Raw genomic sequence first — 288,358 nt, 5'->3', positions numbered from 1 at the left:
GTAATATATACCCTGTGAGAGATTAAAAAAAAAATATCAAAAAAGGTTAAAATAAATTTCTATTTACTGCAAACTATGTTCTCTGAAGAAGTTCTGGGCTGAATATTTTTATATCACTTTAAGCAGGGGTGAAATGCTACCAGTTTGGACCAGTTTGCCCAAACAGATAGTTATCAAAGCTACCGGTTCACCCAAACCAGTGGTAAAAAAATGCTACCAGTTCGGGCGAACCGGTTTTTCCAACCATCAGTTGTGACACATGATTTATATTAGCTAGAAAGCACAGTGAATCCCCCCCCCCCCGCTGTTCTACTTATCTTTGCAGGCATGCTTGCAGGCTCTGTCCACCCGCCCAGATGTCTTCCCGTCTGTTTTTGATGCTCTGCACATGCGCATGTTCACATTTACTAACCAGTAAGTAGATTTCACCCCTGACTTTAAGGTAAAACAATGTAAGCATTCAAATCTATCCATACTTCTATCAAAAATATATTAAAATAAAATCACAAAACATTTAGTAAAAGTCAGATTCAAGTATTTTACTGTTTAATCAATAGTAAAAGTAAATGGGAATAAAAAAAGAACAGAAAGAGAGTAAGTTGCAGAATAATTAAGTAACAGTAAGTAACAGAAATAGAACAGATAGAATGTAGCTAAACATAAGTATGTGTGTGTGTGTGTGTGTGTGTGTGTGTGTATATATATATATGTATATGTGTGTGTGTATGTATGTATGTATGTATGTATGTATATGTATATGTATATGTATATGTATATGTATATGTATATGTATATGTATATGTATATGTATATGTATATGTATATGTATATGTATATGTATATGTATATGTATATGTATATGTATATGTATATGTATATGTATATGTATATGTATATGTATATGTATATGTATATGTATATGTATATGTATATGTATATGTATGTATGTATACATATATATATTTCAAGGCAGCCTAAAAATATATCTCAATTTAATTGTACATAACACAATTATAACACAATACAGTTTTGAGGGAATGTGGAATTTACTTTTATCATTAATGATAGATAGATAGATAGATAGATAGATAGATAGATAGATAGATAGATAGATAGATAGATAGATAGATAGATAGATTAGAGAGAGAGAGAGAGAGAGAGAGAGAGAGAGAGAGAACACATATTCCTATATATAAAAATAAAAAATATTTAATGCTTATTAAGAATTTTTATTACAATAGTAAAATCTAATAAAAACTTAAGAAACTAAAGAAAGAAGATAGATTGAAAGGTGCAAGGGGAAAAAAGAAAATATAAGAAAAAGAAATATTTAAAGAAGCGATATCCAACTTTTATCAAAAGTTTATGTGATGGTTCTAACACAAAAAACCAAATAATAACAATCACACGTATAAACAAATTTAGTGACCCTTTACCACCTCTGAGGTTACAAACAATTGTTCCCTCATCCTATATCCCATATCTTATCTATAGGAAAACCACAAAACATCCTCTTTTCCTCATTTCATAATTTACAAAGGATTGCCAAAAGTTATAACATACTTTGTTTAGTTGATTAAATAAACCAACTTTATGTTACTTCCTTTATTTGTAACAGTGTTAATCTTTAGTTCATTAAAATATTATTGAAGGATTTGATTTCTCTTCATTCCTTCTTTATCCCATTGCAGAAATTTATTTAGGCCTTTATCATGTCTCTTTTGTAAATCCAATAAGAAAAAAAATACCCATCATTTGTATTTCCCTTTTGATTTTTAATATCCTTTTAGAGGCATGTGAAACACTTTTGTTCTCTCTTCAAGGACAAGAGGAGCAGATAGATCATAACAACTTAGACACAACAACAACAACAACAACAACAACAACACACACACACACACACACACACACATATGGCCAAGGTTAAAGAAAAGGGAAATTTCCCTTCAAAAATTAAAAGATAAATATTAAGGCTCTTTTTAAAAAAAAAAAAAAAAAGCAAAAAGCTAGAAAGAGCAAAATGTGTTGTACAATCCTGTGTAAATGTAAGTCCCACTGCAAGGTTCCTTATGGCTAAGAGATAGCTTGGAATTTAATAGTAACCAGTGAAAGAACAGAAAAAAGTTGTAAAAATTCAGCAAGGAGTTATAAAATAAACCAGAAGTCAACTACTGATAAATCAAGAAATTGTAAAGCTTGAAAAAGTGCAATTAAAATCTAGGCCTTCTTGAGAAAAATGAGCAACTGAAAGGAAAAGATATCAAGAGACCAGATCTTGGGATTCTTGCTTACCAAGAATTGGAGGTACACACACGTACACACACGTACACACAGACACACACACACACACACACACACACACACAGATCTCTTCTCCACCAATATATAATCATCCAAATGTCCTTTAAAACATGGAGAGCAAAGCCACCAACTAACCAGTTTTGGTGGCAAAATCAGCTGTTCATCAATAGGAGAAAAAGAACTGTCTGTCATTCAGCATGCCATCTTAGTTTTGAAATAAAGAGAAGAAAATCAGCATAGGTATCATAGAAGAGGAATTAGAAAACTTCGGGTTTATGGGATTTGTTTTTTTAAATATCTGGACGAAAACACCTGGTACAAATAACACATCCTGTGCAGACAATATATATTTCTCCTGAGATATATATGATTGGAAAAAGATGATAACATCTAGTCTAGTAACTGATTTACATTTACCCAGTATCATTGGTTTAGTCTGTTCATTCATATATTTTCCTGTATTAAATGATGCTCATTTTTTTCTCTAAGTACCTAAATTGCTAATATGTACAATATAGCATTTTGCTTCATTAGATTAGTATCAATGCACATTGTTTTGCAAATTTATGAGTAGAAATAAATATTAATTTACTCTTCTATGAACTTTGTTATTGTAATCCTGATGAATTTTTGAAAAATAATAATAGAAGCATTAGAAAGTTATTTTTAATTTTATATTTGTATGGATCTATATTTGTGTAAAAGAGAGGCCAAACAATTAGAACTCAGTTCATTCGAAGCAGATGGCAAGAACTGCTAAGAAAAGTAAAGATTATTAAATCTTAAAGTAAAGATTATTAATGTGTAAATAATAAAGGTAGAGGTAAAGGTTTCTCCTATCCAATCATGTCAGACTCTGAGGAGTGCTGCTTATCTCCATTTCTTAGCTGCTGGAGCCAGTATTGTCCAAAGACATTTCCATGTTCATGTGACCAGCGTGATTATATTCCGAGCCTCACAGAACACTCTTCCCTTTCTACCAAAATGGTACCTGTTTATCTATTTGCATTTACATGCCTTTGAATTGCTAGATGGGCAGTTCAATAACTGAAGGTCACCCCATCATGTGGCACTCAGGTCTTGAACCCAGATTGTCAACTTTACAGCTGACAAACTCAACATCTTTAACTGCTGAACCACCATGCCCCCTATAATAATCCAAATAATACAGGTTCTTAATTTATAAATGCCCATTTGCAAGACAAGCTTCATTTGAAGACAAATTGAGAACCTGACGAAATATCAAGATGCTGCAGATTATGAGATTATTTTACAAATGAATTACAATTTTCAAAATATTATATAGTGTACAGAAGGGTTGCATTCTTACACTGAGCCATGGTGGAACAGTGGTTAGAAGGCAGTACTGCAAGCTAACTCACTGCTCACTTCAGGAGTTTGATTCTGAGCTGCTGAAGGTTGATTCAACTTTCCATCCTTCCAAGGTCAGATTGTTGGGTGGCAATGTGCTGACTCTGTAAATAGCTTAAAGAGGGCTGCAATGCACTATGAAGAGTATATGTCAAAGTGTTATTGCTATTGACTATAACACATTTCAGAGTTTTGCAGAATTTAAGGAGACTCATTTTGATTTTTCAAAAAATTTCTAGGAAATGTTAATATATTAAACACATTAAAACATTTCTCATTCTTTTTTGCAGACTAATATGTCTTAGTGCCAGCCATGAAAAATTAAAAAGAATAAGCATTTATTCTAAGAATAAGTACTTTGATAAATGAAAAAGGGCCCATGCATGTTTCATTCTCATAACCCAGCCAAAACCTTAGAAAAAAAGGTTATAAAATCTTAGGATGTTAGTTCCAAAAGTGCTTTTCAAAAGGCAACTGGACTTCCTTGGGGTTTTTTTTCCCTTGAAAATGTTCACTTCTCATCCAAGAAACTTCTTCAGTTCTGATTGAATGGTGGGGAATAATTTACAGTATATCAATCATGATGCGGATGATTGAGAATATCTATAGACAATTAGAATGTTAGGTATAGTCATTAAAGTCCTGGCCTAGGAACAGAAGACTGAGAGTTCTAGTCTCATTTTAGGCATGAAAACTGGCTAGATGAATTTGGATCCAAGGTGGCGCAGTGGGTAGAGTGCAGTACCGCAGCCACTTCAGCTGACTGCTAACTGCAGCCCGGCAGTTCAAATCTCACCGGCTCAAGGTTGACTCAGCCTTCCATCCTTCCGAGGTGGGTAAAATGAGGACCCAGACTGTGGCGGCAATATGCTGACTCTGTAAACCGCTTAGAGAGGGCTGAAAGCCCTATGAAGTGGTATATAAGTCTAACTGCTATTGCTATTGCTACTTCCTCTCTCTCAACTTAATTTATATAATCATATAATTATTTTTGTGGGGAAAATAGAAGAAGGAAGGAGTATTATCTATATTCACCATTTTGAGTTATAAAATAATCAAAGTGGGACAAAAATCAAATAAATGAAATGAATAATGAATGAACTGAGAAGTATTAGCACATAAATTTTCAATGTTGAATAAGGAATCTTCCATCAGCAGAGTACCATTTTGGAGATTTCAGAAACGTTTAAGTTGCCACTTTATTCATTTTAGTGTACTTTTGCCTATTTGCTTATTATTTATATTTTATATAACTTCATTTGAGAATGCAAAAGCCACATCATGGTTGTGTTTTAAGGCTCTGAGAACAGTTTGCAATAGTTCATGAATTAAATTTTATATATGTTTGGATTTTAGTCCATGAGTTAATGTTCAAAATTACTTCAATAACTGTCTTTCAGTGCACTTCTACAATTGTTTAAAATAGTACACATTCATTGCAGCTATTCACAAAAATAGTTGGTGCTATATTACTATAATGTCATTCTTGCAAATATACATTTATTTAATGGTAGGAAGAATAATTTCAAATATCCTTTTTGCAGCTTTATAAACTGAAATAAAATTTGTTCACTGTCACCAACTGTCAACTATGAATTTATATACTATAATGAAAAGTTGTTCAAATATCTTAACCATCTATAACTTTATCAACTAATCAATCATCAGAATGCAAGTGTCAATATATTGTCAATGTTTTATTGTGCCAGTCACAATATAATACCATGACATAATGACATATAATTTCATGTATGAAATATGGAATACATGTTAAAAAGGCAGAAATGTTTATTCAGAAAGAATTCAATTTAGGCCATAGAATGAAAAGTCTAAATAACACAAGATCAAAATGTGAAATTTGTGGCACTTTAGTACTGTATTTTATGGCCCTCTGGCCACAGGGGGGCAGTAGTATGTGGATAGAGAATGGAATCAAGGATTACTCTATGTTATATGTTTGTCACTCAGTCTCTAGGTCTAGGATATAGTTAATTTCAGGTCACTTGTTTCTGATTCCCCCCCCCCCCAGGCATACATATCCAGAGCAATTTTTCACCTTCCAGGTAGGATATAAGCTGCTAGGTTTTGCCTATTTCTCTAGAAGTTGGTGATAGACTTTGTCTATCTCTTTAATATATTTCTTAAATAACTTTCATTTCTAATTTATAAACTCTGGTTCACTAATCATGGTTCAGGTCAAATTCTTATTCTCAGGAACATGCACAGAAAATACACTTTCAACTTCAAGAACAGTCATTGGATCCCACATGAATGAAAGATTAAGGTTTCCCCTGACCAGCCATGTCCAACTCTTTGGCTGTGATGCTCATCTCTGTTTCTTAGCTAGCATTGTCCAAAGACACTTCTGTGGTCATGTGGCTAGCATGACTATACACCAAAGCACACAGAACACTATTTCTTTCCCACTGGTGATACTTATTTATTCACATTTGAATGCTTTGGATCTGCTAGGTCAGAGCTGGCTGGAGAATTCGGGGAGTTGAAATCCACAAGTCTTAAAGTTGCAAGTTTGGGAACCACTGTTCTAGCTGACAAGCTCAATGTGCGCCCTCATGTGAATTAAATGAGACAATGACAATGGAGAAAAGTGCTGGAAAATGGGGGGGAGGGGAAGTACCTAGGTGGGATTGGCCAAACATTTCTGGATTGATTAAGTTTTGTTAAACGGCATAAAGATGTATGGAAATGATAGACTCTGGGAGCCATCACATGGAATTAGTATTCTATGGTAGTAACCTGCCATCATCCACCCTTAGAATTCCAAGCTAAATTCTGAAATGGAAACATATACATCAATGTGTGGATTAGTAGAGTTTCTAGTATATTTTCAGAATAATGGAAATATTAAACCTGAATTTGCTTTTATGTATTTGGTTAAAAGGATAAAGTTAGCATGAAATATGCTTTCTCAGTGGGACAAAATAAAAAAAAATGTACTTAGTTTCCCCCCCCCAATAAAGCTTAAGAACTTTATTGATTAAAGTATAAACACATTATCAACTACACATCATCTTACATGGATACAATTTTATCAGGCAATTTTAAACCAATTACAACAATCCCTCTGAGTAGTTTATAGAAAGCTGTTAAATAAGAGACCTTTATGAAAGTATTAAGATAGAAAATCTCTTAGTTTTTGTGTCTTGATGCTTAATTTGTCCACTTGCAACAAGGCAGAGCCCATTATTACCTCATCTGTTTGACATCAAGTGATTTTGTGTAAATGCTAGTACTTAGTATTTCTCGACTTAATGACTTGGTTTTTGATTCTTAATTATTATAGACTGAAAATACAACCTTTTCCCACTTGTGGCATAATGATTTCTGAAATCCTACCTGCTGTTAGAGCAGATCTACCAACAATTAATTTGGCAGATTATCTAGCTATCTATATAAATGATTTAATTTTAAAGATATGGTTCCTATCCTAGAGAAGTTTTTCTAGTCTTAAATGCAGGTCCTGGAGTGCTAATCCGTTGGCCAAATAAGTCTTTTATTGGTAAATGGGATTTTCTTACATTTATCACAGTGTTATAATGCATTTTTCTTAATGTAGCACTAGATAGTTTGGACTACAACTAACAATTTTCACAGAAAATCCCATTTATTGATAATGCCATGGTGCTTGGTGATGTAGCTGGATGGAGAAGTTATGAATAGATCCAGTAAGGGTGATATAGATGCCTGGCCACATTTACACACTTTTTTCCTGAATAACCGTAACTATGGTGACACAGTACTTAAAAGCTGGGAGCTGGAATGGAGTGAAGGAGGATCAGTTTTAAGAAATACATTTTAAAAAGAACCCAAGATTTTATAAATTGATGGAAGCCACTGTAAAATTACTCTGCTTCTTCACAGATAACAATATTGGCAACTTAGCAAATGTTCAAGGTCAAAATAGTGTTTCATTGAGGCAAATGACAGGTGGTACTCAACACAGAATGGTTACAGCATCATGAAAACAAGCTAATCAGTGAGGCATTTTATTGATAAATTACTTTCTGGAAGCGCCCACTGGCTTCTGATTCTATGACTACATGGCATACCTTCTCAAGTATCAGATGTTCCCAGGGATAGGTCTGCTGCTTCTCCAAGTTTGCCAGCATTTGATGAAACTGCCACTATCATCAAATGGGGGCTGCTTGTTTCTGCTCAGCATGGCTGGCTGATCCTTTGTCTATTGCTATATCTGATCTTCCAGGAAGAACATCTGGCCCTGCTTTTCTTGAGCATTAGGTTGCTTTATCTTTTTTTCTCATTAGTCCTTCAAACACACTTACTGTTTCTCATTTCTTCTCATGACAAATTGCATATTATTCAGCTCTTTTCCAAAATAGGATCTATGAAGAATATTCTGTGTTTTATAAGATCTAAATAGCTCTAATCTTAAAGGGTTAATTCTATATGAATATGACTTTTGTTGTTAACATAATATCACCATTCTGGTTAGAACAGACATAAGTTAATACCAAACAATGTGATATTTCTTTATGCATATAGTTTTTATTTATTTTTATTTTATTTATAATAAAATTTATTTTATTTATATTTTTATATAATTTTATTTATTTTATTTATAATAATAAAGTTATATTGTTTTATAACTCCACCGTCCAGGCCTTCCGCATAGCCTTGAAGAACTGGCTCGCCCGTCAGGCCTGGGGATAGGATAGTTACCCGCCCGAATGATGAGTGTTTGTTGTTTGCTATTTTATTACATGTTTTGTCCTACTGTCTGTATTCCCCTTTCCCAGTTTTTGTGTGAGCCGCCCTGAGTCCCCTCAGGGAAAAGGGCGGCCTACAAATTCTAATAAAATTCTAAAATTCTAAAAAAATTTTAATTCTATTTAATAACAAAAATATGAAGGGTTTTTAAAATGAAATGTTAATTACAATTTTTGAAGTTTAATAAAACAAAAATAAAGCTGGACTATAGATCCTTTGTATTATTCATTGTATGTTTCTCAGCTACAATGTTTATTAAAGAGATCTGAATAAGTTTGGAGGTAGAAAATACTCCTTACTAAATGAAGTTAAAGATTAGTACTGGAAATGTTGGGTTTGCTCATAATTCACCTAGAGTTTAATCTCAGCAGGAGAGAGGTTTCCTGTTTATAAGTTTTCTTTCCTATTTTAAGGAGTTCTGTAAAGTAATCCAATACATATGTTACAGAAATATGTCTCATTGAGTCTAGCAGGTCTTATTGTAAGTCATTACTGACAAAAATACCAGCGTTTGAGTGTTTAGGTTTAAATTTTATTGTAATGCTGCATACAGTGTCCTGGGATAAAAGGCAATGATTTTTTATTAAATTTTAGCATCTTTATTTCTGACTAAGCTTTTTGATTACAAACATTTTAATAGGTAAGATGTTCTCCATCCCCGTGCATCACTTGGACATGGCCAGGGGACCCTTTAAAAGTCTCTCACAATTGAAATCTACAATTAATAAAACACATTTGTGCTAATATAATGATTATGGTTATATTTAAAAGCCTCTCTTGCTTTTTTGGTCCATAAAGCATTTTACCAAAGAAATTGACTATTGGCAAAAAACAAACAAACAAATGAGAGGCACTTTTGCAGGTTTTCAAATACCTAAATCTCCTAAGGAGGAATTTAATATGATAGGTGAAATGAATAATTCCTAACTATCAATTTTATAGTGAACTAAAAATGAAAAGCTGATACTGAGAGCTGTAGGATTAGATGTATAACCCAAGAACTAATTTAAGTACATATTCTGTTTTGTAAAACAATAGGGGATTCTTTCTCAATTAACTAATAAACTGAAAGAACCAATTAATTTCTACCCACTATTTTGCACACTGTTTCATGGTTTGAGACACTTCCTCATTGGCCCACAGGTTTTAATTCAAGCCTTTTAATGCTGTTGAAAATCAATCTTTTTATTGTTAACATGTCCCTAGGGGCTCATGATAGGACTGTGGCTAACCTCATCAATGATGTGTTCTTAAAAAAAAGGTCAGTGAATAAAAAGTGCACATACTATAGCCACCTCATTATTGTTATCTCAATCATGGTTCATTTCAGAGCAGTTTTGTGGTAGAGTTTTATTTATATACAGAATGCAATCCATTTTAGCAAGTTTCACATAATGCACTGCTTTCTGAAAACAAAGAGGGATTAAAATGGATTACAGATTTGGGGAACTGGAGTATAAATAACTCCTATTCCTCTAATGAAGTAAACAGCTACACCCAAGGATTCAGAGATATTCAGTAAGATTCCACTTGTTTTCACATTTCACCACCAAACATTCTTCTACCATGAAAATAATCAGCTATTTTAAAGCTTTTCCTTAAGATCTCAAAAGTGAGCAATCTCAATGTCAGGGTTCCAAGCAATTCCAAGTATTAGAGTTTGATCCTATGCAAGTTTGTCTACAAATAAAAGCATCTGCAGCAAGCAGTGTCCTTGTTAATGTTTAGGAAATTAGTAAAATTTAAGCAAGCCTGAAATGCAGAACACACACATGCTCCTGTGATTTTAATTGGGAAATTTATTTATTAATATTACATGCAATTATATGTTTCCTATTGTATATTACCTTTGTAAGCTATTGTGATTTGTTTTTGATTGAACATAAAAGCAGTGTAACACAGTGTCTGAGGCACAAGCATTTTTTACTAGTGTTTATGGAATATTGAAAAGAGGCAGTCTGAGAAATGGGAAAACTGGCCCCTTAGGCATTTCCATGGTTTTAAAGCCGTTTACCCATAAACAGCTTCCCCCAAGCTTCCGAAAATGTTCCACCATAAGGTTCCACTCTTGGAGTGCTGGAAACGAGCTATGAGTTCTGCTTCTATATTATAGCGCAACAAATATGGAGCGCCTTAGCTGAAGGCGCTCTCAATAGTACGTATCCTAAAACTAATACCATACACACAATTGCATATTCATTCAACTCTTTGATACCTTTGTGCACATAATATGAAAGTCAGAATCTCAGCCAAAGAACATACAGTGGCTGCCAAATGACATACTTATTTTTCCAATGGGAAATTTTTATTAACTGCCTCCAGAATCCCAATGAGAATCAATTATTGGGCGGTGACTCAGTGGCTAAGATGCTGAGCTTGTCGATCTGAAGGTTGGCAGTTTCGAATCCCTAGCTCCGCATAAGGGAGTGAGCTCCCGTTACTTGTCCCAGCTTCTGCCAACTTAGCAGTTCGAAAGCATTTAAAAAATGCAAGTAGAAAAATAGGGACCACTTTGGTGGGAAGGTAACAGCACACTGTGCTCCTCGATATTTAGTCATGCCAGCTACATGACCACAGAGATGTTTTCAACTAAGAAACAGAGATGAGCACTGCACCTAAAGCCAGAAACGACTAGCAGGCATGTACAGGGGAACCTTTATCTTTATCAGTAATCCATTAGGAAGCAAATTCAAATGAGCAAACTGCCTATATACATTGTAACTTCATTATCTAATACTATGCAAAAGAAAAAATTGTTTTTGTAAGCAGTTCCATGTTTCTTTTCTGTGCTCTCAGTTTCACCATACAAACACAGAGCAATACCATGAAGCTATACATGAAGGCTACTTGCTTAGACGGAAAGCATAGCTGATAAACTTCTGGCATGTCAGGTCAACTTTTACCAAGTTCCCAGAGGCTCAAAGGAAACGCATGCAATGGTGAATCAGTGCAGTCCTTGTTGTGCCTGGCAGAGCACAGAGAACTGATGAATAGTGTGGCAGATCTTCAGCTGTGCATTAGCTAGCAGCAATTTCATCCAAATTGGTTGGTCAGAAGTCATTAATTTCAAACCAGGCCATGCCCTTTGAAGGGAAAATTACAGACCAACCAATTCACTGTTATACTTTGTTGTGGTGATTGTGCTGATAGGTTTGATGGAATTAAATTTCTTTCCTTTTCTGCCAATAGAAGATAATTTTTTTGAGGGAGAGTGGCAGTGCAGAAAAAGTAAACACGTTTGCAATTTAAGAAAGTTCTAATAAATATAAATGACATCTGTGCATATTTATTGAACTAAATACTGAAGTAGCATTATCAGCTGGAATATTTGTATTTAAACTGCTTCTCTATTAAACACATTTTAGAAAATTGCGATGGAGTCATGAAATATTTCAAGGTGTGAGACACATGACACATTCCTTTCAGAAGTAAAGCAATTGCATGAATGAACACAAGGGGATCAGCAGGGGAATGGGTCAAAAAAGTTATAGATGCAACTGTGGATCTGTCTTGACCTTAAGAGAAAAACAAAACAAAACAAAAAGGACTGAAAATGTATAGTCGCTAGGCTACAGTCTCCTGAACAATCTTTGACTATACCCCCAAATTAGTAAAAGTTGCCTATTTTCAGTGCTGACATTGTTATCTTTAGCAAAACAAAAAATAGGGATAAAAATCAAGACACATGTAATGAATGGTGTGGATAATCTTGGGGTGAGGCAATGAAATGTTTTCTAGGGAACAATCAGTCAAGAGCGGGAGGAGCCTGAGTGCTTTATCAGTCAGGAAGGACCTGCTCTAATTGTTCAGACAATTAAAAGTGGTTTATATCATCAGACTTGCAACATTTTGTTTAAAAAAATTGCCTTACAATAAAGTAATGAAGCTTATTTAGTCATGTTTCTGTCTGGATTGCCCAGGAGGGATGATATCAGTCTTGCAAATCATAAACTACCCACTTTCAGTTTTACTTTTTGGTAAAATTAGCTAAAAGGCATAATGCTCAAGATCAGCTATTGGATTAATAACATTTAATTGGCATGCTTTGTAGATATTTATGGCTAGAAACAAGAAATCACAGATCTTTGTATAACAATATAACATGGTACATGAAGAATGATGGAGAGGAAATATAAATAATCCAGATTTTGGTTAGAGATCGAGGCTTGTTTTCCATTTGTGTCCCTCTCAAGCTGGCCAACCACTTACTTTGACTTTTATCACATCACAAAGAAACCCATAATTTGTTAAGGAGGTAAGAAGGAATCTCTGCAAAACATTTTTTGCTTGACTGCACTAACAAGGATGGAGATTGCCAGTCATCTCCAAAAATAATCACAATACACTCTTGTCCAATCAAAGATAAGACTGACAATTTCTCAATTTTTATTGATTCTTAGAAAAGGATATCTTTCAAGGAGAGTGAGAGAGAGGGAAAGGGAGATAAAGAGGGAGATAAGTGAATCAAAGCTCCTGATATGAAAAGAGAAACATACATACATGCATATGTATGTATATATGTACGTGCTTCAGTGTTGGGTTGCCAATTTTTTTACTACCAGTTCAGGTGCATTCCTGCATGCACGACGCATCTGCGCATGCACAGAAGCATCTAGGTGGGTGGGTGGAGTTTCCTGCCACCGCTACTACCGGTTCACCCGATCTGGGCCGAACCGGGAGCCACCCAGCTCTGACGTGTTTGTGTGTACAAATTCAGGGGCAGGTTTCCCCCCCTCCCTAATGGCAATTTAGTTATTATTTGGCTTTATCCCATAATCACACTAACTATGTGTTGGCTCAGAATGTGTGCTGTGTCTCTGCAGATGTCAGAATTTTACAAAGAAGAACAAACAGGACTACCAAATAAATAAACACTCTTTGACAAATAAAACATGAACCTCTAAATGCACATAACTTTTGTTTCTTTGAAATTGCTTGATTGGGGAATGTTATTTAACTATAGATTAAATTATGCTATTTAATATAATTTTATACTGAAGTGTATTATTTATATTTATTGGGGGTTTTAACTGCTATACCACAAGTTAGAATTATATTATCAATTTAGAAAAAAATATAGATACACCAGAAGAGCAAGTACCCCTTATATATTTCTTTATTTTATAATGTTTCTAGATTATTCCAATCCAAATGGACTTTTCAAGGGCAATCAAGAAAAGAAAAAAGCATTAAAATATATAAATAAACAACAAGAATTTTAGGGAAAAAATTGTGTATCAATGGCATTTGCCAATCTAAGGATCAAACACCCCCAGAAATACAGCGCTGCTTTGGCCTATATTTGAAATATTAATTTCAAATTAATAACTAGAGCAGTATGTAATTGAATTTAAATATGCCTGAACTATTTTATTGTTGCCAGCATGTAGTTACGAAAAGGTCATCTAGATCATGCTACATAGCCTGCCACAAATCTCTTTTTAAATCAATACTTGAAAAAAATAGTCACCATAACCCAAATTACAAAGTCTTCCTTTTCTAATTATCAACAAGAGATTTCTTTCCCAAGTTGCTTCTTCCAAAGAAATGGAAACAGACATGGATATGAACTTTACAACATAATCATTAACTGGACTGAGGGGAAAAACTTTTTGGGAAAATTACATAGAAAATGGTCATTGGAGTGAAACTATTCTACTTGTAAAATATTGTAAAAATATATTCATTTATCCTTCTACTGTGTTAGTTAAAATGATTGTAGCCCAAAATCAACAATCTCTTTCTTCCAACTAGACCACAGGAATAATTAAATCATTACAATTGATTTACTATACTCCCTTTTCAACCACACTCTCTGAGACCCTAATCTATAAATGGCTATTTTTCACAAGTGAATAGTCAGCATACTCAGTTGCTTTCCAGAGAAAATGCTTGTGAGAGAATAACCACCAGAAAGAAATGAACACTTCTTGGTCACCATTCAAGATTTATTCACTGGGCTTTCTGTGGCAAATTGCAAGAAATTAGCAAACATCACTTAAATGTTTTGGCGGTACAATAGTTAAATGGGCTAGACACCGATATCTTTTAAATACATATTTTATGGTGTTTTTTAATCTAGGCAAAATATTAATATATGTTGCAAGTCTATTTATGATAAGATATAAACTAAATAAATAAGGAAACATCACACTTAGCTGCTTGAAATGAATAGCTTTTAGGTTGAAAATGTTTTGACAATATACACAAAGGAATGCTTATATTCCATTAGCCTGCCCTCTCAAATATTCAATTACTATTTTAAAGAAATATACCTCTGACCTCCAGTGACTTGTTTTTCAATTACAATAAAAATGGACATCTGCATATGATCCCAACATCTTTAGTGAGCCCAGCCCATCAAGACCCCAAACATTTGGACGTTTTCCTGGTCCTGCAACTACTGCTCAATGAACAGGTGACAGTTGTAGCTAGGACAGCCTTTATATAATTTCAGGTTGTCTGTCTTGTCCTTTTCTGGAATGGGAGTCCTCATCCTTAGTCACCCAAGCCCTGAACATCTCATCCTTGGACTACTGCAATGCACTTTACATGGGGCTTCCCTTGAAGAGTATCTGGTAGGTTCAACTGGTGCAGAGCTCAGCAGTGCAAGCAGTTCTTGGATGGCCCATGTTACATTTCTATTCTGTGAGCTTCACTGGCTGCCAGTTTGATTGTGGGTCCAATGCAAGGTGTTCATGGATGGGTCCAGGCTATCTGAGGAACTGGATCTCCCTATGGGATCAATTCACACCATCCATGCTTGCAGAAGGGGCACCTTGTGGACCCATCAGCCAAGGAATTTCAGGTGCTGGGTTCTAGAAGAAGAGTCTTTCCTGCCATGACTCCCATTGTCTGGAACATCTTGTTCCCCAAGGTCAGATCTTCTCATCCCTTTTTGCCTTCTGATAGGCCTTGAAGACACGGCCATGCAAACTAGCTAGAGCCTCAATGAGAGTGTGGCATGTTGGAAGTGCCCTGGGACCAAACATGGGTATGTCACATTGGAGGTGGCTGATGGAGTTGAGAACACTCCACTCCTAGCTATGCCCACTTTGCTCTTTCTCTCTCCATTCTGCTAAATTTAATTTTTAAATTTGAGACCTTTATTTATTATTTTAATGTCTTATACAATGTCTGTAAGAATCTAGAACCCATCTTTATTGAGGCCGGTGGCCTATAAGTTTGATAAATAACTAAATAAATCAAGTGTTTTCTAAAAACTTGGTGGAAAGTCAGAACAATGATCTCTGGCAAAAGACCAAAAGTATGCAAACAAAAACATTGGTAAATAGCTTTTGTTATTTACTGGAATAGTAAGAACTTGAGTATGTGGAGCAACATCTAGACTTTAGTGATAACTCCTTCAAAAATTATAACTGATACAGGGGTGGGTTCCAGCAGAGACTACTGCCAGTTTGCTCATGGATGCGCCATGGACGTATGCTTGATGCATGTTGTGGAAAACTATGAAACACCATATATTTAAGTAATTATGGTAAATGTTAAAGGCATTTGTTTCAGTAAAATAAAATAATAATAATAGGCCCTACCTATTACTTTGTCCTGGATCCTTCTACTTTTAGTGAACTGAATACCCTCATAGAGAAACAATTATATTCACAATATGGATTAATATTTTACCTAAAATTATTACATCATATATTTTGGTCAAATCCCTATTTTTGCTAAGCCTTAAACAACAAATTCCATGGCGGAGAAAATACAAACTGCTGATAACTTCTATTTTGATTGTACATCAAGAAATCAATCACTTGTTTTGCTGGATTGTTCCTAACACTAAGCGACACACAGAGCAAGAATCTGTAAGCTTGCACCTGGTCAGGAAACTGTGAAATGGGACATTAGTTTCTCTTTTCGGTAATAATTATGCTTCTGATGAAAACATCAGCATCCTACTTCACAAAATGAAAGCTACAGCAATGTAAATGATGAAAACATAGATATTTAAATCAGGATTTATTCCTTTCTCTCTCCACACCTCCACCTGGATTTGAATGGTTATGAATTTTTATTATTTCTTTGAAATTCCAGCTGTCACTAGTTCCGCAAGGTATAAAATTTACAGGTGACAAGATGTGTCATTTTTGCTATAGGCTGAATATAGATTGTCGATGTTTTGACTCATGACTCAAACCTTTCAAATGCAGATAGGATTGAAATCCTGAGTTGTTAAGGTGTTCCAAGTAGTTCATTTCTGCATTGGTTTCACAAAGTTAGCTTTCAGATTGCTATTTTAGCAACACATCACATATAGCTGTCAATCTGATAACAAAAGATGGCTATTTAGGTCAATGGAGAACTTGGAATCCTAGGCTGTAAAAACTGAGTTATTGGTTGAAATAATGGGACGTACAAATATTCCTTAACTTATAAGCATTCATATAACAATGATTCAAAGTTATAACGGCATTGAAAAAAGTGACTTATAACTAATCTTCGCACTTGGAAACCTACATATACAGTATTTATGATGGTTGCAATATTTTTGGGTTATGACCATTTCTAACCAGCTTCCAATGAGCAAAATCAATGTGGGAAGCTGGATTCACTTAACGACCATGTTGATTTGCTTAAGAATGCTGGCAATATAATTGGGATCAACTCATGTAATGCCTGCCTCACTTAATGGTAGACATTCCAGTCCAAATTGTGATAATAAATCAAGGACTACCTGTATTTCTAATCTTACCTGGCACAGAATATTTATTTTGTCTGTTTCAGCTTTCAGGGGTTTTGGTAGAGACCTTCCCCTTTACCTGAAACTTCATTCTACTAAGAGAAATTCTAAAAGATGAAACTAGGATTTCCCGCTTTGAAAACAATATACTCTGCCAAAGGTCATGTCAAATATCCAGATTATATTATATAGTAGGTGAGTAATAAACTCTGATGTCCTGCATGTCGTAGAGATAGGATGCTTAAATCAGAAAAATCCAGGCTCGACTTCACACTCAGCCACTCTTTTCAGCCAGTTCCTATTCCTTATCTGATTTATTTTAAATTTATTTGCTGTGATGATAAAAACTAGAGAGTGAACTGTATGTACATATGTCATCTTGCAGTAAGTGTGGATATAAATCTTATCAATAAGTATATAAATCTATGCTTTGCAGCATTAGTTGGGAGAATGAAGGGGTAACCATCTAAATCATCTTTCTGCAACCTGCTGCCTTCTAAATGTGGTGTGAAATAACTGATCAGGAATTTTAGGAATTACTGTCTTAATACATCTGGAGGTCCGATGCTGAGAAATCTAAATAATACTGTAATTTATGGAATCAACTACACTTATAGAACCTTTGGAAAGAAAGAAAACACTACATCACTAGGTTGACATAGTGAAAACATGTCAAACATTGATAATTTATTTTTCCCCATACTGAACAATGGGAAATTTTTCATTTGAGTATCTTTTCAAATGATATTCAATACTTATTTTTATCAGACTGTATGGTAGTTCATTCCAAACAAGGTCATAAAGTATGCTGCAAATTAATCCTGTCTTTTGCAAAGCAAATGCAGTTAATTTAAACAATTGGTGCCCAGTGAGATGTGGTTAAAAACAGGAGAGGTTGTATATATGTGTCTCTGTGTGTGCTTCCATGTCTTTTACTCCATATCTGCTCAGACAGCTAAGCATTTATTTATTCATGAGAGAAATGCAATATGGGCCTAGTGAAAAGAAGTAGTGGCATGGATTGTTCAAATATTATTGGGTGTCAGGAAAAATATTTCAGAAACAAAACACAAAGTTTGTAGAAATAAATACAGCTATTCCATCTCTCAGCCTGGGGGGGGTGAAATTATATGCCCCTCAGAGAGGCCCACAATCTGGGAGTCCTCCTGGATCCGCAGCTGACTTTAGAACACCATCTGTCGGCTGTGACCAGGGGGACTTTGCCCAGGTTCGTCTGGTGCACCAATTGCGGCCCTACCTGGACCAGGAGGCCCTTCGGATAGTCACTCATGCCCTCGTCACCTCAAGTCTGGACTACTGTAACACGCTCTACATGGGGCTGCCCTTGAAGAGCGTTCGAAGACTTCAGCTTGTCCAGAACGCAGCGGCACAAGCAATTGTGGGTGCACCTCGGTACACCCACGTTACACCTATCCTCCGCAAGCTGCACTGGCTGCCCATTGGTCTCCGGACACGCTTCAAGGTGCTAGTCATTACTTTTAAAGTCCTACATGGTATCAGACCTGGGTACTTGAGAAACCGCCTCCTGCCAGTCACCTCCCAAAGACCTATTAGATCCCACAGACTAGGCCTCTTCCGAATTCCATCTGCTGGCCAATGTCGGCTGGCGACTCCTCAGGGGAGGGCCTTCTCTATGGCTGCTCTGGCCCTCTGGAATGATCTCCCCGTGGTGATCCGGACCATTACTACCCTTCCGGCCTTCCGCAAAGCAGTTAAGACCTGGCTGTTCCGGCAGGCCTGGGGCTGTTGAACTATCCAGCCTCATTCGAGGTTACGGCTGTTGTAGAATTTTAAATTGTTGTTTTTTATTTTATTTTTGTATCTCCTCCCTTTTTATTGTTAGCCGCCCTGAGTCTCTCAGGAATAGGGCGGCATACAAACTTAATAAATGAATGAATGAATGAAATGAAAAGAAAATTGCTATATATCTCAAGCAGCTTCAAAACCAATTTTATATAAATTTCAGAATTGTATATGCCCGATATGGTATTGCAATTCTTATCCTAAAATCTAGGAAACAAACAGAGGAACAGGAATGCAGAATGACCATCAAGCTGCCCTAGTTCTGAAAAAAACTCTTTATTTGAAGATTTCATTTAAATTGGGGCAGGCAATCTGAAACCTTCCAAATTATTTGAAATGAGAGTTCCAACAATGTCCTGTTGCTTAGGTTTAGAGTAGAAATTGAAAATATAGGGAAAGCAGCACATTCTCAGTCCATATTCTGTTGTACTTTAAATATAAAGAAGATACAAAGTAGAATCCTTATCGTTACCCATCAAAGCAATCAGCATATGAATAGATACATAGCTTGCAACTTTAAGGTGACCAGATGTCCCGCTTTTGGGGGGGACAATCATGATTTTTCAAAAGAAAGAAAAGACGCCGAATCATCAATTTTAAAAAGGACACTGTTAAAAAAAGTTTTTATTTTTCTGAAGTGTCGTTCCCGATGTGGGACTTCCTCCCCTCCTGCACATGTGCATGCTGACACGTGACATTTTTGCAACAGCCATCCGGCAGCCTCAGGCAAGGGGGGGGCTTTCTGGTGGTGGCAGCGCAGCGAGGAGGAGGCTTAGTCCTGGGCCAATCGGCTCAGCCGTTGGAAGTTTTTTTTTTGCCCACTTCTCTTGGGTACCGCTCTCCTTGCAGCCATGCCGTGGAAGCCGCCGTCAGCAACCTGGTCCAGGTGAGGCGAGGGGAGGCAGGCGGGGATCCGATTGGGAGAGGCTGGTGATGGGGGTGGCTTTTGAAAGGGTTGGGGGCATTGGGAAAAGGCAATCTAATACAGAATAACAGATCAGAAGGGACCTTGTAGGCCCTCTAGTCAAACCCCCTGCTCAAGCAGACCCTTTCTGACAGGTGGCTGTCTAGTCTCTTCTTGAAATCCTCCAGTGATGAAAGATCCACAACTTCTGAAGTCAAGCTGTTTCACTGGTTGATTGTTTTCACCAGGGACGTGCAGTCACTAGAGGCAAGGGAGGCGGAGCCTCACCAGTCTCCTCAGGAAAAAGAAAGAAATTTAAATATTTTTTTTAAATAATTAAAGCCAAGATAGTTGCTACCAGATTCCATCTCACAGTGGCTTGGTGTCACTGTTAACCAAAGCAGGAGGTGAGAGAACTCGGGGCCTCTTTTCCATAAGGAATTTTTCACCTTCTAAAAGTTAATAAAGAGTTAAAAGGCAAAGAAGTTCAGATGGAAAAGAGGCACTAATTCTCCCGCCTCCTGATTTGGAAGCAGCCAATCGTGTCTTCTTGAGCACGCTTACGTTGGGCGGGGCGTGCTTCAGAGGAGAGAGGAGTGGGCGAGAAGGAGGAGGCTGCCTCTTTGCTGCAGACCTGTGCGCTTGGCGGGGAAGTTTTCGGAGGAAGGAAGAATCCAACCTACCTTTGCGCACGTAAACCCGGGACAGGCGAGATCAGAGCGAGGCGGGACCGGCTGGAGGACGCTCGCTGGATGCTGGGGGCTTTCACCTGGAGAAAGTTGCTTCTCCAGGGGGTAGCCGGGCTGCCTTGGGCCGGGGAGGGGGCACCGGGGGCAGCGGGGGCTAGGAAGGGGCGGCTGGGAGAGCGGGCCATGCAAGCGAAGCAATCTGGCGACCGGGTCGAACGCCCAGACCCGGTCGATAGTCCACCCTAATAAGTGTAATAGGTTTTAATCGAGTAATTATCCGAATTTGGGCCCTATAATTTAGATGTTAGGCCGGCGTTTGCAAGGTGGTTGAAAGAGATATGCACAGCTCGATAATAGGATATCAACCCACTGAGCCCAACAGGCCACTCCGGGGCGATTTCCCTCCATTATGCAGCCTCTTTACGCGGCTTGGAGAAGCAGCGGACGCAGGCCGGGACAGCGGGGGGGCAGCGGGGCACTTTGCATTGCGGGAGCCACCAAGCGCCTTTGCTGCAGACCCGGGCGCTTGGTTGCTCCTGCGATGCAAATCCCCCCCCCCCGCCGAGGCCAACCGCTGCCCTGCTGAGCCTAACCAAGTATCAACCTCACTGCACGTCACTGGTTTTCACTATCAGAAAAATTCTCCTCATTTTCTACGTTGAATCTCTCCTTGATCAGTTTCCATCCATACTCTTCAAAGGCAGTTTCATATACAATATATTGATGTGATCTTATGATTACTAAAGCATGGATTGCTATAGCTACATTGTCTTGGTTTGAAGGAGACATGTCGTTCTCTTAGAAACAGTTCATGTCATGACTTATGTTGAAGACACACTGTATGTTTCTGTACCATAATGATGAGGTGTTAAGCAATGGAAATAAAGAACTAACATTTGTAATGCACTACCATCATGCTGAAGCAATTTATCACTTAGTCAGGAATTACTTTTGTTGCTTACTTTGGTGAAGAAGATGAGAATTAGCTGCCAAGCTATCACTCACATTTAAAGTACAGCTTGCCTTATCACTCGGATTTGGTTCTATAGCTTCTTCCAGGCTAAAGAAGAAAAAAAAAGAACAGGAATTTTTAAGCTGGTTGTACTTTTCTCCTTGGGTGATCTTGCCTTATAAAAGCCTAATGCCATATAAGATAACAAAAGTAATCAAGCTTTTAAAGTGAATGAAATGTGCTTCTTTACTCCTAGAAATCCAACTTATATTCCTTCACATAAATAAAATTTAATTCTTTGTTATCCACAGTCCTTTTGACCAGAACTAAAAGTCCATGAAGTGATATCTGTGCATGAAAGCAACCCTTGCCAAGATGAATCAACATTTTCAATCTGAGCACACATTCCTTCTTTTTTGCCTTTACTATATGCATGATCTTAAAATAATTAGCAGATGGAGAAATAAGCTTACTGTAGGCAACCACCGGAAATTTTGGAATGCAACTGTCATAAAGCACAGTTAGCACAGGCAATGACCAAGTTTGTACGAGTTGTGATCCAAAATACGTGAAAGTGCCTATCTCTAAAATATGCAGAAATTTCAGATTTACAGCATTTAAATGAATATAAGCACAATCCAAAAGAAACTCCACAAAGAAGCATTCAGAATCATAGATAAAGGACAGTCTTATTTTCTGATAAGCATCATTTTCTCAAAACTACATTGACCACGGTTTCCTTTATTGGGAAAGAAATTGCAGAAAATACAGATCCCAAACAATTCAAGTGGATGTAAAATTGTGAAAAGACTCAACCTCAATTTCATGTGGGTCCACTCTGAATAGCATTCCATTAAACCAAGAAAAATCATCACTTATCCTTGCTTTTTATTGTTGGCACTGAATTAATATGAAGTGTTTCCCATTTTAACATTTCATTTTACATTAAGTCCCTTGACAATAGTATCTACATAATCAGTGACTAATCAGATGTGACTCTAAAGAAGAATTGCCTCTAAGTTGCCCCAGTGACATTTGGGAAATATGTGAGGGGGAGAACCTCACTTTTGACAGGTTGACATTTCAAAGTCAAATTGAACATTAAAAGCACTTACTTCAGGTTTACGAACCCACAATGTGACAGCAGGAGAATAGTGAGTTTCCTAGGGCACTACAATTCAGGGCCCACAAAACATTAATAAAGGGTCATTAGAACCAAATCTTTATTAGAAAGGAGACAGGACAGATATAGCATCCACAGCAACAATGATACTCAGTTTAACCTCTTATTGGAACAAATTGGATAAGAGAGAAAATATCTGGAACAAACCAATTGTCTTGATTTTTAAAAGCCTGGCTTTTGTCAGGCTGTCAGAGGCCTTCCAGATATACATTGGCTTTCTAAAAATGTGGATTTTTTTGCCAAAAGCCTTCTTCAATTTTTTAAGTTCTAACTATATTAATTGTTGTTATAGCTTTCTGAGTTATGGATAATAATCTTTTTTCCTATTATTATAAATGTTTGATATGTAGCACTTTGGTGCATACACATACTGGTTTCAGTCCTCTCCTATAAGATTCTGGCTCATAACACTGGTAGTTTAATCAATGTTACTGTTTATTCTAAGCTAGCCAACATTTAAGGAGGTGTTTTTTTTAAATTGAGTTTGCAGTAAAAGACAACTAATGAATTCATGGATTGGGACTCATAAACAATATAGACCTTGTATTCAATAGCTGAGAATAATCCAACACAAAGTTTAGTCTATAAAACTATGATAGAGATGAGATACATAGATGATGAAGATGATAGATGGATGGATGGATGGATGGATGGATGGATGGATGGATGGATGGATGGATGGATGGATGATAAGTAGATAGATAAAATCACAAAATATGTACTTATCAGTAATGAATTACACTTAATCATTAATTCATAAGTACTGTAGAAAAATTAGAAGTTGTAATTCAATAATAGAGCATATGCTCGCATGAATAAATTATTCTGTAGCCAAAATTCCTGATTTCTCCAGTTAGAAAAATCAAATAGCAAATGTTTGAAAAGAATGGAAGTATAACTTAACTTTTCCAAAGTAGTTATGCAATGTCAGTGTCTTATCTTGTGCCAATACCACTGGAAAAGAAAAATGTATGTTGCCAAGATGTTGTTACATATGACAGTTTTATGGTGATCCTTAACCTTTCATTTTTAGCTGAATCTTTGTTGTTGTTGTTGTCTTTGTTTCATCTCTTTGTGTTCTCCATCTTCTTTGTCTCCTTCTTACTTAGTTTTCACAAAGAGAAATTAATGCCCTTAATCACTAGCACACATAAAAGATAATAGATGAGATCTTACTTGTAGCTCTAGAGAAGTTCTTCCTGTCTCCAAATGTTTAAAAAGATAAATAAGCATCTTTATGTCAAGAAAGGGCTACCATTTTTGCCATACTAGTGTGGAGGCTGTTTTGAAGTTATACATCTACTTTGAGGAAAAAGGGCTGAAAATCAGTATTTTCTTCATTTTCTCTCTATGTCCTTGATTGGGCTAACCCCTTTATGTTTATAGAATCAGTGTAAAACTCAACCATGGGACATCACAATTGTCAAATGCATTTATCTGATGGTTAATAAAACGAACTAGGCTTTGCACACAATAAAGAAAAGGATTCTTGAGCGTGTGAAACAAAAGAATGATCTACATATTATCTAATATTTCCTTCAAATGAATTGCACAGAATTAAAATTTCTGAGAATCTTTCATACTCATGAATTGTTTACTAGTTTATCATAACAGATGCTTCAGACAAAGGAAGCAGGAAATTGTTGCAGGCTGTGGCTGATCTACAGCTTGACACAGATGAATGCAGTTGCGTAAATTGGTCACGCGACTTTGTTGAAGAAAGCCAGGCAATAAGAAGGAATCAAAATTACAGCACCGCTGAAGGACTCGTTTGCCTGCAATCAACTAAAATTGTGCCATTTTCTGTCTTCTCTGCTGATAATGCAAATGTATTTTTTGGAAGAAAACTGCTTGATGTGTAATGCATCTAAAAGTAAAAACAAAAATCTTGTTTAAAAGATATGCTCAGAGAAACACTCTACACCTGTCAGACATGTCCTTGGCAAGATGGGGAAATTTTCAGAACAAAAATGGGTCCTAACATCAATAGATGTACAGTAGGACCGTATCAAAATTTTAAGACTAAATGAAATTCCTCTAGAAAAAATACACTAAAATCTTTGATAATTTTCCCTCAGAAGATAAAATATAATTTGCAATCTTATTAAATAGAGCTAATAAGATCTATCAAATCATGAAGAAAATATTGTCTCTGAATGAATGGCACTGTGGTTAGAATGCAGTACTGCAGGCTACTTCTGCTGATTGCCAGCTGACTGAAGTTTGGAAGTTCGATTCTCATTGACTCAAGGTTGACTCAGCCTTCCACTCTTCCGATGATGGTAAAATGAGGGCGCAAATTGTTGGGGGCAATGTACTGATTCTGTAAAACTTCTTAAAGAGGGCTGTAAACAGCGGTGGGATTCAGCCAGTTCACACTGGTTCATTAGAACTGGTAGCTAAATTTTCCCAACTGGCTGAATAACCTTCCTCCCCCCCCACTTTCCCCTCCCCATCTGCCATCCCCAAATTGCATTGATAAAGGGGGGGCAGGTGGCTAATGAGGGGCAGGATGCCCTGCTATGCCCGGTTAGAGGAAAAGAGATGGCAAGAGGAGCCCCGTCTCACTCCAAGTGAATGCAGTCACCACTAGCTTGTTGAATCTGTGCACAGTTTTGATAAAGCACTCATTAGGTTTACAAATGTCAAAAAAATCATGGTTTTTCATTTTGTTACCATTAGTTTCTGTATTTACACTTTACATTTTCTTGAAAATGTTCCAATATACAATGGAATACAATGGAAAATCTTGCTACTCTTTTGCAAATATTGCTTAATTGCACATTTCAATAATAAGGCCTGGCTTTACTCTGGAGAAAGTGGGGAATAAAAGTCACCCCCAAAAAGTCATAGAACAAGGTAGAAATTTAAATTTCTTATTTATTCATTTATTCTTATGTAAATATTTTTATCTGTTCTAGCTCTGTTCCTGGAGCAGCAGGCCAGAGGAGGGGCCACACCAGGGGTGGGTTCTAACCGGTTTGGTAGAAGAGCTTCCAGAAATCTACCATACCGGTTAGAAGACGTTTGTCATGGAGCACCTGCCCCACCCCCTCATTCGCTTGCCCAGCCTGTTCCATCGCCGCTCATGGGCAGTAGCTTGTGCAGCGCAGACGGCCTCCTAGGACCTCTTCAGCGAAGTTTTCCAAGGTGTGGTTTTCCTCCCATCCCATGTGCCCGGCTCCCGCTGAGCTCCAGTAAGGAGGAGAAGAGCCTTTGGGGGGAGAGAAGGAGGAGGAAGATGCAGGAGGTCACGTGTGGGGCCATGCCAGCTGGGCAACCAGCAACCAGAGGAGGCAGAAAGGTTCTTGGGAGAGCCAAGAACCTTTTTGCCTCCATTGGACTTCGCGCTCTTCTCTGTGTGCTCCTTGTGACTGCAATAGACGTACAGAAGTGGATTTTGTGGCTAATTGGGTTTGTGCTTCCAGCCCAACAGCCCCCCCCCACTTCTGAACGTCTATTGCAGTCGCGAGGAGCATGTGAAGTTCAGTGGAGGCAGTAGGGTTCTCGGTGCTCCCCAGTCACTTTCACGGCTTACCAAAGTGCCATACTCTTCCCCATGTGCTCCTCCACACTCTGAGAAGCTGCAAAAGTGATAGACATACAAAAGCAGCGGGAGCTGTTGGGGTGGAATCCCAAACCCCATTAGCCACAAAAGCAACTTCTGGACATCTATTGCAGTCATGAGGAGCACACGGGGAAGAGCGCGAAGTCCAGGAGAGGCAGGAAGATTCTCGGCTCTCCCCAGTTGCTTTAGCGGCTTCCCAGAGTGCCAAGAACATTCCTGCCTCCACTGGACTTCAAGCTCTTTTCCACGCTTCCCGGTGAGCAAGTGAGCGAGGGAGGATTGCTCCTCGCTTGCTTGCTTGCCCACCCGGCTACCTCGGCGCGGCTCTTGCTACCTCTGTCCTTTCATGCCCGGCAGCTGCAGCGATGTCATCAAGACGAAGTCCGGGAGCGCCGAGAACCTTTCTGCCTTTGCTGGACTTTGTATTGATGATGTCGCCGCAGCTGCCAGGCACAAAAGGACAGAGATAGCCAGAGCCGCGCCAAGGCAGCCCAGCGGGCAAGCAAGAAAGGATCAGGCAGCCTGATCCTCCATCACTTGCTCGCTGGCTCGCCCGCCAGGCTGGCTCGGCACCGCTCTGGCTACCTCCATCCTTCCGCACCCAGCAGCTGCAGCGACGTCATCAAGACAAAGTCAGGTGGAGGCAGAAAAGTTCTTGGCGCTCCTGGAGAAGAGCGTGAGGCTTCTATGCGTAATTTTATGTTAGGGTTATTAGCATTATATAAACCTGCTTGAGATGGGTGGCCATAGAAATTGAAAAATAAATAAATAAATATTAGGTTTATATTCCTTTCTCTGATTGGACTCTTTCAGAGTTTCATGTTAAAAATGTCTGCCTTGTTCACAAATGTAATTCTTGGCTCCAGCCAGGTCTGATTTAAAGCAGGGGTGTCTAACTTTGGAAACTTTAAGATGTATTGTCTTCAACTCCCGGGAATGCTGGCTGGGGAATTCTAGGCGTTGAAATCCACCAGTTTTAAAATGCCATGGTTGGACACCCCTGGTTTAAAGTGAAAAAAAGAGAGAGAGACCACAGTAGTGTTTTCAAAGATACTTTCCTGTATTATCTGTGCACAATTTGAAGAAAACCTCTTTCCCAAGGGAGATTTATAGCCTCCTGAGAAGCTACTTGAAGTTCACACAGGAGACGGTAAACATTTCTCTTGAGAAAGAGCTTTTCCTCACAATGTAGTGAGACAATAATAAATGGAACAGGATTTCCAGCAGCTGCCTTTTGTTTGTTTTTCCACCACATTTTAATGGGCAAAATGTTGTTGTGAAAGGGAAGAAGTCGCCTTGTTTTTACTTTTGGACTGAGACTAAAACTGTGTGGATCCTGATTGAAATATAGGTAGAGTCCTTGACTTACAACCATTTGTTTAATGACTGTTTGCTTGCACTGAAAAAAAGGGGGTGTATCATTTTTCACACTTATGACCATTGCAGAATCCTTGTGGTTACCTGATAAAATTCAGACACTTGGCAAGTGGCATGTATTTATGATCGTCATGTTGTCCTGGGGTCATGTCATCACATTTTGCAAACAAAGTCAAAGGGGAAGCCAGATTCACTTAGCAACTTTGGCTAAAAAGGTTGTAAAATGGGGCTAAACCAGGGATCCTCAAACTATGGCCCACGAACCAGATATGGCGTGCCGAAGTCATGAGGCTGCCTCGCCCACATTTCCCCACCTACCCCCCGCCAGCCCCCAACTGCCCTCTGGAGGACGACGAGGCCAAAAACAGGATGCATGGGCCCGTTTTTGGATGGCAGAGTGGCACTGGAGGCCAAATATGAGACACACAGAGGCCCCCGCCGCTTCTAAGCCTGACAGCCAGCACCTTACCTGCTGCCTGGTCACCTGCCTGCTCCTTGCATCCATCGCATAGGAGAGCTGCTGATTCTGCCTGCTGGTAAGTGACCCATTTTTTTTTCCTTTATGCTTTTAATGTTTTATTTTATTGTGTCTAGGACAGTGTTTCTCAACCTTGGCAACTTGAAGATGTCCGGACTTCAACTCCCAGAATTCCCCAGCCAGCATTCACTGGCTGGGGAATTCTGGGAGTTGAAGTCCGGACATCTTCAAGTTGCCAAGGTTGAGAAACACTGGTCTAGAATATTTTTAATGGTTTTGTTTGCATGAGATTTGTGTGTTTCTGTAGTGAATTCACTACAGAAATAAACATAAAATCTCCAAAGCTGCCTTGCACCAACCTGGCCTGCCCATAGAAAAGCAGCCATTTTGAGACACATATAATTTATAACATTTTTTTGCTTTTTCTATGGCAGGCCAGGTTGGTGCAAGGCAGCTTTGCAAGATTTTGTGTGTTTCTGTGTGATATCTGGTGGTTTAGGTGATTGTGGTTCCTGGTTCTGTAAGTTTCCTGGCACTGTCCTTTATAATTTCCCATAAAGCCTAATTTTGCCATCAGGCCCTGGGATGCCTCCACTATTATAAACATCTGCTTTTATCTCTTAGCCTTGTGTTTTTTGTAAAATAACTTTTTTATATTAACTCTTTTATAGTTTTTATATACATCATCAAGAGTCATTTTTGCGAGGAGGATGGCTATATAAATTTGATGAATAAATAAAATAATAAATTCATTTGATTTATCATCCATCATAAAGATCACAATAAGGCATATGAGCATCAAAAGCAAAATGGGAAGATAGGTTGCCTTTGGACTTTTTTGATTGGCATGTAATTCTATATTCAGTGTGGGTGGACTGTAATCAGTCTGCAAAGTACAATTTGTTTGTGACTCTGTAAACATCATATCAATAGACAATTACAAATGGCCGGGTATATGGAGATAAGATAGACCTTGGCCACAAAAAGTTAAAAGCTTACCTTTCATTAATCACGAGCACTGATGTGCATTATCGTCCGCTGCCCAGATGGCTTGCTCACAAAGAAGAGGAATTAAAGTTAGTAAGAGCTTGGGTTTCTGTTTTGATAATTGGGTTCAATAAAAGAGATAATATGCTGAAGTGAACTTTCCAGCAACTTTTATTTCAGAGGAAACCCTGATCAAGAGAAATTGTTCTGACTTTGGCTTGAGAGGGAAGAGATTATATTCTGTTAAAATAAAAACTGATTACTATAGCAGACAAGTAGTTTGATTAATTTGATATGAAAACAAAGAGAGGAAAATTTTGCAGATGAGATTTGGTAGAGGTTACTATACAAAATGTAGTTGACTACATAGAACTATAGATTTACAGAAAGCTTGCTCCAAACTCATATTCTTACTTATCTTAGGCCAAAGTAGACATGATTTTTCCTAGAGTTTTATATTAAAATGCATGTTTTTAAAAATGTAGATAAGACTTGGTAAAGACATATTGGACCCCACAGTTAAGGGAATAAATAATTGATGTGCCAATAGCAACTTCACAGAAATGATTTTTTTTTTGTGACCAAGCACAGGAAAAAGAAATTTTCAAACTTGTCAACTTTAAGATGTGTGCACTTCAACTCCCAGGATTCCCCAGCCAATGGGGGAGGAAAATGTGGGAGTTGGTATATTTAAAAAATTCTGAGATTGAGAAATATTGCTCTAGATCAGTAGTGTCAAACTGGTGGCCAGTGGGCAGGATGCATCACATGCTGGCTATGCCCACCCCAGCTCCGGAAAGGGGGAAAATGTTGCAAAAAGTCATGTGATGGCAACGTGATACTGCTAGTTGGACATCTGTGGTCTATATGGTCCATGGTAGGAGTTTGTCCCATTCAGTTATCATCTGATATTTAACTGGATACAATCAATATTCCTTCTTCCTATAGGTAGTCCTCACCTTATGACCATAATTTAGCCCAGAATTATGGCCATTAGTGAAGCCAGTCATTAAAAGGTCATCACCAACAATCTGATTTTACAACTTTTTTTGTGGTGATCGTAAAACAAACCTGGCAAGAAAATGTTAATGATTTAATGTTAAAACAATCATTAATTGTTTCCAATGGATTTTTTGCTGCAAACTGGAAATGAATACCAGGATGGTAGGATGCTGCGATATAGATGTGAGCCAGTTAATGAGTGATCAAAATATGATCTTGTAACATAGGGGTAGGGATAGACATTGGAAGCTCGAAAGCAGGTTTGTCTTTTTGGAGGCCCATTGAACTTTCTAATTGTCATTAAGTGGCCAGTTGTTAATGGAGGAGAATATTTAGCAAGAAGTATTTTTTTCAAGTGTGAACCCTCATATCTATTTGTTCTCAATTATTTTATTTATTCATTCCTCCATATACATGAGATGTTCATACTGGTAAGGAAAATAGTCTAGCCTTCCCATACTGTGTAGTTCACATCAGGGAAAACAGAACCCTCGGTGAACTGGAAAGCCACATATAGGGATTAGTTTTTACCTTTCGATTTTCACCACCCATTGGGCACAAACTGGGAGTTATCAGAATTCTATATTGCCTACTTGCATTGAGAGAAAAGAGAAATAACAAAAACACATCAAGGAAGCCCTTAGAACAGGGCTGACAAACTCACGGCCTGCAGGCCAGATGCATCACAAGCTAGCCATACCCATGCCTGGTTTAGCGAAGGGGGGAAAAGTCATGATATGTCACATGATGTTGCCATGACGATGTGCATTTAACACCCCTGCCTTAGAACTTATAGCTGGACTTTCATTAAATCCACAAAACATTCAGTAAGAGCTTCTTCACAACAGACATAGAAGAGAATAACAAATGGAGCAACAATGTCAATCCATACATTGCAAGAATATCAGAAAATATCAGAAATATCAGGAAAATAGGATTTTCAGTAAACAATTCTATGTGCATGCTTTAAACCCAGGAATATGTTAAGAAAGAAGCTTGTCCATCCCAAGAACAAAACACTCAGTCCCAGGGCAATGTATATACGCAGTGCAATGCAGTGAGATATGTGCAGACCTGTACATTGGGGAAATAAAGCAACAAAGCAAACAACTTCACAAATGCATGGCACAACATAGGAGAACAAATTCCTTGGGACAGGATTCAGCAATCCATTTGCATCTAAAAGACAAGAGTCAGTCTTTAAAAGACAGCAAAGTTCACATTCTGGATAGAGAAGAACACTGGTTTGTAAGAAGAATGAAAAAGGCTATCTGTATTAAAACTGAACTTTACACAACAGGGGACAAGGAATACAATATCACTTATTTCCTGTTTACAACAGTCCTTTCTGCAGTCCCAAGAAGGTTGCACACCCATGTTCATTCTGATTCAGATGACTCTAAGGATACAGATAAATCCCAAATGATCTCATTAACTCTCAGAATGTTAATGACCAACTTGCAGAGTACTAAAACTGGCTGACATCAAAGAATATAAATCCTTCCATTCCCAAACAGTTAGTTAGAACTGAAGAAGTTTCTTGGATGAGAAGCAAAACATTTTCAAAGACAAAAGGTGAAATCCTATTACCCATGATATTTACTTTATCATTTATTAATTACTTTAAGTTCAAACATGTTGAATTTGGAATGTATTGTTAAATTGGCCAGTATCATTTGAGTCATCAAATATTTATTGAGCATACTAGTATTTCTCATATTATTCTTAGCATGAATTTGTTGATGCCTAATTACATATTTGTGAGGTTGTGGTTTTTTGCATTATAATGAGTTTTCAGATTATTAAAGTTCAATTTTCTGTCAGTTTTCCTCTCTGGCCAGTTTAAACCAGTTCTTATCAGGATCCAGATTCTTGCTACCAAAATCCACATTCTTTCTTCTTACTTCAAAGAACCTAGAAACATTAATCAAAGAAACTACTTTACTGAAAAAGTTACTCAAAGAAGTTCGGCTGCCATCAATCTAACAGTAATATTTATATTGTATTACAGATTACCATCTAAAAACTCATCAGACAAGAAATATTGCAAGAAATATTCATTCTAAATATGGTTCCAGTGGACAATATTTAAGCAGCAATAAATTTAAATCAATCTCAGCAAAATGATAAATGATAAGGATATATAAATAGTAGAAAATGCATGCCATTATGCCATTACACAAGAAAGAAAGAAATTATATTCCATAACAGTTAGTCTATGGTGTATAGAGTTGGCCTCAGAGTTTTGCGGAACCTGCATGAGAATCTCTTTGGACAACCAATATATATTTTTAAACTTACTTTTCTTCCTAATGCAGAGTTCACTTTTTTGAGATCAGACAAGTGTTAAGTCATTGGTTACAATAGGAATTGTGGTTAAGGCAGGACTAGAATTTACTGGTTTTAATGGTACCTTAACCACTAGAAAAACCAAACTGTTTTTCTTGTACCTTAATAGAAACACACTGATACAAATGTTGTTATAGAAATGTATGATAAGTGATAAAAAATAGCAAAGTTTTTCTTTCTGCAATTGGGTCCAGATTTAGAGGCTTGTGCAGGTGTGGAAGTTTGGCAGCTGCCATATTTACCTCTTAAAGCCATTTCTGACCAGATGGCAACCAAAACTGTACATGGCCCTTGACCACAACAACCTGGGCAGCCTGTCCACTTCTCCCAATGATCTGCTGGCTAACACCACCTTCTCCCTTATTATTAAGGAACCAGAAATTTGCAGTAAAACTCAGAGCAGGAGAGAGAAAGGAGCATTACTTCTTGCTTGCCTGCTTTTCTACCTCATTTAAAATGGTATAAATGTGGTATAAAGCTCTCATGTTAAACAAACAAAACAGGTTGTTCTGAATGTCTTCAAACATCTGGGTGTAAAGTGCTGGGCACTGAGCTCAATGAACCTCATTAATACAGTATTTAACACTTTACAGCGCAGAAATCCTTTTATACCTACTTCAACAAGTTAAAAATTGACTGTAAATACATTCCATGGAGAGCACCAATCTCTACTAAATATACATTGCAGTATGTAAATTATAACTTTTGTGTATTATGTAGGTAAAGCTGAAGGCAAATTCTCATATATTACCAACTTTGGTGCTAATGCCCAATTAGTCAGGGTTTTTTTGGTCAATGTTTCTGAATTGGGAAAAATCAATAACAATCTTTCATGTGGTGCATTGGTGTTTTTTAAGATGCATAAATTAGTGAGTGCAATATAAAAAAAGATTCAGGTCCTAGTGTTAAAATGTCACTCTAGACAGGGGAATATGTAAACTGTTTATCTTTCTCCATAGGTGTCCTGAAGATCATATCTGTATTCATATATATACATGAATGCATACATATGTGTGGGTGTGTACTGACTGATTTTAGATGCAGCAATTGAAATTTGTCCAGCAGTTTTCATCTTTGCATAACCACATTAATACATAATTCATTTAAATTTCTGCAATACCTATTCTTTAATTCAGTTCCTTAATGACACACTTTCCCAAAATATGTGTTTTTGTGTGCATGCTTTTTCACAATCACTCTCTTTCTCTTTCTCTTACACTCTCTCTTTCATCCCATCCCAAATTCCTATCTCTATTTTTAGTTTTGTTTTAGTATTTTTCTTATAATTATTAAAGTTTTACATTGACATTTTTTAAAAAAATTAAAAAATAACAAAATGCTGGGAGGATTGGAGGAAAATGTGAACTTGGGTGCATGTATATTAAGAATGTGAGATGAACTCCTTGGCCTAATAGTTATTCATCCATGATTTAGTAGAACTAATAATATGTTATGATGTTTTTCTTTTTTGACTTTGGTATTGCTGCTGATGTTATGACATCTACAATTTTCCTATCCCTTGAGGTAGAGGCAACAAGACAATCAAAACAGTCAAGATCTTCCTTTTTCCCCCCCCAATGCAAATAAGTTCAAACATCAGTTAATTATTTTCTATTTCAACCAGAACTGCCTGAAAATTTAATCAGATTGGATGATGAGTCTACTTCAGAAGTGAGTTACTGCCGGTTCATCCCAGATTGGGCGAACTGACAGTGGCAGCAGTGGCAAGCTCCGCCCAGCCGCCTGGATGCTTCTGCCCATGCACATTTTTACATGCGATGTAAAATTTCACAATTCATGCAAATATCTATTCTTGTCATATATTTTTAAATCCTGCAGTTTAATACCATTAAGACAAGGCCTTCATTTTCCATAAAGTGATATTCATCTAGAGGGCAAGTACTGTATATGCACAGTTTGGAAATAGCCTGAAAGGAATCTATAGGTAATTCAATGAAAATATATTTTCAACTTAACTTAGACTTAAAGAAAGCAAATTAAATGCATGGAATTAAATCTCAGAGGTTTTTTTTAAAACTGTGGAGAACAGAAAATAGATTTTAAATTGAGACTCTATAAACATGAAAAGGAGAAATAAGGGGGAATTTAAAAGGCCTTTTAAAGTCATTATTGATTTATGTTCCAATAATTGTCTCTAAAACTATCTTCTATTCTTTTGCTAATATGTGAGCAAAATATTTTAGCTACCCTTTATAGTATTTTGCTTGGGAAATTATCTGAGAATGTGAAGTTGGATGACATTGAACAAGTCACATATCCTGAATTTGAATACTAATATAGCAAAGTGAATTTCACCAGGTGTAGCTTTCTCTTCCTAAGAACCAAAAAAGCTTTGTTTCCTTTGACATTTGTGATAATAGGTAGTCTTGGTTTAGTAACTGCCTCAAACAATTAACTCTCTTTTTAAAAAATACATTTAAATTCTAATTTAATATTGCAGCAATACTACACTAGCTCCACAATGGAGCCCTCTGCAAATATTTATACTTTGCTTTCATAATATATTCTTGCCTGAGGCTTTGGCTAGCTCTGAACAACTGGCATTTAGCAATTTAAACTGTACGCAGAAGAATACAAAACAAAAAGTTGCAGAGGAATAGAGAGGTGTCCTTGAAGAGAATATGTGACATCCATTAGGATAAGATAAATTTAACCTAGGAAAACAGGAGGGTGTGACAAAGGAATTCAAGATTGTTCCACCTGAGTTCTCTATGGTATAAGATAGAGGGGGGAAAGAAATACTGCCAGGCTTTTAACATTCTGTTAATATAATTAGTATCAATAAAATACAGTTTTTATATTTTTTGTGGCATTTGTTTCCTGACATGGTCTACATTAAAGGGTTGACATGGGGTTAGAATTAGAGTTCTCTCTGAAGGAAGGAAGAGTGCAGCAGAAGACGAAGTGCAGCAGAAAATGAGTTTTGGGAAGCCATAGAAGAGCAAGCTTTTCTTTACTTAAGCAAGTATCACAGTGGAGGCGGAACCCAAGATGGTGACAGTGAGCAGCAGGTTTGAGTTTTGCTCTCCTTTTTGCTCTCTGTTTTTACTCTTTAAAATAATCTTTTGACTTTTTAATCAATTTTTAACATTTAAATTTAAGTTTTAATTTCCCATTTGAGGGTTCACCTTTTATTCCAGTTTTTATTCCAGCTTTTTACTCCAGCTAGTAAAGCATTTAGAGAATGAGAGGGAAGTTTTCTCTACTAAGAAAGTGTCACCCATGCAAGCACCCATGCAAGCACCCATGCAAACTTTGGTTTGTATAAATAAATGCATATTTTCTCTGAGAAATCAGAATATAGATTTAATAAGCAAACAAATGCATTTAGTTATTTATATATGTATTAAGTTTATATTGTTCCCTTTCTCTGAGATCTTAAGAGGACTCAAACGCAAACGTCTTGAATTTTATCATCATGAGAGACAAGTTGGCTGGAAAAGCAACTGGTCCAGGGTTGCCTAGGAAGCTCTGTGATCAGGTATGTATCTGAATATGGATCTCCTTACTAACACCACTACCCTGCAATTTGCAGAGAACTTATTATAATACATCTCAATTTAAGAAGTTTGTAAAATGCTATTTTTCAAGAGTTATTTATATATTAATAAAATAAATTTATAGGACTGCCTAACTCCAAAATGATTACTTACAATTGTAAACAGAATGAAACATCATAGCAACAAAAAAAAGATGATGGCCATGTGGAAATGTTTCTCATATAACCCCCATTATCAAAGACAGTCAACCACCTTAACCCAGGCCCTGCTTTTGAAACCTTTTTAAAAGGTTGGCAGAATAGAAGTAATTTGAATCTCTGGGGAGTTGCTATTCCAGAAGTAAGAATCCTGCTAGATGACACTGTTTAATTGATGCCCCCCCCCCCAAACATATCAATTCTTTCTTCATACAAGTTAGGAAGGAAGCTTAGGAAACAGAAGGTCCTTCAGATAATTATATTCTCTGCCATATAGACTGAAATTATTAGCATCTTAAAATACATCCAGAAACCTATTAGTAATTAATACAGCTCAGAGGGCTGACCTTGTTTCCAAAGTCATGTAGACTGCATTGCAACTGGCTACACCAAAGGTGAGACCAATCCATGAGTAAAGAAGGCTTCCTGGGCTAGGAATGGATGCAACTGATAAGATGGATTTGTACAAAGGCATTTTATTGGCTCCCATCTGCTCTTTCAGCATACACCAACCTAAGTGCGTAAGCACAATTCTATTCAAGATCAAAGGTGGAAAGCTACAACTCAACCATCCTCTCAGCAACATTTCATAAAAAAGAGTTGGAGAGAAGATAAAAATATTGTGCCCAATGGTTAAATCTAATGATGGCCTTTTGTGAAGGCTCATATCACTATCTTCAAGACCAGCAGAACTATCTCTTCCTTCATGTTAATCTAGAAGACATTTTAAAGAATTCAGACAGGACAAATTATATGCTATGTGATTATACATCAAAAAGGACAACTACTTAAAAGAAGTAGAAGCAGCTCATTCTGGGTTCATTTGCTAACAATTGTAACTTCCATTTTTTAGATAGCTTAATAATATTAATCCCACATTTCAGTTACTTTTCTATTATGGTATGTCAAAACATAATAGTTAATGCAATGACCTTGTTTGCACCTGGGAAAGAAGATTGGATATTAGAAGTACATGGAAGAATGTTTCACATATGCATTTTCACTAGATAATCACCATATTTATTATTCAGCCTTTCCATTCAGTTTTGCCAGGCTGACATTTGCTCGTTGATATGACATTTGTCTTACTAGAATCTCAAACTATAGTTCAGCAAACAGTTTTACAGCCACTGCTAGTAATCTTCCAGATATCTCATATATAAAACTAAAAAAAAACCTTTTTATTTTTTAATAAAATATTGAAAAAATATTAATGTATTTATTAGAATTTTCTGAAGGAAACACTATAATCATTGTAATCAACTCTGATCTAAGAACTGTTTACTATGTTTAAGAGTAAAATAATATTAAAAATGGAAACCAGGTTATTGATTTGTACAGTTTTCCTAGTAAAATAGATATCCATAAGCTGTATCTTAATTTATCTTACATGGAAAGATTGATATTCTATATATAAGCACCAATCTGTTTAATAAGATTCATAGATCCTAGCAAAATAATTCATACTTCTAATTATTATACTTAGCGGGTAGGGGAAACAATTTATATCTTTCAAAAATACTTCCCATACAACACCAAACTTTGTCTATTTGAATAGGTAAATCTATAGCATTGTGTCCAGAATTTGCACGTGATACATACAATGCACTATTGCTGCTGTCGTGTGGTAGAGCTATAATCCAGCAGAGTATTTAATCAAACTTCAATCAAGATTGTGACTAATTAAATATTGTGATATCATTACCTAAATGTCATTTCATTGCAACATAGCAAACAAGTACATGTAGTCGTCATTTACCAACTGTTTGTACAGCAACCATTTGTAATTATAATGCTGCTGAAAAAGAAGATTTACAATGTGTCCTCAAAACTGCAGTGGTCCCATGGTTCCATGATCATAATTTGTCAACTTGGCAATCAGAGTGCATTCAGGAAGGTTGTAGCACTTTGTGATCAGATGACTACCATTTATAACCTTCACAACCAATTTCCACCAAGCAATGGTGAAAGTTGGCAGGAAGTCACAAATTAAAGTCTGATGTCACACTTAATGACTGCAGGTGATTTGCTTAACAACTGCAACTAGAACTAATGTCATAAGCTGGGTGGAGTCAGGTAATGTTTCATTTATTTTTATAAACATGTTGCTTAAGGGTTGCCATTCCTTATTGCGACCATTAAGTGAATACTATCTATAGATGCACGGTAGAATTTGCACTGTAACTCTCAATTCACTTTTTTGTAACTATAATGCACTTTTTTGTAACTGTAATGCACTTATTCCTCTTTTTATAAAATCTTGGCTATATGCAGATGTCTTTGTAACCAGGGAAGTTGTCAACATTCTAAAGAATATAATAATATAATATAAACGGTTTTCTTCTAATGCCAGAATCTTTGTGGTTGCTAAATCTTTCCAAATTCAGCATTCATGGATAAAAACATGAATTTTCAGGTTGACAATGCCAAATTCTCAAGAAATTTGACACTTTTGTGAGATTTCATAGGGCTGGCAAGCTATTCCATGAAATGCAACAACAGTGCCTGGACCATAGGCTGCCAACTCTATTTTATTAATGCTACATCAAAGGGGTACATCAACATTTGAATCTGTTCAGAATCAGTGGCCTGAACTATTTATAAACTGAGGTTTCTAATTGTTCATATATTTTTCTGATACATTTATTCTCCACACTGATTTTTCCAATAGAAGACATTGTAGAACGATATGAAGGAAAGACCTATTACAGGAATTTGGCTTCACTTATCAAGAAACATTGATATTAATTTGCATTCAGGGATTGTTGGTTTGGGTTTTTTTTTAGGGGGGGGGACATATTTTCTTCCTAGTTAGAAAATTGTATCTGGAATGCATCAGTAATTACTACAGATTTCATATGGTTGTATTTTTCTATCATCTGGCCAGCACAATATTCTGACAAAATAAAGCTGGCTCTGAAATTTTGGTGCACAGGGTAAAAGCAAGTTTCATTTTTCTTTCCTGAATAATTTCTTCCAGAGAATTTTCTTATTGTTGCCTTTCAGTAACATGCAGAGAACTTCTCTCTCACCAAAATGTAAGATTGTACAATGCAAAAAGTAACATGGATATGAACAGATATCACAGATCAATATAGATGACTTTTCTCTTTGGCAGGAAATAATAAATAATCAATTGCAAATAATACATAAATGGTAAAACCTTAGAGGAAGTTGATAAATCTGTGTATTTGGGTAGTATATTTAACATTTATTAACTATGAAAAAAATAGAAGCAGGAGTGGGTGGGTTGACACTGCTTTGAGAAACAGCTTTGAAGAAATGCTTCATGTGACGTTTTATACAACCCTATTATTTTACTTCTCTGTTCATTATTATGCTATGACCTAAGTGATCTTAAAATGCAAAAACACATAAAGCAGGGGTGTTAAAAAAACAGAGTTGACATATCAGGGGCATAAAAATAGTTGTGAAATTGCAAATGATTAGGAAATCGAACAGAAAGGTTAGCTGGGTGTTTGCACTCAGTGCAGTCCTTCTTCAAATCATTCCTTTCCTTACTATAAGATAAGCTGCAAAGGGCAAAAGTATGGCTCGGCAGTGGGTAGGCACTGATTAATGGTTTCTGATGCTCTAATATTTTTCCTTATTTTTTGAAACAGAATTCTTTGTAATACTTAATAAAAAAGAGTTTAAAACACACACGCACACAAGCACAAAACATGTGCATTTGGTAAATCTCCACAGCGAGATGACTCACTGCATCACAAGTGAAGTACAATTTCCTTTAGTACAAAAACAATAAGTTTTCTACCGCTCAGAATCATTAATAGAACATCAAAGAATGTAGAGTAAAGCATGTTAGTCATTTAAGTTTTTTTTACAAATATCATTTATGAAGTTCCTAAATGAGCAAACCATAACAATTTGTTATAACAACAAATTGATTTCGCCTACACATTAGTGGCTGTTTTTAAAGACAGAGAAAATAAAGAGAAATGCCAATGAATTGCTCAATAGTAATCTCAGCTTCCACTTTCATTTATATCAGATAAAACTACAATAACAATAATTGATGATACAGGTAATCTTCATAGAGCAACTGCCTCATTCAGTCACTGTTCAGTTTTGATGGTGATGAAGAAGTAACTTTCCAATCAATACTCGCATTTACTACCTTTGCAGGTCTCTAAAGTAAAGGAAAGCTAAAGTTAGTAACCATAATCATAGTTTCACTTAGCAATTACTTCACTTAATGATTGAGTTTCTAGTTCTATTTGTGGTCATTAAATAAGATTTATTTGTGATTCATTTTCCTGGCTAAATTAAATTATGACCTATAATTATTGGAAAGGCAGCATTATCTTGATTGAAACTAGAATAGAATAGAACACAACAGAACAGAACATAGCAGAACAGAATAACAGAGTTGGAAAGTTGGCGGTTTTCAAGTCCAACCCCCTGCTTAGGCAGGAAATCCTATACCATTTCAGACAAATGGTTATCTAATAATCTCTTCTGAAAAATTTGCAGTGTTGGAGCATTTACAACTTCTGGAGACAAATTGTTCCACTGATTAATTGTTCTAACTGTAAGGAAATTTCTCCTTAATTCTAAGTTGCTTCTCTCCTTGATTAGTTTTCATCCATTGCTTCTTGCCCTACCTTCAGGTGCTTTGGAGAATAGCTTGACTCCCTCTTATTTGTGGCAGCCCCTGAGATATTGGAACACTGCTATCATGTCTCCCCTAGTCCTTCTTTTCATCAAACAACTAAATGATTAGGTGTTAAAGATTTGAATTCACCAGGAGCTTTTGTTAAAAGGTAGGCTCCTTAAGATAAAGAAAGTGTTAAAATAATACAAAGTCATAAATTGCAAAAGTAGCATTAAAAATAAATTCAGAATGCTGTTGTTTTAGATAGGAAACCCTATCTAAAGATACATAAGCTTAATCCAGCTGTCTATGAATGCTAAGAGATATTATATTTAAAATAAATGTAGATTATAAAATTCATAGAATGAGAGAAAAACATGAAGTTGCTATGTCACTTAAACACAGTAACCCAGGTGAAAACTGGTAACCTGTGAAGTGTGATCTCTCCCTCTCCCAATTTAATGATCCAAATAGGCTCATGGGTGCAAAAAAATGATATATTCTCCAACTGCAATATCACATTTCTTTTATTAAACCGAATTTGCCCTTTACATTTCATTCACTAAAGAATAGTATATGTCCATGTAGCACATTTCTGACTTCTGAAAAATTGTTCTATTTTTTAGTGGCATGTTTTTGCCAATGTTTCTCTTTGTAAGGGTTTTTGTGCAGTGAGCAGATATAAAACAATAGGTGACACAGATCAATTTGGAAAGTGAAGGCCACTCAAGTAGCAATGTTTATTAGTTCTTAATATTTGAGAAGACATGAATCCAGAATTGTTGATGTCTCTTTTAAGTGGGCAGCTGAGCAGACTTTTTTTAAAAAAGAGGTTTTCATTAATGTCATCTATGTTATTCGGCTTCAATATATCACATTTCCTAAAAGGGATAGAATTCATTGGAATGATTTAAGGTGGCATTGTAAATGGTAGTATCACATGTTCCATCTCCTTTTCTTCATAAGGAGGGAATCCATTTGAGATTCTTTTTAAGTAACTTTCCTTTAGCATTCCTAAAATGATTCATAGCCAAAACTTTAAGTCCTCGGAGTTACGATGCTGTCAAAAGTATTGCCGGCTGCAGGACTCCCCTGATTGGTTAAGACACAAGCAGCCTTTCAGTGGGAAAATGCAGCCCTTGATTGGTTCAGGCGTCTGACCACTACTATATAAAGAGCTGTCAGATAACTAATGTTGTCGTTGCCGGTTCAGGAGTTGCCTTGAACTTTGCATTGTTAGTTGTTACAATAAAGGTTGTTTGTTACTGCAACTTGCTTCACCTCTCCATAGAGAGCACTAGCAAAGAGGGTGGGATCAGGACTGAGGTAAAGGCTAGCTAAAGTCACCCACTAGATATGAGGCGCGTCCAGCTGAGTGCTGCCTTCTAGTTACAGGTGACAAGACATCGCTCCAAGGCTACCTCCCCAGCATTCCGTCCTTTTAAGGATGGCTGCTATATCCATGTTCACGGCTTTCAATCTGGCCACTGAAACCTGGGATGCCGATCTCGAATGATTTGAGTTCTTTTTGGAGGCAAATGATTTCACTGAGTTGTCCAGTGGCCGTAAATGAGGATATTTCCTCAGTTCATGTGGGCACGAGATGTTTGGGACAGCTTTGGCTCTAGCCGCCCCTCAGCCCATCCACACCGTGCCCTGGGAGACACTTCTGGAGAAGCTAAAGAATCATTATTTTCCAGTTCCCTACCGCATAGCCAGGCAGCATGCTTTCAGGCAAAAAACCCAGAGAGAAGGGGAGCCCATCAATGAATATGCGAGCTGCACTGGCTACCCATTAGTCTCCAAATCCGCTTCAAGGTGCTGGTCGCTACCTATAAAGCCCTACATGACATCGGACCTGGGTACCTGAGAGACCGCCTCCTGCCTATTACCTCCCTCGGACCGATTAGATCTCACAGGTTAGGTCTCCTCCAGATTCCATCTGCCAGCCAATGTCAGCTGGTGACCCCCCGGGGGAGAGCCTTCTCTGTTGCAGCTCCAGCCCTCTGGAATGATCTCCCTGTCGAGATCCGGACCCTTACTACCCTCCCGGCCTTCCGCAAAGCCACCAAGTCCTGGCTGCTCCAGCTGGTTGGGGGGCCTGTGAAATATCCAGCCCCACGGAAATTGTGAATGTTGTAGTTTTGTTTTTAAAGTGTTATCTTTGTCTAGTTTTCCCCCTTTCCCTTGTCTATTGTGAGCTGCCCGGAGTCCTTCGGGAGTGGGTGGCATACAAGACAAATAAAATCAATCAAATCAAATCAAATACATAGCTTCCCTCAGGACAGCCGCCTTGTACTGTGATTTCTGCAAGGTGGACAATGTCCTGCTTGACCAGGTGGACTGCAGGATAAAGGACTTGTGGCTCCAGCAATGATCGCTGGCAAGAACTGAGCTGAATCCTCAGATTGCTACGGACAAAGCAAGGGCATCTGAGATGTCTGACAGATCTACTGCAGAGATTAAGCGGTTCCAGCCAACCACCGCCCTTGCCAGTAGGACTCAAACCATCCATTACTAAGACACTGAGCAAGATGACATTACCAATGACGAGGGGGAAGTGAGTCACCTCCGATTGACCCAAGCCAAAAGATGGCCTCTAGTTGTCAAAGTACCTCAGGCTAGCTGCCTGAGTTTTGGCAGGAACCATGCCAGGTCAGCCTGCAGGTTCAAAGCCACCATCTGCCGCTGCTGTGGCAAGAAGGAACACTTGGATAAAGTATGCAGAGCTGCCCAACCAGCCACTGACCTGCCTGAAGAGCCAACCTTCAACAAGTGGTTAAAAAAAAGCCTCCAAAATGCCGCAAAGATTGCTTCATGGTTTTCAAAGATAGGCATCCTCCTGCTGTGGCCAATAACAAAATTTACCTCACTGGTTCCTCCAAGTATTTAGTCTCCTGGGCCACTATTAAATGATTGGTGCCCAGCCTGTCAAAGAAACACCTCAAGCCATGCCCTGTCAAACTGTGAGACTATCAAGGGAAGTCTATCTCAATCCTGGGCTGTGGCACTTTCAAAATCATTGGCAACATTTTTGTTAGGCACCTTCCCCTCATCATTGTGGATGGCACTCTCTCCAGCCTCCTGGGGCTAGACTGGTTCTCTGCATTGTGGCTCGACATATCTGGCATTCACACCACCATTCCTCACGCTTTGGGCATGCTTGCAAGTGAGTTTGCTGATGTCAGTGACAGCAGCCTCGGTAAATATAAGGGGACCCCCATTTCCTTCAGTTTGGACCCCCAGGTAGTGCCAATGTGCTTGAAACCTAGGAGGATGCCCTTTGTCCTCCGCCCCAAGGTGGATTTGGAGCTAGACAAACTAATAACCCAAGGAGTCCTTGAGGCTGTTGACCATTCCAAATGAGAAACCATCATAGTGATCCCTATTAAGCAGGATGGCAGTATCAGGATATGTGCTGATTATAAATGTGCAATTAATAAGGCTTTGCAAACCAACCCCTATCCTCCTGATGTTGAACCAATGGCACAGGTGGCATGCGGAGCAGGGACGTGCAGTCACTAGAGACAAGGGAGGCGGAGCCTCCCCAGTCTCCTGAGAGAAAGGAAAGAGTTTTAAATATTTTTTTAAAATGAATTAAAGCCAGGATAGTTGCTACCAGATTTCAAGTCACAGTGGCTTGGTGTCTGCTCTCAGTGTTAACTAGGAGGAGGCCAGGGAACTCGGGGCCTCTTTTGCTTAAGGAATTTTTTGCCTTTTAAAAGTTAAGGCGGAGTTAAAAAGCAAAAGATTTAATATGCAAAAGAGGCACTGATTCTCCCGCCTCCTGATCTGGGAGCAGCGAATCATGTCTTGCACTTGAGCGACTGCGCAAGTGCAAGGGTGATTCTGGAGAGGTTTTTCTTTGACCACTAGCCACCATTTCTTCAGCAGCCAGCCCAGCACCGAGCGGGGAGGATGAGGAGGAGGAGGAGGAGAAGAGCGGTGAGCCTTTGTCGGGTGGGGGTGGCTGGCTGGCTGGCTGGGAGGAGAAGAGCGGTGAGTCTTTGTGCCGGCCAGCCGGCCGGCCAAGCAGGGAGCAGGTCGGGTGGGGGTGAGTGGCTGGCTGGCTGGGAGAAGAGCGGTGAGTCCTTCCCCAGCCAGCCAGCCACTCACCCCCACCCGACCTGCTCCCTGCTTGGCCGGCTGGCTGGCCGGCACAAAGACTCACCGCTCTTCTCCTCCCAGCCAGCCAGCCAGCCACCCCCACCCGACCTGCTCCCTGCCTGGCCGGCCAGCCAGCACAAAGACTCACCGCTCTTCTCCTCCCAGCCAGCCAGCCACCTGACCTGCTCCCAAGAATGTCAGCGGGAATGGAGGAGGCGGGGGGCGAGGCAGCAGAGCGCGGCAGCGGCAAGAAGCAACACCCCCGCCGCTGTGTCCGACAGGCATCTCACGTTTATGTCCATCATAAACGAGAGGCGCCTGTCGGACACAGCGGTGGGGACGTTGCTTCTCGCCGCTGCCGCGCTCTTGCCTCACCAACGGTATCCCTCACCGCACGTCACTGATGCGGAGCCATTTGTCAGGGCAGATGAGGCATTTCCCTGTCAGCTAGCCAGCAAGCATGTGCAAATCTTGCTGCATTTTGGGCCTAGTTGGCCTCCCTAAAGCCTCCAAAGGGCGAAAAACTGGCCATACGGGCAAAGTGGAAGTTCAAGAATGGACTCATAGGACCATTTTTCACCCACCGGAGCTTTCAGGGAAGCCTCCTGAGGGCCCCTGAAAGCTCCGGAGGACAAAAATTGGCCCTCCGGACAAAGTGGAAGTCACTATTCCTGAACTTCTTCCCCATAGGTTCATTTTCCACTTTCCGGAGGCTTCAGGAAAGCTCCTGAGGCCTCCAGGGGTTGTCCGAGGATGGCAGGAGAGGCTGTTTTCCTCTTCCTCAGGCTCCTAGAAAGCCTCTAGAGCCTGGGGAGGGTGAAAAAATGCACCAAAAGTGGGGGGTGTCGCTGATCATGTGCATGTGTGTACTGGGGGGGTTGCATGCATACCATTATGGGTGTACACTAGTGCACTATCCCCCTGTGCTCCCCTTGCTTTTCGCACAGCAACCAAAAAAGTTTGCCATCACTGCCCTATCTTGCATCAGTGATGCAACATCTGCTCCATTTCTTGGGCCAGGGCAACATATTTGACAAGCTGGACCTGGCCCAGGCATGCCAGCAGCTCCCAGTCAATGAATCAACTGCCATTGCTCAAACCATTGTCACACACTAGGGAGCTTTTAAATGTAAACACCTTCAGTTTGGGGTTAGTGTCGCCCCAGGCATCTTTCAGAGCCTGATGGAGCAGTTGCTCCATGGGCTGCCTGGGGTTGTTCTCTATTTTGATAATGTTCTAATCTCAACCACCAATCTGTCAGAACTCATCAGCAAGCTAAAGGCAGTCCTGGGGCATTTCTGACGTGCTGGACTCAACTTGAAAAATGAGAAGTGCAAGATAGGGGTTCCCCAGGTGGAGTTTTTAGGGTTCCTATTTGACACACGGCCCTCATCCCACGCCATCTAAGGTTGAGGCAATTAAAAAAGTGCCAACACTGGAGAGGTGGGGCTGATGTCACAATGGTACAATGTGTGATCTTAAAGCTCCAAGATCACTGTCAATATCTCTGCCCCTGGATGGTCCTTTTGGACCTAAACCGTCCTGTAGAAATGGTGATAGAAAAGGGCACATCCTGCTGATCCCAGGGATATCGCAAAGTCCCTGGTAGATCCAGGAGAAGCCCTTTTTTCCAGTGATAGAGAAGCAGCCATTAAAGCTGCTGAAAGTTGGGACAGTTCCAGAATGGAAGGAAAGCTGGAGAGAAAGTGAGAATTGGTGAGATAACTTTTATTATTAGATGAGAGAACACCCTAAAAGATCAAAAGTAAAGTTAAAATTGAAGACATAAGAGGTCAAGCGGCGAGATTAAGCCTGAGTCAAACTTAGTGTGTTATTTTTCTTTAATCCTTTTATTGCTGGAATTCTTACAAATGCTTCTTATTTTTTAAACTGGACTGGGTTTTTTTCTTTTTCTTTTTTAATACTTTATTGTTTGATTTGATTTGATTTGATTTGATTTGTTTATTTGTATGCCGCCCTTTTTCCTGAAGGGACTCAGGGCGGCTCACAACTCTAAAAGGGAGGGGAATACAAACAGAGTTACAAAAAAAACATAAAACCATACATAGTTAAAAGCACAACAATCATACCATTCGAAGTGGGGCAGCAAGTCTTTAGCCCCAGGCCTGTCAGAACAGCCAGGTTTTAAGGGCTATGCGGAAGGCCTGGAGAGTGGTGAGGGTACGAATCTCCACGGGGAGTTCATTCCAGAGGGTTGGAGCAGCCACAGAGAAGGCTCTCCTCTGGGTAGTCGCCAGTCGACACTGGCCGGCTGATGGAATTCGGAGGAGGCCTAGTCTGTGGGATCTAATTGGTCTAGTGGAGGTAATTGGCAGTAGGCGGTCTTTCAAGTACCCAGGTCCAATACCATGAAGGGCTTTGTAGGTGACAACTAGCACCTTGAAGCGTAGCCGGAGATCAACAGGCAGCCAGTGCAGATCGCGGAGGATAGGTGTTACGTGGGTGAACCGAGGCACACCCACGATCGCTCGCGTGGCTGCATTCTGGACAAGCTGGAGTCGCCGAATACTCTTCAAGGGCTGCCCCATGTAGAGCACGTTGCAGTAATCCAGTCTGGAGGTCACAAGGGCACGAGTGACTGTTGTGAGAGCCTCCCGGTTCAGGTAGGGACGCAACTGGTAGACCAGGCGAACCTGGGCAAATGCCCCCCTGGTCACAGCTGACAAATGGTGTTCAAAAGTCAGCTGTGGGACCAGGAGGGGCGTACTGTTTGACCCCCCAGCCTGAGAGATGGAACACTTGGCCAATTAGTAGGAGGGAAGCACAGCAGCCACTCGGTCTTATCTGGATTGAGTACAAGCTTGTTTAAAACTTTCTTTCTTTTTTTTTTTTTCAATGCTCTATTGCATTTTCGTTTTTAAAAAAATTCTTGATTCAAAGGTTTTATTTCTTTTAAAACACAAATATTTCATCATTCGTCAATCATTAAAACATCGAAGTACAATTTTTTTGTATGCCCCTCCCTCCCTCCACCCCCCAACCCCCCTCCTCCGTCCCCCCCCCAACTTCCCAGAACCCGTACACGGTATGGATTTTTAACTAACACAGTCTAAAATCTATTGAGAAAAAAGAAATAAAGAAATTAATGACATTCTACATTGACCTTAGCTTCTTCTTGCTGAACTAACTTTAAACAAATCATTTCTGATCTTAAGCATAGGCTAACTGGAATTTCTTGGTCCCGTATTTATTTTGTATATAGTCAATCCATTTTTTCCAGTCTCGTTTATATCTCTCATTTGAGTGATCTTTAAGATATGCCGATATTTTAGCCATCTCGGCTAAGTTTGTGACTTTCAATGTCCATTCTTGAATTGTAGGCAAGTCTTCCTTCTTCCAGTATTGCGCCACCAACAGTCTTGCTGCCGTTATTAGGTGCAGAATCAAGTTAGTCTCTACCACTGTAAAGTCAGTACATATACCTAGTAAAAATAACTGAGGAATAAACTTTATCCTTCTTTTAAAGATATTTTGCATAATCCACCATATTTTTATCCAGAATGCCTTAACCTTTTGGCAGGTCCACCATATATGATAGTATGTAGCATCAAGAGAACCACACCTCCAACATTTAGGCTGTACATTCGGATACATAGAAGCCAACTTTTTAGGATCTAAATGCCATCTATAGAACATTTTGTAAAAATTTTCTCTCAGATTTTGAGCTTGTGTAAATTTCACATTTCTTACCCAGATTCTTTCCCATGTATCCAACATTATTGGTTCTTCAATATTTTGAGCTCATTTTATCATACAATCTTTAACTAATTCTGTTTCCGAATCTATCTATATTAATACACTATATATCCTCTTTATATGCAGTAAGCTTTGATCTCTTATTTGTTTAAACAAATTATCCTCAACTTGGATAAAACCAATTTTTTTGATCTATTTTTCACCTAGCCTGTAATTGCCCATACTGGAACCATGTTTGAACTACCTTCTCCTCTTTTAATACCTCTAAAGATTTTAATTGTAATACCCCCCTTTCCGAGGTAAGAAGCTGTCTGTAAGTAATTCTGTCCTGTTTTTGTGCTGTATTCATATTTTCAATTGCGTGTCTAGGAATTGCCCACATGGGTATCTTGTCATTTAATTTATATTGGTATTTCTTCCAAACCCGCAATAAAGCCTTTCTTAAAATATGACTTTTGAAATTCTTATCCAATTTTTTGTTGAATAACAGGTAAGCATGCCAACCATATACCAGATCGTGTCCCTCAATATTCAATATTCTATCATTAGTTAAATGAGTCCAATCACTAATTACAGATAATGCCACTGCATCATAATATAGTTTTAAATTAGGTAGTTTCAAACCTCCTCTCTCACGTACATCTGGCATTATTTTCATCTTTACCCTCGACTTCTTTCCTGCCCATACAAATTTGTTGATACCCTTCTGCCATTCTAGAAGATTCGCATCTTTTTTAAGTATAGGTAACATTTGGAAAAGAAATAAAAATTTTGGTAAGATGTTCATTTTCACTGCCGCTATCCTACCCAACAAAGATAAGTGCAATTTCTCCCATTTTTTCATCTCTGTCTGTATACTATGTCAAAGTGGTTCATAATTATGCTTATATAATTTCCCATTTAAAGTTAAGATGTTAACTCCAAGATATTTGACTTTTTTAACTACCTCACATCCTAGCATTACTCCTAGTTCTTCCTTTTGTTTAGTATTCATATTTATAGCTAATATTTTGGTTTTTCCTAAATTTATTTTAAAACCAGACACTTGACCATATTGATTAATCGTATTCATTAAGACCATACTGGATTCCTGCGGTTGTTCCAATATTATGACCAAATCATCCGCAAAAGCGCGGACTCTATATTCTTGCTGCCTAATCTTGATCCCTTTTAAACCATCCAAGCCCCGTATTTTATTCAACAATACTTCCAAAGTTATAATAAACAATAATGGGGATAAAGGACAGCCCTGTCTTGTACCTTTTCCAATTTGAAAAGAGTCTGTTAAACTTCTGTTGACTATGATTTGTGCTGTTTGCTGTTGGTATATTGCTTTAATTGACTGTAAAAAATTATCTCCTATCTGCATTTTTTGCAATATCTTCAACAGAAATTGCCAATTAACTTGATCAAAGGCCTTCTCAGCATCCAAAAATATAAACGCAGCAGGGATCTGGTTGTTCTTTCCCAAATATTCTAATGCATTAATAATTAATCTGACATTACTTTTCATCTGTCTCCCCTGTATAAAACTTGTTTGGTCCATGTGTATCAATTGTTGAATAACCAACATTAACCTATTTGCTAATATTTTAGTGAAAATTTTATAATCTACATTCAGTAATGAAATAGGTCTATAATTTTTGGGTTGGGTAGTATCTTGATCTTCTTTGGGTATCAAAGATATAAACGCTGTCTTCCAAGATGGAGGCACTTTACCTTCCATTTGAATCATATTAAATAATTCTCTAAGAGGTTCTACCATTTCTAACTGTAAGTTTTTATAGTAAACCGCTGTCAAACCATCTGTACCTGGTGCAATTCTTGTTTTCCTTAACTTTGGAATATAAAGAGGGAAGTAAAGGTAGAGGAAAAGAAGTAACACTGCCACTTAGAGGCTTTTCTTTCTTTGAGCAATTGATAATCTTGTGCAAAGTAAGAGCTGGTGTTGCATTTCAAGGACTCTGAGCTTGTTTATTGAAAATGATAGCGGGATGAGCACGAGTTGTTAATACAGGTGCACCTCTAGGGTACTATCAGTAGTTGGACTGGAGTGAAAAGAAAGCTTGGATTTGAAAGAAAGAAGATTGCAATGAACTTGGAAAGAGAACTGTTAACTTTGTTTGGAACTGAATAAAAAAGCCCTAGATTCTATATAGTGGCAGTGTTTACTATCTGGAGGAAAAGATCAATACAGATGATGTTGCAGCAGGAAAAAGAAAAGGCAGGGACATTGCAGATGATTATGCAAGAAATTCAAAAAATACAAGTAAAAACAGAGAACATTGAAAAAAGAACAGAGAATATTGAACAAAGAACAGGAAAAACAGATGAAAAAATTGAGAATATATACCAAACGATGAAATATGAGGACAGATTTCAAAAAATTGAAGAAAAAATGAACAAAGATATAAGAAAATTTGAGATATTGATAGCAGATTGAGCGTGGTTGAAAAAGGCAAGAGTGGAATATTGGAATGGGAGATCGACAAATCAGAATTTTACCTCAGATTCCAGAATATAGAAGAAGAAAAGAGAGAAAATTTGACAGAAGTAATGATATAAATTCTGGCAGAAGCATCGTTGATAACCAAAGGGAAGATGTTGGAAGGAACAAACGAGGGGTTTCAAGTCTTTACAAGATATGCAGTGAAAAACAAGTTGCCAAGAGAAGTCCATATAAGATCTACCAAGAAAGCAATTAGAACACAAATACTGGTAAGACATAAAAGATTTTACTACTATTGGATGGATACAGGATGATGTAATGAAATGCTATAATAAAAATTAATTTACATTTATTTACATTTAGAATATTACACGTAAAATGAAGTAATAATAGTTATAGTCAAATAAATGATTAACAATGATAATAATGTAGATTGATAATATGAGATTTTATATAAATTGTAAGTGAGGACTATGGAGAGGATGCACAAAAGTTTTGTAACCAAAGATAAACAATTTTATACAGAATATAATATAAAAATGTACTACAGCTGGATGATTTTAGGATGAAGTAATGAAATGCTATAATATAAATTTATTCCAAATTTAGAATATCTCACATAAAAGGAAGTAATAATAGTTATTGTCAAATAAATGTTTAACAATGATAATAATTGTATACATATATTTCATATTGATAATATGAGATTCTATATAAATTGTAAGTGAAGACTATGGTGAGGAAGCACAAAAGTTTTGTAACCAATTGGCACACTGTATGTAACTGGAAGATGGTTTTATGTTTTATGTTTGTCTGTGTTTGTTTGTTTTTAAATAAAAATTTTAATAAAGCAGCAACACCTTCTAATAAGGCAGAACTACAGGCTTTCCTAGGGCTGCTTAATTTCTATGCAATTTTTTTGCCTAATAAGGCTTCTCTAGCAGAGCCTCTCCATAGGCTGCTAGATTCAAAATTTCCATGGCATTGGGGCCTAAAAGAGGCCTCCTCTTTCAGGGCAGTTAAAGACATTTTAACATCAAATGCTTTGCTCGTCCAATATAGTGACAGCCAGTCGTCGTCATTGGCATATGATGCTTCTCCCTATTGCATTGGGCTGTCTTAAATCACGTGCTTCCTAATGGGACAGAAGTCCCAGTAGTTTATTACTTTAGAACCTTATCTGCCACTGAGAGGAATTATAGCCAGCTAGATAAGGAGGTCCTAGCAGTTGTACCTGGAATTAAGTGATTCTATGACTATGTTTATGGCTGGTTTTTCCATTTAGTGACCTACCATAAATGCCTCTTGGGATTGGTGACAGGCAATTACCAAACCCCACAAATTTTGTCCCCTCACATGTCGAGGAGGACAGTGTTTATAACAGCCGATAGTTGCCAATTGCAATACTGACCAGGAAAAAATTTGGGGCACACAGATGACCTCAGCTGCTGCCCATTCCCAGTGGCGGTCATTGACCCTGAACCTGCAGCATCAGTCCTTTTAATCAAGGACCTGCCTGCACCAATCTCCACGATGGACATTGCCAGATACTCCACCACTGACCCTCTGCTGTCCTTAGTCTTGGACTTGGTGCCACAGTGGCCAGTCCCACCTGAGTTTCAGCCCTACCACCAGAGACAGCATGAGCTTTATATGCAAAATGGGTGCCTGCTATGGGGACACTGGCTGGTAGCCCTTACCAGTCTCAGGGTGCCAATTTTGCATTGCCTGAAAGAAGCCCATCTTGGCATCGTGCACATGAAATCCCTGGGACATAGCTATGTATGGTGGCCAAAAATGGACCAGGAAATAGAGGACTGGGTCGCCAAGTGCCAGCTGTGCGAGAAATCCTGGCCAGTTCCCCCGGCGGCCCCTGTCAGAGAGTAGGAGGTGCCACAAGCCCCATGGTCAAGGTTTCATCTGGACTTTGCCAGACCATTGATGTGGCAAACCATCATGGTGTTAGTGGACACCTACTCAAAGTGGGGGGATTTGGCCCTCATGCCATCCACCACTTCAGAGGCAGTCATAAGGGTCCTGGGCAGGCTGTTTGCATCCCATGGGTTGCCAGATGTCGTAGTGGCCGACAACGGGCCCCAGTTCACATCAGCACCCTTCTAGACATTTCTTGTCAAGCATGGCATACGCCATGCCCTGACGACCCTGTCCCACCCAGCTGCCAATGGCATGGTGGAATAGACAGTCCGATAAGCCAAAGAGGCATTAGGCTGCCTAGGCCCTGTAAATTGGCATGATAAATACCTCCTGGCGCAGCACTCAACCCCTGCCCGGTCACCTAACAAAACCCAGTGGAAAGACTTATGGATCGTTGGCTCAGGACCAACCTGGACTGACTGCACCCCAGCTACAAACACAGAACAATCTTTGACAGAAGCAACTTCACCAGAACTTTTGCTGTGGGCACCCCAGTCTATGCCCTCAATTACGGTGCTGACCCAAGATGGCTGCCTGGGCACATTGTACAAATAACCGGACCCTACCCTCCACCAGCTCCTCCTTCTTTGGCCACCACCCCAGAACTGAGATGATCAGGGTAGAGCCAATGGCGTCCAGTGTACCTATCTGACTATGCATGCACCAACTGGGAGGAGAAGGGTGTTAAGTCCTCAGACTTACGATGTTGTCAAAAGATTGCCAGCTGCAGGACTCCCAATTAGCTAAGACACGAGCAGCCTTTCAGTGGGAAAATGCAACCTTCTGATTGGTTCAGCCATCTGACAGCTACTATATAAAGAGTTGTCAGATGGCCAATGTTATTGTTGCTGGTTTTGGGAGTTGCCTTGCAATTTGCACTGTTAGCTGTTACAATAAATGTTGCTTGTTACTATAACCTGCCTCCCTCGCCTCAGTTCCTGCCTGCCTAGTTCTCCATACAGAGCAGAAACCAATTATTTAAAAAGGATAAAGGGGGACACTGCAAATAAGTTAAAAACTTGTTTAGGGTTTTTCTGACATGAAATGTGTATATTTACTTTCATACATCAAGAAAACACATTCTAAGATAGACAAATAAATAGGTGTTAGGCTATTTTTTTAAAAAATCTACTAAAGTAGATTTTCTTTAAATCTTTAAAATGTATGCAGTTACAGCTGCCACCTTGCCTTTTTTTTAAAAAAAAATCCTCCTTCCCAGCTCACTAGTGGAAACCTCTAATGCAGGGGCAATTAGCTATAACAGGATTGGTGTACTCTGCTTCATATCTATGAAGCATTTCCATCCTGTGGAATCAAACAAGGATAAGGATATTTTCTTTGTCACAGAAACTACCCTGTAGAACAGAATTCCCACCCCAATTCAGTGGTGGGATTCAAATTTTTTTACTACTGGTTCTGTGGGCGTGGCTTGGTGGGAATGGCTTGGTTTGGTGGGTGTGGCTTTGTGGGCATGGTAGGGGAAGTATACTGCAAAATCCCCATTCCCTCCCAAACAGCTGGGACTCAAGAGGTAGAGAATAGCTGGTGGCAGGACCAGTCAGAGGTGGTATTTACCAGTTCTCCAAACTACTCAAAATTTCCACTACCAGTTCTCCAGAACTGGTCAGAACCTGCTGAATACCACCTCTGTCCCAATTCCAATTTCGAATAGCTTCCCCCTCCACTTAGCTGGCCTTTAGAAAAGCCCTGAACACCTGGCTGTCCCCTTGAGCTAGGACAGCTTAATATATCTTTTGTTAATTATTGTGTCCATTGTTTTAGTTATTGCATGTGTTTCTGCTCTTTTGTAGTATTCATATTAATGATGTGTTTTGTTGTTGTTTTTAATCTTAAACCTAGATTGGCAGCCAAATATATTGAATCAATATAAAAATATTTAAGTTTTCCTTGCTTTTCCAACTAATGTTGATAGATATCTTCAGTATGGCCTTCAGCAGTAAGCAACATTATCGAATGGCAGGATACTATGTCTTCTATAATGCCTTTTGCAGGAATATAATTATAATCTTGGAATCATTCTTCTGTTAAAATAACCTTTTAAAATCTTTATTGTGGCAGGAACATTTAGCAAGACTACCACCAAAAGCAAAGTGTTTGACACAAACATCCAGTGCTGCTTTTGAGGAGAAAAAAATAGATCTTGGTTCATCTCATACAAAGGTAATAGTTGATGTTTCAAAAGATTTTATGAGTGTGAGGAAATGTAAGGCTGTTGATGACTCAGCAAACAAATAAGTTCCTTTCCCTATTAAATTAAAATACATTATCTTCCCTTTATCACATTGATGCACCTGACAGCTAGATTTGGCACCTATACAGGGAGCTTTTCAGTTGTTGCTGTTGTCGTTGTTGTTGTTTTGCTTTAAAAATGAGAATCCTTTCCTACCTCTTCCCTCAGCCTTATATCAAGCATTGAGAGTAATTTGAGGTGAAAGGAATGCAATTTGCAGTATTTTGTGTAATACTTTCAGGCAAGTCATTTAACTGATTACTTTTGTTGCAAACACAAAAATCTGAACTCATGAAGGGCATAAGCAGATGAAATTCTTTCTCTTGATTCCAAGTTATAATATCCAAACAGTCTAATGTAATGTAGCAGATTTGTGAATTTTTCTTTTAATTTATTTTTTTGATGAAAACTATGGAGGGGGAGAATCCATCATGGTGTACCTAGGGCAGTGCTGGCTAACCTTTTTGTCATGTGTCAAAAGCATGCATGCACTCACACCGTAATACAATGTGTGCATGATCCCCCTGCATGTCCCACCCCCTGCATGTGCAGCCCCCATGCACTCCCCCCATACATGTGTGTGCGACCTTCGCGCACCCCTTTTTAGGACTAGTAGGCTCCCCTGCAGCCTCCTGGGATGAAAAAAGGGCATGCTGCCCTTGCGCTTCCCCTGCACACCGTGCATGCATGCACATCTCCCGCATACACCCTGCCCCCACACATGCATGGCAGAGACCCGAAAATAAGCTGACCAACAGGAGGCTCAGCTGGGACAATGGCTCACATTCCCGCAGAGAGGACTCTGCGTGCCACCTGTGGCACTCGTGCCATAGGTTTGCCATCACAGACCTAGGGGAATACTGACATACATGTAAAACAATTTACCAAACTGAAGGTATCTATCAATCATACCCAATTGGTTTTGCACAACCAATGCCTCAAAACCCAAAATTGTCAAACAGATGAATCAACTGAGCTGTGAGTCACTTTTTATCATGCCAAGTTTAGGTTTCTGTGACAGTGCATTAATTATCTATTTGGAAGACAAAGAAAGAGGATAATATAATACCTCCTCCAAAATGAGGAAGGTCATACACATTTACAGATGAGATGATGGAAAACAGAAAAAAAAAAGATTCCAGCCATACTTATGTGATAAAATCTAGTTCTTTTGACTACCACTTGGAAAGGCAAAGTGTTCAAGAGTTTATGACAGTAATAGCAATGGGAGAATCTGCCATTTTACACTATGAAAACCGTCATATCTTTTGCCATTTGTGGCAGAATCATCTCCTTAATCAGCTTTGTATGGACTCCTCTTATCAACTCTTTGCTTATAAGATCTCTCATGTAATTTCGATGCCCTTCTTCTGTTTCCTTAATCTGCTTATCTTTGATTGTCGGTGGTGTTATCAAAACTATTGCTAATAAGATTTCTCTCTTTAAGATCATACATTCTTTTATTTTTTCCTCTTCTGTATCTTCCCCTCTGGGGTAAGTTTCCCCTCCATTTAATTCCTCTTTCAGTATTCCACTTTTTCCATTTTCAGAAACAAACCAATCCCCATAAGTCTGAGTAATTTTAATTTCTTTATATTCATTTTCCTCTCTGATTTTTTGGGTTTTAACTGCCACCTTTTCCATTTGATGAACATCTTCCACTTCTCCATCATATTTTACTGTTAGATGCACTAAGTAATCCAACTTCTTCTCTATCCTCTTATTTGTATTTGATAATTTCTGTATTTTTGAGAATATCTTTTGCAAATTTAAAACTTCTTTCTGGTGTTGAAATTGCACCATGATTTCTGGCTGACAAACACTGCTACTCTAGCTTAGAAGGTTTTAGCAGAATTAAGCATCACAATAACATTTCACCTTTCTCTCGTTAAGAATCTACTTCAAAGGGACATCTGTGTGTTTTTCTTCTTCTTCTTATCACTCACTATCAACAAGCTGTGAGTCCTTGAAGTGCCAAGCCAGGATAATCAGTGAAAAAAGTATCTCGTTTCCAATACACAAACATCTAGCTTCCGAGTAGCAGTGTTACAAAATTACAATGTTACCATTTCTTTGTTTCTTTTTGTAATCTTTTTGTATTTCAAGTTAAAAAAAAAGGTCCGATTTTTAAATGAGTTAGAAAAACACCCACAGAAGAGTTTTAGTCCATATATTACAGAGAGTAGTCAAAGAAAAAAAAATAGAAGAAGGAAACTTAACCCGTTCATTTTAAAAGGCTTGCATAAATTCCATACGTAAAAATAGCATTTAAAAATTAACAGCAACTCACTGTTCAAAACCAGTCCAAATTTAATTCCACTGCTTATTTCTTCTGTTCTCCAGTTTAAATTAATTTTAAGTTTTTTTTATAGGCAGTCACTTTTAAAACAGTAAAAATTCCTCACCAGCTGAAAACACTTCCTCTTTCCATATCCTTCTGTTTTGGAACCGCCCCGACCTCATCAGCCATTTGGCTGGATGTTTTGTCACCGGCTTGAAGAGTTTCTCTTGGATCAATCAGAGACTTTGCGATGTTCCTGTGATCAGCAAGTTGTATTCTTCCTGTTCACCGTCTACAGGATGGTTTAGGTATGTTTGGACCACCCAGAGACAAAAGTATCGACTGCGATCTCAGAGTATTGAGATCGCACATTGTGTCATCGTGACTTTGGATACTCCCCTTCGAAAATACATTATGAGTTTTGTGCATTGTATGAACCAGTCTCTAAAAGGTCAGAAAGATACACTATTCTATTTTTTTTTTAAATTACCCAAAATATCACTTACACTTATATACCACTTTACAGTGCTGTCTAAGCAGTTTACAGATCAGTATATTGCCCCCAACAATTTTAGTCCTTATTGTACTCACCTCGGAACCTTGTGAGATTTGAACTGTCAAATTGCAAGCAGCCAGCAGGCAGCAGAAGTAGCCTGTATTATTGCACCCTAACCACCGCACCATTGTGGTTCAAAATATGATTGTTTAAATGTTTTCCCATTTTTTAAGAAACAAAGTAAAACCAAATATAGATAAATTTAATAGATTGGATGCAAGTATTGGTATCTTTAAGAAGAAGAAGAAAGATTCTGCAAATAGTAGACTAGTCAAATCTCTGTTTACAAATTAAAAAGACTAATCTATAAACATCTTGAAAGCAGTGTAGCAAAATAATTAATTGAATTTATGAGAAGATAAATTTGGATTGAACATCATAAAAAAACCCTCTCCAACATGGAGAGCAGTACCTTGGGAACAAATTGCAACACATGTGCAACTGTGTCTGTCAGTAAAGATTCTCAATCATCCAGGAAGAGTTGTCTAGAAGTTAAGTCATGGCAACTGGTCTTCTTTTCTTGTTGGCTGTTTATGCAAACCTCAGTGTGTTGGTAGGTTTGAAGAACATGGGTATTTGGTATTTTCCAAATATTCATTTTAGTGTTTCCAATATATTGTCCGTGTAAGAAATAACCAGGTTCTTCTGTTGACACTGATTGTCTGTTGTACTTTTGTTGGATCCAGATGCTGATTTAATAAAGGTCCAATTTGGATACACAGAGGCCTCTAGAGCTTTGCACAGATGCCTGTTTTCCATATTTTAGATAACTCTGGAAGGAGGGATATTTTCTGTCCTATGATGTAGTGTGCTGATGACTCCTATTTTATCTTGAAATGGATAGTGGGAGTCAAACAGCAGGTGTTGATCTGTGTATGGGTTTCCTGTAGATCTTTGTTTCTAGATTGGCACAGGTCGTGACCAGAATGTTACAATTTAGGAACACCAGCCTGCTAGACTTGGTTCTTTCTCTAATGAACTTGATGTTTGAGTTCACAGTGTTTATATGGTTTGTGTAGATTCTCTTTTGACTCTTCACAACTGCGTAGACTAGTCCTTGTAGCCTTCTTTGCAAAGTTTTCAGACATGTTTGCCATTGGCTATTTCCTAAGGCTGAGAGATAATAACTGGCCAGGATCACCCATCTGGCTTTGTTTCTGAGGCAGGACTTAAATTGACAGTTTCCTTCCTAGCCTGATGCTCTAACTACTGCACCAAACTGACTCTCCCATGATTCCAAATAAGTTTTTTAAAAGGACAGCAAGGAAAGATAGGCTATGCTTACAAGTAAACAATGATTGCCATATAATGTGATAAAGGGGACAGATATTAACTTACTTTAACCAAAGTTCAAATCAGGAAGACATAAGATGGAAACTGCCAGGTAAAATTTACCTAAAGGATCATGCACTCTGAAACCCAATGCCTGAATAAGGGTTACCCTTTAAAAAGTTAGCAGGATCAAAGCCAACCAAATTTCATGGTGATGCAATTCCAAAGATGGCAGGGAGACACCACAGAAGGCATGTACCCCAATTTTTAGCTGTAGATAAACATAAAGAAAATTAGTAAGATTTGGCTGCATAAATATAGTATGTGGTTATGGCCTTGGAGAACATGAAGAAAAGCCACATGGACTGGATGTGAGATCTTTTCTTCAGATTTCATGGAGAATGCTTTCCTTAATAATTCTTCAGCTTACTCCATACAAGTAAGGAGTAATTACAAACCTCACTTTATTTCCAACTCCCATTGAGTTAATGCCCTATGCATGGTGAAAAATGTTTTTCAATTCTGCTGGAAGATCTCGCTCTCTCTCCCTCTCCCTCCCTCTCTCTCTCTCTTTCCATCCATCCATCCAATCATCATCATCTTCTTCTTCTTCTTCCTCTCTCTCTCTCTCTCTCTCTCTCTCTCTCTTCTATCTACCATAAGGTGACCAGACGTCCCGATTTCAGTGGGACGGTCACGCTTTATAACAATTTGTCCCATGTCCCGGGCCATTTTTAAAAAGTCCCGATTTTCTGGCTTCATGTTGAAAGCCCAGTGGATTTGCTTAAGAAATCCTAACCGGGGCAAGACAAAAGACACCATGTCTAATCCCTCTCTCTGTCTCAGTACTTTCATTGAAGATATTAAAACATTAAAGCAACAAAACGGAAACCCCCTCCCCCGCGCGCCCCTTTTACCTCATTTTATAAGAAAAAATGACCAAGTACCATAGAGCTCCAGGAAACGCTTGGCTAGAGAAGCCGTGAGTGTTACTTTCTGGATTTTCCGGAGGGGAGGGGCATGGAGGTTGGAGGTCTGCTCATTACAAAAAATGGTGGCAAAGTTTCTTTGAAAAATATTTCCCTGACTAATTTCACCATTTCAATTTGCTCAGTTCTTTGTATTAACATCTACATCGTTCTGGGTTGACTTGGAATGGAAGTCTGCTGGTAAGTGAGCTGGGTTTTTTTCTTTTATTTTTTTAATGTATTTTAAAATAATGTTTTATTTATTGTGCATAGGATTTTTTAAAATTCTGTGTGGATTCTTTTTTTAAATTGTCTTAGACTATTTAAAGAAAGAGTCTATCCAAAATAAATTGAAATGAAACCATGTTTAAAAATTATATGCACAATACTTTGAAATATATTGTGCATAGAAAGAATAGTTTGAAATGTTTTACTTCAATTTATTCTGTGTGGATTCTTTTTTTAAATTGTCTTAGGCTATTTAAAAAAAGTTTCTATCCAAAATACAAAATACCAGCTGCAGTTATTCACTTAAGAACTGTGGCAAGAAAGGTGGTATAATGGACTTAGTGACCAAAGTTACAATGGCATTGAAAAAAGTGACTGATTACCATTTTCCCACTTAGCGACCATTTTCACACTTAGCGACCATTGCAGCATCCTCATGGTCACATGATCAAAATTTTGATGTTTGGCAACAGATTCGTATTTATGATGGTTTCAGTGTCCTGGGGTCATATAATCACCTTTTGACAAAGTCAAATGGGGAAACCAGATTCACTTATGTTACTAACTTATCAGCTGCAGTTATTCACTTATGAACTGTGGCAAGAAAGGTGGTATAATGGGCTTAGTGACCAAAGTTACAATGGCATTGAAAAAAGTGACTGATGACCATTTTTCACATTTAGCGACATTGCAGCATCCTCATGGTCATGTGATCAAAATTTTGATGCTTCGCAACAGTTACAATTTATATTTGTAAATTGTAGTTATGTTGAAATAAAAAAATATTTCAATACTATTTTTGCGTTGTATGAAAATTTTTGTTGCTCCGTATAAAATTTTTAATCACACACACACACACACACGGTCAAAGGTGTCCCTCTTTACCAATCTGAAAATCTGGTCACCTTAATCTACCATCTTTATTATTTTTAAAATAATGCAAGGTAGCAAACATAGCCAACACATCTTCCTCCTCCAATTTTTCTGTCCTTTTCCTTTCAAATATTCTCCTTTCTTCTCTCAGGTTTCTCTAGTTATAAAAGATGTGTTTTGTGTTTATAGTGAATATACAAATGAAGTATGAGGGTCATAGTGCGGAAAGGAAAGCACTCCTCAACTGTATTTATATGGCGTACATCCCATAATTTGCCTACTACTAAAAGCTATTAAGCTATTATTCCCAATTTACTCAGGTAGCAGAAAGTGTGATATCTACAGGGAGAACAGAATGTTCCATGAATGATCAGTTCTGGAATCAAAATCTAAACTTCATTGGCATCTACTCAATGGTCCAAATAAAATGAAGTGAAATTAAGCTCTAATTGGGAAAGATTATAGATTGGCTATCCTAAACCATTTTCTTTTATAACTTTTAGTTTGATCAGGAACAGCTAGGACACATTCACACAAAAATAAAATAATATGACTCCCCAAGGAAACACATAAAGAAATACACGACAATATAGTTTGGCTGTAACTGTACAAATATTTTTTCATAAAATTAAACAAAACTATCTTTCTCTAAACTTTGCCCAATCTGGCAAGGAATTCAGGAAATTTAACCTATTTGGAATGGAAGAACAAATGATATGAACAAATATGTTAAAACAGATTTAATATTATTATACAGTTTTAAGGTGTGTTCTGATATGAAATAAATTGGCTTTGGGGATTTTGTAAATAGAAACCTCTGAAAAATCATTTTTATTAAATAAATAAGCTCTCATTTACAAATACGTTTTCCCATGTAGAAGATACCAAAAACTATTGTATAGTTATGAGGCAAAGGATGCAGATCAGTTGAACTGAGATCTCAGACCTGAGAATGTCATAAGCTATTAATGTTACTTGATTTATAACAGCTCAAAATGTTCCTGTGAATCCATAGATATCACTTATTTGGAAGTGTTTATTTTAAGTAGCTTTAGAAATTCTTTTGCTTGAATACCTGTCAGAATTCATGAGCCTTATCTTTCAGCTTGATAGTAAGGTTTTTCTTGGTCCGAAGAAAACCAAATCCTACCAGGGAAGATGATTGGCTTTAGAATAAAATCAGGCACAAAACAAAAAAATAAACTTCACTGTTTTTGTTCCTCTGGAATGTTTCCCAGCTGGAAATCTGGATTGTATGTCCATGGGTGAACTTAATATAATATAATAACAGAGTTGGAAGGGACCTTGGAGGTCTTTTAGTTTAACCCCCCTGCTTTGGCAGGAAACCCTATATCACTTCAGACAAATGGTAAGCCATCATCTTCTTAAAAACTTCCAGTGTTGGAGCATTCGCAACTTCTGGAGGCAAGTTGTTCCACTGATTAATTGTTCTGTCAGGAGATTTCTCCTTAGTTCTAGGTTGCTTCTCTCCTTGATTAGTTTCCACCCATTGCTTCTTGTACTGCCCTCGGGTGCTTTGGAGAATAGTATGACACCCTCTTCTTTGTGACAACCCCTGAGATACTGGAACACTGCTATCATGTCTCCCCTAGTCCTTCTTTTCGTAGGACTAGTAGACATATCCAATTCCTGCAAAAGAAACCAGGGAAGTGAAGAAGGCTGCAGAGTGATGGCGGGAGGGGTAACAATAAGTGACCACATCTGCTGCTACCTCCCAACCATGAAATAAGCTTTAAAATATACTCAAAAAAATTATATAACTTTCTGAGAAAGGAATAGAAAATTGAAGCCTCTACTACAGAGAAAAAAAATCAGGGAAATTGTAAGACAATTGTTAGCACAACATTACTATCCAAGTTGTTGTACCAAATACTTATTACATACAGTAAGGCGAGTTGGGGCAGAGGTGGGGAATTTATCATGAAAACCCTATTTGATAAAAAAAACTTCAGATGTAAGTCAGAATAGCCTGATACTATTTAATTTTCTTTTGCAGACTGAAAGGAGGCATAAATAGTTCATACATATAGAAGTAAAAATGATTAAGACCATGAGTTACTTTTCTACTTCAATTATTTTTAATGTACAGAATATAAAATGAAATGAGGCTCCTGTGTGTTCCTTGGAAAACAAAGATGACTAACAAGTAATACTGGAACACATATTGTAACTCCAAACCTGAAGGAAAAAATGACGAAACTGTATCTCACTGTCATGTGTAGAAATGCACCGGAGGAAGCAACTATGTTTGAAATCAAAGTCAAAGGGTGGGAAGAGTTACACCAATATCAAAATACCAATATTAGAACATTAAAATAATATTTGAATGATACTGATTTGAAAGCTACCAAATTTCAGATAAGTGTGGACTTCAAAACAGGTGTTCTTAGTCCTTTCAGTCAAAAGCACTACGTCATCATTTAGTCTGTGAGTTCATCTACACTTCCTGGTTGCCCTATCACCAGAATGGCCATTTCAATCATTTCGGGGTGGGGGGGCAGAAACAGTTGGCAATATCATTTATTAATCCACTGCCTGCCAACAAAGCAACAAAACAATTTCAGGGCATGGTTTTCCACTCAACTCTCTTAGATTAATTTTATGTTACCTCCTATTCATTTTAGATATATTTCAGATATAGCGTTTCAGTTTCTTCCTGCTTCACCAACTAATGTATTAGTTCACAGAAGCAGGAATGCTAAGGTGACCAGATTTTCAGATTGGTAAAGAGGGACACCTTTGACCAGGGGGGGTGGGGGTTGATAAAAAATTTTATACGGAGCAACAAAAATTTTCATACAACGCAAAAACAGTATTGTAATATGTTTTTTATTTCAACATAACTACAATTTACAAATATAAATTGTAACTGTTGCCAAACATTAAAATTTTGATCACGTGACCATGAGGATGCTGCAATGGTTGCTAAGTGTGAAAATGGTCGCTAAGTGTGAAAAATGGTCATCAGTCACTTTTTTCAATGCCATTGTAACTTTGGTCACTATACCACCTTTCTGGCCACAGTTCTTAAGTGAATAACTGCAGCTGATAAGTTATTTCAATTTATTTTGGATAGACTCTTTTTTTAAATAGTCTAAGACAATTTAAAAAAAGAATCTACACAGAATTTTAAAAAATCCTATGCACAATAAATAAAATATTATTTTAAAATACATTAAAAATAATTTTTAAAACAGCCCGGGACACAGGAAAAATTGTTATAAAGTGTGATTATCCCGCTGAAATCGGGATGTCTGGTCACCTTAAGGAATGCCCTTTTGACTGAGACTCTGTTATAAACTCTGCTTTAATGAGAGTACCATAATAGCAGAGTGACTATACTCTGGTTTTATAAATACAAACTTATTGAAACCTGGCAGAAACTTTTAAACAGTTTTTTTTACTTTTTTTCTTTCCCTGAGCTTCCTACATTTCCCTGTGTATTTTTAATTAAAAAACAAAACAAAAACAGTGGTACATGGTTTCATTGTTTTCCAGGCATCAGAAAGAGAGAGGTTTCACCTTCAGTTCCCAAATAACCCAAATAACTTATTTATTTTTCTAGAACTTTTTAATGTTTTAAGTGTTGGCTTTTGTTCTGCTTTTAGTCTTTATTAATAGAATAGCTTAATTGAATATTTTATGTAACTTTATTTTGTATATGTTCTTGAAATATTTTAAAGCATGCCTGTATCATTTATTTGATGTTATTATTTTGTTTCCATTTTATTGTGAACACATTTCTGAAACTTTAATCAGCAACTAAATAAAATGTTTTAAAATAAAAAATATGCAACTCCTACTTATGAAAAATCAGATTCAGTGAAATAAATATACAAAACAGTAATACTTTCTGCATAGTACAGGAGATAATATTATGATAAAAATTATTCCTTCAAACCCCTGCTTGTGATAAATTTATGTTCCCTTGTTTTATGAATCCAACTGTCCTTTTAAAACAATTGAGAATCAGGTTCTGATTCTAGCTATTAACATGAATAGATTCTATTTAAAATAATTCATTTTATTCAATAAAAGGTTATATACATGTGCAAAGTTCCATTCAATCACCACATCAATTGAATATTTAAGTTTAGGCACCAAATCAGTATGATGATTTGATTTGAACATTCAGTTTGAAAGAGTGATTTGACTGAATTGCCTTCAGAGTAAAGCTTTGTGCGTTCCTGGCTTCTAAATTTTAGATTCTCATAATCAAATACGTTAATTAGCATATTATACAAATTGCTTGATAATTATCCAATCCAGGGATATTCATTAGGGTATATTTAGTTTTTTATAAATCATTTTACATTTATTACTGGAACATTCTAAAATAGGGGAAGAAACATTAGGGAGCGAAATCCATGCTAGGAGCATCATTTCTTTTTCAATTTCAGGACCAAAACAAAGCATGCTAAGAAGAGATGTATTTGAGTCCTGCATCCTATACTAATTCCTGGTTCCACTACATATAGCTAAGAAAAATAAATCTGAAACTGTGTACGTAAATAAGGCAAAATTCTTCTTTTTAGTTTTAAAAATTCAGTCCTGATTAGACAAAAGTGCAGTATTCTATAAACTTTTGAGGAGTTTCAAAATATTCACATGAGCTGTTTAAATTTTTTTAAGCGACCCAAATTTGTATTTTTAAGCTTCATTATTAAGAATGCAACTCAAAACAAGAAGCTGGATCCAAATTTAGTCATAGGAGAGAGAGAGAATCAGCACTGACAGAATAACAAAAATTGAAAGGGATCTTAGGAGGTTTAAGCCATAGTCAAACCCATAGCTCAAGCAGGAAACTCTAAATAACATTTCGGACAAATCGTTGTCCAATCTCTTTTTTAAAATTTCCAGTGTGAAGGACTCACAACTTCTGGAGACAAATCATTCCACTTATTAATTGTCCTAACGGTTAGAAATGTTCCTCTTATTTCTAGATTGGATCTCTCCTTGATTAGTTTCCATCCATCACATCTTTTCTTGCCTCAAGTGCTTTGGAAAAGCCTCTTAGATACCATGTTTCCCCCAAAATAAGACAGAGTCTTATTTTCTTTTGCCCCCCCCCCAAAAAAAGTGCTTGGACTTATTTTTGGGGAAGTCTTATTATTTTTGAGGTGCAGGAGGCGGCGAGTGTAATCACCTCATGGCTGCTGCTGTGTTGCAATATTTTCAGGGAGGGCTTATTTTTGAGGAAGGGCTTATTTAGTGCATGTGCTCAAAAGCCCAATTGGGCTTATTATCCGGGTAGGTCTTATTTTCAGGGAACCAGGGTATTGGAACACATCCATGTCTTGTCACTATCTTGTCACACCTATTTCTTATTTTCATTAAACTATCCAATTCCTCCAAACATTCTTCATATGTTTTATCCTCCAGTCCCTATTACTAAGTTGTAATTCTTATTGGGATTTTGTATCCTTGTATTCCCATGGCTGCTATTCAGGAAAGAAAACTAAAACTGCAAAGCCAATTAAGAGATTTACATTACATTTAACTTGTTCCTAAGCTACCTGCCTTGATTTGATTTAATTATTCTATCTATCTATCTATCTATCTATCTATCTATCTATCTATCTATCTATCTATCAACCTACCTACCTACCTACCTACCTACCTACCTATCTACCTATCTATCTATCTATCTATCTATCTATATTGTTTATCTGTCTATATCCTGCATTTATTATTTTTACAAATATTACTTATTTACTTTGTATGTTTTCCTACTTGGAAGCCTTGGAACAGGTGCTTTCTAAAAGGCTCCACATACTTAATTAGGTATATTCACACACGCACACACCCAGCACTTCCCATAAGGCATCATAAGCCACATGAATATGAAGCTGACAGCCTTGTAAGGAATACATAATTCCTTCTTGCCAAGAAGCAGCCATAGGAAGTGTACTTGAGAATCAAAATATTATTGAGTTTAATAGGGCTTTCTAGAATTCTGAGTCAACACAAATAAGGGTTTTATGCAACAGTTGGGATATAACTGAAGGCTTAGAGCTGTATAAAGCTGAATGGATTCTTCTCGAGCAAATCAATTTTATTCATTTGCAGGTGCTTTTAAAAGTGTCTTTCTTCTTTTTTCTCTCTACGAGAATTCAGTTTTGGTTACAACCATCTAAGGTATTAAGCCAATAGATCTTACTACAAAAACTCAATGAATGCACCCATGATTCATGATTGCAGCTAAATCTTGAATAGAAAGATTCATCGAAGCAGTAACAGATTATCTTTTGTCGCCATGTGCTTACCAAGGTACTCAAATATAACATAAAATATCATAAATAGGAATGGGAAAATAGTGATAGCCATGTAAAAGGAGAAAATGTGTGTGGTGGTAGGGGTGAATTTTAACTTTTAAATGGTTTCGCTGCTCAATTAAATGCACTTTTAATTAAAACGTAGAAAAATCATGACTAGAAATAGTTAATATCTTCCATAGAAAATACAACAAATAATATTAAGATAGCAAGGCATATCCAGTAAAAGGAAGAGTGATGGGAATGAGTCTTGAATGGATGCCCAGACTAGACAAGTCCATCATCAGCCATAAATAACATGAACTGAGTGCTAACAGCTTCCAAAGGCAATATATGTTGCATGGTTTGGCTCCAGATTTGGACAGGCCTTTGGCAAAAAAAAACTACTGCAGTCTCCAGTCAGCATAGCATAAAGGATTTTTACACAACAATTTACCCCCAGCAACCTTCTTCTTACCACTATTAAAACTTCTATCATATAGAATCATTTATATGTCTTACAGAAACCTGAAACAATAATATTCAGGCCTTTCCTTTCAAGATATCAATTTTCAATTTCCCACAAGCATTCCATAACAACATAATTAGTGGTGGGATTTTAAAAAAAATTACTCCTGGTTTTGTGGGCGTGTCTTGGTAGACGTGGCGTGGCATGGTGTGAATGGCAGGAGAAGGATATTGTAAAATCTCCATTCCCTTCACACTCTGGGGGGAGGTTACTACAAAATCCCCATTTTGTACCAATCAGCTGGGAAGCAGCTCGGAAAGCTGCTTATTCTCGGGAAGCAGAGAATAGATGGGAGCAGGGCCAATTAGAGGTGGTATTTACCGATTCTCCGAACTACTGAAAATTATCACTACTGGTTCTCCAAACTGGTCAGAACCTGCTGAATACCACCTCTGAACAAGATGCTTTATGCTTAACAAACCGTGCCAACTTCCTTGTAAGGAGTCCTACAGTTGATTCCAAATCTATCAAAGGAATAATTTAAAATTTCATTAAAATGAGGTCATGAAGTTGTTTTAAAAATAATCCTTTCATAGTTTCTATCTTTTGTATGAAGTCATCAGTAAAAATGTAGCAAATACAACACAAATGTAACAAAGGCAACAGTAAAAGTATTGGGTTTCTGTCTGGATGGTCTCTTATGACGAGCCGATGGACAGAGAATGGAAGCAATGAACTTCCTCCCATATTTGGGCATACCAGGGGTTGTGACTTTAAATATATACCTTTCTTCCTGGCTCAGCTAATAAGGAGAGGAACTCTGTGGCTTAATGGTTAACACATCTGCCTAAGATGCAATACAGCACAGGTTCCAATCCCAGTAAGGCAGTGGTCCCCAACCTTTTTATCGCCGCGGACCAGTCAGCCTTTGATAATTTTACCGTGGCCCGCTGAGCGCGCGCAGGGGTGGGTGAGCGTTGTTCGCGACGACACATTGATTGTTTATATATCAGATTGTTTTGATTAAACAACTTTTATTTTATTGTATTTAAACATGCCTTACAAAATAAAATACAATTACATAAATATAAAGTGCTTTAATATGCCCCCCCCACCCGGACAGACTTATGTTCCTCAAAGACCATCCTGAACCCTCAACTCGGACCAATCTTTCTGCCCACCCTCCCCCTCCCCACCACTTTCGGCGGGCAAGGAACAGAGCGCGCGCACGCGAATGCCGTGGAGAGAGAGAAAATATATATATATATAAATATATAACTGTTTGGGAGTAAAAGCGGGGAGGCGCACCCGGCCGGGGGGGGAGGAGGAGGAAGGAGGGTGGGAAGGAAGCTGGCAAGCAAAGAACAGAAAGTAATTAGCAAGGATTAAAACGACCTGCCGGAAAAAGGAGAGGGGAAAAAAAAAACACCAGATCTGACGGCTAGTGCAGCCTCCAACGGAGGGGCTGCAGAAACACACACCGCCAGTCCTGTCCTTCCTTTCCAACCAGTCTCTCTCCGCGCGCGCGCATACACACACACACACACACCACACAAACACACACCCGCCGGCAGATATGCACGCACACACACTTTTTTTTTCCAATTGGCAGAACTATGGTTTTCTTTAAAAAAAAAAAATTAAATGGAGGTGGGGGGTGTGTGGAGAGAAAGGGAGAGAAGCGGACACATAAAACCGAGCCGCACTCTCGAACCACAGCATGCATCTGGGTGACAGGGAGAAAGCAGGAAAAGCCGAGGAGAGAGCTTTAGGAGCTTTAGCGGAACAAACGGTGGTGGTGGAGGAGGAGGAAGAGGGTGGCGATGATGATTGGGGGAGGTTTGAAAAAGCAGATCCAAGCGCAAAAGTTACTGAGTCATTTCAGCGGCGGCCGGAACAATTTTCTTGACTCCCTCCCTCTCTCCCTCTCTCTCTCCTCTCTCACTCTCTCACTCTCTCTTTCCCTGGCGATGGATCGGTGCGGGAGGGGGGGAGAGAGAAGGGAGGAGACGGCGAGGGAGGGAGGGAGAGAGAGCCGAGGGTGGGACCAAAGGGGGGGGAAAGAAATGCATTTAAGAGGAGCGGATTTAAAAGAGCGATCATGGCCCCCGGCCGCTGCGCGGCCCGGTGCCAGGTACTCCACGGCCCGGCACCGGTCCGCGGACCGGGGGTTGGGGACCACTGCAGTAAGGGTATGGCTAGCTGATGAGAGCTAAATAGCTTGAAATAGATCTATACTAGTCTCTCTTTATTTATTTATCAGCACAAATACAACATATATATATTGGGTTTCTGTCGTGATGGACTCTTGTGACGAGCCAATTGACAGATGTTGGAAGCAGTTAGCTTCCTCCCATAATTGGGGCTTACCAGGGGTTGTGACACTAATATATATATATATATATGTATGTATGTATGTATGTATGTATGTATGTATGTATGTATGTATGTATGTATATACACATACACATACACTGTGGCTCCGCTGGCCACTGGCGGACCACAACAAAAGCCAGATTCACTTAACCGCCATGTTACTAACTTAAAGTGATTCACTTCAACAGCCGTAGCCAAAAAGGTCATAAAATGAGGCCAAACTCACTTAACAACTGGCTTGGTTAGCAACAAAAATTTTGTTGTCAAATGTGGTTGTAAATCAAAGTGTTTTTTTGCATAGAAATCAACAATCAGGGATCTAGCTAAAAGCACGTCCTTTGTCTTCTTTGACATAGGTAGGTTTTGTGTACAAAAATAGATATATATATCCTCCAATTACGCTTCATCTTTATAGACTTAGCCCGTTGGACTTTTAGTCTGCATCTCTCCCCACGGACTGCGACCATCATCGTGGCTACCATCGTCCATTACTACTGCAGTAACTTTATCCTAGCCATCTCGACTATTTACTTCTTGTATACCAGACTATTAGAGAAAGAGGTCATTTTAGCTCCCTCATATCATGCCGGCCCTGACCGGTCTATTGTGCTGTCGTTCCATGAACTTTATGTTTCTATGTACAGATTTACTCGTTTATCCTAACATCCTTTTATACCTGCACAATTTTTCTTGTAAGTAGTGTGGATGTGCATGATTGTAAGTGAATGATCCCACTTTTTAACTTGTGTAATTCCCCTTTTTTTTACATTATATTGTTGTAATTTTTAAACTTTTGTGGGGGTGTGAATGAGTGAGCGCTTGGGTGTGTAAATGAGGATTGGGATTGGAACTGGGTTCCCCCACACTGAGTGCTTCGCAGAAGTGTGGGGGGATCTGGGCCTATTCCCAATCTCAGGATGAGTGATTCGAAGGGCCTGTCAGGGAATGCGGGGGCTATGGGGGTGGGTGGAGGGTCCACGGACACGGGAGTGGGCCGGAACATTACGGTCTTAACAGGGAGGGGCAGATATGGCGGGGACTTTAGGGCTGGCCATTACCGGGGAAGGAGGGCTCGCTACGTCACAGAGATCCCTCCTTCCAGCCCTAGGAGTCCCACTCCAAGGCCAGATGGTGTGAGTAATCAGGACCCTGGTCTCAGGCTGCTGTCGCTAAATGCCAGGTCTGTAGTTCACAAGGCTCCCCTCGTCCGGGACCTAATTTTAGATGAGAGGGCAGACCTGGCATGTATTACTGAAACCTGGCTGGGCCTGGAGGAAGGAGTCCCCCTCACTGAGATGTGCCCAGAGGGTTTTCAGGTGCTTCATCAGCCACAACCTCAGTAAAGGGGTGGGGGTGTGGCTATTGTTATCCGAGAGTCTCTAGCTCCTCGTAGGATCCCTGCTCCGGAGCTTGTCGGGTGTGAGTCCTTGCTGGTGAAGTTGGACCTCAAGGGTCAAGTGGGCTTGCTGTTAACATACCTGCCTCCCAACAGCGTTGCAGCAGCCCCCCCCCCTCGCTCCTCGAGTCAGTAGCCGAGCTAGCAATTGAGTTCCCCAGGTTTATGGTTCTGGGGGACTTCAATTTGCCTTCGCTCGGCAAGCACTCTGATGGAGCACAGGAGTTCATGGCTTCCATGACAGCCATGGGCTTGGCCCAAGTAATTCGGGGTCCGACTCACTCAGCAGGTCACACGCTCGACCTCGTATTTCTCTCGGAGCAGTGGAGTTGCGATCTTGGTTTGAGGGGTAGTGAGATCTTACCCCTGTCATGGTCGGACCACTACCTACTGAGGCTCGACTTTCGGAGACCAAACCCCCACTGTAGGGAGGAGGAACCGATTAGGTGGTTCCACCCCAGGCGCCTTATGGACCCTTTGGGCTTTCAGACGGAGCTTGGCGTTGTTCCTGATACCCTCGCCCGCAGTCCGGCGGAGACTCTGGTTGCTGCCTGGAACTCAGCAGCGTCAGAGGCTCTCAACCGGATTGCGCCTTTACGGCTGATCCGAGGCAGTGGATCCAGGAGGGCTCCTTGGTTTACTGAGGAACTCCGGGAGATGAAGCGCCAAAAGAGACGCCTAGAGCAACGATGGAGATCCAGTAAGTCTGAGTCAGACCGAGCACTTGTAAGATCCAGCATCAGAGTCTACCTTCGGGCAATCAGGACGTCAAAAAGAACACATATTGCCTCTCTGATAGCTTCCGCTGAGTCATGCCCAGCCACCTTGTTTAGGATAACCCGTTCCCTCCTAAACAGGAGGGATACAAGCGATCCTTTGCAAGGCAGAGCTGAGGAATACGTCCAATTCCTCATGGATAAAGTTGCTCGGCTTCGGGCGGACCTGGACTCCAATTGCGCAGGGCTAGCCGAGGCACCAGGGGAGAATCTGGAACGACATCTCTGGATTGATTTTCAAGCTGTTACCCCTGAGGAAGTGGACAAGGCCATGGGAGCTGTAAGTGCCTCCACATGTGTGCTGGACCTGTGCCCCTCCTGGCTGGTTGCTAACAGCAGGGAGGTGACACGGGGCTGGATCCAGGAGGTTGTTATTGCCTCTCTTCGGGAGGGGTTCTTTCCCCCCGCTTTAAAGACGGCGGTAGTGAGATCCCTCCTGAAGAAGCCATCTTTGGATCCAGCCGTTTTAAACAACTATCATCCAGTCTCCAACCTCCCCTTTGTGGGGAAGGTTGTTGAGAAAGTGGTGGCCTCTCAACTCCAGCGGTCCTTGGAGGAAACCGATTATCTAGATCCCTTTCAGTCAGGATTTAGGCCTGGCTACAGCACGGAAACCGCTTTGGTCGCGCTGACCGATGATCCCTGGAGAGCCAGGGATGGGGGTCACGCCTCTGTCCTAGTGCTCCTTGACCTCTCAGCGGCCTTTGATACCATCGACCATGGTATCCTTCTGCGATGACTGCGGGAGGTGGGGGTGGGAGGCACTGTCCTACGGTGGTTCTCCTCTTACCTCTCAGACAGGTCGCAGTTGGTGCTGGTCGGAGGGCAGAGATCGACCCCTAGGCCCCTGAACTATGGGGTGCCACAGGGTTCGGCCCTGTCCCCCCTCCTGTTTAATATCTACATGAAGCCGCTGGGTGAGATCATTCGACGGCACGGGATAAAATACCATCAGTATGCGGATGATACACAGTTGTATCTGTCCGCCCCGTGCCAACTCAGTGAAGCGGTGGACATGATGTGTCAGTGCCTCAAGGCTGTTAGGGTCTGGATGGGGGTTAACAAGCTTGCACTCAATCCGGATAAGACCGAGTGGCTGGTGTGTTTCCCTCCCACTAATTGGCCAAGTTTTCCATCTCTCAGGCTGGGGGATCAAACAGTACGCCCCTCAGATAGGGTTTGCAATTTGGGAGTCCTCCTGGACCCAGCTGACTTTTGAACACCACTTGTCGGCTGTGACCAGGGAGGCATTTGCCCAAGTTCACCTGTGCACCAGTTGCGTCCCTACCTGAACTGGGAGGCCCTCACAACAGTCACTCGTGCCCTTGTGACCTCAAGACTGGACTACTGCAATGTGCTCTACATGGGGCAGCCCTTGAAGAGCATTCGGAGACTTCAGCTTGTCCAGAATGCAGCCGCGCGAGCAATTGTGGGTGCACCTCGGTACACCCACATTACACCTATCCTCTGCAAGCTGCACTGGCTGCCTATTGGTCTTTGGATATGCTTCAAGGCGCTAGTCGTCACTTATAAAGCCCTTCATGGTATTGGACCTGGGTACTTGAGAGACTGCCTGCTGCCAATTACCTCCAATAAACCGATTAGATCCCACAGATTAGGCCTCCTCCGAATTCCATCCACTGGCCAATGCCGATTGACGACCACCCGGAGGAGGGCCTTCTCTGTGGCTGCTCCGGCCCTCTGGAATGAGCTCCCCAAGACGATTCGAGCCCTCACCACCCTCCAGGCCTTCCGCAAAGCCCTTAAAACCTGGCTGTTCCGACAGGCCTGGGGCTAATGAGCTTTTGTCCCCTCTCGAATGGTATGATTGCTGTGTGCTTTTAAATTGTGGTACTGTTTTGTTTCATGCTTTTTTTTTCTTTCCCTTATTTGTACCCTCCCCCCCTGACTTGGATTGTAAGCCACCCTGAGTCCCCTCCTGGGAAAAGGGCGGCATAGAAATATAATAAATAAATAAATAAATAAATAAATAAATAAATAAATAAATAAATAAATAAATAAATAAATAAATAAATAAATTGATTTATATTTAGATGATAGATAGATAGATAGATAGATAGATAGATAGATAGATAGATAGATAGATAGATAGATAGATAGATAGATAGATAGATAGATAGAGATAGATAGATATATAGATAGAGATAGAGATATATAGATATAGATATAGATATAGATATAGATATAGATATAGATATAGATATAGATATAGATATAGATATAGATATAGATATAGATAGATATAGATATAGATATAGATATAGATATAGATATAGATATAGATATAGATATAGATATAGATATAGATATAGATATAGATATAGATATAGATATAGATATAGATATAGATATAGATATAGATATAGATATAGATATAGATGATATAGATATAGATATAGATATAGATATAGATATAGATATAGATATAGATATAGATATAGATATAGATATAGATATAGATATAGATATAGATATAGATATAGATATAGATTGTAATTGTAATTGTAATTGTAATTGTAATTGTAATTGTAATTGTAATTGTAATTGTAATTGTAATTGTAATTGTAATTGTAAAAGTTTATTTGTATGCCGCCCTTTTCCCTGGGGCGACTCAGGGTGGCTCACAATCCAAAGGGGAGGGGGAGACAAACTTTTAACATATAAGACAATACATAGTTAATTAAAAGCACAACATTCATACCATTCGGACGGGTTACAGTCTTAGCCCCAGGCCTGACAGGATAGCCAGATTCTGAGGGCTGTGCGGAAGGTCTGGAGGGTGGTGAGGGTACGAATCTCCACGGGGAGATCGTTCCATAGGGTCGGAGCTGCCACCGAGAAGGCTCTCCTCCGCGTAGTTGCCAGTCGGCATTGACCGGCAGGTGGAACTCGGAGGAGGCCTAATCGATGAGATCTAATAGGTCGCATGGAGGTAATTGGCAGTAGGCGGTCTCTCAAGTACCCAGATCCACCACCATGTAGGGCTTTATGGGTGACAAGTAGCACCTTGATATAGATATAGATAGATAGATAGATAGATAGATAGATAGATAGATAGATAGATAGATAGATAGATAGATAGATAGATAGATAGATAGAGAGAGAGAGAGATGTTGTATTTATATATATATACACACACACACACACACACACACACATACATACATACAACCTTATAAAGGCTAACATTGTGTTTGTGTGTATTTTTAAATTATCATTATCTTTAAACAATTTTATTATCTACAACAACTACTGTATATGTCATTTTCCTCCGGCTTCTATTTTACTATTCTGCCAGCAATAGATATATGATGTATGTGCCATTGTGTGTGTCCCTTCCTTAGGATAATATCTATGTATCAGAGGTGTGTTTCAGTCGGTCCAGTCCGGTACACATGCACTGGTGCCAGAAATCCAGCATGCATTTGCGTTTCCGGAACAGTCCCTCCCCTAGCCTACACCCCCTGCTCGCTCCCCCTGCCTGCCCGGTCACTGCGCTCTCTCTCTCTCCCCACCCACCCCCCATCTGACCGCACCATGCTTGCCCCACTCATTCACTTCCTTTGCCGGACTCAGCTGTTGGAAGAAGCCTGCACTTCCTTCTCTTTGACAAGTGCCTTGCAAAACCGGGACTTTGCAAACCGCTTCTCAAAGAGAAGGAAGGGGGAGGGGAACAGACTTCTTCAGATGAGCCCAGAAAGGCCGCTTTGCCTCCACTGCTCTCCTTCCTGCACTGCAGTGTGGCCTTGAAGGGAAGATGTCCTACCAAGCCAACAACATCCCTCGGATCACAGTGAGGTGAAGCGCTCTCAGGCATATTCTCAACCTTGGACAGCCGAGGCATGTGTGTGGAAAGTCCAAAAGTCCGGTAAAAAGGTGCTTGGTGGGGGGGGCGCAGCTTCCCTTTGAGTCTCTGAAGCCACACTTGGCCCACTCAGCACCCGGGGATGCTTTTCCGGCCAGTCGCCAATTTATAAACAGAAATTAACCATTTTCTTTTAAACTTTCAATTTCAATGAGAATTTAAGAAGTTTTAGAAAAATTCTCATTGAAATGGAAAGTTTAAAAGAAGTTGATTAATTTCTGTTTATAAAGGTCACATGGTGGCTGTGCGTGGGCTGCTGACCAACCCAGCACCTGGCCAGGGTGGCGGGGATGTCCTGGAGTGCCTCCCAGCTGGGAAGGAGCCCCAGGAGAAAGTGGGGCCACCAAAAGCCCAACTGCACCAGGCAATCGAGCACAAAGGAGCAGCCGTCCAGCAGAACTGGGAGCGTCCCCAGGTTGGTGAGCTGGCGGGAAAGTTACACGGGCCTGGAGGTGGCAGGGATCAAGGCTGCCCTGGGCAACTGCAACGGGTGGCAACCTGCCACCCACAGCTCTCGGAGGAAGGAGGCAGGAAAGTGAGCCACAGGCCTCATCTCTACCTCCTTCCTTGAGAGCTGGCTTCAGGGATGGCCACACTCTCCTGCCACTGTGCCCTTCACTCGCCTTCCACCCAGAGGCTCTGCCAGCGATTGAACTCCCATTTCGCCTCTCATGAGATTGGGTGGAGAAGAACATACAGTGAAGATGTGTCCATGTCACAAATACCAGCAACAGCGGGATATCAGCAGCAGTGGCGGCTGGTCTCTGCTTCTATGGGTGTGGCTGCTCTCTGCTCCGTCCTGCTTTGCAGCCTGGCTGGAGATAAGCACTGCTGAAGTGGCACTTGCTGCAGCTCGGAAACTGGGGAGGCAGGAGTAGTACTGTCCAGGTTTGGGGAAAGGCAACCAGGGCCCGGCTACCACAACCAATCCTCCACCCCCTCCTCTGTGTGATTGTAATACATTGCACTATGTATATAGAACAGTAATGGCTAACCTTTTTGTTGTTGGGTGACAAAAATGAGAGGGTGAGCACGCAATAGTGCATGTGCATGCAACTTCCACCTCCCACATTCCCATCTCACACATGCTGCACTACTCACCTCCAAGCTGAACTTGGCATTTCCTCTGGGGAACCAGGGGAGACCATTTTTGCCCTCCCCAGGCTCCAGGAAAGCCTTCAGAGCTTGGGGAGGGCAAAAAACAGGCCCAATGGGCCAACCAGAAGTTATGGTAGGGCCGTTGGGCCTTTTTTTCATCCTCCCCAGGCTCCAAAGACTTTCCTGAAGTCTGGTGAGGATAAAAACAGTCTCCCCGGCCCTCTGGAAGGCCAAAAATCAGCTGACCAGACATGCATGCACGCTGGAGTTGATGACTCATGTGCTGGCAGATATTGCTTCGTGTGGAACCTGTGGCACGCGAGCCATAGGTTCACCATCACAGATATAGAAAGTATATCACCCCTGTAATTTGCTACTGCTGTCCATGTAGGATCCAAAATATCCAAAATCCAAATCCAAACAGTTTTATGTACCACATTTTTGAGAAGCTGTTTATAACTGCTGATTATTAGAAGTAGAAGCATCTAACCAAACATAACTGAACTTGAAAAGTTATGCACAACTTGATTAAGATTAAAAGGATTTCACAGAACGTCAGAACTGCAGGTTAGATTGGTAAGTCAGTCAGTCCCCCAAAACATTGGCAAATCATTTTGTTATGACTGCCAGGGCTGAATCCAAGAAGCCAGATGTTCAGCTTGACTTGACACATACAAATTGATCTTTCTTTCCAATATTTTGTACTACACATACAAGACCATTTTTGACAAAATAGTATCTATTTGTTAAGCAGGCACACACCTTCATGACTCTCTTGGTGGACACAACTATTGTACTGCAACTATTATTATCTTCAACCAACAGCATTTTGCAGGCTGCAAAAATACAATATTCTATTAAGCTTATTTGTATTAGAATTGATTAATTCGTACACAAGTAGATCCTTTTAAGTTTATATTTTGCACTTCCTATGAGATTAAAAATAATGCAATATTGCTATTTTTCTGAAAATTTGTAAATGCATATTGGCTGTACTTAGATATGGCTGGTAGACCTCCTTTATTGCTGCAGTTCTTATATTTATTTCTGCTTTATTATGTTCTGCTATATATTCTATTAATCTGTTTATGTTGACTGATATATTATATGTTCCCTATGACCAATTGTTTTGCATTAAAAGTGGAGGGAAATATTGGATAAACAAGAACCAGTCAGTTCCTAATGGGAGACGCTTCCAGGTTTTATGAGAGAAAAAAGAATTAATTTCTGTCCCTATAACAACATTTTATATGCTTCCAATTGAAAGCTTTTGAACAGCCTGAAGCCAATCTATAAGCAGTATTTCAAAAAAAAGTAAGGCATTCAAATGAATTCAGTTACTGTACTAATGCTGTAGAGAAATACATATAGCTTATATAGCAGAAAGGTGAACCAATTATTTGAATAAGAGCTGCTGCTACACAAGAAAAACTGATTTTGCAACATAGCATTTAAACATAGCATTTAAATCTTAGTCTATACAGCCTTGCCATAGCAACATGTTTTTTTTAAAAAAAAATTCTGTAAATCCATTAAATCAATGCATGGGTGACATACATTCTAATACAAATAAAACGAATAAAGTTAATCATAATTGTTACATTCAATCAAATTATGTATTTCTAATAATATGCATTTATAGTAGGTTGCAATCCATCATTGTTCAATTGCTCCACATTTTCTATTATTACTTCCATTTTATTATATAAAATGTATACATTAATATTCCCCCCTTATTTCTATCACTTATTCTAGCTTTTAATCATGTCACCCTTTATTAAAAGACGTTTCCTTTCTTTCCTATCTAACTTCTAATCATGTCACTTACCTAAAGAAAAGAAGCAATAAGGGGGCAGAGAGAGAGAGAGAGAGAGAGAAAGAGAGAGAGAGGGAGGGAGAGGGAGAAGCAAATTATAACAGCAACAAAAAAGAGAATTCATTCATCCATCATATTTTGCCTGCTCCAAATTTTTAATTGCTCTGCTTTAAGAGAAAGAGATAGAATATTGAATATTGAGGGACACGATCTGGTATTTGGCTGGCATGCTTACCTGTTATTCAACAAAAAATTGGATAAGAATTTTAAAAATCATATTTTAAGAAATGCTTTATTGCGGGTTTGGAAGAAATACCAATATAAATTAAATGACAAGATACCCATGTGGGCAATTCCTAGACACGCAATTGAAAATATGAATACAGCACAAAAACAGGACAGAATTACTTACAGACAGCTTCTTACCTCGGAAAGGGGGGTATTACAATTAAAATCTTTAGAGGTATTAAAAGAGGAGAAGGCAGTTCAGACGTGGTTCCAGTATGGGCAAATACAGGCTAGGTGGAAAATAGATCAAAAATTGGTTTTATCCAAGTTGAGGATAACTTGTTTAAACAAATAAGAGATCAAAGCTTAATGCATATAAAGAGGATATATAATATATTAATACAGATGGATTCTGAAACAGAATTAGTTAAAGATTGTATGATAAAATGGGCTCAAAATATTGAAGAACCAATAATGTTGGATACATGGGAAAGAATCTGGGTAAGAAATGTGAAATTTACACAAGCTCAAAATCTGAGAGAAAATTTTTACAAGATGTTCTATAGATGGCATTTAGATCCTAAAAAGTTGGCTTCTATGTATCCGAATGTACAGCCTAAATGTTGGAGGTGTGGTTCTCTCGATGCTACATATTTTCATATATGGTGGACCTGCCAAAAGGTTAAGGCATTCTAGATAAAAATATGGTGGGTCATGCAAAATATTTTTAAAAGAAGGATAAAGTTTATTCCTCAGTTATTTTTACTAGGTATATGTACTGACTTTACAGTGGGAGAGACTAATTTGATTCTGCACCTAATAACTGCAGCAAGACTGTCGGTGGCGCAATACTGGAAGAAGGAAGACTTGCCTACAATTCAAGAATGGACATTGAAAGTCACAAATTTAGCCGAGATGGCTAAAATATCGGCATATCTTAAAGATCATTCAAATGAGAGATATAAACGAGACTGGAAAAAATGGATTGACTATATACAAAATAAATACGGGACTAAGAAATTCCAGTTAGCCTATGCTTAAGATCAGAAATGATTTAAACTGTTAAAAGTTAGTTCAGTAAGAAGAAGCTAAGGTCAATGTAGAATGTCATTAATTTCTTTATTTCTTTTTTCTCAATAGATTTTAGACTGTGTTAGTTAAAAATCCATACCGTGTACGGGTTCTGGGAAGTCGGGGGGGGGGGAGGAGGAGGGGGTTGGGGGGTGGAGGGAGGGAGGGGCACACACAAAAAAATTGTACTTCAATGTCTTAATGATTGACGAATGATGAAATATTTGTGGTTTTTTAAAAAAGAAATAAAATAAATATTTGACCAGAAAAAAAAAAAGAGAAAGAGAGGGAAAGGGAAAAGCAAGTCAAAACAATTTAAAAAATCATCTATCCATCATATCTTGTCCACTTCAATACTTTAATTGCTGTGCTTCTTCTTTTGACTTGCCTTCCAAATTCCTCTCTTAAATCTTTATCTCTATCTATCTCTGCTTCTTGGATGTTCAATCCGGATATTCCTCCCATTTCTACCCTCTTCCATTACCTAATTTCTAGGATTTCTACCTATACCCGATCCCTTTCAAACATTTCTTCCAACTCTTTTAATATATTTTCCCCCATTCATCAATTACTATTATTTCCATTGTTGACTCGGCTTTGTCTTCTTCCTCTTTCATTTCTTCTGTTGAGTCTTCCCTTTCCTGGGCATCTTGGTCTTTACTTATCATCCCTCAAATGGTATTTTCAATTTTTTCCATAATCTCCTTAAAATCTTTCTCCAGGATGTCTTCTGTATTTTGAAAAAATAGCTATATCTACATTGAAGTTCCACTCATTTCTTATTTTTTAAGTATCTTATTCAAATTTTAAAAATTCAACTTTTGTCCAACAGTCCAAGAACTATTTATTCAGTCCTTAAGTTATTCTTCAAGCACTAGTTCTTTATGCCCCTTAAGTAAACAGTCAGTTCAATTTAAATAGTCCCAGAAGTTATCCAAAGTCGTTTACAGATTCAATCTTCTAGTATAACATTCAAATCTCTCTTTAATTAAATAGCTTCCTCATTTTCATATTTGGGTCAATAAAAGTCATGAAAATATTATTCCCAGATTTATAATTTTTCCTTTCATCAATAGCTGGCGCTCTCCACTTGAATTTCAATTTACTAGTTCATCATTATTTTGGTTATAAAAGTTGTAGAAGCAGAATAAGTTTTGTAAGTAAATAATTTCAGGATTTTAAAAAGCCTCCCAAGTATCATATTTTCCCAATTTAGGAGTCCAATTTTCTGTATGTTTCAAAATTTATTATTTTACTCTTCTGTGTCTTTCATTTCTGGTCAAGCATTTTCTTAGAGTCCCTCAGAATTACTAAATGCTACTTACACATATAGTTCTGGGCAAATAGTTCTAAATTGTTTCTTGGGGTAAGATTAAAAGCAAAAGGAAAATTGCCCCCCACCCCCTGTTCCAGCACAATTCACCTGCTTTGCTTCAGCACCAGTCTAGATGTTCTTCAGTTGTATCAGCTTTGTGGCAGCCATCTTTAGGCTATCTCTTCTTCTTGCTGTGGCTGAAAGGTAAAAACAGGCTCCCGGGCCAGACAGGAGAGTTGTATCTCTCCTCATACTCTCAGAGTGCCCTTCCTTGCTTCATCACCCCATCAGGGTGGCTTTGCTCCCTCCAGAGTCAACAAACAGGAAGAACTCAGCACAGGGAGTGCGGAGAACCACCCCATGTGTCTGAAAATGCTGCAGCGTCAACCGGAAGTCCTGGCCATAGCAACACTTTTAAAGGGCTTCTTTTCACAACACTACCTTCTTCTTGTTCCAAGTCAGTTAATGAAAAGATTTCAGTTGTTCATATCTTTACCCATATTAATATAATATCTTCCACTTTATTCCATCACCATTTAAAGTCAATCTCAAGGTCTATAAAGTTTGTTGCATATGAAAGAGCTGGACACTCTTTGGCATATAGAATATTGAGAAAATAAATTTTATTCAGTTTCAAACAGAGATAAAATAAAAATTAATAAAAAAGGAAAATTAGGGCAAGAGAATCAAAAATGGGGAAAGTGTTGGAGAAGACAGGCAAAGCTGGGGCCGGGGTTAAACACCACAGTTTAGAGCTGTGGTTCTATAGGTCAGGGGTGTCAAACTCAATTTCATTGAGTGCCACATCAGGGTTGTCTTTGACCTTGAGGGGCCGGAGTGGTGTGGCCAGGGTGGTCGTGGCCAGCTTGATGTCACTCTTGTCTGAGGGGACCTGTGGTGGCCCAAGTGCCAGAGAAAATGGGCTCCCTAACTCAGTTTTTGGCTGTGACAGCCTCTTGCAACCATCTGCCAGCAAAAACAGAGCTCAGGAGGACCACATAAGGCTCTCCCAAGCTCCATTTTCACTGGTAGAGGCATCATAGATCAGCATTTGCTGTTTCCAGCATGGCCTGGTGGGCCAGATCTAAGCACTCTGCTGGCCAGATCTGCCCTTCTGGCCTTGATTTTGACACTCCTGCTGTAAGTGCTCCAAGTCCAACCCCTCTTGATTTCCAATTACCCTTATCTAACACTAATTTAGTGTTCAACTTTAATTGTCGCAATTTTTGGGTAAAGGCTTGAACAAATTTTCTGTTACAACCTTACAGATGGTCCTGATTCTTTACACCTGACAAAAAGTTAAAAAGTCACAAGAAAAAAAAAGAAAAAATTGACTCCCAACTTTCATCAATATGGATACAAATATATAATTAACTTTTTACTCTAAACACAAAAATACCTTATAAAATATATATAACTTGAACAATCAAAATAACAGTATTATATAACAAAATAACCTTTAAGTTTAAACATAAACATAAAATATACAGTATATACATCTAATAATAATAGAAACCTGTAATATTTCTATAATCATAATAGATCTAATCATTGAATTTTTAGATCCAACTCACTGAAAAGTGACATGATCATTTTTCACACTTATGACCATTGCAACATCTCCATGGTCATGTGATCAAAATTCAGGTGTTTGGCAACTGATTCAAATTTATGATGATTGACATGTCCAGGGTTATGTGATCAACTTTTGCAATCTCTGACAAGCAAAGTCAGAGCCAATTTCACTTAACAACCCTGTTAATAATTTACCAACTGGAATGATTCATTTAAGTAAAGTTGTAAAATGGGACAAAATTCACATAATAAATGTTTCACAACAACAGAAATTTTGGGCTCAATTGTGGTCTTAGGTTGAGGATTATCTATATTGAACTATGATTATAAGTTCAGTGTCCTGATCTAAAGCCTGCTTGCTTATAGTTCAGTTTTTCCTGGATCACCCAACAGGTTTGTTACTTTTATTTTTGCAATGGTTGTGCACAATCCTTACACAGAATCTGTTATTTGTGGAAAAATATTTAAGACTTCTGGTACTTCCTTGGCAGCACGTATGGATCATTTTAAATGAAGGGCATTCAGAGTGTTTATATTATGTCTAAAGGCAGTGCGCACAGATTTTTTTGATTATCTATATCAGAAATAACTTTGACTGATCTTATAGAACTTGCTGGGTCTAACTACCCCTTCCCCCAGAGATGAAAAGAAGGACTCACTGGAGAAGAGCCTAATACTGGGAAATATTGAGGGCAAAAGAAGAAAGGGACGACAGAAAATAAAGTGGCTGGATGGAGTCACCGAAGCAGTAGGCATAAGCTTCATGGACTCCATGGGGTCGTGATGGGTCAGACATGACTTCACAACCAACATCAAGAAATATGCATATTCTGTTCTAACAAAGATTGACACATCTTTCCTTCTATTTCTCTGGGACTGTCCAAATTAATTGTAACAAAATAAGTCATGGTCATTTTAAAGAATAACAAATTTATTTTCATCAGTTAAGCCTTTTTATTGGGCCAAGGGATTAAGCCAAATTCAGATTGTTAATTAAAAAATAACTGTTAGTAAGCAATAGTTAAAAATATTTGTTGTTGTTTTTGTTTGGCCTCCTATTTTTCCACAACAGCCCTGTGAAGTGGATTGAATGGTCCAAAGTCATTCAGCTGACTTTCATGCCTAAGAAGTCTTAATGAGCTCATTGTCTCCTGAATTGTGACACATCCTGCCCACAGGCTAGAAGGTTGAAAGCCCTGCACTACACAAAAGTTATCAGAGTAATCCCAAAAACTAAGTAAATAATCTCTGTACACAAAAACAGTGGCATGTTTTTTTTTCTTCCATTCAATTGCGACTGATTCTTCAAGGCTACCTGGAAAAGCCCCTGTAAATTCAGGTTCTGGCAGTCTTACATTTTTAAAAACTCCAGGTAACCCATCAGGGACCACAACAAAAACAAACTTTAGTGGTCTTCAAGACAAATTTGAAACTCTTGCTTTAGAGAAATACACTCTGATGATTCTGCTAACTGAAAGTTCAAAATCAAGAGGTATGCAATTGAAAGAAATTCCAGTACAAATCCCCAGTGTAAATACAAGCAGTGTGTAAAGATCTATGTTGAAGCTACTGGCTGCTGAAGCCAGTAATAAATTAAAATACTGGATTGAGCAAGCTTTTGTGCAGCTGGAGGGATTTTACTGTTATATTTACTGATGAAAGCAGAGACTAATTCATATTCTGATTTCCACAATACTGAATACGAGTCCTCTTTCTTTGTGATTTTGACCAAAAATTCAAACATACAGATGGACTAACACTTTATTCTTATAATATTGAATCAACTAAGTAATTGAATATGGTAATAACAGAGGCATCTACACTGCTGTAGCTAAAAAGGTTAAAACCTTCTGAAGAAGACCCCGCTGATCATACAAGTTCACCAAGGTTTCTCTTCATTGTCTACAGAATGACAGGCCTAAAACATGAAGTCATTTAAACTGATTCATTAAGACTTTAAAAAGAGAAAATAAAAGAAATAGGCAATTATCATTAGATACATGGCGACCACAAAGCTAGAAGGCATTAACCATAAATTAGCCAATTAAGTATAACCTTTGCTTCATGAGTAGTTCAATACTGCAGAAATGTGCTAGGAGATATTTAAGATACAAAGCTATATACATGCTCTTTAAACAATCCATTAACTGAGAATAAATTACTCACCCCAATTACAAATGTGAGGAAGGCACATTTTTAATTGTTTGTTTTAGTAGGACCCACATATATGATTTCATGCTAACTAAATGAAAAGGAACTTTTTTAAAATAAATAGCCTATGAGTATAATTATTCTACTTTTCTCAGAAAACAGTAGGAAATGTTTATATATTGACAAATGAGTAGGTTTTTAAAATGTGGCAAAAACTAGCAAAGCAGAAAAACAGGAGCTGTTTTTACAAACAGTTGTTCCCTTTCTTTTATTACAAAATTATTCAGCTTCATGATGAATAATCACAGCTTTTGCTGTCAACTAGCCCATTTTAAATGATCTCATATATCCAGGTGTGAATGTGTGGGGCAACCAGCAGGCTTTTACCTGTTACTTTACAAAGTTTCTAAAAATGGAAGGAAAGGGGCTTGAGGAAAACAAGCAGAATTCCCTACACACTTTGAAAAGCAGATTAACTTACAATGCTGCCAGATCTCTGGCAACTTGGGTTTGCTTCCGGCGGATTAGGCTACATTACTTGGACTACAAATATTTTGGCAAAACTCCAGGTGACACTAAGAATTAATTATTTCAAAGTTCAACTTAAAGTAGTGCTTCTCACCAACCAGATGTCCTTGTCAATCTTAAAAGCAAAAGATGGAAGCCTAAATCTCTCCTCTGTTGATCCCCTGCAACTCATATTTAGGAGTGTGCACTCCCCAATGTGAAAATAATATTGAATCTTTAAGGCTAATTGCTTTTAATAGAATGAAATAGATATTTTTACATACCCCCAGTTTCTCAACCCATTCTGAATGTTGATGTTACAGAGGCTAGAATGAAAATGTTTTTCATAAAATACAATTGACTTAATCATTATTGCAAGATGCCAATTCTACCATTCTTGAGTCATGGGCAAATTCTAGCTGTAAAATAACTAACTACGTGTAACTTCTGTAATATGATTTGCAATTAAGGACTGCCATGCAACCAAATAGAATTTGACAATATACATTTAAGGAATGCATACTATTAAGTGAGTAGAATAAGTTTACACAATAGAGAGTTAATGGAGGCAGTAGTGCTGCTGGGGTTCCATATTAATGACCTAGTGAAGTAGGCAACTGTTATTCTTGTTAGGAAAAATACAACTGATATGTTTCCATGGGAACTAATTGTTAGATTATCTTCTTCAGATCTTCTGAATAAACAACAAAGGCAGTACCCTTCACTTCTGTCTTATACCACTACTATCTTCTCCACCTCTTCCTCCATGAGGCAATTCAAATGTGTGTGAAAGAAACCAAGGGAATTTGCATTTCTTTTGATGAGATAGAGACAGAAGTAGCAAACTTTGGAAAGTGTCACTTATAGAATTTGGAACATGTCATGGTTGCTTTCACAAAATGTACATTATGGAAAAACATACTATACATTGGGCACTCATGTGCATGTAAGAATAAGTTCAAAGTTGTGGGCTTCAACTGCCCAACACTTATAATGTCTAAAAATACATAATGTCTACATAATATTTATGTAGGCTGTGTAGGTAGAGGCATTTTTTAAAAAATAAAGAAAAATCTAAAAAATAGGTTCTGATTTGCAGAATTTCTATTTTAACTAAAATATTTTTAAACTTTTATATTTTAAAATATAAACTCTTTTTAAAAGATTTAAAAAATAAGGTCAAATAAAGAAGCAGAATATTAGCCATCATGTTGACATCTGCTGGACTAATATATGTAGGAAGTTAAAAGCCACCGCTCTTCTAGAAAATGAAATATTTTAGGAAATATTAAAAAGGCAGAATATTTCTCCTAAAAAGAGAAGTTGAAACTCAGAGAGGCAGAAACTCTGCCTCTCACCTTGGTCAATGGGCATTAAGGCTTGAGCCAGAGAAACATGTTTTAGGCAGGAACAGACTCATTCTTAATAGCTCCCCCCACCTTTGTCAATGGGACATTAAGGCCTGAGCCAGACTATTCTACATAACCAAGTTCTACCCCGTCTCATTGCCCCACATTGCACCACCCACCAAGTTTCAATCAAACTTAGCACACAACCTACAAAGTTAGCTAAGACTTCCTGCCCCTGGGAATCTGACAACCAATCAGAATACATTTCTTACACAGAAACAGGGAACAGAGAGGTGGGGCCCTGGAGAGAGCATAAAACCCAGGGAGTCTCAGATTCTCTGCCCTTTTCTGCTCAGGAACTCAAGCCATGTGATTCTGTTCGGAAGTTCAAACCATGTGATCCTGTTCAGGAATTCAAGCCATGTGATCCTGTTCACCATTAATCATCTTTCCAAGAAGCATCCATGTTTCATGTGTCTTTTTCCCCACTTGGAACTGAACCCAGAAGGATATTTATTCCAACAGATACAAGTAACAAAAAGTAACTAAGAGCAGAATCTCTATATTATGACCATATCTTTGTAAATAAATTATTTCAACCAGGCTTTCTGTGATTGCCTATCAAAGGCAACCTATAAAGTATCTCAAGTGGAGAAAGAATGAACTTTCTTCTTCAAAAAGTGGAGGAAAATTCAAAAGATCAATTGCACCAGTGTGATTATAACCAAAAGAAAAATATAGAAAACAAACTGGTAGTAGTAAGTGTTTTGGGAGGAAATGACCATATAATTTAAACATACTTAATAGACAAAGAAAAATTGAAGTAGTAGAGCTTTCTAGGAAGTTGAGGAAGAAAGTTGGCAATAAGATATTTAGAGATTTAAGATCTTCTTATTACTTTTTTCTCTCCTACTTTGGTTTCTGTACTCTGGTCTGAAGTATAGTCAAATGCATGTTTTATTATTCAAGTAAGATTTTAATAAACTTAATAGGTAAGTAGATTTTAATGGCAAGAGACATTTATTCTGAATAGAGCCCAAGATAAATGGGAGTTCTCTAAAAGAGAGATTCAATAAGTATTATTGCAAACAATAATTCAGCAGTTTCAGCAAGAGAAGATTTAGGAAAGGAAAGCAGAATTTGGAACAGACAATATGAGTTCCATAAAATGTTTGATGGAAATCTGAATGTTGAAAAATGATGAGGAAATGATAATAATAGCAACGATAGGTGAGGGAGGGGCATGGAAATTATTAGAAGAGACCAACCGAATGAAACATAATTTGGTTTTGAAAAAAATAACTAATATAGAATCTGATGCACTCTACCTGAAGAATATCACTCAGAAGATCAAAGCTCATAATACTTCATCCCACAGGGCAGATGAGACAGACAAATAGACAGACAGACAGATGATTGATAGATAGATGATTTTATCTATCTTTAAGAAAAGAAATCAAAGACAAATCAAAGTTCAAGAAAGGAAAAAAGAAAAAAAGAAAACAAACATAAAGTAGTAACTTCCAATATTTATAGCAGTTATAATTTACTCATAAATACATTTCTTACTATATGATATAACACAATTCTTTTCTTTCTAGAGTATATCCTGTTTAATTATCAAAACCATAATCATAAGTTAACTTCTTTTTTTCTGTTTTAAAGTTCCCAAGGCATTTCTGGTTAAACATAAACAGATACCATCTTTCTTTTCTGGTCAATTTAGCCATCTCAGCAATTTCTAAGATATATAGGATGGAATGTTGAGGAAATAGCTCATTACTAACAAAGGAGCTGACCCCCACTTCCTGGGACTGTTCAGAAGCTGGACAGCTTTACATTTTCCATCAGCCTACATATTCAACACTGTAGATCACTCCTTATTTAATTCTATGATTACATGCATTTAAGTAAGTCCCATTCTTTCAAATGAGGCTGTTCCCAGCCAGATGTATAACAGCCTCATCCACATGATTTCCTACTAACAAATTAATTACTGCTTGCTAGGAATGACAGAATTTTAAGTCCAACTTATCTAAAGAACACCATATTGGTGAAGAGGAATACAGTGTTTCCCCCAAAATAAGACCCAGTCTTTTTTCTTTTGGGCTTGAAAATAAGCACTCGGGATTATTTTCAGGAAGGTCTTACTTCTTTTAAGTGCAGGAGATGGCAAGCATGAGGACTGATAGGAGTGGGACTGCAGCTACTGCTGGCCCATCTCCATCCCACTATATGCTTGCCTGCCACTGCAACAGGCCAAGCTCTTTGCCTCAGCTTCCTTGGCACAGCACAAATACTGTTAAATCCTTTTAACAGCCAGAGTCAGGGGGAGAAGACAGGTGAGCCGAGCATGCTATCCAGCTGTCAGACCCACAGGTTTGCAGGTGCTTGCGCAGCGGAATTGGCAGCAGGCGAAGGCAGAAGTCATGAGGGAGGCAGACAATCCCTACACCCTGTGTGGGTGCTGTTGGTTATGGTCGCAGACAAGCTGGGACAGTGGTACAGAGTGAGCGGTGCATTGAGATTGCCTCTGTCTCCACCTGGCTGTGCAGCACACATTTTGCCCAGAGGGAGATGAACCTTTGCCTGCTTGCAAAGGGGATGCTTTGAAATGGACCTAATCACTTCATTTCAAAACATCCCCCTTGCAAACACATGAAGCATTGAGTCTTCCTCGTTTCTTTATCTGGGTGAAGTGTTTGATCAAGTGAAAGAGGAACAAAAGAACAAATCAAGAAAGAGGATGCATTCACCTTCTGCGCCCCCCTTCTCTGCCTGTGCTGCCCCCCCAAAAGAAATCTTGACAGGCATTGGGAGCAGAAGGGGGCAGGAAGGAGACCAAAGTGGCTGGGAAATAAGGAGGGCAATCCACAGTCATCCATAGATTGATAAGCTGGGGGGGGGGGGGATTGACCAATTTGCAATGTCCTGCCCCACCACTGGTGAGCTGGGGCAAGGGAATTCTTGACACTTCCCCAGGAATGCCAGGGAGGAGAATAAAAGGTGTGCTGCAACAAAGATTTGGAGTGTCAAGTGAGAGGGGGAGACGGGGATAATTCATCACAGCCCTCACTATGTTTGGTTTAAGGGAATCTTTCAGGAGAGAGAATAATGGCTTGAGAAAGCAACTGAATGTGTAGCATGTGTTGTGTCTACTTTGCAGAAAGGAGAGGGTGGAAGGCTTGTTCTGATCAGTGCGTAGCAGCATAGCACAGGAAGTGGGAGAAGAGAGAGAGGAAGCTTCTTGATTCCTGTTCACTAAATGTACATGTGTGTGTGGACTGAGGGAGAAGCGGAACTCTTCCTGAGAGAGAAGAGTGCAATTTGAAAGTTCTCAGCAAATACACATACAACTGGGCCGGTGAAAGATGAGGCAATTGTTGAGTATTTTCAGGGCAGCAAGAACACTCGGGAAGAGCTCGGCTCCCCACCACATACACAGACTTATTTTTAAGGTAGGGCTTATATTAGGCCCACCCAAAAAAATTAGACTAGAGATTTTTCTTGGGTTGGGTCTTATTTTCAGGGAAACACAGTATATAGGAGTGTATGTGAAGGCTCATTGTTTTTAACTTCTGGATTGAATAACTTATAGTTCAAGAAAACTACAGTTTGCGGTGGATTGGGTCAATTTGCTTAATTCAGCTAACATCATTATTCAGCATTATATTTCATCTTTCTTACAACAGAAGTATATTTGTAAATTTCTCTGCTTACTAAAAAGTTTTTTTTTCTTATGGGAACAACCACAATTAATGTCATGAACTAAATGAGTTGTCAATCAAATTGATTGATACAATAATACTGTTTTTCCTCCAGAAATAAAGATAACAATTTCGACACAAAGTTTTTACTTGAAAGTGTTTGCAGGCATTAGTACAATTTGGAAGATATATAAAAAAAGAAAAACCATCACTCCTGTTCTAATCAGTGGAGATGATGATGATGATGATGATGATGATGATGATGATGATGATGATGATGATGATGATGATGATGATAAATGAATTGTTAATTTGGACAGGAGGGAATATTCATTCTAGATATTTTTTGGAAACCTGCATATTGGAAAGAGGACCTCTATAGGGATATGCAGATGAATATGCAGGAACTCAGTCCATGTGTTTGCTTCACAGGTTTAGCTTTATTGTTTCAACAAATTTATCAAAAAAACACCTTTCTTAAAAGCCTTCCAAAGCCATAATTTTCTCTATGCAACTTTCATGACTACTTCAAAATATACTTTTTCTGCTCAACTACTACTAATACATTCTTTAAAAAATAGTTAAAAGTTTATTGTAACAAATTGAAGCAAGATTATAAAGGAACAGAAAAAAGTAGAAGGGAAAGGGATACATGATACAGAGAAAAAGAAAAAAGAAAGCAGTGACTTCTGACTTTTTTCAGTTAAATAGATTACAAAATACAATTGTAATCTCAACTTTTTGCTATCAGCCACCTCTATAACAAGAGTGTTAATATAATCAACATTAAAAAAATTAAAAAATATATTTAAAGTATTAAGCTATTTCCAGATGGAAACAAAGCTGTGCAAGTTCTTCAATTAAAGCAGTTAATTTTGCCATCTCCACCAATTCCATGAAGCTAAAACATAAAAAACGGCTGCTGGAAATGGATATGTCTAGTCTTATGAAAAGAAGAACTAAGGTTGACATGAGAGCAGTGTTCCAATATCTCAGAGGCTGCCACACAGAAGACAGAGTCAAGCTATTCTCCAAAGGACCTGAAGGCAAGACAAGAAGCAATGGGTGGAAACTAATTAAGGAGAGAAGCAACCTAGAAAACTAAGGAGAAATCTCCTGACAGTTAGAACAATTAATCAGGGGAACAATTTACCTCCAGAAGTTGTGAATGCTCCAACACTGGAAGTTTTTAAGGTGTTAGATAACCATTTGTCTGAAGTGGTGTAGGGTTTCCTGCCTAAGCAGGGGGTTGGACTTGAAAACCTCCAAGGTCCCTTCCAACTCTGTATTCTATTCTAATTCTATTTCTATTCTTCCATCCATATTTCCATTGTGGGAATTGACTCATCTTTCAATTTTTTCTATTCATATAAGGTTGCTGCCACAGTCAACATGTATAATAAGAAAGTTCCAATATATTTTTTAAATTCTTTAACTAATAGCTTAAATTCCTAAGAGTCAGATTTCAAATAGACTCTGTATTCCAAATATAGAAGTGTGGGAAGTTATCATCCAGCCCTCTCCCAAAAAAATGAAATATCCTAGGAAATATTGAAAAGGCAGAATATTTCCCTGGATGTGAAAACAAAGAAACATGTTTTAAAAGACAGAATAGTTGCCTGTAGCTTCCTGCCCATCCCTACTGTTAATGGGCCATCATTAAGGCCAAGCTAGTCCACTTTTACATAATAAAGACTTCTCCACTGCAGCTGCAGGGGGAAGGGATATTGGAACTTTTCTCAACTGACCACATGGCATCTGAGAACTCATCCATACCTGGATTCAAAACACAGCCTAGAGAGTAGCCCCTGCATGGCCCCATGGGAGTCCGACAACCAATCAGAATACATTTCTTACATAGGAACAGGAAACAGATAGATGGGACTGAACAGGTTATAAAAAGCCTAGCAAGTCCCTCGTTCAGCCCTTTTCTTCTTCTCCACCAACATTGAAGCATGTGATCACCTTTTCTGTTCAGGGCTCAAGCCATGTGGCCCTGTCCAACAATAAACCATCTTTCCAAGCAACCTCCATGTCTCCAGTGTCTTCTTCCCCACTTGGAGCCGAACCCAGAAGGACATTTCTTTCATCAGAAGGAGACAGTATTAGTCAAAATCAAAACAGGTGCATGCATTTACATTTTTGTAAAACTACACTTTTTCCTACAGGTTTGAGTTTTCAACTTTTAGAAGATAATTTCAAATTAGGATGGTTCAAGACCATCTCACAAACACTCCAGTATCTTGGTTTCTCTAGAGAATTGCTTCTAAAGATAGGGTATGAGTGTGCACAAATTAAAGATCTGGAAATTCAACAACATCGGGCTGCTCTTCCCAAGAATGTTTATTTGAGCGGTTAAACTCCTCCTTTTAAAGCAGTGACATATTTATGTCAAGTAACTGGGCAAAAAATCCAAAGATAAGTGTGTTATAATGTACTTCCCATGGAAAGTTCATTTAAAAAAAACACCATCTGTGAACAAGGGGCCACTGAAATTATGGCTCACATCCTGCTATACTGCATCTTCTATAAGCACTCACAGAACTCAATTTATAACAACTTACCAATATCTGAGAAATAGAGATCTTTTTTATATGTTATTGTTATCAGATCGGTATAAAGTATTTGCCTGAATATGGCCAAATTCCTTATGCTGTTTGTAAAATTAGACAACCTATAACTGCCTATTGTTAATCCACCAGTAAGCACAGTATATCATTCTGTCTTTTAATTTTTTACTATTATTATTGCTTTTAATGTTTTAATTTACTGCTCTGTGACCATAACAAAAACTGATGATTAGCTCTAAAAAAAAACCTGTTTTTAATTTTATATTTGCTTCGGACTTCTGAATTAATAAAAATGTTAGATATTTATTTGTGTTTATCACAAGTCTGCCAGACATGATAGAAAGTGCCTTCATTACAGTTACATTTTCAACAGATATCAAATAAATGCCTGTTATTTGAATACAGACATTCTTCCTGTGTTTGTGATATTTCCGATTGTTACACAATTTGTTTAAGCCCTATTGTTCATTTTAAAATGTTGTTTTCTCAAAGGGACCATGATTAGTTATGCAGCTTCCCCAGACACAGGCTAGTTTATGTAAACTTTATTAATTCTGTAAACTCTCTCCATTCTTATGATTTTTGCTGTAGCAATGTCAACATTGGCAAATTACAGTGTTTTGAAGCAAAATATTTTACAAGCATAGTTGTGAATTGGATATTCCTATGAAATATGTATTCAAAAAAAGTTTTGGAATCCTAGATCTTTATCATATACTATAAAATATTCACTCTGTTGGGAACAGTGACTGAAGAGAACAAGAAAATGTGATCTTAAAAACTGGTGATTTATATGCTGACAAATCCCACATGAAAAACAAATCCCATGTGAAAAATTATTTGAAGCCTTCTCCTTGATTTTAATTGTCAATTTATTCATTCCTGCACATTCTAATATTTTCTTTATTCATTTTCATATCTTTGTTTTTTGACTGTTGTGCAAACACAATTTCAGGAGCTGTTAACATATGTAAAATTAAATATGTATTGTATTTCCTTTGAAATACCCAACAAAATATTTCTTGTTTCCATATCTTGCTTTACCATTGCTTCTAACCATGATACCACTAACTCTTAAATAACTACTTGGACTGCCCTAAGTACTAAACCTACTGTATTTTTACGAATATAAGATGCACCTTTTTTCCTCAAAAAAGAGGCTGAAAATCTGGGTGCATCTTATACATTGAATACAGTATTTTTTGTCTCCTGCCCCTTCACCAAAATGGCCATGCATATCCTTATCAAAGAGCTCCTGGGGGCTGGGGAGGGCAGAAATGAGCAATAAATTGGCCTTTTTTGCACCCCCCCAGCCCCTAGCAGCATTCTATAAGCCTTCATAAGGCTATGCATGCAATTTTTTTGACAAAAAATGGGTCATTTTTTACTCGTTTTTGGCCCCCAACCCCCTCATGAACTCTCTGCAAGCCCCCACAAGGCTATTCATGCCTTTTTTTGAAAAATGTTTTTTGTGAAAAATGGGCTGTTTTGGGGAGGTTTGCAGAGTGCAAAAACTTTTTTTCCTTTTGGAAAGCTCTTTAACTGATTGATGAGAATTGATCAAGTGCTGTGCCAGCAGAAACACCTACCTATCTATTGTATTTCTTTCTATCTCTATTTCTCTCTCTCTAGCCCTCTACCTACCAACCTACCTACACACTCCCTTTCTCTCCCTACCTACCTACTATATTTCTCTCTCTCTCTCTCCCTTTATCTCCCTACTTACCTAACTACTCTCTCTTCCTATGTACTGTATTTCTCTCTCTATCCTTCTATCTACCAACTCTCTCTCCCCCCCTACCTACCTACTGTATTTCTCTCTCCCTCTCCCCTTTTCTACCTACCTACCTACCTACCTACCTTTAATAGCAATAGCAGTTAGACTTATATACCGCTTCATAGGGCTTTCAGCCCTCTCTAAGCGGTTTACAGAGTCAGCATATTGCCCCCAACAACAATCCGGGTCCTCATTTTACCCACCTCAGAAGGATGGAAGGCTGAGTCAACCCTGAGCCGGTGAGATTTGAACAGCCGAACTGCAGAACTGCAGTCAGCTGAAGTAGCCTGCAGTGCTGCATTTAACCACTGCGCCACCTCGGTTATTTACGCCTACCTACGTAAATAACTACTCTCTCTCTCCCTACCTATCTATTGTATTTCTCAGTCTCTCTATTTCTCTCTGTCCCTCTACCTTAAGGTGACCAGATTTTCAGATTGGTAAAGAGGAACACCTTTGACCGGGGGGGGGGAGCTGGCCGCGGCAGTTACTGCCAGCCCGCAGCCTCGCTAGGGACATCTGGTCACCTTAATTACACATCCTCTCTCTCTCTATCCATCCATCCGTCTGTCTGTCTATCTACCTGCCTATCTGCCTATCTGTCTATCTAGTTATGGTATCCCTCTCCCTCTTTCCCCCACTCTTTCTCCATCCATCTATCTGCCTGCCTACCTATCTCTCTCTCTTTCTCTCTATCCATCCGTCTATCTGCCTGCCTATCTGTCTATCTAGTTAAGCGCTCTCTCTCTCTCTCTCTCTCTCTCTCTCTCTCTCTCTCTCTCTCTCTCTCTCTCTCTCTCTCTCTCTCTCTCTCTCCCCCTCTCCCTCCCTCATCTCATTATCATCTATCTCCCAGAATTCTGGGAGTTGAAGTCCACACACTTTCAAGTCTCCAAGGTGGAGAAACACTGATCTATCTAATTCATATAATTATTTCTCCCTCTCTTTTTCACTCTCTCTCCAGCGCACACATGCAAATGCATAGGGCAGCCCACCTCATACACAGGTAACTCCGGGCGGCTTACAACATTATGATGCACGTCTCCCCATAGGAGAGGAGATGGAGAAGCCGGGGGCCCGGAGATCACCCGGGGGATGCCGAGGATGCCCCAACTCAGCCCCTCTTCCCGCTCCAATCATGTGCCGCTACTTCCTCCGAGCATGGTTCTTTACTCACTCCTCGAAGCGTTCGCAACTTCGCTCCTTCCAATTTCTCGGCCCGGGAGGCTCGCCGGGCTCTGCCTACCCCAGGCCCCCATTGGTCCAGCGGGCCAAAGAATGCGAGAGGGGTGCGGTTGGGAGGGGAAAGCGCTTGGCGCGAAGGACTTTCTTCCAACCAGCGGAACCCCCTGGCACAATTGGGCTGTGATTGGCGGCTGTCCTTGCTGCAATCCACGCCGCCTGCCACATCAGCGAAATCTAATTCAAGATATCTTAATCTTGACAGCGTTGTTGGGGTCTGCAGGTGAAGAAATTACTTTAATCAGTGGGGTAAAGTTCTTTCGCTTGCCCAAGCTCTGATGAGGGGGAAAGAGAGGACTTTCCTTACGCCCGTATCAGAGCTGGGGCACTGGTTCCTTCACGCCCTGTGGAGTTTCTCGCACACAGGACGGGCGCAACCTGGGAGACACAGGGAAAACTCCGCAGGGCACGAAGGAAGCAGCACAGCAGCGGCGGAGCTGGGAAAGTGCTGCCCCCCCCCCCGGAGCCCAAGGGTGAGTGGGCTGGCGCGGGCTGGCGAGTGGGCACCTTTCTCGCACACAGGATGGGCGCAACCTGGGAGACACAGGGAAAGGCGCCCGCTCGCCAGTCCACCCGCCCACCCTTGGGCTCCCGGGGCAACACCTCCCCAGCGCCTTCCTCCACGCCTTGCAGAGTTTCTCGCACACAGGACAGGCGTGACCTGGGAGACACAGGGAAAACTCTGCAGGGCGCAAAGGAAGCAGCGTGGCAGCAACCGAGCTGGGAAGGTGCTGCCCCCGGAGCCCAAGGGTGAGCGGGCTGGCGCGGGCTGGCAAGCAGGTGCTTTTCTCACACACAGGGAAGGGGGGGAGGGCGGCGGTGGCTGTTTCACTAACCCCGCGCAGCAGCAGCAGCAGCAGCAACCAACAACAACGACGGCCTCACGCGATGGTCCTTGGGGGCGCTGCAGAAGCCCTGCCAAAGCGTCCCTTTCCCAGCTTGGAGCGGGATGAGTAGCAAGCGGAGCCTCGTTTAAAACGACGGCCGTGGCCGCTCGTTCGCTCCGCCGCTCTTGCGTGGAGGTCTGAGGAGGCAGAGGGGTGGGAGGGGCGCAAAGGAACCAGTGCAGCGGCTCTTGGTGAGCGGGCACCTTTCTCGCACACAGAGAAGGGGAGGAGGGCGGCGGCAGCTATTTCACTAACCCCGTGCAGATTATTAATTCCAGGTTTACTCACCAGTGAAGCAGCAAAACAAAGCAAATGGCTGCGAAGGCAAAATGAAATGGAGATTCCTGCGATTCATGCGGCGTGCTAAGCGGACTCCAGCCAATCAGTGAGCTGGCTGGGATGGAAAACTTGAAGCACGCCGCGTTTTCCATCCCAGCCAGCTCACTGATTGGCTGGAGTCCAGGCCAATCAGTGAGCGGCAGGCTGGGCTGGCTTAGATTTTTAGTGTAGATAGAATAGATGGGGGAACAGAACGAGCAAGCTAGCGGCAGCTGATGATGGACGGGGGAGCCAGCGAGCACCAAAATAAAGCGGGGTTTTTTGAGAACCGGGCGGGACGTGGGAAAAATGATGAAAAGTCGTGCCTGTCCCGCCAGATGCAGGACGTCTGGTCACCCTACTCTACCTATCAACTATTTCTCTCTCTCTCCCCCTACCTATCTACTGTATTTCTCTCTATCTCTTTCTATTTCTCTCTCTCTATCCCTACCTACCTACCTACACACACACACTCTCTATCTTTATTTCTCTCTCTCTCTATTCCTTTATCTACATACCTACCTACTCTCTCTCTCTCTCCATATCTACTGTATTTCTCTCTCTCTCTCCCTCTATTTACCAACCTACTTTTTTAAAAACTTGCCTCTTCAAAACCTTGGTGCGTCTTATACTCCAGTGCATCTTATACTCCCAAAAATATGGCAATTCATATATTCCTGGTTTTTTAACTGAGGAATAAATTTCAGAAAAAGAAACCTGTATTGCTCTGTGAATCTACCTATGACATTCCTTCTTCTTTATCTAACTTCTTAGATGAAAAACTATATCTTTCCTGTTTGTTTGGAGAAATCCTTCCTCTACATTGTTGGGTGAAACAGGGCTCCTTTCTGTTACCTGTTTTCCTCAGTTTACAACCACAATCGAGTCCAATATTGTTTTATTTCTTTTGCAGTTAGTATTATTTAACAGGATGAAGAAGAGGCAACAGAGTATGATCACTTTCTTCTCCAAAAAACCAAGATAGGAGCAATCAGCTGATCCACAACAGTCACCGACATCACCAACACCAGTGCCAGCACCACCAGTGCCAGCACCACAAGTGCCAGCACCAGCACCAGCACCAGCACCACCACTTCCATCACTTGAAGTCAGAGAAAGCAGCAAGTGCATCTCCTCCACTGAAGTTCCAAAACTTCCTGGATGGTGGAGTTTGCAGCAATACAGAAACTTCAAGAACAAGTATGATGGACTGGCAGTATTCAACAAAAAGTTAGGTTGTGAGTACTGTGCGAAACACGGGTTCTCATTAGAGAAAGGTATTCATGTTTCTAGAGAGTGGGAAAATTTCCAGGTTGAGGCAGCAGGGACAACTAAGGTGAATCAGCAATCATCTGATAAAAAAATGAAGGGACTGAAAATGACACATTGTTTGTAGTGAGAACAGTAAACAACGGGAGTGGGATTCTTTAACCAAATCCATAGATAAGTCAACAGACAAACATTTATCCAGTACTAGCAAAATATGTTTTTACTGTTTACAATCTGGCACAAAGATGCAAACTATTCTCAGATATTGAAGGACAGGTAATTTGCTAACTGCGATTGGAGTAAATCTCGGAGTAGCCTTGCATTCACGGATTGCAAATGAAATTAAAATCACCATGTTTGCCAGCATTATTGCAAAGAATCTGAAAGTATGTTTAATAATCGATGAAGCCTCAATGCTATCAATGAAAGCAGTTATGATAGTTTTTGTTAAAGTTGAGGATTCAGAATGCCCAGCAACCATTTTTGTTGAGCTGGTGGAATTGGAGAAACAAGATGCGGAGACCATATGTTCTGCAGCAATGAGAAGCTTACATAAAGTTGGGTTTACCACCGAATATCTGCAGAAGAATGTAATAGCATTCTGCTCCAATGGTGCCAGAGTTATGCTTGGGAGAAAATCTGAAGTCAGCACCAGAATAGCTAAAGACTTCCCAAACACTGTAATCTGGCATTGCTTGAACCATCACCTCCAACTTGTGCTGGATGATGCCATAAAAGAAATCAAACAAATAAATTATTTCAAGATATTCCTTGACAAGATACACACCACTTTCCATAAATCCTGCAAGATGAGATGGAAGTTTTCAAAATCTCTGAACAACTTGGCATTGAAATCATAAATACTGGCAGAGTTTTGGAACCAAGATGGGCTGTCTGTAGTTTAAGGTCAACCAGAGCTGTGTGGCATGCTTATCCAGAGCTACATCAGTTTTTTCTAGGCAATGAAAAATTCCCAAGCATGGCTGCCAGTTTTGAAATTTTAAATTTTTTTGAATGATTTGGCCCTCATGATTGATATTCCAAATGAGATTTCTCTTCTGTCAAATGTCCTGCAGGGGAGAAACACAGATATCATCAAGGCCTAAAAATTGGTATTGCGATCAATTAAAGCATTTGAAATGCTTAGATGGAGAAAGGGCTCATATGAAAAAAAGGTTGACAGAATGATAGCTTCAGAAGGCTTCAAAAACATGAAATTAGTTCAATACCAATAATTTGTAGCCCTTCCTCATGAAAAACTTTTGGCAAGCATCATCACCAAAGACTGATGGATTGCAAACATCTAAAAATAGGTAGCCTATTGACAGACGCAAATGAATTACAATTTCTCACATGTTGGAGCCGGATTACTGGAACATTGAAGATGTAGTCGTTCCATGGGCAGAAGTAGAGGAAGGATTGATTGAATTTGGTGAAATGTTTAATTATGAAATTGATTTGAACAACTATGGAAATTTTTTGGAAAATGTGCTCAAAGATCTAAAGACCTATAAAATTCCTTACAGTATCAAAAAAGCTAGAGATATTTTCAGGACAATTGCTGTTCAGCAGAGGCAGAAAGGGGGTTCTCAAAAATGAACCTCATATGTTCAGAACAAAGAACCCACCTAATTGTTCCAAACATTAGAAATCTAATGACAATAAGCATTGTTGGCATGCCTGTTAAGAGATGGGACCCGGAACAGTATCTGACGTCGCAACGGTACTATGTGCGATCTCGGAGTTCTGAGATCACAGATGATTTTTTTCCCCACTAGATGGTCCTTTTGGACCTAAACCATCCGAAGAGATGGTGACAGGGAAGAGTATGTCTTGTTGATCTCAGGGACATCGCAAAGTCCCTGATTGATCCAAGAGAATCTCTTCTTGCCAGCAACCAGTGGGTTCTTTGTTCTGAACAAAAGCGCAGCCAAAAGCTGCTGAAGTTGGGACAGCTCCGCAACAGGAAGAAAGCGGAAAGAGAAAGTGTGTCCATCTGGTGAGGAAATGTTATTGTTATAAAGGAGACTGCCCCCCAAAAATCAAAAATAATTAAACTTGCAAAGAAAAGAAAATAAGCAGCGAATTAAGCTATATTGGACAGTATGTTATCTTTTTTTTCATTTTCTTTTATGGATGGAAGTTTTGCAAATATTTCCTATTTTTTAAAGTGAAAGTATTGGTTTTTCTTCTTTTTCTTTTTTTACCTATGGATTAAATATTTTTCTTTATTTTTATAATATTGGTTTGGATGGTTTTTTTCTCTTTATTTTGTTCCATTTAAGAATTTAAGACTGAATAAAAGAAGATATAAAAAGAATATAAAGAGGGTAGTAATACCAGAGGGAAAAGAAGTTGCACTGCCACTTGGAGGTTGAGGGTTGAGTCCTGGAAATATTGCTTTCTTTTTTCTCTTTGATCATTTTGACCTTGCACTTCAAAGGCTTCAGCTTGTTTACAGAAGAGATAAGGAGAAGAGCATGAGTTGTTTATGCAGGTGCTCTTTTGATGCTTCCGTGACAATTGGAGAGAAGTGAAAACAAAACCTTGTTTTGAAATTAGAGTGGCAGTATTTACTAGTCAGAAGAATGGCAGAGCACCAAAAAGAAACTATAACATTACAACAGATTATGTTTGAAATTCAAAAATTATTAGAAACAATAAAGAGAATTCAGAAGAGATTGGAAAATATGGATTGTAATGCAATGAAATTTGACGGAAGAGTTGAAGATATCCAGCAAATAGAAAAAGTGGAGATTAGAGTCCTAAAAACCCAGGGGAGAAATGAACAAAGAGGCAAGATAATTGTGGATACTGATGGTGAATTGTGTGTGGTTGGAAATGGAAAGAGTGGAACATGGAAAGGGAAGATAAAGGGAAAGGATCTCTACCCTAGATTCCAAGGTATAGAAGAAGAAAAAAAGAGAAGAATTGATGGATTTAAGGAGAGAAATTTTGACAAAAGTACTACTGATAACCAAAGATAAGCTGATTAAAGAAGCTGACAGAGGGTCTCGAGATTTTACAAGATATGTAAAAAGCAATAAGTTGCGAAGAGAAGTCCACACAAATTTGATTAAGGAAATAACCAGAAGACTAATTCCACAAATGGAATTAGTGGACATAAGACTGAACTATTACTGGAAAGACACAGGTTGAGATACAAAAACTAATAACAAAATATTAGTCAAATTTAGTTAAAATTAGAGCATTATGTTAAAAATGAAGTGATTAAAAATGGATATAGTTAGATAAATAATTGATAATGATAACAATGTACACATATGTATTGGTTTGATAAGAGGGAATTTGGTACAAATTCTAAATGGTGATCATGAAAGGAAGTTCTGATTTTTATAATATTGGTTTGGATGGTTTTTTTCTCTTTATTTTGTTCCATTTAAGAATTTAAGCCTGAATAAAAGAAGATATAAAAAGAATATAAAGAGGGTAGTAATACCAGAGGGAAAAGAAGTTGCACTGCCACTTGGAGGTTGAGGGTTGAGTCCTGGAAATATTGCTTTCTTTTTTCTCTTTGATAATAACTCTGTTATGTATGAAAGCTTATAATATTTAAAAAAGAGTAAGTTAAATTTAGTTAAACTAAGATAAAAAAGAAATGATGATGGATATTGTTAAATAAATGATTGATAATGATAATAATGTAATATTTGTATTGACATGATAAAAGGGAAATTGGATATAAATTGTAAACAGTAACTAAGAAAAGAGGTTTAGAAACTTGTTATTAAACATAATTAATTTTTATTTAGAAAGTGTTATAAAGATTTAATGTTGCTGAATGATATTGAAAATAGATAATGGAATGCCATCATGTGGTTTTGCTTTAAATTTTGGAATATTTTATATAAAGGGACGTAAAAGCAATTATAGTCATATGAGGATTGAGGTATGATATATATATATATATGATTTAAAATATATAACTTGATATGAATTGTAGGTGATGACTGTGGAAGGGATGAACGAAAGCTCTTTGTAACCAATTGACATACCTTTTACAATTTGTAATGGAAGATATTTTTGTGGTGTTTGTTATATTTTGTCTGTTTGTGTTTATTCAAAAATAAAAAATTGTAGATAAAAAAGAGAGATGGGACCCAATTCCTACAGTCAAAAAGTGGTTCAGAGCACACCATCACACAGCTGATAATCCACGATGGAAGAGCAAGAAAAGTGCAACTGAGGAATCTGGAAGCCTAAGAACAATCTGGAAACATCTTCAACCACAAAACCAACAACACAAGTAAGTACTTGAGTGTATCTCTTTCATTGTGTTATTCTTATGTAAGGTGTAAGTGCATGCAATTAAAGATTTCCTTTCCGTGTCTCTTATTTGTGCAGGTCATTGGAGCAAGGGGGTGAGGTGGTGGTGTTGAAGACCAGCAGGATAATCATCTTTCCTCTGTAAGTAGCTGTTTTATTGTTTTGTGTGCTGGTTTCATCCTTAATGTAGTAGTGCATGCAATTAAAGTCTTCCTTTCTGTGTCTCTTCTTTGTACAGGCCATTCATTGGAGCAAGGTGGTCAGTGATGTTGAAGACAGGCAAGGATAGTCATCTTCCTTCTGTAAGTAGCTCTTTTTTATTTTGTGTACTTATTTTATTCTTATTTAAGTAGTAAGTGCACAAAATAATAAATTTACTTTTTTATATCTTCTTTTTGTAGGTCATTCATTGGGGCAAAGAATTCACTGACATCTACTTGGCCACTCCCACCTGGTCACATGACCGCTGAGCCACTTCCACAAAATAGATCACAACCACAGAATAGGTAGTAAACATTTTTGTAACCCACCACTGCACCATAACCACCAACAATCTGGATAACCTGGTGTTGTAATAAATCAATATAGTATTTATGGAAGAGAACTGCAAGTTAAAAGATAATGATGACTTCTTTTTTAGCAAATCAATCAACTTATATATTATTTCCCTTCTGAAGTTTTAATGTACAGACACAAGCATGGGAGGGAGGAGGGAGAGAGGTGGGGAGAGATGAAATCCACGCTAATCATGGAAGCTTGCTGAACTGCTTTGGACCAATTGCTACCAAGTATATTTAAAAGGTTATAATACTGAGGATTGATAGTGGGAATCAATACTGGGAATTGAGGATGCACCACTGTATAAGCATGTCTACTGGGAAAATATATAATGTTAATGTTATATCTATAAATACAGATAGAGTATCTTTCTCAAATGTGTTTCAACTTCCATGCTGGCCAAATGTTTGAAGCTAAAATCTAATAGGATGAGAGTTTATCAAATTTGGAGGCTAATAACATCCATTAAATGTGCACATCTAAGGAAATTTTTAAAAAGCACTTTTAAAGACTCTTCTTAATTCCACTCAAAGGAAATGGTATCCTTTATTTTGAAAGAGTTTATCAATCCTTTGATTCTGTGAGGTGAGAAAAAAAACAGCCCTCATTTGTGGCTGCTCCAGATATGGCCTACATCTCTTTGCTGAAAATATTTCACATGCAATCATAAGTAACACCTGGAGCTAGCAAGCAGCAGGCAGTTATGTTACTAGTTTCTGTAGCAATAAAACTGACATTCCTAATGTTAGCAATGCCAGTGCCTTTCTATATAGATTAATCCTGGGAATCTGATGTAGCTAAGGGCAATCAACAAGGTTGAATCAGAGAGCAAGTTGCCTGTCTGCAGGAGTCTAGGACTTTTTGCCTGCTACCCATGGCTGCGCCTCTGCCGCCAGGATTTCTCCTGGGGGGGATTCTTCTCTAGCTTTTCTCCTCGGCTGACATGTTCCCAATTCACCCTGGCCAATGGGCCACAGCATCTGTGTCTGAAACGCTTTGGCATGGCCCATTCGCCAAAGCAGGGTTCATCCTGGGCTCTTCACTCCGAGGACAGTTATCCACCAACCAATTGGCTAGCTGCCAATACTGGCAGCCAGAAGCCACGGTGTGATTGATCATAGTAGTGGTGGGGTTTGGGGGAGAGGCTAGAGCCAAATGGCTTTAAGAAACTAAACACTTGTTAGGAGAAGGAAGGAGAGGGGGTGGGGTGGAAGCTCTCCTGTACCTGCTCTGCCTTCCTGATAAAGAATGAGAAGGGAAGAGCAGGAATCAGAGAGTGGGGGTAAGTATGCTGGTTTCATTCAAAGGGAAAGGGGAGAGAGAGAGAGAGAGAGAGAGAAAGGGAAAGGGGAGAGAGAGAGAGAGAGAGATAAGGGAGACGAAAGAAAGAGGGTGGGAAAGGAGAAAGAAAGAGAAAGAGGGAGGGAGGGAAGAGGGAAAGAAAGAGGGAAGGGAAAGTGAATGAGATATGGATGGATGGATGGATGGATGGATGGATGGATGGATGGATGGATGGATGGATGGATGGATGGATGGATCATTCCCACTCTGGTCTGCAGATATGGGTGGCAAAATTGCTGTCATATTTCACATCTAAGTACCTTCAGTGAAATGAGTCTCTGGATCATAAACTGTATTATAAAAGGTACTGAGTGCTAAATCCAGAAAATAGTGCCAAGTGCTAAATCCAGAAAATAGTGCCAAGATGGGAAAAAATAATAATAAAGGCTACCAAATTGGAAAGAAATATAAATCAGTCACACAGTTTATAAGTTGCCACAGTTCTGAGCTTTCCCTAACCATAAATATTACATAAAATTGTGGAGATTAGTTTTCCTTTTTACTGAAAGCAATATAAATGCTAAATGTCCAAGCATGGGTTAAATTCTGCCCAAGGACTGGATTGAAATTTTTGGCCAGGCCTCCTGGCTTTCTGTAGCTTCAGTTTTTCAATGAAGGCATGGTCCCATCAGAACTCAGGTTCACATGGATGCAAATCCTCCAATGGATAAGGAAACAGTCTAGCCTGGAAGTTAGTACCCCAGGGTGGGGTTGGACACTCCTCGCAGTGCACAGAGAACGACCCTTCAAGTAAGCCAATGGTCATTCTTCTGTGCACTGTGAGGAGTGTCCAAGCATGGGACATACCCTAGCTAAATGTCACTAGGGTGGGTCAATTTCGAACCCTGAACCCTGAACTCAATTGTCACTAGAAAGAATAGTCTGCAAGATCCGTCTTCCAAGGGCCGCATCTGCAGAGGCATATTTGTCCAATTTATAATGCCTGACAAACAAGGAAGGCGATGTCTAGGTCGCAGCCTTGCAAATATCCTCAACTAAAGCCTGGGTCACCCAGGCTGCAGTCGTGGCTGCGCTTCTGGTTGATTGCATGGTCAATCTGGGCTGCGCCAGTCTGTCATGGTGTTCATAGTCGAGCAAAATACAAGCTTTGAGCAGTGCTCTATGGTGGAAGAGGAAACCTTGTGCCCCATGGCCATAGCTGGAATGATACAAAGAGAACCTGTGAGCGATGGAAGGAAGCTGTCCACTTGATGCATCTCTTCAGTGCTCTGCGCACATCGAGATATGCCACTGGAGCTCCCGAGGATGACTAGGTCCGAGACAAAAGTCCAGCAGAACTATCTTCTGGGCTCTGTGGAAGAGCAAGTTAATTTTTGGCACAAATGAAGGATCCATTTGAAGGACCACCCTGTCACTATGAATCAGACACAAGTTCTCCTTAACCGACAAGGCCACTAACTGCAAAATTCTTCTAGCCAATGTAATGGCAAAGAGGAAGGAAGTCTTAAGCGACAAATTTCAGATGGATCAAGTCCTATGAGGTTTGAATGGAGGCTCAGAAGGGCTCTGAGAGCAACGGAAAGCTCCCAGGATGGGTAACGATGCACCACCTGAGGCGGAAGTTCGAAGCTCCCTACATATGCTCAGATGACAGCTGAGCTGTTGGTGAGAGCCATTGACAAGATGGTGGACAAAACCATGACCTGCTGTCTTAGGGTGTTTGGAGCGAGCTCTTGATCGAAACAATCTTGGGAGAAAATTCAAACTCTGTGGGAGGCACAACGTAACAGGGTCCTGGTTGCGGTGAGTGCACCAATGGGCAAAGGTGGCCCATATGGTGCTGTAGATTCTGGTAGTGGAAGGCCGCCTGTTCACCTGGATGGTGTGGATGACCTGGCTGGAGAACTTAGCCTGAGTCAGGAGGTCTCTCTCAAGTGCCAGATGGTCAGCTGGAGCCACTGCGTCTCCGGATGGAGAATGAGAGAGACCAACTCCTGCAAGATTATCCAGGGTTGAGAGATGGAGAGGCTGGTCAGGTCGGCGAACCAGGTCCTTCTCGGCCAATGAGGTGTAACTAGAAGAACCTTCACCCGTTCCACAAGTATCTTCCTAATGACTCGAGGAATCTGCGGCAAAGGAGGAAAGTGTAGAGAAGGCCCAGAGGCCAGCAGCTGTTGAGGCATCCACCCTCTCCACTTGAGGAGAGTGATATCTAGTGAAGAAGTGAGGCAGTTGAGAATTCTCTGGTGTGGCAAAAGGGTTGAGTAGGGGCTGGCTGGACCTCTGTGATAGTTGTTGAAACAGGTGCCACTCTGATTGGTCCAGAGTGGTCCGGCTCAGCCAATCCACTTGGACATTGTCTATGCTGGAGATGTGCTCTGCCTTTATAGAAGCCACGTGGCACTCTGCCCACCTTCTGAGTGCTTCCGCCTTTGTCATGAGTGAGCTGGATCTGGTGCCCCCCTGGGGGTTGATGTGCACCTTTATCACCACATCCATCACGACTAGGATGTAGCAACCCTGCACCTCTGATTGGAACCAGCATAGTGCAAGGTGAAGTGCCCTCAGCTCCAACCAGTTGATGTTGTTGGGTAACTCATGGGTGAATCACCTGCCCTGCTTGCTGCAAAGGTGGGTCCCCCATCCGAAGAGGCTGGCATCTGACGTGATGATCACATGGTCAGGATCTCAAAACAGGGACCCCTGTGTCAATGTCATGGTCTGCCACCCTCTGAAGGAATGAAGGACCTTCAGCGACAGACATACCTTAACCTTGGAGTTGCTGGCATTGGCCTTCTGCAACGGGAGGAGGAACCACTGCAACTTTCTTGCATGCAGTCTTGCCCACGGGACGATTGCTAGGCACAAAATCATTTTGTCCAGTAATTATGACAACAGGAGCACTGGAACAGACTGCGACCACCGAACCCGCTGTACAAGAACTTGAAGGCTGCAGATTCACTCTGAGGACAGGGATATGAGGCAAGACGACGTGTCAATCACCACCCCCAGATGAAGGATGTTCATGAAAGGTGACAGATGGCTTTTTTTGAGATTGCTGGAAAACCCATTATGTCACAAGGTGTCCATGTTCACTTGAAGGTTGTGCCATGCCTGCACTGGTAATGACGATTGTATCAAGATGTTGTCAAGATAACACTGGAGGTGAATGGGGCGCATCCAGAGGTGTGTCGCCACTGCGGCCAGGATCTTTGTGAAGGTCCTGGGGGCTGATGACAGGCCAAAGGGTAAGGCATGGTACTGGTAATAGAGTCCAGTAAAACTGCAGAAATTGCCCATGGGCCAGCTGATTGGGATGTAGAAGTAAACCTCCTTCAAATTGATGGAAGTCAGAAAGTCTCCTGGTCGAATGCAGCCCAGGATTGACTGGAGGGATTGCATTTTGAACTTTTTGTAGGCCAGATGGTAGTTGAGGTTTTTAAAATCCAAAATGCCCCTTCAGCCTCCTAAGCTCTTTGGAACTAGAAAGAGGATGGAATAAAAATCCCTTCTCTCCTGACCTGGAGAAATCGGTTCTATGGCCCTTATTTCCCACAGATGTTGAATTTCTGCCTCCATGAGGCCTCGTTTGGTGGCACACCTAGGGGTAGGGAAACAAAGTGACGGAGAGGAGAGGAAAGGAACTCTAAGGTGAGATCCAGCCTCACTGTTTGCAACACCCACACATCCAATGTTATCACCTCCCAATGGTCGGCAAACAGTTGTAGCCAACCTCCTATGGGAGGGTCTGTCTGGTGGTCATTTGTTGCAGCAGTAGAGCCTGTTAGCCAAACTGCCTTGAAATGGCCACCTGTGGAAGGGTTGGTAACGACCCATGTCTCAAAATGGTTGTCTATCCTGTGCCTGGTCTGAACCCTATAAGTAGGGACACTGGAAGGAGGAGGAAGTGGCTTGTGAATCTGATGCTCGAAAGGATTGTTTGTGAAAGGGGACCTATGATCAGGTTTGCAGGAGACCAAAGGCATCATCTTTTTTTATCCTTATTCTTAATTAAAATTGGGTCTAAGAATTTCCCAAATAGCTTTATCCCCTTAAAAGGAGTGGAGGCCAGCTTCCATTTGAACCTCATGTCCGCATTCCAATGGCAAAACCACAAGAGCTGGCAAGAGATAACATTAGGCCCTGGACGTGAATTTCGCCGCATTGAGGGACGCATCTGTGGTATACTTGGCTGCGGCCATTATTTTGTTAACATCTTGATGCAGCATGGTGTCCCCTGGAGGCAAAAGAGTGAGAAGCTGGTGAAGCCAGGCAATGGAGGCCCTACTAAAAAAGGAAGCCAAAGTGGAAGCCCTGATAGCCCATGCCACAGTCTGGTGGGTCTTGTGGCAGGCAGTCTCTGCTCGCTTATCCTCCACCTTAAGGCCCTCCAACAGCTCAGGTGGGAGAACAGACCTGGAGGTAAGAACAGGGACATCTATCACAGGTAGCTTGAGAAGATCCCCCAGGCTGGGTTCAATGGCATAAAGCCACTTGTCATTGCCCCCTGGGGTATCCCAGGTATCTGGCTGCACCCACTGGTGCTGCACTACATCCTTGAAAAATTTAGGGTCTGGGACCAAATCCTGGGTCTGAATGTTTTCATCAAACAGCCCCGCACTGGGATCAGAGGGATCGGTGATCCCCTGGTCAGCTAGTGGGGAAACTTCTTGGTGAGTGATCACCTTAGCCTTATGCATAATAGATTTGAACAAGCCGGCAAAGGCAGGTTTGTCTGGAACCAATCCTTCATCTTCATACAGGTCAGGTTCCGCCAGGTCCTCCTCCTCCAAGATAGAGCCAGAGCTAGCCACTGAGGGAGGAGGTGAAGCACAGCCACATGCTCTGGACTTGCTTCTATGCCCCTTGGCTGACCTATTGTTCTTTCATTCCCTGTGCGATTCCTTGGGAGATTGCCATGGCAATTACCTCCCGCATCTCTGCTGACAAGGATGGGCCCTGGTCTTCCACCAGGTGGATCCCTGCCCTGGTGACAGCAGAAGAAGATGGTCCTATGGAGCACTGGAAGAGAAGGGGAAGGGGAATCCCTGTCCTCCGTAACATCATAGCCAAAAAGATTTGCTCCTTCCCCAAGGTAAGGACAATGGGGCCTGGAGTCCCCAAAGGATCTGTCTGGGGACAAGCCTTGAAGATCTCCCCTGCAGGAAGACAGAGGGGGTTAAGATGGATCAGGCCCCTGACTCCCTGGGGACTCAGGTGGATCAGCTCAAAGAACTTGAGCTACAGCAACAATCTCCCTTTGGGCTCTACCAGGTTGATAATCTGGGGCCTTCTGGGGCCTGGAGGCTTCCCTATCTTGGCCTGAAGCCACCTGTCTGCTAAACAAATGGTTATAAGATGAGGACTATTATTCATGTGGAAAATGAAAGGTGGGAAAGCCCTAGTTGATGATGAGGGAAATCAGTATTTTTCAATCTGCTCTAAAGAACAATACGATAATGGATTGTTTGACCATGCTTTGCTTCTGGTGATTGGGACATTCTGCTACACCAAGGAAGGCCAGCGGTATATTAGGATCATATCAACAGATCATTATGTTTATTATTAAAGAGGTTGTATTTTCTAATCTTACTTTCTTAAAAAGTTGCCTTGGCTTATTTTATGTTATTTTCTACAGTACTTCTTTTGCTTGAAGTTGATTGAATGATCTGCCTGGATACAGATTTGATCCCATCCACCTACATTACTGTGTCTATTCAGGCAAAACAGTTTTAATGGGAGATGAAATGAAGCCTGCTAAAAAGTTTACATTTAACTACAGCTGATGACTTTTGGAGTTGCATTCCCATCACATCTGGAAGTTATAAAGTTAAGGAAGCTCCCAAGTCTATTTCAATATTTAAGTACCGTGTTTTCCCGAAAATAATGTTTGAAATGTTTATTCCATTTGTATGCCGCCCTATTCCCGAGAGACTCAGGGCGGCTAACAAGCAGGGGGGAAGGGGAATACAAACAAAAACAAAAACAGGCAAGTTAAAACAGAGCAACAGTCGCAACAGTTTAAGTGGGGCCAGGAACTCATCAGCCCCAGGCCTGCCGGAACAGCCAGGTCTTAGTGGCTTTGCAGAAAGCCGGAAGGGTGGTGAGGGTCCGGATCTCCATGGGGAGATTGTTCCAGAGGCCGGAGCAGCCACAGAGACAGGGTCTTATTTTCTTTCGACCACAAAATATAGCTTGGGCCTTATTATCAGGGGAGGGCTTATTGTTTTGGGTTGCTGGAAGGCTGCAATTCGCGAGCGGGCTCCCGAAGAGCCAGGGTCTCAGGGTTGAATAACTGTGTTGCACTGCTGAAGCAACACAGCAGTCATGAAGTGACCACGCTCAAGAGCAGCCACCCGGCAACCCCCCTTTCCAGCCAGACACAGCGCCATTCACTGACCTAGGGGTATCGCCAAGCTGCAGTAGCGCTTGTTCATCGCCCTCCAGCTCCCATGAGCCTGGGAGTACCCTCTATGGTTGTGGGCTTGCTGCCGGCAGAGCATATTCCCAGAACGTACAATCATAGAGTGTACTCCCAGAACGGCAACTGCCGGAAGACTCAGCATCTTATCTCCGTGCTTTGGAAGCTGCAGAAAAAGCCCATGCGGCGGTGACAGCAGAGATGCCCTGGCTCTGCAGGGAGAGTTAGGCAAGGGCATAGTGAACCTGGGAGTCACGTGAGCTGGGAGCGGAAAAGCCGCTCGTGCAACACCCCCCCCCCTCTCCAGCCATGCAGAGTCCCATTCACTGACCTAGGGGCATTCTGAAGGCACTGAGCCGCAGGAGCCGGAGGATGGTGAACAGGTGCTCCTGCAGCTTGGCGATACCCCTAAGTCAGTCAGTGAATGGAAAGGGAGGTTGCCGGGCAGCTGCTCATTAGCGTGGTCACCTCATGACTGCTGTGTTGCTGCTGCGACAGCGCAACACAGCCGTTCAACCCTGAAGCTGTGCCCAGCTCTTCGGGAGCCCACTTGCAAGAAGCAGCCGCCTGGCAACCCCCCTCTCCATCTGGGCACAGCACCACTGACCGACCTAGTGGTATCCCGAAGGCGCCAAGCAACACAAGCACCTTTGCCCCCCACCTTGTTTCCATAGCTTGGCACCTTTGGGATACCGCTAGGTCAGCAAGTGGTGCTCTGCCTGGCCAGAAGGGGGGGATTGTCCAGGGGGCTTATTTTCAGCAGGGGCTTATATTTTTGCCCACCCGAAAAATGTGGCATAGCCTTAGTTTCAGGATATGTCATATTTTTGGAAAAACACTGTATGAATGTGAGATTGTCTGTTAGATCACCCTATCCGCTCAATTTAGTACCCATCTTAAAATACTATGCATTGTAGGAAAACATCTTTTTAACTCTCCTAGACGATTTATAAATTTCAGCTTACAAAATGCTATAAAATGTTTATGGAAGCTTATTTTTCTTTTTAATGCATCCTATCCAACAAAATGAAACTTAATGTGGAGAAAAGCAAGGTTTTACACCAGGGCAGGAGAAACCAAAGTACAGATTAGGTGAAACCTGGCTAAAAACATAACTGAGAGGGACTTTGGAATCCTAGTAGATGATGACTTAAACATGAGGCAACAGTGTGCGGCAGCAGCCAAAAAAGCTATATACAGAGGCATAGAATCAAAATCACATGAAATATTAGTACCACTTTTAAAGCCTTAGTAAAACCATTCTGGAATAGTACATCCATTTTTGGTCACCACATTACAAAAAAGATGCTGAGACTTTGGAAAAAGTACAAAGAAGAACAACTAAAATGATTAAAGGCAGGGGTGGGTTCTAACCAGTTCACTAGAAGAAGTTCCACAAATCTAGCGTGCCATTTAGAACCGGTTTCAGTGGTGGAACGCCCCCTCACTCGCTTACCTCCAGGCCCCACCCATCTGGTCACCGCTCGTCCGATCACTCCCCCCGCCCATATGGACCATGGCTCCAAGAGCCCTATAGAGAGCTCTCTATTGCTGCCTGTCGAGGGGGAAAGTACGGTAATCTCTTTGCTGGAGCAGCAGCTTTTGGAGCTAATGGGGGTTAGGTTTCCAGCCCGACAGCCCCCGCCACTTCTGGAGATCTATTGCAGTTGCGAGGAGCCAAGGAGAGAGCGGAGAAGAGTGTGAAGGTTCTTCAGCCGAGAGAGGCGTGCACCTTGGTTTAGCCTCCCTGGACTCTGCAGCAGCAGCCCCAAGTGCGCCAATCTCAGTGCGCCAATCTCATATTGCAACAGGGAGTGAGCAAAGACCTTTTCCGGATTGCCAGGGGTGGAGGTGTGGGCCCATCGCCTCATGCTCAGCAAGGCAATTCCAAGGAAGTCCTTTGACCCGGCCAGAAAAGGTCTTCACTCACTCCCTGTTACAGCACACCCCAATGAGAAAAATGCTGAGATCAGTGCGCTTGGGGTTGCTGCGACATCCAGGGAGGCTAAACCAAGCCGCACGCCTCTCCCAGCCACTTTCACAGCTTCCCCGAGCACCGAGAACCTTGGCGCTCTCCTCGGCTCCTCTCGACTGCAATAGACATCCAGAAATCCAAGCACATTAGCCCGCAAAGCTGCTTCTTGACGAAGAAGCCTAAGCAAAGGAGGGCTGGGCGAAGGAAGGGGGAAACCCTAGCGAGGGCTGCTGGAGATGCATTGCCCCTCATGCCATGCTTATCAACCACTACAGCAACACGCAGACCTCTTCAGGATGCTGGGCAACCTGGTTCTTGGGATTCCCCCCCCCCCCCAAAAAAAGACCAACCATGCTGCCAAGCACAGGGACATGGGATGTTGGCGGCACTGGGAGCCAGGCTGTGTGTGAAGGAGCCAGTGGCCAGGGTTCCCTGAAGCAGTGCCAGCCAGCATGTCCCGCAAGAACAGCCCCAAGGGCAAGGGCGGAAATGCCATGCCCTCCTCCACCCTGTCCAATGTCCAGCAATGCTTCATCAAGCAGGCCAGGCATGGGTGCGGGCACAGCCCAGAAAGGAACAGCCAAGGAAGGACGCTGCTCAGCTGGCCCTCCCTCAGCAGTTCCACGACATCACCTTCAAGGTAAGTGGTGGCGGCTGCCACTTGGCCAGGGCAGCGAGACTAGCCAGGTGCTCACTTGTCCAGCAGCTGGCGCGAATTCCCCTCCTGTTCCTTCTTCTGCAGGGCAGGCTTCCTTGTCTTTGACAGCCACCTCATTTCCAATTTGGGGAGGGAGAAATCCTCCGTATGGATCCCCCTAATTGGAAACGAGGCGGCTATGAAAGATGTGTGGGGTCCAGAGCCCATCCACAGGGGAGGGGTCCCCCTCATGTTTCAGACGGACAGTCAGACACACACACACAAACACACACACACAGAGTGACAGATGGGAGGAGGGAGGAGACAAAGAGATACAGAGAGAGAGAGACAGACAGACAGATAGACAGACAGACACACAGAGAGAATGACAGAGACAGAGAGGGAGGGAGGGAGACAAAGAGCCACACAGAGAGACAGACAGACACACACACACAGAGAGAGAGAGAGAGACAGAGACAGAGAGAGACAGAAAGAGAAAAAGAGAGAAAGAAAGGAAGAAAGAAAGAGAAAGTGGGAGAAATGAAAGAAAAAGAAAAAGAAAGAGAATTTATTACCTCAATTGAACCCAAAAATTTTGGTTGCTAAGCAAGAGCGTCGTTAAGTGAATTTCACCACATTTTCCCAGTTGGCCATGCCCACCTGGTCACATGACAGCCAAGCCACTCCCACAAAACAGGCCACATCTACGGAACAAAAAAAATTGAAACCCATCACTGATTAAAGACCTGTAGACTAAAACATATGAAGAACGGTTGCAGGATTTAGGTTTGGCTAATCTAGAGAAAAGAAGGGCTAGTGAGGACATGATAGCAGTATTCCAGTATTTGAAAGGTTTCACAAATAGGAGGGTGTCAATTTATTTTCCAAAGCACCAGATGGCAGGACAAGAAACAATGAATGGAAACTAATCAAGGAGAGAAGCAACCTGAAATTAAGGATAAACTTGCTAACAGAACAATTAACCAGTGGAACAGCTTGCCTTCAGATGTTGTGCATGCTTCATCACTGGAGATTTTTAAGAAGAGACTGGATAGTCACTTGTCTAAAATGGTGTAGGATCTCCTGCTTGAGCAGGGGTCTGGACTAGAAGACCTCCAAAGTTCCTTCCAGCTCTATTCTGATTCTTTAGAAGATAGGATTGTGTATATCTTGTATATACACAAGATCTACAAATTCTTGAAGAACTTGGCTTTTAAATATTGAAAAAATAAATAGTATTTTAAAATGTACTAGAACTATGTGCAAACAGGGAATATTCAAAAACGTTCAGAGCATAGTACCTGAATAATAATATACATGACCAAATTAGTTTTTGCAACAGGAATAGCTACCAACTTTCTCTTCTGAGAAATTATCTTTCAGTTTCAAGTGTGAAGACAAAGGAGCATATCAATGTGGGTTTGCTGACAAAATTACTCCTTGGTGCATAGTTACTACTCCAAGGAACGTACTCTTAATTTTTGAGATAAGTCAAATGAGACACATTTTCACTGTTTTATTTCATTTATATTGCAGGTATACGATTAGACCCTAAATAAAACTGGTTACACAGAACACAGCATTAACATCCAAATAATTATAGTCTAGATTCAGTCTATTTCATTTGCTATTTCAGTAACAAGCATATACTTGCATAATAGCTGCATTTCAGATGATTGAAGAGCCTATAGTGTGGATTGGATCCAGGCATAATCATAGTTAGGGGTAGACCCACAGGTCTACTTTGGCAAAGCTTAATCCAAACCTGTGGATTTTATTTGAAGAGTGTAATTTTGATATTCAGGAACATTAAAGTACACTACATAACAAAATTACAAATTGGATTAACCGAGCATAGCAAGACCCAAATTGCAATATTAAATTCAGAAGACTCTGCTCATATGACATATTGAATGTACTGATGCCAATCTTTTTGCAGCCACAATGATAAAAGTCTATAAAATCTATGAGATTTATATAGAAATTAAAAGTTAAACAATTGTAACATTAATAAGAACATTCACAACTTTGAACATTTTCTTTCCCAAGTGACCAGTGTTTGGCTTAGGGCTACACTTATAGTAGCACTGGAGGTACAATCAGGGCCACCAAGATGATTATAAATTGCTGGAACAAGGCTAATATGGGCCCCCATACCTAGACATGGACACGTTTCTGCCCTGCATTTTTGAGCTTCAGATTTTTGAGATGACATTTCATAACCATTCATAAATTAAAATATAAAATATATTCATAAACAAAATGAAACTAAATTTGCAAACTTAAATTAATAAGTAATGAAATTAAAATTCAATAAACTACATAAATAACTGTTCTCTGAGTTTTAGATTAATAAAGGTTATATCAAAAAAGGCTGCAAGGTGGTTTTGCTATATACACAAAGTATAGAGTATGAAGTATATATCCAATATTGTTTTTCTTTTTAAAAATTTGGTTTTGTAAACTTTTTTGAAAAAAATCCCCTTCATGAGCTCCCTTTGACCTCCATAGGCCCTGGAACAATGTACCGTGTCTCTACCCCCCTCTCCTCAGGCCCGGGTACAAATGCCGAAGGATATATACTGGAGTCAAAATCGGACCTTCATACATATAATTAATAGGGCCCAGATAAGCAAAGATTGATTAAAGGACTGAGTATAATGTAAATTTAATGAAAATCTAACTTCACATGTGTCAGCTAGAAATCATTACGAATGGATATGGGAAAATAACTGGTAATAGAATAGATCTATATACTGCAACGTACTTAGAATACTATGGAAAAAAATTCCAGTACTATTAAAATGTATATTATATGGATAGGAAAAATATAGAAAACAGAATGAAATCATGAACTAAAGTTTACTCCCTTAACAGACGACAACAGTAGTGGAAAGAAGAGCAGGCAAGTGAAGGAACAAGAAGAGGACTTGAGATTGCCCAAATGTGCTCCCACCAGTTGCACCTCATGAGACAGCAGGATAGGGTCTCTGGCAAGCTTAGAGCTTTGGGAAAGATCTTGCTGAAACCAGTCAATGTTTTAAAACGATATGAGTTTATATACTGTATTTTTCGGACTATAAGACACATCGGAGTATAAGACGCACTAAGATTTTGAAGAGATAATTTTTTAAAAGGGTTTTGCCCTCCCGGCCCCCAGGAACACTCTACAGGCCTCCCAAACCATTGCATGCCTCATTTTCTTTTGTGAAAAACAGGGCATGCACGGGGTTTGGGAGGCTTGCAGAGTGCTCCTTGGGGCTGGGGAGGACAAAAATGAGCAAAAAAACAACCCATTTTTCACAAAAATAGGCATCTTTCTCAAAAGAAAATGGGGCGTGCACAGCTTGTAAGGCCTACAGAGTATTCCTTGGGAGGGCAAAAACACAGTTTTTGTGAAAATTGGGCCCATTTTCACTCGTTTTTGCCCCCCACCCCCGGGAGCACTTTACAGTCCTCCCAAATCCTCTGCATGTCCATTTTTGCTAAAAAACGGGATGTGCTGGGCAAGGTTTCAGGAGGCCAAAAATGCTGTATTCAGTGTATAAGATGATTTTCACCCTCTTTTTGGAGGGGGAAAGGTGTGTCTTATACTCCGAAAAATATGGTAGTTCCTTTTCTAATCACTTCCAAAAATGTGTTTTTTACTATTTTTCAGTTATTAGAAATGACATGTTTTATAGTACCATGAGTCACCTTCAATTTTTCACAAAAAATGCAAGTACTGTATTTTTCAGAGTATAAGACTCACCAAGGTTTTGAAGAGGCAAATAAAAAAAGTTTTTGCACTCTGCAAACCTCCCAAAAATGGCCCGTTTTTTTAAAAAGGCATGAATAGCTCTTAGGAGGCTTGTAGAGTGTTCCTGGGGAAGTAGGGGACCAAAAACTAGGGGAAAATGGCCCATTTTTGTGAAAAAGTTTTTTCTTTTAAAAAAGGGCATTAGGAAGCTTATAGAGTGCTCCTAGGAGCTGGGGGGTGATTTCTGCCCTCCCCAGCCCCCAGGAGCTCCCTGAAAACCTCCTACAAGCTATGCACAGTCATTTCGGTGAAGGGATAGGGTTTTAAGAGGCAAAAAATGCTGTATTCAGGGTATAAGACGCACCCATATTTTTAGCCTCTTTTTTGAGGGAGAAAGGTGCGTCTTATACTCCAAAAAAATCAGTACATGATTAAGAACTTAAAAACATTCATTTTTGAATAAAAAGCAAAATGATTGCTATTGTTACTAGAAAGTTAAATTTTCTTTTGAACTTTGAAGACTGGACTGGAGCAAACCTGAAAAAATTAAAAATTACAATATAGGAAGAACACTTAGATTTGACTTAACTCAAAATGGAGCAAAATATTTTCACATTGGATATTTGGAGGTATATTTGTGAAAAATGGACCCAGAAGTTAATTTTAGTCTGTAATTAAAACAGAATTTTAAAAAATGTTACGGAAGAGGAACAGGTTTTACCAAACAAGATTGAGACTGATCAGAAAGTAGGCTTAAAAATGGCAGGCTAGAAGAATGATATAGAAAAAGATGCTATACTGGGCATGCAAATAAAACCAGCTGATGTCTTAATAATAGAAATATATAAATAGAAGCCAAAACAATGACCTGGATAACTTTCCAATATTGGATTTATAATAGACTTGTTATTTTTTTTAAATATTTTTTTTATTTTCAAACAAACATAAACACGCAAAACATATAACATAGAAAACCTCTTCAACTATACACAGTGTGTCAGTTGGTTATAAAATCTTTCTCCGTCCTTTCAGTGTCATCACTTGAGCTTTATCAAAAATCACTTATTGTCAATCAAATATCTTTGTATACAATATTATTGTACTTCATTTGTTTAATTATCACTATAGTTTCACCATTTAAACAAGGTATTCTAAATATGTATCCATTTAAATTATGATGATTCATTATATCATCTTCAATATATCCAATAATAAATAATTTTTGTATCCTAAATCATTCTATTATTTTAGCATTAATAACATTCTCTAATAATTTTCAATTCCATGTTTTTTCCATTATTAGTATCATCAATCTAATATACATTTATACAATTATTATAATTATTAAACTTCCATTAAGCATAGTTATTATCACATCCTTTTTATATGAGGGATATTAAATTTGAAGTAAATTATGACATGCCATTTCAGTGAATGGAGAAGAAATTGGAAAATATAGATGGTAATATATAGCAAAATTTGATGAAATTGAAGATAGCCAGCTAATAGAAAAAGTGGAGGTCAGAGTCTCAAAAACCCAAGGGAAAAATGAACAAAGAGGCAAGATAACTGTGAATATTGACAGTGATCTGAGCATGGTTGGAAATGGAAAGAATGGAACATGGTACAGGGAAAAGAAATGGAAAGGAGCCTTACCCCAGATTTCAAGGTATAGAAGGGGAAAAAAGAGAATTGATGGGTTTAAGGAGAGGAACTTTGACAAAAGCACTACTGATAACCAAAGATAAGCTGATTAAAGAAGCTGATGGAGGGTTTCGAGAATTTATAAGACATGCAACAAGCAACAAGGTACTAAGAGAAGTTCACACAAAGTTGATTAAGGAAATAACCAGAAGATTAATCCCACATAAGGCAAAAGAAATAAGACTGTACTACTACTGGAAAGACACAGGTTGAGATATGAAAACTATTAACAAAATACTAGCTAAATAGTTAAAATTAAAGCATTATGTTAAAAATGAAGTGATAATGGATATAGCTAGATAGATAATTGATAATGATATAATGTATACATATGTATTGGTTTGACAAGAGAAAATTTGGTATAAATTTTTAAATGGTGACCATGAAAGGAAGTTTAGAAATTTTGTTATGTATGAAAGCCTATATTGAAATTGGATATAAATTATAAACAGTGATTAAGAAAGGAGATTTAGAAACTTTGTTATCAAACGTAATTTTTATTTAGAACATTTCACAAACATAGAATGTTGTTGGATGATACTGAAAATAGATAATGGAATGCCGTTATGTGGTTTTGTTTGAATTTTGGAATATTTGTTATAAAGGGATATTAAAATACTATAGTCATATGAAGGTTGGGGTATGATAGTAATGATATAAAAGATATAATTTGATGTGGATTTTAGGTGATGACTGTGGAAGGGATGCATGAAAGTTCTTTGTAACTAATTGACATATTTTATAATTTGTAATGGAATATGTTTTTATGGTGTTTGTAGTGTCTTGTTTGTGTTTATTCAAAAATAATATATATATATAAAAAAAGAGTTTTTGAATTTTTAACATAATTTTTTGCAATGTTGGTTCCTTTTCTTCTTCATATAATGCCATTTTTCCAAGTTATAAATACTGCCATTAAACATCCAAGGCTTTTGCTAGGTTTCAAACAAATTCAGTGAAGTTTTTTCCACTGACCCTTTCAGTAAACCAAGCCGATAGCTTTGTAATATCAGATGTTGCCAAGCCTCTAGCCCCTAGATGGCAGTGTTACATATTCCCCTGTTTTTGGCTCTCTTTTCTAAACTCCAAACTCTGGAAAGGGTTTTTGTCTGGAAAGAGAAAAAAAATGTTTAATGATTACGATCTGGGTGAGCCTTGGAGGAAATAGGCTTTTAATCCACAAACACAAAAAATGGGAAAAGTATAGAGGAAGAAGGATGGGGAAAGACCAGTCCAGTTTAAAAAAGGTAGTTGTAAAAAGTCTGTCCATAAAAAACAAACAAAATTAAAGTGAAAAAGATAACACAATAGTTTTAAACAAGAGTAAATTTGCTGTTTGTTTCCTTCTGTCTTCAATTTTATTTTAAGGCGTCTTTTGGGTTTTCTCTTCTCTAATAATAAAGATTTTTCTCATCATTTCGACACACTGTCTCTCCTGTGCTGCTTCCGTTTCAGGGGCTTGTCCCAACTTCTGTAGCCATATTGGCTGCTTCTCTTGTAGTCGCCAAAAAGAGCTTTTCCCTGGATCAATCAGGGGCTTTACGATGCCCCTGAGATCAGCAGGATAGGCCCTTAACTATCACTGTTCCTTCAGAACGATTTAGATCCAAAAGCAACAGAGATATCGACAGCAATCCTGGAGCCCCAAGATTGCATGTCATGTTGTTGCAACATCAAGACCCACACCCCTTCAATTCAGACTTATTAATGTTTTGAATAATTTTGTGAAAAGGGACAAAAAAATGTTTAAAAAGTCAGGTTTCAAGATATTAGATTTTGCTTGGAAAAAATGGATAAGAAAAAAAAATAAGGTAATAAATCAATGTTTGTAGAAATTGTGGATAAATTTAGTTTTTGTTTAAATAAATATTTTGTTGCTGAACATTGATGAGAACTTTCCCTAATTTAGAGCTGCAGCAACATGAATGGCATAAAATATGAGTTTTCTGTCATGTAGCGATCACCAGAATAATTTTCCCAGGCGAGTTGGTAAGGATAAATTGCTGGGGCAAGGTAGGTGAGTAATGTAATCTGAGAAGCATGCTTTGGGTTTATTTAGTTATTGATGAAAGTAAAAATGAAAAGTTGAACCTAATAGTTTGCCTCTATTGCACATTTCTTAAGAATGGACCACATGGATAATTATATGTAAATTATATGTAAATCTGACATATAGTGTGATTATTTTTGCTTAGTAGAACTAAAAGCATTAACTTTAGGAGTATGAGGAGAAAATGAAAGATGAAAACAGCTATAGTATAAACTACCTATTGTTTTAGTTTTGCCAAGTAGAATGAAACAGGCTACTTGATAGTTGCCTGAAAGTGTGGCCTAATAAATGTTTTTAATTTTTTTCTTTTTTGTGGGGAGGGGGTTATATCAGTTTTATTTGTCCATTTTTATTTTATCACATATGAGTGCTTAATATACAATCTGAGTCAATTTACCTATGCATAATATCAGTACTAATAACAATGTTTACTCATATATAGTAGTATTCTTCCAACTTCTCGGTTCTACCTTTGTTGTCTAACCATTTGTAAAACAAATCCGATGTTAAAAAATATTCTGTTAGCCTAATGTTAGCCTATCCATTTTTTAAAATTATTTTATTTTTTGTTTGTACAAACCTCACATCTTTGCAACACTTTACATTGTGATTCTTTTATCTATAGAAATAAATCTTTTATAACTATAACTTTATATATTTGTGCATTTATATTATTTCATATATATATTTTCATTCTAAATATAGTATTCTATATATCCTATATAAGTCTTTACTACATTTAAGTCATTTTTTAATATTTATTTGCTACAATCTATCTCATATTTCTGTCTTTTAATCATTTTCCAGTTTTGTAGTTGTCTATTGATTTGTTGATCTTTTTTCCTTTCTTTTTTGTTTTCCTGCTCCTCCCCCCCCTTTTTTCTCTAGCCAATTATACAATAAATGCTATACGGAGTAATATTCAGATTCTTCTTTCTCTTTTAGTTCTTTCATGTGCCTATCCATCTCTGCACATTCCAATATTTTTTTATTGCATTTTCTTCTTTTGGTGTATAATTATTTTTCCAATTTTGTGCGAATGTAATTCTCGCTGCCGTAATTGTGTACAATTAAGTATCTAATATTTTTTTCATAATCTCCTTTAATTCCTAACAAAAATAATTCCGGTTTTAGCGCAATTTGGTGTGTAGTAATCTCCTTTAGCCAATCTTTTGTTTTTTTCCAATATTTTTTTGCAGATGTGCACGTTCACCACATATGGTAGTATGTTCCATGTTGTTGGTTGCATTTCCAACAAATAGGTGAGCACTCCGGGAACATTTTCACAATTCTTGCTGGTGGAAGATGCCATCTGTAGAACATCTTGTATATGTTCTCTCTATATGCCATTGCCATCGTTAGTTTGTAATTTATTTCCCAAATTTTTTCCCATTCCACCAATTCTATACTATACCCAAAATTTATCACCCATGTTATCATTGTTTCTTTCACGGTTTCTTCTTTCATTTTAAATTTAATAGATAATGATAATTTTTTTAATTAATTTTTCTTCGGTTCCCTGTAGAATTCTATCCAGCTCTTGTGGCTCGTTATAAAATTTCAAGGAGAATTGTGGCATTTATTTTTTTCTAATTTAGGTTTATGGATTCATTTTTCTTTCAGATTGTACTACTTTTGAGATTGTAATTTATCCAGTGTTGTGCCACTAGTACACTACATCTTTTTCTAATCATTAGGCTGGGCTGAGACACATGGACAAGATTATTCTTACTGGCATCTTACAAAGCCATACAAAGCTCATTTAACATATTTCTAGGACAACAGAGGAATCCAGAATGGCACATTGTGTTGTTTATTTTATTTATTTAAAGAACTTATACTGCCTATCTCACATAATGATCCTAGGCAGCTCATTTTTTTTCTTCAATTCAATTGTGTCCAATTTTTAAAAGACTTCCTAGACAGTCCTTGCAATTTTCCTGGAAATGATTTTCAGGTTTGCTATTGCCTCCTTGCTAGACTTGAGAGAAAATGACTGGCCCAGGGTCATATGTCTAGTTTTCTGCGTAAGGTGGGATTAGAACTCACAGCTTCCTGTTGCGAGCCTAATACCTTAACTACTGCACCCCACTGTCCATTAACAACCAATACAAAACAAGAATAAAAGAACAAGAATTAACATGGAAGGGTGGGAAGATGAGATGCCTTTGAAAGCTGACATCTATCTTGGTGGATATCACCATATTTAATGGCAGGAATATTTTTTGAAACTATGCATTGATGCCATATCTTACTGTATTTAGTTCTTATGAATAACTAATTTTAGTAGGAATTAAGAAATTCTGACAATAGTTTGTTATCCTTGAAAATGAAAAAGAATGAAGTTGTTATTAACCAGAATGTACAAAGCAATAAAGATGAATCATAATAATGCCATAGGATTCTGTTCTTTAACCTCTTAAAATTTCAAGTAGGAATGACTTTCTCATCACTTACATACCACAGATCAAGGAACAGCTGTTCATAATTTAACTTAATTATAGTTAAAATAAAAACTTTGAGAAGTGCTATGGCTTTGGTATGTAAAACTGATAAGCAGCGGTCCCCAATCTTTCTGGCTCCATGAACCAGGAGTGGCAGAGTGGAAGAAGGGTTGGTTTCACGCACCCATCTAGATAAAGTGCATCTGCAAATGAAGTTTTACATGCTCACCCGCCACTTCCACAGCACAACACAAGAATCAACCTTGAGTCAAGTCTCAAATTGCCAGCAATCATCAATTGGCAGAATTAGCTTGCAATACTGCATTCTAGCCATTGCACCACCACAGCTCTATGATCATTCCCTAGGCCCATGATAGTGAACCTGTGGCATGTATACCTCTTTGCGGGCATGCCAGGATCACCCATCCCAGATCCACGGTACATGTGTGCCTCCTACCGGCCAGCTGGACTTCGGGTCTGGGCCACGCATACGTGGGGGGGTGGTGCATGTGAGTACTAACATTGCATTTTGAAACCTCACGCAGCACCCCGACACCCTGTTTTGGCCTGGAAGGCCTCCCGTGCTAACCTGGAAGCAAAAAATGAGTGAGGGGTGGTGGAGCACATGCACAGGGAGAAAGCACGGAGGGTTGTGTGTGCATGTGCGGAGGTTGTGCATTCATGCACAGGAGTGGGGTTGTGTGAGCACTGTATTATTGGTGTGGGCACACGCAAACACTGTCGTGCAGGCACATGCGTCCTTTCAGCATGGGACAACAAAAAGGTTAGCCATCATTGCCCTAGGCAATATTCTCTCTCTTCCCCCATCTTACAAGCTTATTGTCACATTCTATTATGAGAACCACAAAGGCTTGACTCTTCACACAGGACTGCAGCAAAGCATAGTGATATCCCATGCTTCATCATTCTTGCCTTCTTTTACCTTTGTGGCATTAATAATTACTTATATTTTACTAATATTATTGCAGTGTTTATCAGATTGTTGTGAGCTGTCCAAAGAGTCAGGAGGCACATAAGTTTAATTAATTATCGTTAAAACATTATTGTTTTATTTATAATAAAAAGTTTTATCAGGGTTTTTTACTGGGTACTTTGGTGAATCATACTGAAATAGTCAGTGTCTCTGATAAGTTATAAAAATATAAAATAAAAAACTTTTCTTATGATTGTATGTACTATTTTTCTAATATAGTTACGGTACTCACTTGGCAGTCAGTAAACAAAAATGTATTTACATTGTTATATAGATAGCAATAGCAATAGCAGTAGACTTATATACCGCTTCATAGGGCTTTCAGCCCTCTCTAAGCGGTTTACAGAGAGTCAGCATATTGCCCCCAACAATCTGGGTCCTCATTTTACCCACCTCAGAAGGATGGAAGGCTGAGTCAACCCTGAGCCGGTGAGATTTGAACCGCTGAACTGCTGATCTAGCAGTGGCCTGCAGTGCTGCATTTAACCACTGCGCCACCTTGGCTCTATAATAAATATATAATTATATATTTATAGTAAAATAATAAATATGTAATTTATAATAAAATTATGTGTATATAGTAAATATAAATTATTATATATAATATACAGACTATATATTATATATGTAATCTCTGAGACTCTTAAAATTTGATTTTATTTTTCATACCATGCTTCCTCCATCAATAGAATGTAATTAAATGCACAGCTCCCATCTTGGGTTCAATATCATCAGAATTCAAGACAACTATAGTGAATAATTGCAGCAAGGCTACATGTCTTTAAGTATCTATTGGAAGCTCTAGTGATGCAAAAATCACTTGCCTTTTGTGATTAGGCTGTTCCTACTGGTTATTAAAATTCTGCCTGTGTCTATATATAATCCTCTTGAAAAATTCATCTTATGTAACAGATTTTTATTAGCATAAAGTGTTGAGGCTTAACTGAGAGTGAAATATTTTAATTTCAATAAATATTCCAGAAATTTCTATATTGTTACATTCAAAGTTGAATTGGTTTTTAGACCAGACAGAGCCACTGTTCCAGCTGGAAGATTAAATTCAGAGCATCAAAACTCCTGTTGCTTTACTGTTTGTCCAGAGCTGATTCAAGGCCAAATTTCTTAAAGCATTTGAAAGAAAGAGCAGTTCATTTATATATTATGGTTAAGGAATCCAATAACATAATCTAAACTTTATTGTTTGCATCTGACCTTCTTTCATTTATTTACAAAAATAAAACACAGCTGACCAAAGTTTGAGAAGAATTAAAAATTAGAAAGGAAGCAAAAATGAATAATTTTATTTAAATTTCAGTTAGTACCAACCGTAATTTTTCATACTATACCAGCATTTGCAGTTTAAAACAATTTTAAGTATGAAACTTTAGAAATTCTGAATCCCATTATTCTCTTGGACATACTATTATGCAAATATGACATGAAAATTATATGCACCCTCTGCTATTTATACATTGGAATATTTAAAATATAAGTTTGTTCCCACCAATGATTTACTTGCTGTTCTTACCTCTCCATTTGCTGACATACAAATATGGTTAGCAACAATGAAATAAAAATGTGGTACCACCTTTTACATAAGGTGGTTAAATTTATGGGTCAGCCAATTTCTATATACTACACATAGATTCTACATATATGTGATATAATTATGTATTTATATAGCCTATTTTGTATTAAATTATTTTTTAAGTCTTTTAAGTCATTTTAAGTCATTCTTAGAAAGTATTTCATATAAGTTAATGTTTTTCAAACTAAGCAACTTTTAAGATATAGACTTCAACTCAGAATTCCCCAGCATTGACATTGACAAAACATAAATGAAATAGGCATAAAACTAGGTTTAAGAGAAAAAAAGTTAAAATGTAGTGCCCTCTTTCTACAGCCATATTTCAAATTGTGAAAATGTTCAAACAAAATTCTGATAAAACTGGCTCAATAAAATATATTCAGTTGCCTGTTTAGCTCTGATCATTAAATTTAAAGGATTTATACATTTTAAAGAGGAAGAAGAGCTGATAATCATGGCAATCCCTAATTATGAAATGTTTTTAAATACTACACATGAAAGTTTTACAAATCTAAGGACAATTTGTCATGCCCAATTCATCATGGGGACAACTCACCACAGCCAAGTTGCCATTGCACAACTTGCTGTAGGATAATTCAACACTTTATTAATAATTTCATTGTTACTTTTATTATTGGTGATGTTTTGTATCAAAATTATTGTAACTCTTGTATTTCTGGATTGACTTTATTATCAGCCATGGTTCCATTGAAATTAACTTTTCTTCTTTTATTTATTGAATTGTCCTGTGGCCAGCTGTCCCACGAGTTGGCCAGGGAAAGTTATTCCATTCCAAGGTTTTCCTAAATTATATTCCTAACACCTCTCTTAAATTGCATTCATTTGCTATTTATAGTTTAGGGATAATGGTGCACAATGACAGCAGAATTTGGTATATATTATTTACAAAACAGTGTTATTTGAGTTAAGCTACTATAAGGACTTTTGTTCCCAGTTAGTATTTTCCATTAATCCTGAGGATATAGGAAAACATGCTGGAGCACTTGGAACTGCCTTTATTGCAAGTCCTTTTTTGACCCAGTTATAAGGTCAGTTAGATTGAAGACCAATGTTAGAACATTATCTTTATAGATTTACCGCAGAAGATGTGGAAAATCACATTATTTATTCCCTCTAAAATTCACCAGCTAGTAGGAAAAACATCCATCACTCTCCTTAGCATGGGATGGAGCTTCGGAAAGCAGCAAAAATGTAATGGGATATGAGGAACTTGGGAGTCAATATTGGATTGGCTAATTCCCTTCTGGGTAGTAGTGACTCTACTTAGTAAAGCTGGATTAGAGTTTAGTAGAACTTAACCAATTAGCATATTGGTAAATTTGCTTGTATTAAGCCTGGATTTCATTTTGATAGGATGTTGTGTGGTGATTTGCTGTTACTTGGGACTTTTGTCTATAAAATCTGAGGGAATGGATAGGTTACTCTCTCAAATGTCTTTTGAGACAATGGGGGATGTGGTTTTTGCCCTTCCCAGGCTCCTAGAAAGCCTCTGGAAACGTTGGTTTCTTACCTGATATGCCCGTTTTCTGCGCAGGTGGAGACCGCAGCCATGCATGGGGTTGACTCTGTCAGTATCCAATAGGACTGAATCTACCAAACATGACATCATAGCCTGAAGTGTGTCCTCCCGCTTTTGACGGAGATAAGTAGACTGTTGTGTTCTATATGAATGCTCTCAACTGCTCCTCTGTTAATGGACCTTCTCTAGTCTCTTGACGATCTAGGCTCGCACGGAGAAAGGGAGGGGATGGCTGCTGTTTTTACCTGCCCAGAGAACAGGCGTATCAGATTAAAAACCAACGCCATTCTCCAAGTTGGCGGAGACAGCAACCATGCATGGGACATACCAAAGCTTGGCCTGTCCACGGGTGAGATTGTGCATGGCCTAGGTGACCTGTGAAGGAAGAACATGTTGTACAACCCACCTTCTGAAAGCCGCATCCGCCAATGCGTACTTGTCTATTTTATAGTATCGAATAAACGGTGTTTGCATAATCTAGGTGACCGCCCTGCAGATTTCCCCAATTGAGGCCTGAGTAACCCAGGTTGCCGCACTACAAGTTGAGTGAGCTGTGACATTAGATGGTGGAATCAAATGATGAGCTTGATAACTTTGAGATGGAAGACTTGATCCAGCATCCAATATTGGAAGATGAAGCCTTTAGTCCCTTGTGGGTGGGAATAAAGGAAACAAAAAAAGCCTCAGTACGCCTGAAGTCAGCTGTCCTGTTGATATAGACCTTGAGGGCATGGCACACACCCAGTGTGTGGCACTTTCGTTCGAGCCTATAATTTGGGAAGAACAAGGTCTTGAGATCTGCGGAAGGCCGAATTTACTTTAGGGACGAAGGTGGGGTCGAACCGAAGGATGACTCTATCTGGGTAGAACATGCAGTCAGATCGGAAGGACCGCCGCCAATTCTGAGACCCTCCTCACTGAGGCGATGGCGACTAAGACCACCTTCAGCGTTAGATGCTGCAGTGAGGAAGACCTCAAAGGTTCAAATGGTGGTTCAGTGAGGAAGTCGAGGGCCTTGGCCAGATCCCACTTAGGGAATCTGTGGGAGACCGAAGGACTTAGGTTGGCGGCGCCCCTAAGAAATCTCCACATGTGGGGGTGCAAGGAGAGTGGTTCGAACTGATGCGGTGTGAGGACTGAGGAAAGAGGCCGCCAGAGTGTGTTAGGAGAGAATTGTTTGTTGAGTCCAAGTTGCAAGAATTCTAAGATGTCCACCACCACAGCTGCGGAGTAATAGCCATGAGGCGTGGTTAAAAATCTTTCAATTCAGTCCAGGGCAGTCGGACAGAATTTAACCATGCTTGGACTCTCCAAGCAGCATACAGGAAAATCCTCAAGGCTTACTAAGGCCGCTGTGGAGAACCAGGAAGGCTAGAGGTCATGGAGTCGCCTCATGGGCTTGCTTCCCCTCAGAACCATCAGAAGGTAGCTGGAACCCTGCATCCCTGCAGGGGAGCTATTACCGCTGCTCCGACAATCCCTGCCTTTTGCAGCCAATTTGAAGGTAAGGAATCTTTTTAAAGGATTTTTTTTTGTATAGATAGCCAATTGATTGAATTTAAAGTAGTCAAACTTGAAGAGACAGCAAATAGCACAGCCAATCCAAGATCGACTGAGTCTAAAAAGCGGGAAGACACACCTCAGAGGCTATGACATCATGTTTGGTAGACTCAGTCCTATTGGATACTGAGAGTTAACCCCATGCATGGCTACTGTCTCCACCCACTTGGCGAATGGGTCCATTGCGTACCAAAAGTGGGGGGTGGGGGTCACACGCATAGTATTATGGGTGTGGGCATGCTCGCACTTGACCCCCCTGTGCTTCCCCTGTTTTTGGTACACTATGTCAAAAAGGTTAGCCATCACTGCTCTAGTATATGACTTTTGCCAAAATCTGAAGAGAGGATTTATAATTACTTGTCCCAGTAGCCAGTGGATGGGGTTGACTTATTACTGAAGGAGCAGGTCCATGACTTGGCAGACTTCTTGGATTTGTGACTCCTACTAAACCAGCAATGGAACCTGTGGCCAAAAGGGTCATTGACCAACTTTATCAGGTGGAGTTGCTGCAGCCTTATCTGGGATATCCAAAATAAAGATATTAGCCATATTTTAAAAAACATCCAATGATTTTAAAGGTTTTTCTTGTTAAATTAATATTATTTTATATGAAACATTTATACTGCTAAGACTCAAGCAGTAAGTTTTGTCTTACAAACTCCAATTCTGTTCCACATTTCTTGCATCCAGGTTTATTCATTTATTTTTGGCAGTATTTAATAAGCCTAGCTTTTGTGTTTAATGGATTCCATCAGAGGGGATTTGGAAGCAGTCAAGGTATCTGGGCTAAAAAAAAAATATTAACAAATGCTTTAATTAAAATTGTAATTCAGTTGGTTTTGGTGGACCACATTAATAATGAACCGATGAAGAATTATATATTTTCTGCTCATTTTCCAAAAAAAGGTTTTTTCCTCCGTCTTTATAGAAGACATACCAGAGAATTGATTTCCAGAGAGAGATTTTAATTACTTACCTAATGACATATGCATCTAAATGCCTTCAATGTTAATGATTGCTGAGAATTCCTATTATGCTTAGAAGCTGGCTAGATCTTAAACTTGCTAAGGTTGAGAAACATTGATATGGAGTACTTCCAACTGGGCCCATAATAATATTACCGTATTTTTCGGACTACAAGACGCTCCGAAATATAAGATGCACCTAGCTTTTGGAGAGGAAAACAAGGGGGGGGGGGATTTGCCTCTGCCTCCCAGCAATTTTCCTCCTTGCAGCAAACACCACAGACAATATACACTGTTTGTGGTGCATTTCTGTGCATGTGTGCCTGACTCATAGAAATAGCAAAGAATTTGAGAAATGTACATTATGGCAGTATATTAATGCCAGAAAGTTTTCTTAAATATAGTCACACTAACTCCTCCCAATTATTTTAATACATACTCCAAACCTGACTAAGTCAGGATCTAACTCAGCTGCCTTATCTAAATACTACCATAGGACACTGTTACATTTCAGACTATACTTGCACAGATGCTGTTAAAATTGATGTGGCTTTCTGGAAGTATACATTATTTTCTGCTATTTAAAAGAAGATATAATAGCACTGGGCCTCTTTAGATCAAGTATTTATTTTAAAAAGTTTCTTCATTTTGTTAAGTTGTCTAGAACAATAAAGCAGTCTTTAAAAAATAATTCTAATAATTTGAACATTCTACAGGTATTTATAGTTATTGACTTATCTCGTTGCAGCAAACAGCCTGTTTAAGTTTATCCTGATTAGAAGGCGAAAAAAATCTGCCTCCCAGCAATTTGCCTCCTTGCAGCAAACAGCCCGTTTCAATTTCAATACGGGCCTCGTGATGATCAGCTCTTTCAGCCTGCAGGGATTGCCGTAACCTATTGCTGCCTCTGCAAGCCCCATTTTTTGCTGCAAGGAGGTAAATTGCTGGGAGGCAGAAGTCAAGGGGGGGGGGGGGGCAGGCTACATTCGGTGTATAAGACGCACCCAAATTTTCACCCTCTTTTAGGGGGGAAAGGTGTGTCTTATACTCCAAAAAATACAGTATGTATCATTGTTTCAATACATTAAAGAACTTTTAAAAATACCTCCAATTATTTAAATTCAACACCTTTTTAAAATGGATATTGGCATGTGACCATTTCATAGAATTTGTCAGTGTGTTGAGAATATCTAAATTTGTCTTAATTCCCAGTTCACTGATCTTGAGGCCATAATTATTGATCTGTACTATACAATCTGAAGTGTTATTATTTCTTATCCACTAGAAAATCAAAATAACGGGAATCATCATTGTGGATCTAATAGTCTAAATAAAAACAAAAAAAGTTCTAAACATAATCCTATTACCAATTCATCAAATACCAGATTAGTTTTATTTACAATACATCCAGAACACTGGTATGTACTGCATTGCTTTATTATCGCTGCAAACCTGAATGAAGATCTTTGATAAACATTAGAAAGACCCAGATATTATCTGCCGTAACAATTTGCATTCAGCTCCTGCTACTTGAATGTCTGAAAATATCACCAGATTATTGTATTAAACATGTCTAAGGTTCCAACATCAAAGCAAACACTTAAGAAAGATTAGAGCCATCCTTGACAGGTACATCTTAAAGAAACAAGGAAATTAATGCCACTGGTAACTATCTGAGCAGAGTAATAAATTTTTATGCCTAAATTACTTTGATGGAAATGCATTTTTCCTAACAGCATATGATGCAGCATATGATTTCTGTACTTCTAATGAACTGTCTATAGATAGAAATAAGTTATTCAGAGACTTGGAAGAAACTTATATGCCGAAAAAGTATTGAGTGTTTCAGTGCTAATCTGTATTCAGTACTTCTCAAAAAGTTTTGCAGCGACAGGAAAAAAATAACATGACAATTTTTTTTCTATTTCTGGAGGAAATATTTAATCATTAACTCAGTTTTGCCATATTAGTGTACTTGTTGCTTATTTCACTACTTCAGACACTGCATAGTTTTTCTTACACTGAGATATTTTAAGGATTGTTATTGTCTCTGAAGTGCTAAGAAGGGACAAGGAAAGCCTCCTGCCTTTCCTCAAAAATGAAATCCAAATGGATTAGTCCATTTGGAAGTCGAAAGATTCAGTTTCATACTTACAAAGCATGAAGACATGCCACCTTATGCAGGTTATGATACCAAGGAGACCCAATATTTGAGTAGGCATTATACTATGCCAGTTTACCTGACATCCAACTCATTCTATAAGATTTAATTGTAATCTGCAAACTCTAATGTTATTAAGTAGGTACTAGTTCATAGAAAACAATTATAAGTATCTTGCTATTTACTTTTGTATGGTGTCTTATTCTCTCTCTCTGATCCTAGACTATATATATAGTTATATAGAATTCTCTTTAAAAAGAATTCAGAATTCAGAAGAAATTGAAGAAGATACAATCCTACATTCTCCAACTGAACACAAGAATTACCTATTTACATATTTAGAGGCAGCCTCTCATTTTTCACAGAATTAATGGTTTTGTAAATTCCTTAAATAGCAATATATACAACCAGTTAACTTGAAAGAGTCAAAAGCAGCATTTCACCATCTGCTGCTCTTAAATATGCCAATTCAGCTCTGCTGCTTAAAAGGCAAGGTCTCCATCTAGTGGGGAGTTGCAGCCCGATACTGCAAAAGATTCACTTCTTCTAAATGGATACATATAAATTTAAGATCAACTTCTCTAATTTATAAAACACGATTTATCCAAATATCACATTTGCTTCAAAATTTTGATAGTTTAATATTGTTATTCCAAAAACAAACATGTAACTGAACAGGAAAAAAATACAATTACAAACAATTCAGCAACATTAATGTCCAAAACAATACCAGATGTTAATTTATGGGTACTCTAATCTTAACTAACTAAATAAATTAGCTCTGGTTAGTTTAAAGAATGTAATTTTGGAATTCTCTAAGATAATATGTAAAGCTTCTGTATTTTGTGGTTTTTCACTTCTATAAGACAAGTGGAAAGAATACTTGACAGTAGATAGAGAGAATTTTAACATTCAAAAATATAATATAATTGAAAATATAACTGAAGTTATAGATACGTATCACATTTGTTGAAAAAAATGAATACAAAAGCATAAAACATATGTATATAACCTTTCAAAGTACTATACATTGTTATCTTCTGCTGTTTTAACTATGATTAAGGCTTGAGATTAATAGGTTGCCCTGATCTTATTTACTTATAATTTGCATTTTGATCACTCATATACCCATCAGAATCTTTCTCTGGTGAAGGTTCACTCTTGTTATTCAGCCTTTCATCAGACACCTCATTTTCTGAACTCTGTTCTCCATTGACATATTCAGTGCCCTCACTTTCCAGTGGAACTGAAATCAGGTCAGGTGACAAGAAGAAGTCAGCATTCGACACCTGTTCTGCAGTCATCCGATTTTCATAGCAAAGGAGTTGTGAAAGTAAAGCTTTAACTTTATCATCCTTGAAAAAAAAAGCCAGCATGAAATATTACTCAAAGTACAATTATTCAAAATCAATAAATTAGAATATTTATTTTTCAAAAAGAGTAATTAACATTTTAATATGTATCTCTGAAATAGAAAACAAAGTGCTTGGTCTACTGCAGATGAAAGGCAAAACCAGCAAGATGGTGGCCATGATCTCATGTTCATATATTGTAAATCTCTGAACATGTCACATCCACCATCTTGCAAATTTTGAGCTTATCATGCAGATTCCCCTAATGTATACACTATTTTTAGAAAAACAAAGACCCCTCACACAGGTGGAGAGAGTGAGAGGCTCCGCTTCATTCCTTCTGGTCCATAATGCTTCCCATATTTTATCTTTATCTTTTATGTTGTATTGATTTTACTATAATTTCTTTGTTTAGTTGTTATTAGCTGCCCAGAGTTATAATCAGATGAGATACAACTTTAATATATTATTATTGTTGTAAACTGCAAATTCAGTGAAAAAAAAATATTATAAAGTAGAAACTCAGAACAATGAAAAATATAGCACGAATAGTGACTTTTATATGCACATGAAACAGCTAGGATTGAATCCAGAGAGTGCAAACCTCAACATGGCTGGATATCCTATACACCACTGAAAAAAAATCTAAATTATTGTTAAAATAAAATAAATGACACAAGAATCAAATACAAATAATGCAGGTGTTATTTTCACAACCTGTTGGCATCTTTAAGGATCCATAAACTCCACAAATAGAAACTCTTTAAAAATTGTGCCTCCTTTAAAAGAAACCTTTACAGAACTGTGAGAATAGAACCTCTTACAAAATAGTATGAAATTGGCAAGAGAATGAGTTTGTCAGAAACTGATCCTGTATTGGGCTGGATGCCTCTCTCAGACGCTGTCAAACACAAATAAGTGAATTGGACATTGTTGGGCCCTGGAGCAAGCGTAGTCCTGCAAGGCCTTCAGTGGCATCTCCCCTTACTCAGAGTTGCAAGGTGTGGGGTTGTTAAATGAAGCTGTTTTGCTTAAGTCATTACAACCTGTAACAGTAAAGTGTACCTCCAAAGAAAAAATTAGAATATTAAAAATTAGTAAGAAAAACTATTGGCATACGCTTTGACTGTTTTTCTCTTTTATCTGAATCTATGGGGAGGTGTTACACTCTACCTCTATCTAGCAGCTTCTTCTTGTTATCCAAAGAAACTTCAATCCTCTGACTAGCAAGGGGGAGGAGGTTAGGAAATCTGATTTTGCATGTGACTCAGATCTTAGCAAGATGGTTTCTATTTTATAATCTTATGGGAACTATGTCTTACTTTATATATATATATATTTTTAACCAGGCTACCAGTATTTGTTTCCTGATGAATTGGGTAGTTCTATAAATTAGCATAGGTAATTGAATATTATATTCCTTATTATATTGTTTGATTGGCAATAGTGTAATCTTTTTCCATTGGGTTGCTCCAGTTTATTTATTTATGTGGTTATATTTCATTTTTCCAGAACCAGTCCTTGCAATTATGTAAAATATTCTAATTAGTTAGCAATTCTTGAACAATATGTAGCCTTCTGTTCTTCATATTTTATATCAAATCTTTTCATCAGCAATATGAAAATGTTTTGAAAGATTCTGTATGAATAGTTGTCAATTTATATCACTTATAACCTTGTCTTAATTATTTTTATTTAACATTCCTTTAAAAAGTCAGTTAAATTTGAAACATTTCGGTTGGAAAAAACCATACCATAGCAAGGGCATCAACTTGAGGAGTTCCATCTATGTTTGTTTTGATTTCTTCCTTTCCAATAAGTAGCTACACATTTAAAAGATAACAAAATTATTCCTAATAGCAATAAACAAAACATTGCACTACCCAAACTACTCCCCTAACCACTCCCTCAGCACTGAATTTCCTGCATAATCTTCATCCGGTTCTGCTCTTCTATCCACTTTCCCACCTTCTCCCCCCTCCACCTCCCAATTTCCTGTGCTAGGCTTCTTAGGCAAGTACTAATCCACTTGGAGACCAGACTGGCCCAAAATGAACATTCCTGACACAACTGGCAAGATTACCAATCAATATCAACAAAAAGTGCAGTAAACAAAATTTGATTTGATAATTATGGAAACTATAATTCTTTAATCTTCAAATATTCATTTTATTATATTGGTTACCATATTTTTTCTCCAAGAAGCATTATATTTCTTTAGGCAAACACAAAGCTATCAAAACAGGAGTGAGATGATTTATACTGTGATACAGCAATGCCTGTTACCGAAGATTTACATACCCAGTAAAGCAGACAACCAAAAGCATACATATCTGAAGCTGGAGAAGGTGGCTGACCCTTTCTTAGCTCAGGGGAAATTAAGCTCAAGCCATTCAGTGTCATAGAATCTGACAAAGCGCGCTCACTCTGAAAGTAAAACAGTCCAGAGGTTAATACACAGGCTTTGACTCTTAACCCCATTCATCATATTGAACTCTTATTATTGTTAATGCCATTCAGGTATTCTATTTCAGTGGTGTCAGATATGGGGAGATATAATTGCAGGAGACTTCTTGTACTGGTTGCATGTTCCAGCTCCTTAAACTCAGCCTTTTTATCTGGTCAGCAGATCAACAGCGAAGCAGGTCTTAAGCTGTTGCTTTTAAATGCCAGGTCAGCCTGCAAAAAGAGAAGCTGGTATGGTTGTTGTTATCCAAAACACTCTGGCTGCAGAGTCTCACAAGTCTCTTTTGTAGGAGACTTTTTCTTACAATGGGCTCTAAAGAACAGTTGAGATTTAGTTTAGTTTAGTTTAATGAAATTTGTATGCCGCCTACTCCCATAGGGACTCTGGGCGGCTCACAGGCAAGATAAAAGCATTTTTTGAAATTTTAAAATAAGAAATACAATATTAAAATTAACACAACATCCATTCTGACCAAGAGGGGCTGGATATTAATCAACAGCCACAGGCCTGCCGGAACAGCCAGGTGTTGGTGGCTTTATGGAAGGCCGGGAGTGGTGAGGGTCCGGATCTCTACGGGTAGTTCGTTCGACAGGGCCGGCGCAGCTACAGAGAAGGGTCTCCCCCGAGGGGCCGCCAGCCAGCATTGTCCGGTCGACGGTACCCGAAGGAGGCCCAACCTGTGCGATCTTATTGGTCGTTGGGAGGTAAATGGCAGGAGGCGGTCTCTCAGGTAGCCAGGTCCTAAACCATGTAGGGCTTTAAAAGTAACGACTAGTACCTTGAAGCGCGTCCGGAGACCAATGGGGAGCCAGTGCAGCTCGCGGAGGATAGGTGTAACATGGGTGTATCTAGGTACACCCAATATCGCTCGCATGGCTGCATTCTGGACCAACTGTAGTCTTCGAACACTCTTCAGGGGCAGCCCCATGTAGAGCGCGTTATAGTAATCCAGTCTTGAGGTGACGAGGGCGTGAGTGACCATTCTAAGTGCCTCCCGGTCCAGGTAGGGCCGCAATTGCTGCACCAGGCGAACCTGGCCAAAAGCCCCCCTGGTCACAGCTGACAAGTGATGTTCTAACGTCAGCTGTGGGTCCAGGAGGACACCCAAATTGCGGGCCCTCTCTGAGGGGTGTATAATTTCACACCCCAGGCTAAGAGGTGGAATGTCTGGACTATCCTTGGGAGGCAGCATCAATAGCCACTTGGCCTTGTCAGGATTGAGTGCAAGCTTGTTCGCTCCCGTCCAGACCCTGACAGCCTCCAGGCACTGGCACATCACTTCCACTGCTTCGCTGAGTTGGCACGGGGCGGACAGATACAACTGAGTATCGTCCGCATATTGATGATATTTGATCCCGTGCCGGCATATGATCTCACCCAGCGGCTTCATGTAGATATTAAATAGGAGGGGGAACAGGATCGAACCCTGCGGCACCCCATATTTGAGGGGCCTAGGGGTCGATCTCTGTCCCCTAACCAACACCAACTGCGGCCTGTCCAAGAGGTAGGAGAACCACCGTAAGACGGTGCCTCCCACTCCCACCTCCCATAACCGTCGCAGAAGGATACCGTGGTCGATGGTATCGAAGGCCGCTGAGAGGTCAAGAAGCACAAGGATAGAGGAATGTCCTCTATCTCTGGCCCGCCAGAGATCATTGATCAGCGCGACCAAAGCAGTTTCGGTGCCATAACCAGGCCTGAAACCCGACTGAAAGGAATCCAGATAATCTGTTTCATCCAAGGTCTGCTGGAGTTGAAAGGCCACCACCTTCTCAACAACCTTCCCGATGAATGGGAGGTTGGAAACTGGGCAATAGTTGTTCAAGATGGCTGGATCCAGGGAAGGTTTCTTAAGGAGGGATCTCACCACCGCATCCTTTAGGGGGTGCAGGAAGGATCCCTCGCAAAGAGAAGTGTTAACAATCCTCTGGAGCCAGCCACGTGTCACCTCTCTGCTGGTCGAGATCAGCCAGGAGGGACACGGGTCCAGTAAACAGGTGGAGGCACTCACCGCTCCCATGACCTTGTCCACTTCCTCCACTTCCTTGTCCACAGGTTGAAACTCGCTCCATAAGATCCGATCAAGACCTTCCCCCAGCATCTCGGCTGGTACCGTGCAAGTGGAGTCCAGGAACTCAATCGCCAGTTCGGCTACTTACTCGATGAGCACAGGCAGGGCTGTTGTAACGCAGTTGGGAGGTAGGTACGTTAGAAACAAACCCACTTGACCCCCAAGGTCCAACTTCACCAGAAAGGACTCACACCCGACAGTCTCTGGAGCAGGGATCCTACGAGGCACTAGTGACTCTCGGATGATGACAGCCACTCCCCCACCCCTTCTCTGGTGGAGCGGCTGGTGGAGCACCTGAAACCCTTCTGGGCACATTTCAGTGAGGGGGACTCCTCCCTCTTGGCCTAGCCAGGTTTCAGTAATACATGCCAGGTATGCCCCCTTGTCTAATATTAGGTCCCGGATGAGGGGAGCTTTGTGAACCACAGACCTGGCATTTAGCAACAGCAGCCTGAGACCAGGACCCTGACAACTCTCGCCATCTGGTCCTGGAGTGGAGCTAACAAGGCCAGAAGGGGGGATCGCTGTGATGTAGCGAACCCTCCTTCCCCAGTAATGGCTAGCTCTATAACTCCCGTCAAACCTGCCTCTCCCAACTATGACCGGGATGCACCGGCCCATCCCCGTACCCATAGGCCCCACTTCCCCTCCCATGGCCTCCATTCTCCCAGGCAGGCCAGTCATACCACACATTCTGAGACGAGAGGCAAATCCGGGCCCCCATCCACTTCTGCTTGTGCACTCAGTGGTGGGGGCTCCGGGCCGCACTCTCAGTCCCCCTATCCATACCGGCCAAGCACTCTGCGCATGCATACCCCATTAATTAAAATACAGCAATACGATAAAATGGCTAAGCAAAAATTCATTAAATTAAAACTGTGGGATCATTCAATCAAACACACACATACCACATGCACTCACCATAACAAAGGGAAAATTGCGCAGTTGTTAAAAACAGTGCAAATTCAAATAGAGTTTGTGGGTGGGTTCGCCAAGAGTCCAGTCAGGAGGGTTTCGCGAAGATATAAAGGGGAAGTAATTTTCTTCCTTGCGCAGGAGATGATATAAGTGATATTGCAAAAGAGAGGTCCAAAAAGTTCCAGGAGGGCTATGATAGAATGCCTTAAGTTCAATGTCCAGTATCCAGTGTCGAACAGGCATGAGTAGAAAGCCAGTTAAAAGAGCCCCGTCTGAGTTGGAGCAAACCGCGAACCAAAGAAGAAGGGAAAGGCCGCAGTATAGGAAAGGCCTAGAAGGTATCCTAAGGGACCAGGTCAATGGCCACAAGGCCAACTGCCAGGTCTTATGTCGCCCCATGACAAACCACAGAACCCTCTATGAAGCCAGCCAGCAGGGTCAGACGTCAAAGGAAATAGGGGCGTAATGACAGGTAGACGACCTGTCTACGACCCGCCTCCTCCTCCCTCTCTCATGATCCCCTGTGCTTTTGCTGTGCTTTGGCTGAGCCTGGCCGCTCACTTGAGGAGTGTCTCCCCACTCATGGGTAACCTCCCCACCACAGCCAGTCAGGATGCCATGAGAGCAGGGTTGGCCGAAGGGAAGCTTCCGCCATGGCTTGCGCTCATTCCTCAGGCAGCCTGGATTTCCAAAAAGTTGCCAAGAAGAAAGAAAAGGAATAGTGAAGAGCCACAAGAAGAGTTCACTGGGTTGGTCCAGCTTCTGCTTTCTGAGAAAGAGAGAAGAGACAGACAGAGAGAGACAGACACATACACACAGAGAGACAGACACACACACAGAGAGAAACAGACAGACACACATAGATACAGAGAGAGGGAGAGATAGAAAGGGAGAGGGGGAAAGAGAGAGAGACACAGAAATTGAAGGAGAAAGAGAAAGACAGAGAGAGAGATACAGATGGGGGAGAAAGAGGAAGATAGAGAAGGAGAGGGAGAGAGAGATATACAGAGAAAGACAGAGAGACGAAAGAGAGGGAGAGACATAGAGATACAGAGAGAGGGGGGAAGGGGAAAGACGAGAGACATATATATATAGAGAGAGAGGGAGGGAGAGGTGGAAAGATAGAGAGGGAGAGATAGAGGGGGAAAGAGGGAGAGAGAGGGAGAGAGAGAGAAACAGGGGGGAGGGTTAACAGATACAGATGGGGAAAGAGAGACAGAGATAGAGAGGAGGAGGAGATGTCAAGAGTTTTGTGATTCCCGGTAGTTCTTTGCCCTAATGACCTGCTGGGTAGGCATAGTTACATGACTGGGTGTGAGTGAGTGATGTTGAGTTGGCCATATCCACCCAGCTTTTGTGGCGGTGTTTTCTTTTCTGTGGGAAACAGGTCCAAATGGCTCTTTGAGTGTTTAAGGTTACAAACCCCTGCCTTATTTCTTGGTGAAATTATCGTATTTGGCTATGGATGATGTTGCATTGCTGCAGGTTATGGGTGAAGTTGCACCTGGGATTGTCATGGACTTGCAACTCCAACTTGAGGATCAGGTGATAAATAAGATGACATGAGTCTTTGCACAACTGTGCGTTATATGCTTGTAATGCCTATTACTGAACCAATGTGTCCTTATCACAGTCACCCATCTTGGTCAACTCTTATTTGGGCTTTTGTAATGAAGTCTACATGGACCTACTCTTGAAGAATATCCAGAAGTTGACTCAAACTGCAACGGCTTGCAAAATGATGCACAATAGATTTGCATGTGTCACCTCTTTTGGGAGAACTGCACTGATTGTCAATTTGCTTCCAGGTGCAATTTAAAATGCTGGTTATCACCTTGAAAGCTTTACATAGCTGGGGACAGTTTATTTGAAAGACTACCTCCTCCACATTTACATCCGCTCAGCTTCCAGGGCAAGAAGACAACGTATATTACTGATTCCATCCATTACAGAAATGCATCTGCTGAGACCAAAAAATAGGGCATTCTTGGTGATGGCTCCCTCCTTATGGAATATAATTACTCTAAAGATTAAGACTGATCCCCACCTTGTTATGTTTTTGGAAGGCCCTATCATATTATTACTGATGGATTTATTATTCTGTTATAGTTTGCTAACAAAAACAACATGCCAGTATCAAAATACTAAACTGAGTAATTCCTCAAATTCCTTGGATTTTACACATCCTAAAATTTTAATATTTAAGCTATTAATCTTAGGATGTGTAAAATACCTATTTATTTATAAGGAAAATATTTTTTTACCTCAGATTTGGTGAAATCAAAATCTCCAACAATTCCCTCTTCTCGGTTCAATGCAAAGACATTGTTTTTATGCAACAATCCATGAATTATATCAGCTTTGTGTAGTACACTCAGACCACATGCCACTCCTTTCATTACCTTTAATGTTTCCTAGTTAAAATGATTGCAAGAAAGGTCAATGAGATCAGTGCCAAAATATTCCCAGAAGTATTTCAAAAATGCTTATTATATATCCAATAAAAAAACAAGAGGCAAAACTACTTTCAAAACTTTTATAAAACCAAATTTATATTTCCTAAACAAGATTAATTTTTCTAGGCTTCTTTCAGTAGCCTATGACAATTAATCAATTCAGATTTCAAAGGTGAAAATATTTTGCCAACTGTTATTTTAAAAACTAATAACTGTTTAAACTTTAAAATATGTTAGCAGCCATAGAACAGAATCCTTTTTATTACTGCATCATTCTTCTGGGGAAGGAGATCACCCACCCAGCTAATGATTAAATAAGACATAAGATGAAAGTTCTAAGTATAGCATTTCTGACATTTTTTTTTATTCCCCGGAAAGCAATAGTAGGAAACAATGAGGATGACAGAAAAATGCTAACTAGGGTCAATTTTATAGCAAATACATAAATTAAATATAGGCCCTACAATATGAGAACGTGGAATTAATATTGCTTCTATCTCCTACAGATAACTAACAGGTGTACATTTTAAAAAATTACATTGTTCAGCTATTGGTCAAAAGGGGGTGACTCCAACTTCTTCCTTTTTCTTGGCCAGACTGTTTCAATAGGGCAAGGACATCCTACATAGGCAGAAATCAACCTTAGGGGAAAAATACCAGGTGGATCTGATGGGGACTGGCATTTACTCCGGGAAGGTCAGTTATCTATGGCTGAAGGAGGATACACACACATACACACACAATACGTATCAGAAAATGACCATTGGCTTACCTGAGGGTCCTTTTCTGTGCACTGCAAGAGAGTCCAAGCATGGTTACATTAGTCTGATTGTCCAAGGACTGAGTTCAGAATCTTTAGCCACACCTCCTGCTCCTCATTAAGGCCAGATTTTTTAATAATGCCTGTACAGAAGATGTGATGAGATGGCATGAGAAAATCAGGTGGTCCCGAACCCTGGGCCCACACAGAGCAGGGTGGTGATGGACTCTCCCGCATTGCACAGAAAAGGATCCTTCAGGTAAGCCAATAGTCATTTTCCTGTGCACTGCTTGGAGAGTCCAAGCATGGGACATACCCAAGTTAGTTGTCCCCAGGGAGGATAGAAGAGGAGGCCAAGGGTTCAGCCGCAGAGTGAACTTGTTGTAGCACCCATCTGCCAAACGAAGCTTCAGCCAAGGCAAACATGTCTAAGTTATAGTTCCGGATAAACAAAGAGGGGGATGACCAGGTTGCCGCCCTACAAATGTCCTCTATTGACACCTGGGTTGCCCAGGTAACCATCGTAGAAGCAGTCCTCGTGGAGTGGGCAGTGGTGTTGCGTGGAACTGTCCTGGACTGATGTTCATATGCCAAGGCAATGCAAGGCCTCAGCCACCACCCGATGGTGGATGATGTACCTTCTGCCCCATCGACACCAGTTGAAAAAAGATGAACAATGCCTCAGACCTGCGAAATTCCACTGTCTTCTTCAGGTATCTGCATAGGGCCCGTCGCACATCCAGTTTATATCAGGTACGTTCTCTGGTATGCCTCGGTTGTGGCAAAAATCTGGTAAGATCACCTCCTGAGATCTGTGAAGCCAAGTGTTAATTTGGGGAATAAATGACGGGTCCAGGCAGAGGATGACCCTGTCTGGATGAATGATGCATAAATCATCCCGAACTGACAGGACTGCCAACTCCGATATCCTCCACGCTGAAGTAATGGCAATGAGGAAAACGGTCTTAAGAGTCAGATGTCGGAGACTAACAGAATGAAGCAGTTCGAAAGGGGGCGAAGTCAGGGCCTGAACAACTACGAAGAGCTGCCACGTGGGGTAGCGATCAATAACTGGAGGGCGTAGATTCGAGACGACCTTGAGGAAGATGTGCACGCACGGCAATTTGCTGAGGGTCTTGAATGGATGCCCAGCCTAGACAGTGGCCAGAGCTGCCACCTGTCTCCGGAGTGTTTGGAGTCCTTGTCCAAACCTTCCTGCATGAAGTCCAAGACGTGTGGTACTGCAGTGGTAACCAAATTGAGATCACGTGGCAAAGATAGACCAAGTTGAATCATAGATTCTGACAGTAGCGGGTCTCCTGGCCGCCTGGATGGTCTGGATCATGCAGGGAAAAGCCATCCCTCCTCTAGAAGTCTCCCTCAAGTGCCAGGAGGCTAACTGCAGCCCCCGGTTGTCCGGATGGATGATGGCCCCCTGGCTGAGGGAGACCTGTTCCTGAGGGATGCACCAAGGAGACACTATCAACAGACTTACCGGGACCTTCTGGGCCAATGGGGAGCCAACAGAAGAACCTCTGCTCGTTCTGCAATGATCTTGCGAACCACTTCTGGGAGAAGCAGCAGAAGCAGGAAGGCGTACAGCAGACCAGTGGCCACTTGCAGCAGAGGGTATCCTTCCCCTCTGCTCGGGGAGTGTGGAAGTGGGCGAAGAAGTGGGGAAGATGTGCATTCTCCTGATTGTCAAACAGGTCAACCGTCGGACTCCCAAATCTCTGGGTAAGTTCGAAGAACAAGTCCGAATGCAGGTGCCATTCCGAATTGTCTATGGTGGTCCTGATCAGCTAGTCCACTTGGGTGTTGTCCAGTCCTGAAATGTAGTCTGCCCGCAGAGACTGAAGATGTAATTCAGCCCATCTGCCCAAGGACTCCGCTTCCACCGTGAGGAAGCGGGAGAGCATCCCCCCTTTTGGTTGATGTGGGCCTTGGTGGCCACATTGTCCATCGTCAACAGGATGTGGTGATGCTGAATGTGCCGTTTGAAGTGGCGAAGGGCAAGTCTCACAGCTCTCAACTTGAGCCAGTTGATGTTGCGGGCTGATTCTTCTGGAGACCACCTGTCTTGCGTCACCTGGTTGTCGAGATGAGCTTGCGTCCGTCGTCACCACCAGTTGCTCCGGTTCCTTGAACTTGAGACCTCTTTCAACAGCCAGAGAGAGCCACCACCCCAGGGAGCACCTTGCTTTTGAGGAAAGCTGAACTAGTGCTGTGGAACTGCTCCTGTTGGCCCTCTGGTGAGGTAGCAGGAGCCACTGGAGAGTCCTTGCATGGAGGGCTGCCCAGGGAACCACGGATATGCAGGATATCACCTTTCCCAATAATTGGGACAGACGAACCACCGGCACCCTTCATGCTCCCTGTACCTTGAGGATCAGGACCCTCAGGCTGGATAACCTGTCCTGTGATAGGTAAACCTTGCAAGCTAGGGTATCTATCACTGCTCCTAGGTTAAGAGCCTGGTGGTCAGCTCCAAATGGCTCTTCTCCAGGTTCATGGAGAATCCGTGTGCTTGGAGACTCCTCATGGTGGTGCAGAGGTCATGAACCGCCTGCTCCCTGGATGACAACTGTAACAGGATGTCATCCAGGTAGCAGACCAGTCAAATTGGCCTTCTTCGCAGGGCTGCTGCTACAACTGAGAGAATTTTGGTGAAGGTCCTGAGTGCTGACGACAGGCCGAAGGGCATGACCCTGTACTAGTAATGTCGGCTAGTATAGGAGAACCTCAGGAACCTTTGATGATGTGGCCAAACTGGAATGTGTAGATATGCCTCCTTTAGGTCTACTGAGGTGAGAAGATCCCCGTGCCTTATCCCCGCCAGGATGGTTTACAGAGACGGCATCTTGAACCTCCTGTACTTTATGTGATAATTTCTTGAGGTCCAATATTGCGTGCCACCCCCCTAGGTTTTTTGGAACCAGGAACAGGATGGAGTAGAATCCTCTTGCCTCCTGGTCCTCTGGCACCGGCCCTGTCAGAGGATTGGGAATACGACCTATTGAACTGAGGGATTGAACAAGGAGTCAGATGCCCAAAAGGACTGCTTCCTAAAATAGGGGCGGGACTTCCTATCCTGCTTCTTTGCACTGGTGGGAAGAACCTTCTTGTCCTTGGATTCAACCAAGATCGAATCCAAAGTCTCCACAAACAACTTGTCCCCTTTAAAGAAGGCAGCTGCGAGCTTCCATTTCGGCCATATCCACCTGCCAGTGACAGGGCCAGAGAAGGCATCTAAATGTTATCTTAGATGCCAGCGCCCTAGAGGCAAATTTGGCTGCATTCAATGAAGCGTCAGCCGAGTACTGGGACACTGCAATGATTTTATTCAAGTCTTGGCGTAAAGGTGTGTCTTCTGCTGGCAATTTAGCCAGAAGATCCTTCAGTCACAGGATGGAAGCCCTATTGAAGAAGGAGGCAGAGGAAGAAGCCTTAATGGCCCAAGCAGCCGCTTGAGAATTTTGTTCCAGGCTTTTTCCGCCTTCCTATCCTCTGACTTGAGGCCCTCAATGAGGTCAGCTGGAAGAACTGAATTAAATGTCAAGGAGACCACAGGGGAATTTACAGGGGACAGTTTTGAGAATATTCTCCAAAGAATCCTCTACCGAGTAGTTTTTTGTCCCCTCCATTGGGAGCAGCTAAGGAGTCCAGTTCCATTGATGTTGTACCACGTCTAAAAACAGTTCAGGCACAGAAACCAAATCCTGGGCTGGAGCCTGCTTCTTGAACATATTGTTCCCTGGATTAGGAGTGTCCGCTCTGGGAGTTCCCTGACCAGCCTGAGGGGCACGCCAAGTTGCGTGATGACTTTAGCCTTATGCAAAATGGACTTGAATGTAGTGGGACTAAATAAACTTGAGAATGCAGGGGTGTCAGGGGGAAGATTTTCGTCTTCAGACAATTCCTGGTCATCCTGATCCTGCTCATCGCCAACAGAAACCTCACCGATGACAGAGGATTCCAGGGATGGATGCCTCACCCTGCTAGTGAAAGCCACAGGTTCCTTCCTGCACCCACCCACTGATGGAGCATTCTGGAGCTGATCAGCTATGCCCTGTGAAATGGCATGTGCAAGCACCTCCTGCATTTCAGAGGAAATCACTAGACCCCTGTCCTCCATGGAGCGATGCCTGGCTCGAGAAGGTGGGGGGAGAAGGTTCTGGGCCTGAAAGCCTGGGAGGGGACTCGGGAGGGGAGCCAGGCTCTGACCAAAGAGAAGGGCCAGGAGAGCTGGGGCCCACTACTGAATTGTCTGAGGATAAATCTAGCTCCTCTCCTCCCCCCTCTACCCTCTGAAAAGGCCCAATGGGAACAAGTGGGGGATCTCCCTCCTCCCAGAGCTCGGCTGTCCTGCCTTGGCGTGGAGGCAAAGGGACTGCTTCTACAGAGGCCTTGCCCTTCCCTGCCATCCTGCTCCTCCCTTTGGCCTTGCCCCTGGTATTGGCCTCAGGAGGGCCAGAGCTATCGTGACCTGAAGTCGCAGTCTGCTCTGAAGCGGTGGTAGGCATCCTGCAGGCAGATCCAACAGCTGGTGGTGTGGCAGAGTTAGAAACCAAGGGAGGAGTGCATCCTTGCCGGGACTCACAGCCCAAGCACGCTGGAGAGAGGAAAAGCCCAGCCACATGGTCCTGGCAGCCTCCGAAGCCTTGTGGTCGCTCATCAACTCACTGGCGCTGCTGCTGAGTGGAGGCTGTGCGGCAAGCCGTCAGAGAGGTGGGAGGACCAGAGGAATGGCCACGTGGTGGCCAAAGCAACGCTGCTGCCAGGAAACTGCTTTTTAAAAGCTTGGATGGCGGCGGTGCTGCTGGCACCCACGCACCACCTGGGAGCGGTCCTCCCCAGGAGCCTAGCAGCGCTGACCAGCGGCACCAAGAAAGCGTGTGAAGCAGAGGCTCCTGATTGGTCGCCACATGCTGAGGGAGGTGTTCCAAGATGGCGGACGCAGCCATGTCAACTGCAAGAGGAAAACAAAAACAAAAAACCTCCAAGCCAGTCCTTTTAGAAACTTTCAAGCCGGGAGAGCTGTTTGCGGTATGAGACACCCACAGTTCTTCCCAGCCAGTGAAGCCTCTGCGCTTAAGGCACAGAGGCAAGCACTCCCCTTGCTAGCTCGCTCCTCTCCCTCTCTTACCTCTCGACGATCATCACACAAAGAGAGAAAAGGGAAAGAATAATTTTAAAAAAACACACAACAAATGGGGGCAAAATAAAAAATAAAATAAAATAAATCTTCTAAATTGTAGAGTCCAAGCTGAATTAATTAAAAAAACAGCTAGAGCTCAGTTAAATTAGTCCTGATGGACAGACTGAGTTAAAAATCTGGTCTTAACAAGGAGCAGAAGGCGTAGCCGAAGATTCTGAACTCAGTCTTTGGGCAATTTAACCATGCTTGGACTCTCAAGCAGTGCACAGGAAAAAAGAAGCTTGATAGTTCACAGGATTAATGCTATTTGGAATATTAGTCACGGATAAAAAACAAAGCTATCTTGTAAATAACACTGAAAATGAAGTGAGACACTGAATACACACATAGCTCTTGCATATATACATTCACAGACCAAGAGAAATAATGGAGAATTCTCTCTGAATATTCTATATTCAACAGCCAATTAATCAGTATAGTATTAATAATCAATTAATCAATATAGTATAGAAACCTCTTAACTATATTTCTAAAGTTAACAATGTGTCCATTCACGCAAAGAGATTTAAGATGTTCCATATTAAATTTAATTTACTAAAGGAAGTATTTTTAAACAAAAATGATGCAAGCAAAATACATACGAGGTAGCCATGGAAAACCCATAAAAACTATTTCGAATGCTTCTGAGGCTTTCCAGCTATGAATACCCAGTTTTAATGTTAATCATAAGCTACTTTCATTATGCAGCTATGGAAGATATAGATAATATGATCTGCAAAAAAACTAAATTCACTGATTAGAACTTCTTTTCCTAAATGTAATAATGTCTAGATGCTTTAAGATGGCAATTCCCAGAATTCCCAGCTAGCAGATCTAACAAAATTAAAGAATGCAAGGGTAAAAGGTTAGCTCAGAAATTCAAGAGGGCGGTTTCCTTTCACACTACCAAATTACTTACTTGTACACTTAAAGGTGCTGTCATCTGCAGTGCCCCCAGGTTTGCTCCCGCATAATATGGAATCATTAGATATACTATAGGATGAAGCTTAAATAAAAACAAAAGCATTATGTGCAGGAACAGAAAACATCAAATATCATGCCACTGAAATACTTTCCTATTTGTAACAGATTAACAGAGTTGGAAGGGACCTTGTAGGTCATCTAGTCCTTATATCCTCTATATAAGTTTAAGGAGTCCTATCTTAAAGCAGGGAAAGTACCTTCTATGATGACATCTTTGAAATTTTTACACAGAAATAACTAAGAAAAAATACACTTCGATGTACAATTTACCTTGCATAAAAACAGGAACATTGGTTGCATTAAACAAGATTTCTCCCTTAATTCTTTCCAAACTTTATGATATTTTGCTGCTCTTTCCATTGTTTTGGTTTCAATATTCATATCCATAATATATCCCTGAAAAGGTAAATTCAGGTGGGTAAAAAGCTGTTTCATGAGATTATTAAACTAATTTCCCAGAATATGAAAAAGGTAACTATTTCTGCCGAATATTTTTATTTTCTGAATTAATCAATGGAATATTTACTCTTGTGAATAATAAAAGCACATATTCTAGCCCAAATGAAAATAATTGCATCCTAATAACGCTGTGTTTCTCACTTTCAGAACAATGACAATTAGAATAGGAAAGGAGTTATATTTGGCAACAACTGTAGTGTATAATCTACATAAATGTGTAATTTCTAGCTGGGGTGGGTTCCGCCCAGCTTTACTGCTGGTTTGCTTGTCTGTGTGCTTTGTGCACAGTGTGCGCTTTGCGTGCTATATGCACACATGCACAATTCAATTAAACTTGTTCTGTGCATGCGTAGAACTTAAAACAAGATGGCGGTGCCAATGGCGCCGATCAGAGAACCAGTTGGGGGCAGGAACCCATGCCACCATACCACTACTGGTTTGGCCGAACCAGTAGGAACCCACCTCTGATTTCTAGGTAGTTATCAAAAGACATATATCATCTTCTCTATCCTAAGCTCTATCTAATTTCACCAAGATTAGGATGCGTGTCACCTTTCACATGTTTCTGAATTCCTGTCAAGTCAATAAAGAGGAATGATGACTGCTAATACTGGCACAGCGAGAATGGGACTAAGCCTTATCGCCATTTCAAGTTGCCATAATAATTAGCTTGTTTAAATGTCAGAAATCTCGGCCAGCCTGGTCTCTGAAAAATGGATTCAAATTGCTGATTTCTCCATATTCAAAGGGCAAAACCAGATAATTCCATTAACTACCAAATAACTTGAAACTACAGTGTATTAAAAAAAACATCTACACACCCGTTTAAATGCCAGGATTTTGAGATGTAAAACTCAGACCAACATAAATCACTTCAGAATTTTTTCACCTTAAATATACAAGTAGTGCTTGATTTACAACCACAGTTTAGCCCATAATTTCTGTTGCAAAGTTAGATATTTATTAAATGAATTTTGCCCCACTTAACAAACTTTCTTGCCACAGTTGTTAAGTGAATCACTGCGTGACCCGTCAAAACCGCGGAGGACAAAATCGCGATCGACGAAAGCGCACGTGACGTCATCACAGCGCGACGAAAAAAAATTAAAAATTGAAATAAAATTAAAATTAAAGCAAGCCGATTCACATAAAGGTAAGGGTTAGGGTTAGGTTAAGGGTTAGGGTTAGAGCATTAGCGTTACGTTTAGCGTTAGGTTAAGGGTTAGCGTTAGGTTTAGCGTTACGTTAACGGTTAGGTTTAGGGTTAGATTTAGGGTTAGGTTAAGGGTTAGATTTAGGGTTAGGTTTAGGGTTAGGTTTGGGGGGGTTAGGGTAAGGTTTTTGCTTTATTTTTACATTTTTCGATCACAGCGCGATGTTTTCGTCGCGCTGTGATGACGTCAAATGCGCGCTTTCGTCGAGCGCGATTTTGTACTCCGCGATTTTGTGGTGGAACTGAATCACTGCAGTAGTTAAATTAGTAACACAGTTGATAAATGAATCTGGCTCCCCCCTTGATTTGCTTCTCAGAAGGTTACAAAAGGTGATCATGTGATCCCGAGGACACTGGAACTGTCATAAATATGAGTCAGTTGCCAAGCATCTGAATTTTTATCACATGATGGAGATGCTATAACAATCATAAGTATGAAAAATGGTTGTAAGTCACTTTTTTCAGTGCTGTAACTTCAAAAGATCACTAAGTACAATACAACAGAGTTGGAAGGGACCTTGGAGGTCTTCTAGTCCAACCCCCTGCCTAGGCAGGAAACCCTATACCCTTTCAGACAAATGGCTATCCAATATCTTCTTAAAGACTTCCAGTGTTGGGGCATTCACAACTTCTGAAGGCAAGCTGTTCCACTGATTAATTGTTCTAACTGTCAGGAAATTTCTCCTCAGTTCTAAATTGCTTCTCTCCTTGATTAGTTTCCACCCATTGCTTCTTGTTCTACCCTCAGGTGCCTTGGAGAATAGTTTGACTCCCTCTTCTTTGTGGCAACCCCTGAGATATTGAAACACTGCTATCATGTCTCCCCTATTCCTTCTTTTAATTAAACTAGACATGCCCAGATCCTGCAACCGTTGTTCTCCACTTCCCTAATCATCTTTGCTGTAAGTCGAGGAGTACTTGTAACATATAAGCTGTAGAATTCAAATGAAAAACAAACTGAATTTTTTAGGGAAAAAATAACAATGAAAAATTAGAATAATTTGGCTGCATAAGTGCACATATCTTAGGGATGTGGCTATTTTAACCAATCACATTCAAACTGAAGTTAAAAAGTAGTCAAGTGACTCTGATCAAGCCTGCAAAAAGTTCAGCTGTTCTAGTGGGATTTTTCTGACATTTACTCAGTTGCCTCTTTCAGCAAAAACCATTCATTGTCTGTAAAGAGCATCAAAAAGCATCAAAGAAATCCCACTGTTGGAAGGAGAAATGTACAAGAAATTTTTCAAGGCTTTGTATTTATCAGTGTTTCCCAAACTTTTGACATATGTGTACCCCTTCTATAATTTTCGTAATGCTGAGTACCCCTCATAAAAAACATATGCTTTAATAAAAATCAAAATACATTTATTTTTTATTTTTTTAATACATATGCAAAATAAACAAAAGTTATATTATAAAGAACATTAATTTGATTCAATGAGGATGAAATTGTTTATGTTGAGATGACAGATCATCATAATTTGGTTCCCTGGTTGTTAATTTTAATCTGAGATGCGGGTTAATTTTAACCTGAGCTGCGCGAAGCATGCGCAGAAGTTCCCGCCATAATGAGTTGCGATACGATGTACGATGGCCCCAGTTCCCATGTAAAAACTGCGATACGCGCCTATTTCTTTCCTTGTTCTGTGGGCGCAGCTAAGCACGGTGCAGTGGATATTCCCACGTGATTCCCACCAAACTCCGGTGCAACACATACCCCCACCAAACTCTTCCCGTACCCCTGGGGGTACGTGTACCACACTTTGGGAAACACTGGTATATATCATGGAACAGTGAAGTCACCAACAAATTGAAAAAAATGGCACCATCCATTACCAAGAAATTGATCTCTCTCTAAAATTGATGGAAAAACAAGAATACTGGTCCAAAAAACTGCCATGAGGCATACGGCAATATTAAAGAAGCTGCAGGAATTTCTGGCAAGTACTAATTGTGTATTACATGTGATAACAATCTCCCATATTCTTCATATGGTCAGAGTTCTTGGATAGGGACAGGATGGAAAGACAGAAGCCTTTCCTCACAACCAAAAACATACAAGCTCAGATATATTTTGCAAAAACCTACACAAGTCTGACAAAAACATGTCGGAAAATATATTATGGTCTAATGAGACCAAAGCTGAACGTTTTCATTATAATTCCAAAAAATATGTTTAATTCAAAAAAAAAAACCACTGCACATCACCAGAAATACACCATATCCACAGTGAAGCATATTGGTGGCAGCACTATGCTTTGGGACAGCTTTTCTTTAGCTGGAACTGGGGCTTTAGTCCAGGCAAAGGGAATTAAGAACAGTTCCACATATAAGTCAATTTTGGCACAATATTTTCAGGCTGCTGTTAAAATGCTAAAGATGAAGAGGAATTTTACATTTCAATACAACAACGACACAAATCAACAAGAGAATTTTGGAATGGCCTAGCCAGAGTTCATACCGAAATCCAATTAAAAATCTCTGGGGTGAGTTGGAGAAGGCTATGCACAGGAGAAGCCCTTGAAATCTGATAGATTTGGAGCACTTTTACAAGGAAAAATTGGCAAAGATTCCCAGGGCCAGATATGCCATGCCATCCTACACCTCCCCCTCCTCCCCCCAAAAAGACTAAAATATTTATTTCCAAATTCAATTGTACAGTTTATATGTTTATTATTATAGATGGAAAAATTATGAAAGTATTTATCTTGGTCTGATTTTTTTACATCTGTGTATAGACTTTTTTTTCAATTATATGATCTCATAACTGTTATTAATAATATGTATTTATAACAATTTTTCCCTACTGTTGACAATATACTTGAAGATTGCTTTTTTATCATCCCATAGATCCATCTTATCTTACAACGGTCCTACTTCTTCTTCCCTCCCTCCCTCTTTCCTTCCGTTTCTTCTCTCCTACTCCCCTTCCTTCCCTCCCTCCTTCTCTCCTTCCTTCCCTCCTTCCTTCTCTCCTTCCTTCCCTCCTTGCTTCCCTCCCTCCTTCCTACCCCCCTTTCTTCTCTTTCTTCTTCCTTCCGCCTCTCCTTTGCCTTCTCTCCTTCCCCTTCCTCCCCTTTACCCTTCCCCTCTTCTTCCCATTCCTCCCCTTTCCTACTCTTACATTCCCTCCCATTCTTCCTCTGCCTTTCCCTTTCTCCTATTCCTCTCCTTCCTATCTTTCCTTCTACTCCTCCCTCCATCCACTCTAACCGTTGTTGTGTTTACATATTCTCCTCTTCAGGGGATGACCTGGTTCTCTTTTTCTTTTCTTTTTTCCCCTTATTTGAAAGTTATATAAAAAAGGCAAGATTTACAAAATACAAGATACAAAAATAGATAAAGCTCTTTACATATTTTCATCTCCCATTGCTCATCTCGCCTTACCTAGTATGAAACTAGGTTGCTAATTCCATGCAGGTAGTTATAACGGATTACCTATCAGCTTTTCAAGTTATTCCAACGTTGTGGTCTAATGGTGTTACTCAACGGTGAATTCTCACCTCTAATACATTTCTACTCTCATTTGTCCCTCTGTCTTTGTGTATTGTTTATTTGAGTTGTTGCTTAGATCGTTTTAAGTTAGTCAGCTATCTCCTTTTATATCTGAATCCTCACTGTCTCATCAAGCCATTTGTACAATTTCTCCCAGACTTTATAAAAGTCTGTGTCTTCTTTATCGTTAATCCGCCCAGGTTACCATGACTTCTTTCACTCTTTCTGCTTCCATTTTTCGGATCAGCAAGCAGTTATATATTTTCGAGATTAATTTCTGGTCCTATTAAGATTTTATCCAGTTCCTGGTCCTTGTCCTGAAAGCCAAATTGTGCTAGATCTGATTTGTATTTATTTTGTATTTGAAAGTATGGCCACCAATCAATATTTATTCCCATTTCAGCCAAATTTTCCCTGGAATTTAGTCTATTTTGATCATCTAACAGCTGTTTGTAAATAACATTTTTGTCAAAATTTATCAAATTTGGGTATATCAGGGCTTCCGTCGGGGATATCCATTTGGGTAGTTGGATATAAAATTTCCTTCTAATTTCCAGCCAATCCTTAATCAGTACCCCTCTTAAATGGTGTCTTCTAAAATAATTGTGGACTTTATTTCCCTCACACCATAAGTAATTGTGCCACCCGCATTGCAAGTCGTGGCCCTCTATCGTTAGGATTCTTTTGTTGGTTAACATTACCCACTCTTTTATCCACATTGTTGTTGCTGCTTGATGATATGCTTTCCATTCCGGTAGGCCCATTCCACCTTGCGCTCTTTTATCTTGAAGATGCTTATATTTTATTCTAGGCTTTCTGCCATTCCACACAAAATTTCGTACCATTTTATCCAAATCGTTATAAAAAAAAAATCCTAATTTGACGGGTGCCGTTTGAAATAAATAGAGAATTTTTGGCAAGACATTCATCTTGATTACTGCGATTCTTCCCATCAATGATATTTGTAGCTTCGACCAATTTTTTAAATCTTTTTGGATGTTTCGTAATAGTTTATCATAGTTATCTTCTTTTATAGAAGAGCATTTCGCAGATAGCCAAATCCCTAAGTATTTGACCTTTTTAGTTACCTTTAATTCCATTGCTTTCTCTAGTTCTTCTATCTGTTTTTTGGGAAAGTTCTTTATAATCATTTTTTCCTTATTTATTTTTAATCCGGCCACACGCCCAAAGTCCTCAATGTCCTTCATTAATTTCGGTCCCGAGATTAGAGGGTCTTCCACAATAAAGACCATGTCGTCCGCGAAGGCCTGTGTATTATATTGTTCTTTTTTTATGGTCAAACCCCTAATTTCCTGATTTAATCTTATCTGATTTAGGAGAACCTCTAATGACATAATAAATAGTAATGGGGAGAGCGGACACCCTTGTCTAACACCCTTTCCGATTCGTACCCTCTCTGTTAATTCTCCATTAATTATAATGTTTGCTGATTGCTGTGAATATATAGTTTCTATAATCTTAATAAATTTGTCGCCGAATTTCATCATTTTTAGTTGTGTGATTAAAAAATTCCAATCTAAGTTATCGAATGCTTTCTGCGCGTCGACAAAAATTAATGCTAATTGTTTCTCAGATCTTGTTTCGTAGAATTCCAAGGTGTTAATTATTATTCTTGTATTGTTCCGAATGTGTCTTTTAGGGAGAAAGCCGTTTTGGTCCGAATGGATATTTTGATTTAATATTATTTTTAATCTTTCCGCCAAAATTGATATAAAAATTTTGTAATCCGCGTTTAACAAGGATATAGGTCTATAGTTTTGAATTTTACTACTATCGGCCTCTTCCTTTGGTATTAGGGTAATGAAAGCTTCCCCCCATGATTTTGGAACCTTACCATTTTGTAGTGCCTCATTAAATAATTCTAATAATTTGTCTTCTACGGTATTTTGGAGTTTTTTATAGATTTCCGATGGAAGCCCATCTGGACCAGGTGTTTTATTGTTTTTTTGTTTTTGAATGGCCTTTTTCAATTCCTCTTGTGTAATTCCCTTATCAAGCATCTCTCTCATCTCCTCCGACAAGACTGGAAGTTTCTGTTCTATTAGGTATTTTCTGATGTCTTGTTCACTAATTTCGTCCGGTTCATATAGTTTCTTATAGTAGTTCTGTACAATCTTTTTCTTTTCCCCTATTTCCTGTTTCAAGTTCCCCTCCTCGTCGCTCAGTTGTTTAATAGTTCTTTTTGCCTCATCTTTTCTTATTTTGTGAGCCAGCCATCTCCCAGTTTTATTTGCATGTTCAAAATAGTTCTGCTTCATTCTCTTAATGTTTTGTGCTACTTCCTCTTGAGAAATCAGATTTATTTGGTGTTTAATTAACTCTCCTTTTTCCCTGTATTTAATATTGTCTGGCTCTTTCTGAATCAGCAGTTCTATCTCTCTTAATTCTTTGTTCAATATATTAAGTTTTTCCCTATGCATTTCTTCTTGCTATATAGGCTATTGATGTTCCCCTCACGACTGCCTTCATCGTATCCCAGACGTTTTGTATTGATGTCTGCTCTTTACGGTTTTCTTTGAAAAAATATCCCAATTCCTTTTCTATTGATTGTACAAATTGTTTCTCTTGTAATATGTTCTGGTTTAATGTCCACCTAGCTTTTATCCTTGTCTTTCCTTTCCATTGCCATAAGACTGGATGATGGTCGGCCCACTTGTTTGTTGTTATTTCAATATTTACAGTATCCATAAGTAGTTCCGGGTTTGACCAGACCATATCGATACGGGACCAAGAATTATGTGGTTGAGAGTAGAATGTGTACTGTTGTATCTTGTCATTCATTGTTCACCAGACATCATAGAGGTCTAGTTCCTTCACCATATTTGCATAGTTTCCTTCAAGTACTTTTCTTGTGTATACCCTTGTAATCCATTTTACCGTCTACTACTGCGTTGAAGTCCCCTAGAATACATATATTTTGCCATTTTATTTCATTTATCCTCTTCTGTAAATTTACATAGAATCTTTCTTGTTTTTGGTTTGGGGCATAAATTCCAACTAGTAAAAAAAATTTCCCACCATTCGTTATCTCCACCATTAATATTCTACCCTCTTTATCTGCATATATTAATTTGGAGTTCAACCATTCTTTTATATACATCACAATTCCCCTTTTTCTAGTTTGTGCTGATGAACAAAATGCTTTACCTAATTTTGGGCATTTCAACAGGTTATTATATTTCTCTTTAATGTGGGTTTCCTGAAGACAGATTACATCTAACTTTTGTTTCAATAAATCCAACAGTACACGTTTTCTTTTTGATGTTATGTTAAGACCATTTATATTTGCTGATAGTATATTCGTTTCCCATTCCTCAACTCCTTTACATGTTGTTTGCTTTGAGGGCACCTTTAGATTTTGTCTCAATTGGTGACCTTGCTCTTGATTCTTCTCTGCCATATCTCTCTCGCTCTCTGACCTCTCTCATCTCTCGCCCCTCCAGTTGGGATTCAGTTATATCTTCCTGTCTTCTACTTAAGGTTCCTTCTTTATTAAACCTCTCTTCATCTGCAAATAAAAGTTCCTGGAATTCTTGGGGCTTCCTGGGAGGAGCCTACTGGTGGGGGCAGCAAAAAATCAGCTGCCTCCGAATTCCTGGCTACGTACCTGTTTAGAGGATCTTCCATCTGACGTCTTATCAGGTTTTCTTATCCTTCAGGCAAGAAGGAAAGAAGAAACTGTTTTGCTGGCAAATGCTCTTCGATTTTTGCAGCTTTTGTGCTAGCCCAAGGCAGAACGGCTGTCCGTGCTGGGAACTTCAAACTGCCTTGTGCAGGACAAAGTAGGTCTCTCCCACTCTGCTCAAAGTTTTGTTTGATTTATTGTTATCACGAGCTGAATCCGTTTACTGTGGACAATAATTGCTTATCAACATTTTAGCTTCTTTTCTTTTTCTCCTCCGAAAAATTATTTACTCAGAGGCTTTTAAAATGGCGCCGAGCAGGCTGGTTTCTCCGGTAATAACGAACACTTTTTGCTAATCCTCAGAAGAATTCAAAACAAAAGAGATTGCTTATCATTTGTTTTGGTTTCACAATAGAAGAATTTTACTCCTTCATTAACCTTGCTTATTTGGAAGTTAAATGGTGATGAATCTGCTGAATGGTCTTGTTACAATGTTTACTCACTGAAAGTTTTGCCAAGCCTTAAACTTCAAAATAAAAGCCTCTTTACTTAAAGCTGCATATTCAGGCAATAGAGTTTTATTAACTGCAGGCAGATAAATTTTGAAATGGCCTCAAAACCAAATATTAACTTGAAGTCGTCACCCTCTACTTCCAGGGGCACATCCTCAGTGCCTGGCACAAAGCTGCAGCCTCCGCTTCCTACACCCCCTGCTGGGGATGTGTTAACGAAAGAATTTTTCCTGAGTAATCTAAGCGAGGCTCTTAATGCACAGACAATTAAAATGGAAGATAAGTTTAGAGATAATAGAGAGGTGGTAAAGCAGGAGAGAAAAGAGGAAATAAAAGAAATGAAAGAAGAAATTAAAAGTGAAATAAAAGGACTTAAACAGGAGCTGTATGAGAAATTTGATGCTAAGGTTGATAAAATTAGAGACGACATGCTGAGTCTTGTAACTGTATTAACAGAACATATTTCTGGAGTGGAAGATACTCTAGAGGTTCTTAATGATGCCAATGCTAACTTGACATTGAAAACAGAGGTGGTGGAACAAAAAGTGGAAAATGCTGAAAAAGAAATTATTATGATACAGTACCGACAAATGGAGTTCGCATTAAGAGTAAGGGGGCTGCGTGAGGAGAAACAGGAGAACCTGAAACAGATCCTATCGGAAGCTTTTGACCGCCTGATGGGAAGACCAGGGACCAATCAAGATTGGCAAATTGACAAAGCTTACCGCGTTAACTCCTGGCTGGCAAAGCAGAAGCAGCTTCCTCGAGACATCGTTATATATTTTACTACAAGAGAGTTTAGAAATATGGTACTGCAAGCATCTTATAACACTAAGCTTCAAATTGGCGGTCAAGACCTGGCTGTTTTGAAAGAGATACCACCTCAAATGTTAAGAGCCAGGAGAAACTACGCTTTTTTGGTCGAAGAACTCAGAAATCGTCAGATACAGTATAGATGGGATGCACCATTCGGCATCATATTTACATTTGATAAGCAAAGGTACCGCCTCAACTCTGTATGGAAAGCCCGAGATTTTTATTATAATATATTGAAGGCCGGACACCCTGCACCATCTGGACCTAGAGAAAGACCACAAGAAGGACAGGATAGACAGCAAACTACACAACCACCAGACAAGATGGAGCATCTCTCTTCTCTAGAAGTGCAAGGTGCTATGGAACCAAGACCTAGCCGCATGACTACTAGACGTATGGAGAAACAAGCTAAAAAGCAACAGCATCAACAATCATCGGCCATCGATCAAGGATCTACAACAACAAATCTGGAAGCAATGGGAGGAGCTAGACCTAAGGTTAAACAGGCCGTGCAGGAAGCTCTAAAAATGCTTCAACCAACCAAAGATGACAACTAAGATTTTAACATGGAATGTCAACGGACTGAACTCTCCACAGAAGAGGAAGAAAATATTTCATTATCTCAAACAGTTTAAGAACGATGTAATTTGTTTGCAAGAAACTCATATCAAGTCAACTGATCAAAAATATTTGATCAACTCAAAACTTGGTCAACATTTTGCAGCTTCTGCTATGGAAAAGAAGAATGGTATAGTTGTATACTTAAGAAAAGATATGAAAGCTGAATTAATAGAAGCAGATCCCTTCGGAAGATATATTGCTTTAGGCTTAATCTTAGAAGGGAAAAAGACATTACTTTTGGGAATTTATGCTCCCAATCAACAGCAAGATAGATTCTATAGAAATCTTCATGCTAAATTAGTACAGTGGGACTATAGTTCCTGTATACTATTGGGTGACTGGAATGGAGTGATAGACACTAAGAGAGATAAGAAGATTTCCCGCCTAAATACCAAGACGCGAGCAAAGTTACCCAAATCTTTCTTTGACATTATGGATGATTTTGAATTGAGAGATATTTGGCGAGAAAGAAATGCAGAGGAACGTGACTTCACTTTCTTCTCGGACAGGCATCAATCCCTCTCAAGGATTGATTTTATTCTAACCACTAATGATTTGCTTTCTAGGGTCAAGAAAACGAAGATTGCAGCTAGGATCCTTTCGGACCATAACCCAGTTTGGATGGAGTTGGGAAGGGTAGTGCAGGCAAGAAGGTCTTGGAGATTGAATGAAAACTTATTTAGATATGAAAAGTATATTAAGGATTGTAAAAAATTACTATCTGAATATTTTGTTTTGAATATGAATAAGGGTACATCTATGGAATTTGTATGGGACGCAAGCAAAGCGTATATGAGAGGAGTTTTGATGAATATAAATAAAACACATAGAAATAAGCAAGGGTTAAAACGAACAGAACTGGAAGAGGAAATTAAGAGAAAAGAGCTGGAGTTAACAATGAACCCAGACGATACAAAGGTTAAGGAAGCTATTAACATATTAAAATCTCAATTTGACATGTTGATCTCTGACCAGGTGGCTACTAATCTATTATATGCAAAACACAATACTTTTTGTAATGCAAACAAACCTGGCAGATGGTTAGCTTATCAGATTAGGAAAAAAAGGAAAACTCGAAATATATCTAAACTGATTTACAGAGGGAAGGAGGTGTTTCAACAGGAAGAGATTCAAAAGGCTTTCTGGGAATTTTTTACAGAACTGTATAAAGGGGATAAAATTAATGGTTTAGACATAGACAAATATTTAGACAAAGAGAAAATACCTTCAGTTAGAGAAGAACACAGGCAAAAATTGAATCAACCAATAACCTCAGGGGAAATCCTGCAGGTAATTAAGCAATTAAAGTCAGGGAAAGCACCAGTTACAGATGGCTTGACAGCGGTTTACTATAAAAACTTACAGTTAGAAATGGTAGAACCTCTTAGAGAATTATTTAATATGATTCAAATGGAAGGTAAAGTCCCTCCATCTTGGAAGACAGCGTTTATATCTTTGATACCCAAAGAAGATCAAGATACTACTCAACCCAAAAATTATAGACCTATTTCATTACTGAATGTAGATTATAAAATTTTTACTAAAATATTAGCAAATAGGTTAATGTTGGTCACTCAACAATTGATACATACGGACCAAACAGGTTTTATACAAGGGAGACAGATGAAAAGTAATGTTAGATTAATTATTAATGCATTAGAATATTTGGGAAAGAACAACCAGATCCCTGCTGCGTTTATATTTTTGGATGCTGAGAAGGCCTTTGATCGAGTTAACTGGCAATTTCTGTTGAAGATACTGCAAAAAATGCAGATAGGAGATAATTTTTTACAGTCAATTAAAGCAATATACCAACAGCAAACAGCACAAATCATAGTCAATGGAAGTCTAACAGACTCTTTTCAAATTGGAAAAGGTACAAGACAGGGCTGTCCTTTGTCCCCATTATTGTTTATTATAACTTTGGAAGTATTGTTGAATAAAATACGGGGCTTGGATGGTTTAAAAGGGATCAAGATTAGGCAGCAAGAATATAGAGTCCGCGCTTTTGCGGATGATTTGGTCATAATATTGGAACAACCGCAGGAATCCAGTATGGTTTTAATGAATATGATTAATCAATATGGTCAAGTGTCGGGCTTTAAAATAAACTTAGGAAAAACCAAAATATTAGCTATAAATATGAATATTAAACAAAAGGAAGAATTAGGAGTGATGCTAGGATGTGAGGTAGTTAAAAAAGTCAAATATCTTGGAGTTAACATTTTAACTTCAAATGGGAAATTATATAAGCATAATTATGAACCACTTTGGCATAGCATACAGACAGAGATGAAAAAATGGGAGAAATTGCACTTATCTTTGCTGGGTAGGATAGCAGCAGTGAAAATGAACATTTTACCAAAATTTTTATTTCTCTTCCAAATGTTACCTATACTTAAAAAAGATGCGAACCTTTTAGAATGGCAGAAGGGTATCAACAAATTTGTGTGGGCAGGAAAGAAGCCGAGGGTAAAGATGAAAATAATGCAAGATGTACGTGAGAGAGGAGGATTGAAACTACCTAATTTAAAACTATATTATGATGCAGTGGCATTATCTGTAATTAGTGATTGGATTCATTTAACCAATGATAGAATATTGAACATTGAGGGACACGATCTGGTATTTGGTTGGCATGCTTACCTGTTATTCAACAAAAAATTGGATAAGAACTTTAAAAGTCATATTTTAAGAAATGCTTTATTGCGGGTCTGGAAGAAATACCAATATAAATTAAATGACAAGATACCCATGTGGGCAATTCCTAGACACGCAATTGAAAATATGAATACAGCACAAAAACAGGACAGAATTACTTACAGACAGCTTCTTACCTCGGAAAGGGGGGTATTACAATTAAAATCTTTAGAGGTATTAAAAGAGGAGAAGGTAGTTCAAACATGGTTCCAGTATGGGCAATTACAGGCTAGGTGGAAAATAGATCAAAAAATTGGTTTTATTCAAGTTGAGGATAATCTGTTTAAACAAATAAGAGATCAAAGCTTAATGCATATAAAGAGGATATATAATGTATTAATACAGATGGATTCGGAAACAGAATTAGTTAAAGATTGTATGATAAAATGGGCTCAAAATATTGAGGAACCAATAATGTTGGATACATGGGAAAGAATCTGGGTAAGAAATGTGAAATTTACACAAGCTCAAAATCTGAGAAAATTTTTACAAGATGTTCTATAGATGGCATTTAGATCTACAAAAAAAATTGTACTTCAATGTCTTAATGATTGACAAATGATGACATATTTGTGTTTTTTTTAAAGAAAAATAAAAAAGTTCTGTTCGAAAAAAAAAAAAAGTTCCTGGAATTCTTGAGCTTTCTCCAAGGTGTCTATCCGGTACTTCTTTTCCCTCCATGTTACTAGCATTCCTTCCGGAAGGAGCCATCGAAACTGGATTCTATGTCTATTTAATTGTGAGGAGAGGAAGTTATATTTCCTTCTCTTCTCTCTAACTCTCCGGGGGATCTGCTTTAAGATAAGAATTTCTTTACCTTTATATGTTAATGAGTCCCCTCTTATTGTGCTTAGAATATCCTCTCTCAATTGTCTTCTTAGAACCCTCACGTGGATCTCCCTCGGAAGTCGATGACGTCTCACAAAGCTTGTGTTAATTCTATAAACTTCATCCAATTCGTTAATGACCTCATTTTTCGGCCTGTCAAGAACTAGAATTTCCCAGAATAGTCCCAGAATTTCTGCAATCAGCTCCCGAAGATCTTCATCTCTCGCTTCTTATTTTGTAGTCTCAAATAAAACGCTGATCTCTCTAATTCTAGGTGGAGGATGGCCTCCTCCAGATTTGTGTTTATGGATTCCTGTCTATCCTCTGTCTTATCTATTCTTTTTTCTGCTACTTCCGTTCTCCCCTTAACATTTTTGATTTCCTGTTCATTCCTTGACAAAGCTGTTTGGATAGCCCCTACACGCTCCTCAATCCTCCCCATATTATTTTTAACTTCACTCATTTCGTTCTTTACTCCCTCCAGGCCTTTGGTGATGTTTTCATTCATCTTCAATATTGCTTCCTGCAGAGAGTCCATTGTTACCTCCTGGCCTTGTGAAGTTGAGGCTGTCTTATCTCCCGTCTGCCTGCCCTCAGGCGACTTTTCAGGGAAAAGGGTGGCATACAAATAAAGTAAATTCAAATTTTCCCTCACCGGAGTGGATAGAGAAGTTTGTTTTTTGCTTCCTTTAGTTAAGGTTACTATTCTTGTTGCCATTTAACTTAATTCAGCTCTCCCCCTTTGATCTGTAGTTCCAGTACCTTCTAGCTGCTGTTAGAGTATTTATACAGTTCTATTACATTAATCCCTAAACTTTTTGAATAGTTTATACTTAATTAATTAATTGGTTAACCAATGAGTTAGGTATCTAGACAGTAATGTTAACAATATATCAGTTACCCAAGTCTATTATGAAAGTATTTATCTTGGTCTGATTTTTTTACATCTCAGTGTATAGACTTTTTATATCACTATATAAATATAGTCACCAGCTCCAAAATAAACTCAGCTATTTTAATATTTCCTAATTCTACCTAAAAGCTAATCTTTTATTAGCAGTAAGTATGGAGGAGAAAAACAAGCCAATCATTCAGAAAGCATACCTTCAGGAGAATCTTTTGTCCTTGAACTGTGGAGCACATCACTGGACGTTTTATGCTCAGTTCCTTCATTGGCTCAGCATTTAAGAGATCAAATTCTAAACTGACAATCAGACCTCCTGAGTTCTGGGGAATATGAATTAAAGCAGATAATTCTCAATTTTGGTTCATAGATCTGTACATGATATTTCTGTGCATTCCATTTATGGTGGTAAAAAGCTTTGTGTCATTCTATTTACTCAGAAGGCATAGCATAACAGGCTGATTATAAGACAAAGAGGTACATTTAAAAATATTCCTGCTCTGGAACAAACAGCAGCACAGAATTCTTGTAAAAAGTAAAGCCAGCTCTTTTCCTCTGCTTTACAGATTGTTTGATTGAACTTTTAAGCCCATTACTTTTGTTTTGGGGTTGCTATAAGACATCTAGTACTGTAAATTGCTTTTGTCAAAGATATATCTATATTTGTAAAGAAAACTTTGACCTTACCATATACTTCAAAATTCCTATTTCAGGATGAAGGAATGGCAGCTCAGGGAAAATGTTTTGAACTAGATGAATTAGCTTTTCCTAAATTAGAAAAAAAGTATTTATATAAAAACAATATCCAGCAGTATGTTGGAAGCATGTTCATTAGGTAGTATCACAATGGTGAATCTGCAATGAGCAGGTAAATATTAATGGATAATTAAGTCTCTCTTTATCCTCCACTTTCAGTGCAGAAGATTTAACTATTTGGTGTCAGTAGAAACTCTTTGTCCCAAAGAGCTCCACTTGTGTCTTCATTCTTCGGTACAGCAGCATCTCTAGTTGTTTACAGCTATTTTAACTAAGCATGTGATGACAATTCAAAGCATGGATTATTGCACAATCAATCATCCTTGACTGTAATCTTAGAAACGAAGACAAAGTAGAAACCCTCTGGTTGTAGTGTTTACAACCAGAGGGGAAATGATCAGATTCTTCTTGATTGTAACCGATACCAAATCTATCAACAAATTCTGATTCTAAAAAAAAGAAAAAGAGGAAAAAATCCTTGTGTGGTAGTATCCACCACTAATTTTGTTCTCCAAATAAGGCAGTTTTTCAGAAAAAAGGGGGCATGAGCACTGATCCTCAGCCAATCTCTAAAATATATCTACTTTCCATCTACTGCCATTTTATAGTTCCATAAAATGCAAGATTGTTGGTGAAACCAGAGAGCAATTTTCTAATCTGTAGTATGGAACAGGCTCCCTCTGAGATTCAGATGTTCCTGACCTGGTAGCTTCTTGGAAAGCCTGAAGACTTTATTCTTTTCAAGGGCATTAGGGCAAGGATATTAGCTGAGCCCAATATGTATGTTTTGGGGTAAATTTTATCTGAAACTTTTTTGCCGCCTTGGTAGCATTGTATTTGTTTTTGCCATTTCAAAATCACTGTAATCATCAGACTGAGTGCATAAATTTAAAATTATTACTTCAAAACATTAAAGTATTATTTGCATCAAATATTAATTAAAATTGAGAAAATTACTTATTTTCTTCTTATTTCTTTTTCCCCCCTGTATTCTTAGCTGCCCTAGGATGAAGTGGGTAGTCTCATAAATTCTTTATGTAAATAAATTAAATGTGAATCAAAAATATTGAATGAAATATTCAATTTTTCCTTCCTGGAAATATATTTAGCAGGAACATGAACAAAAATACAATTTTTCAGCTTTATCCATATCCATTTATAAATATGAAAACAATGTATAATTTGGCTCTACTAGTCTTTAGTTTATAACACACAGATGGCCATAATTTTGCTTGAAATGAGGGAACTCTGACATCTGTCTTAATTTCATAGGCATTACACCATATATTACTTAAAATGAATTCCAGGACCAGAAAATGACTTATTTCAAAGATGCTAATATAACTGAATACTTACATATTCTTCTTGTTCCTTATATATGTCTTGAAATATATTATCCTGTAGTACACTGATTTCTTTTTTTATTTCCACCATTTCAGACTTGCTGTAATTATCAGTCTACAGAAATTTTAAAATTACTACTTCAAAAAAATAGTCTTATTTTCACCAGGTAATATACCCACTATAAATTTGGTATACTACTTATTTTCTTTCTCTTCACCTTCCCATTCCTTCTTTTTGTATCTAAAATTACATTAATTTCCAGTCACCATATCAAATATGCTTTCTCCTTTTTCACCTGATCAAGTTAATACCAATTTCTTTCAGGTTTTCTTTCTTATTTACATATTGAAGATACTCTTGAGACAAAAGGTGATTCTCAGAAACAACATAGATTCAATTTCATGGCCAAATAACAATTAATAAGGTATCTGCCTCATAAACCACATATTGAAAAGGATTAAAAACATTTTTATTCATCTAAACAAAACAGTCTTATTATATGCTGCACTAGTTAGACTCGGCCTAAAGGTATTTTGTCCAGTTTGGTTCACCACAATTTAAGGAAGACAGCATGGAACTGGAAAGAGTACAGAGAAGAGCAATGTGAACCTAGAAAAGGACTTAAACAGAGATTCCCAAATTTTTTTGGTTTACTGTTTCCTTAAAGACTTAATTTTTGAGTCTCTAAGGATACTAATAATCACAGTACCATTAGGCCACAATATATATTTAGAAGTCCCCTTTATTAAATAGTTAGGTCCAAATTTAAAATATCCTGCAGCACCCAAGGCACAAGTATGGGAAGACTTGGAGCTCTAGAAGTTTACAGATTTATTCTCCTCGGCTCCAGAGAACCCACTAGAGAGGATCCAAACTCAAATCAGGAAAAATTTCCTAACTATAACATTAACAATATCACTTAAGAGTTAGATACTGATGTACAGTGCTTTCAACACTTTCTGACTGGTTTACAAATAACAGCTATTAAGCAGTGGCAAAACCTTATCTTGGGATTATAGATACTCCATCACCAGGTTTTTCAACAAAGGTTCGGCAGTCATTTATCTAGATGGAATGATGATTTCTTACCCTCAGAAAGGACTGAACTAGATGGCCTCCATAATACCTTCCATTCATGTGACTACCAGCCACTATCCAATGAAAGAGCTTTAGTCAGCTACAAAAATCAACAAAGCTGCATCATCATGATCACAAGACACAATGCCATCACTCTATACTACACTAGTGAGGCCACACTTGGAATACTGCATAAAAAAGATGCTAATATTCTAGTCAGTGTGTACAGAAGAGCAACAAAAATTACAAGAAGCTTGGAAATTGAACTGTATAATGAATGGTTAAGAGAAGTAGATACATCTAGCCTAACAAGGAGAACAATTAGGGATGACATGATTGTTAACGTCCAGTATTTGAGGGGCAATCAAGAGAAGAGTTGACTTATTTGCCAAACACCTGAGAGCAGGACAATGGGTGGAAGCTTGTTAAAGAGAAATCCAATCCAGAGAAAGTTCATGACAACAACAATTAATCAATGGAACAGCTTGCCTCCCCAAACTGTGGATGCTCTATCACTGGAGTTTTTCAAGAAAAGATGACATCTATTTGATCCAGATAGTATAAGGTTTCCTGCTCTGGGCAGGGTGTGGAGAAGACTTCCAAGGTCACTTTCAGTCCTATGATTCTATGTCTATGACACACAAAATGCTTATGTTTCCATAATTAAAATTAGGCTTTTTCCTTTAAAGTGATCTCTCTAGAGGTCAGAATGTTGTAAATATTAGATAATTCTAAGCATGTAGTTTCCATTTCTGTGGAATTTACTTATTCTGCTGAATTTACAATCTGGAACTTTCTCAATTAGTTTTATGATAGCTTTTATACCCCCAACAACATCAGCTAATGTGGCGGTAGGTGATGACAGCTGTTGTTAAATACAATTTGCAAAATACTTCCGGCCACAAAGATACCATATACAAATAAGGATCTGAAAGCCAAAATACTGGGAATGCTTATATTAACTGAAGATATGGCCACCTTAAATTTTCAAGACAAGAGGTATTAATGTGTGGTGGTGGGGAGAACTACTATCACTTGACACTGATTTATTTCTCAGATGTGTCTCCTTAGTCATTATAAAAAATTGGATGCTGAATGAAACAGACATTTGGATTAATCCTAGAAGGTGATACTTCCCTCTAACTAAATTTCTCCCTGGATACTTATATAGTACTTTTTTTCTTATTCAAGTTCTCCCTTCATGTTTCTTAATGCCTGTATGCTCCTTTTAACTCTTATCCCAATTCGACATTAACTGTACAATCAACATTGCACAGCTTGCCAATCTCATACTGTTTAATATATCCATTCAGGAGTCATGATAATCTGCTGCAAGACAAATGGAATATCTGTTGTTTTCAACTGAATAATCAATAATACATGAAGAAATTGTATACTTTCTCAAATTGCAATAATCAAGAACAAGGAGCATTAGCAATGTGAAACACTATGTGCAAATTAATTTGTTCAGAAATCTGCCATTTTTGTTTCTTTCCAACTTTGTTCTAATATAAATCCCTTTAAGCTTTCATTTAGGCTGGATTTGTTTGTATAAATTATGTCCATAACAACATTTCTCCAAAGCTAGAAAGCAACATTTTCTATGTCATCATGCACTATTTCTTATTGAAAATAAGAAATAAGAATTATCTTAAAACATCAAAATAGCATTTCCATACTTCTTCCAAGTTATTTCTTTCTCCTAATTTCAACCTCAGCTTAGCCTTCATGTTTTTCATTCTCTTCTTTATCAGTAACAAATCATCAGTATTAGGAGTTATATCTAGCCACTCCACAATCTGGTTTTTGAACTGAAAAAGAAAACACACTATTAATGAGAATCGATTTCTTCAAATGGTAAAAGCTCCTATACTTTGAGGAATATTACTCCTTATACACAAATTGCATTACAATGTAAGTGTTAACATTTTCAGATCACATTTTAAGTCAAACAAAAAGGCTGGGTATACTATTAGACTTATATGACTCATTAAATGTTTTTCCCTACTGAAGTTTTTGAAAAAGATGCATAAGTATCTTTTAAAAAGCTGTTAATAACTTTCTATATTGTAGGATATGATAAAGCAGCAGCTAGACAACTGACCTCACAACTTTCAAGATATTTTTGATTCAATGTATTTATGAGATCTTGTTCTTGAAGGATCTTCCACATAACCAAACTATACATATTTAAGATGATTTTTTTATCTTTCTCATCTAACTCCTGAAAGAAATTAGAACAATAAATATCTATAATAACAAAATTACAAAATGTGTTGATTTTTAAAATATGAAGTGCATTCTAAATGAAAAAATATGAGATTAATTTTTTTTGATGTAGAAAGTACACCATTCATAAAAAGAACTCTCACACATATAAATATCAACAAAAACATAATATTCTACAAAACTTACATCCATACTTCTTGATCAAGCAGGTTACAAGGCTGAGTATGGCAAAATGAACTCAATAAATGAATGCCAAGCATTCACATCTTTGTAACAGAATCAGACTAAAAGATAAATTTTGATCACATTTGCAAGGAAGCTGCAATGACTCTAATTTCGAGGAACAGTTGTAAATTCAGTTGGTACTTCAGTCACTAAAGAAACAGTCATTACCCAAGGACAACCCATATGCTATGCTATTTTTTACTGCTATAGTTAGCTTTATGATTTTAATATTTTATTACAAACACTGTAATAAACCCGTATTCTTACTACTGAATTAATTCATGATTTAATGTTTAGTAGTAGATGTCTTGAAAGGCAAGTTTCACTAAAAGCTGAAATTCACGTATTTTTATATACAGATGAGAAATCCCTAGCCCCTTTCTGCAAATTTGAAGAAAAATGGAGAAGCAGGTTGGAATCTTTTTCAAAAAACTAACAGCAACTTGCTTTGCATAAAAAGACCTGGGGTTTAACCAAGTTTTTAATCCATATAAAGGTAATGAGAGTATTCTAAACATCTTGTTACATTAAAAGGTACTATCAATATTCAGCATCTCCTATTCCAGCTCCCCGGAGATCTGGATTTGAGGATGAAAGGGTGATTTAGAATTTATAGTTGTCAGCATTTCTAAAATTTGATGTATTTTTTCTGAGATTATGCTGCAGTATAATCCATATGAATCCAGGAGGAGATACAGCTTCTTTTAAAGAATTACCAACAACTGCTATGTACTATTTAAAACTGAATCACTGCAAAACCCCTGTATGGTGCCTCATGATATACAATATTCATACCATGATTGTGAAGCAATAAATGATATGTCAGACTGCTATGGCAATACACTATGAGAATAACTTTGGGAAATAAGGAGCATCCACAATCTTGACAATTATCAAACAATAGTTGGGATGGAAGGATAGTTTATGACTGGGTGAGGTGGGTGGGAGAAGGATTATATTTGTTGCCCCCCCTCCCCCAACACACACACATCATCCTTCCATCCTTGGTGCTCTGAGCTTGCTTGTTTTCTTGTAGACATTTCATTACTCAAACTAGGTAACATCATCAGAGCTAGCACTCTAATGGCTAATGTAACACCTGCAAGAAAGCAAGAAAGCTCAGAGAGCATCAAGGATTTCTCATGTCAACCCTGAGCTACAAATATTCTCCTTTATTAGTGTCTTCATATCCACCCCATCACAATCCAGTCAGAACCTATCCTTTCATTCCCTCTTTTATCCATTCTCAATTGTCAGTACCTATCTTCCATCCCACTCTTCTCTCTCCCATCATAACTGATGAAGTTTCTTGGTTGAGAAACTAAACATTTTGTTTTTCTTCAAGGAAAAACAGTCCAGTTGCACCTTTTGGAAAAAAAACACTTTTGAGAGTTTTATGTGAAAGAAAAAATATAATAAACATATCTTACTGTTAGAAACATGTCAAATTCTTGTGAAATATCATGCTCGGCATTCTTAAGAACTTCATCTACATTGAAATCTACATCCTCAGATTTCATTAATATTGCTGACCCTAGGTCAAAAAACTTGACAGGAAAAGAGACACAAACAAAAAGTGGTTATCTATAGTAGTATTAATCTGCAAAGTAATTCCAGACAGATTACTCAAAAAGTTAATAGTGAATTAGAAAATTGCAATGTTAGATTGGTTCCATTCTGCCTTAAGCAATCTTTATCTTTTTAAGCAAGAAAGCAAAAAAATAAATAGCTAAGTCCTCCCAAAATTACTGTCAACATTGACTTGCAAATAAAGCCATCACACTCCAATGCAGCTTGTCAACACTCAAATTGAGGGTATTCAGTTGATTAATCTCTGCTTTTTTTAACAACCATTCGCTCTTGATGACAAGATTGGAACAAGTATTTAGTTGTTTTGCTATCTGATACTAGAAAGAATAAGCTAAAACTCAACTGGCAAGACACTAAAGGAAACGTGATCTGCCTCTGAGAAATGGATCTTGCTTTCTCCTTGGTATAATTGGGCATGCAGTGTGTGTGCATCATGGTTCCAAGACAATGGAACAGGATCTGAAACACCTCAATTTCTTTTAGACCAAATCCCATCAAATGCTGTTCAATCATTGCACCAATTTAACGTGATTCCATTTCATATTGTCAATCACAGCTGAATATTATTCCCCAATAAAATATGAATGCAGCCCAGCTGTCATTTTAAATTAAGTCATGATACTAATTTTCTCCTGAAGACACTGTGGCAGTTTTTTATTTTATTTTCAACCAACAATTCTCCGTTCAAATATTAATGGCTATTTTATATAATGAAGTATTTCATTTTGGATCTTCCAATGTAGTATTATTTTTTGCAAAAGCAACAATTATCTCCTTGTTTGGATTCAGCTGCAGTACATACACATAGCAAAAAAGAAGCAAGTTACTTTTCTACATTTTATTGCCTTTTAATGAGATTTTTCTCTCTCCAGATGACTATTAGCTGCAGTGCTGAAAAGTTGCAAATTTGTCTGATCCAAAAAAATCTAAAAAGAATTAGACCACAACTTCTAAACAGACTTTTAATATAAATGTAGATTAACTGCAAATTTGAACAAAGTTTTTTTTAATATATAAGACATATCTTTTTTACCTGAATTATCTTGCTGAAACTTAATACAAGATTTTGTAAGGAAGCATCTGTAGCATTCCTAACCCGACTGAATTTCTCCAGCCTAGCATTCTTCCATTCAAAGAACTCTTCAAACACTTCTGAATTCTCTGCTTCATTAAACTGCCCATATGCAACCTCCAAAGATCCTTGCAACTTCTGAATATCAAAACAGATAACAAAGAAACTAAGATAAAAGCAACAAAGAATCATAATAACACATTATAAAATAAAGCAAGCTCCTTTGGCTTTATGCTGATTCCTCTAGTAACTATATGGAACAAAACCTGAAGCAGTGATCTGTAAGAAATGTTTGGCTTATGGGCTAGATATTTTTTATTTCTGACTTATATATCAGGAAGAAGAGTAACTATTGCTGATCTATAAAGCAGAAGAAAGAGAATTCCAAGTATACATAAAATATAGGTAGTCCTCAACTTACAATCACAACTGGAATAGATATTTAGGTTGCTAAGCAATTCGGCCATAAAGCAAAAGACCACATAACCATATCACTTAGCGACTACAATCCTAGCAATCCTCTTGCTGTTAAGCAAATTTTGCTAGTTATTACCAAAAACCCATCCCAATCCAAGCCATTCTGGGCTTCATCCCTCTCAGTCTCAAGACTCAGTAAGGTAAGGGGCTACTTCCAACTCTCCACAACCAGCTATTCCACCCTCCAGACATCTTTTGTGGGGCAGCAAGCAGTCATAGAACCACATGACTTCAACACAGCTTGCCACACCATGGGAAGCTGCAGCTGCCCTAACTCAGTCCCAGTCACCCTCACAAACCTGCATTCTTATAGTCCTGCAACCCTGCCCTCCACCACAGCTGACCTTCAACTATCTCTTCTTGTTTCTGCTGTTCACAAGGTATGACTTCACATGGGGGGGGCACAGAAGAGGGGGGAGAGCGCAAAGCAGCTTAATGAGATAATCCACCAAAATGCTCCTTTTCACCATCTTTCTGGATTGAATGGTTTTGCTTTGTGAAAAAGAAAAAAAAGAAAAAACAAAGAGCAGTCCTAGTTCTGTCCAGCTCATTGCAGAAAGGGTTCCTTTAAGTTTTTCTTCTTCTTTTCCCCAGCAAAGGGGTGTTTTGACATGCTTGAGTTCCTTTAAGCCTTTTCCTCCTCAGCGTGCAAAGCCAGTCATATGTGGCCCAGTAGCCAGGCCAGGCCGACCTTGCCAACAGTGGGAACAGGAAAGCAGCAAAAATCAGCGGGGAGCCAAAATGGCAAATATGGAGGGAGAGAAAGGCAGGTGGGGTGAGTTGCAGTGCTCCTGCAATCCTAAGTGCAGGTGGGTCACCAACTCTCCAATTTTGATCATGTAACCATAAAGGTGCTCCAACATCCATAACTTTGAGCATTGGTCATAAAATGACTTCATTCTTTTGCAACCTTGAATGGTTGCTGAACCAATGGTTGTAAGTTGAGAACTCCTTGGATTGAAACAACTCATCCAGTTCCTTTCATGCTTGTAGATGGAAAATGCAAAAAGAATATAGATCCTAAAGCTAATTTCATGCTTTCAAGTACATTTAAAGTTACAACATATACCAAACTATCATGGATGTGAATGGCTACAATATACTATTTGAAAAAGATTGAAACCAGAATTAGGTATGATAATCATCTGCAGGAAGAATGAAGTAGTGGGAAATAAAAAAAAAATCAGGAGTGTCTCTGAAGTGCATGAAAAGAAGGGTGCAGCTAATATGCTTTCTACAATATCTACCCATCTAATTTTATTTTGACATACTCTGTATTCCTTCAATTAAACAATGTTATTTCTCAATCCCTGGAACTGTACCTTCTGCAAGATGCACTTACTTTCTGGAATAAAGTTCCCCCCAAGATCCAGATGCCCCCCCACTTTGCTGTTGTTTAAAAAAAGTGTGAAAACCTGGCTTTTCACCTAGGTGTTTGGTAAGGGAGAATGAGATTACTCACTTCAACATGCTTGCTTTATGTTTTATAAATTTTATTATATTATTGCATTTATGTTTGTTGTAATTGTCATCCAGATCCATTGAGTCAGGTGGCAGACAAGTTTAATAAACACTTAAGTAGATTTGCACTAATCTCAAAAAGAATATTCCATATCACAAAAGGCTGAACTAAGAAGTTGCCAGAAATCCTTAATTGGAGGACTCACGAGAGAATTCCACAAAATTAAAGCAATTCATTATTTTTAAATATCCCTATTATAGAACTAGAACTATTAAGACTCATTATAGAGAATGAACTTCAACATTCCTTGAAGACTCCTAAAGAAGTTTTTCCCCAGGGTGAATCCTTGCCAATTACTAAACATCAAATAGAAACATGTCTGTATGAGATCTATAAAGGTTATTCCTTCTGAATGTAGTAGTCTTGTACAAACATTTTGATTTTTACTTAGTTACAGATCCCAGAAAAATCAATATGCATATATTAAAATGACTGCTGCATGCTGGAACTTCATTATTATTTACACTGAAGCATTAATTCTCACATTCATTTTTCACAGGAGTATGAAAAGCTAACTCTGTTGGATTGCAGTAGAATTTAGCCATTCCAGTAAGCAGTATATCATAATCTTATCCCTGTTTTGCAATTCTGAAATTTTTTTCAAGCTTATCATTTTTTTAAAAAATATAGCAGAAAAGAAATAGAAAACATATGTTACTATTCAAAAATATTTAAAGCAAGAAAATCAGACTTTTTAAAGTAGACATGTCAAATATGTGGGCCGCAATAGGTTGTAGAGTTGGCCTGCAGGGCAGTTCCGGAGACTTGCCATCCCGGCACCAGCCATACCTACACAGTCAGCTGTGATGACCAGGCCATGCCGACCCTGGTCCCCAAGGGCAAACAAACTCCTGATGCAGCCTGCAATTAAATAGAGTTTGACATCCCTGTTCTAAAGCATTGGCATAAAAAATAATTGAATATGAAATTATTTTAAACACATGCAAGGCCATTCCAAGAAAGAATAAAAACAGACAACTGTGATTTTGAATGGTGAACTGCAAGCATTAAATACTTTAAGTCTTGATATAATATTAGAGACCTATCTCAAAAATTAATGCCAAACAGTAATTTGACTCTGATCAAAAGAATCCTTTATTTTTATTTTTAATGAAATATTTCAGAGATTTGTAAATGTCTAGTAAAAACATTTGGCAGTATGTCTACTCCTCTGCTCATGGCACATTTGAAAAAGTTTGGAGACTGCCATCTTGTGGAGACAAGTACTAACATATGCAGTACTGAATTTGAAACAAAAGAGTTTAAAAAGCCTTAAACCTGTTAGGGAATTTAAATTGTTACAAAATACATTTTTAGAAGATTTGTGGAATAAAATAGAAAGAAGTTTTTAGTTTTCCCTTTATTTGTATGCCGCCCTTTTCCCTGGGGGGACTCAGGGCGGCTCACAGTTCAAAAAGGGGAGGGGGGAAGTATGTCATACTGAGAAAATAAGCAAAACTCAAAATGCAGAACAAATATATAAAATAATTATAAATTGTGGGAAAGAAAAGACTGCAAAATTATGATCAGGTGGAGTTTTTGAGATCCTCAAAAAAAGATTAAAATAGAAGGAATCTGAAAGAGATAATTCTGAATTAGGTTCTACAGATATTGACTTTTCTAAACTTTAATTATGATTACAAATGTATATCATAAAATATAAATGAAGCAGATTATTGATTTTTTTCAAGACTTAAAAAAATTAAAACAATATATTTGCCTCGAACAGATTCATAAAAAATATTAAATATTTGATTTATAAACATTTGGATGAAAAATTTCTCTCAGCAGGAATAAGAAAAAACAAATGGAGCTTATATATCAACCCTCAACTAAAACTAGAACACCTATTCACTACTGAACATGGTAGATTTATTGAGACAAAGGTTTACTTACATGGGGCTAACCTATGGTGTTAATAATTCACGTCCCAAATGGGGGCAAAGTGAATTTTTATAAACTCAGGGAGAAATTAAAATAGGTGTTGGAATTGGGTATTGTAATGGAGTGGTTTTTTTCTTAACATCTAGCTAGATCATTAGAAAATTTCTTACTCAAAATAGATTACCAAAATCTATTTTGATGGACAAATGTAAACTTAGTGGATGTGTGGAAACAGAAAAATGAAAAGAGAGTATACCTACTTTTCTGAAAGATATGGAGCCTTCTCAAGAACAGAATATGATTTAGAGCTCGAAGAAGGATACGGAAAGAGAAAGTGTTTTCAGCTGGTGAGAAATTTTTAGTGTTTTAAAAAGAGTCTGGCTACAAAAATTTAAAATTAATTTAAATTTGAGAATAGAAGAAATAAGCGGCGAAATTAAGCTTTGAATGGTTTTAGACAGTATGTTATCTTACCTTTTAAAAGCTATTTTCATGGATGGAATTTATGCAAGCCTTTTAAAATGAATGGATTAAGTTTTCTTCTTCTATCTTTTTTATTATTATTATTATTTGCAACCTATGGATTAAAATTCTCCTTCATTACTGCATGTTTTTCCCTTTTTCTTCTCTATTTTATTCACGAATTTGACTTTTTTAAAAACTTGTAATATAAAAAAGATACAAAAGGAAACAAAGAAAATTGTAACAACTGAGGGAAAGACAACACTGCTACTCAGAGGCTGGAGATTTGTGTATTGGAAACAAAACACTTTTACTTTCCTCACCGCTTATTCTAGCTTGGCACTTCAAGGTCTCACCGTTTGTTTATAAAGAGTGATAAGAAGAAAAGCATACAGATATTCCTTTGAAGTATATTTCTAACCAGAGAAAAGTGAAAATAAGACCTTATTGTGAATTTATGCTTAATCTTGTAAAAACCTTCCAAGCCAGAGCAGCGGTGTTTGTCAGCTGGAGATAATGGTACAATTTCAACAGCAGAAAGAAACTTTAAATCTGCAAAAGATATTGTTAGAAATTCAGAAATTATCAAACACATTTGAGAGGACGGAGAAGAAGTTGGAAAATCTAGAGCATCTAACAGTAAAACATGATGAAGTTGGAGATGTTTATCAAGTGGAAAAAGTGGAGGTTAGAGTCCTAAAAACCAAAGAGAAAAATGACCATAAAGAAATCAAATCCGCTGATATCTATGGAGATTGGTTTGTGTCTGGAAATGGAAAGAGTAATTAAATGGAGGGGAACACTATCCCAGATGACAAGATACAGAAGAAGAAAAAACAAAAGAATTTATGGATTTAAAGAGAAGTTTTATTAGCAACATCATTGATAACACCACTGACAATTAAAGATAAGCTGATCAAGGAAACAGAAGAAGGGCATCGAAATTACATGAGAGACTTAATAAGCAATGAGTTGCAAAGAGGAGTCCATACAAATTTGATTAAGGAGATGATTAGAGGACTGATACCACAAATGGCAGAAGACTTTTTGTTTTGTTTTTCTACTGGAAAGATACAGGTTGATAGATGAGAGTGTATAATTTAAAATTAGTTAAACTTAGTGAAATTTAGTGACAATAGATTTAGTTAAATAAATAATTGATAATGATAATAATGTATATATATATATATGTATTGCTATGATAAGTAATAATTGGATATGAATATTGAATGGTACCTATGAAAGGAAGATTAGAATTTTTTGGTTAAAGATAAAGGTTAATAAAAAGAACTAAGTTAAATTTAGTTAAGTTTTGATTTATTGGGGGGGGAGTTATGATAAAGGATAGTCAAATAAAGGAGGGATAATGATAACAACGTGTGTGTGTGTGTGTGTGTGTGTGTGTGTGTGTGTGTGTGTGTGTGTGTGTGTGTATAACAAGGAAATTGGATGTAAATTGTAAACAGTGATTTGGAAAGGAGGATTAGAAATTTTTGTTACTAAATATTATGGCTGTTTAACCAGAATAGGACATAAAGATTCAATGTTATTGGAGGATATTAGAAATAGCAAATTAAATGCCAGTATGTGGTTATGTTTTAAATCTTGGTATATTTTATGATAAAGGACGTTTAAACAATTATAGTCAAATGAAAACGGAGGTATGATGATGGCAATATGTATAAATATATCTGAGTTAAAATACTTGAGTTAATATGAATTGGTTGATGATTGTGGAAGAAATGCACGAAAGTCTTTTGTAACCAACTGATACACTTTCTACAGTATGTAAAGAAGGGGGATTCTTTGTGTTGTGTTTGTTTTGAACTTAAAAATAAAACAAATTATATATCTATAAAGAGTTTGACACACCTGCGTTAAAGGAAATTATTAATAGGAAAAATAAAAAAATGGTTTATTAGGTTTCAAGATTAACGAAGACCTTAACAGTAATGAGATTATAAGATTGAACAATTGATGAATAAAATTGAAAGTAGATATATGGGTATTAATATGATATTTAATAATTGAATCGAAGGTTTTACAAGATGTAAAAGAAAGAAGAGACCTGGGATTACCCTATTTGAAATTGTATTTTGCAGCTTGCTATTTAGTTGGATGAAAAAGTGGATGTTGGTAGAAAAAAATTAGAGCTAAAAGGACATGACTTGAAACTTGGATGGTTTGAACATTTATAGTACAATAAAGCAAATGTTTTATTGAAGATTGTAAAAATCATTTTTAGATATGTCATTATAAAAGAATAGAGAAAATTATATGCATCTCAGTGTTGCTTTTCTCTCCCCCTTTTTGAGCCCTCTCTCTGGGTTCTTTATGCAGAATTGCTCATAAAATGCTTCACTCTGAAACAGGTGGAGGAGGAGGAGGAGGAGGAGGAGGAGGAAGAGGAGGAGGAGGTGGTGGTGGAGGAGGAAGGAGAACAAAGGAAATATGAATGCTTCTGAAACAGCAGCCACTGTTGCCAGAAAAAAGCCAAATAAAAAATGCCATTTTCTTCACAGAAGCAGAAGGAAGAAAAAGAAGAGGCACAGCAAAACTAGGACAAAATTGGGGAAAGTACTACTGCTTTACCTGCTGCCTATTAATAAAGGAAAAAAAAACAGTAAAAGAAATCTGGGGCAGGGGAGGATTAAAGACAGACCAAGATGCATAGACAAAATACAGAATACACTGTCAAACACGACTGAATGAATAATATCACCATCATACTAATAATAGTAATAGTATAGTAGCAATAGTAATATTAGTACAAATATTATATAACAGAATAATAGTAGTAGAATATTGTACATAGAAATGTGTCAAGAACATTATATACTACAAATAGTAATAGAAACAAATGGTGGTATAAGACAATTCACATAGAAACAACTCACACATGCATGTTTATATGTTTTACTTTTTTTAATCTGGATATTCTTTTTCCAAAATAAAACCAACTCTTACAGTGAGATATAAAACTTCAACTTTGTAGGGTCCAATGCTTTTGATGCTTTGGAATTTGAGTTAGTCAAATTGTTATTTATCTATATATTTTTCTCCTTTTTGCACTGCCAATCTTCCTCAAAGAGAGACTAAGGGCAGTGTACAATAAATTGGGTATAGCTTAAAAAGAACACATTACAGCCATATTGAGAATATGGAATAAATATAAAGCTAGTCTATAATTGAAAATATCTTTGTGGATCTCAGTATAAGAAGCTTTTTGTAGCAGATAAGTAAATTTAAATGACTAATTAGCGTGATATATTAGTTTTTTTATGAAACTAGAAAATGTTATCTAGCAGTACATTTAGAGACACTTTTCTTTCTCTTTTTCTCACCTTTAATTTACTTTGTCTATTATTACTTGTTTTTGCATTACATAGCAGACCCCAAACAGGAACAGCATGTTTTCTATCTGCATACATATGCCTATACCGATGTCATTCCTAATTACTATTTTGAATAGCATGATCTGCTCAGATTGCATAGCACATTAAAACGTAGCACACAATGGACATTTTGTTGATAGCATCAGGAGGCTCTAAGGTTACTTCAGAAGTTAATTTAAATATTAATGTTTGCAAAAAGAAATATCAGAATGAGCCCATGACTGTTTTAAGTTATTGTTTATGATAATACAAAATTGTAATCTGATCTAGAGAGCATCTCATTAACATAAAATAAGTATAATGCCAATTTGGACCCAACCTTCAATGTTTCTAAGCGTTCAGAACAAGGCAGATCATCCACTTCCACAATGAATTCTTCTACAGCTTTGTACAATTTATGTTGCAATTCATTCCTCTGGAGAATCAAGTTTTGTATTTCATCCTGTGCAGAAAAGAATGCACAATTGAGGTCATCTTCAGCAGAGATACCGGTATTCCTCAATTTACAACCACAACTGAACCAAAATTTCTGCTGCTAAGTAAAGGAGTTGTTAACTGAGTTGTGCCCAAGCTTATGACCTTTTCTACCCCAATTGTTAAATAAACCACTGTAGTTGTGAATCATGCAATCGCTAACCAAATGTGGCTTTTCCTACTGACTTTGCTTATTAGAATTCATCTGAGAAGATCACAAATTGCAATCTCATGATCCAGAGACAATGCAACCATCATAAATAAATGCCATTTAACAAAAATCCAAATTTTGATTATGTAACTTAGGGAATGCTGTGACAGTTTTAAGTGTGAGGAGTATCACTATATTCAGTGCTGTTATAACTTTGAACAATCACTAAATCACAAATGGTTCTAAATCAAGGACCTCCTGTGTAGAACCACCCTATACTATCATGGTGGCGAACCTAGGTCACACATGCCGAAAATGGCACACAGATTGCAATAGCAATAGCAATAGCAGTTAGACTTATATACCGCTTCATACGGCTTTCAGCCCTCTCTAAGCGGTTTACAGAGTCAGCATATTGCCCCCAACAACAATCGGGTCCTCATTTTACCCACCTCGGAAGGATGGAAGGCTGAGTCAACCCTGAGCTGGTGAGATTTGAACTGCAGTCAGCTGAAGTAGCCTGCAGTGCTGCATTTAACCACTGCACCACCTCGGCTCTTGTCGCGGTAGTTGCGGCCTCGTTGGCTCCTCTTCCACATTCATGTGCACACACATGTGCCGGTCAACTGGCCTTTGCACGCGCAGAAGCTCCAAATCCAGAAGAGCAGCATTTCGTTGCGCATACGCGCACCGGCACCCAAACTTCCAGGTTTCCGTTGCACATGCCAGCTGTTTGTCAGGGTCACACATGCACAACGGAACACTGCTCTTCCAGATTTCGGCATTCTTGCACACACAAACGCCAGCGAGGCTGTGCATTCCTCACAGGATGGTTTTGCATGCCATTTCTGGCATGCAGGTTGGCACTCAGTGACGAAAAACGTTAGCCATCATTGCTATAGGACAACCCCAAATTTAGGCAGTCAATCATATTATGTGAAAATGAATTTAAGTACAAGAAGTGTCAACAATCCTCTACAGTGCATCTACCTCCAGGTTTTTGAACAACCTAATACAGCACTGACATTGATTCAAGACATCAGTTTTCAGATACTTGTGCAATAACAAACATTGTATCATGTACCTGCTTACAAGCCAGTATAGATGAAAGCAAAAGCAGCCAAATTATCAATATTTGCAATTAGAGAAATTGAGCGTTGGCTTATCTGAATGGTCGTTCTCTGGGAACTGCGAAAAAGTCCAAGCATGGGTTAACACAGCCTATCTGCCCTAGGACTGAATAGATTTTTCTTTGGTCACGCCTCCTTTGCCTGAAACTAGAAGAGCCGAGGTGGCGCAGTGGTTAGGGTGCAGTACTGCAGGCCACTTCAGCTGACTGTTATCTGCAGTTCAGCGGTTCTAATCTCACCGGCTCAAGGTTGACTCAGCCTTCCATCCTTCCGAGGTGGGTGAAATGAGGACCCAGACTGTGGGGGCGATATGCTGACTCTGTAAACCGCTTAGAGAGGGCTGAAAGCCCTATGAAGCGGTATATAAGTCTAACTGCTATTGCTATTACCTCCTGGAGGTCAGTTTAAAAACGAAGTCTTGTCCACTGTAGGACGCCCTTCAGGTATCCTAATCGTAATGCCAAACTTTGGACCCTGCAAAAAACCCTGGGTGGTTTGGACTCTCCCTCAGCGCCCAGAGAATGACCGTTCAGGTAAGCCAACGGTCATTCTGCTGTGCGCTGCTTGGAGAGGCCAAGCATGGGACATACCCAAGCTATTTTGTCCCAGGGAGGGCCGAAGTCATGTCCAGATTGTCCGGAGCTGAGACAACGTGCTGCAAAACACGTATTCCAAACGAGACTTCAGCTGAGGCAAAGGTGTCAATTTTATAATTTCTGATGAAAGCTGTGGGGGACGTCCACGTAGCAGCTCTGCAAATGTCAACGATGGACATCTGAGTCGCCCAGGCTGCTGTAGTGGCGGCACTCCTTGTGGAGTGTGCCATCACATGACCTGGCACGGTCCTCCCCTGATGTTCATAAACCATTTTGATTGAGGCCCGCAGCCAACACCCAATGGTTGAGGATGAGACCTTACGACCCAGATTGAAACGACACAAAGAATAACTCTGAATGCCTGAAGTCCCTAGTTCTTTTCATATAGATGTGGACCGCTCGTCGAAGGTCCTGCTTGTGCCAAGAGCGTTTCTTGGGATGCTTAGACCTGGGGCAAAAGTTCGGGAGGATCTCCTCCTGAGATCTGTGAAAGTGAGAATTCACTTTTGGTATGAAGGAGGGATCGAGACGCAGGATGACCCAATCATGATGGACGATACACAGTTCCTCCCTGGCAGAAAACGCCACAATCTCTGATACTCTCCTGGCAGAAGTAATTGCTACAAAGAAGGCAGTTTTAAGAGTCAAGTGCTGAAGACTGGCAGTTTTCATCGGTTCAAATGGTGCGGTGGTCAGGGCTCGCAGAACATATGCTAAGTTCCAGAACAGTTACCTGTGTATCACCTGAGGTCGAATATTGGTCGTACCCTTCAAGAAGCTTCTGTCCTGAGGGTGTTGATACATGTTGTAGATGGACTTCTAGATGCTTGAATGGTCTGGATGACCTTGTCAGTAAGGTTTTGTTTCCTTAGAAGCTCCCCCTCAAATGCCATATGGCTAGTTGGAGCCACTAGGGCTCTGGATGACTGATGGCCACCTGGCTGAGGGAGATCTGCTCCTGAAGAATTCTTCACGGCTTCTGTGCGGATGGATCGACCAGATCCATGTACCAAGACCTCCTGGGCCAATGCGGAGCTACCAGTAAGCATTCTGGCTCCTCTGCCAGTTTGGTGATTACTTGCGGGATGAGCGGCAGGGGTGGGAAGGCATACAGGAGACCTGGGGGCCACCTGGACCTCAGCACATCCGTCCCCTCTGCCTGGGGCGAGTGGTAGCATGAGAAGAATCTCAGGAGCTAAGTGTGGATTCCAGTTGCAAACAGATCGACTTGTGGCTGTCTGAACTGCTGCACTATCTGCTAGAACAGAGTTGGATTTAGACGCCATTTGAAATTGTCGATCATCTGTCGGCTCAGCCAGTCTGCCATGACATTGCTGGTGCTAGATATGTGATCCGCTCTTATTGATGCTAGGTGTTGTTCCGCCAAACAGCCCAGGGCGTCCACCTCTGGCATGAGCCTCCTGGAGTGGGTGCCACCCTGCTGATTTACATGGGCATTCGTTGCAATGTTGTCTGTAACAGAACATGGCGACCCATCAGTTGGGTTGAAAAACATCTTAGGGCGAACCTGGCTGCTCTCAGCTCCAGCCAATTGATGCTTCGAGCTGCCTCTGTCTGCAACCATCTGCCTTGTGCCAGTTGACCTTGGCAATGTGCCCCCCCCCCAGCCGTAGAGACTGGCATCCGAGGTGACCACGACGCTGTCGGGTTCCTTGAATAGAAAACTCTACTGTTGTCGACTGCCACCATCTCAGGGAGCAAATCACCTTCAATGGGAACCGAATCTTTCTGAGCGAGTTGGTGGCCTTCGATCTCTGCATCGGCAATAAGAACTACTGTAGTTCCCTGGCATGCAGCCGAGTCTAGGGAACTACATTTAGGCAAAATATCATGATGTCCAGAAGCTGCAAGAGTTGAACAATTGGCAAGAATCTGACCCAGCGGCACTGACAGAGTCTGTTCCTGAGATTGCATAGCCAGTCTGGTGACAGAAACATCTGGCATGAAACAGAGTCTATTATGGTGTCAAAGTGCTGAATGCGAGTCACCGGGTCAAGGTGGCTTTTCTTCTGATTCAACAAAAACCCATGGTTCTGTAGGGTGCGTATGGTGATTTGCACCTCTCTTAGAGCCTGGCGACGAATCATTGAATGAATGATGATGTCGCCTAGGTAACATTACAGGAGAATGGGACGGGCGCGAAAGTGAGCCACCACTGCTGCAAGAAGCTTGGTAAAAGTCTTGGGGGCGGATAAAAGGCCGAAAGGCAGTGCCCTGTAGTGATAGTGCCTCCCGTCGTAGTGAAATGGCAGGAACTTTCTGTGCGATGCGTGGATGGGCATATGCAGATAAGCTTTTTTCAGATCGATGGACGTGAGCAGGTCCCTTCAGTCCAGGATGGATTGGTGAGACTGCATCTTGAAGCGTTTGTAGGCCAGATGCTGGTTCAAGTGCTTCAAGTCTAAGATAGCTCTCCACCCGCCTGAGCTCTTGGGGACCAGGAAGAGAATGGAATAAAATCCCTTCCTCTCCTGGTCTGGTGGAACTGGCTCTATGGCGTTTATTTGCAGAAGATGGTCAATGTCTACTTGCATGAGGGACCTTTTGAGGGGGTTTTTGGACAGGGGGCAACCAACAAACATTCATGGGAGGGAACTTTAGAAACTCCAGCGTCAGCCCCCTCCTGGTGGTGTTCAGGATTCACGTGTTCGTGGTAATCTCCCATTGGTCTGCATAAAGTTGCAGGTGACCCCCGATGGGAGGGTTACTCTGGCGGTCACTTGCCGCGCCTGAACTGATTGTTGGAGCCACCATAAAATGGCTTCCGAAAGGATCTCTGGTTCTGTTGCCTTTCCTGGGAGCCAAAGTTGTTCCTGTCCTGGCCTCTATCACTAAGATGATTGTATGACCTCTGATAGAAAAAGGAGGTAGACGCCTGGGCGTTATCCTGGCCCCGAAAGGTCTGCTTCCTGAAGGAACCAGAGCCCTTCTTATCACTCTTTTTAAAAGTAGAGGGGAGGATTTTTCGTTTATCCTTCGTCTCTATCAAAAACTTTTCTAAGGGATCCCCAAAGAGGTGCTCCCCTTTTAATGGGGCTGAGGCCAGCTTCCACTTGGCCTTCATGTCCACCTGCCAGTGTCGGAGGCATAGCAGGCAGCGGGATGTCACCTTGGAAGCCAACGCTCTAGAGGCGAATTTCACCGCATTCAAGAAAGCATCTGCAGAATATTCCACAGCTGTAATGATCTTATTGAGATCATGATGCCAGCAAGATGCCTCCGAGGGGGGTTTGATCTCAAATGTCGCAACCAGAGTAGGGACGCCTTTGTGAGGAAAGAGGTGGATGTAGATGCCTTAATAGCCCAGGCAGCCACCTAGTGCGTCTTATGACAGGCCTTTTCAGACCTTTTGTCCTCTGCCTTAAGACCCTCTAAAAGGTCTGCTGGAACAGCCGAGTTGGAGGTCAAGGAGACCACCGGGGCATCCACAACTGGCAATTTCAATATATCCTCCATTTTAGACTCTAAGGGATACAAAGTTTTGTCTCCCCCACTGGGATCGGCTGCGCCCACTGGTGCTGCACGACATCCATGAACCGATCAGGGACTGGAATGAGCTCCGGGTCTGGTGCATTCTTTTTAAATAGTCCCTCCTTAGGGTACTGGGAAGTAGATAGGACAGCCTTATCCTTAGATTTAACTCCGTGGAATCCCTGGCATTATGTAAGATGGCCTTAAACAAGGACAGTTTGAAGAAGCCTGTGAAGCCAGGTTTATTGGGAGGTATATCCTCATCCTCCGATAATTCAAACCCGTCCGCAGCCTCCTCCTCCTCCTCCTCCTCCTCCTCCCAGACCGAAACCTCTGTTGTGACTGAGGTACCCAGAGAGTTGGTGGTGCTCTCAACTTGGTGGTGACCGGTCTTAAGACCCCTGCCACCCCTGGCCTCCTTTTGGTGCATTGCTTCAACCATACCCTGGGAAATAGTCTGGGATATGACCTCCCTCATCTCCACTGAGAGAGCAGGGCCTTTGTCCTCTGCGGGTCTGGACCTGGAGGAAGTCAGGCCTCGTTCCCTTATAGCTGGAACTGAGGAGTCCTCATGAAAGCAACCTTGAAAAGGCTCCAACTCCTCCCTTATTGAAGAGCTGGGGGAATCCAGGTATCCCAAGGAGGCTGCAGGGAACCCAAACTGAGAATTCTTACCACTTAGGGATGTTGAGTGGTCCCCTTGATTAGAGGGAGAATCCCCTCTCTCTGTTCTTGGTGGAGGAGAGGCCGAAGCAGCCTCACAAACGTGAGAGAGAGTTGGGGCCTGGAGTCTACCAGATCTCTCCTTTGGGGGCCTCCTGCCTCTTGTCTCCCTGATTCCTGGAACCCTTGCTCCCAGAGGAACTATGGGATGATTTCCCTCCAGTGCCCTTCTTCCCCTTCCTCCCTTGGTATGGGGGATTTGGCCTGCTGCGCTTCGCAGAGGGCCCTGCCAGCTCCTCTCGTGGCTCCAAACCTTCATCTGCTATTCTGTCGATGGAGATCAAACTAGGGTGGCTGATTGTCAGCTTGGAGGGCGAAGCTGCAGCAATGAAGGGCATTAGACGCTGGCCAGCCAGCTCCAAAGCGCCTGCAGATCCACTTAATAGCTGAAGGCTGGTTAGATTGCCAGGGCACTCCAATGCCACCTTCCTGAAACAGAAATTCTTCTGGAGGGGGAGGGAGGCCCTGCCGGTGCCCCGGACAGGACCAGGCACTCCCCAGTGGCGATCTGTGCTGAGGTGGTGATGCGCGAGGTGTCGATATTCTCGATGGCTCTGGCGACAAAAGTTCAATTTGGATGCCAAAAATGGCTGCTGCGGCTTCGCACTACCTATAAAGAGTCCTCCGATGTCTGCTGCCGCCTCAATTAGTGGCCATTAGAAAGCACGCAAAAGCGTCACTTCAAAAATGGCCATCATGGTTGCCGAGTTCTCAGAAACACCGCTGTGGAAACCAGGTTCTTCTGAGGCTCCCAACCCTGACAAGTGGCCGGAGACATGCAGAAACGGCTCTGCCGTCCCCACACCCGCCAGCACCTGCCTGACAAGCGGTCTCTGCGACCCTGACTACTGCATGCGGCCAGCAGGTCAGAACCTGACAATCACCTCAGCAATCCGAAAAGGAAAGAATCCTCATAACAGTTTACTTATCTCTACACTAAGGAAAAATTAAAAGAAAAATCCGAATTCTGAAATGATTTACCTGGAGAGTCCAATCTATCTGTCAAAGGACTTAAGGGCTCCCCAAAACTAGTCCTAACGGGCAGACTGAGTTTTTAAACTAACCTCAAGGAGGCAAAGGAGGAATAACCAAAGAAAAATCTACTCAGTCCTAGAGCAGATAGGCTGTGTTAACCCATGCTTGGACTCTCCAAGCAGCGCACAGAAGAGCAAACACAAAAAACAGTTCTTGAGCAGTATGTCTTCTTTGTTTATCTGCTAATATATAACCAATGAAGAAAATATTCACATTAATTTGTTTATATACCTTTGTTTATATCTACCTTGTTTATATATATGGTAGTTTCTATATGGTAGGAATTTACATAGCTTTTCAATCCAGATGCTGAGCTTGTGAGAGTACGGGGGAGGGAGAGACAGAGAGAGATAGAACATCCACTCTCACACATTTAGTTGCAGGGAAGATGAATTTACTCGCTCTTGACAAGTTTAATAATTAACAGAATAATTTGTAAGTAGTGGACATGTAATAAGCATAACAATCATATAAAATTAACAAGACCAATAATATGAATGATAAAAATGACACAGAAATCTTGAATTCAATTTTCATTCAAATGAAAAATTTCCTGCCATTGGGTCTACCCAATATAACAATCTTCCTGTATGTAATTACTAGAAACTGAGTTTAAATTCCTAGTAGCTACATTTAGGAATTTAAATTTCTACTACCAGTAGCTACATCTAGAAGTTTAAAGTTATAATACCTACATCTAGAAAGATTATTCTAGTGCGGATGTCGGCAATCTGTGGCTCTGGAGCCGCATATGGTTCCTTCATCCCTATGCTGCAACTCCCTATCACGGCAGAGATGAAAGAGCTGTCCTTCTTCAACAGAGCCAAGAGAAAGAAGGGAATGACGTAGGAAGCGCTCCCGTCACCCGGCCAAGTGCCAAATATAAAAGTTCAGCAGGAGGTGGGTGGCTGGCCCAGCTGAAGCACACCCATTGGTGAGTTGGATGGTGGAGATGCCTGGTCCAGCTCTTGCAGCGAGACACTGTTTGGCACCTCAAGATGCAAGATGCTGCCTTTGAAATGCACTGCGCCTTTGAGGAACCCAGGCAACGATGGTTGGGGCTGGGGGGACGGGGGAAAGCAGAGGCATTCGAGTTGCTTCTCCCCTTAGCAAGTCGGGCCTGGATGAGCACAAAGAGTTGTGTGCTAGGGGATCAGAAGATGCACGCCGACGTCGCATCAACACGCATTTCCAGCACATGCTCCTCTGTCCTGAAGTAGGATTGAGGGGGGGGGGCAGTAGGTGAAAAGATAGGGGGCTTCTAGGAGGAAAAGCCCGGCTGGCTTTCCTTTTGATGTAGGTTGGGGGAAGACCGAATAAAAATCCAATTTCCCTCAATAATTGGGAGAAATTTCTCAGCAGTCCAGAGTCCAGAAATGGGCGTGGGGTCTGTTTGTCAGAGGATCGGAAAGGAAATCAGTTGAAATCTGGGTAGGAAGCTATTCAGAGAGGTATCAGCCTGGGTCTCTTCTCCTCTTCCCCTTAGATTTCCCCCTCCGGCTTTCTTCCCTAGCTTCAATTTTTAAGGAGAGGGGGAAACATAGTGGGACAATAGTAGCTAAAAGACTACGAGGGGGGAGCAGAGAGAGAACCCCCTCCTTTGTATTGACTGGCTCTTTGTCTCCCCACCCACTTCAGACCGTTTTCCATGGGGAAGCGAAGGGCCTTGGTTGGAGGCATCAGGCATAAAATGCAGCAGCCTATACTGCACCAAGTTTTCAGACTGGTACTCCCCGGTACTCTCTCTCTCTCTCTCTCCGCTCCCCCAAGTCCAGAAGGGACTCCACCCTAGGTTTCCTGGTTCACGTGTCAACTTGCAAAGCATCCCTGACCTGATTTCAAGTTGCCAAAGGCAAGGGGGATAGGATCACGAACTTACAGCTGCAGCGAGGCAGCACATCAGTAAAAATCAGAAGTATATTACAGCCATAGCTCTGTCAAGGCTGTCTTCCAGGGCTACCTACAGTGGCTGGAGGAGAGTGATTTCTACAACCCGGAAAATTGCTTCCTTGGAGAATGTAACTAATGACATACCTTGGAGGAGGTGGGAAATAGAGTCAGAGTTGGCTTCACTTGGGAAGTGCTGACAAGAAGCTCCTAATAAATAACTGGATTTTCTTTGAAGCTTGGCTCAATGCTCATGATTTATTTAGGGCATCTGTCAGAACCCTGACATCATATTTTTTTCTAGGTTGGGGAGGAGACACTCTGCAAAATGTGTGCTTAAATCTTGCGCCATTGCAAAGTCCTGATTATTAAAGACAGGGATGGGGAAAAGATGTCATTCCTTTCCCAAGGACTCAGAGAAAGTGGAATAAAAATGTGTGTGTAAATAACAGCCTAGGATAGCTTTAGCCACAAACAACTGCTATTATTTTTGCTGAGAGTTTCTAAGCTGCACAGCATTCTTTAATAAATACTAACAATAACAAACAATAATATACAGAATTAAAGGAAGGAGGTGAAATCAAGGAGGGAGGGTGAGAGGGAGGGTGGGAGGGAGGGAGGAAAAATCAGAGGGGGGATGGAAGGAATAAGAATGTGAAGGGGGGATCATGTGACTAGATGGGAATGTGTGATGTTGAATTGGACACGCCCACCTAGGTTTTGTGGCTCCTGGTGTTTTGTTTTCTGTGGAAAATGTGTCCAAAGGATTCTTTCAGTATTTAAGGTTGCTGACCCCGGACTAACACCTGTAAAAATTTTAAGACATTCATTCCCATTCTCTCTCTCTTTCTCTCACAGACACACACACAGACACACACACACACACAGAGTTATTACAGTCCAACAAATTCTCAAATTGTACTCCATTTAACTATCCTGTTGCTGATCAGTAGAGGGAAGAGAAAAGCTATAAAAATGTGCTACTAATGACCTGTAAGTTCCTTTCTCCTCTTCACAAAATCCATAATCTGTGACAGCTCTAACATGGAGCCAATTTGGTTTAATGGTTAAGGACCAGAAACCAGGAGACTTATGAATTGTAGTCCTGCCCTAGGCATGAAAGCCAGCTAGATGACTTTGAGCCAATTACACTCTCTCAGCCCAACTCAACTCAACTCACAGGGTTATTGTGGAAAAATAGGAATATTAAGGATATTAAATCTTGAGTTACTTATAAAGTAATAAAGCATGATAAAAATCAAATTCATTCATTAATTAATATGGATAAATCATATATTAGCAAAATATAGTCACATTTTAAATCCTTGGCGATATTTGCTAACAAGCTTAAGCAGCTACTTCAACAAAATTTAAGAGATATCATAGGAGCTTAAATGGTATGATTTGTCACCTACCACATCTTTGCAAAGGCGTATTTCTTGCTGGGAAATATTATAATCTGCCCATATCTTTTCAAGCGTTTCCATGGACAAAGGGACAACAAGTTGCTCGTTGGTAACTTTATTTGCAGCTTCTAAAAGATCTTCTCCCAAATGAGCTCTCTCATGATTTTGTCTGAATATTTAAAAATGAACATTTATAATACTATATAATTAAGATCCATTATATAATTAAGATCCATTTCTATGCGTCTCTTACAGCTATTTTTACCCAATAAAATATATCCCAATATTCAAAGTATAATTGATTCTATCTGATGTACAATAAAAGAATACGTAAGAACAACAGATGAAACCTTTCATGTAGGAATACTATCATCAGAGACATAACAAAACGATAGGCTTAGGTAATTGTATTCTTTAAAAGATTAATCAGTAGTATTTATCAGGAAAATATAAAGTTTAGCCCCAGACTACGCTTAGTCTTTGAACACTCTTGTTCCTTTCTCGTTCCTCATTTCTTCCTTCCTGTACCTCCCGATCAGGTTGCCTGCTGCTATATTCCCCTTCATTTCTTTCCTTCACCCCAGCCTCCTTCCTCTTTCCTCACCAACTGCGAAGCTGCTAACCTTTATTCTTTTTATACCTTTTTGTATTTCCTCCCTACTTGCCTCTTCTATTCCCACTCGTTTTTCTCACTTTGTTGCTCTTTCTAACCTGTTCCACTTTCTCTGCCTCCTGACACACTATCTTTTCTCTACACAGCTGTTCAATTTCAAATAACCAGGGGGATCAGGGGAGGGGAGACAATGAAATCAAATGGTAGCACACTGACTTTCTACATTTGTTGCAAGTAATAGAGGATGGTACTATGATCAATCTTTACATAATCTAACACATTGATTTAAATATTATATACAATTACATTTTTATGTATGTTAGGTAAACCCTGCTATTTGACTGTGAGAAAAAAAACATGTTTTTCTGAAGAAAAATCAGAAAAGTCTTTTGTGGAACTGCTGTGTGTCCAAGACACTTTAAACAACTTCCCATTCAGAGGATTTATTTTTTGAAAAAAAAACAAGGTTTAAACTATCCATTGGTCTTTGAGATAATCTGTTCTTGAATTATCAAATTTTGCAAATTCCTACTGAGGTCTCAAACCATTGCTGAAAAGTAAGCTGGCATTCTACTCAATTAAATGGGCCACTACAGGTTGTCCTGTAATGGAAGCCTGAAATTTCTGTCATATGTCATTATGGTCATAATTGAAGGTATCCATTTAACCAACCCAATTTTACAACCTTTTTGCAGTTATTAAGGGAATGCAGCTGTAGTAAGCAAAAGCCGAAGTTGTTAATCAAGCTCATTGTCCACAATGAATATTTTTTGCAAGAAACTAGAATTAAACCCGTTTGCCTAACAAAAAATGTAAATCAGTCACATAACTGCGGGATGGTGCAAATGGCTATAAATGTGGACCAGTGGCTAAGCGCCCAAAACATGATTGTTCACGAGTTGACAATGATCACATAACCAGGAGAGGGATGAGCAGCCATCATTTTGGGAGGTCAATTAAAAGGTCAAGGATTTTCTGTAAGCTATTTTTAGTATCACCCTGATCGATGTAACTTGAAACACAGTGCAATCTTTTACTTATATATGAATTCAACAAATGTGGCAGTAAAAATGGATTCACGGGTGTCTGCATGCACCTGTATGCTTCTGGAAACAAGTACAAGATTCCTGATGCCACCCTTGGCTTTCCAAAATTAAATAAATCTGCTTTAGAAACAAATGGATTAAAAAAAATGCAAAACAACTAAATCTCGTAAGATGTCAATATTTTCCATGAGATCGCTTGAGATTTCAGCTGGGAAAAAGTAAAATCATGAAATTGAAATAGCAGAAAACTTTATTTTTATGTATTTATTTATTTTGTCAAGCATATATAAGATAACAGATATAAGTATAAACATGATTATTAATACAGGAAATGGATATAAGTGGGGACAGTAGGACAGGGACGGTAGACACATTGGTGCGCTTATGCACGGCAGTTATAGACCTCTTAGGAATGAGGTGAGGTCAACAGTAGACAATCTCAGGGGATCCGGAAATGCCATAAGATTATAGCTTTAGAAGTAGTTTGTCATGTACCACTGAATGAAAGGATTTACAGAAGTCTATGTAAATTGGGTCTATTGCTCTACCCTGGTTGAGTTGTGTAGACTATACGTTTTTGCAGTGTAGAAGTTCTGAAACTTATGAAATGTTGGCAATTTTCACTTTTAATTATTTTTTGTTGACTGCAATATCTCAAATTATTTCTCTCAATAACCCCCACCTTATGTTGCTATGTCTGTTTCATATAAACTATAGTTAAATAAATCATAGGTTATCCTAAGAGTAAATCAATGTTTGAAAAAATATCCAGGATTATTATTACTTACATCAACTAAAAATTATCCTTTACAGATAGTCTAGAAAAATGCATACCTCATTTTTTTCAATTTCTCAAAGCTGATAGCCAATTTTTTCATTGTAGTTCCTACATAAGTGAGCAGCTTATTTTCCATACAATCATGGCTTTCCTTGGAAGCTTTCTTCTCTTTCTGCATTGCATATACCAATGAAAGCATTAGCCCATCAATACTGCTTCTTATAAGCTATCACTGAAGAATTGAACAGGATTAAGTATATCTTTCATACAGGTATACAGATTTTTTATTTCAGGCAGTTTAAAATCACAAAGAAAAACAGTACTAGAATAAATATTTTAAATGGAACTGGTGATGAAAAGCCAATATAACCAGAGCTTTGCCTTCCTTAATTCAGCAGTCAAGGATCACATTTATTATTACTAAGGAAGGCAAAGCATGTTAAAGCAAATTGAATGAAGCCGTGTTACGCATTTGGGCAAGCCAACATTTTCTCAACGTAGAAGATGAATTTCAAAGTTTGATTTTAAGTCCATGATAAGCTTGTATTATAGCTTATATTTTAGTGGGTTTCTGCCTCAAATAGTGAACAATGCCTCTAATTTTCAGCAATCACAGCCAAAAGGGCTTGGTTACAAGTGATTGTAGACTATTATTGAGCTAAAAGATACCAGGTTAACAAATTAAGACTGTAAAGAATTGCTTATATTAGCTGGACCACTATTGTCTCAGGCACCTTCCTTTATATCCATTACATTTGGTCAGGCCCACAGAATCTACTGGCAAAAGTTAAACACGTTAAAGAAAAAACATCTAGATCAGTGTTTCTTATTGGATGGGACTTCTTGAAGACCCTATTTCTTAAATTGACAAAGTCTAAGAAACGCTGACCTAGAATTAAGCATCCACCCTCACTTTTTCAACAAAGGAAGAATTTTCTATATCATTTCATTATTGTAAGATTGACAATTACATAATTACGGTTGTAGCAATATTCTATTTATCCTACCTCCAGATCAGATGCCAATTGTTCTACTGTTGATTCCAGTTTGTCACACTGATGGAAAAGAATAGTGTTTTCTTTTTGGAAAGTCCAATTTTCTTCTTTTAGTTTCTCAATCTCCTCAATCAACTTCTGATCTTCTCTTGGTTTTTCCAGGGTAACATCCGACATCCTTCTAAAATCACAAATTACCATTTTATTATTATTGGAACATACAAGGAAGATTCATCAAAAGAATTTGAGGTATGTTTTAAAGGACTGTGCCAAAGCCTACCAAGGACATCTTTACTAGCTGCTAATTAATTTATCATTGATGTAACAAACCTGAGTAAAACAGTAACGTTTATGGCTCTGCTTCCTAAGAAAGTAATGATGTTTTTCCAGTATTTTCCACTCCACTGCTAAACTAGAAAGATTATATGCCTTATTCCAAATGGGTTCCAAAATTCACATCACACATTAATACTTGAATGGTAATTAAGCTTCACATTCAATTCCTAGAATATGTGCCACATCCTTATTGCTTTATTGACAATGGGAAGGTTTGTTATTTTGATTTTTTTAACCTTTCAAGTAAAAAGACCTACCACCTTAGGATCACCTGTTAGTTGACCAGCCAAATACTACCATTACCTGATTCTGCTTAACTTTTTCAAGATCAGTGCTGTAAGCTCTGGCTCTTTTGTATATTTTTCATGAAATCGCACATACATACAAAGACACGGAGCTTGTGTTGCAGCAGTGCAATGCTTAAAGACGTCCATCTGTTTGTCCGTTGTCTTTCCTCCTATTTGTATTCCCCCCACTTACTTTGGTTTGTGAGCCGCCCTGAGTCCCTCTGGGAATAGGGCGGCATAGAAGTGCAATCAAATCAAATCAAATCAAATCTTCTTGAATATGTATTTATTGTGACTGTATAGCACAAATACTTGTGAATCCAAACATGTGCTTCCAATTCTAAAATAATAAGTTCTTTGGGCTGAAAGACACTTTGGCGTTAGCAGGGGAACAAATGCAGCATCTGCAATATTTTAAAGTAGTCACTTTTTTCCATGCTGAGCTATTATGCTGTTTTGGTGTAGTTTTTAAACAATGCATGATTTTGGCCATTATGCTTTATAAGCAAAGGTTTACAGCTTTATATTGGCTAACTTTCTCTTTTTTATATATTAGACAACATTTCTGGTTTACTGTTGTAAAAATGAAAAATGGGATCTCTGAAAAGATTACCTCAACTTTTCTAGCACAGGTTTCACACTGGCAAATTTTAAGTAACAAAAACCTTCACTGGTACCTACTGCCACTTATGATCAAATAATGAATTTCTGAGCACAATTTCAAGTTCTTTATTGTATAAGAGGCACAAACTTCAGCCAACTAAAGTTATTAATATAAAACATGAGAACACCATCTCTAAGTGGTTTACAGAGTCAGCATATTGCCCCCAACAATCTGGGACCTCATTTTATCAACTTCGGAAGGGTGGAAGGCTGAGTCAATCTTTAGCCACTCAGAATCTAACTCCTGGAGTGAGCAGTATGTTAGTTTTGCATTCTAACCACTGTGCCACCACAACTCTATGTAGGAGGGCTTAGACACAAAACAGATTTTGTAGAAATCAAAGTCAAAAAGGACCTGAATGTTTGTATACCAATGCACAAAGTATGAATAAACAGGGTGAACTAGAAATCCAAGAGTGTATGGATATTCTTAGTCATCAAGGTCATAGTTGTCTCATAGATTTTTTTTTTAAGGCAACAGTACTGTTTTCTTTGAGGAAAAAGAAGATATTTTGCTCATCCAAGATACCTTTGAAGCGAAATTTCATATTTTTCCTCAAGAACAACAGTCCCGTTGCCTCTCGAAAAGGCACCTTTGAGATAGAAAACCAAGTACATGAGGGTAGATATGATATTGTTACCATTACATTGGTGGCTGAAACCTATGAATGGAGCATACAGGTAGAGGGATTTAAATCTAAAAGGAACAGACCTAATAAAAGAGGAGGTGTAATTGTGCTATATACAAGAAATAACTATTTCTACAGAAATACAGAACAATGATGAAAAACATTTGAATGCATTTGGATCAATATAAAAGATAAAAAGAATGACATTGCTATAGGTATATGTTGCAGGTTACCCAACCAAAGAGAAAATGTAACTTTTTCTTAATCAGTTAACTAAGATATATAGGAAGCACATAATAGCAATAGAGAACTTTAACTATTCTGACATCAACTGTGAGATAAATTGTGCACCTATGGAAGATCAAAATGATTCCTGACAAAACCAGGAAACTACAGATCTGTTAGCTTAACATGAATATCTGGGAAGATTTTGGAAAAGATAATCAAGCAATGAATCTACAAATACCTAGAAGCAAATAAAATCATAATCAGAAACCAACATGGGTTTGTTAAAAAACAGATCATGCCAAACAAATCTTATTGCATTCTTTGACAATAAGATCTTCTTAGTGGAGTAGCAAAATTCCGTGGATATAATCATTTGGACTTCAGTAAGGATTTGATAAAGTACACCACAACTACCAAATAAGATAGAAAAATGTGGGTTAGACAGCATCACTACCAGATGGATTCATAACTGGCTCACCCACCACACTTAGCATGTAGTCATCAATGGAACTGCATCTACATGGAGAAAAATATACAGTGGAGTATTCTAAGGCTCTGTCTTAGGCCCAGTACGTTGCTATAAATAAGATTCTATAAACTAGAAAATATAAGGGAACTAATCAAATTTGCAGGACTAGCCAATACACAAGAAGATAGGCTCAAGATATGAGGATTTTAAGACTTGAAAACTGAATGAAATTTTGATGGTAAGAAATGCACAGATATAAAATAGGTGGTGCTTGGGCCTAATAATAGTAATTATGAGAAAGAGTCCTATTAGACAATCACTTAAATATGAATCAGTAGTGTGCTGCAGCTGTCAAAAAAGGCTAATGCAATTTTAGGCTGCATTAACAGAGGGATAGAATCAAGACTATGTAAAGTGTTTAATATCACTTTATAATGCCTTGACAAGACCACTTGGAATATTCCATCTAGTTTTGGCTGCAACGACATAAAAAAAGATATTGACACTCTAGAAAGAGTGCACAGAAGAGGCTAAAAGCAAGAACAATTACAAGCATTGGCTAAGTCTAGATTAATGAAAAGGATGACTAGAGGTGAACAAGCAATAGACAGAAACTAATTAAGGTTTAGCTTTGCATGAGTCTTATTTCCTTCTAGAGAAATTCAGGCTACATTAACCAAGGCTGGGCCACCCTTGATGTTTCAGTGTTTTGCTGGAGAGTATGCTCTAAAATGTAGGAGGGACCAAGAAATAAGTCAACCTTTAGTGAAATGAGGATCAAACTTAAAATTCAGATAAATTACCCATTCATGTTAATTAAATATGTAAGGAATAAGTTTTTCCATTGTAGCAAATTAAAAATTGAAAACTGGATGCAGTATATTGTATATATGGGCACTGGTAGCATACCTTTAACCTAAGAAATCATTATGTACCATTGCCTTTCACAGTAATCAAATTGTATCACAGAAAACCATCTCCCACTATAACTTACTGGATCAGCGAAATATGATCCATAGAATTATTCTCATTTCTTTCACACAGAAATGTATCACCAAAACTTCCTGTCATTCTAGTAGTTGCACATCTTGGAGTTGATGTTTTGGCATTCTTATACGAAAAGAAATCCGTTTTTGCATCCAAGAATTTATTTTTTATGCGAGATCTGCGAAGTTCAACAAAGCCTTTCTTAGCCATTTCTTCACCAACATCCAGTAAACCACATTCTGCATGGGCAACAATGGTACCGTCCCGATGCAGAGTTTTATGTGTTATCTTAATTTCTTTTTCAAGTATCAAACTATTCAGAAATATCCGCCCCTGCAAAATAAAAATTAGAAGTTATTATACAAGAAGTTGAAATATGATCCTATAATTAAAGAATTTCAGAACTAATGAAGTGCACTGCTGCATTATATTTTCTCTCATCAAAAGCTACTTTTTATGTCAAAAAACAATTAAACAAATACACAAATTGCTTCCAGTATTTTGATCACCTTGATATCTATCATTCAGAGCCACACTCAATCTGATTTAATAAAAAAACTAGAAAATATATTCCAGTATTGCTTTAGACAGTTCTTGTTAAAACGGAAATTGAATGCCTTTAGCTGGCTGGTTAATCTAAATATTCATAGTATCTCTTTGCCTGTTCATCTTTGACACCTTGAACATACTTGATAATTCTATAAGAAAGTTATATAAAATGGGGTAATCATGACTTCTGATCAGAACTGATTGCTCCTTTTTTTCCTATCCCTTTCAATTGAGCATTTAATCTCAGTTTCTTATAATGTGAGGATCTTCAAGGATATTGACTACTACTTTACAATCAAGGACATGCTCCATTTATGATGCCCTGGCCAGCAATTCAGAAACTATTTAAAAGCGAAACCCACTTTTATACAACCCTTGGGGGGGGGGGGGGGGAGAATGACACAGACTGCTTTTCACCATTTTGCCTTCTTATAAATGAAATTAAATGGGAAAGTTTGGGGGGGAGGACAGAATAAAAGCTCAATTCCTTGTTCAGATGTCTCTTCATGAAGTCAATAAGATGTTATAGAAGGCATGTTTATGCCATACTAAAACTAGGTTTTTTTTCATAATCAGTAAAAAAGAAATGAAGAATAAATAGCTCACAATATAATTAAAATGACACAAACGCTACTGTGTTTCCCCAAAAATATGACAGGGTCTTCTTATTTTCTTTTGCCCCACGAAATATGGCCTTGGGCTTATTATCAAGGAGGGCTTATTGTTTTGGGATTGCCGGGCAGCTGCTCCTTTGCGAACTGGCTCTTCCTGCATTGGCCGCTCTAGGAGTGCTCTCTATGATGGGCCGGCTGCTGGAAGGCCCACCATAGAGTGCACTCCTAGAGCGGCCGATGCTGAAAGATTCGGTCCCGAGTTTTGGAGTTTGGAAGTTATGCTCGGAGCATGGGGGCAGCGGGAGCCAGTGGCAGTGCACTGGGAGCTGCCCAAGAGCTTAGTGAGGCTAGGGGCGGAACAGGCGCTCGCACAACCCCCTCCTCCAGCCGGGCAGAGATCCATGCACTGATCTAGGGGGTATTCCAAATGTGCCAAGCCGCGGGAGCTGGGGGGCGGGTAGAGCATCGCGTGGCTTGCCGCCTTAGTGATACCCCCTAGGTCAGTGAATGGCGCTCTGTCGGACTGGAGAGGGGATTTGCCAGGCAGCTGCTTGTGAACATAGTGACCTCATGGCTGCTTCCCCCTGAGGCTGTTCCCATCTCTTCAGAGTGCTTGCAAGGGAGCAGCCGCATGGCAACTCCCCCCTCCGGCGAAGCAGAACGCCACTCCCCAACCTAGCAGTATCCCGAAAGCAGCAAGCAACATAAGCGACTTCCCCTCCCTCTCGGCTCCCACGGCTTGGCGCTTTCGGGATACCGCTAGGTTGGTGAGTGGTGCTCTGCCTGGCCGGAGGGGGGGGTTGTCCAGGAGGTTTATTTTCAGGGGTGGGCTTATATTTTTACCCAGGTGAAAATTGTGGCAAAGCATTAGTTTTGGGACAGGTTGTATTTTCGGGGAAACACGGTATCAAGAGAAGAACAACTAATGCTGTTACTTTTCTTTGCAATTTTAAATATATGCATTTTTTATCCACGCTCTTGCCACGACTACCAACCATGGAGTTTACATTTGAAATTTACATGCACAAACATAATCACATGAAACATCTGGCTTACCTGATCAAATTGAGTTAAATCTATATTAGCTGATAGCTGTAATCCCCACAATGTATACTTTTTTGCTACACCAGGAAACTGCAAGTTTTCAGGGATCTCAACTATCTCTGATCTTCTGAGGACCTCAGAGTTCCCATAGTCAATATATAATACTTGACACTGTAACAGCAAAATGACAAAGATTTTTTTTTAATTTGACTTTTGAAGCTGTAAGGTAGTGAAGCCTATTTTTTCCACTTGACACTCCACCCCATTCCCTCCTTGCTGGGCTTGCTATAATGGTTTTCCAGATTGGGATTCTTGAAGAACACAAAGTAAACTCTATTTATATCATGTCACTGAAATGTTCTAACCCTTATTTTATTTGAGGATCACTTATATTTTGCTCCTTATTTTGAACAAAGCAGGAAAGCCTTCTTCCTTCCCGATTTTCCTCATAGGGACATTATGTAAAAAATTGGGAAGCTTAGCATTATAAACAACATCAGTTTTCAAAGAGCAAAAAATCTGGATAAAGAAGTATCACTTTAATTTATAATAAAAATAGACACGCACCTAAAGGAGATAGTAGAAATAAAATCTAATTACCGAATATGTGTTTACAGATAAAAACAACTAAGAGAACAAAATGTATAAAGACAATAGAAAGCATAATCTAAGTAATTACATCTTGTTCTCTAGGGACACTTCTATAAACTTTCTCTTACTGAAAGTTAATGGCTGAGACTTTCCCTGAACCAGAGCTGTGAACACTATTTGAACTGTTGGACCACTAACCATAACTGCCTTTTATTTGAAAATCTCCTACATCTACTCCTTGCTCTGGGGAAAGAAACAGAATAGAAAGTCTCAGTAACTGTTTCTATAGCTCTTAAGACTTTCAAGGCATCAATACAGTTGTGTACACTAGTAAAAAGTAAAGTCCATAGAGCTTGGTGAGACTTATTTGTAAGTATGCAAATATAACAAAATAGGAGAAAAAGTTGATCCAAGTTTAGCTGTAGAAAGTCTCTTTGTTTAGACTTAGATATTAAAATCAGAAGTCAATATTCTTCCCAATTATACAATGAAGTGGAGAACAATTGAATTCCCCATAATTAAATTTAACTTAACAGTTTTTAAAATCCAGCAGCAGAACAAGACAAAACCAATTTGAAGACTGTACATAGGATTATTAACTAGGCTACAAACATAAACCTGCTGCACCTTACAAAACATCATTTTTCTTGTCAACCCATTTCTGTATTTCCAAAATTACATTCAGAAAATCAAGCTGAGCAGCGATTAAAATATTATTTTTACTTTTTCATCATTGATAACTTTGAGTAGTTTACATCTGTACCAGCATTTATCTTCAGAAAAGCAAGCTCCATATATCTGAGGAATAAAACAAATGCAGATCAATTTGTAACTTTACATATAATTTTTAGATTCTAACTTCATTACAGTATGAATAATTTTGACCAGAATATTATAATTCATTTAATACAATCCTGTAAAAATGCAATGAACCTACTTTTTTCTATTTTTATAGCTACCAATTCAGATTTTTTTAAAGCAGCCTTTTATTCTGAAAAAGGTGTATTTGTATAATACTACAAAACAGAACAAATTCTTGTTCTTAGAGAAATTATTTAGTCATATTGCAAAATACAGATGGAGTGTGTGTAGAAAGTCATCATGACATCCCAATAAAGATAAACAGCACAGAAATAAAGATATCAGCAATTTAACAAAGATATATTCCATAGTTTTATATCACTTTTTAAGAATAACTTATTCTGATATTCTCATAAGTAGTTTAATATGCCCACAGATTATTGGGTTCATGAAATTTCACCTTAATACCCCTTCACAAAATATTCATAAAAGTTATAGTAATCTGAATTTCCAAGGGGAAAAATCTGGGTTGAAAATATATGTTTCTCCATTATAACTCTGGAGAAAAAAAATAAATATAAGGGGGAAAATATAGAAGTTATAGGTAACACTGTAAAAATTCTCCTTTTGGAAAAGTTAAAAAACATTTGTTTTCAATTTCATACAAAGAATTCTATGTGAAGAGTTTTATGCACAATAATCCATAGCAACAGAAAATACTAATTCTTTTGTTAAGCCAATATCCAGGATCTATTAACAGCATGCTTAACCATAAAACAGTTAAGAGCAAACACACTATAAGCAAGCGAAGAGATGTTGCTTCCATACCATCCTTCTATTTATGATTTTAGAATACAGATAATCCCCGGGTTACAAGCGATAGACATTATGTGATAAGTGGCCTGTAGCATTTATGAACAAGTCCCCAAATTATATTGCAGCACCACAGCAGTTGTTCACTATTACAAATGACTGCAGAGGGTCTGCAATATTAACCCCTCCTATTCCCCCTGCCAGGTCTTCACCTGTGGAGACTCATCTTGCAAAGACTCTTCTCTGTCACAGTTTCTTTGCCTGCATTCGCAGAGAACATAGGCCTAACGCACCACAAGATCAGTAGCATGAGATCTCGGGATACCGATCTCATGTAATCTCACACTGTAGACCTCTATTCTCTGCGAACTGAGACCTAGATGTTTGCAAATGAAGGAAAGGTTTTGGTCCTTCAGGCCTTCCCTCCATTTGCTGTTTCCTTGCTAAAGCCTGCAGGGAGATTGCGATCCTGTAGGCTTTGGTAGTGGGGCACATCCTTCTGAAGCCCTTTTCCTACTGGCAAAGGCATTTTGCAAAGGGCTGCCAAAGTCTACAGGGACGCAATCCTCAAGTGCTTTGATAACAATAAAGCAGCCCAGAATGGCTGCACACAGCCTTCCAGACCTCCATTCTCACCAGAGATCAGCTTGATGATGCTTCAGGCAGCGAGAAAGCAGGCTGCCTTCCAGACTCCCTTTGTTGCCACCAGAGGCCTAGTATGGCAAGCAAGAAGGTCTGGAAGGCTTCTGAGCCTGTTTTCTCACTGCCAGAAGCCTTGTTAAGCTGATTTTCAGCAAATAAGGAGGTCCAGAAGGTCGTGCGCAGCCTTCTGACATTGCTTCCTCACTGCAAAATGCCTCATCAAGCCCTTTGCCAATGAGAAAGAATGGAGCAGGCAAAGAAATAGGATGGAGAGACAGATCTTCATAAGGTAAGTCACCCATTGTGGCAGGATGGAGGGGAAGCAATTGTGAGGAACCCAAGGGAGGAAGAATGAGGTATCTGTGGTTCGGGGGAGGTCTTGGTTGGTCTGAAGTAGGTGGTCTATTCCATCACTAGGCCACCCCATAGACTTTCCTATCCCAAGATATTTCATGTTGCACTTAAAAAGCTGCAAATTTGCCCACGCAATAAATTAGCGAATGCGTGGGGAAAAGCAGGGAATGATCCCATTCAAGGTACAAGATTCTCCCCACAAATTCTCAACTTATGGATGGAATGGGAAGGCTGCATTACATTCTTAACTCAAAGACTACTTGTAGTCAAGCAAATTGCCCAAACTCAAGATACTATTAAACTAAGTCACCAATCTTTAGCATAGGTAGTGCTCACTTAGGAACTATAACTGAATTAGCAATTTGGTTGCTAAATCGCTAAGCAGAAATATCAGATGATCATAACAGTCTTATGGTTACGAGAAGTATCATAGTTGCTAAGCAAAAAAAATCACATGATAATTTCTGCCTTCTCTATTAACTGCTTGTTGTAAGGCATTTGCAAAACAGGCAAACAATGATTATGTGATGATCATAAATGCAATGACCGACCATAATTATTTATTATTTTAGTCAACCCTAAAACAATTTCTATATGATGCAGTCGGTAATAAGGTCTACTTGTACACATTGTTGTAATATTTCTGCAGCCCAGAAGTACATTTTTCTTTTTGATAGTGATGCATTCATAATTTGTCAACTGTTTGCAAGCCGCTTTTCTTTGTCCACAAGCATTAAAATGATTAAAGCTTGCCAATCATTAAGATTTCATATTCAACAACAATTCAACAAAATATTTATTCAACTTTTCTATCATAAATTGCTCAAAGTACAAGACAAATATAAATGAAAATGGCATCTGAATACAATATTTTGAGGCAAATAAAAAGCTAGATCACATAATGTATTACACCAAGTTTTGCAGAACAAGTCACATTTAACAAACTGGGCTGGGTCGTAAGTAATACTATGTCATCATTTACAATGAAATGCAAACCTAGTCAATATTTATTGTGCATGTACTAAAAGCAGAGGTGGAAGACAAGAATATATTATTTAAAAGGTCATCAATTTACTTCAAATAGAAGTCCTTGGAGTGCATGTTAAAGCATACAAATTCAAGTGATCCCTGCAAAATGTTTTGATAAGAACATATGTATATAACCTACCTTATTAAAATCAGGATTGCCAAAAACTGGGATAGCATGAGGACAGATTTCAGCCAGACCAGAACTAATCTTCAAAATTTCCTGAGATTTACTAATGTTCTAAACAACACACATTGAAATCCAAATCAATATTCATATTCAAGATTTTTACACCACATAATCAATGACAAATCCTAAAGTGATTCAAACATAAAGCATTCTGTATGTAGAATTTTAAGAGTTTATCTTTAAAAACCCTTGATTTTATCAAATTTAAGCATCAAGAATTTCTATTTTAGATAAATAATAACTCCCTCAGGCATGAATTATTTTAATCTCACTTTAATCAACAGTGCTGTTCTTAACACCCCACAATTTTGACCTTACCTGTGCCCAAAAAGTTGCAGCATCTTCTACATGACAGCCGATTGCAATTTCAACTGTGAGAAGAAAAAACTTGAATCAGTTTTATATTAAAAGAGTAGTTTAAACAACCCTATACCCACTTAATATATGTACCTTTATTATATGTTGAATTCTCCTCCATGTTGACAGAACCTAAAATATGAAAACAATTGTTGGTTAGAATAATAGCCTATTATTTATTATTAGTAACTTAAGCAGTTTCATCATTACAAATACCTGTTCAGTGAAATTCAAAAAAAAAAATAGGAAACTAGGGGATAATTTACTTGCCACTTTCTTAGGACAAAATGTGTTGTCCCTTCTCAAACCTGTAGGTAAGGTTCAGACATCATAGTAATATGGGTAGTCCTCGACTAATGATTACAATTGGGACCACACTGCAAAAAGGTTACATGAGTCTCACCTTATTTATGTCCTTTTTTGTAAGATTGTTAAGTCAATTATGCAGTTGTTAAGCAAATCTGGCTTTCCACATTTTCTTTCCTTATTGAAAACCAGCTGGGAAAGTCAAATGAAAATCACATGATCTTGGGACTTGCAACTATTGAAAATACATGCCAGTTGCCAAGTGCCTGAATTTTGATCATGTGATTGTGGGGATGTTATGATGGTCCTAAATATGATGACCAATTGCAAGTTACTTTTTTCAATGCTATTGTAACTTTAAACAGTCAGTAAAAAATAGTTGTAAGTCAAGGACTAGCTGTACATCATGAGGTTAGTTTAATTAAGGCTTAGTAAGTCGTATGAAACAATTTATTTGGTTTTATAAATAATGGCTTAGGAATTTGTGCAATGGCAAATTCAGCCTGTTCTGTCTTGTTCAAAAAGTCCTGAATAAATAATTCATAATTAATATGATGCGTAATAAGCCATTTCTCTAGCATGCAGCAGTAATACCAAAAGGGTTTCTCTTATGACAACATGGATGCAACTATCACTTGCTTTTTAAATTTTGAAAGTGCTTTGCCTTACTAAAAATGTTTATTTTTGTAATTAGAGCACCACTGTTTTGTCAGCAGATGTCCCTGCCTCTTATTAGTTTCTCCTGAACAAGTTTCCTCAACAGGACTCCTTCCAGATTCACCTAGAACAGGGGGTTCCCAACCAGGTAAGAGAGACAATATTGGAGGAGGTGCGAAAACTTGGGTTCAGAAGTTTCAAAAGTATAGTGTATATGTATATAATTATTTATTTATTTTAAAGGGTTCGAGAATATATCAGAAGCATTCTAAAGGTGCGGGGTATAGAAAAGGTTGGAACCCTCTGACCTAGAATCTAAACTTAGAATAGTATTATTTCAAATGCAGCCACACCTTAGATTTTATACAAGAGCACTATAACCTTATCAAAGTTATTTCACTTCTTTTCCTCCTAATCAAATCTAATACTGAAGTAAAGAAAGTTAGCACCCACCCCTCTTAGAATGAAATATTCTAGGAAATATTAAAAAGGCAGAATATTATTTCCTTGGATGAGAAAAGGAGAAACATGTTTTAAAAGACAAAGCATCTCCCTGCAGCTCCTTGTCAGGGTTCCAAGTAACACCCTCAGCGGCCTACACTCCCTGCCCCCCATTTCAGCTCCAGGGTGATGGGATTAAGACATGGCCCTCAGGACATGATAGGATTAGCCCTTGCTCAAGATCCAAACCAGGACAAAGACATTAAGCCATAGTAATTGCCCAACACCCTTTCAGAACACACAACACATTTAGCTAAAATATAGTTAGCAGTTTTATGATTTGGTGACCATGTTCCTATAATAAATTTATTCTGAATACTGAATAAACTGATTTTCTGAGCTGCAAAGCACTGAGCCATAAACTAAGCAAGCAGGCTGGGTTTGTTCCACTCCACAAAAGTCAAAGCAAGGTTAAAGTAAAATGCTTGGTATGCTGTACAAATGGATCTCTGCTTAAAATGTTGGCTTAGAAGCAAAAAGACCTAATTTTTTGTTCAGATACAGCCATAAATATTTATTCAATAATTTTAAGCCAACTTTATCTCACAACTTATGAGAAGAGGAATTTATTTATCCATCAAACTTTAATTATTTGTTTATTTAACTTGTATGCCTTGCGATTCCCAATGATTGGGCAGCTTATAACAATTATAACAAAAACATTACAATAAAATCAATGAAAACAAAGGGGGAAATTATAAATATTAAGAACATGGGATCAAATCAAAAATAAGCAAGCCTTGTTCTCTTTTAGCAAAGGCCTAGCTGAAGAATCCAGGCCTTCCCAGTTTTTTTAAACAGCAAAATGAGGACTATCTGGATCTCAATGCAAATCTTGTTTCAAGAGCATGTGTAGCTACAAAGTGCATTCCCAGGATCCCAATAAATATTAAGGAGCCCAAATCAGATTGAACAGGCAGATTCTATCAGAGTTCTATAAAGGGTCTTGAGCTTCTAGGGAAAAAAATGGGACATACATCTAACAAAGAGTAAGTATCTGCAAGGAGAAAAACCCCTACGTGTATTAGAGCACAGGCTACAGAGATTTTATGTACATGGGAAGTTCATTCTTCTCATTCTTAAAAAATAAAGTGTGTATATTTCAATCAAACCAAAGTTTAATTAAAGGAACCTAAACTATTCTAAATATAATCTTTATTGTCACTGTACTTAAATACAACGAAATTGGTTATTCTGCCCCAGATTCAGCTACAAACACTGAAGAAAATGATCTAAGGTAGAGGCATGAATCTGGGGGAAAACTTCAGCCCAATGAATCCTGGAGAGTCTATCAACTCCTAAAACATAGAGCAATCTTTCTCAATCATGGTAACAAAAATGAGAGGACTTCGTCTCCCAGAATTCCTCAGGCAGCATTTCCCTGGAGCACTTGGGAGTTGAAGTCCACCAATCTTAATATTAAGATGGTCACAGGGCCATAACAGGTTAAATAAGCTAATGCTGTGATTAAAAGGCAAGCTTCCTAAATTTATATTGCATATATTTAATTAGTAGTAATGATAGGCACATTGAAACAATTTCTAATCCCAAGAACACCCTTTTATGACTGTCTGAAAATAGGGACAGCCCCAGTTGCAAGCTTTGTAACACTATGAAAATCAGCTGGAATCTGTTGACATAATTTTTTGAGCCTGGGAAATGCAGATCCCCATCAAACCTGCTTCAATCTCATTGTCCAAGATCATGCCTATTTATTTAATTTCCACAATATTTAATTTATCAAATTTAGAAACCACCTATATCCTCATTGGGTAATATACAAATATGCAACTGGACTCTGTGTACTCTACAAATAAAATATTAAAACAAAAATATACATAAATTGGAAACAAGATGCAATAGTTAAAATTTAACATTAAAATTGTGAGTTAGTGAATTGTTGCCAGTGTTACAATTGACAATGTTATAAAAAGATTGATTTATTAGATTTATATCCTGATTTTCATTCAACTCAAGGTATTGTTTGTTATATTATTTTTCCTCAAAACAGGAAAGTTGGACAGAAAGAAATTTACAACAACCAGGTTATTAACTTAATTGCAGTTATTCACTTTACAGGTGTGGCAAGAAAGGTAATCAAATGGTGAAAAACTCAACTGTCTTGCCCATGCAACATAAATTTTGGGCTCAATTGTGGTTCTACATCTAAGAGTACCTCTATTAGTAAGCTGCTGTGGCTGAGGCTAGTTTACAACTTAAGATCTCCCTGCTCTAATTCAAGTTTTCAACGCCTATACTGCAATTCATCAACAAATTCACTAGTGGATCAGATCTACTTTTAGCCATTCTGCTTTAAAGATTACCCCATGGACACAAAATTTACAGAAAACATATCCTAACTAGCTTTCTATTTCACTAATTTAAAAACAGTACAAATTTGGTCGAACGTTGTAAAAAGTAAAATGGTAATGTTTATTCCAGAACATTGAATAAAGTATTTACAAAAAATCCAGTTGTTTTACCTCATTTGTAAGTCACGAGGTACTACACCTCTATCATTGCAACTGCCTATCTTTATATAATTAATATTAACTTATTAAAACGATAGCTACTCCACGAGGCTGGGCTGCAGATATACCACAGGATGAACCTCTTGGAATTTAGTACCAAAAAAGTAACTCGTGGCTTCTTGGTAAGCCACTTGCTTACCCACAATTGCTTGAACCAAGTTAACCTAACTGCTAGCTTTGCAGTACACACCGTAGTAAACCACAAACTCTTACGCAGCTGAATTTTCTGATTTAATAGGCAAAGTTTTCGTTTAACGCGTCATTCAATCTAGCCACAGTAAATTAAATACTATTAACAGACTCCGATTTTCAGCAAGACTAGGTGACTCAAGACTTTTTGTCTCTTCGCGCTTTATTTTTATTTTTTGCTGGAAAGGAGCGATTCAAAAAAAGGCCTTAAAGGTTTCAGTTTTTTAGAATCAAATCACCACTTAGCAAGTGGCTGGGAGATGCTCTTCGGATTTTATTTCCCTTCCCCCCGCGTATCTCAGAATCGCAGCCAACCTTCTGTTTTAACACTTGGGCCAATTAGAAGTTCAAGAATTATAGAAAAACGATCTAATATTTACCCTCATGCGAGAAGGAGATACTCCAAGCACGCCACCACAATCGCGCCTTAGTACAGTCACGTGAGATATTGCATCAGTCTAAGCCTGCGCTAGAGTTTAACGGCCTAAAAGTCTTTCTCGGATCTGATTGGGCAAATCTGAGAACGGCTCTTTGGACCTGAGCTTTCGGTGTCTTTCGGATTTTGGGGTGGGGGGGTGGGAGCGGGGATGCCTTCAGTCCCGTTTGCCTATCGTGTGCTATGGTGGGCGTGCTTTCTCCCCATGGTTGCTACAGAATAACGTGTACGTTTCATCCTAGGTAGCTGAATTGCCTGATCCCTCTTATACAGAATCTTCCTGAGTAAAACCGCCTCTTTCCCCCATATTCATGAAGTGTGCATACTTTGCCAGTGGTTTTTAAAAAGGTGGGTCTTTTTTTCTTTTTAAATTAGCCTCGCTGAACAGTGATCCCTTGTCACTTAGGTTTCTGGCTAATTTTTAATCAGGCGGAAGTAGCAAAGCTAACTTGCAAGCTTTCAGGTTCAAAAAGCATACAATCACCCTTAATGCTGCATTGGTGCCATCAATAGAATAGAGTAGAATAGAATAGAATTCTTTATTGGCCAAGTGTAATTGGACACAAGGAATTTGTCTTTGGTACATATGCTCTCTGTGTATATAAGGAGAATAAAATACGTTCATCAACAATAAAAAGATGCAGCACTTAGTGATAGTCAAGGTTACTAATAAAATATCAAATCGTATTAAGCTAATTTGATATCAAATATAAGTTATGAATATATAATATAAATATATTATAAAATATTTTATTTTTAAAATATAAAATAAATATCAAATATACATTGATATTTGATATCAAATCATACTAAGCTAGTTGGAAATAGTTTAAATTGCCAGATCATCAACATTTTAGCCATTGTCTATCCACTACGGGATAAAAGCCACTTCTGCATGTTTCCAAGCAATATGGTCTTGAACTTTGTTTTATCAGTTGGCACCACAATACTTCCTGATGTATCAATCCATCTTGCATCCAAAACTTAATGTTAGGTATGTTCTCAAACATAGTAGGCAACACTGATGTGAACAAGTATGCTACTGCATGGGTGTCAAAACCTGATCGAGTCACATGCATAGAGCTCAAAGCATTGTTAAAGACCCCACACACCCACTTTACAGTCCGTTTCTGTTGCTCCGCTTTGGGAGGAGCTTTTGAAATAGTTCTGGCAGGACTATCAGATTCTGTAAGAGCTTTGTTCTCTATGCCATCCGTCTGGTAAACTCGCAAGATTCATTTTTTTCACCATGTACATGTTTATATCTAAACTAGATTGTGTTGTTTCTGTGAGTCATATAATATATGTGAGTACATGTATATTGTTTGTTTGTTTGTCATGTTTATATAGTGTATATTGGAGGTGGTGATCCTTTGAGAGCTGTGTGCAATGAAATTTCATTTTAATGAATACCGATAAATGTACATTTAATAAAGTTATTCTAAGCCTAAATCTACTGTTACTAGAGATTAAGATCCATTTTCAGCTATCATCTATAAGGCTGGTTTAATAAGGGATATCCTTTTCAAAAAACAAGGCATAAGATGTATGTTATCCAATCCAGTTGGCCCCACAATACTTGCTGATGTCATCAATTCATACTGCTAGGTATGTTGCTCAAATGCACTGGACAACATACTGATGTGAACAAATATGATACTGCATAGGTGTCAAAACTTGATCATGTCATGTGATGTGTATCACCATGATTTTTACCTTTGTGGAGCTGGGGTGGGGTGTTGCCTGTGCATGATGCATCCAGACCGGGGGCCATCAGTTTGGCATCCCTGTTCTATTGTGTCTGCTTATAATCAAAAGTGTCTGGAGGAGGTCAGTGTTCTTAAGACTATTATGAGAGCAAGCAAACCTTGGATGTCTCAGGAGGTCAGTTGAAGGTGATAAACACCACTTTCAAATCAGGCAATGTGGCAGCACTTACCATAGCAGGAGCTGATTTGAGATGTACTATAAAAACAGCAAAGCAGGCTCTATAGTCAGAAAGTGCAGAATGTCTTTCAAGATCCTATGTATCCTAGAATGGGACAAGGTATTTGGGTTATTCCTGACTATAAGGCAACTTCCCTAACATGTAAGGGTAACACAGATTTTCTAAAAAAAAAACTATGATTTTTTGGATGGTGTGAAGCTGCAAACATTCCAGCAAGGAAGGCTTTTCCCCTTCCTGATGAACAATTGCTCAGGTTTGATACAACTGCTGTTTAGAAGGTGCTATGGAAAGTCAATATTCAAAAAGTTGTGTCCTGCTAATATCCCTGGACAGTACTTAAGGAGTGTGTTGTTCAGCTGGCCATTGTTCCCACAAACATGACTGTAAGCATTGTGCCAGTACCAAAAAACTCACATGCCTTAATTACCACCATCCAGTTGCACTCGCTTCTTTTATGAAGAAGTCTTTATCCCCTACTTTGACTCATTAGTTTGCCTATCAGAAGAGCTGATTTATAGATAATGCACTTTCCTCTGTGCTTCATCTTAGGTTGGCGCACCTGGAGAATAATCATGTGCAAATGCTGTTTGTTGATTTTACTTTGGCATTCAACACATTCATTCTTCAGCATTTGGTGAACAAACTGGGCCTATTAGGTTTTAATACTCCTTTATGTTATTGGACATTTGATTTCCTTATTGATAGGCCCAAGTTTGTGCGAGTTGGAATAAAAGTTTCCAACTCCATCTCGTTGACTACATGTTCCCTACAGGGCTGTCTTCAATCTACTCCTGTTCATCTTAATGCCCCACAACTGCTGTGCCAAATCTGCTATGAATCATATTGGATGACACAGCAATGGTGGGTCTTATCCAGGATGATAATGAAGATGCTTATAGGGAAGAGGTGAAGGCTCTGGTGGACCAGTGCAATAAAAGTAACCTGGCTCTAAATGTTAGTAAAACAAAGAAAATCATTGTAGATTTTAGAAAGAGCCAGCAGTCATATTCCACTCAATATCAAGGATACAGCTATAGAGGTGGTCAATAGTATTAAGTAACTTGGGGTGCAGATAACTAACAATCTGAATTGGTCTCTCCATACGTCATCCTTAGTGAAGGGTACAAACTAGCATCTGCATTTCCTGCATTGGATAAGAAAAGTGCACCTTTCTTCTTGTGTCCTGGCCACTTTTTAGAGGCACGATTGAGAGTGTCTTAACAAACTGCATCACTGTTTGGTTTGGTGGTAGCAGTGCCTCAGATAGAAGGTCCATACAGAGAGTAATAAGCACATCTGAGATTATAGGAAACTTGCTTTTTATTATTCAGGATACCATTACTCAGGATACTGCTCATAAGCACTATGTGCATAGAGCTCAAAGCATTGTTAGAGACCCCACACACCCACTTTACAATCCATTTCTGTTGCTCCTCTTTGGGAGGATCTTTTGAAGTATTTTTAGCAGGACTATCAGATTCTGTAAGAGCTTTGTTCTCTATGCCGTCCGTCTGGTAAACTTGCAAAATTTGTTTTTCTCACCATGTACATGTATCTAAACTAGATTGTGTTGTTTCTCTGAGACATAATATATGTGGGTACATGTATATTGTTTGTTTGTCATGTTTATACAGTCTATATTGGAGATGGTGATCCTTTGAGAGCTGAATGCCATGAAATTTTATTTTTTATTTTTAATAAATTTTATTTTGTTTGTACAAACTTCACATCTTTGCAACACATTATATTTTTTACCTATCTGTTATGTCTGTTTTATCTATACCAATACATCTTTTTTAACTATGACTTGATATATTTGTGCATTTAAATATTTCATACAATTTCATTTTAATGTATACCGATTAGTGTACATTTAATAAAGTTATTCTAAGCCTAAATCTACTGTTACTAGAGATTAAGATCCATTTTCAGCTATCATCTATAAGGCTGGTTTAATAATGATATCCTATTTAAAAAACAAGGCATAAAATGTATGTTGTCCAATCCAAACCATCTAGTAATCTGTCAACCATATTTTTACTGCATTATTTTTAGATAAATCAATTCAACTATACAGGTAGTCATTGACTTACAACAGTTCATTTAGTGACCGAAGTTATAACATCATTGAAAAAAAGAGACTTATGACCTTTTGTCACACAATAATTGCAGCATCTTCATGGTCATGTGATCAAAATAAAGACACTTGGCAACTGACTCATATTTTTGATAGTTGCAATGTCCCGGGATCAGCATCTGCATTTGTAATCTTCGGACAAGCAAAATCAATTGGAAAGTCAGATTAACTTAACCATGTTACTAACAATAACTGCAGTTATTCACAACAACTATCACAAGAAAGGTCCTAAAATGGGACAAAATTCATTTAATTACTGTCTTGCTTAACAATATAATTTTTGACTCAGTTACCACCTATAATGATTATTTGTTTTTCTTTATTATCAACATTTTCAAATCTTGAAATACAGAAAACAAAACCACTTTTCATAAAATGTAAATCTTTAACAATAATAAACACTTCTAAAGAAGTAATTCTCAATGGTTTTCTGCTACGAAACCTGAATTTTTTCCATTACTAATTTTCAAGTATGCAGAATTAAATGGATAGCATTATTTTGCTTCAATGCCTGAAAAGAAGCACATTATCATTTTATATGCAACAAAATTGGCATAGAAAAATAAATATATTGTACTATAGTCACTGAAGAAAGATAGGCAGAATTGGGACAGAAATGCTCATAAATTACAGTGAAACCCAAATACATTATTGATGATGCTGGGTCTTTGTTGACATATAACTTTTGCCTTTCTGATCCCTCACCTTCTCTTGTTTCAACTGTAATGAAAAAAATCAAAAAATTACTTGAAACATAAGCTGTCCTTGTTTTCTGCAAACTATAGAAAACAACTTTCATCTATTCCAGGGGTGTCAAACTTGCAGCCCTCATGGGTCGTGTGCTGGCCACACCTACCCCCAGTTTAGCGAAGGGGGGGGAGTCACTATGCTTCATGTGGTGGTGACGTGGCGCCACAAGTTTGACACCCCTGATCTAGTCCCATTATTGTTACATTTTCTTATCCTAGTACAGCATTAGAAATTTCCTTTGCAAGATGCATCTACATCCAAGCACTCATATGAATTGACACAAACTCACAAACTGAAATGTATGAGTTATGGCATTGTTGGAAATCTCATAAGCTGTGATCTAAGGTGGAGGTAGAGAAACACATGAATTAATTGATATGATTGACTATAATGCATAGAGTTTAAAACTTCTTGTAGTAAGATTTATACAATGTTTAGCCAATAATATAAATATTATTGTACAATTGCATTACTGAATAAATAGGCAGATGTACTGCCTCTAAAACATTAATTGCTTTTGAAAAAAGTCACTGGTCTTCAATATAAATTATACAAACACTTTTCTTTGTTTTTACATGTCACGATAGTCCTGATATTCCCATCTAAATACATTTGATTTTCAAATATCACTACAGTTTCCCAGTGTACTATTTAAAACCGTCCACACATTATTATGTGTGCTAAGTGCCATTTGAACAAATTATTTTTAAACAGAAAGAAATGCTTCTGCTTTAAATAATGTATACTGTGGACTTACCCGTGCCTGATATTGTCTTTCAAAATAAGCCATATCATCTTCTTCAGATCTCCTTAAACTGGAAACTTGCATTGTTGTACTTGTACTTCCTAAAAGACAATAATTTTGTTAGCTTTTAAAATACATTTAAAATGTTTAATAAATTATTTAAAAATGTAAAAATCATTACCATCTGTTAATTGGGAGTAGGCCTGCATGGAACTGGATGGACCTTGGAATGCTTTTAAAAATGGATTATCCATATTGGTTACAGGAGCTTCTAAGAATTGAGCAGAAGGTGCTCCTTAAAAGTAAGCAAACATTAACAATTAAAATTAAAGTACTACTGCTGATGAATAAAGTCTAGGTTAAATATATGTTGGATTAAGACCACAGCATTTCTATTAGATGATTGTGTAGTATAAAAAGAACAAGTTGATAGTGTGCATAAAATAGGATAATCAAGATGAACCAACACTCATCAAAAGGGTTAACTCTATTTTCTGCGGTCACACTAAAATAAAAAATGTAAATCATACTGCATATATCAGCCTAAACATTCAGTCATGGGTTAAATTGTCAACTAGAAAAGCATGAAAACAGCCACTGTTAGCAAGGATAACAGCAAACTGCTGCAGTTCATTTCCTTTTGTTTGTTTGCCCTGTCCTAAATATCAATATAAATTTCCAGCTTAAGATAAAGTCCACACATCAGATGGAGTCCAATTCACAGAACATTTGAACATAAAGTAAAATATATTATTTTATAAATATTCATTTTATTTAAAGTCACCTGGCAGGAAGATAAATGGCAAAAATGTAATAAATAAAAAATAAATTTATAAAATATAATATGTAGTATGATGTAACACATTTCTTAATCTTTAAAGTACCACATTTCTGGTAGCATTTTGGTCTCAAATGAGTAGCACGACTACTCATTTGGGAATAACTATGAAATAGATTTTAATAAGACCAATTATTAAGCTATTATTAAAGTAAAAAACAATCAAATATATTGACAGAAGCAACAATTAAAATGTATCCTAAGATAGCTTTCTTATATTCTGTAAAAGGGATGAAGTATGAGAAGGACAATAGTTTTTTCTGTGTCAGAATTTATTTGAAATGTATTGATAAGTTACAGATAAAGCTCAGTTTAGAACCATTCCAGCAGGAGAAATCCAATGACAGAAACAGAAGATAACTCAGGGTAGTTAGAATAGCTTCCTCATATTGCACAATGAAAAAAGAGGTTATTCGGATGAGGAGACAAAGTTAGATAATAAATCAGAAAGCAAGTCATGATGGTAAAAAGGAATTGCTGCTTATTTCCCAGGCTGGCATATCCTACCAAAATGCTTAATCTTTACTCTCTGCTGTCCTAAACTACTGTTTCCACACAATAAATCACACTCACTGGATTACCCAATTGATGATTTGATAATTTCATCCTCCTTGCCCTTACCTTTCCTCATCCTGAACTCAAATATGAAACTTCATCCAACAAGAAAGTGCTTGCATGGGGGAAACAATCAGCATGAGGGAAAGGAATACCTATTTTTGCTTGTTTTCTCTCTCATGTCTCCTGTGCTCTGAGCCAAAGTCAATTAATTCATGGTTTTATTGTTTTATAACTCAAAAGTTTACTTAAAATACATTTAATTATATTTAATTAAAAAATAAACATACAATAATGGATGATAACATTACCTTCAGGACAGCTAGTTAAAACAGCAATTTAAAAATGTAAATCTGAAAGCTTCTCCATAGTGGTGGAGGTATCATCTAGACTGGGTTGACCTTCATCCACTCATTGCGAGAACTGAGCCTGACAGTTGATGAAAAACCACGCCCCTGTCGCTTGGCAAAGCCCAGTTCTGACTCAGTTCCTCAATGAGCATAGATGTATCATCGCTTCGTTCCCATCTGAAAGGAATTTACTGTCTTTATAAATATTGGATTTGTGAGTTATTCCTATTGAATTGACCTTGGATTGTGAATTGACTTTGGATTGTGCCTGATTGACTGAAGTTCTTTGCAGGGGCAGCGTGCCTTACGGGTCTTAGCCTGTAAGCCTTCTCAGACATAAAGGCTTCGAAAGATGAGGGAGGCTTGAATTGTTTGAGATTAATCCCAGAAACTCCCGTAGCTTGACGATCAGTGCCTGACTCCACCACACTTACCTCTCGCTGCCTGCCTCGCCCAATTATGATCCCTCACCATTCGGAACAATAGCAATAGCAGTAGACTTAGCAGTAGACTTATATACCGCTTCATAGGCCTTTCAGGCCTCTCTAAGCGGTTTACAGAGAGTCAGCATATTGCCCCCAACAATCTGGGTCCTCATTTTACCCACCTCGGAAGGATGGAAGGCTGAGTCAACCCTGAGCCGGTGAGATTTGAACCGCTGACCTTCTGATCTAGCAGTAGCCTGCAGTGCTGCATTTAACCACTGCGCCACCTTGGCTCTTCGCACTGGCAGTGCTCCGTTGTTCCTGTCTTCAGTTGAGCGACGAACCGCAGCAGCTTAATTCAAATATAATGTGAGCGTTTTTTCTCAGCTGCTGCAGAGCGACCCATGCCTTAGAGCGGCAATCAGGGAGTTGATAAGGAGTGGCGTTCTAGCCAAGCCACTGTTTTCTCATAAGGAAAGTTGCAAAAAGGCATGAAGCACCATTTTTCGTAATCGCGCCCTCTCTCCTTTTAAAATGGTGGCCACCATTTCTTCTGTAACACCAAATGTCACAGCGGAGCCCTCTGGAGAGGCTCGTAGCCCCCAATTGGTTGAAGGGCATTTGGGTACTCAATCACCTCCCCGGCCTTCAACATCTACCACCTCAGGGCCAGCTAAAACAAGAAAAATCCAAAAGCCTCAATGAAGGCTAGCAGATCAAAAAAGCCCTCCAAGCCTGCTTCTCGATATGAAAAGGAAAAGGAAAAGGCTTTGGTGTGCATTTATAAGAAAGCTGCTTCTAAGAGAGCCTCATCCACATGCTTCCAAACAAATTGAGCATTCCCAGATGCAATTGGCCTTACAACTCTCTCCTGGGGACAGACAGAGTAGGGAGGTTTCCCTTAACCTTCTTTCCAATTGATGTTTCTGGCATCTGGGGGCCCACACAGGAAATTCTTCCTCCTGTGCCTGCTGGTGATACCATTGCCCCACCCAGCGTGCAGAGGATGGACGCTATTCCATCCACCTCAACTGGAATCCGTCATGACCAGCCAAATTCTCTCTACGTGTCCAATTTTCAAGACGACATTGCCACCGCCATATCACAAGGCATTGCAGCAGGGTTGCAACAGAGGGATGCTTCAAACCAAAAGCAATTACTCCAGAAGCAATCATCTGACCACCCCATGGTACCTCTAGAGCCCACGTTAATAGCAGGCTCTTCGGCTCCAGATGAAGAGGCATTAGACCAATCTTTGGTTGCAGAGGAAGGGGAGATCAAAGAGGCAGAGATGTCTGAGGATAAAGGCAGGGAACCAGACCAAAAAACTTTCTCTGGGCTCTTCCCTCCAACCCTGTTCCAGTCCTTGCTGTACAAGGCCAAGATGGTGGCAAATTTTGGCGCACAGCCAGTGACAACCGCCCCTCGCCCTACTTCTGTGTCTTCCGTCACCCTGTTCTCTGAACAGGCCCCTCCATCTGAGATGATACCAACACCTAAAATATTTGTAGACCTGGTACAATGTCAGTGGTCGGCTCCTACTTCTGGTCCGAATCCATCGGCCTCAGATAAAAAATTCTTCAATGTAGCCAATGATCTGGCCCAATTCTTGTCGGTTCCGACAATCGACGGCCCAATGACTGCCCTCTGCACCTCGGCGAATATGCCGGGAGCTCCAGAAAATGTCCTTAAACCAGAAGATAAAAAGGCAGACCTCGCATTGCAACGTGGTCACCAGGCAGCAGCGTGAGTGCTTCGTACCTCAACCACCGCTTCTTCATCCGTTCCTGTCTCCTCTGGCTTCAGGATCTGCAACAAAGCATTCCCATCGCAGACATACATGCCCATCAAAACATTGCCAAACTGGTGGCAGCTGTCCAGTTTACATGTGACGCTACGCTTACATCTGCCAGATTCGCATCCAGAGCCATAGCGTCTTCTGTGGTGTCCTACCGACTGTTGTGGCTTCGCCAGTGGCAGGCGGATGTGCGCCACAAATGGTGATTCGCTTCTACCCATTCAAGGGCAATTCTCTTTTTGGGAATGCCTTGGATCCGTTTTTCATCGAGAACAAGGAGAAGAGAAAGGTCCTTCCTACGGTGCCCAAGAAAGGGTTCTCTCACTCCGCTCCCAACCACAGACGCCCTTCCTTTTGGGGCCAGGATGGGGGGGCCATCCTTTCAGAACCAGGATTATGGTTCGTCCTTTCGGGGGGGCGGACTATGGCATCTAGGGGTATAGGCAGCAGGAGGGATACTCCTCCAGAGAGAGGGGCCAGTCAGACCGTTACCCCAGAGAGGAAAATCAGCCAAACATCCCTTTCACGGAGGTGGAGGACATTTCTACCGCCGATCCTAACTTGCCGGCCACCAGTTATCCCATCGGAGGTAGATTGGCCTTTTTCGCTGATCAATGGGATAGGACCACCTCCAATGCTTGAGTTAGATCTACTGTTAGAATAGGACTTGCTCTTGAGTTGTTCTCCAACCCTCCTAGGCTCTTCAGGACCTGTCCATTATCAAACAACCCAGCTTGACATCATATCAAGCAAGTGGCGATTCAACATCTCTTGGATATACGGGCCGTACAACTAGTGCCAGAAGATCAACGTGGCCAAGGATTCTATTCCATACTTTTTGCTATCCCCAAGGCCTTGGGGGCTGGAGAGCCATCCTTGATCTTAAGAAATTAAACAAGTTCATTTGTTATAAACTTTTTAATATGCATTCATTGCAAACCATTTAAGGTAGTATTAGACATGGCGATTTCTTAACTTCAATAGATTTGACAGAGGCATACCTCCATATTCCCAACTTGCCCCAGCATAGGCAGTTACTATGGTTTTCCTACCTGGATCATCACTTCTAATACACAGCATTGCCCTTTGGGCTTTCCTCAGCACCCCGAGTATTTACCAAATTGCTTGCGGCTTTGATTGCTGCGCTGCGAGAGGTGCCTATAAGATTACAGGCCTATTTAGATGACATACTCATACAATCTTTGTCCCATAGTGAGGCTCGAAGGGACCTTATGACCACTATACAGATCCTCCAGGACCATGGCTTTTCAATTAACATACCCAAGAATCATCTTCATCCAACCACCAGGTTAGTGCACCTCAATGCTTTAATTGATACCGTTGATTGTAGAGTCTTCTTGTGACTAGAGTGGCAGGAATCTCTCAGGTCCCTAGCAAGTCAAGCTGCCAGGGAATGCAGAGACTCTATGGCCATACTCACGAAATTGCTGGGCACAATGGCATCGGCCATTGGGATAGTTCCTTGGGCACAGTTACATTCCAGGGAATTCCAATGGTTTCTCTTGCCATTTCAGAGAAGACTCTTAAGCTGTTCCCTGGCCAAGGTATGCATCCCAGCAGGTTTCCTGTTCCCTCCTGTGGTGGACGTCCCAGGCCACCACCAGGGACCACCAGTTCAAGGACCAGGACACACTGGCTGTCACCACGGATGTTAGCCTGTTTGGCTGGGGGGCTCATCTCCAGGAACAAATGGCACAGGGGTAATGGGATCAGGTGGACCGGACTCACAGTATAAACTGGCTGGAACTACGAGCGGTCCACCTGGCTCTCCACCATTTCCAGCACACAGTGGCGGGCAAACATGCTCTTGTGCTGACGGACAATATGTCAGCCAAGATGCACATAAACCGTCAGGGAGGGACCAGGTTGCGTTCCATGATGGACGAAGCCATGAAATTGAGTCTTTGGGCCGAGAAACACTTACACCCTCTCACTGCGGAGCATATATCGGGGGTGCAGGCCAACTGGCTCAGCCGAGAGGTTGTGGACCGTGCCGAATGGAGCCTGCACCCATCGATCTTCCGGGACATTGTGGACCAATTCAGCATGCCGGTGATCTATCTTTTCACTACCCCCCACAACACACAGCTCACACGGTTTTACTCTCTGTTCCCAACACTGCTGTCGGAAGGGGTGGATGCACTTCGATGCAACTGACCTCCGGGCCTCCTTTATGCTTTCCCCCTGCTTCCCCTCTTAACCTTGAGTCATCCAGAAGTTCATCGGAGAGAGGGCGGAGGTAGTCCTGGTCACCCCCCACTGGCCATGCAAGCATTAGTTTGTGACCCTGTGGACTCTCTCGGTGGACAGGCCCTCGACTGGATCTCCCTCAGCCAGGGGTCACTGGAACACCCCAACCCTCAGTGGTTCCAGTTGAGCACTTGGCGCTTGAGCGGAGTTTCCTGAAGGAGGATCATTCAGACAATCCAAGCTGCTCAGTGCCTGTCCACCAAGCATATCTATGATTCCACCTGGCGGTCATTCTGTTCCTGGTGTTCTGGTAAGGCTTTATATCCCACTAGGGCCACTATCCCTCATGTTCTGGAATTTCTACTGGATGTTTTGGACAAGGATTTGGCCACAAATACCATCCGAAGGCAATTGATGGCTATTTCCTCCATATTGACTTGTGGGGGTTCCGCTCCACTATCTCAACAGCCCACGGTGCGTCATTTCCTTAACGGAGCTTCCAACCAGCAATGCAGAGATATCCCTCCTGGGTTTTGCCCAGGGTTCTTGATGCCCTTATGGCGGCTCCCTTCAAGCCTCTACAGGAGGTCTCCCTTAGTTTCTAACTTTGAAAGTATCCTTTCTGGTGGCCATCACTTCCATCAGACGGATTTCGGAACTGCAAGCACTTTCGGTGAAAGACGATTTGTGCATTTTCCATCGACCGCGTGGTGTTGCGGTTGGATCCCTCCTTCATATGTAAGATGTACTCCTGTTTCCACAGAGCACAGGAGCTTGTGCTACCAAATTTTTGTCCCCATCCTATTCACCCTTTGGAACCCAAGTGGCACACCTTGGACATGAGGAGGGCTCTAAAGATTTATTTGAAAAGGACTCGACCTTTTTGGACATCAGAGACACTTTTTGTCTTCTTCCAGCCTGCTTCCCTGGGTAGGAAGGTTTCATCAGCTATCATAGGCAGATGGCTGCAGGCCTGTATTGCTGCAGCCTATCAGTCCAATCTACTCCAGTTCCAAGTAGATTGACCGCACACACTACAAGGAGTGTGGCCACTTCGGCTGCCTGGGCAGCCCAAGCATCCTTAGCAGAGATTTGTAGGGCAGTGACGTGGCTAGCCCATCCCCTTCATCAAAAATTACAAGTTAGACACCTTTGCATCTGCAGATGCAGCCTTTGGCTGCAGGGTGCTCCAGTCAGTCCATAGGATAGAATCTCAGCTGGACCAGTCATAATCCCACCAGGGGACAGATCCAGCTTTGGTACGTCCCAGTCTGGATGCTATGTCCACCACTATGGAGAAAGGGGGTTGGTCCTTACCTGAGACACCTATTCTCATAGGGTGGAGGTAGCATCCAGCCCCTCCCAAGGCAAGACTGGTCGCCTCTTTTTGATTCCTCTTTTTCCTTGTTTTTTCTCTTTGCATTTTTTTTGTGGATTTATTTGAATGACATTAGATATATACAGTGGTGGGATTCACTTACCTTATCTACCGGTTCGCAAATCTGACTGCATGCACCACATTTGCACATGCACACCTTCTTCTGCATCTGTGCAGTGCTTGTGCATTATGTTGGGATGGGGGCAGAGCCTCCCAGAGCCACCGCTACGGGTTCACCCAAACCAGAAACAACCGGGTCTTTTTTAAGAAGGCCTGTTGCCAACAGTAAATGACCCTCCTTAATGTACAGAAGATAAACAAATCAGCCTAATCAACAATCAAGTTGAAAGACTATTTGCATTAAACACAGGCTGTAAAGGGTTTGAAAGTCAAGTAATTCTATGTTGAAATTAAGCCTAGACAAGTATTAAAAGCCAGAATGGTGATTCAAAATCAGGGTTCATGACTTTATAAAGCTGAAGGAGGCAACAACCTAAATCAACTTCATATTGGAATGCAGAATTCTAACTTCAAATTAACCAGAAAGAATTTTAAAACTACTAGGTTTCAGGTGATCTTCAAGGTAATTCTGTATAAATCAAAATATGGCAATACTCATTTATTTAAAAAATGTTCAAGCATATTTGTACTAAAATATAAGTCTTGATAGTACTAAAATAAATTTCATAAGATATAATTACTTGAAACAGCACTGATTTTGTTAGATCACATGTGACACTCTGCCTACTCCCCACCTCCCGCAGCTTGGCACTGCCTGGCTGGAGAGGGGGGTTGTGTGAGCGCCTGTTCCCCCCCTGCTCCCAGCATAACTTCTTCTCCAGCTTCCAAATTCCCAAACTCGGCTGCCGAGTCTTCCCACAGCAGCCGCTCTAGGAGTATGCTCTATGGTTGTGGACTGGCTGCTGGAAGACTCTCTGTCAGGAAGATTCTCTGTCCGGCAGCTGGCTCTGCCTGGCCGGAGGGGGGTTGCCTAGGGGGCTTATTTTCAGGGATTCGCTTATATTTTTGCCCATGCAAAAAATGTGGCAAGGCGTTAGTTTCAGGACAGGTCGTATTTTCGGGGAAACCGGTAGTATGGCCAATGCTTGTCTTCCCCCAAATTTCCTAGGATAATTGGCTGAGAAACCCAAAGGCAATCGGGCATATATTTTTAAAAAATTATTTTCATCCTTACCTATTCCACTATCATCAAGTCTCATGTAGCCTTCTGCTAAGGAACTAAAACCTGTTAGTCCCCCCATTGCAGCATAAGGGACATCGTGCCCAACTGGCTTTCCTTGGGCTAAACGTTCCTCTTTTGTTTCCACTACAGTTTCATGAGAATATGCTGGCTGGCCACATCCACAAGTAAAGCAACTGTGAAACCCTGAACATTTGGAACCTAATGCAAAACATATTTTGAAAAAGTCATTATTTGTTTGAAAGGTTTACATTCAATGTCAATTTTGCTTGCCGTAGCCTTGGTGATATAAAAATTGCTACGACTGAAACGTTTTAATATTCATATATACATTATTTAAATAGGACAGACATGTAAGAGTAATAACTACAAGATAATTATTTCTATATCTGGAATCATAAACACTACTATTCTTTGCTTAGATAATAATTTGCAGGTAAGTTCTAATTTTGCAAGGAGTTGTCTGAGAGTAGGAGCAGTCTTTATTGTATGTATGCTTGAAAAAGACTACATTGACGATCTCCTATTTGGAAGCAGCACATATTTGAATATTGTGTATCATTATGCAAATTAACCAGATTTAAAGTATTTATTTATTTAGCCTATTTGCTTGCCACTTCAATCAAAATTTGCACTCAACAGCTCACATAAAAATGCAATATAAAAGAAATCCAATTTTGATTAAAAATAAAACAACAAAATAGAGAATACAACACAACACAAATTTGTGACAACACAAATCAGAGATTTTCCAGAAAACTTAATCTTTAGAAGGTTATAGAAATCAACAAAGAAAGTCAGCCAAATCTTCTCAGGGAGACTATTCTACAATATTGGAGCTGCAACAGAAAAGCAGCACCTCCTTACCTCAACTTCCTGAACCTTCCAAAATTATAGCATTTGCAACATTATCCTGACTACAACTAATCAGGCAGGCCAAAGCTGGATAAAGAAATATTTATGGTGAACCTTGAATTAAGTTTCCTGATTGCAGAATTTGAAATGTATTAGTTACTTCCAAACCAATAGATATATATTGTTATGATACTGAGATAGTATTTAAAGAAAGGTATCTGTAGATGGTAATTACTTTTAAATATAAATTATTCATTTAATCAAAGTATACTTACACACTTTGCATAGAAATCCAGTTGCTGGACTATGCTGATCTGCAAAGTGCTTACATCTACAGCGGATGGGCTGAGTACCATTAAGAGGAACAAAGTTATAAGATTTGCATGTGCACCGGCTCACTCTACAAGGTACAGAAATAGGACGTTCTTTTGGAATCACTTCAAAATCTGTTTTATGTTGTTTATATCTAGAAAAAAATTTAAAAATCCAGATGCACTGTTTAGTTACTATTCATTAGAATATTTAAGAATCCTCTTATTCAAAGACATTCAATAACTTTATAAAAGAGGTGAGGTCAATATAATTTGGCAGAATCTTCAAAATCTCAACTTTAATCCCAGATTTGGAGAAAATATACATCAATCTTTTAATTCAATGGTCCCCAATCTTTCCGGCTTTGCAGACCAATAGGGGAAGAGGGGACGGTTCCACACAGGCGCCGGCTGCTTGTGCAACTGGAACTACGTACTCTTGCTCTCACCCGCTGCTTTCAGGCCATGGGCCACAGCCTGGGGATTGGGACCACTGTTTTAATTGATCCCTAGGATTGCTCAATTTTCTATTTGTGTTGGGCCGATAATTGCCCGAAATATTAAGACTTACAAATTATGAATCTTTGAATGAATCCTTCCCAGCAGCATTACTTGGAATGAACTTTGTTTTGAACACAATCCAAAATGGAAAGTCAAATTTTCCCAATACCACAACTCTACATTAATTTTACTTATTAGTAAGTTACATAGAAAAAAAGACTAACATCATGAGATTTGCCATGTTGAACAACTCAAAAGTGTGTGAGCATATATACCGTATGTGTACACATATACACATAACAGTACATATTATGCTCAATATATTTAATTATATATCAGAAGTGAAGAATGAACAGATCTACACATTTCCAGGACAAAATGTTTCTAACTTAATAAAAGAATACGAGCTGTTAAAGCTTTACTTTCTCTTGGCTTATATTTACGAATCGAACCAATAGCAAAGAAACAATATTCTGTGCTCAAAAGAGTTTTTATTGAGTCTGATAGTATAGACCAGCAGAGTACAACTATTGGGTCATTACCATTCAGAGAAAGATAAAACAAAGCACAATAATAATTCTGTTTTACTTCTCACACAATGAAAACCATATTGGAAACAAAGAAAAGGATAGAAATGGGCATTATAAATGTACTAACCCGAGAAAAAGATAGTTCAAAAGTGTACCAGTCATAAAATAACTAAAATAGGTTTACTATGTTAACCTAAAATAAGATACCCATGGAGTCTACACACCATGCAACTTCCTTCTTAAGAGGTTTTAGGAAGGACGCCTTATTAAAAGCAATAATACTAATAAGATGAGGCAACAAAAGCAAAACCATTCTTCTGTTTTAAAGATAAAAATATTTTTATCATATTGATAAAAATTAATACTTGAGAGAGTATTAGTCTTCCTTTTGAACAAATACAATACATACGACTGTTAAAAACATGTATTCTCTAATTATTTTTTAAATCTAAAATAAATTTTAGTGCATCAGCCATTCGTACAAATATAGACTGCCTTACCTGTGAGAACAAAAGCAGGGTGTTTCTGGACCCACAAGTTTACAGTCAATGCCAGTTGGTGATCTCCAGCTCACATATAATCTATTTTGCAGCCGAATTGGTAATACTCGTTTCTTATATTGTTCATATTCATCTGGGGTAAATAGTTTCCCACCATCATCTTCTCCTACAATTCTGCAAAAGTGTTGATTTCTGTAATACTTTACATTACATATGTAATTAAATATATTTAATATAAACATATTGTAACCAACAACCTTTTTAATAATATGCACATAGAACATAGGGAGAACTTGTCATATCATGAATGAATGAGACAGAAAATATGAATATCTGGGAATTTTAAATTTGAAAAGAAGTAAGGTATAGGTATGCAGGTCTTGGTGCATTCGGGTCTTTTCCCGTGTAAGATTGACAGAATCTTGGCGACGTTTCGATGAGGTCACACTCGTCATCTTCAGGCTGGTGCCGTTTTCGCTTTGTGCTTGTGCGAGCAAAGCGTGATTGAAGCTGCCATTTTTCTATATAGGTGAGGGTGGTGGAATGTTGGCTCTGTTACTTTAAACGGATTGATTGGCTGTGTAGTCACATCTTTATTGGTTGATGGAATTGATATCTGGTGAGGATGATTGGTGATGGTGTCTAGGTAGGGCTGAAGTTGTTTGGCAAGAAATTTGGCATATGATGAACACATCTGATTACCAAGCCAAACTATCCAACCTACTCCAAGACCCCGCTTACAAAACTCTAAACACACACCCCCACTGCCTACCTGGAAAAAAAACCACCAAATCCAAAATAAAAGCCTCTCCCATCAGTGAAGAGATCCAGCAAAGAATCATCCCTAGAGAAAAATCATCCAGATGCCCCAAGCTCTATGACCTCCCCAAGATACACAAAGAAGGAACATCACTCAGACCCATAGTCAGCTCCATAGGCTCACCTCTACAGAATCTTGCCAAATTTCTTGCCAAACAACTTCAGCCCTACACAGAATCCATCACTTCACATGTACAAAACTCAATCAGAAGCATTTGTGGGTGATCTCAAGTCCTCTCATGGTCTGGAGTGGAAGAGTCAATCTACACAACTTTTCACTTGCTATGATCATCAGTTCCATATATTCAATCATATTATTTTCTCACTTCCTAACCATACAATAAAAGCTAAGAAACTGAAATTACTGGAATAGTTGTCTGGCCAATAGGGAAGAAAATGGTATGCAACAACAGTGAGTGATCCCTCGACAAAGAATAGGCAGGCGCGCGCTGGCCAGTTGAATTCAGCCTTTTTAAAAGCCATTTTTCGCCCTCCCCAGGCTCCAGAGGCTTTATAGGAGCCTGAGGAGGACGAAAAGAGCCTCCCCCGCCCGCCCCTTATTAGGCAATGTGTACAATTTGGACAATAATGCAGAATAAACTGCAGATTAATTATCTGCAATTAGTCCTTTTCAAAATGAAACTACTTTTAGATGTTTTGTAAAAATGACAATACTTTTCTTTTTTAGTCATCAGGATAAGACACCAAATATGTGGTGGATTAAATTATTAATCCAGAGTCCTATTGAACTCTGCAAACAGACAAAACTGTATACCATATTTTTCAGAGTATAAGACGATCTGAAATATAAGACACACTTAGCTTTTGAGGAGGAAAACAAGGGGGGGGGGGAAATCTGCCTGCCTCCCAGCAATTTTCCTCCTTGCAGCAAACAGCAAACAGTACAGAAGATATACACTGTTTGTGGTGTTACATTTCAGACTATACTTGTACAGATGCAGTTAAAATTGATGTTTCTTTCTGAAAGTATACATTATTCTCTGCTATTTAAGAGAAAATACAATAGCACTGGGCTTCTTCAGATCAAGCATTTATTTTAAAAGCTTCTTCATTTTGTTAAATTGTCTAGAACAATAATAAAGCAGTCTTTAAAAAATAACTAATAATTTGAATATTCTATAGTCATTTATAGTTATTGACTTACCTCCTTGCAGCAAGCTGCAAGTTTCACTTTCAATTTCAGCTCTGCAGATAATCAGCTGTTTCAGGATGCAGGGATTACCATAGTCTTATTGCCTCTGCAAGCCCCATTTTCTCCATTTGCTGCAAGAGGTAAATTGCTGGGAGGCAGAGGCCAAAGGGTGGGGACTGGTGGGAGGGCAGGGCTACATTCAGTGTATAAGACACACCAAAATGTTCACCCTCTTTTAGGGGGGGAAAGGTGCATTTTATACTCCGAAAAATATGGTAATTATTCCAGCTAAATAAGAAGCAAATATTTTGAGTGGGATATCAATCTTCTTATTGTTCTTCGTATGGAGTGCTTGCTAATTATGATGAGTGGTATGTGATGATGAAAAAATATTATATCTATCTACCTCTATCAATCTATCTATATAGACAGATATCTATATAACTCTAGCTCTATATCTATCTGGATGGATGGATGGATGGATGGATGGATGGATGGATGGATGGATGGATGGATGGATGGATGATGTTTGCAGCAACCACAAGGAAATTGCCAAATTGCTTCGGGTAGCATCATCAAAATGGTGAAAAGCTGGTTATAACGCACCACAAAGAAATCAATACTGGATAACAACCTCAGCTGGATATCAATTGTAGTAATGGATAGATGACACAACTCAATTCAAAAGCATTAACGAGGAAAAAAACAGTGTGTTAAAGTATATGGAAAGCTGTTGATCATCCTGCAATAAACTGTGACTAGTTAAATTTGGACTAGAACCACTTCATTCCTTTTCTGCTCCCAATTCACCCACTCACCCCAGTACACCTTAAAGCCTGAAAGGGAGTGTTTTGTGGGGATCACTCTACACTCTTGACTCTTACTCTTAAGACTACTCAATTTAGATGAAGCAGTTTGACTAGGATAGGTAACAGTTCTTTGGGGCCTGATTCAAAGAGAAAATGAGTCCTAGAAATGTTCTAATTAAGCACCATATGATCTATATGTTAGATTTTGATATAATCAGTTATTTGGTAGCTCCAGCGTTTGTGCAAACCCAATTCATAACAGCTTGTATACAATACATAGACAAAATTTTGAAGGAGCCGAGGTGGCGCAGTGGTTAGGGTGCAGTACTGCAGGCCACTTCAGCTGACTGTTATCTGCAGTTCAGCGGTTCAAATCTCACCAGCTCAAGGTTGACTCAGCCTTCCATCCTTCCGAGGTAGGTGAAATGAGGACCCAGACTGTGGGGGCAATTTGCTGACTCAATTTGCTAAAAAAAAAATTGTAAACCGCTTAGAGAGGGCTGAAAACTCTATGAAGCGGTATACAAGTCAAATAAATAAATAAATAAATAAATAAATAAATAAATAAATAAATAAATAAATAAATAAATAAATAAATAAATAATAAATAATAAATAAATAATAAATAATAAATAATAAATAAATAAATAATAAATAAATAAATAAATAAATAAATAAAATTAATGGATTCAGTGAGCCACAGTTTAGAGCAGTGGTAGTCAATCTGGTCCCTACCGCCCACTAGTGGGCGTTCCAGCTTTCATTGCTATTGCTATTGCTGTAACTCTGCTTTATAAAGTAAAGTTACATCCCTACTTTAAAAAGCACCGTTACTGTGGAACCAGTGGGCAGTTAGAAAATGTTACTACAAACAGAGATACAAAAGTGGGCGGTAGGTATAAAAAGGTTCACTACCCCTGGTTTAGAGGTTATTGTGTTGCAAAAACACAGCCAAAATGCTGAAGCTAAAAGTGGAATGGAAATTCCCTATTGGAAAATGAGGCTTAAGTCCAGATCTTTATCTTGGCTGCTAAAGAACAGCATCTTCAGAAAGTGAAGAAATTCTTTCTTACACATACCCAGAAGACATTTATTAATTTATATGCCCCAACACCTCTAACTCTTAGGAAGCTGTCCCATAGTTTGCTGAATCAACTAGGTTGAGTGGAATAAATCCGTCAATTCCATTTTATCCAATCCCTAAAATGTGTTCCTGATTCAGGTGAGCAACTCAAAGTTTATCGTAGAGTTTACAGTATAGCTATAAGGCTATACAGAAATCCAAACCGCCACTAGACTACAGCGCGGGTCTTCAAACATAATCTGAATAAAAGCGGGCCTTTGAGACATGGTGTTACCCTCAGCAAGGACTTCCTCTTCGTACAGGCGCCTTAGCAACGACTTTCCCATCCAACGACTTTTGGGTGGTTAAGAAGCGCCCGTTCAATCGACTTCCTTACCTCTTATATTCCAAGTAGTCGTCTATGGCCGCAGCAGCCCCGGGCTGAAATGTCAGCCGCTCCATTACTTTGGGAACAGTCTACGGGTTATCCGCAGCAGAGATGTCCTTTCGCAGATTCCGCGAAGCCTTTCCAAGAGACACGCGGCACGAAACGATGGCTCCGTGGGGAGGGGGCTCCCTGTCAGGAGGAGCGGTTGGGCCGCGGTGTCGTTCGGGAGGACTCGCCGCTGCTTGGGAGGCAACGGTTTCACAACACTTTCAGCGCCCGCCTTGGTTTTGAATATATTTTGTTGAAACTTCCGCTCTTCCGTTGCTATGTGAACCCTTCCAGCGACAAAATTACAGTTTTAACGATTTTGCGATAAGGGCAACTAATAAAGAAATACTAGCTAGGCCGCCCTCCCTCCCGAAATTGAATGTGCACAGTTGCCAGAGTTACCTTTGCCTGTCTAGACAGGGTTAGTTAATGCTTCAGTGCGTCATATGAATTACACGCCGGAATGGCTATTCACTGCCTCTATTTTTTTTAATAAACCTAGCCAGTTTGACGAAGGCAGCGTTTCATAACTTGGCAGCTTGAAGGTGCATGGACTTCAACTCTCAGAATTCCCCAGGAAGCAGGCTCTCTGGAGAATTCTGGCCTTGAGGTCCACATGTCTTCAAGTTGCCATGGCTAAGAAACAATATAAAATGCTGCCATACAAATCAGGATATTGAGTTCTAAGTTCTGCCATAGCCACGAAAGCTGCCTGGATAATTTTAGACCGGTATATTCCCTGCCTTTAGTTTTATTTATACCAGTATTTATATATAAAACTATGTCTCTACATGTATATTGAGTTTTATTTATACATGTATATTTACTTATATACATTACCTTTTGCAACTTCTGACAAGAAAAGTCAATGAGGAAGCCAGATTCACTTAACAATCATGTTACTAAACTTAAAAATTGCAGTGATTCATTTAGCAACTGTGGCTAGAAAAGTCACAGTAAAATGGAGAAAACTCACTTGAGTCTCGGGGGTATCGGCAACCGTGGCTTCAGAGCCGCATGTCGCTCTTTGACCCCGCTCCTTGCCAACCTGGTCACGCGACCTGGTCTCCGCCCTGAGCCACTGGCCCAACCCGACCGTGGCTAATGCCAACCTCGCTAACACGAGCGCTGGTTGAGTGGGAATGGGATCCGGGAGGAGGACAGAAAGGGGACAGGCTCGCAGCTAAGGAGCGAGCACGAGCCGCAGTGACGGTTTTCCCGAAGACAACCCTCCTCCTCCTCACGCGATCCCCTGGTAGGCTGTTGCAGGGCTGGGAGGGCACGCGCCAAAGTGCAACGAAGGTGCACGGAGCGGGCAGGTTGACCAGCTGACGGGCCAGCGTCTTTGGCGAGGGCTCTCCTGCTTTCATCAAGACTGATCACCGGGGTGGGCGTGCAAGGTTTGGCGGGGCCAGAACCATTTTCCCAGTGCCCTCAGCTTCTTTACTCTACCAGCTGAGTGGCGCCGCTGGCAGCATTGATTGAAAAACCTCCTCTGGGCGGCAAAACTCCTCCATGCGAGATTTAAAGCTGCCCAGAAGAGACTTTTGAGTGCAGCTGGAGGCACCGCTCCGCTCGCTTGCAGAGGGTATCCTCGCGCGCGCGCGCGCGCCCGTGTGTGTGTGTGTGTGTGTGTGTGTGAGAGAGAGAGAGAGAGAGAGAGAGAGAGAGAGAGAGAGAGAGAGAGAGAGAACGAAGAGAGAAATGAAAAAATGGAGAATGAGAGAGGAAAAAGAGAAACAAATGAGAGAGAATGGGGAGAGAGAAATGAGAGTGAGTTCGAGGTAAAGAATGAGAGAGGGAAAAGAGGGAGGGAATGAAAGAGAGCGAGAGAAAGGAAGGAAAGAAAGAAAAACAATGAGAGAAAAGGGGAGAAAAAGAGAAAGGAGTGAAAAATGAGAAAATGATGGAGGGAGAGAATGAAAAAAGGAAACAAATGAGAGGGAGAGGGAAGGAGATAGTTTCCCACAGAAAGCACTTGGATCTACAAAACCTGGGTAGGTGTAGGGTGGTGGTCATGTGACTGGGTGGGAGTGACATTGAATTAGACATGTCCACCCAGGTTTTGTGGCTCCAGGTGTTTTCTTTTCTTTGGGAAACAGGTCCAAATGGCTCTTTGAGTGTTTTAGCTTAACAATGGAAATTTTGGTCACAATTGTGGTCATAAATTGGGGGTCACCTATAACACAAATTGTAGTGAAATATACTTAGAACTAAGTAAGCATAGGATCTCCCTTCATTCTATTGTTAATTTTTTTTCTTTAAGTCAGTGTTGACTGCTTGGCTGCATCCCTGCAAGGCTGAAAGAAAGGAATTAGCACAAGACTTCCCAGCTGTCTAGGACTAGAACTCAGAGATTCCTGCTTTTTACTTGATGCCTTAATCCTAAACCAAACTTGCTTCCTGTTTTATTTATGAGATAAATATTAAAGCAATACTAACAACTGGATATGTTACTTTACAGTATTACCATAAAAAACTAATAAAAACTTTTGAAAAAGTAAGTGAAAAGATCAATAGGGACTCGTACCAGTCATATATTTTATTTAATCTTTCCAGATATTACAGTCATGTGAAAAGGAAGTCATCTGAAGCTGTATATCTAGAACCACAAATCTTGTTCTTTTTCTAAATATTTTTTAAACCACATAGCATATTCTAAGAAAAAATAGCAGAACAATCCTTTTACAAATCATTCTATATAGGTGCAAAACCCAAACTGGCACTTCATTTTATAATTTATGATGCAGAATGTAGACTATAGAGCACCTTCACCACAATTCTCCACTATAAGGCTAACATGGATATAAGGCAATGCTGACCTCTCTGTTCCCATTTCAAGTTCATTTGAAAAGGCCCTGGTTGCAAACCCAGTTATTACTGCTTCACAGGAATTGTGTGCATAACAGACTGTACTGCTTTATCATAGATTTTCAATAAACATCAAAATGCCTCGCTTCCCATAACCAAAGTTCGACCCATTCCTCTTGTTTTTATTTCAGGAGTAACTTAAGATGCAGTATGCCCCATGAATCATTGGCTGCAAAATATATTGAATAGGAAAGCAATGAATAAGACGCTAATAGTGTTTTACATCCAATTAATGTGACTTCATCACAGGTTATATCTTCAGTTACTAAATACATGTATTAAATGTTTCTGGAATAGCTATATACATTACTATTTTTTAATCAACTGCCTTAGTTCTGTAGCAAGATTACACTTTGGCACATTGCTACTTTAGATTTTATCAAGTGTAACTATTTTTAAAACATTCTTTCTCAAGCTATTTCACAGTGCAAAAAGAAGACACTCTTTGGACCACCATCTTTGAGATGGAACAAATTTCAATTGGAACAAAAAACTGCCTACTAATTTTAAAATATTTAACCTATCTATACTGAACACAGCTCACTTTAAAGGTATTCCTTCTTCACTATGGATTGTAAACCAGTTCATAAGACTATAGAATATTCAAATTATTAGTTATTTTTTAAAGACTGCTTTATTATTGTTCTAGACAATTTAACAAAATGAAGAAGCTTTTAAAATAAATGCTTGATCTGAAGAAGCCCAGTGCTATTGTATTTTCTCTTAAATAGCAGAGAATAATGTATACTTTCAGAAAGAAACATCAATTTTAAATTTAAATTTCTTTAGATATTAAATCTATACCTTCTGTAACTATCATAGAATTTTCTACTTGATTTGTATAATACCTACACTTTTCTACTCAACATCTTTAATTAGCGTGAGTTAAGTTTCCTTTCAAAATGAGGCATCTCCATCTCCAGCAAAAGATCATTCCAAATGCTCAGACCTCTGACTTCAAAGTTCCCATCCTGGGCCCTGAGCTGTCTTAACCAAGTCTGGACTGCACTACTCAGAGGCTCTGGCTCCTGGTAAAGGCAACTGACACGGTTCTGCATCTCCTCCCAAGATACTTCATTTTCTATTAGACCACTAGTTTGCCATTTCCCATGCAGAGGATCATAACTGAGGCAGTTTCCCCAGGCTGAGAGGAAACTCAAATAGGAAGCAAGTAATTCAGAGTAATGGGCACAAAGTGAAGCCAAACATCGGGGAGACAAAAAGCGGCAGAAGGACGAGAGACGAGCTGGGTCTCCGAACAGCAACCAAGGGAGGAGCAACACCTTGGCCTCCATTTCCCAACCAGGCTCCATCAATGCTGCAGCCACAACTCTGTATAGCATGGAACCACAGGGCAAACAGTCTAACAAGGCCGAGGAAGATCGACCTTGGTTCCCATCACCATCTCTGTCACCTTGTAGCTGTGAAAGCAGCATCTGAGCCTGTACTCTCACTGGCAGCCCTTCCCATTGTTCAATAGCAGCTGTTCCTTTTATAGGAGAGTCCAAGAGACCAAGAATTTGAGAGGCAGCTCTACGCCTTGCCAGTAGATTGATGAAGGACTCTGCTCCATCAGTTGCTGGGATCAAGAAGCTGCAGAAAAGGCTATGGCGGGTGGTAGAAGATAATGCCGGATTTTCCAGCAATGCCAAACCCAGAAGCTCTGGGCAGCGTTTCAAGTGACTTAACCTGACTAAACCTTTTTTTTTCAGCTGTTGTTTCAAAGCTTCCCGGAGGGTTGGTTGAGCCCGAAGACGGCTGTGAAGTTGTCGAAAGAAGTGCCCCCAATTTAGAGCTCGTGTTAGAGTTGCGGGATCCCAACTTTGTACCATTCGTGAGCGGGAAGCTGCCAAAAGGCTAGGCAGCTGCTCAGTTTGTAAGAGCAGGTTCTCCATAAGGCAGAGAGCAAAATTCCTTGTTACTGTCAAATGGCAACCTTAGAAGAAAATGTTTTCTTTTACTAAGAGATCACTTCCTAGAAATGATTGCTCTAAGATTTGGTTTTCATATAGAAAATTTCTGCTGGTTCGCCTATTGCTGTAATTATTGTTTGCAATTCATTCCATCAATTTCTTTGTTTTTTTCCTTTCTATTATTAGACTTATTTTTTTTCTTTTTGTTTTGAGGGAATGTTCTGGGTAGCTTGATTTTTGATCGTGTGTGTGTTACTTACTTTCCTACAATAGTTTTACTACCAAAACACCTTTTTAAAAGTTACAGTGCAAATGTTGCTTTATGAAGCAACTTTTTTAACACAAAGATTTTTAGGTAAAGATATTGGGTCTCTACATGTTCATTTTTTTCTGCTGCAACTGGATATAGATTGCCTTTAGCCAACAGTTTGTTTCTTTCCTGAAGAAAAAATAGATCAAAACCGTTCCACCTGTGCAAAGTATTTTGATTATTATCTTATATTGTGTGCTGCATTTACTCTTTTGATTGTAGTTGATGGCATTAAGTTCCCATTTGTAGTATTTGTTGTTGAACCATTTACAACCATATAATCAACCTTGTTTTCTAGTTTGACCAAGCGTTGCAAGATGTCATCTAGAAGAACTGCAATTGTTCTTTTCAGATCAGCTAGAGGGAACAAAAATATATATTCAGAAAGTGACACTGCACAGGAAAAATGTCATGTGAGAAAATAGTTATTTTCTCATTGTTTGTCTGGGTATAATTTTTTTGTATCTGTTTAATGTAATGGAAAAAATACAGCATATGCAAACTTTTTAATGTACTGATGATGTTCTATTTTTCAGTTTTAATTTTTTTTTCTTTGCTTTTGTTAAACAGATTAAGTAAATGTGATACTCCTTAGAGCATAACAATCTAAAATTTCATTTGTAACAAAAACTAAAAATACTGAATATATTTATAGTTATCTAAATAAACAATTTACTTATCTAATCTACCTCTGTAATATATCTTCATAACAATATACTGAAAGTCATTTTTCTATGTAATCAGTAAAAAAATGTTTTTAAATTTCTCCAACTCCTCCATTGTTTTGAAAATTCTGGAAATTTTGCATTTCTAGTATTAGACAAAAACCTATATTATTCAAAGCAAAATGTTTCTAGACATACCATATCCAATGCCAGTATACCAGCTCTTTAATATTAAGAACGTCTAATATTTCTTGCAAATGAAAACTATTATACAGTGTTCAATTTCAGTAGAACACTGAATATGTAGCAAATATTAGTTCCACTTTATAAATATAAAAACTTCTTATGCTTTATATATTTTGAAAAACTAAAGTGAGGATGAATTTACAGAGATTATGTAGGCTTACCATATCCCGCCATTGCAACTCCATTATCACCATTTATTACATTCTTGTTTTCTTCTGCTAAGGCTCTAACATATCTTTTACTTAAGTCAAGAATTTGTTCACGCAATTCAGCACTGCTCTGTTGTCTTGGATGCTGAAAGGTGTAGCGCAGTAACATTATGCCCCAGATAAAACCAAAAACTAGCAATAATAAACTCAATTTTTGGGACACATTTTTTCTAGAAAATGCAAAAAACATTTCTGAGCAGGCTAAATATGTCAGTAGAAGGTAGTAAGTGTGAAGTCACAGTATCTTCAAGGTAAGTTGTTTTGCAAAACATCTTCACAGCATGCTTGGTCTTCAGGGGAGACTATTTTGTCTAATTTTTCCATTTGTTTCCTGAAATTTTTTATCAAAAAACTTGTGTCAAAATTTTTTATTTTTTATAAACTACAGTATTAATTTGGAATGTGTTATATAATTTAGAGCATTATTATTGGAAACCCTATAAAATGACTGCTGAAAATACAGGCAATATAAGAACAAAAATCTAATAACTTTCCAAACTATAATTGTATACAATAGCAATATTAACATGAATTGGAAATCCATGGTACAAATATCCATTCAGTGATGAACTAGTTGGTGCCTTTGTGTAAGTTTTAATCTCTCTACTTCTGCTTTACATCTGTACTATGAAAACAGTTCCATTATTATCAAGAATTCCAATTCCATTATCTAAAAAGATTGCTGGAAAAATATTGATTAAATACTAACTATATCAGAAATACTAACTATTCACTTAACAGTCATTCATTCAGCAACCATTTGAAGTTACAAGAGTGCTGAATAAATGATAGTAATAAGTGGCTGCCGAAAATATAGCATTTGTAACATTCTTGTGGTCTCATGATCTAAATTTGTGTACTTAGCAGTCCACCTGCATTTATGGCTGCAGTGTGCACATCAATCTTCTCCACTCATCTGTCTCCCCCTCACCTTTGTCCTTTTGGCTGTCCTGTACCCTGCCACCCTCACCTACCAGTTTGCCCCAACTGACTGCCATTTTTTTCTTCATGCTGCTGAAGAGGTATGCTTGACCAAGGCAGCTGCTGTTCTTTAACAATGTCTTCTAAGGACTAACAGCTGCCTCAGCCAGAAGCATCTCATCAATGGCAGGAGGAAGATGGCAAAGGTCAGGTGGAAGTGGCAGCCAATGCAGCGGAGTGCAGGGCAGCCAAAAGGGCCGAGGTGGGGGAGGTAGCGGCTGGGAAGAGTTGAAGAAGAGGTCAGCATGGAATGACAGGAGTAACATGAGGTCCTCACCTAACAATTGCAACCAGGAGTATTGGAATTGCTGCTACTAAGCAGTGTAATAACATGATGTTTCACCGAACAACTGTTTTGCTTAGGGATGTACATTCCGATCCCAGTAAGAGTTGTTAAACAGGGTCTACCTGTAAACTATCTGCAGGTGAGACATTTGTGAGTTCCCTAAAGGTTTTGTATTTCAGACCCCCAAACCCCAAGAAGTTTGGTTAACAGTGAGAGAAAACAGAAGCTACATTCAGACTCTTTACAACAGGGGTGTCAAACCCACTCACATCACGGGCTGTATCGTGATATATCGTTATGTTTTTTGCCTTTGCAGAGCCAGAGTGGGTGTGGCCTGTGAGGGCTGCATCCCGCCCGCGGGCCACCAATTTGACAGGCCTGCTTTAGAATAAGCTCCATTAGAGAAAACAACAACCCATAACTGCTTATGTAGGAATTACAGCTAAACAGTGTTTTATCAGACAGTTTTCCACTGCAGATTAATATTGCATATTGCAAAGGTTGCATATTGCCAATACATAAAATAAGTACTTTTCAAGATAATAAATTAGGAACACCTACCATTTTATAATCCTGCTGCTTTAGTTGGAGCTAAATGTCCTCAATAACCAATATTCTAAGACAACACTTGCCTCCATACTCAGTTCAATATCATTTTGAGTAAACTCAAGGATTATTTAATCTGTTGTATTTAGTCAGTCTAATGCAGTTCTTATTTTTCAGAACCATTTAGGAGAGGGAGAAACATCTGAGGAAAAAGAATTTTAAAAAATATAAACTTTCTCAGGTTATTATTGTTATAAATCTGGGCATGAGAAGAAATTTTAAAAGGCATGTTGGCACTTCAAACATAGATTTTATAATCCTCTAAGTATAACCAGGAAAAAGATATTAAAGATTACAAAACATAAAAATCATATATTCCAAACTGCCCAAACCCCAATGTATACTAGTTTATAAGAAACAATTCTCTCAAAATTCTTGTTTTCTTCAGCAAGATACAAGCAAGAAAAAAATAAGGATTATATGTAAAGTTCGGATTTACACAAAGCTATTTGATAGGGGATCTTTGGGTCTTTATGAGACTCTCTCAAAATGCAAATACATTATTCACCGTACAATAGTATTTGTATGCAATAAGTTATTTGTATATTATCAAAATTAAATAGAAAAGACCTTTGCAATGGATATCTTTGCATCAACAGAAAGATACCAATTTTCCTATTGGTAATCACATAGAAAATTATTTTAAGAAGCAGCAAACACTATTAAATGTAAATAATTTAAAATCTGAGAGCAGGTTAGTATCCATCTAAGTTCACATGTTCCATTGAGATCATAAAATAACATTTAACTTTATACAATTACATATGTTCAATCAAGTTAAACTCAAGTACTAATACAACATAATGCTTTTAAAAATGTTACCGTGTAAAATTAAATCTACCACGAGGAAGAGGTCTTTCACAAAAAGAAAACCTGTTCACAATCTATATTTATTTCAAAAATAAATAAGCCCGAGGAAGCTTAACTGAAGGCACAAGAAGATTCAAGGAGCAAGGAAGTGAAATACTAATATCTTATTTCAGGAAAGCTATCAAGAAAACAACTTTTACAGGAACGTGCAAAATCGCCATGGTATTTCAGAAAACAAAGACTACGGTTGCGTATGTTCACACACGTAATTGTCATATCTTAACCGTGATCTACTTAACCCATTTATTGGATTGCATATTGAACCAAGACGCACGAATTGAGTTCGCGCCAGACGCTAGGTTAGAACTTGGCTTGCTCGTTTCTGTGTCAGTATGTCCTGCTAACATACACGCCCCGAATCGTGCCTTAGAAACACAGATGTTTTTCACCAAGCGACTCACACAAATCCATTCGTCGCCTATCAGATTTCTTCTCTCTCCATGGGTGTTACGGCACAGGAAAAACTGGCGGCGGTCAGTCACTACAACCCTGTCCGCCCTTCCGGCACTCGATCTCTTTCTCTCCTTCCCCCAGATGTGTTCTCTAAACCTAAGTGCGAGTGATAAGTTACCATCGAACCTCGCACATCCTGCCAGCGGTACCACACACAGAGAGCAAGCGTCCCCTTACCCCGGCATAGATTTCAGTCAGCACCTCCTACCTGCGCAGCGTAAAGATAAAACAGCAACTGAATCATATCCAGGCCGCACTTCCGGCTGCTGGTGGAAAAAGGGTAAAATTACCATAAGCGGGGTGGAGCAAAAGAAAGGCAACGGAAGCCGCACGTTTGAAATGTTGATTTTTACTCCTAATGTTAAAAGTACGTTTATTTACTATAGTACATTATTGTTTTGCAGTACATTTACTGGGTAAACTACCTTAGCATTTAAATTTTTTAGCAATTTTTATCTATTTTTTATCTTTTCGGCGTTTTCTATAGTATATGAACAAACAAAACACTTCAAAAGTGGACAAAGTTATTTAGAAAGATAAACTGCACAGAGACTGGTTGTGTGTGTTCAAACACATGATTATCATAGCTTAACCGAGATTTACTTAATTTCAGTTTATTGGATTGAATATTGAACCAAAAACTAGACCCATGAATTGAGTTCAAGTAGAGTATGCGGCCACATCTGAGATGCTTTAATTCAGATTCTTATATAAAGTGGGAGGTTTGATGAATGACACATATGACCCCTTTCCTTCCATGATTCTATGATGAGCCTAATAAAATTCTGCTAGCTTAATTGCAATTAATTAGATTTATCTCACCTCCCAATAGTCTTTGTTTGCCTGAAACATTGAACTAACCACCCATATTTTAGTCTACTCCATTATATAAATCCAGCTTGTGTATGATTAGTTTATAGTGTTCTCATGTCATCATGTGATGTATTGGGAGTTAGTTTATAGTTTTATTGATTTGTATGCTGCCCACTCCCGAAGGACTCCGGGCGGTTTACAATAAAACAAGGGAGGGGGGAATAATACACAAACAACATTAAAATATACAACAATCACAATCTCCGGGGGGCTGGATATATCGAGGGCCCCCCGGCCTGCTGGAGCAGCCAGGACTTAACAGCTTTGCGGAAGGCCGGGAGGGTAGTAAGGATCCGGATCTCCACGGGGAGATCGTTCCAGAGGGCTGGAGCTGCAACAGAGAAGGCTCTCCCCCGGGGAGTCGCCAGTCGACATTGGCTGGCAGATGGAATCCAGAGGAGACCTAACCCGTGTGATCGAATCGGTCTATGGGAGGTGATCGGCAGGAGGCGGTCTCTCAGGTACCCAGGTCCGATACCATGAAGGGCTTTATAGGTAACAACCAGCGCCTTGAAGCGGATCCGGAGACTAATGGGTAACCAGTGCAGCTCACGGAGGATAGGTGTAACGTGGGTGTACCTGGGTGCACCCACAATCGCTCGCGGGGCTGCGTTCTGGACCATCTGGAGTCTTCGAACACTTTTCAAGGGCAGCCCCATGTAGAGCGCATTACAATAATCCAGTCTTGAGGTCACAAGGGCGTGAGTGACTGTCTGAAGGGCCTCCCGATCCAGGTAGGGTCACAATTGGTGCACCAGGCGAACCTGGGCAAAGGTCCCCCTGGTCACAGCTGACAAATGGTGTTCAAAAGTCAGCTGAGGATCCAGGAGGACTCCCAAATTGCGAACCCTCTCTGAGGGACGTTTTTTCCCCTTTGCTAAAGTGGGCGGGGGAGGAGCCAACAGGTGACGAATCTGGCCAAGAGGCCACATGTTTGACACCCCTGGTGTAGTGAGTTGTACAAACCCGGAGAACTGAATTGCATAAATTGGTTAACTGGGCTAAAGTGAACATAACTGACCAAACGTCAAAAGGGGTCTTGAACCATAAATAAATTATATTAATAAAATATTTGATTCTAGATTCACCAAGAGCATTAACATTAGCAGTGAGACAGGTGAAGATATCCTCTTCTGAAATAAGTTTTAATCAATACCTCTTTAGCCATGATCCCAGAAGTTACTATGAGTGTATGAGGATCCGAATTAAGATCAAGGCTATGAGCAACATCCCAACCTATCCTTATTGACCTAGTTTATATGCTAAAGTATTCTGATGCATAATCTTGGTAATAAGGGTATCTAGCTTTCCCAGCAATTACAGGTAATCCTCAACTTACAACCACGATTGAGACCCAAAAATTCTGTTGTTAAGTGAGATATTTGTTATGTTTCGCCCCATTTTATGACTTTTCTTACCACAGTTATAAAGCTGATGTTAGTTGTTAAGTGTATCTGACTTCCTCCATTGACTTTGTTTGTCAAAAGGTCACAAAAGGTGACCCCATGATTTTCAGGCACACATGTCTTAAATATAGAATAGAATAGAATAGAATTCTTTATTGGCAAGTGTGATTGGACACACAGGGAATTAGTCTTCGGTGCATATGCTCTCAGTGTACATAAAAGGAAAGATACATTTGTCACGAATCATAAGGTACAATCCTTAATGATAGTCATGGGGTACAAATAAGCAATCAAATCATACTAGGAAACAATCAATATAAATCGTAAGGATACAAGCAACAAAGTTACAGTCAAGTAATCATAAGTGGAAGGAAATGGGTGATAGGAACCACAAAAAGATTAATAGTAATGCAGATTTGGTAAATAGTTTGACAGTGTTGAGGGAATTATTTGTTTAGCAAAGTGATGAATCAGTTGCCAAGCATCTGAATTATGATCACATGATCATGGGGCGGCTGCATAGATCATAAGTGTGAAAAATGGTCATGTCACATTTTTTCAATGCCCTTGCAACTTTAGTCACTAAATAAACGGTTGTAAGTCGAGGATTACCTGTACTACAGCAGCCAGTGCTCTTTTAGTCTGTTTTTACGTAATGAATAGTGGTTGGATTTCGTTCTCCGTCTTTATGTTTCTATTCAATTGTAAACTGTCCAGAGTCAGTTGGGTGAACATATAAATTAAATAAAAGTAACGAATAGGGACCACAAAAAAGAAGTATGACTTCTATGCTATTGCAATCCACGTCAAACATTCCCGGAAAACACGTGCAAAGCCTAGACCCAAAAAAACTGCGCGTGTGTATTACTCCGCCCAGCCTACTACCGGCGCGTAGTTCCTTGCGGCGCAGATGCTCACATTGTGGCATATCTGGGCGTGGCACCAGGAGCCCCTCCCCTTCCCTGAGTGTCGAGCGCAGACCTTAGTGACTGAAGCGCCATTTTGCGTTGCCGTCGTCGCAGCGTAGAAGTTAGGTAATTGGAGGCAGGGGCAGGAGAAATTCGGGGCTCGGCGCTCCCTCCTTTGGATTCCCACTTGTTTGGCCACCTGCCGCCTCAGACACGCGCCAGCATGAGCGACGCGGAGGAGAATAACTTCGAGGCGAGGGTGAGTAGTGAGCGGTTTCTGTTCGGGCCGAGGTGTCGGAGGCCTGGCCTGGCCCTGAGGCCGAGAAGTGGGCGAAGAGGAGGAGGAGGGGGAAAAAAGGAGCCTCCGAATCGGGCGCTGAGCGGGGCGGAGTCATCCTGAGAGACTTCGTTGTTCCTTACCAAAATGGTTCCTTCTTCCGAGGTGGGGCTACGCTGCATTCCGCCCGCAGGGACCGTGCTCCCGTTGGCTGTTTCGACTCCGGGCCCTGCTTTACCGCCTTCCGGACCAAGGATCCTCGGACTTAACAAACCGTGATCCAGACTCCTCTTTTGGCGCCATCCCTCATCCCTTTAATGGACTTGGGTTCCGGCGCCCCCTCGGGTTTTTTAACCGTTTGCCCTGTCCCTATTTTATTTTATTGCCATTTTGAAAGTTATTTCATTCCCTATCGTTTTAAACCCCCCTTTTCACTGTAGCAAACATATCCCCCCTCCCAGTAAATCCAAAGAGAAAGTATGCGGGGCTGGTGGGAAGGGACCACCCCATACACAGAGAAATGTGGGGGGGCCGGCTGTAAAGAAGCCCACTTGTCCTGGAAGAGAGTTGAGGATCGTTTCTAATAATACGATGAAAATGGCGTCAGGTTTTTTTCAGGTAAAAATGCTGTTAAGCTTCCAGCATGATTTATTAGGTTTACAACAGAAGACAGAGTCAACATTTTGTTATGATAAGATATTTAAGGTATGGTATTAGTGGATATTTTCTGCATTATTGTGGGCAGTAATAATGAAAAGAGTTAATTAGAAGCTACTTGCCACTGTTCCAATTCTAGGTTTGTACTATCTTAAATAACTTATCAGTCATTATTTAATTATTGAAAGGATTTCTAAATTGTATATTGTATATAGAGAGTATAGTAGCATATTTTTAAAAATGCCTGGGAAGAATGTTAACATTATTTTTATATTTAGATTTGTGTGTATGTATGTGTGTGTGTATGTATTCTAATACAGTATTAAAAAAACTTTTGAGATAATTTCGTTCCTTTCCTACCTTATAAATTTGGGAAAACCCATTTTTTTAAAAACCTGACATATCTTATTACTACTTTTCTCAAAAATCATAATTGAAGTGTGTGATTCAGTGCAAATCCTATCCTTGTATAAGAATATATTTCAGCCTTTACAATTAATGTTCATTTGGATCTAATAATGATGTTTCATAAAGCTTATTCTCACATATTTTAAATCTTGAAAAACAACCAAACCAAATGTAAAACTGTGATAGGCTTTTTCAATATATTAGGATTATTGTTTGATTTTCTGTGCAAAAGTTAGGAACACTTATCTTAATATTGAAGCAGCCGCTGGAAGCTGTGAAGAAATGAAAAAAAATGAAACTAGGCAAGATAGAAGTGTATAGTGTAGCTATATTAAAAGAATAAATTACCCAGTGTAATTAGATTTAAGAATCTGGGTGCAATAAAATCCTCTTTGTTACTTAAAAATGGTATTGAAGTAGCTTTTTGGTTATGTTTTGCTGAGATATACTTCCCTTAATAAGAAATGCCCTGCATTAGCTACCACTGAACTGCTTGGCTTAATTCAGGTGATATCTACAGGTAGTCAACTGCTTACAACAGTTTTCATTTAGTGACAGTTCAAAGTTACCACGTCATTGAAAAAAGTGATTTATGACCATTTTTTCACACTTAGGATCATTGCAGCATCACCATGATCACATGATCAACATTCAGATGCTTGGCAATAGACTCATATTTATAATGGTTGTTGTGTCCAGGGATCATGTGTTCACCTTTTGCAATCTTCTGACAAAGTCAATGTGGACACCAGTTTTACTTCCTAACTGTGCCACTAACTTACCAACTGCAATGATTCCCTTAACAACTGTGGCAAGAAAAGTAAAACTCACAACAAATATCTCACTTAGCAACAGAAATTTTGGCTCAATTGTCATAAGTTGAGGGCTACCATATACTCTCTAAAGTCCAGTCAGACTCAATTGTGATTATAAGTGGAAGTATGTCCATGTCAGATTTTCTCTCGATTTTATTTTACATTCTCCCTGAGAAAATTCTAATACATTTATTTTAACTTAGCTTCTTGTGCAAAAAGCCACATAAGGTGGCTTTATTTCATACTTTTAAGAATGGCCCACCTAACATAGAAACCACTGCTATTTTCTTAGACCAGCTTATCTGAGTTTCTTGAGGTTCATACTAGCCTTCCCTTTATGTTTATATCTGAGGTAGACCTCATAAAGCTGAGAGATCCACACCACTCTCTTAAGATTTAAAAATCTGGAGAAATTGAGTTGCTCATTGCATTTTTGAGAAGGTAACAAATTTGAGAAGGTAACAAGTCCCTATTTAGCTATTTAAATTTTATGGTTTCCCTGTAGAATTGTTCTTATTTTTATAATATAAATATATTAAGAAATATTGTTTAATATTTTTGATTTTATGTACAAATAGTCCTTAACTTAAGATCATAATGGAGCCTGGAATTTCCATTGTAAATCATGGCAGTCATAAGTTGAGAGGCACATATGATTGACCTAATTTTGTGACCTTTTATGCAGCAGTCATTAAGGGAGTCAGTGCATTCATGTTTGGCAGTTTTTGCCAAAAACTGTCCAAGAAAGCATGCTTCTAGCAAAAAGTATTAAATTGCAGAACACTGCAATCTGTCACAAAGGTGTGTCAGTTGTGAGTTGGACAAAATGCAGTCATGATAATATAAATGCAGATTATAAAATCGGGTTGCTTTCTAATATTAGTGTGTTTTTGATGTTGACATTGGTCAATCTCAAACGCTTACAAAGATAAGGGGGTTACTGGGAAATTTCAAGAGTATATAATAGATCTGGAAATTGGGAAAATATTCTTTTTCAATGTAATTTTTTTGTTCTAAAAATGACCAATACAGTTGTGCAATATATATATTTAAATTAGAAAGATCATTTATGTGAAAGATACAGTAGTCATCTCACTTGAAAAAGATGTCTCTGTATTAAAACTAGATATTTCTAAATGCATTGATCAGGATATAATTTCAAAAAGATTTAAGTGGAAATCGCATCAAGGCAAGGCAGCTTGTCTACTCTTTCCAAAGTTGTTCTACACTAATAGGCATTTATATCAATCAGTCATGATGTACATTTAAACCTACATTAATACATTTAAAAATACTTAATATAACTATTTCATTGTTTTTCTTAAGTGTTGATAGTGAGCCTTGGATATGTAATTTTTTTCCATCTATTATTCAGTTGTGCCCATTTCTCAAAAACTGGACAAGTCCCTGCATTTTCTCACAAAGGTTTTTTAAAAGTGGTTGGCCAGGGCAGGACTAGAACTCATGGTCTCCCAGTTTGTAATCTTGAGCTTTAACAATTCCCCCAAACTGGCTCTCAGACTAGAATTATAACGTATATTACATATTTGATTTATATCTGACTTTTCTATTCATATCAATATAGTACAGAAATGGAGATTTTAGAATTAATATTAAAATTAACAGTGGTAGTAATTTAAGTCGCTCCATCAGTGTTAATAAACTGCACTCTCTGAAATTTTAGTCATGTAACAATGTAACTAATCTCTATGTATAAGTCCAGTTGAGCAAGTAAAGAAAACTATAATTCGTTTTATATGCAGTTCACTATTTAGAAATAACTATTCCTTAAAATTATCTGGTATCTCAATCTGGTAAATTGAAATTATTTGTTAGTAATTATATGAGATATTGTCAATTGTTCGTTTAACAATCATATCATTAACTTAATTGCAGTGATTTACTTAACAACTGTGGCAAGAAAGGTCGTAAAATGGGGCAAAATTCTCTTAACAAATGTCTCACTTAGCACGAAAAATTTTGGCTCAGTTGTTGTTGTAAGTTGTGACCTATCTGTAGTTCCTTGTAGTAAGCTATCTACCATTATCTATGGTCTTATGCATTTTCAAGTTTTATATTACCCATTTTCCTGCCATTAAAAATCTTTTGTTTTTAGAAGTTTTTCTTAAGCGGTTAGATTACATAATAGTTAATTGTGGGAAGGTACTGTAGAGTACTTTTATGTACCTGTAGAGTACATAAAAATTGAATTTTACAAAAGCCATGAAGCATTTGCAGATCCTTGCTAAAAGTGCAAAATGTTTGAGATTTTTGCAACTTTATTCAGTACTGTATTTTAAAAATGATAGGAAAAATCTGAGAGAAAATAAAATGAACATTTTTAACTTTTGGGAAAAAATGGGCCCCTTTTCAAATCAGCTTTTGAATTAAGTAAATTTGAGAGTAATTCAAGAGTAAAGTACCTGCTTGATACTTTAGTTTGGGAGAACAAATGATTACCTCATTTAGATACATATAATATACATGCCCAAAGTTTGCTCTCTCTATATTGCCTTGCCTAATATATTCTCATATACAAAGTAGACATCTAGTCAAGCAGTTAACCCATTACCCGAACTATAAAACCATAGTGATATTAGCAAATAGTTTAGTTTTGTTTTTATTTTACTGTACAAGTATTTGTAACTTGAATAAAATAATCACACTTAATGATAGACATGAATTATGAGATTTATATATCAAAGGTAGCTTCGATGGCTCAGATTCAAAGAAGTAAATCAAATTTGCATTTTCAGTACAGTTTGGGACTTGAATAACCAGCACTTAATATGTATTTTAGAACCAAATTTGTACTAAGTTGTGCAATATTTCTGTTTAAAAAGCAGAATAATAAAGTCAAGACACTTTATTATTTGTATTTGTGTTAATGGATATACTATTGTAATTCTTTGAATCTTTGCCTATACGTTTACTTACCTTTTTAAACTACAGGCAAGTGTGTGTTTAAGAATGTGTGTTTGTGTGTGTGTGTGTTTATATATATATAAATACAAATTGGATAAATATTACAGACTTGAAAGTTACTGAAGTTAGGGAACAGAATAGGTATACAATATTTGGGAAACACTGCAAGGGAATCGTGGACTCATTAGTAGAGCCTATATGATTATATCAGTTAAAATATTTTTAATTGCTTTTATAAACTAGTTATTTGCTTTTCACCTGCTGGCTATTCCATTTTAGTCGATAAAGTTCTGAAATCCAGCAGGGTTTTATAATCCCCACATGCTTAAATATACTAAATGTTCTTTTTCCATTAAGGTTAATGTTCGTGAAGAAATGGAAGAGTTTTTTCCAAGAATGTGGAAGATAAATCAAGATAAAAGAAGGCTAATGAAAAATGTTAAAGATCAGAAAATTAAAATTGAATGGGGGAAAAAATTGAACAGAAGATTGGTCAGATAGAAGCACTTGAATATTTTTAAGGCTATAATGAATTGTTTGAATTGGGGAAGAATACACGAAGTATGAAAAATGAAAATTGAAGAATGAAGAAAAGTAGAAAGCAAGAGTGAAGTAGCATTAAAAGAATCTGGAAGAATGAATGGGTCCTAGGTTAAGTAAATGTATGGCTTATGTTCCAGTGTCTGTATGATCAAGTTAGAGATGAATTTGCATGATTACTTAGTTAATAGAACATTGGTCATCTGGTTCATGTAGGGAATTATTTGAGGAAATTGAACAATGTTAATAGTGGGTTAAAGAGAACCTTGCCCTAGAGGGTATCGCCTAACCTTTATTTTTCAGGCACAATCAATAAAATATAGTTACTTTTAACATAAGAAGGTAGGCATTTGTGCAACCAATACCATTTGTAATACTGCTTTTTTCGGTAGGAATCACGCTCCCAGTCAAAATCTGCAGCTGCGAGTCCTGCTCGTGCAAAATCTGAGAGCAGGTCAGGATCTCGTAGCCCATCAAGAGCTTCTAAACATTCTGAATCACACTCTCGATCAAGATCAAAATCCAGGTATGTTATGTTTATTAAAAACTTGAATATGTTAAACTTTATTTGTACACTTGTTGGTTGGATCTTTCACTGGAAAATTTAGACATTATAGAACTAAGATTTTTGTCAGGGCTTGAAAAATGCCCAGAAACTTCGTAAGTAATCATATAGTGATAATAACAAAAATAAAAAGGTGGTAATGTGATATTGTAGAACCTATCTGAATAGTTGTCTTGTGCATGTTTTCAAGCAATTGTGACGTATTTTAACAATATGTAAATATACACATGCAAATGTAGAAATACAGGTAAGCCATTTAAATTCATTGCTACACGTAGTTATGAAAAATATGAAAATATTTCTATAAGAATATATAAAGACTATTTGAACGGAAGTTAAAAGATTTACATGACAAATTTGTGTCTCAAATAAAAATACACAAATTTCTGCTCATTTCACACCACCTAGAATAGGGTGGCAGTGGTCATGTAGCTTTGGGAGTCTTTCTGCAATTCACTGCTTCAGTTTAGAATATTAAGACTTGTAGTATTACTTCATTTCTTTGCCTTTAAAAAAAATAACAAATCTGTTTTGGGATAAGTGAGGCTTAGAATTACTTTAAGATATTTCTTTGATATGTAACTCCAGCATCTTAACAGCATGTCAGGTGCAAGATCTTATTCCATAAGTTGCCCATGTTTTGAATTAATGTCTTAATTTTTTATCACTTATATAAATGAATTCAGTTGTTTTAAATTTTGATTAATAACTTTTAATGCTAATTTTCATGGGTTATTGAAGTTTTTATATGGAACTTTATTTTTACCATAGATCTAGATCCAGAAGACATTCTCACAGGCGATATACTCGCTCTAGATCCCATTCTCACAGGCGGCGATCACGGAGTAAATCATATACCCCAGAATATCGGCGTCGAAGGAGTCGAAGCCACTCTCCTATGTCCAACCGAAGAAGGCACACTGGCAGCAGAGTATGTAGTGTAAGCTTGTAGGAATATTATGGTGTGTTTTTTTCATCACTTTAAGTTGGCTGGCTGTAACACAGTTTCTGTATTCAAGAAAAAAAGATAAATCTTTACATTTTCTGCTTTACAGACACAGTTACTTTCATCTTAGCTACCAGAAGTTCCCCAAAAAGTAAATGTGTATTTTGCTACTTAAACTTGTCCTTTATTTCTCTTGTTTGCAATAAGGTGTGAATTAGAAATGGTGAGAAAAGGAGTGGTAGCTGGGTAGAAGAAATTAAGGAACCAAAGCAGCTTGCTTCTAAAATTTCTGCTGAAAAACTATACTAATATTTCTTTTGAGAATTGGATTAGCCATGGAGAGTACAAGTTTAAAGCCTGTCCTTAGGAGATATTTAAATAGCATAATTTAAAGTACTGGATAAAATGTTTAAAATCAGAACGGTATGATGAGATGAGGAAGATTAATACATAGCTCACTTCACAGTAGATTCCTTTCTTATACCTCTAATAATTTGAATGAAATTGTCTTTTTAAAGAAATTTGATTCAGTGATGGATTAAACAGAATATTTCTGTTCTGTTTATATGCTACTCAGTATGCAACTTCTTGAAATATTTTGCTATCACTGTTTCTGGGCAAGACTAAGTATAAAGTCTCCTCAGTTGACAGCCATTTGTTTAGTGACTGCTTGAAGTTACAGTGGCACTTGAAAAAGTATGACAATTTGTCACATGACCATTGCAACATCCCTGCGGTCATGTGATCAAAATTTGAATGTTTGGCAAATGTTAAGCAGTTTATTGCAGTGACCCCAGCGTTATGTGATCACCTGTAATCTTTGGCAAATAGAGTCAGTGGGGTAATCTGATTCACTTAACAATTGTGTTACTTACTAAACTGCAATGATTAAATTAACAGCAGTAGCAAGAAAGATCATTAAATGGGGCAAAACTCACTTAACTGTCTTGCTTAGCAATGGAAATGTTGGGTTTAATTATGATCATAAGTCAAGAACTGCCTGTAACTGGTTTAACTGTCAGTAAGAAGATACCTAATATTTTAACTTGGTACATTTTAGGCTAATCCAGATCCTAATACATGTGTTGGAGTGTTTGGCCTCAGCTTATATACTACTGAGAGGGATCTTCGAGAAGTCTTTTCCCGTTACGGGCCATTGAGTGGAGTCAATGTTGTGTATGATCAGCGGACTGGGCGATCAAGAGGATTTGCATTTGTTTACTTTGAAAGAATAGACGATTCTAAAGAGGTAAAAAAAAATCTAAAAGTATCAGGTTTTTTTGCAAAGATACTTCTTAACTTTGAAACTGCCTGATAAATAATACAGATAAATTTCTGTAATCACACATATAATGAAATAAATGGCTTCTTTTGATGACTTTAACTATAGTTTAATTTATGTAGGATACTAAATATATAATCTTGATTATGTTTTTTTAAAACACAACCTCATATATCAGATTTTTTTTTATCCAATTAAAGCTAATAACTATTCTGGGGAGCAAAGGATGCATCCTGGATGTGGGTCAGTATATTCTGTGCAGGCAGTTCCTGACAACCTTAACAATTGGAAACAGACTGCATCGCAAGTCGACACCATATAACCTAACCCAGTTTTAAGAATTATTTTTACCATGGTTGTAAGTTGAATCATGCGGTCGTAAATATAAATCTAATTTAACCAATGGCAAGTTTTGCCAGAAACTGCCCCAAAAGTCACAAATGCCATGATGATGCAAATAGTCATAAGGTTGGTTGCCAAGTGCCTAGATTGTGATTACATGACCATTTGGGGCAGTGGGTAGGGCGAAAGTCAAAAGTTTCAATTTGAAGACATAACTGACTTTTGGAGATAGACATTAATTCAAATTCTCATTATCCAAAGGGTTGTAAATGGAAATCTACCTGAATACTTTTTAGACACTTAGGTAGGAATTTGGCGAGTTTCCAGATGGTCTCTAGAAATGCTACTTGCATGTTAAAGCACAAGGATGTCTGGGGTAAAACTAGATTTTGGTTTTGATGTTGACATTCTGACCAAAATATGCCAATATTGATCAGTGCATGTTATTAGCAAGGAATGTTCTATGTACCGTGTTTCCCAGATAGGGTCTTATTTTCTTTTGACTCAAAAGTCCGATTGGCCTTATTATCCAGGGCAGATCTTATTTTCAGGGAAACAAGGTGGCACAAATTCATTGGAGGCTGCTAACTTTGCATCTTTTCTCTTATGAAAGTGTTATTTGAAAGTCTTGAATGACCAGTATCATAACGTGCTGCAGCACAGATCAATATCTCTGGGAATTTCTCAGTAACAATTTCCTCAGTAATGGTAAATTATGAAAAGCATGAATTAAATGACAAAAGTACAGGTAGTCCTCAACTTACAACAGTTCATTTAGTTCAAAGTTACAACAGCGCTGAAAAAAGTGGTATGACAATTTTTCTTACTAATGACAGTTGCAGCATCTGCATAGTCACATGATTTGCATTTGGATGCTTGACAACTGATTCATATTTATGATGGTTGCAGTGTCCCGTGGTCATGTGATCATCTTTTGTAATCTTCTAACAAGCCAAGTCAAGGCAGATTCTCTTAAACGTGTTACTAATTTAACAACTACAGTGATTCACTTAACAAATACAGCAAGGAAAGTTGTAAAAAGGGGGGAAATTCACTTAACAAATTTCTCACTTAGCAACATAAATTATGGTCCTAGGTTGAGGACTACCTGCATATATTTGAGATTAAGATAAATAGATCTGAACAAATATCTGATTTTGTGACAAAAGTAAAGATGTAGGCTTAATTATGAGTAAAAGGGCTAATGTAAGTGTTTGAAATCAACAATAGGCGTTATTGATGTAGGTATGTCTTAAAACTAGAAATCCATAGGTTAATGCTAAGGGAAAAACTAGATATGAATATTAAGGAAATTACCCATATTTTTTGGAGTATAACATGCACATTAGTTTTTGGGGGGAGAGAAAAAAATCTGCCTCTGCCTACCAGCATCCATTGGTATTCATCTAGGTAGTATCCTTGCAGCAAGCAGCCTGTTCAGCTTCAGCATATAATCTCAGCTTCATTCAGCACAAGCAGCTGATTGGCGGTTGGATCGGCCTCCCAGAATACTGCCAATCAGTCTTCCACACTGCAGGGATCGCCACCGTCCATCGCCACCTCCATGCATTGCGTTTTGGCTGGTACTAGGCAACGGCAATCCCTGCCGTGTAAAACCAGCTGAAAACGCAACACAGTGGCCAAAATGGAATGTGTGGAAGCCAAAAACATGACTGCGGAGACCAAAAATACAATACGCAGAGGTGATGATCCGCAACGATGTGCTGTGGCGATCCCCGAGTCTGGAACAGCTCTAAAATGGAGTGTGTGGAGGCCAAAAATGTGATATGCAGAGACCGAAAACACGGCAATTGGTGGTGATGTGCTGCGGCATATCCCTGCCATCTGGAACTGGTCTAAAATAGAATGTGCAGAGACCGAAAACAGCCGAAGGGTGGGGACCGGTGAGTGAGTGGGGCTTCAGCAACATTTGCTGTATAAGAGGCACAGACATTTCAACCCACTTTGGGGGTGGGGGAGTGCATCCTATACTCCAAAAAATATGGTACATAATACTTTCACAGAGTACCTGGTTTTATCTGAGCTTGTTTGGGACTGATAGGGTATGCCAATGTATTTTAAACAGGGAGCACTAATGCAGTATCAGAACAAAATACACATTTGCACAAAACCATATTGTGGCTGGTATAGTTTTAATCTTACCGCAACCTTAACCCTATTGTTTATTTTTTGTAAGTATACATAATTTAGTGGTATGTGTGAACTTGTCCTGTTTGTCATATTAAAAGATGTGTTGGCTAATATGCTGCTAACTCAGCATATAAATCCATGGCTCAGCAATTTCATTTTAAACCAAATATTTTATACTGCTAATCCAACTAGGTAGCAGCATCCAGCTAACCACTGTTGATCTCAAATGATTAAGCAGATTTGGGCCTAGTAATTTGCATGGAATTATCAAAAAAAGTCAAGAGCTATAGGGAGGCTTAAAAAAGAAACAAGCAATAAAAAGTTTATTTTTTATTGTAAAGAAACCTACATAAATACCTTAATCAACCAGAATCTGAATTCAGCTAGAAAAAGACTGTTTATTATTGCTAAGATCTTTTGAAAAATTAGGAAGAAATTACATGCATAGATGATATTTCCCAGAAAAATTATCTTTAACCTATAGTTAAAATCTACAGAAAAATGTATTAAAAGTATAGTTAAAATCTAATGGCAGTTGGACATCTTTTGAAAAAGGAGATATATGGTAAACTTATTAATTAGACATAATTTGTTCTAGGTGAAGTTTTAAAAGATTCAGTTATTTATTCATTTGAGGCAGTTTGATTACTGCCTTCAATATTCTTTCCATTGATACTTTAGTGAATTAGTTAAATCCTTAGAACTAAGAATTATGTCAGTATCAAATCAAGTTCTTTGGACAACTTTTTTTGTTCTCCTGATACACAAGGCACTGGGAGGCCACAGCTCTCTCTATAATTTGTCAATTTAGTAATCCAGAGGGTTTGTGATTGCAATCTTATCTGCTCTAGTAGACATAACTTAGGGAGTCTATAGTCTCCATTTCATTAATTTTGAACCAGTAATTAAAAGTTCTAATTTTGGACAGTGCATAAATTATATAAATTCTCAATTCAGTTCTGACTGCTGCAGCAGGTGAGTTCCAGTTTGGCCGTGGTACCGTTTTTCGCCCTCCACAGCCTTTAGGGAAGCCGCCTGAAGGTTCTGGAGGGCAAAAATGACTTCTAGTTTGGCCGTAGGGCTGCTTTTTGCCCTCTGGAGCCTTCAGGGAAGCCTCCTGAAGGCTCCAGAGAGTGAAAAACGGCCCTATGAGCAAACTGGAAGTCTGTTCCCAAACTTCCATTTTGTCCATAGAGTTGATTTTTCACGCTCTGGAGCCTTCAGGAAAGCTTCTGAAGCCTCCCGGGCGAGGCTGTTTTCACCCTCACCAAGCTCTAGAAAGCACCAAAAGTAGGGGGAGCACTGATCACTCGCACATGAATGCAGGGAGGTAGTGGGTCACATGTGTGCTGGGTTGTGCACATAGCATTATGGGTGTGGCATGCCCGCACATGACTCCTCTGTGCTCCCCTCACTTTTGCCATGTGAACTAAAAATGGTTCGCCATCATTGGTCTATGCAATCCTACTTCTGAGTACGATAATAAGATCATATCATCATATTAGAGCAAGATGTTACGATTTCTATTTAGAATCATTGGCATGTACATCATAGAGTCCCTCATTAATCCTGGCAAGTCATTGGTGTATAAATTAAATAATAATGGGGCTAAAATAACCCTTGTCTTACCCTTTTGTTTGTGTGAATCCTGTTAATCAGAACTCCATTAACCCCATACTGCACTTTCAAACAAGTATTTGTACATAGGGCTTTAATCAGGATTAGTAGTCTAGGTCAATTTTAAGAGCTGACAGTTTACACCATAGTACATCTCTGTTTACCAAATCAAATGTGGCTGTGAGATCTAAAGGCTACATATAGGGGTCTCTTTTTATAGGCATATTTGGCAATTAGATGGTTCAGAAAAAAGCAGTTGTCAATGGTAGATGAAATTGGCTAAAGCTTGCTTGCTCTTCTATGAGAATATGATTTTGCTCTGCCCAGATTTTCATTTTATTCAAAAGGAAGCTCGCATATATTTTTTCTACAATATTAATCAGACTAATGGGTCTATAAATACCGGTATACTTTTTATTTCCTTTTTTTGTGTATGGGGACCACTATTGCCATCTTCCAGCCAACTGGAATATGGCATGTGTTATTTATATGAGTGAAAAGACCTGTCAATAATGGACTCCACCAGTCAGCAAAATTCTTAAATATTTCTGCTGATAGAAAATCTTCACCATGGGCTTTTTTGCTCTTCAGTCATTTAATAATCAATTGCATTTCTTTTATAGAGACTGATGGCCAAGACGGAAGGGTTTCAGGGGGTGCTAGTTCACCACTCAAAGGCAGTTTCTTTACTTAGAAGCAAACAGACTTCTATAATAGTTCTCCCATTCCTCAGCTAAGATTGTTATATAAAATATCCCTTAAAACTCCTGCTGTATTGCTGAATTATGACTTTTACGGGCCAATTCAAGTTCTGCCCAAATTAAGGTAGCAGAACTTTTTTTTCTTTAATTTTATATTTTTGTTGTATTCTCTTGCTATGTGCAACATGTCAGCTTGAATATGAGCAGAAGGGTTCTTCTGGGAAAGCCTCGTTGCTGCTTTCAATTTCTTTTTCAGCTGCTGGCATTCAGAATCAAACCAACGGGATCTACCCACTCAAGATCTTTTGATAGCAGGCTTAAGTGTTAGATGTTTCTTCAGGATATTACAAAGATTAGAAAATACATTGAAGGTTGACCGCCAGTCAGTAGGAGATGACTGGATTGTTCTAGCCCAGTTAGTAGCATTCTCTGCTTTAAGACAGTCTGATATTGCCTTACTATCAACTTTAGCTCACATTAACCTTTTATTATGGATCACTTCTACCTTTTTGGTGAGCCATGTGTCAGCCATGTTACATGGTCTTCAATCTGAGAGACCTCGTAATGTCACACTTACAGGCTGATGATTGCTCTCTTCACTAAAGTGTACTGTGTTTTTGCAAATAATATTCATTTTACTATAATTTGCATTTAATAACATTTCTGTAAGTGGGGAAAGATTCATACAATTACAAACAGAAACCAGAATAAATTTGCTTGGATGAAAAAAATTAAATAATTTTACATTTGTAGTTTTGAAGCCAAAATTGGAATTAACATTGAGATTTTTTCCCCCTCTTTTTCATTCTTCCTATTCTAAGCCATCTAAATAAAAAATAATTTTAAACACATTATACAGACATCAGTGTATTGAAACAACACAATGCATAAGATTTATGACATAATAAAAAGGAAACAAATATTTCTGTGGAATAAAAAGAAACACTAGGTGGCAGTATAGTCTATAATTAATGTGGTTTTAAAAAATATTAAACAGGGATATATTCAATATTCAGTTTTCCTGTTATTTTGTTTCAAGCTATAAATAATACCGAATTACTTTGTCTGTGAATTTAATCCCTAAATTCTCAACTTTCCCACTTCAATATAATTATTTAAATTAAATGATAATATCCTGAAATGTGTTTGTGGCCAATATGTAAGTGTTATTGTACAATAGGGCAATTATGTCTTATGCAAAGAGATTCTGAGTGAACATTCTGATAGGTCTATTATGATATAGAAGCAGTAATTCTCTCTGGAATGGTGTTAACTTTTTCTAACAAAATATTTGATAGCAAACAGGAATTTTCCTCATTAATTGAAATTATCAATTTTTAAATGTCTTAAGTTTCAACATCTCTGATTCTGTAAGGGATGGGGCCTAATGTAAAATCAGTCTCGTGATATATTAAGAATGTTTTAAAATACATTTTTACTGTTGCAATAGTAAAATACATAGGAAAAATTTTTATGTGAAATAGTGATAATAGATACAGTGGAATAAAACAAAAGAAGCAATATGGGAAATATTCCAGTGCCACATTCTTGCCTTTTATCACAAATCACTAAATTTGCCTTACTATGCAATGTGTATAGCATTAGCATATATGGGAGTCACCTTTCCTTAAATTTAATTAGATTTCTATTAAGTATATATAATGCCAATTTGTCATTGCAACATGTTCTCCATTTTTAGTTTTTCAATCTCATGTTGTAGGCAAAGTTTCTCTTCTCTTGGCTGTGCCAAATTTCTTCTTGCAGTTGTCATATATTTTAGTAAATTGTGATATTTTTCATTGATACCCAATAAAAATATTTGTACATTCAGTTCAAATTTTATTTTCAGGATTTTCTGACATTTTGATGCATTTCTGTCTACCACTTTTGAGGCGTTTTTAAAACATAACTACCACAATGCAGCATGTTTAAAAAGATACTAATTTAAAAGTTACATAAACAGGAATCTGATCTACAAAAGAATTAAAGAGGATTAATGGATCTGTGAAGAAATTAAAGACAGAAGATCTTTGAGGAATACGAAAGCAGAAGTTGTACATGGGGTGTTTTTAAGTTATATGTTTAGATTTGTATTTGCATGTTTTAAGTTTTTTGTGGTTTATTGTGTTTTTATGCTTATTTTATAGTAGAATTTTAATAATGTTTATATAGATTAAAAAATAACTTGGATCTCTTCTGGAAGAGCTTTCATTAAAACTTCAATTATACCCAGTTCTTCTAGAAGAAATGAAATGGAAGTAAACAGGGAAGTAATGAAATGATAACTGAATCTGTGAGAAGAAGCTAATCATAGAATTCTTTATTTTAGTTGAAAAAAAACAGCTGCCTATTTTTTGTTTTTTGCTTTCCTTAGAAATAAAATGTCAGGAATGTATTAGCATCTTCCAGTGTTTGCTTTAAATTGATCACAATCCCCCCCCCCCAAAAAAAAAGATTGAAGTTAAATTTGTAGAAGATTACTACATACAGACATAACAGTTTTGTGTTTTTTTAAATCTATCTTGTAGGCAATGGAACATGCAAATGGAATGGAGCTGGATGGTAGAAGAATCAGAGTGGATTACTCTATCACAAAGAGAGCACACACACCTACCCCTGGCATCTATATGGGCAGACCAACTCAGTAAAATACTATTTTTATTTCAAGATTGTCTTAATCCTATTACTATGAGAAATTTATTTGCCATTGGACTTTTAAGTGGAATGTTCAGTTCCTTTAAATATGTTCTAATCTAATGACTGATTTATTTCACTCTTATTATTTCTATAAATATATTCTATGACTGGCATTTTAAGTGAGACCAGAGCCCAATGGATAAGAGTAAACGTACACAGACCTGCTTATTCAAACTCCAAACAATCTATCTCACTAGAGGGTTCCCTCAGAAGGTTTCAAAAGATTGGGTTCCAATACAACGTAACAAATAGTTCCAATATTTTGCTATAGGAAAGCAATGGAGCTCAAAATAAGCCCATTGTTCCCTTTTCTGTTTTGGGTCCTGGGGCTCCAGAAATAGGTGCAGTTGTAGTCTGTACTGAGTATTTCCTGAAGAATAAATAAATATCTTTAAAATTAACATAACATTAAATGGAAGCAATAAGGGTATGCATTTTTGCAGCTTTTGTTGACAGATAACTCAGAACCTAATTCAGTTAAGAAGCTTTCAATTCAGGATAAGAGATGAACAGTATTTCTCCCTAATGATTGACTTCAACTTTCTTAGTACATGTGTACAGGGCCTAGCTGCCAAGTTTAACAACATACTGTACTTTTTATATATAGCGTTCTGAAGTTGAACGTTATAGCATATCGTGAACACTTTTCTATTTGCCAACTGATAGAGAAACACTATATAATCCAGAGCTTCAGAGATTATTGTATTTGTTAAGTGGCCCCAGTTTTACAATTCTGGGCAGTATAACAATAGTATTTAGAACTTATATACCATATTTTTTGGAGTACAAGAGGCTCCGAAGTATAGAACGCATCTAGTTTTAGGGAGGAAAAGAAGAGGAAAAAAATCTCCTTCCCCCTCCCAGTAATTTGCCTCCTTGCAGGAAACAGTACACAAAATACACCCTGTTTGTGGTGTGTTTCTGTGCGTTTGTGCCTGACCCATAGAAATAACAAAGAATTGGAGAAATGTACATTATGGCAGTAATGCCAGAAAGTTTTCTTAAATGTGGTCACACTAATTCCTCCCAATTATTTAAATAGACCTACTCCGAAAATGACTAAGTCAGAATCTAATTAGACAACAGGACACTTACATTTTAGACTATACTTGTACAGAAGCTGTTAAAATTGATGTGGCTTTCTGGAAGTATATGTTATTCTCTGCTATTTAAAAGGAGATACAATAGCATGGGCCTCTTCAGATCAAGCATTTATTTTAAAAAGCTTCTTCATTTTGTTAAGTTGTCTAGAACAATAATAAAGCTGTCTTTAAAAAAACAAGTCTAATAATTTGAACATTCTATAGACATTTATAGTTATTGATTTACCTTCTTGCAGCAAACAGCCTGATTAGCACAAGAAAAAAAAATCTGCCTCTGCCTCCCATCAGTTTGCCTCCTTGCAGCAAACAGCAAGTTTCACTTTCAATTTCAGTATGGGCCTCCCAATTATTAACTGTTTCAGGCTGCAGGGATTGCCATAGCCCCATGATGGCGAACCTACAGCACGCGTGCCACAGGTGGCATGCAGAGCCATATTTGCTGACACACCAGTCACCAGCTCTGGCACTCTGCTGAGTTTGGGGCTTTCCAGAGGGCTGGGGAAGACTGTTTTCACCCTCCCCAAGCTTCAAGAAAGCCTCCAGAGCCTTGGGGAGGGGAGGAGTCGCATGTGCCGGTGAGGGTTGAATTGGTGTGGGTGCGTGCAATAGCGCATGCACATACAATTTTGGAACACCATAAGAAAAAGATTTGCTATCACTGCCATAGCCTATTGCCGCTTCCAGAAACCCCATTTTCTCCATTTGCTGCAAGGAAGTAAATTGCTGAGAGGCAGAGACCAAAGGGTGAGGGCGGGTGGGTGAGGCTACTTTTGGTGTATAAGAAGCACCCAAATTTTCACCCTCTTTTGGGGGAGGGAGGTGTGTCTTATACTCTGAAAAATATGGTACTGCTTGATAGTGCTTTACAGCACTCTCTGAGCAGTTTAAAGTGCCGTCAGCACATTGCACCCAACAATCTGGGTCCTCATTTTATTGACATCAGAAGGATGGACAGCTGAGTCAACCTTCAGCCAATTAAGATTAGCCTGCAATACTGCATTCTAACCACTGCGCCACCAGGTTCTTAGTGTACAACAGAATAACTAAAATGAATAAAATTAAAACTATAGAATAAAAGCCAATTAAAAATACTACAGAAATGTATACATACAGAGGAATGACCTCATATCAGTTAACTGTAGTTGAAAGCTTGCAAAAAAAGGTAAGGATTTAAATACTCTTCCTGAAGCATATTTATTTATTTTTTCCCTGAGCTTAGGATAAGACCTGAGCACATCTTGTAAATAATTTTTGATATATGATGCTAGTTTGAATAATTGCTGAAATTAAGTCAACTATGAATCTTCAGTTCCTTTATTAGAAGTATTGTCTTGATCCTTGATACAAATCTTAAATAGATGCATAGCTTTCAGCCTAACCTGTTTGAATTCTTTCTTTTTTAATAAATAGCAGTGGAGGCGGAGGAGGAGGAGGTGGTGGTGGTGGTGGAGGAGGAGGAGGAGGAGGAGGAACTGGCCGTCGCCGTGATTCCTATTATGACAGAGGATACGACAGAGGATATGACAGATATGAAGAATATGATTATCGCTATAGGTAAGTATTCAAATTGTATGTGGAAATTATAGAAAACTTTTAAAACAAGCAATAAATTCTAATAGTGTTGCTTAAAATTTTGTGAAGCCTTTTGAATGTTCAGTATTTCTGCCTAAATATCACATGATCTGTTCTCCACACATCCTAATTAGATAGAGAATCTAATTATAAAGCAGAAAAAACTGTTATTTATTATTTGTTTCAATAAATAAAGTTAAATATGTTTGTTCAATAATGGAATAGAAATAAATAATTTTTTTCAGAGTTCTGTTTTCATCTCTATTTACAGAACATTTTTTCATTAACCTTTCAGTTTACACTGATCATTTTTCATAGATGGTAGATGGGTAGAAATGTTGATTTTGTAGAGTACAGGTGATTCTTGCTTTACAATCATAATTGAATCAAAAATTATGGTCATAAATTGTGGCTGTTAAGTGAGACAGCCACATAATTGCTTTACTTAATGGCCACAATCCCTGATCTCATTGCAGTTGTTAAGAGGAGCAAGAGGTATTCAGGGTGGGAAAGTCCATAAAAAGAGCAACACAGCCCCAAGCTTACACTGCAACACCACCTCATCTCATATGTGGCCTGCTTCAGATTCCCCAGGCCTTTCACGACACCCTATGTTCCATGCCCTTGGACTTCCTCCCCCATCTTGCTGCACTTATCTTTTCCAAAGATTGCCTTTGGGAAAGCAAAGCAACCAATCTCCACCTCCGCTGTTCCTTCACCTCCACCTCTGTTGCCTTTATTGAGAGACAGACAGACAGATAGAGAGACAGAGAGAGATATTATGTGGAAAGCCATACATTTATTCAGAGGTCATTTCATACCATTGTGAAAGTACATGCCATTGTGGAAGTAGTCACAGTTCTCAAATTGCAAGTATTGCGGTCATTCCCAAAATGATGCTTATTCCAGGATGCCATAAATCAGCCTCTGTATAGGATGGCCATTTGGGAGATTACCAAGTTCTGTTTCCCAAAAGCAATCTTTGAGATGGCTTTGGGAAAGAATTTGCCAATACACTGTGTCACCTTTCTATGCTGAAGCCACTTGATACAGTGCTGGAAGTGATAACCATTTTGGGAGCAAACACAATTTTTGGATTGCAAGAATTGCAGCTTTGTGTTCTTATTTGGCCAACCCTTCCTAGAGAAGTTAACAATATTGTTGAATTGCATCCATTTATACAGAGTTTCCCCAACAATGGATTGGCAGAGTCCAAACTCCTGGGAAATAGTTTTGTAAGCTTTTCCAGCTTGATAAGAACCAACAATTTCTCTGGAGGTCCTCAGAAATCTCCTTTCTCCATTTAGCAGAGATGGACAATCTAAGAGTCATATGAGTCCCCTAATTTCCACACCACCTTAAGAGTACACCACTAAATTTGGGAGACAAACTTCAATTATCTACACTGCAGATTTAAAATGACAGATAAAAGTATATGGCCTTCATAAGCCAAATTCTGTAAATTTCTCTCAAAATGTGTGAAAAATATGTGCCCAAAATGTTCAGATCTACCTCTTCTAGGATATTGCCAGCAAATATTTTGCAGTTTTTGGAAAACTATATTTATTTACTATTTATTTATTTATTTATTTATTAGACTTATATACCGCTTCATAGGGCTTTCGGCCCTCTCTAAGCGGTTTACAGATTTTTAGCAAATTGAGTCAGCAAATTTCTAAATTACTAAATTTCTATACTGCCCATTTTAGCTAATAGTATGAAACAGGCAGGATAATAATGAATATTATACTGAACACTTCATTAACAAATAAATGAAACTTTGTAATTTTGGTGGAGGAAAGGAGTGGCCATCTTACTTTGTACCCAACAGATAAATAAACTATTTTCCTTTGTTACCACTTTTAAAATCCATCTGGTAGTAGCAGATACATTTTCTAGCAAGGAACATTCTTTGTTCCTTGTTAGATAGAAAATAATTAGTCAAGCTTAGTTGATTATTTTCTAATAAAAAAGAGGGGTATTCTATCATTGCATGTTCTTTTTTTAAGGAAAAAAATAGATTCAACAGATATTATCAGGATGAGATGACCTTGTTTGTATCCTGTGAAAAGGCAAAATAAATAGGAAGTGAGTTTTCCAGTTTTAAGTCTTCTGTAGATGCTATACTCTTGATTCTGCCTGACATTTAAAAAAGAAAATAAATCAGTATTATTGGATTACAGTTCAGTGTAAAGGCTTTTAATTAGAGTGTGACAAAATAGTTGATACTATTTATTGTAATATTCTTTCATAGATATAATTGAATCACTTTAAAAACAGAGGAAAGATATACAGTGTGAGAAACAAATAATAAAATAGAAATGGAAGAAACTTGGTTTGGGGAGAAAATATCCTAGGAAGTACCTGGATGGCAAATAGGGCAATTTCAAAGTTTTTGCAAAAAAAACCTGATTATAACCTGATTGGGGAGTTATTTAAAAATAGAATGTATATTCGTGCTAAGTAGCCTACAGCTGTTGTATAACCCAATATAGGTAATCCACACTACAAACTGCATTTGGGGCAGGCAACTCTGTCTTTAATTGATGCAGTTGCTAAGTGAAAATATCACATGACTAACTGGACTTAACCACTTCCACTGCAATTGTTTAGCAGATCACTGCAACTCATTAACATCACATGACCACAGCTTCCTACTGCCTTCCCCATTGACCTTGCTTGTTAGAAGATGACTGTAAAGGTTACAAATGGCATTCACATGACCACTGGTTGCTTCCGCCACCAAAAATGCATGCCAGTTGCAAAGTGCCCAAATTGCAGTTTTGTAATTGTGAGGACACAGCATTTGAATGATCACTGATTGAGGTAGTAAGTAAGTGAACTGGACTACCTGTGTGTGTGTGGTCAACTTGCAACTACAATTGATTCAAAAATTTGCAAGATAATTGTTAAGAGGGTTTTGCCTTACGCTACTACCTTAATTACTACAGTTATTAAGTGAATTAACTGTAGTTGTTAAGTTAGTAATATGATTGTTATAGTGAATCTGGCTTCCCAATTGACTTTACTTGTTAAAAGCTTGCAAAAGGTGATGTCATGATCCAGGACATTGTAACTGGCATAAATACATGTTGCTAGGCATCCAAATTTTGATTGCTTGACCATTGGGATGCTGCAACTGTCATAAGTATGAAAAAATGGTCACTTTTCTCAGTGCTGTTTTAATTTGAAATGGTCAATAAATGAATGAATATAAGTCAAGGATTACATGTATAAAATATAACTCTGCTTTTCCATAAACCCTACAAACAATATATTCAAACCTCATTAATGTACATAATATTCATAATATATGAATATGAAATGAGCCACTGTCAACAAAAATACTTTGCATTTTCTTTCAAAGGAGGCGATCACCTTCACCATATTATAGTCGTTACAGATCAAGATCAAGATCTCGTTCCTACAGTCCAAGTAAGCATAACTATATTAATTAAAGAGTAAGTCTAATCTTAATATAATGAGAGATTTTAAGAATATCATAGGAAATGCTAATACAATAAAGTCTCTTTTCAGAAAGAACTAAATTATTGTAGAAGCTGATGTGGAGGTGTGAATTTATAGTTACAGCATTCTTTTTCTTTCTTTCTTTCAGGGCGTTATTAAGAAAAACAGTCAGTTACAGAGCAAATACAATTTTTCAACAGCATGTTCCGAACCTAGCTTTTCCTGTTGGTTCCCTACCATTATCCTGTATCCAATTAAAATGTTCCTGGTTCATTAAGATGTATTTTCTTTTGAAATACCTTTTTTCTTCTCTTCTTATTATAATATTCCAGGTGTAATTGTTGTAGTTTTATGTACTTAAATACCTTTAAACAAAAATTAATGGGAATCCCAAGAGTGGTAAAATATTTTGTAATTCATGCATTTGTTTTTTTTTTTAAACAAGTGGATTTTTGTTCAACCTCATGGAGAAAGAACTGGTGTGCTAATGCTTGCATGTCGTATTTTCAGTAGAAAACTACTACTTTAATAACCTCTCATCTTTTGTTTCAAAAAAATCTGCTTGTCCAGTTTATTTCACTCTAACACAATTTGGTATGTTAATCTGAAGCCAGAATTTCCTGTATCCTTGGTTTAATAATTAAAACAATATTGGACTGGAAGGACTATCCCTTGGAGGGTGAGAAAAAAACCCTTATACCCGACACTCTCTTTAATGAGCTTTGGTAAAATAATCCCAGTACTGCTGAGAGGAAATTGAAATTTCTTTTAAATACCAAGCTGACCTGCAAAGTATTCCTCCTATTTTTATTACTCCCTAATCAGGATAAGCCTAAGTGACTGGATATAAGAATTATTTGATCTGTTCACACAAGTCTACATGATACAGAAATTAAGATGAAGCAGGTTCTATTTAGTAGTATGGTCTGAAATTGTAATTATTTGACTTTTCAAAATAAATTTAAATTGTACAAATGTAGTTGTTCAGTATTTCTATAATTTGTTAAAGAGTTTTTAGATTTGAAGCTGGTAATGGGTAATTCAAAGTAACAAATAATTAGACATATTGATAATCTGAAAACAAACCCCTTGATAACTGCATTCCTTCTATGTTTCTACCTTGCTAATATGCCCCCACTCCTCCAAGAACTTATTTTCCTCATAGTTCTCCCCTTTTTGACCTCTTGGAGGGCAAATATATCTCTGCCTTACACGCTTCTGGAAACAAATACTGAAAAGCCCTAATGCCAGCCAGAAGAGTAGGCAATCTAGAGCCACATTTTGAAACTGGCCTGTCCCAGGTAACAAGGTAAGCCAATTTCATAGGTTGCCAAAACCTGTTCTGTATCTCCTTTTGCCAGATACATTACATTACATTTTGCATAATATGTTTTTACTTGCAAGGAATTGTCAGGTTAAAGCAATACAAAGCTAGAAATTGCTCACAACCATGGGTCATTTTGAATAGCATAAAGCCAATGAATAACAAAGCCAGTGTGTAAGATTGCTGTTCTTGGCTATTCCTGCTTCTCATTTAGGAGGGCTATACTGTTTGAAGTCTCTATATATTTTGTAACTACACAAGCCAGGTTTTTTTTTTTTGTATCAAAGTAATTGGCTGGTGTGCCAATTATGGTACCTGTAATAGCAGTTGGGGAGCCGCCATCCTGGTATTTGTGAATTCTCTTGGGCTTGTGATTAGTATAGTTTTAAGCAACTGGTACTGTATGAAATGCATGAAATACCCAATTGTACAAGGACCTCCTGAGGCATAAGGAAAGGAAAATATGGAATAATTTCTGTCAACAAATGCCGTATCTTTGGTAAGCACAGGGGAGTTTGAACATAATCAAGCTGTATTGCTTGTATGACATTTTGAATTGCTGGTAGAAAAGTGCATGTCTTAACAATCTAACACACACATTGTGCTCTTGCAAATTTGCCCTTTGTTTTCACACTGTATAAACCTTGATGGGTATAGACTCAATATAAGAAAGAATTGACTTTAGTGATTGAGGCTGAGTGGCTTGTGCATTGAGAGTGCCTTATGGAGGCCCTACAAAAACTGCTCTGCTAAAGCATATTCTTAACCCAGAATCTCAGTTTGTTCCCTTATAGCATCCCTTTCTATGCTACCAAGAGAAAAATTAGATTCTGGGTTAAAAATATGCCTTAACAGAGCAGTTTTTGTAGGGCCTCCATAAGGCACTCTCAGTGCATAAACCACTACCTCAAACACGAGTTTTCTTCGATATTGAGCCTATACCCATCAAGGTTTATACAACATGAAAACAAGGAAAATTTGCAGACTCCAGATGGAATTATGAAGCAGACTTAAGGCAATTATTTTATTTAAAAGTTGTTGCTAGACAGCCAGTTCAATGACTTGCATGCTTTTGTAAATATATCATACCAACAGAAACCCAATTTTTAGCAACACTGCTGCAGAAAAGCAAAGGAAAGATGATGAATATAGTAAAACAAGCAAACTGCCATGAGGACAATTGGCTTAAAACCCATTAAAATGGTATTCATAGCTCTTCAGGGTTTCATAGTCAGAACGTTGCCTTTTCTTTCTTTTGCTTGCTATCTGGAAGGTTGGAACATCTCTAGTAGGACTTGCTTCCAGGGTCTCTGGAGTTGGTGGGCCTCAAATGACTTAAATGAACCTGTGAGGTTATTCCTTCGAACTTTGTATTGCTTTGCCTTTCCAGAGTGTGTATTGAACCCACCACCATCCCAAATAAAAGAGTACACGTAATTGGAAAGAAAAAGATATTTGCCAAGATCATGTGAAAAAAAAACATTCTTTCCAATTTACTTATCAAAACAAACCAAAACAAATTTGGGGTAGCAGCTTCTATCTTCACCCCATTTTATCCGCTTTTATGTTAACTGCCAAAAAGATTTCTTCTCAGGTTAGCTTTAGATAAGGATTTGATAATCAGTCCAAATTTTGGAATGCCATTGGCAGTAAGTGGGGGAGTAGAAGCTACCCTGCAAAATATTTTATTTTATTTGGGTAGCAGCTGTCTTTATGCTGGAAAAAGTTGAAAGCTCAGTTATTTCAATTATCTCTTGCATAATCTGATGTTTTCCATTGTACTCAGTATGCAGCTTCTCCCAATAAGGAAATGGAGCATGCCCTGTATTTTGTACATGCTGGAAAGTTATCAGCAGAGAACAATGAATCAACATATTGAATTGCTATTCACAAATCATCTCTTGGCTTTTAGGAGCCAAAAATAAATAAATAAAAATATTTTAAATCAAGAGCTGTAAGGCAACAGGAGCCAGCAGTCCATGTTCTTAAAAACTTAATTATGGCTGCAAGGTTTAATTTCATCATTCTGTTTGACTTAACTGGAACTTCATTTTGTGCCAGGTTAAAAGTGCATGCTTTCAAGTTCAAAAGACTTCTTCACTTCCATTTTAATCAGGATTCAGAGAGGGAAGATGATCCTCCTTCCACCTGGCCATCCTTTGTGAAATACGTTTATCCATTTGTCTTTTTTCCCCCCTTAAAAACACTTTGAATATCTTTCTCTGTGTCCTTTTTGTCCATCAGATCTTTCATGGAAATCTCCCTTATCAACCCAATAAGAAAACATCATGTAATATAATGTTTTCTACATATATGCTATTTCCATTGATACTCAGTCCTATAGAAAAGGTTTTTTTAAAATGTTGCCCAAAAAATGATGTCATTGAAAACTATTGATCTTGCATATTTTGCACTATATATATGTAGAGATACTCAGTGAAACCTTGGTGCAAATGCAAATAAATTAATTTTATTTGTATGTAAAAACCCCACAAAAAGGTGTGTGAAAGAATCTGTTCCCAGTGATTTTCTGTAGAAACATATTGTGTCTCCCCCCCTTCTGTATCCTCTCTGTGACCTTTAATTAGAGAAGAGACAGAAGCAGATACCAAAGAGGCAGATACCTTAATTAGCAAATCTTACAAAATCTGGAGGAGAGAACTTTGAGCCTGGGAAAGGCTAAATCAAATAGAAAAGGGAGGGGGTGAAAAAAAAACCTCAGACATTTCAAACAATAAAAAAATAACAAACAAGCAACAAATATCTCAACTTCCTGGACTTATCACAAAATTCACATAAAACATACATACCAGAAAGGGGGGGGGGGTGAATGTATGCATGGCCAGTGCCTTCATCCACCATGGGAAAAGATTCAGCTTTTTTAAAGGGACAAACATAAATTCCAAACTTTTTCTGTACACTCAACAGGTTTCAAACAAATTTTGTTTTATACACATGCACACAAAAATGTATACAAACAACCATTGGTGCCTTAACATTGACAGTAACAAAAGCATCTCCCTGTTTGTGTTTGCATGGAATCTATCAAAGATCAGAACTTATCATTTGCAGAAATCAATACATTCTGCTTTGCAGAGGCAGGAATTAACACCAGACAAAATAGTAACTACCAAGGAGTAGTTCTCACCAATACTAGCAGAGCAAGCTACTATACATCAACAAGGATCAAACCTCATGCTCACAAACACTGATGGTGAAGTACCTAGTCCAATTGTATTGTATTGTATTGTATTGTATTATTTGTATGCCGCCCTTCTCCGGGAGGACTCAGGGCGGCAAACAATTCAAGGGGGGAAAAAAAGGGGGAACATAAAAGACAAAATACAAATAATAAAAGTAGACAACAGTCGCACAACCATACATGTCGAGAGGGGAGGGAACTCATCACCCCCAGGCCTGCCGGCAAAGCCAGGTTTTGACGGCTTTTCGGAAGGCCTGGAGAGAGGTGAGGGTCCGAATCTCTGCGGGGAGTTCATTCCAGAGGGCCGGAGCTGCCACAGAGAAGGCCCTCCCCCGAGTAATAGCCAGGTGGCATTGGCTGGTAGATGGCACCCGGAGGAGGCCAACCCTGTGATGGTCTGTGGGAGGTAATTGGCAGCAGGCGGTCTCTCAAGTACCCAGATCCAATACCATGAAGGGCTTTATAAGTTACGACTAGCACCTTGAAGCGTATCCGGAGACTTATTGGTAACTAGTGCAGCTCGCGGAGGATAGGTGTAACGTGGGTGTATCGAGGTGCACCCACAATCGCTTGCGCGGCTGCGTTCTGGACAAGTTGAAGTCTCCGAATACTCTTCAAGGGCTGCCCCATGTAGAGCGCATTGCAGTAGTCCAGTCTTGAGGTCACGAGGGCGTGAGTGACTGTTGCGAGTGCCTCCCGGTCCAGGTAGGGACGCAACTGGTGCACCAGGCGAACCTGGGCAAATTCCCCCCTGGTCACAGCCAACAAATGGTGTTCTAAAGTCAGCTGTGGATCCAGGAGGACCCCCAAGTTGCGAGCCCTGTCTGAGGGGCGTAGGTTTGCAAGAAAACAAGTGCAAGAACTCTAGAACTCATAGAATTCAGTATTTTTGACTGGCTGCAATGTCAGAATTCATTCCAAAAGCAAAGAAATAGAAAATGTCCAAAAATTGTAAAACTGCTAGAAATATACATGGGGAAAAGTATATTGTTTACCTTTATTTGACAAACATATTTAGATCCAAACTTTAAATCCAAATAGAGCACGTTTTACCAGTATAACATCTAGAATTTCTATGACCAAGGAAAGTAAAAAAATATTTCAATCTTAATCGCAAGCATCCCACAATATTTCTGCTTTTGAATTTTATTTGCTGAGAAGAAAGTTTCTTTTGCAATTAAGTATTTGGTTTACTGTTTTAAATTAGGTAGCTCTTTTCCTCTTTCACTGCAGTTTATTCTGTTTAAGTTCCCTTACTTGTCCCTTCCATCCAGACCAGTCCATATAGATGTCAATAGTGAAAGAGGAGTTATAATAAACTTACAATAAATGTATACTGCTACAGTCTATTTCATCAATACAAGGACAAGAATTTTGTTACCATGTGGGTGAATTCTAAGAGAAGTTGTGTTAAATCTCTTGCAACAAGCTGAACCAAAACCTTAAACATACTGTAAGCTACATTTCTGCCAAAATATATTATCCAAGTGCTCTTTTGCATCATTTGAAAGAATAAGCTGAATTGCAATCTTCATATAATTATATTCTAACTTCCCCCGGAGGATTTTACTGTTCTATATTTTTGCACCTCAGGTGTAATATTCTCAGTGTATCATATCATTTCAAATGAAAAATACATTGGAATTACAGATATATTACAGATTAATTGAAATTCACAGCAAATGCATACTTAAAAATATAAAGACACCTCATGGATTTGTCTGCATGTATACATTTTTATTTGTATCCCACCTTTATTATTTTTCCAAATTATGCAAGATGGCAAACATATCCAACAAACACACCTTCTGTTTTCCCCACAAGAACAACCCTGTGAGGTGACAGACTGAGTCACAGTGACCCAGCTAGTTATCATGTTACATTGAAACTAGAATTCATGGTCTCTACCTTTTTAACGGTGCAGGTTAAATTTCATAATTTAGTCTGATTAAATATGCAGATTACTGAAGCTGGCCTTATGATCATGTTAGCTTAAAATAAGAATTAATGAAACATAATCTATATATTCCCTCACTATTTCATTTCAAATCATTTCATCCTATTTATTTTCAATTTTATTAATTCTGCTGACAATCCTCCACCTTTTTTATTTTCATCAAAATCTCAGCATGTTCTCTGCCTTTTTTTTCTCTATCCACAATACACCTTTTTTTAAATGCATTTTTTTTCAGCAGTCATTATCCTTCGCATTTATCTTCATCCACAATAGCAGCTCACTTCAGTTTATCAAGGACCTGTATTTCCCATTAGCAGGATCACACAAAATGGTGTGGCACTCTGTAAGATAATTTTTAGTCTGCTACAGACATATATCAATCTTCTTTCATTACATCTACTCTTGAAAATACTGTGGACTGCCACAAACAAAAGTATCATTGAACAAATTGATCCAGAGTTCTCACTCTAGTTACACAAGACTAGGCTCAAATTATCTTACTATAGGCCCATTATGTAACCATCTAACTCTCTTGAGAAGGCTCTAATGCTGGGAAAAATAGAAGGAAAAAGAGCAACCAGCAGAAACATAGATGATCTCAGTTATAGCGACAATGACTATACCATTGGAAGACCTAAAAGACCAGTTTGGTGAGATATCTTCATGGACAAAATCTTTATGGACATTAACAGTTGATAATGGCACATTATCAATCATTCTTTTGAAAAATTTATATTCCAAGGCTCTTTTATACAGAATTTGTACTTTTTCTTCATGTAGCAATTCTTGTACAGTACTTTTTTTCCTTTTTTCTTTCAAAATCCATTCAGGCATTTCCAAGTTGTGATCCAGTCCATTGCTTTCCAGCTCTCTCTAGGCAGTTTACAAAGTCAGTCTATTACCCCCAACAATCTGAGTCCTCATTTTTTCCACGTCAGAAGGATAGAAGGGTGAGTTATCTTTGAGCCAGTGAGAATCAAACTGCTGGCAGTCATCACAATTAGTCTGCAATACAGCATTCTAAACACTGCACCATCACAGCTAGTATTCTTGACTCCCTAGCTAATGTGCTCAATGAAACATGAGCAGTTTTTGAATCTATTATTCAAAACAGCTTCCCTGGTTGTATGTTGTTATAGCAAAGAAAAACAAACATTAATTGGTTTATTGTTGGTTGTTGTTGATGTTTTAATATTCGCAGTTTATTGGCCTCTCTAGATCAAAATTAAAACTAAATATATGGTTTATAATGCTGTAACTTCCTTTTATAATTTCTTCTATATCTAAATATTGCTACAAACTCTGTTACCTTATGATTGTTCATTCAGTGTCCATTCAAAATTACAACGGCACTGAATGAAAGGACTTACCATCGGGCCCCATAGGGGTGCTTCAACTCCCCCATCTACTATCTTGCCATCTCTGCCATTTTGGCCCTCTTAGCTGACCTTTGCAGTCTTCTTGAGTCTACTACTAACCAAACATCCTGGCCTGTCCCTTTGCAAGGCAGCTGTGGCTGCATGAGGCTTTCTTCATAAGGTAGTACATGGCAGTTCCTTCACAACATCTGGAGAAGCCATGGTTTCCTCATGAAGGGCCATGATAGATATGCCTCATCAGTAGCAGGAACAAGATGAGGGTGAAGATAGCAGGAGTGGCAGGGGTTTCACACTGCAGAGTAGTGAGGATGACTGCAGCTGGTATTAAATTGAGACGCTTCCTGGATTAGCAATGGCTTTGGGCCACATCTTTGGAGTTTCCAAGGGTATGGTAGAATGTACTGTTGGAGCTCCCTGTGGATGGTGGCCTTGGGTGGCTGCGGCTTTAAGGGGTGTACATTTGCACTACATTGTGATTCAGAGTTTTCTTGCAGCCTCAGAGCCACAGTGTACCAAGAGGTCTCTGAGCCACATGTGGCAAGAAACCTCAGAGCTGTATAGTCCTGGGCTGCTTGCTGCCCCATAAGCTAGGGTACCTGGTAGCCAAAAGGGCAGAGAAGGAGGGAAGCAGGCAGTCAAGAGAAATTGAAGTGGATGCAATCCTTTACTCTGGAAAAACTGAGTCTTGGGAGTGGGAGAGATCAAGCTCAGAATGGCTTGCATTGGGATAGGTTCTCATCTAATATCTAATAACTGGTGGAATTTGCTTAAACATGGCAATGGGGAATTGCCACTGTTAAGGAATGTGGTTATATGACACCAGGCTTTATAAACCTATCACTTAATGATGAAAATTCCAGAGCCAATTGGGGTTTAGGATGAAGTCTACTTGTATATATTTTGATTCTAGTCCAAGATAGGAAAGTACTTGAACATAATCCAGAAAAGGATGTAAAGTTGTGCATTCTTTACCTTAGAATTACCAGTTATAGCTTTATTCACTGACTCATTAAATTTGTTTGTTCCAGAGTACTAGTCTATTGTGTTAAATATTTTGTTTGCAAAATTGATTAGGAGATACATATTTGCTGTTGTTAGGGTTAGTTGTTAGTTTATTTTATCTAGCTTTTCAATACAAGATGTTTATTTCAATAATAACTTATGGAAAATAATTACTGTAGGAAGGCAATCTTTAAAACTGTTGTACGTTATTTGTTGGAAGTAAGCCTCTTCAAACTTGAAATGTTAACATATCAAGAACAAAATATACAATTCTATTTTAGACTGAATGAATGTCATTCTGTTACTGCCATTAACCAAAGTTGAAAGAAACTCCTTTTTCCCCCCATAAATATTGAGAAAGCTGTGCAAGGAATAGAAGAGAGTGCAAACATAAAATAAAAAAGAATAGTGGACAAGTCAGATGATAACTTATCTCATAAATGGCAACTGCACAGGTGGAAAGGGATTCAGAAAGAAACATTTCATATCATTCAAAGGCATATTCGTAATTCACTATGAATAAGACTGGGAAGTCTTAGTTTCCAAGATTTTATATTTCAGATTAGCATTAACGGTACTATACTGAAATATGTATACTTTTTATTTCTTTAATCTTGCCCAAGTGTGTGAGGCTTGAGATGTAACCAAGACTGGTGCAAAAGCAGCAGTTAAATAGTATATACAGCTAAGTTATATTTTCTTATTACAGTGATTGTTTAAAACTAATTTTCAGGCCACAGTATTTTTGTTTTCTTTGCTTCTCTTTTCAAAGTCCTGTTTCTTCCAATTACTGGTGAAAACATGTACAAATAACTGTCAATTTTTATATTTTCAAACAAAAACAAACCATTGCTCTCTTGATATTCTTTCCAACAACAACAGAGTGCTATGAAGACATTATATAAAGACGCTTGAGACGTTGATAGTACATCTGCCATCAATATAATAAAATATCTATACAAATAGAACAGAACTAGACCAGATCTGATGTGGAGAGAAGCCAGAAAAATAAAGACTGACTTCAGAAAGAAGTTGGAATTGACTGGAGACTGTGGAGGAAAATATTCTGCAAAACAATTTGTCCAGTATATCCATATTGGAAAAGCTGTTAGTGATATTACTTGAAAAATTAGGTTTTATTACTATCATTTTAATAAAAATTATATTTTAGCATGTTATCCATTCCTTTAAGTTTAGGAAACCATGTCTTTCCCTTGAGCCACAGTCATTTCCTTTAGGTCCAAAAACTAGCCCTTTCTGGGATTGTGAATCAAACATTAGGGATGAATTCTGAAGTCCTTGGGTGTCATAAGTGGTAATGAAACAAACTTGGGTGAGAAAGGAGAAAATGCAACATATTTTAAGGGTCACATCTAATCAATATATTTTCTTGTTTGATATATTGTTTTTTAACAGTCACATATATTTAAGGTATATCATTTGTTTCTGCATCCCATATAATGCTTGATATTTCCTCCCACGCTTTTGCCTGAAGAGCCTATAGCTTGCATTAGATAGGGAGAAGGCACTTTGCAAAAGTATTGAGGGTTTCTCTTTCAAATTCAGGGACTAGCCCCTTTCCAGCTCCAAGCCAACTCAGATGCTTGAGTTTTATTGGCGACGGTGGTATCTCAGGAACTGTTTCCTCCTATCCAGGTCTCCTTATTCAGAGCTGGGCCTCAGTGTGTGCTTCCCATTTCACAGAATATTTCATTCACAAGATGAAAGCATAAGCACATGTACATCAGAATGGAATGTAGATGCATCTGTTCTGGTTAGACCTCCCAAGAACATACAGACAGGATGTGCACACCCTTAGGCCCCAGAGAGAAAGTGCATGCCTACATACAGAGGTATAGAGGAAATGTGGCTTCATTACATGGAAGAAAATACAAATGCTTTCTATGGCCTCAGCTGATAATTTAGTTGGAAAGAATTCCAGAAGCCATTCTTGCCATGCTGTTCCTTAGTTGCTTTTAATGCAACTAATAGGATCATTTCGTGGCAAAAACATTTCCTGCTTGTGGGTTATATTGCTGTGCTGACCAGCCCGTCCCTCTCCCAACATCAACATCTGCCAAATCTCTGATAATCCATGTGATTTCAGGGACATTCAGGGCTTTTGTCTAGAGCTGGATGTGCAAGCGTCTGTCCTTGCAACTATTCACTGTGTCGGACACCAGAGAGAGGGACTAGTTCACAATCCAACACAGGAGAAAGGATTTGAAGAGGCATACAGACAATTCTAAATTTGATGACATATCTCCTTTCACAAAATGTGATGCTTCTTCAGAGGAAGCTACATGTAAAGAAATTTTAAGAAAATGTACAGGTAGTCCTCAACTTACAACCACAATTGAGCCCCAAATTCCCATGGCTATGCAAGACAGTTGTTAAGTGAGTTTGCCCCATTTTATGACATTTCTTGCCACAGTTAAATGAATCACTGTGGTTGTTAAGTTGGTAACACGGTTGTTAAGTGAACCGAGGTAGCGCAGTGGTTAAATGCAGCACTGCAGGCTACTTCAGCTGATTGCAGTTCTGCAGTTCGGCTGTTCAAATCTCACCGGCTCAAGGTTGACTCAGCCTTCCATCCTTCCGAGGTGGGTAAAATGAGGACCCGGATTGTTGTTGGGGGCGATATGCTGACTCTGTAAACCGCTTAGAGAGGGCTGAAAGCCCTATGAAGCGGTATATAAGTCTAACTGCTATTGCTATTGCTATAATCTGGTTTCACCCGTGACTTTGCTTGTCAGAAGATCGCAAAAGGTGCTCATATGACTCATGGGACATTGCAACTGTCATAAATACATGCCAGTTGCCAAGCATTTTGATCACGTAACCAAAAAGATGCTGCAATTGTCATAGGTTTGGAAACATAATGGTCATGTCACTGTTTTAGTGCTGTTGTAACTTCCAATATTATTCTTTTCCAAAATAAAACTCCCAGTTCATCAAGTAGAAATCTAAATATCTCAGACCAGCCTGCTTGAAGAGTTTGAAACTGATACCTCATTTCGTCCCTTTGCACCATCTGTATCCCCACTAAATTTTTGTAATGTCCAGGCCTAGCTGCTGAAAAAACAATATCCATATTTGATATGCAATTATACCAATCTAGAAATGATGCTTAAACCAACTTATAGGCTTAATATCATAAAGCTTTTATTAAGGGTCCTCTTCTTTTTACTTTTACAAATTTATAGTACAGATATTGTTGGGGGCAGTATTTTTTCTGCAGTCAGCTTTCTGTTTCCAGTAACAATAGGAAAGATGGGGTATAAATCTTTTAAAAATATTTTTTTCTGAAAACAATAGGATTGAGTTTGATATGTTCCAAAAGCTAAACTAACTAAAAGCAAGGCAGAAAAAAAGGTATAGCAAGGGGAGAGCGAGAAGGTTCAATGATAGCAAACTTTATGATTCTAAATGTTACCAAAACCCCCAGCAGCTGAATGAGAAAATCTTTCCACCTTTGACTGAAAGGGCTTCTGTAGGTTCTAACAACTTCTTGGTGCATTAATGTTCTTTCTTTAAGCAAAATTACCCCTAATTGGATTTGCCAACAAATATGTGATTTACACTCAGTAATTTATATACTTGCATTTATATACTTTTGTAGCTTTAGCTTCCAGTATCAAACAAGTAAAATTAACAGAATTCAAAGCTTCATAGTTGTGTGGTGGATGATACCTGTAGCAACTTCTACATAATTACTTGTTTTCAGAGTTATTTTAGGTACTGGCACTAGAAATATAGTCATAACTCAGCAACATCTTAAAGGACCAACATTGTGAAGTGTACTGGTTCTAAATTTGGGGATGTAGTGGAAGTTGATAGTATAATGTATAAATTATTCAAATGTTTAATATAATTTTACATAAAATTCCAGTGCCAGTCCTTAAAATGATTATATTATTTTCCATATGGAGGTTGTTTGAGAAATTCGTGGAAGAAACGACTACTGAACTAAGAATCTACTTATTTCATAGCTAGTACTGAGTTCAGGGGCACTAAATACAGCAGTTCACAATATGCTTGCCCTAGAAACAGTCAACAAGTGTCCTTTCTTTAACATGCTACAAGGCAGTTTGGTCCTATCACATTTTCATATTGTATAGGCTATTTTTGTTGATATCTGCCAGGTTTATCTGCCTAAATGGTAGCGTCATCCCTGGTTTCATGCTGTTAAGAAAACAATTGCAAAAGTTCAGCAGCAAGAGCTATATTATAAGATGCATAATCCTCAACCTATGACCAGGTATCTGAAGTTATGATGGACCTCCAAAAAGATACTTAACAACCAATTCTGAAGTTCTGACAGCCCCAGTCATATGACTACATTTTGAACACTCAGTATCTTGCCTGCATTTTCAGTCATTTGCAATGTCCCATGGTCATGTAACCATGATTTACATCTTTGCCAAAAAAAAAAAAAAAAACCCCAGACATTTACTTCTAGTTTTTGGCAGACGTATCTCATAGTGAATAATAAGTTAACTTAATGGCCACTACATTCGCTTAATTACCACAATTTAACAACCATAGTGATTCAATTAACAACCACAGTGAAAAAGGTCTGTAAAATAGGATCAGTCATGGGATGACCTGCCTGATCACCATCATGACTTTTTACTATAATGGGCATTATGCTTGTAAGTCAAGGACTGCCTGTATATACATTTATACAAACCCAAACAAAGTTGGTGTGCTAGGGAAAGTAGACTATAGCTTAGGAACCCCCAGCACCAAGCTTCTTCTCTTCCAAAGTTAATAGGTACATTGACTTCACAAAAAAGGGGGGTTGATGTGTATGTTTTAGTAAAAGAAGCATTGCTTTTATGTCTGCTCTGGAATAATTTAGAATGGATTCTATTTTATATTGAAAGATCAGTCCTCAATATTATCTCTTCCAATTCTTCAGTTGAGAATACCATACTTCAATTATAGTACTAAGCTGGAAGGAATATGTATGAAAGAGAGAGAGTGTGCATGAGAGTGTGTTATTTTTACCTTTACCATTTTTTCCCCAGAGTTCGTTTCACGAACTCTGCCCTCTGGGATAACTAAGCTTTGTCATGTTTTTTGTTGTGTACTCCTATCCATGAACTGTCAAATCAGCAAGAACACATCTGTTTTTAAATACATCCCTTGGATTTTTAGTTGTCTGCACTAATATTTTGATTTTCACAACAGTTTCTGTACCTTAAGTAGAACAAATGTAGGAAAATGTTCTATTTGGAACAGGAGGTAAGTCAACCTGGAGTGCAAAATGAAACAGCACAAATGAAAGGCCATCAGACTTGGATCTTCTGGAATTTCAGAAGATCTGGTGGTTCCAGGAAGTCTTTAGGGACCGAACTGAAAATAACTCCCTGCAGATTGTGACTGTTTATATTGGAATAATTTCTAGGAATCCTGATTATTAGTATTAGTGGTTCCTATTGATCAGGTTTAGGGATGGTATGTTTGCCTCTTAAAATTGGATGTGATTGAAGCCACCAAAAAGCTTGAATAACATATATGTAAACAAATATATGCATGCATAAATTCAGTACTGGAGCCACTAGTATTTGGTCTAATAGCAGCTGATCACAAGATAACATTTGAATGCTTTTAAGCTTCTGAAGGAGCTGGCAGATGTGATCTCGGAACTACTGAACAAAATCAGAGTTCCTGGAGCATGGGGGATGTGCCAGAAAACTGAAAAGAGCTAATATGGTTCCAACTTTTTTAAAAAGGGGGAAAGGGGGAACTAGAAAATGACAGACCAATCAGATAATCAGTACTTGGGAAAATATGATTAAGTAGCAGATTTGTGAACATCTAGAAATGAATGAGGCGATTAACAGAAGTCAGCAATAGATTGTGCCAAACAAACTTTATTGTTTTCTTTTGACTAAATTAGTGACTCAATGAACTGCTGTGGATATAGTAACTTGTAGCTTACTTCTTCATAAGATAGAACATAGGACAGACACTATCACTACCAAATGGATTTGCAATCGACTGACCAACCCCACTCAATGTTTAGGCCTCAAGAAAAGTACATCTACATAGAGAAAAGCATGTAGTGGAGTACCTCACGGTTGTTTTGGGACCAGTGTTCTTCAACAACTTCATAAATGATATAGATGAGGGATACAAGGGGAACTCATCGAATATTCAGGCGACACCAGGTTGGGCAGGGGATTGTTAACATTTTGGAAGATAGACTCAAGATTCAGAAAGATGTTAGCAGACTTGAACAAAGGACCCTTCCAATAAGATGTAGTTCAGTGGTGAGAAAAATAAGGCCCTGCTCTTAGGCAGGAAAAACCCAATGTACAAATAGGCAGTACCTAGCTTAATAGTAACTTTGAGGGATTTAGGATCCCTCAGGTATGAGTCAGTAATGTGCTGCAGCTGCCAAAAAAGCCAGTATAGTCCTCGGCTGTGTCAACATAGACTGCATCATCCATCATGATCATAAGACTCAATGGTATCACTCCATACTGCACTAGTGAGGCCACACTTGGAATACTGGACCCAGTTTTGGTTGCCACAATACAAAAAAAGATGCTGAAACCCTAGAAAGAGCACAGAGAAGAGCAATACAATGATAAGAAGTCTGGAGACTAAACAGTATGATGAATGGTTAAGGAAACTAGGTCTGTCTAGCCTAATGAAGAAAAGGTTTAAAAGTGACATGATAGGTGTCTTCCAGTGCTTGGGGGAGCGGGCTGGCATAGAGAGGAGAGACTTGACTTATTCTCCAAAGCACCTGAAGACAGGACAAAAAGGAATGTGTGAAAGCTCATCAACCAGTGATCCAACCTGGAACTAAGAGGAAATTTCCTAACAGTGAGAGAAATTACACAGTGGAACTGGAGTTGTGGATACTCCATCTCTGGAGGTTTTGAAGAAAATATTGGACATTCATTTGTCTGATATGGAATATAAGGTTTTCTGCCCTAAACAGGGGATTGGAAAACCAAGGTCCTTTCTAGCCTTATGATTCTGCTTCTTTTCATTACAAACATTAGTTCTGAGGCTTAAAATGTAGAATTGAAAAAGAAAAGTCATAGCATTTGATTTCCACCAATAGGAAGGTACCGGTACCTCTGATAACAGAGTACTGTTGAAAGAAATGTCCTTCTGGGTTCAGCTCCAAGTGGGGAAAAAGACACTGGAGACATGGAGGCTGCTTGGAAAGATGGTTTATTGTTGGACAGGGCCACATGGCTTGAGCCCTGAACAGAAAAGGTGATCACATGCTTCAATGTTGGTGGAGAAGAAGAGAAGGGCTGAGGAAGGGGCTTGCTAGGCTTTTTATAACCTGTTCAGTCCCACCTCTCTGTTTCCTGTTCCTGTGTAAGAAATGTATTCTGATTGGTTGTCAGACTCCCATGGGGCCATGCAGGGGCTACTCTCTAGGCCAGTGTTTTTCAACCACTGTGCCGCGGCACACTAGTGTGCCGTGACATAGTGTAAGGTGTGCCGTGGGAAAATTACTTTATATATAGTCAATAGAGGCACAGAGTTAATTTTTTTTAACATTTTCTAATGGTGGTGTGCCTCGTGATTTTTTTCATGAAAAAAGTGTGCCTTTGCACAAAAAGGTTGAAAAACACTGCTCTAGGCTGTGTTTTGAATCCAGATTTGGTTGAGTTCTCAGATGCCATGTGGTCAGTTGGGTAAAGTTCCTTAATCCCTTCCCCCTGCAGCTGCAGTGGAGAAGTCTTTATTATGTAAAAGTGGACTAGCTTGGCCTTAATGTCCCATTAACAGTGGGATGGACAGGAAGCTACAGGCAACTATTCTGTCTTTTAAAACATGTTTCTTTCTTTTCATATCCAGAGAAATATTTTGCCTTTTCAATATTTCCTAGGATATTTCATTTTTCTGGGAGAGGGCTGGATGATAACTTCCCACAGTACAATCAGGATGTCCCAGAATTTTTAAGCTACAAAAACGTACAACTGCACTTTTGCGATACTTTGTACATTATATTAAATTGATGACATATTTCCAGTTTCAAGTAGGTCCAATGGAAAATCATCCAACCAAATTTCAGGCAGCTTCCAATTATCCCACAGGAAGAAGAGCAGGCAAAGGTAATTAGATCTGGCTATGGGAAGCCAACCCTAGGAAATTCAGTGACAGACAGGCAGACAAAAAAGGGATAAGCAAAGTCAGTTTTTATTAAGCAAATTTTATTTTCATCCATTTACTTAGCACACATTGCTTCCTAGCTCTAGGTTTAAGGCCAAGAGTAATAAACAAGTTAGTGAAAATGAGCAATCAGCAAGTGGTCATTTTATATACCCAATTAAATGCTGGTATTGACAAACCCCTACATCTTATAAACCCTTGGAACACACTAGTTGAATAACTCATTAGGGCAATTAAACCTGAATTAATTCAATTCTATAAAGTAGTTGGCAAGAACGCCTTTATCATATTTAACTATTTCTAAAATTTCCAAGAAGGGATGTGAAATATTTCTGCAAAAGCTAAATATAAGAATCTTCTCTTCACGCACACAGGGGTAATGAAATACACTGTCATCTTAACATAGCACTTAGCTAAGAACATGTGGAAATTTTTTCAAGCTTGTTTGCTTCTTTAAAATAATGTGCTGTATTTTTTGGAGTATACGACACACATTATCCCCACAAAAAGAGGGTGAAAATCTGGGTGTGTCTCATACACTGAATACAGCACTTTTGTCCTCCCAAAACCCCGCTCCCGTGCATCCCGTTTTTTTGGGGTGTTTTTTTTTTTGCAAAAATGGATGTGCATAGGCTTTGGGAGGCCTGCAAAGTGCTCCTGGGGACTGCGGAGGCCATAAACAAGTGAAAAATGGGCTGTTTTTTTTGCTCATTTTTGGCCTCCCAGTCTCCAGGAGCACTCTACAAGCCTCCCAAAGCCTATGCATGCCCTAGGTTTTGCAAAAATGAGTCAGTTTTCATCAAAATGGGCCATTTTTTGCTCATTTTTATCCCGCAGTCCCCAGGAGCACCTTGCAGAACTCTCAACTCTCTGCATGCCAGGATTTCACAAAAAATGACCAGTGCAGAGGGCTTGAGAGGCTCCAGAGTGCAAAAACATGTGGTGCATCTTATAGTCCTAAATATGGTATTTATTGTTTTTCTATTGCAACCAGAATACTTAGGGACGATTACCTAAATTAAAATGAGCATTCATTTACATTTTATAACCAAAATTTAAAATTAGATGAGGCAAACTTAAAAGAAAACATACAAATATGAATTCATCGAAATGCTCCATTAAATTTTCTGCACCTAAAGCCTACAGAAATAAAAATATGTTCAATAGGTAATGTACGGTCTAGAGCAGAGGTGTCAAACTCGAGGACTGTGGGCAGCTTCTGGCTCATGGGGTGCTTAGATCTGGCCCGTGGGGCTGCCCTGCAAAAAGCGAAGAACCAGCCCATGGTGTCTCTGCCAGTGAAAACGGGGCACGGTAGAGCTGCACACAATCCTCCCAGACTCCATTTCTGCCCATGATGGCCTCCTGCAGCCCTCTGCCAGTGAAAACAAATCCCCCACAAGGTCCGAAATATTTATTATTGTGTTAATAAAATTGATCTTTATTTTAACAATTCATTTTTTCTGACTTTCTTCTGCTGAAGATATACAATACTTAGTTCCTAGCTATTCTTAAAATTAGTAATTTTGAAAACATACACTGCAAAAATAATCACAAATTCCATCAACTATTGTATGTGGAAAAAAGATGACAAATATTGAGTTGTCTTTTGATTTGAACATTTTTTTCAGAGTGAAGTCTGCAAAAATAGCTATTTTTCTAAAGTTATCAAGCAAGTTTCTACATGATTTGAATTTGAGATTTCACAGTTCCCACTTACAGTAAGCGTTAAAATGTTCAGACAAAAGTTGCACCAATGTTATTTGTTTATTCTGTAGTCTGGAATCCTTGACTACACACTTCTATTGAAGTATAAATTGTAGTCAGTCCCACTGGAGTGGACTTATTTCTTTGTAACATTTAGTCAGATTCTTTAGCTCTCAGAAGAGAATGTCACAGAATTTTAAGTGTTCAAATGACAGTGCAATTCATTGGGAAACAGATAAAGTGCACCAAATGTCATTCTTTTTTGTTTCCTTTGTTTTACATTCATATGATTATGAATGTAATACCAGAAAACAATGTTGGAGATTACTTTTTGTCTGGAAACTTTCAAGGGAATTTGTCCCTCTAACCTCAAATATCCAACTGGCTTTAGATTACCTGTACAATTGGCTTTAAAACATGGAACCTATTTTATAGGCTTATCAATGTCATTAAATGTGCTGAATTTTAGCATTAAATGTAGTTTCCATTCAGTTTCTATTCAAGGGTGAGCAATCTGAATTTCTAATGGAAGAACTGCAGTTTTACAGATCATAAAAAACATTGTGGTTACTACTTTTTTAATGGTTTATCACCATACTTGTGTCACAGAGAAAGCCACAGCAGTTTCATATAGCATCTAACTTCAAAACATGCTACCCATTAAGTCATTCCATTAAATTATCTAAAACACAGGAGAGCCAATCAATTCCTTAGTGCACAAAACTGACTTTGATTTTAGTCTTACCGATATACAATCGGCATGTTTTTGTTATAGACTAGGAAGAGAAGAATTAATCTTTTTCAAAGAATTATACAGGTAGTCCTCAACTCTTGATTACAATTGTGCCCAAATTTTTTGTTACTGAGTTGTAAAATTAATTTTGCCCCATTTTATGACCTTTTTTTGCCACAATTGTTAAGTCACTGCAGTTGTTATATTAATAACATGGTTATTAGGTTGCAAAAGGTGGTCACATGTTCTTGGAATATTGCAACTGTCATAAATATGAGTCAATAACCAAGCATCTGAATTTTGATCACATGACCACAGAGATGTTGCATTGGTCTTAAATGAGAAAAATGGTCATAAATCACTTTTTTTCAGTGATGTTGTCACTTTGAATGGTCACTAAATGAACAGTTGTAAATTGAGTACTACTGTAATGAGACAGAAGATTTCAAATATTATTAGGCATTTTCTTTGGAAAGAACAACTTCATATTTCAATACTGGTAAACTGAAGAGTAGAAATGCAGATTTATAAAATTACCTGTAATAAATAAATTAAACCTGCAGGCATTTGCTATTATTTCTCTGGTGAAACTGTTGAAAACAAGTCTGGCTATTTTATGATTGTCTGAGCAAGACTAAGATTTTAATTAATTCTTAATTTTGTTAGTTATTGTATTCATTTTTTATTTTTTACATGTTTTATTTGTAGGGTTTTCAGGAGAGTTTTAAAATTGTTCTGCATTAAACTATTCCCATTCATGATTGCAGTTTTTCGTTACTGACACTAACATGTGAGAAATGCCTCAAATGTCTTTGTCCCACTACCACAACGCTGATGTGCAACAGAGTATTGGTTGGTTTAATTCTTTCAATTTATATAACTGTCCATCTAATTGTCATCTCTAGGCAGCCAACCGTTAAAAACACAATGTAACAAAAAAGGGGGGGCACAAAATTTGCAGCTGAGATAAAGCCAAAACCAATCACTAATATAACCATCTTCCATACATTGCAACCCCAATTGCCTGGTTTCATAGCTAAGTCTACAAAATATTAAGTATTTTTGAGGCCAATGCAATCTTCCAGGGTATGTTCTAAGCTAAGGAGTAGATGCTGCAACAGAAAAGGCTCTCTTTCTCAGTTTAACCCTTAGAACAACAAATTTAAATTCCTGGACTCACCTGGAAAATACCTTTTTATAGTTGCTGATTTCTGACTGGAAATTAGTAAAACAGTAATGTCTAGCTCATTAATGTTCTAATTTAAACCTTCTTTATGGAAAACAGAAAGTATGCAGCAAAGTGGCAATATGATCATAGAAAGATCCGATGCACCTATGTGTAGCTATACAATTCTGGAAAAATGCAATCAGACAATCCAGTTTTATGTTCCGTTTTAATTTTTCCTAGACAGCTACATCTCTATTTATGAATTCTATCTTTCTGTATCTTATTGTAGAAACTAACTTAATTTAAATTATTGCAAATGTTTATATGTTGATATCATTTTACTAGAATTCCAGATAGCTTACAATGAAACAAAAAAGAAAGCACATTTTAATTTCATTACATGAAACTCCTTCTACAAATAGTGTTTAAATCATAATTGTGAAGTACCAGGCTTTGAAAACTGCACATTTTGTCAACTACAAATTGTACAAATCTCAAGAAAGGTTTGCTTATTTAGAACCTTATTTAAAAACTAGAAAATATTGCGGCATTTGGAAGAAACAATCGTACTTATTGTATCACTAAAATTGCACTCTTCATTTCAAAGGCCATCTCCAAGAGGAGAGAAGACCCTGATTAGACAGAAGTTAACTGTGGGAGTAACAATATATTATGAAGTTTTCTTTTCTTTTTATCTATTTGTATTTTTGCATACAATCGACTTAATAAAGTCCTACTTTACCTTATGTTATTTTAACTTTTATTTTCACTTTATTTTATTATTATATTTTATTATATTTTATTGTATTTTATTAGGGCTGATATTCATGTTCGATATGGACAATTGATTAATCAATGAAGTATATTGTATCATATGTTAATGAAGATATTTCGTTGCTTTTCTAATATAAGCAGTTTCATCTATGAATTCCCCAGGGTTTAGTACTGCTTTTAAATCTGGACAATGTATTTTACTTATTCAGCAATAAAATTTCAATAGAACTAGAACTTCTTACAGATGGAGAAAGCATGAAAGCATTCTCTGTTTCAACTTCCAAAATTATATTTTTATGTTTCCTTATGTAATCCAATTGTTCAGAGTTTTAAGATTGGTATTTTGAATTATAAAAGGTGAAATCAATAGAATATAGAATATATTCTATAGAATATATATATATCTTTATTGGCCAAGTATAATTGGAGAAGGAATTTGTCTTTGGTGCATATGCTCTCAAGGTACATAAAGAGAAATAAAATAGAATACATTCATCAAGAATCTTAAGATACAACACTTAGTGAAAGTCATAGGTTACTAATAAGGAAAAATTATAATAGGAAACAAATAAAACAATATAAATTTTAAAGATATATAAAGGTTATAGTCATAAGTGGGAAGAGATAAGATACTAG

General features: G+C 38.7%; 5 protein-coding genes across 10 annotated transcripts; 1 reads left to right on the top strand and 4 right to left on the bottom strand.

Annotated features, from left to right (window-relative positions):
- Positions 1 to 134,004: 134,004 nt before the first annotated feature.
- On the bottom strand, positions 134,005 to 205,847 carry STK31 (serine/threonine kinase 31). The gene is made up of 23 exons (XM_087714375.1): positions 205,820 to 205,847; positions 205,688 to 205,740; positions 205,322 to 205,420; positions 202,267 to 202,341; positions 200,965 to 201,123; positions 198,753 to 199,078; positions 195,159 to 195,327; positions 194,208 to 194,323; positions 191,724 to 191,883; positions 181,140 to 181,262; positions 173,042 to 173,218; positions 171,849 to 171,965; positions 170,069 to 170,188; positions 169,644 to 169,775; positions 166,900 to 167,001; positions 165,475 to 165,555; positions 164,988 to 165,110; positions 149,864 to 149,989; positions 149,529 to 149,615; positions 142,461 to 142,610; positions 137,042 to 137,167; positions 136,495 to 136,563; positions 134,005 to 134,743 (listed from the first exon to the last, which is right to left on the bottom strand). Exons 1-23 carry the CDS (start codon positions 205,845 to 205,847, stop codon positions 134,483 to 134,485), a joined length of 2,979 nt encoding a protein of 992 aa, XP_087570501.1. The 3' UTR covers positions 134,005 to 134,482.
- A 7,749-nt stretch (positions 205,848 to 213,596) lies between these two features.
- On the bottom strand, positions 213,597 to 233,239 carry FAM221A (family with sequence similarity 221 member A). The gene is made up of 8 exons (XM_014073220.2): positions 232,636 to 233,239; positions 231,621 to 231,946; positions 227,380 to 227,553; positions 225,813 to 226,003; positions 224,677 to 224,883; positions 216,108 to 216,221; positions 215,939 to 216,027; positions 213,597 to 215,151 (listed from the first exon to the last, which is right to left on the bottom strand). Exons 2-8 carry the CDS (start codon positions 231,683 to 231,685, stop codon positions 215,080 to 215,082), a joined length of 912 nt encoding a protein of 303 aa, XP_013928695.2. The 5' UTR covers positions 231,686 to 231,946; positions 232,636 to 233,239; the 3' UTR covers positions 213,597 to 215,079.
- A 947-nt stretch (positions 233,240 to 234,186) lies between these two features.
- FANCF (FA complementation group F) lies at positions 234,187 to 236,425 on the bottom strand. The gene has a single exon (XM_014073219.2). The coding sequence runs from the start codon at positions 236,423 to 236,425 to the stop codon at positions 235,406 to 235,408; it is 1,020 nt and encodes a 339-aa protein (XP_013928694.2). The 3' UTR covers positions 234,187 to 235,405.
- Positions 236,426 to 236,934: 509 nt separating this feature from the next.
- Positions 236,935 to 244,441, bottom strand: CCDC126 (coiled-coil domain containing 126). Of its 4 annotated transcripts, none has more exons than XM_014073227.2 (4): positions 244,330 to 244,441; positions 239,702 to 239,888; positions 237,826 to 238,204; positions 236,935 to 237,110 (listed from the first exon to the last, which is right to left on the bottom strand). In XM_014073227.2, exons 3-4 carry the CDS (start codon positions 238,061 to 238,063, stop codon positions 236,935 to 236,937), a joined length of 414 nt encoding a protein of 137 aa, XP_013928702.1. In that variant the 5' UTR covers positions 238,064 to 238,204; positions 239,702 to 239,888; positions 244,330 to 244,441. The 4 variants fall into 4 exon arrangements, with proteins under 4 accessions (XP_013928702.1, XP_013928700.1, XP_013928701.1 ...); XM_014073225.2 differs by lacking the exon at positions 244,330 to 244,441 and adding an exon at positions 241,278 to 241,335; XM_014073226.2 differs by lacking the exon at positions 244,330 to 244,441 and adding an exon at positions 241,247 to 241,315.
- TRA2A (transformer 2 alpha homolog) lies at positions 244,378 to 267,297 on the top strand. 3 transcript variants are annotated; one of them, XM_087712790.1, is made up of 8 exons: positions 244,378 to 244,515; positions 250,271 to 250,404; positions 251,215 to 251,374; positions 252,450 to 252,638; positions 260,011 to 260,126; positions 262,693 to 262,836; positions 266,222 to 266,289; positions 266,471 to 267,297. In XM_087712790.1, the coding sequence occupies exons 1-8, from the start codon at positions 244,480 to 244,482 to the stop codon at positions 266,479 to 266,481; spliced, it is 858 nt and encodes a 285-aa protein (XP_087568916.1). In that variant the 5' UTR covers positions 244,378 to 244,479; the 3' UTR covers positions 266,482 to 267,297. The 3 variants fall into 3 exon arrangements, with proteins under 3 accessions (XP_087568916.1, XP_087568914.1, XP_087568917.1); XM_087712788.1 differs by having other exon boundaries at positions 251,215 to 251,383; XM_087712791.1 differs by lacking the exon at positions 244,378 to 244,515 and adding an exon at positions 244,587 to 245,151 and having other exon boundaries at positions 251,215 to 251,383.
- Positions 267,298 to 288,358: the final 21,061 nt, after the last annotated feature.

Source organism: Thamnophis sirtalis, unplaced genomic scaffold (genome assembly GCF_051295495.1).
Source record: "Thamnophis sirtalis isolate CommonGarterSnake01/CBP01778 unplaced genomic scaffold, rThaSir2_p1.2 scaffold_4, whole genome shotgun sequence".
NCBI lineage: Eukaryota > Metazoa > Chordata > Lepidosauria > Squamata > Natricidae > Thamnophis > Thamnophis sirtalis.
Note: the sequence above shows the minus strand (reverse complement) of the source record. Positions and strands in the feature narration are given on the sequence as shown.

Excerpts from the sequence above, each read along its gene's own strand:
- CCDC126 (XM_014073227.2), bottom strand. The coding sequence starts at position 238,063 with ATGTTTTTTGCATTTTCTAGAAAAAATGTGTCCCAAAAATTGAGTTTA. Across the intron at positions 237,111-237,825 it reads AGTTGCAATGGCGGGATATG|CTGATCTGAAAAGAACAATT; the intron begins GTAAGCCTACAT and ends TGTTCCCTCTAG.
- STK31 (XM_087714375.1), bottom strand. The coding sequence starts at position 205,847 with ATGGAGGAGAATTCAACATATAATAAAG. Across the intron at positions 173,219-181,139 it reads AACGCTTAGAAACATTGAAG|AAGTTGCAAGGATCTTTGGA; the intron begins GTTGGGTCCAAA and ends TTTGATATTCAG. Across the intron at positions 134,744-136,494 it reads AAGTTGATGCCCTTGCTATG|GATGATAAAGTTAAAGCTTT; the intron begins GTATGGTTTTTT and ends TTTTTTTTCAAG.
- FAM221A (XM_014073220.2), bottom strand. The coding sequence starts at position 231,685 with ATGGAGCGGCTGACATTTCAGCCCGGGGCTGCTGCGGCCATAGACGAC. Across the intron at positions 227,554-231,620 it reads GACTACTTGGAATATAAGAG|AATTGTAGGAGAAGATGATG; the intron begins GTAAGGAAGTCG and ends ACACTTTTGCAG. Across the intron at positions 216,028-216,107 it reads CTACTCCCAATTAACAGATG|GAAGTACAAGTACAACAATG; the intron begins GTAATGATTTTT and ends ATTGTCTTTTAG.
- FANCF (XM_014073219.2), bottom strand. The coding sequence starts at position 236,425 with ATGGAGAACCTGCTCTTACAAACTGAGCAGCTGCCTAGCCTTTTGGCA.
- TRA2A (XM_087712788.1), top strand. The coding sequence starts at position 244,480 with ATGAGCGACGCGGAGGAGAATAACTTCGAGGCGAGG. Across the intron at positions 244,516-250,270 it reads AGAATAACTTCGAGGCGAGG|GAATCACGCTCCCAGTCAAA; the intron begins GTGAGTAGTGAG and ends TTTTTTCGGTAG. Across the intron at positions 262,837-266,221 it reads GAATATGATTATCGCTATAG|GAGGCGATCACCTTCACCAT; the intron begins GTAAGTATTCAA and ends TTTCTTTCAAAG.